Below are 288,358 nucleotides of genomic sequence, written 5' to 3' on the forward strand. Positions count from 1 at the left end.
TACCTTATTTTTCTTCACATTCTCTGAGAGACCAAAATGGCCCTTGTTATTGACTCAGTCACACATTATGTAAATGATAATGCCCTCTTGGGCCAAGAGAACTATGGAGCTTTTGTTGTATTTGCTAGTTCAGGGTATTCTTCAATTTGTTCTTGTTTTATTGGAATTCACATTAATTTGACTTATATGGTATAAAATACCTTTATATGTATGACAAAGGTAACTTATATGCTGTATTATTTGAGCCTTGATAGTTTAATTCATTTTTTAATATTTCTCATATTTGAATGATGATGTAAAATTATTTATGACAAGTGCTTCTGTTTCAATTAGTTTTTGAATTTTTAAAACAATTCGTCTGTTTCACTTGTGAGATGAATTAAATGGAATATTCCATAAACAAGTTGGGGAAGTTACCATGAAGTTCAATTAGTATTCTGTTGTTAGATTTGTTATACTATAAATATTTCTTTGCATTTTACTAAGCTCTTGATGTCTAATAAGAAGACATCAAAAATATCAACATTTTCCCTTTACACTTAAAAATTATAAACCCTGAAGATTTACTATCACTTGTCTTGCTTTAATAACAAGCTGTATTTTATCTTAACATTGCCAATAATATTGTCTTTATTTTTCTATGAAAGTTAATGTTCTTCAGATTAATACTTTTATCAAAAACTTTTTAGTTTAAGTTTTGGTTTAAATTAAAAACTGAAATTTGAGAGTATTAGTGACCATAAAACAAGATTGCAGTCTATTTCCCAGTAAAACCTAATGAAATCACCCACTTATAAACACACTTTTATAAAAACTGAATTACATTCATTTTAGATACACATGATATTTCTTAAATACAAAGAGTCTATACCTTATTCAATCTTTGTTGTCTTGGGGATATAAAATATTGCCTCTACTCTATGTCCAGTTTTTAATTTTTTTAACTACTGATGTTGCTCTTTTCTGAATCAGCTTTAATTTATCTTGCATTCTTTGAAAATATGCAAATGACTTCTATATGCCATTAAATAAAAGACTAGAATTTTAGTAAGTTTAATTTGCAGCAACGGTTTGAAATCTAAATTGAGAAGGCAAAGAACATCTTTATTAGGAAGGGCTCCCAAAACTGCTTACTGAGCAAACAGGCATAGTGTTTATCTAGATGCTGTAGTAATTCAGTGTGGGCCCAGAAACTAAAGAAACTTATTTTTATCTGACAAGCCAAGCACCAAATAGATGGACCATGGTTAAAAGAAAGAGAGATATTTCTGGGTTTATAAATATGAGTTATTATTTTTTTGAATAGTGAATTAATTCTTATCATTAATAGATTCAGTAAGCTATAAACTGTCTCAAACATTTGGTCTGCATCTATTCCTGGGTTCCCTCAGAAACTCAAAGCCTAAACTAGGCTTGTATGCAAATCACTTACTTGGAAAAATCCAAGGACCAGGAGTAGAGGACTGAAAAATATTAGAAAGGGTCAATACAAGAGTGTGTTATAAAGCTGGTCCATCAGTGTGGCAGCTGGTTCTCAGTCCATCTGGGGATCTTTTAAGGGGTGCTGTAGGATGAAATTCACATTAGTCCACCTAAAGTCTGGAAGAGAAGGCCATTTTTGAGAATATCCCTTATTCACTGACTCTCTCTCGCATTATAGATACCTGTCATTATACATTTGTCAATATCCGTAGAATATATGTCACTGAGACTGAAACAAAATAAAAACTATGGACTTTGATGATGTGCTAATGTGATAATGTAGGCTCTCTCTCTCTGTCTCTCTCTCTCTCTCTCTCTCTCTCTCTCTTTTTTTACCATGGTCCATCTGTTTAGTGCTTGGCTCATCCCAAATTCCCTCGATCCATAAACTTGCAGCCTCCCCCACTATCAACAGTGACATATTTGTCATGTAGTTTTAAAAGTATATATATATTTATTACTGAAATATGAATGAATCATAAACTGTTTATTCTGAGGTACCAAGAATATTCCCCACAGGATAGACCAAATTCCATATGAAAATGTAAATATCTTCAACCTATAGTTAAAGCAAGTGTTTCCTAGAGGAAATAAAGAGAATTGCAAGTTTTTAAGCAGATAATATTCGACAGGAAAGCTTCTAAAAGCATACTATTTATTCCTCATGAAGGACCTATTTATGTGGAATCATTATCTCTTTTTATATATGTAGTACAGCAGAGATCTGTGACTAGTGTGGACAGGATTTGCTTCTCTTTAATATCCATCAACTCATCTAAGCCGCTCAAGGTGTAGTTACTTTAAGATTGATTCATTAAGCAATTCAAAGGCATCATAAAGAATTCAGATACACTTATTATTTCTCTCTTTTTACTCAACAATTTTCCTTCAAAATATAGTGATGATATTTTAGTTCCAGTTATTTTTCCATTAAAATATATTAAGCAGAATAATAAATCTGATGATTTTTTTCCTTTAAAAATTGAAAAAAAAGAACCACCAATTTCCTATATATCCCACTGGCAGATTTCCAGTTCATTGGCAGGATCTGGGTCTCATATGTAAATCTAAATTAATCACAGGAGAGAGTATGTTTTTACACACCCTTAACAACAACCTAAAAAATATGACATTGGCTTTTGGACTGATTGTTAGGTCAAAGCTCGAAGGCCTTTGAGGAAATGGTACATTGAAGGAGGTCAAATTTTAATCAGAGTAAATGCAGAAGTTTAAAGACATTTGAAGATATTGTCATCAAGGCATTAACAAAGAGGGAGGAGGGGAACCTGGGTGGCTCAGTCTGTTAAGTGTCCACCTTCTGCTAAGGTCATAATCTCATGGTTCATGAGTTAGACACCATGTCAGGCTCTGTGCTGACAGCGTGCCTCAGATTCTGTGTCTCCCTCTCTCTGACCCTTCCCCACTCACACACACACTCTCTCTCAAAAATAAATAAACATTAAAAAAATTTTTTTAAGTTCAAAAACAAAAACAAAGAGTGAGGAAATTATTTTTGGAAGTTATAGAAAGGAGAACCATGTTATAGTGTCAGAAAATGCAGCTAAATTGTTGCCTATACTAACATGAAAAATAGGAAAATATACCTAATGACTTGATGATCTTACTAAAGACACTCTAGGCAGAATGTTAAGGATACCACCTACCAATAGTTTATAACAAAATGAGTAAGGAGAGCAGTATACTAAAGAATTAGTTATTATGTATTGGAGTGAATTTGGGAGAGATGTAAAGGGCTCAGAATAATCTTTTCAGCCAACAAAGAGTTCTGAAAGTAAGCAAGAACCCTAGTGCAAAAAATAAACACCAGTGTGGGATTGTAAAATCCTTTGTTCAAAAAGATTTAAACGAGTAACTCAAACATTTTCAAATAGACCAAAGTCCTTCAGTGAACTCTAAAGGTGTACCTTCAAGATCCTTTGTCTTACACAATGGGGATTACAAGAAATTAAAATACATTGTCCTATATCAGCTTTACCCAGAGCTTGAATTAGGGAAGTATCTGTTTCAGATTTTCGGTTACTTCATTTTTCTGATTGAATATATTCTAATACCATTCGTTAAAAAACCCGCACATTTTTAAGAACTTTTTTTCCTGATGGAAGTTACCTACAGTTATAACTATAAGTGACAAAAAATATACAAAATGAAAACGGGCCTTTCTTTGGATTCCCAAACTTTTATGGCAGGAAATATAGTACAAAGTCAACTCAGTTGCAAACTCAGTTTTCTTATGAAAACTACAAAGTAGAATCAAAAGTGCAGATTCTACATACCAACAAACAAGATAAAAATCGCCAAAGAATAGGACAGAACCTAAATTAAGAAACTAACAACATATGTCCTGCTGGATTTCAGAGGTGCTGTGAACATTGACTACTTTTGTTTCCCTTTTATCACTTTTTGAATGAGAATGTTCATAGTGGTTGCCCTATTGCTGTGACATTATTCAATGTTTTGGAGACGGGGGTGAGGGTTGGCAGGGAAGACACATATTTTTTTTTCTATTTAACTCCCAGATATTCTAAAAAAGACAAATATAGCAAGACTTATACCAGAGGAATATATACTCATCTGAGCTTATAAATGAAGATAACTTCCAGACTTCCTATTATGATTCCATAACAGGATGAAGATTTGAGGGACTTGGTGGGAAGGATGCACGTGTATTGCATGTGAGAATATGAATTATTGTGACTAGAGAGTGAATGGTGAAAAATCATACTTTCAAAAGATTAGTGGAACAATATACCTATTGCCCCAAGGTCTCCTGCAATGTGACTTTACCATTGCCCCATTAATAGGGAGGTCTTATTCTCTTCCCATTTGTATCTGGGTTGGCCTATGACTCACTTGAAACCAACAGAACGTGACAGAAGTGAAGGTGAATGTGTTTGAGGCTATGTCATAAAAGATAATGCAACTTCTGCTGGGTTCACTAGGTAGGCCTCTTACTTCGGAACGCTGAATTGACAAGAGAAAATGTCCGCTTCACTGAAGCCACCTTACTGTGAGAAAGCCCAAATTAGCTGAGAATACATGCAGAGGTCCTGAGGATGTGAGGATGTACAAAGAGAGGTAACCAACAAGCTCTCATAACTACAGAATTATAATCTTAATAACCTTTTATTCAATGTTACTCATAGTAATTTCACTTCTTTAATTCAACCCTGACTAATCCAAGCCATAATTCAACTTCTCATGGAATTTAAAAAAATCCAGATATATAAATTTAAAATTTTCTTCATAGATGAAAGCAATTTTTCATTCACTGATTAGGACTATTTATTGAGCATTTACTATGTACCTACTTTTATCTGTGCTGGAGATAAATTATCTGCCTTCATGGAGTTTACAGTCTGTTTCAGGACACTGGCAATAAATAAATATGAAATATAAGCCCAGGCAATCATAAGAGCAATGAAGAAGGCAAAGAACATATATTAGATGAAGAAAATAGAAATATAAGGGGTGATATTTTAGATAGTAATGTAGAAGGCTTTTCTGTGGTATCAACTGAAAAAAGTAAAGGATACAATTATTTAAGTATGCAGGAAGAAGCCTTCCAGAAGAAATAAAAAATGTATAACCCTGAGTTGTGAGCATACTTAGGATGTGCAAGGATTAACGAGGAGACAAGTATAACTTGAACATGTTAAAATGAGAATAAAGATAAGAGATGTAATACACAGCCATGTAGATCATAGTAAGCCAGGTAGATGCATACATTTTGTTTAAAGTCTAAGATAGCCCATTGAGGTGTTTTGTTTAGGGCATTAAGATGAACTGATACTGTTTCAAGCAGGAATTGTTGAAAAGGACAATGAACAAGGGGCTAGAGAGCAAACAGATTATTTATGACTATTCCAGGAAAAGTGTTGAGGGTGGCTTGGACCAGAGTAGTAGTCGCAGAGGTATTGAGAAATGGTGATAATCTGGATTTATTGTATCCTTATAGCTTGGGTATGGAGGGGAAGCCAAACATCAGTAGTCAAATTGAACTCTAATAATTTATGCCTCATAAGTAACAGAAAGTGGAGATTTTTAGGGGGAGAGGAATTACTGAATGATGAAAGCTAAGATGAGAACATTGATAATGGAATCTTTTTAGGAGAGGGAAATTAAGAGTTTAGTTTTGGATATGTTATGCTTGAGATATCTACTATGCCTCCATGTAAAGATATCAAGGAACAAGTTGGATATTCATGCTTGGTTTTCTCGCGTTTCTGAAAGAATTTTGGATTGAAGATTGAAAAAAATAGATTTGTTCTACTTTTAAGTGGAATTTAAATCTATTGTTATATTATGGTTTACCTAGGTGATGACAGTAGACATAGTGAAAGGAAGAGTTTCCAGAACTAAGCTCAGTAGTACTATAATGGCTGGAACTAGGAAAAGGAAGCATATTCATCAAAGAAGCCTGAAAAGAGAAGAAAGTTATGTAAAAAAATTAGTATCAGGAAATTGTGATTTCCCAGAATCTAAATGAATATGTTTCAAGAAGGAAGTTGAGCTCAATTGCATCAGACATTGCTTGGAAATCAACAAAGATAAAGACCATTTGTCATGGTAAAATAAATTATATCCATAACCTCAGTGTGAGCATTTTTCAGTAGAGACACCGATGCATAAGACTTTTTGAAGTAGATTCAAGGAATAATAATAAGTGAGGTGGACTTAGTAATATAGGTATATCATTTCTGTTTTCTTATACTATAATAAAAGAGATAGTTTTTTTTAATAAAGAAGAGATTTTGCAGCAGCTTTTTAGTTTGATGAAAATGCTCTCATAGAAATGAACATTAATTACAACAGAGGAAAGGAATAATTTCCAGAACACTGTCTTTGAGTAGAAATGCATTGTATTCAAGAGAGAAGACAGTGTGTTGTTGTAGCTGGACATAGTTTTAGAAGGAAATGATAATCCTCCTCTCATTTATGCTGTGGGGTATATGTGTGTGTGTGTGTGTGTGTGTGTGTGTGTGTGAACTAAAAGATAATCAGGATAGAATAAAGGTAGAGAAGGAATTAAGGAGGAAGAGGGGATGTGGAACACATATTTAGCACGTTGAAAAATGAATCCCCAAGTGAAATATAGTAGAAGGTTAGGTAGCAGAGATGCTTCCTATTTAAAATTTGTAGTTAGCAACCAACATAATGGGAAAAGATATTTGCAAATGACATATTGGACAAAGGGCTAGTATCCAAAATCTATAAAGAGCTCACAAAACTCCACACCCGAAAAACAAATAACCCAGTGAAGAAATGGGCAGAAAACATGAATAGACACTTCTCTAAAAAAGATGTCCAGATGGCCAACAGGCACATGAAAAGTTGCTCAACGTCACTCCTCATCAGGGAAATACAAATTAAAACCACACTGAGATACCACCTCATGCTGGTCAGAGTGGCTAAAATGAACAAATCAGGAAACTATAGATGCTGGCAAGGATGTGGAGAAACGGGAACCCTCTTGCACTGTTGGTGGGAGTGCAAACTGGTGCAGCTGCTCTAGAAAACAGTGTGGAGGTTCCTCAAAAAATTAAAAATAGATCTACCCTATGACCCAGCAATAGCACTGCTAGGAATTTACCCAAGGGATACAGGAGTACTGATGCATAGGGGCACTTGTACCCCAATGTTTATAGCAGCACTTTCGACAATAGCCAAATTATGGAAAGAGCCTAAATGTCCATCAACTGATGAATGGATAAAGAAATTGTGGCTAATATACACAATGGAATACTATGTGGCAATGAGAAAGAATGAAATATGGCCCTTTGTAGCAACGTGGATGGAACTGGAGAGTGTGATGCTAAGTGAAATAAGTCATACAGAGAAAGACAGATACCATGTGTTTTCACTCTTACGTGGATCCTGAGAAAATTAACAGAAGACCATGAGGGAGGGGAAGGAAAAAAAACAGTTAGAGAAGGAGGGAGCCAAAGCATAAGAGACTCTTAAAAACTGAGAACAAACTGAGGGTTGATGGGGGGTGGGAGGGAGGGGAAGGTGGGTGATAGGTATTGAGGAGGGCACCTGTTGGAATGAGCACTGGGTGTTGTATGGAAACCAATTTGACAATAAATTTCATATTTAAAAAAAAAAAAAGAAAAAATAAATAAATAATTAAAATAAATAAAATAAAATTTGTAGTTAAAAATGTAGAGGGAATCCAGTCAACATGAATGTGTAAATTCTTTCAGCTTTGAGAAACTTCTCTGATACATCAACGAAGTAGGTAAAGTTGAATTTAAATAAGGTAAATTATTTTACCCAATTATTTGATGGATCATGAACTCAGGTATACTAGGGAATCATGAGAATGGCAGATTTGTAGGTACAGAAATTAAAAATGTGTCAGCCTCACAGGATCAGAGATCATGGTGGGGTTGAAGAGTTTTAGCAATGAGGATACTTAAATTAATTCTATGGAATAGAACACCTGACATTGGGATTTTGTATCAGTATAATTATTGGTTAGGAAAAGATGTGAGACAGAAATATTATAGTAGCAGATCGCCGAGGCAAAGAGTAGGATAAGATTTTTAAAGGTGAATATCCTGAGACGTCTACCCAAAAGCAAAGGCATCCTTACTTGTACATTTTAAATTTATCATGTTTATATTTACCAATTGCTCCAAGATTGATAAATAGAGGAAGAGATAAACACTAGTACAATATCTATACCTTATTACATTCTAAAGCAAATACTGGGGATAAAAACAAGTATAAAATCCCTTTTTAAAATATTTTTTATTCCTTTGGGAAGAGAAAAGATAAAGATGCAGGAGACATCCTGAAGGGGGAGGAAGAAGAGCAAATTGGTGATTTGGCATTTTTATCATCTGTTCATGATGACCACCTTTTCAGTTGCCTAATAAATTTTATTTTGGTATTTATTGATAAGTTACCTCTTCCAGTAAGTTGGACACAATTCCAGAGTATCTACCCTTCAGATAGCATTACTAATAAAAAGTGAAAGGTTTATTTGAAATAGTAGCCATTAACAAAAAATCTGATCATATAATGTTCATTGTTAATATGCTCTTCTAGACATTTCAACAGAATGAGCTAAAAATGTCAGTTAAGGGGCGCCTGGGTGGCTTAGTCGGTTAAGCGGCCGACTTCAGCTCAGGTCATGATCTCGCGGTGAGTTCGAGCCCCTCGTCGGGCTCTGTGCTGACAGCTCAGAGCCTGGAACCTGTTTCAGATTCTGTGTCTCCCTCTCTCTGACCCTTCCCCGTTCGTGCTCTGCCTCTTTCTGTCTCAAAAATAAATAAACGTTAAAAACTTTTTTAAAAAAAAATAAAAAAAATTAAAAAAATAAAAAATAAAATGTCAGTTAATATACAGCTTGTCATTTTTATATTGTTTAGTGTCTAAATCCATTAATTTCTCATTTTGAATTTCATTATTATATTGGCAACTTTCATTGACAGTGGAAGAACAATAATGTTTACGAACACTTGACACAATTTGGTTTCAGAATAAGGACTTCTAGTTCAGCTTTCAGAATATTGACTTTTAAATGCTGTGTTCCGGGGCACCTGGGTGCCTCAGTTGTTTAAGTATCCAACTCTTGATTTCAGCTTGGGTCATGATCTCACAGTCATGGGATTGAGCCCTGTGTCAGGCTGTGCTGACAGCATGGAACCTGCTTGGATTCTCTCCCTCGCTCTCTCTCTCTCTGCCCCTCTCTGACTCATGCCTGCTAGCTCCTTCTCTCATTCTCTTGAGTAAATAAACTTTAAATAAATAAATATGTGTTCAAACAAGGTAATAGTATGCCATGTGTGTATATGTAATATAGATTAACACATATTAATTAAAAATCACACAGAATATTTTGAACAAATGTGACAAAATGTAAAATGTATTAACCAAAGAAAAAATCATACTGTATCTATAATATAGTTATTTCTAGTATCAATGAATATAAAATGACTGTCCCCGTATAGAAAATAATTGGAGCAATTTGGTCATTATTGTATTTTATTTATCAAATAATTATATGACAAAGACAAGGTAAAATTCATTAAAGAAAAATCATTACGCAGACACTACTATGAAAAAGGAACTTGCCTCAATTGCCTGTTCTCTTTTTATTTTTTTTTCACCTGAGTTATATGGCTGATAGGCTTTTCTTTTTTTTTTTTTTAATTTGGATTTGCAGATGACATTTCCAAAAACCTACAACCTTCATCTTATTCCTCAAATGTATGTTTTTTCATACATTTATATTTTCAGGAGATATTTACTGAGCAGTTTCTAGATGTATGGCAAAAGTTTTAAATGAACTCAAATTTAAAATACATTGTTTTGTAGTTCACCGTATTTTTCAGAAATTGTATGTATGTATACATATGTATACATTTTATGTACTGTGCAATGAGTACATGCTTCAAAAACAAAACAAAACAAAACAAAATCCACCCCACAAAGAATCCTTGGTAACACAAATAAGGCCATGATCTTCCTTGCTACTGGTGTGGTGGGTACTGGTTTCAAGGACTTCACAGAAGAGATCATGTTGGAGCTCATTTGGCAAACAATGAGTAAAGCCAGCGTTAGAACTGGAGGATAAAGTTATTAGAAATACACAGAGACATCGATAAAATGTGGGAAAATAATTGAAAAACACCCAGTTGGAGCCAGGGACAATGTAGGAAATGTAGGAATACACCAGAAAATCTGGAACTGTTAAATATTGATAGCAACTTCAGTTGACAGACAGCCATAAAAGTGTTTTAATCTAAGTGGAAACATCAGCTGAAGACAGTAGAAGGGGGTGAAATTGGCAGTTTTCAAAGCATAATGGTGGCAAATGGAATGGCCTAGAGAAAGAAGATGAGGAGATCCTTCCTTAAGGCTGTGATGGAGCACAGAAAGATGAAAGAAAAATTATGAACATTGCCTAAAACAGGAGTGACTTCCTTCTCTGGGCTAGATCTTGGTATGGTATTATAGTAAGCAATGAAATAGGAGTTTCATAATACCTAAAACCACTCTCTATTAAAACATTTTCCTTCTCTTCCTTCATTCTCTATCTTGAGTATTCATAGGTGATAATCAATATTTTATTTGTTGGGTTCAATCCCATTCCTTTCCCTAGAGTTCAAGCAGTCATTTATGAGACACAACTATATTTTCTGTGTGGGGGTAGTGGGAGTGTATGAGATACTTCTCAGGTACCAAATTCTCATTCTCTGACCCCGTTTTTTGCCTGGGTTTGTGTAAAAGGATGGACAGTAATACTTGTATAGCTTAATCTGAGGAGGATCAATAGGAAGACATCTCTCTATTCTAAAGCCTAAAGCAATATCCAATGAACAAGAAATGTTTTAAAATCCATTTGTTCCAATGTGTGCAATTAGTCAAAGAGAAAAAAAGACATTATCATTAATTAAAATATTTGTTTTTTAAGTTATCTCTATAGGGAGTAAAGAATGGTGAGTGCACATATGCATGCATGACAAGTGTTAAAAGGATTGTTTTTTTATTCCATAAATGTAATTTGACCATATTTACTCCAGAAGAAAAAATGGCTCACTACTGGAAGCAAATACCAGTATGCTCTCCAAGAAAAACATTCTGGGAAGATAGAAATATTCTTTACTCACATTGTCTAATAAAATAGCCATTATACACCTATGCCTATTAAAAGCTTCAAATGAAACTAGCAAAACTAAGGAATTCAATTATCATATTTATCTTAATTTTAATTTTATAATATGACTATTAGTTTCTGGTTATAGCATGCTTGTGTTTCATATCTTTCTGAGAATGTAATTACACTCCTCTTGGGAACCTTTGAATTTCTACTCTGTTCTACACATGGGGCCTCATGGATTTCCCCTTTGATGGCTCCTTTTCATCCTTCATCTTTAAGCTTAAATGCTACCTTCTGAGAAAGGTCTTTCATAATACCTCAATCACTAACTTAATGTCATCTCCTTTATAACCACTAATCATTCTGTGTCTCTACCCAAGTATATAGTTTACTTCCTCAGTATAACTTCTGATATATCTTAATGAGTTGTGAACCAGTTTACTTGATGTATGCATGTCTCAACCAATACAACATTAGATCAGGAGGGCACAGATCATGCCTACCTAATCATCATCTCTAGTACCTCCCATAGAGCTTGCTAATTTCGTAGGTACTCATGAATACTTGTTGAATAAATGTGGGTTACTTTCCAATTTATCCTGTCAAACTATTTTCTATCTTCTCTTAAATATATTATTTGAAATGTTATTTTAAAAAAATATATAACTTAATTTTCAACCAGAATTTAGTTACAAAGGAAAAAATGAATAAAAACTGTCTCAAAGGCATCTCTCATGTACTACATTCTATTTACAATGCCTTCCTCCTCTATGACAGCCAAATTCTCCTTCCCATTCTCTCTTAAGCCCATTTCTTTTTGGCTTTGCCTCTCACCATTCCACCAAATTGTTTTTATCAACATTGTAGTCAAACTCCACACCAAGATAGATATACTGTGACCCTTATGTTTAAGGTCTGGAACCCCTCGCTTTCATTGGTTACTTCTATCTCACTAATTGGGAGCGGTCCTAGTTTAAGTATATTTACATAACATTTGGAAAGGTGAAATATTTTCTCTCACATAGTTAGGAACAGTTCTTCTTCCTTTTGATATTTCTCCTTCATACTTCTTGATTTTGAGGACAAATGTCCAGAGTGTTTTGGAAATGCAGCCAAAGGCAAGTTGATTTGGAAAAACATTGAATTTTAGTGTAATAGGGTTGTTTATAATTGTTTGTAATTACTACTGTATACATAGGGTTATTTCTGGCAAAAGTGGTATAGGACTACTTTCAAAGGATACTTTCTCACCCACTATGCGTCACCTGGAGTTGTGATATAAGGGTGCAGGTGAATTGCAGGCTCTGCACCTGGTATCTGGAAGTATGTAGGCAACATATAAGATACAAGTCTTAAAATATACAGTGCCAGATGCTAGACTGTGGAAATTTTATCCAGTCATCAAATGTGGATCATTGCAAGCAGTGTTTTAGTTCTTATGGATACCTAGTCAAAATGAATGTTCTCACCTGTCAGGAATACACTTGATGATGTAGTACAAACAAGTGTATATACACTGCATTTTCTTTTCCCTATGTGAATTGTGAAAACAGAATTCATCAGAAACTATGTTTGTAGGGCCATAACATAAGCAGTAAATACATCTGTATGTGAGGTAAAACTTTAATGAATCTCTACTTATTGGATTGAATCTGAGTCTATCTAACACATCATACCCTAAACAAACAGTATTGTGGCTCTACCCTGCAGTAATATTGCCTGAAAAAATAAGTATTCCAGGAATAAAACTTCGAATATTTATCAATAACTCAATGCACATTGCATAAAAATAATTTAATTAAAAATTAGGTTACTTGATAGACTATAGTGACAACTTTATTTGAATTGTTTTCTCCCTTAATTTCAAATTAATATTAACAATTATTGGACAGATTCACATATTACTAATAAAAAATAAAAAATATAAAAAAAGGAAGAAGACTGGCAGAAACTTCAATGCCAAAGTCCACAGAAACTATGAATTTTGTTGTCAAAAATTATGAAAAAAATTTTTAATAAGCGATAAAAATAAAGACCAACCAGTTGGAGAAAAGACCAAGGTCTTTACTTTCTCTTCAGAAATGATACCATAATATTCTTGGGATATAAAGATAGTGAACAAAGAGTATGCATCCAAAATTGTACAGAAAAGATATATTACAGATTTATATCAAGCAGCTACTTAAAAATAAAACCACTGTATTATTTTCTCTGGATTTTGTAATATTTGTCATATATGCCAAAGAGGTCTGTTATCTGATGCAAACTCTTTTCTCATTATAAATAAATATATAACATTGCACCTAATTATAAATTCAAGGGTTTATATTGTTGGATAATATAAACTTCTACCACCAGCTCTGGAAGCAACTATGGCTCCATGCAGCCCCAGTTAAGGAGTGACTGAGTCCTCACAGAAGCTTTTGCTGTTTCCCCCTCCTTTCTTCGGGATATACTTTCTATATTTGACTTCAGGGCACAGCAATCCCGTGGTTTTCTTCCTACTGTACTCTTAATACTTTTTCTTCTCTGTTTATCCCCACTGTCTTTGAGATGTTATCCAGTCTGGGGACTGGATCCACACCATCAAAATGCAACACAACTGGTATTTTGAAACACTTAAAGTTACGATCCCAGGCAAGAACTCCAGAGTTCTAGATCTTTTTTTTTTCCTAACCCCACTCCTACAGGTATCCAGTCTTAATTAATGGCAACTCCTTACTAGTTATATCTTGCTTTGTATCTTTGATTATCCATGATTTTTTTTTGAAATATCTCAAACACATCAGGCAGTTTTCCTCAGAAAACTGGCATTTTCACTATGTTTAGAATACTGTATATCCCTAATACACAGATTACGCAGTACTTTTCAAAATTCAGTCTTTATTCAAATACCACATGTTCTTTATATTTTTAAGCTTATTTATTTATTTATTTTGGGAGAAAGGGAGGGACAGAGAGAGAGGGAGAGAAATTTCAAGCAGGCTCTGTGCTGTCCATGCAGAGCTCAACATAGGGCTTGAACTCACGAACTGTGACATCATGATCTGAGCCAAGATCAAGAGTCTGACACTTAACCAGCTGAGCCACCCAGGCACCCCCAAATGCCACATTTTCAGTAAAGCCTTACCTGACTATTTAAAATTGAATACCCTATCTTAACAGAACTTAATCCCTTTTTATGATTTATTTCCCCATCCAAAATGTTTATTTTTATATAGTATATTTGCTTATTTTTATGTATTTTTTGTTTATCTCCTCCCATTATGATAGGGGTAGGGCTTTTTTATTTGTTAATACTGATTTTGCAATATGTACAGTCATGCCTCACACACTGAACTTCTTGAATAAATAATTTTTGAATGGATAATAAATACATTTAAGCTATTGGTCACTTATTTATTTCCCAAAGGTTATTTTTTGTGTATCCTTATTCTAAAGATATGTATCTTAACTTTGAAAAGGTAGATAGAGAGCCATTTAAAACCTCTATAATGAATGAATAATATTCCATTTACTTATGTGATATGATGTTGATAAGTTTTCTAAAATTATACCTATATAATTCCTCATTCTGAAATCTAAGTAGCAACAATAGAGAAATTACACATCAATCATAGAACCATATGTACCTGATCAATTTATATATGCCATATGTAAACAAAATACACATGTTACAACCCTAGCATCTATACAGAGGTAATAATGAACATTGAGTGAACCCTGGGTGTCTCAGGATATAATTAAGGTAAGTTTCACAGTCATTATCCCTGAAAAGATATCTGAAAGGTTATGTTAACTGGAGCTAATCCAAGAATTGAGATCCAATCTAGTCTTATTTCAATTGTTGATGTGTAGTATAACTAATTGGAAATCCCAGAGAAACCTTATAATTGATTTCCCATTTATGATATTATGCCCTTATAAGATTGTTAAGATATACACTTGTAAGTATATCTATACCTTCCTTAGTAAAAAAATAAATAAGATAAAATATTTATCTAGGCAAAGCATTCCCAAGGGCAAGCATATTTGCTTTGTTTTAATGCATAAATTAGTTTTCATTTTGAAAGCTCTTGTAACATTTTATTCAAAAGTGTCTTTTCCTAATAGGGACCTTTAATAATTTAACTAATATAAAAATAATCTTGGTACTTTCTTACAAAAACCATTTTTAAAAAAGGTATTTAGTTACTTTTCATTGATATCTTTTTTAATCTGATATTTTTGCAGATATTTAATAGAAACTTGATTTGAAAATTGTGCTTTAAAAAAAAGCCAAGAAAGCAAATAAATGACTGATGATATCTGATATTACAGTGGACTAAAACATAATGCACTTTAATAATAACTTTTTATAATTACATAATAATTATATTAATTGATTATAACATCTTAATATATAGCAATAGCTAATATAATCAATATGTATTAATGGTTGTAATAATAATTAGTGAATATTATTGTATGAATTTAATAATTATTGATTAATAAATGTTTAATATTTTTAAATGACATACCTTATCTTTATTTGTAATCTGTTTACCTAGTTTATCTAGTTTGGGAATGAATTTTTTCTTACCCCCGTAATATTAATCAACTTTAACCCTTTTTCTGTTTTACAACTACTTGTGTTAGATAGTACACAAAATATTAACTCTCAAAGTACTGTTCCTCAAAATCTCAGTAAAACATCCACAATATTGCCTGGGCCTGTATATTTTCAAAATTTAAAATTTCACTAATGTTTATGGGATTATTCACTTTTCATTTTTCCTTTACCAATTTAAGCATTTTTTTGATTTTTAATAAATTAACACATCGTGGGTAAATTTTCAAAAAATTTGGATATTAATATTTATAATATTCCTTTATATGTTTTAATGTTATGACTGTTTCTCTCCTATTCTGCAGTTTTATTTTAAATGCCTTTTTTTTCTGACATTTCTTGTTAGTCTGTTTTATTACTAATATGTTGCAAAGTATCAGCTTTCAGCTTTACTGATCAAATTTTTCTTGCTATTTATTTCACTTATATCTTCTCATATCTTTATTATTGCATTTTTCTGCTTTTCTGTTTACTCTTTGTTCCTTACCAGCTCTTGATTTGAACATTTTAGTGCATATAATTTTTTTTTGTTTTTACTTTCATGTAAATATATTTAAAGTGACTTATTTCCCTTGTGATATTGCTTTACCTGTATATATTAGTTATCTGTTGATGTTAACAAATTAACCCACTTAATGGCTGAAAACAGCAAACATTATTTCAAAGTTTATATTATTGTTATTATTGTTATTGTCCAGCTAGTAGTGGGGGACACAGTCTCTTTTGAAGTAATTACTGGAAAGTATCTGCTTCAAAGCCACCAACATAGTTACTGGCAGAATTTAGTCCTTTGTGGCTTATTGGGCATTGATCTCAGTTCCGTGCTATCTTGGCCAATTCATGGTGCAGCTTACAACATGGCAGCTTGCTTCGGTAGAGTAATCAAGCAACACATGCAGGTAACATGGAAGCCATTGTCTTTTTTGATATTAATCTAGAAATAGTGTCACCTTTGTCATGTTTTATTGTTAAGAAATGAGTCACTGCATCCAGTTCACACTCAAGAACAGGGCGTTACACATTGCCATGTATGCCAGGAAGTGGAAATCACGGGGAGCCTTGGTTGAAGTGCTTCACACCTGGTGTTTCACTGATTTTGACATGTATTCTTCAAGTGGCATTCAACTCTATGTATCTTTTAATTGGCCTAAGGGTTGTTTTTCTTTCTATTAAGGATGATTTGTTTATATTTTTAATTTTAAATCCAGATATATAGGATTTTTAAATAGCTATCATGTGTTTATTATTCCTTTTCCTTCATTTACGGTCCTTGAAAGCCTGACCTCAAAAGTGTTTATGGCTCTTGTTTTCCATTTCTGTTCCTCTTTTACTCAGCATATGCTTCTTTATGGCCTTTATATTGATTAAATATACTTTATACTATTTTAGTTGATAGATTTATAAGATATCATAACCCTCCTCCTTTTAAAATGATACTAATAAATCTAAAGTATAGCAATAAATAACTCTTTATAATCCCTAAACATTTAACACTTTGAAAGAGAAACCCTTACAAAATGCTTCAATAGTTTCAAATTGCCATGTATTATAGGGAATGATTTAAAGTTACTGGAGCACTTTATTTCTTTTAAATGTTTCAGTTTGGAATTGAATAAAAGAGCGTTTGAGCATATATTCATTACTGAGAAAATATTCCTTAAATAATTTCAGATGTAGTCTTGCAACCTAAATAAGAAGCGGGGAATGAATAGGAGACTTCATTCAGTATGTGAGCTCAGGATACTTTTTTGCTCCTATCTGTTAGTTTTGGAATAAATTCATTCTCATTTTGAATGTTCCTCCTCTAACATTTTATATTATAAAGAGAATTTTTAAGGTGCCTGTGTAGCTCAGTCAGTTAAGCACCTGACTTCAGCTCAGGTCATGATTTCACAGTTTGTGGATTTGAGTGCTGTGTAGGGCTCTGTGCTGACAGCTCAGAGCCTGGAGCCTGCTTCAGATTCTGTGTCTCCCTTTCTCTCTGACCATTGCCATTCACACTCGGTCTCTCATAAATGAATAAATTTTAAATACTTTTTTAAAAAGAATTTTCTAGCCATCTAGTAATGGAGAGAAAATATGTTTTTAACAATTTCTCTAACTTTTCTTGAAAATGTGTGTGTATTGCCATATCATTAAGAATACAAGAAGTTGGATGTGTTTAACTCTGTAATTTCTAGTGAAGATCTATGGCATTTTAACTCAAATGCAGGGAACAATTCTGTAAAATCAAACAATAAAAATATTATTTTCAGTTGCAAAGTAATTTGGGATTAATTCAGTTTCGACTGAAGGCTAGACTACACCACACAGAAGTTGGATTTACTAACTGTTCAATTCATCTAGCCAATTTGGCAGACCTAACTGAAAATTTGTATCTAAAAACATCACTCTGAGATTTTTAAAAAAGAGTCCTTCCGGGTTCAATTATAATAAAGTTTCCAAATATCAATTTTGCACTTTTTCTAAGTATTAATTTAGGCAATGAAGCGTAAATTTTTCTAAAACCAAGAGAGAAATTCTGTGAGTTTTGAAGAAATAAACACACGAGGTTTCTGGTTAATGATGGTAGATGGAGCATGTTAACTTCTTTCCTTCTGGAACTCTACTACAATGAAGAGAAGAGATAGTGGAAGGGAAGAGATTACCACACAATTCTACTAAAATTGAACTCTATTTTGAAGTAACTTTAGATTTGCATGTAGTTGTTGTAAGAAATCATACAGAGAAATCCATTGTGCCCTTTACCAAGTTGCTTCCAATCATAACATTTTTTATATTAATTTTATTTTTTTTAATTTACATCCTAATTAGCATATAGTGCAACAATGATTTCAGGAGTAGATTCCTTAATTCCCCTTACACATTTAGCCCATCCCCCCTCCCACAACCCCTTCAGTAACTCTCTGTTCTTCATATTTAAGAGTTTCTTGTGTTTTGTCCCACCCCCATTTTTATATTATTTTTGCTTCCCTTCCCTTATGCTCATCTGTTCTGTGTCTTAAAGGCTTCATATGAGTGAAGTCATATGACATTTGTCTTTCTCTGACTAACCAAAGAGGTGAAAAATCTATACACTGAAAACTATAGAAAGCTTATGAAAGAAATTGAAGAAGACACACACACACACACACACACACACAAAAGGAAAAATATTCCATACTCCTGGATAGGAAGAACAAACATTGTTAAAATGTTGATACTACCCAAAGCAATCTACATATTCAATGCAATCCCTATCAAAGTAACACCAGCATTCTTCACAGAGCTAGAACAAATAATCCTAAAATTTGTATGGAACCAGAAAAGACCCTGAATAGCCAAAGCAATCTTGAAGAAGAAAACCAAAGCAGGAGACATCACAATCCCGAATTTCAAGCTATACTACAAAGCTGTAATCACCAAGACAGTATGGTACTGGCACAAGAATAGACACTCAGATCAATGGAACAGAATAGAGAACCCAGAAATGGACCCACAAACATATGGCCAACTAATCTTTGACAAAGCAGGAAAGAATATCCTATGGAATAAAGACAGTCTCTTCAGCAAGTGGTGCTGGGAAAACTGGACAGCGACATGCAGAAGAATGAACCTGGACCACTTTCTTACACTATACACAAAAATAAACTCAAAATGGATGAAAGACCTCAATGTAAGACAGGAAGCCATCAAAATCCTCGAGGAGAAAGCAGGCAAAAACCTCTTTGCCACAGTAATTTCTCGGCTGCAGTAACTTCTTACTCAACACGTCTCTGGAGGCAAGGGAAACAAAAGCAAAAATGAGCTACTGGGACTTCATCAAAATAAAAACCTTCTGCAGAGCGAAGGAAACAATCAACAAAACTAAATGGCAACCGACAGAATGGGAGAAGGTATTTGCAAACGACATATCAGATAAAGGGTTAGTATCCAAAATCTATAAAGAACTTGTCAAATCCAATCATAACATTTTGCAAAACAGCAAAAACTGTCCTTTGTAACAAGGAACCCTCACATTGGCCTTTTAGAACAGTATCCACCTGTCCCACCTCCAGACTTGACTTAGCCCCTGGCAACCACTAATCTGTTCCCCTTTTCTATAATTTGTCATTTCAGGAATTCACTATAAATGGAATCATACAATATCTAATCTTTATTTTTTATTGTTGTTTTTTTCACTCAGCATAATTCTCTGGAGAGTCATCCAAGCTGTAGTGTGTATCTGTGTTCTATTCCTTTTGTTACTGAGTAGTATTCCACAATGCAGATTAATATGAATTCATTTGTTGAAGAACATTTGGGTCTTGTCTAGTTTGGAGTTATTGTGAATGAAGCCTCTATAAACATTCATGTACACAGGTTTATTTTTTTTAATTTTTTAATTTTTTTGCGAACATAAATCTTCATTGCAGCTTGTCCTTTCTATTAACAGGATTTTTTTTCCTTTTTTGAGAGAGATAGAGACAGAGAGAGCAAGCAGGTGAGGGGAAGAAGGAGAAGGAGACAGAATCCTAAGCCAGCTCCACATCCAGTGCAGAGTCCGATGTGGGCTGATCTTATGAATATGAAAACATGACCTGAGCTGACATCAAGAGTGAGACTCTTAACCAACAGAGCCACTCAGGTGCCCCAATAGGGTTTTTTCGTAAGGTTTTCTAAGAGCAACAGATTTCAAAGTTCATGTTATCTTCTTTCTTTTTTTTTCCTTTTGAGGTTTTTATTTAAATTCTAATTAGTTAATATATACTGTAATAATAGTTTTAGGAGTAGAATTTAGTGATTCATCACTTACATACAACATCTGGTGCTCATCACAAGTGTCTTCCTTAATCCCCATCAGCTATTTAACCCATCCCCCTCCCTGCCCACCTCCCCTCTGGCAACCCTCAGTTTGTTCTCTATAGTTAAGAGTCTGTTTTCTGGTTTGTCTCCCTCTATTTTTCTTTTTTCCTTTTATGGATCATGCTTTTAGTATCAACTCTAAAAACTCTTTTCTATTCCCATACCCTATTTTCTCCTAGGTTTTCTTTTAAAATTTTTATGATTTTACATTTTAAAATTTTTATGATTTTACATTTTATATTTAAGCACATGACGCATTTTAGCTAATTTTTATATAAGGTATGAGATTTAGGTCAATGGTTTCGTTTTGTTTTGTGTTTAACTATAGGTATCCAGTTTCTATGGCACCATTTGTCAAAATGTTATCTTTCCTTCATTGTGTTGACATGTTTAGCAAAAATTGGTAGGAAGTACTTATGTGGAATTATTTCTGGCTGGTATTCTGTTTCATTGATCTATATTTCTGTCCTTCCACCAACACCACACAGTCATGAATTATGTACCTTTTATTATGTCTTAAAATTGGGTAGACTTATTCTTCTCACTTTATTCTCTTTAGGCATTGTTTTAACTATTCTAGTTCATTTGCATTTCCATAGAAATTGTAGAATAATGTTTTCTCAATATATCAGAAAATTTTCTGGGTTTTTGCTGGAGTCGTCTTAAACCTGTAGATCAACTCAGGGAGAGTTTATATCTTTACTATGTTGAGTATTCTAATCCATAAACCTAGTACTGTTGATCCTTGAATGACACAGTTTTGAATTGTGCAGGTTCACTTATTTGCGGATGTTTTCAATAAATACGGTACAATAATATAAGTGCATTACCTCTTCCTTATGATTTTCTTAATAACATTTCCTTTTCTTTAGCTTACTTTATTTTAAGAATACAGTATATACACTACATATACTCAGTTTGTTCTCCATAGTTAGGAGTCTCTTATGGTTTGCCTCCCTTTCTGTTTTTATCTTATTTTTCCTTACCTTACCTTCCCCAATGTTCATGTTTTGTTTCCTAAATTCTGTATATGAATGAAATCATATGATATTTGTCTTTCTATGATTGACTTATTTCACATAGTATAATACACTCTAGTTCCATCCACATTGTTGCAAATGGCAAGATTTCATTCTTTTTGATTGCTGAGTAATATTCCATTGTGTATATATATGTGTATAGATAATATACCACATCTTCTTATCCATTCATCAGGTGATGAACATTTAGGCTTTTTCCATAATTTGGCTATTGTTTATAGCAGTGCTGTAAACATTGGGGTGCTTGTGCCCCTTCGAATGAACATTTTTGTATCCTTTGGATAAATACTAGTAGTGCAATTGCTGGATCACAGGGTAGTTCTATTTTTAATTTTTTGAGGAACCTCCATACTGTTTTCCAGAGTTGCTGCATGTTTGCATTCTCACCAACACTGCAAGAGGAGAGGTTTCCCCTTTCTCCACATCCTCTCCAACATCTGTTTCCTGAGATGTTAATTTTAGCCTTTCTGACAGATGTGAGGCAGTATCTCATTGTGGTTTTGATTTGTATTTCTCTGATGACGAGTGATGTTGAGCATCTTTTCATGTGTCTGTTAGCCATCTGGACATCTTCTTCAAAAAATTATTCATGTCTTCTGTCTATTTCTTCACTGGATTGTTATTATTGTACCCACCCCAAAAAACAAAAACTATTTGTTTTGGGGGTGGGTATTGAGTTTGATAAGCTCTTTATAGACTTGGATACTAACTCTTTATCCAATATGTTATTTACAAATATCTTCTCCCATTCCACAAGTTGCCTTTTGGTTTTGTTGATTGTTTCCTTCACTGTGCAGAGCTTTCTATCTTGATGAGGCCCCAGTACTTCATTTTTGCTTTTACTTCCTTTGCCTCTGGAGAATGTCTAGTAAGAAGTTCCTGCAGCCAAGGTCAAAGAGGTTGCTGTGTCCTCCTGTAGGATTTTGATGGTATCCTGTCTCACATTTAGCTTTCACATGACTATGAGATGTGATCTCTGCCGAAATTGAGAGTCAGATATTTAACTGAGCCACCCAGGTGCCCTTCTAAGGTTCTTTCTTGTTTCCCCTCTGTTTAGAAAACTTCCTTTATCCATTGTTTATAGCACATATCTTCAGACAACAATTTATCTTTTCCTTCATATTAGAATTTTTAAATTTTCCACTCCCTTTTTTTTTTAATTTTTTTAATGTTTTATTTATTTTTGAGACAGAGAGAGACAGAGCATGAACGGGGCAGGGGCAGAGAGAGAGGGAGACACAGAATCAGAAGCAGGCTCCAGGCACTGAGCCATCAGGCCAGAGCCCGACGCGGGGCTCGAACTCATGGACCGCGAGATCGTGACCTGAGCTGAAGTCGGACGCTTAACCGACTGAGCCACCCAGGCGCCCCTCCACTCCCTTTCTGAAGGATATTTTTGCTGAGTTAGGTTTCTGTTATTTTCTTCAAGTACTTGAAATGTATTGTGTCACTTCTTTCTGCCCTCTGTGTTCTCTGATGAGAAATAGGCTGTCATTCAAAAATATTTTCTCTATAGGCAAGATGTCATTATGTCTGGCCACTTCAAAGATTATTCCTTTGTCTTTAGTTTTAGAAATGTTATTATGATATGTCTCAGCATGGATTCAGTTCTATCCACTTTATTTTCTCTATCCAGGGCTGCAATGGCACAAATGTTGGATTTTTTTTATAGTGCCTACTATAGATTGAATGTGTGTGTCCCCCAAAATTCATATATTGAAATCCTAATCTCCAACATAATGGTATCAGGAGGTAGGAATTTTGGGAAGTGATTAGTACTCTTATAAAGGAAACCCCATAGAGTTTCCTCACCCTTTTTGTCATGTGAGGACACAGAGAAAAGGATTCTATCCATAAACCAGGAAGTGAGCTCTCCTTATACACTGAATCTGGTGGTGCCCTGATCATGGACATCCCAATCTCCAGAAGTGTGAGAAATAAGGTTCTGTTGTTTAGAAGCCACCCAGTCCATGGTATTCTGTTATAGAAGCCCTAATGGACTAAGGATGCTACATATCTCTGAAACTCTTTATTTTTTTTGCCCTCTCTGTTCATATTACATAATTTATAATGCTTCATCTTCCAGTTACTCATGCTTTCCTCATTATAATTCATTCTGCTGTTGAGTTAACCATCTGAGCTTTTTTATTTTGGTTAGTACATTTTTAAGTTACATGATTTTCCATTTGGTTCTTCTTTATTTCTCCTATTTCTTCACTGAAATGTTGTATTAGCTTTTCGAGTCTTTATTGTTTCATTTGTTTTACGTATGTTCATAATTGTTATTTAGACATTTTTACATTTGTGTTTTTAAATGGTTGACAAAAAATTCCCAAAATCTGCCACCTTGATGTTGTATCTATTATCTTTTTTTTTTGTTTGACTTGAAATCATTTTGATTCTTGATATGAAATTTTTTAATTGAAATTTGAACACTTTTATATTCTGATTTTCTATATTTTATTTAAACCTGTTTAGTAACTGCTTTTCTCTGACTCTCTTCTAGCAGTAAAAAGGGGTTTGCTAGGGGCTCCTTGGTCAGTTAGGTGTCTGACTTCAGCTCAGGTCATAATCTCTCAGTCCATGAGTTTGAGTGTGCTGATAGCTCAGAGCCTGGAGCCTGCTTCAGATTCTGTGTCTCCCTCTCTCTCTCTGGCCCTCCCCTACTCACACTCTGTCTTTCTCTCTCAAAAATAAATAAACATTAATTTTTTTAAAGGAAGGATTGCTGCCATGTTACTGTCAGGTAGAGACAGAAGTTCAAGCTTACAATTTGTCCTCTATTGACATCGTGGCCGGTGGTGGGGAGGGAGGTTTCATTTCTGCTCACCTGGCTTTGAGGTAGAAATTCCAGCTCATTATATGGATCACTGCATAATCAGTGTGGCCTCGTTATCACTGGCTGATGGTAAAAGTTTTGACTCTTCACCAGGCTTCCTCTGACACTATCCCCGTGGGGAATGGGAGGAAAGTCTCATATTGTTAGGATGGGTTGGAAATCCAAGCTCTCCACATAGACCCCACTAACATTGTAGGTTGGGGATGGGGAGCTCATTATCCCTAGCCTCTTACCTATCCTCTGACACTACCTTAAAGGAGGGTAATGTGTTGGACCATATCTTTAGAGCCTCAGGAGTGTGGAAATATAGATACCCTATTTGACTTTGGCTGGCATGGGTGGTAGTAGGTCCATAAGTTTTTCTATGGTACTTGACTGACATTTTTTTTATTGTTTGAAAGTTATCTGTAATGGCAGGCCACCCTATTCTGGTCCCATATTTTAGAAGACTCTGTTTTGGCCTTAGTTCATTGTAACTCTTTCTAGGATGACAATTTTCAGTGAGCAAACTTGTGCCTATCTAGAACCCAAGACCCCACTCCAAACTTTCATATAACTGGGACTTTGAAATGCCCTGCACAAATGGCTATGGGTCTACTTTCCAGGTCTTTGTTACATTTTTTCTGAGTATGGCCCATGATACCAGTGTATGCTCCACTAGGCCCAAGGGTGGCCAGGGACAGCTGTTTGTAAAAAATATAGATTGAACCTGGATGTGGTAGCAGACATGTTGCATGCATGTGGTGTAGCACTATAATGTGTGAAACAGGTGGGTGCATGCAGAGAGGGGGGTCAGGTGGTAGGGAGGAACAGAGTTATCCCTATATACCATTAAATCTTGACATGGAAGTCCAAGTAATTTGAGAATTCTAAATTTTAATATGGCCACCCAGGTTTCATGAAGATATATGTGTGTGTGTGTGTGTGTGTGTGTATACATATATATATGTATATATATATGTGTATATATATATTTAAGGTAGGAGGACATAACATATTTTTCAGAGTATGTTAGCATGACTGACAGTTTTTTATACTGAGGCATATTGTATTTAGGTCTCCATTTTTACTTTTGTCCCAAGCCTCATGAAAGTCCAGGACTGAAATTAAAGGACCTTTAGTAACAGAATCGTAGACTGAACCTCAGGAAATCTCCAAGACAGTAAAATGAAATATAAGGGAATGAATAATGAGGCATGTCTTGTAGGATCGATTCAAAAAGCATAACATCTGCATTATAATGATAGAATTTACAGAAAGAATGACAGAGATAAAGGAAAGATAAAAATGTTCATTATGATAATACAAGAAAATTTCCCAAGGAAAAGACTCATGCTTTTCCAGATTGATAGAAACTCAGAACACTGCAGAAAAAAAAATCCATTTCAAGAAATCCCATTGAAAATATCAGAATGCCTGTGATGATAAGATGCTGTAAGTATCTGTGGGCTGCGGGGGAGGAGGCAAACACAAATGACAATGGAGCAATAATGGGAATTGCACTGGAATTCTCAACATCATAGGAAGCTAAAAAAGAAGTGTGAAAAACAAAATAAAGAACTTCACTTGTAAATATCAGAAAACTTACCTTTCATAAACTGCTACTCGGGAAGCACTTTACTGTGAATTTCTTTAGTCTTCCTCCCTCCCTCCTTTTCTTTTCTTCTTTCTTTCTTTCTTTCTTTCTTTCTTTCTTTCTTTCTTTCTTTCTTTTTCTTGTTTAAAGGATATATATCCTTCTATTTCTAGTACTTATGAAATAGCTTTATGTCATTTTAGTGATGGTTACTGAAGCAAGTCCAATTATAAAGCTGATTACCAAGTTAGTTTGACAAGCTAATATTATAAATATCTATAGTTATGTACTTGGAAACATGTTACGTATGAACTGTGATGCTTAAGTTTATGTGTCAATTTGGCTCAGCCACAGTGCCTTTAGATACGTGGTCAAATATTCTGGGTGCTTCAGTTAGGGTGTTTTTGGATGAAATTAATATTTAAATCAGTGGAGTTTGAGTGAAACAGACCGCCCTCCACATGCTGGTAGGTCTCGTCCAATTAGTTGAAAGCCTGAATAGAATGAAAGAATTCGCTCCTTCCCCTGAGCAAGAGCGGGTTCTGTCAGGACTGTCTTCAGACTTTACCTGCAACATTAACGCTTCCTGGGTCTCCAACTGCTCTGCCTTTGGACACTTTCCTGAGTTCTCCAGCCTTCTTGTTTCCCTCCATCAGATTTTTAACTCACGAACTTTCCATGATCAGGAAAACCAATTATTTAAAATAATGGTTTTTTTCTCTCACTCTCTCTATATGTACATACGTTCTATTGGTTATGTTCCTCTGGAGAACTCTGACCAATATATAAAACGAATGTATTTTTTTCTCTCTTGCACATACACACCCACACACACGAACACACAAACTGTATAGTAGGTTTCTTAACTATTCCCATTTTACAGATAAGTAAACTGAGGTTTTGTAAAGTTCACTTAATTTTCCCTGTATTATATGTTAAGTGACAGAACTGGAATCTAAAATATAAGCTACTTTGACAGCAACATTTATGTATTGCACTTTATAATTTGATATTAAAATGAGATAGCTAACTTCAGACATTAAAAATCTGGCACTTGTGGTCATTGATACATCATCCTAATCCATCAGTGATTTTACAAATTAAGTTGAGGACAATATCTAAATGTAAATGTGGCATAAACATATGAGGAGTAAGGCACTAAAAACTAAAAGGTGTGACTGCTTATATAAATATAAACAATCATAGATTGAAGTTTTTAGTGTGTAAACCCAGCACTTTTCTTTTTGTTTGTTTGTTTGCTTGTTTGTCAGTTCATTTTTGAGAGTGACAGAGAGCATGGGTGGGAGAGGAGCAGAGAGCAGGGTTAGCAGGGGGCATGACCTGTGGCTCAGCCTCAAAAACTGTGAGATCATGACCTGAGCCAAAATTAAGAGTTGGATGTTCAACTAACTGACCACACAGGCACCCCATTTTTCTTTTTATGTTTAAAAACAATATAGATAGAGAAGGTAAAATGTAAACTACATTTTATAGTTTCATATTTTTAAATTATTGAAGAATAGTAATTGAAGATTTGGAGAGAGAAGAAAAGAAATAGACTAAAAACAAAAAAAAATCCATTAATCACACAATGCAAAGAAATTGTTCATCATTTTTCTGTTTCTTTTACATTTCTATAAATGTATTAAATTTAAGTGCTCGCTTAAGCAGCACATATACTAAAATTGGAACGATACAGAAAAGATTAGCATGGCCCCTGTGCAACGATGACACACAAATTCGTGAAGCGTTTCATATTTTTACAAAATTCAGCATCCTTTCTTAATAAAAACCCTTGAGAAAGTCGGGATAGAAGGAACATACTTAAAGATCATAAAAGCCATTTATGAAAAGCCCACAGCTAATATCATCCTCAATGGGGAAAAAGTAAGAGCTTTCCCCCTGAGATCAGGAACATGAAAGGGATGTCCACTCTCACTGCTGTTGTTTAACATAGTGTTGCAAGTGCTAGCATCAGCAATCAGGCAACAAAAGGAAATCAAAGGCATCAAAATTGGCAAAGATGAAGTCAAGCTTTTACTTTTTGCAGATGACATGATATTATACATGGAAAATCCGATAGACTCCACCAAAAGTCTTCTAGAAATGATACATGAACTCAGCAAAGTTGCAGGACACAAAATCAATGTACAGAAATCAGTTGCATTCTTATACAGTAATAATGAAGCAACAGAAAGACAAATAAAGAAACTGATCCCATTCACAACTGCACCAAGAAGCATAAAATACCTAGGGATAAATCTAACCAAAGATGTAAAAGATCTGTATGCTGAAAGCTATAGAAAGCTAATGAAGGAAATTGAAGAAGATATAAAGAAATGGAAAAACATTCCGTGCTCATGGATTGGAAGAATAAATATTGTTAAAATGTCAATACTACCCAAAGCTATCTACACAGTCAATGCAATCCCAATCAAAATTGCTCCAGCATTCTTCTCAAAGCTAGAACAAGCAATCCTAAAATTCGTATAAAACCACAAAAGGCTCCCGAATAGCCAAAGTAATTTTGAAGAAGACCAAAGCAGGAGGCATCACAATCTCAGACTTTAGCCTCTACTACAAAGCTGTAATCATCATGACAGCATGGTATTGGCACAAAAACAGACACATAGACCAATGGAATAGATAGAAACCCCAGAACTAGACCCACAAAAGTATGGCCAACTCATCTGTAACAAAGCAGGAAAGAACATCCAATGGAAAAAAGACAGTCTCTTTAACAAATGGTGCTGGGAGAACTGGACAGCAACATGCAGACGAATGAAACTAGACCACTTTCTTACACCATTCACAAAAATAAACTCAAAATGGATAAAGGACCTGAATGTGAGACAGGAAACCATCAAAACCCTAGAGGAGAAAGCAGGAAAAGACCTCTCTGACCTCAGCCGCAACAATTTCTTACTTGACACATCCCCAAAGGCAAGGGACTTAAAAGCAAAAATGAACTATTGGGACCTCATGAAGATAAAAAGCTTCTGCACAGCAAAGGAAACAACCAACAAAACTAAAAGGCAACCAACGGAATGGGAAAAGATATTTGCAAATGACATATTGGACAAAGGGCTAGTATCCAAAATCTATAAAGAGCTCACCAAACTCCACACCCGAAAAACAAATAATCCAGTGAAGAAATGGGCAGAAAACATGAATAGACACTTCTCTAAAGAAGACATCCAGATGGCCAACAGGCACATGAAAAGATGCTCAACGTCGCTCCTCATCAGGGAAATACAAATCAAAACCACACTCAGATATCACCTCACACCAGTCAGAGTGGCCAAAATGAACAAATCAGGAAACTATAGATGCTGGCAAGGATGTGGAGAAACGGGAACCCTCTTGCAGTGTTGGTGGGAATGCAAACTGGTGCAGCCACTCTGGAAAACAGTGTGGAGGTTCCCCCCCAAATTAAAAATAGATCTACCCTATGACCCAGCAGTAGCACTGCTAGGAATTTACCCAAGGGATACAGGAGTACTGATGCATAGGGGCACTTGTACCCCAATGTTTATAGCAGCACTTTCAACAGTAGCCAAATTATGGAAAGAGCCTAAATGTCCATCAACTGATGAATGGATAAAGAAATTGTGGTTTATATACACAATGGAGTACTACGTGGCAATGAGAAAGAATGAAATATGGCCCTTTGTAGCAACGTGGATGGAACTGGAGAGTGTGATGCTAAGTGAAATAAGCCATACAGAGAAAGACAGATACCATATGTTTTCACTCTTATGTGGATCCTGAGAAACTTAACAGAAACCCATGGGGGAGGGGAATGAAAAAAAAGAAGAGGTTAGAGTGGGAGAGAGCCAAAGCATAAGAGGCTCTTAAAAACTGAGAACAAACTGAGGGTTGATGGGGGGTGGGAGGGCAGGAAGGGTAGGTGATGGATATTGAAGAGAGCATCTTTTGGGATGAGCACTGGGTGTTGTATGGAAACCAATTTGACAATAAATTTCATATATTAAAAAAATAAATTTAATACTTAATATTTTTAATTAGGATAATACTGTACTACCTTTGAAATACAGAAGCAAACTCTTATTCTGTAAAATATTCTTCAAAGTCTGAATTGTTACTGTTTTTATATTGTCTCTATAGCATTTTGTAATACAGTTCATTAAACTTCATTTACCTGTTTTTGCACATTTAGATTTCTACAATTTGCATAATATAAATAACGCTTTTATGAGCATTTTGTACATAATGTTGAACACCCTCTGTGTACTGCTCTGATCATTTTCTTAATACAAATTCTTTCAGGTGCAGTTATTGATCGAGTATTTTCTGAGATAAACTAACAAGCATTTAAAAGTTATTGATGAATTTTCCATTCTTTGCTCTCTAAATCTATGTTTTAAAAATTATTTATAAATACTATTTAGTGTTTGATCTATGTTCAACTTAAAGCATAGAATGTGTTCTATGATCAGCTGTTTCCATTTAGAAATGCAATAATTGTTATTCTAAATTTTGTGACACAATTACTAAACTCTGATAACCCAAGAGTAGAATAATGTCTTAAATATAGGTTTGCAATTCTTGACCAATTACTCCAGTTTTAATTTTTCAAAGGGAATGAAACACCCTAAAACTATCTAATTATAATGCCAAAGCAGAATACTATGAGACCAAATGCAGCCTTTGTGTAATGATGGAAGCTTTAAAGCTCCTTCCTTAATTGTGATAATTTGGAACAAATTAGGGAGTCTTGTGGTGAGCAACCCGCTAGTCACAGATCTCTTAAGAGCACTAAATCAAGGTGCAAGGAAACTTGCTGAGCAGAGCTCTCAAATCTGAGAGTGTTTCCTTAACACAAGGTCAGCTTCAAATGTCTTTTTATATTCCTAATACTTACTAGAATGGCTATCTTTGCTTTTGTGAATATTATAATTCCGATTTTATTTTTAAAGCACAAGCACATAGATGATACTACTGTGTAATTACAGAATTAATATAATTTCTCTAACAATATTCTCTATTAAAATAGAATTGCTATTTTACATTGTTTCAGCTCACTTCGGATATAATTGTGAAATACCATATTTGGAGTTCCCTTGATCCATACTTGTGTCCTCTATATGCTTTGTTCTAAATAGCAATAGGCATTTGATGGCAGTAACTCTCTGAAGTTCAATAAAAGGTCAAGGATTCTAGAGGGAAGCATAGCAGCAGGATTCCCTCTACAAATGAGTCTAACATGAGGAAATACTGTACAGAAAATGCTGTCCTAACAGTCTAAGAAGTTGGCAGAGGTTTTGTTAAACTGAGTATCCTCCATTAGTGGCTTTAAAGACCTGTATCCCTGTAAAGGTACTCAGGTAACATATGTCATCACTGATTTTTTTTCTTTACTCTTTGACCTGATTATTTTAAAATAAACTATTCACTACATTCTAGGCAACTAAATGTAGCTTGTTAACTAAATACACTTAGAAATTTTTGTCACTTACACACAATTAAATAGCTATCTGAAAATTTTTTTAAAAAGGCAGAATAAAAGCTTTAAAGCCATATGAAGAAATAAAGAATTAACTTAGAACCAAGCAAGCTAATGAAAAATATCTTCTTTTAAAAAAAAAAAAAAAAAAAAAAAACCTTGTAATTTGAAAGTCTCAAATCAGCTTATACTGAAACATTCTGAAAAGATCAGTTCCCGTGTGGTATTCTCTGACTCAAAATTCCCTTGTTCTAACAAGGGAGTAATAAAGGGCTTTGTGTTAACAAAAAGTGTTCTTCATGGTTAACATATTAACTAACGACATTTTCTCCTACGTGGAGAACATGCTCTTTTTGAAGTCCATTATTAGTTTGGAATTCAGTCATTTTGAATTACTGGTGAGACTTTGTATAATGCTGACTTTGTTATGGTTAGAACTCAAATAAGGATATTTGGAGAAGATCTATATTTATTATGATAATTATTCTTATATTATTAAATAATTTTTAAAATATATATATACTTCTAAGGATATATCTTTTGCAGTTAGAAGATCACAGTGTTCCAGAAATTTTTATTTAGTAACTTACTTCTAACTTAATTATACATATTTTATATCCACAGAATAAATATATATATTAAGATAAAATAAGAATGATATTTCTAATATTGATTAGCATAATATCCAGATCATTTTCTTATGCTCATAAATTTACAATTTGAAAAAATATATGTACTCTTTTGACCAAACCACTGATGATATAGTATATAATTTGAAACTCTAACAGTTAAAATATTATTACCAAAATTGGCAATCCTGTATTAGTCAAGATGTCCTCTTTACCAGAAGTGTGATGTTGGGCAAGTTAATTAAATTCTTTGAGACTTAGAATTTTTATCTGTAAAATGCAGATAAGAATACCTGCCTTGTAGAGGGGCTCAAAGAGTTAGTTGAGTTAATATTTGTAAAGCACTTAGAATTATTTGAGAGATGGAAAATAAGGGCAGGTTTTTTTAAAACAAGGGCAGTGTTTTTATTTATTTATTTTTTATTTTAAAAAAAATTAACATTTATTTATTTTTGAGACAGAGAGAGACACAGCATGAACGGGGGAGGGGCAGAGAGAGAGGTAGACACAGAATCGGAAGCAGGCTCCAGGCTCCTAGCCATCAGCCCAGAGCCCGACGCGGGGCTCGAACTCGCAGACCGCGAGATCGTGACCTGAGCTGAAGTCGGACGCTTAACCGACTGAGCCACCCAGGCGCCCCAAGGGCAGTGTTTTTAAATAACAAGGTTATTTAAGAAAAAAAAGTTAAAAAAAAGAAACTTCTAGACGTTCATGTGTTTCACTTTACAAGAACAAAATAAGTTTTCATTTTAATACACTGAAATAATGAGAAATTATTCCTAAAATTTGAAAACATATTTGCTATTTTCAGTTAGTACCTAAATAATCACACATTATGTAATGAGAATTTAACAAAATATATTGTAGAGGGTATTGAGTTTCTTTGTTTTTTAGTTCCTGGAAATTAAACCTCTGTGAAATGGAACTGTTCTTTGATCTTACTTCATAGATTAAAACTATCATAATTTTAAAGGTGTAGAGTATTACAAGGGCCATGTATTAGACATCCTTTTTTTATATATATATCCAAAGAAATACATCCTCCAAAATATGAAGTACTTGCTGGAAAGTGTCATTTAATTTATTTAATTTCATAGAAATATTATTCAACACTAGAACCTAGGTCTCCTTAATTCAGATCCAATACTATCTTCACACAACAGATAAAAATTGGGGTACTACTCTGACTCTGGTTAAATATTAGAATTATGTAAGGAGATTTTAAAATATATATCACTGCCCATTGTTGCTGATCAGATCAATTGAATCTAAATCTCTAAGGGATGGATCTTGATATTTCCAAAAAGTCAAGATGTCTGAGAAATCATTTTTGAGACACTTTAGGGGGGAAAAAGAGGGAGGGAGGGGGAAGAGAGAGAGAGAAATATCCATGGGTGTTGAATCTAGATGATGGATATATTTAAGTTCATAATACTATTCTGTCTACTTTATTTAAGTCTAAAGTTGTTCGTACAGATTTTAAAATAAAAAGATAGTGGGGCACCTGGGTGGTTCAGTCTGTTGAGCGTCTAGCTCTCAATTTTTGGCTCAAGTCATGATCTCATGGTTTGTGAGTTTGAGCCCTGCATCTGGTTCTGTGCTGACAGTGGGGAGCCTGCTTGGGATTCTCTCTCCCTCCTCTCTCTGCCCCTCCCAGCACACATGCCCTCTCTCTTTCTCTCTCCATCTCAAAATAAATAAACTTTAAAATAAATAAGTAAAATAAAATAAAAAGATACTATGAAAGACTCTACTAACGTAGATTAACTAAACCTTTACCCCTTGCTCTTACATAATACCCTAGAGTTTTACTCAACAGACACTTCAGGGTTCACAAACAATCCCATTATATCGATATCCAATTTAGCAAACATTTTCTACCATGTTTTCCTGTTATATTCCATTTATTTTGTTTCTTCCTGCCATCATTTCTTGATGCCATGACAAACTCACCCTGTCTCCCAGACCATGGTTCTTCTCATGTGATCTACTTCAAGGTACAAGATGCTTTGGTTTCAGTAAAGAATTACTTAGAAAAAGGCTTTCTGCACATACATGCCATACTTTGTCAATTGGATGCTAAAGCCTAGAATTTCTGAGACTGTTGTTTCATATTTTCCCCCCTCAGATTTATATTAAGGGTAAATTCATACCTGATGAATAGACATTCCATGGTTAAAGAATCCATTCTGATAATTTTCTAAAACAAAGAATTGTCTACAATAAATTGAAGTGTGTTACTTATAGTATAGAGATAAAACCTGCTTTCAGGGGCGCCTGGGTGGCTCAGTCGGTTAAGCGTCTGACCAGCTCAGGTCGTGATCTCGCGGTTCATGAGTTCGAGCCCCATGTTGCGCTCTGTGCTGACAGCTTAGAGCCTGGAGCCTGTTTCAGATTCTGTGTCTCCCTCTCTCTGGCCCTCCCCCGTTCATGCTGTCTCAAAAAACAAAACAAAACAAAACAAAACAAAACAAAACAAAACAAAACAAAACAAAAAACAAATAACAAAAAACAAAAAACAAACAAAAAAAACCTGCTTTCATATTTAAGTGGTGGTTATAAAATAAGTTCCAGGGATCTGATGTATGGCCTGGAGACTACAGTTAATACTATATTGTGTATCTGAAGTTTGCTGAGAATAAACCTTAAGCATTCTCATCCCCCACCCCAAACCCACACAGGTACCTATGTGAAGTGATGGATGTGGGATATGTTAATTACCTTGACTCTGGTATTTATTTCAATATGTATAATAATATCAAATCATCATGTTGAACACCTTAAATGTACACAATTTTTATTTGTCCATCATACCTCAATAAACCTGGGAAAAATAAATGGCAGTTTTTTCCCACTACTTCATTTATAAAGGTTTTAAAAGTCTAAATTTTCTAGTCTCAGCGTATTACATTCTACTTCCAATAACATAAAATGAAACTATATAATGATGGATTTGTAGACTTAAGTGGATTAACTTCAGGCTATTCTCTCTTCCTTTCTCTGCATGGAGGCAAACATTTATGATTTTCTTAACATCCAGTTTGATGAGGATGAAAAATATACTAATTGGTATCCCTATTTTTAGGGAGACTTGCTATAGAGACTTGCTCAGATTACCTTTGAGCAAGGTAGACACAGAAACATAAACTCCATCAGATAAGTCAACTTTTTTCATGTAAGTTTGAGGCTGTTTCATCCTATTTGAATTCATTATATTCTTAGATACTTCTAGGAAGTTTTAAAGTATTATCAGTTCTCTGCCTATTTCTATAACAAGAAATCAAATTAGCCAAGGATTATCTTTGTTCTATAAATTATAAAAATTCTGTATATGTTATGTTCTAGACTTGCAGGAGATAATTTTTTTATTTTTGTTTTGTTTGTATTAACACAAACAATATGCAAGCGTAATGAAATGAGTTAGAAAAATTGAAAAAACCACACATAATTGAGTAGTAATACTAGTCAATAGAATCAGATATTAAAATATGTATATTTTTATAATATTTTAATTGTGAGATATACAGAATTTATATAATTTTTCCTGTTGCAGATATATAACACTTTATTTACATCATTATTTGTTTTTAATTATATTCTTAGATTAGTTCTTAAAAGCAGAGGTCTTAGAAACAAAATATATTGCACCTCCTATAGCATACAGCTGAATTCCATTATGAAACATACATTCTTTCTTAAAACCAGCAAATATTTTAAATATACAGATTCCCCCAAATTATATATTTACCATGTGTATACATACACATGGCTTTGATTTATTACATCAATATAAGCACACTAGCTTAATGATTTTATTCTTATTCACAAATTGACTTATGAATAAGAATCCATACAGTGAATCCGGTAATCTTAGCATTATAAATTTTTAAATAAATGATTGGAAAGCAAAAATGTTTCTGTGGCTTTAAACCCATTTTTTTTCAAATTAAATTAGTTGCTTGAGCAAATGAAAGATAGGCATATGTACAGTTCAACAATCAGGTTATTTCTTTTTAAATATATCACATGATTTTTTGAAGTAACAAGTATTAACATGTGTAGTATGTGCATCTCTAATATTTTTATGACTATACACAAAATTTTAAGGTTTGCCTAGATCCTTTGTTAGAAAAATAAGTAAAGTGTATAATTATTTGTCATAATAGAAGTCTATATCTTGTATCCAGGAGTACTCTTGCTAAAACAAACAAAATGCAGGAGTAGTTCTTTAGAAACAACTAAAAAAAAATTTGCAAACAGTTTAGCTTGCCACAGTTTCATAGATGTTAGCAGAAGACTGGTGACTCCTGAGTCAAGAGTAACAGCATGGCAGGTGGTCTGAACTTAATATTTGCTTCTGTTTTCTTTTGTCCCCTAGCTCCCATAGTGGAAGATGCAGAAGAAGGCCTACTGTATGCTGCACACATGGTGGTTTGTGTCACAGGTGAGGAATCCTGGTCAAAAGAAACCCCAGTGTTATAAGGGGGTAGTTGTTTATAAGGGGGTAACTGTCCAACCTTTGCTCTGAAGGAAGATACTGTCTTTATAATCCTGGTTAGAAAACCATCTGCCTTCCATCCCAGAAGAAGACAGTATCTCTAACTTCCAAGTCCTCTTACTATGTGAATACCTTTGAAAAAAGTAGTCCAGAATACAGCCATCAATGCTTTTCAACAAAACATATAAACACACAAGAATCTCATCAAGAATCATCAGCTATAATCTTATGCAATGGTAACTACATATAACACCAGGGATATTAGTTGCTTGAGGACTCACAAAACCAGCAAAATTTGAACATTAATAATTTACTGTAAGTAGATAAACCAAAGGCCACAATTTCACAAGTTAGACCTAGCAAAAGAATCTGAATAGAGTAGCCATTACTAATTAAGGTTATAAATGTTCACTTCAGTAATAAATTAGGTTGTGAGAACTTCAAGGTAAAAATTGGACTTTAATCACTTTTGTAATCCTTTAAAATAAACCAGTATCCCTCCTACTTATTAGCTGCTAGTAACAAATGTCTCTTATTTTCAAATTCTCAACATCAATTTGGATAAATGCCCATCTCTACACTGTGTGACTCTGGTAGACTGCCGATCACCAGACTCACAAGAGTCCACAAGTCTTAGAACAGTAACTGGCATAGCGAGAGTACCATTTAAGTATTTGTTACACTAATAAAATTAAACCAAATAACTCTATGTGATATCATGCTTAATAAAATTGTGTTGAATTATATCAAATTTTATTTTTCTCTAAATTTTTATTTATTCAGGAAGCAAAATTAATATTCAAAATTTGAAATGTACAAAATGATAAAGCAAAATTCTTTTTCATATTCTTCTCCCTCAACCACACAAATTAATGTAGGCCAAAAATATCATTAATGTTTTTTTCTTATGGAAAAGTTTTATACATATATAATAAAACATATATATATATATACATATATATATATACAAACATATTTACAAATGTAGAAACTGCTATTTTCTTATTCTTAATATGATGATAATAAACCGTCCACATTATCCCAATCTTGCTTTTTTCTCTTAAATATGAATCTAGGAGAGCATTTTATATTCAATACATATGGAGTTTTCTTATGCCATTTTGAGGATTTACAGTGGCTCATTAAGCAAATCCTCTATTGATAGGCATTAAAATAATTTCCAGTATTTTTCTGGAAACAAAAAATTTGCAAGTAACTCATTTTTATCTGTGCAGAAGAGCTGTAGAATAAATTCTTGGAAGTGGAATTTCTTGATCAAAGTGTTTGGCCTTTTTATTTTTTTTATTTATTTATTTATTTTTGGTGGCACAGATTGCCATAGATGATATCTATGGATTTGTGTTATAAACTTCCTCCAAGAATCCACGAGAATGCCTATTTCCCTATATGCTTGCCAACTAAGCATGCTATGATATATTAAGGTTTTTGCCAATCTGGAAAGTAAAAAAATGGGATGGAATGCAATTTTAGTTTGCATTTGTCCTACTGTGAATGAAATTGATCATATTATTTTATATAATTAAGAGATATTTCTACTTTCTCTTTGGATAATTATGCACCACTTTTGAACATATTACTGCTTTCCTTTCCTTTCATATTTCCTTTCATTTTTTTTTATCATTTGCCTTCTGTATTAGTTTTCTAGGGTTATTGTAACAGTACCATAAACTGGGAGTGATTCCAAACAACAGAAATTTACTAGTTCTGGAGGCTAGAAATTTAAAATCAAGGTGTATTGCAGGATGGTGTTCCCTCTGAAACTGTAAGGGGATCTTTCCTTAACTCTTGCTAGCTTTTAGTAGTTTGCTGGAAATCTTTGGTCTTCTTTGGCTTCTAAATTCATCAGCCCAATCCCCCATTTCCATATGTCCTTCTCCATGTATTACTTCATATTGTCTTCCCTTTGTGCATTCTTGCAAATACTCAAGAAAGAAATAATACCAGTTCTACCCACAACCTTCCCAAAAATTAAAGTGGAGGGAAAGCTGCCCAGCTCAATATTTTTAGGTCAGCATTCCTTGCTTTTCAAATCAAAGACTCTATAAGATGTTAACTATAGCTTAATATAATTCAAGAACATAGATATAACACCTCCAATTAAATGTTAGCAAACAGCATCCAGCAATATTTGGAAAAAGTTTAATATATCATGACTAATTGTGCTTTATTCAGGAAGCCAAAGTTCATTTAACACTCAGTTAAATTGCCCTCACACCAATTTTTAATGCTTGAATAGTTGCTTGTTCTCACTTGTCCTGAAAATGGAGTTTTTGGTTTCATTTCATTACTTGATTTGGATAATTTTTTGGATAATTTCCCTAGGGCAACAGTGGAATTCTTATAAGATGCCATCATGTTTAGTCTGCTTATGTTAAATTTTAGCAAATTAATTAAATTAATTTCAATTAGCTACATATTGTATATACTACAATTTATCTGATGGAGTTAATTGAACATCAGCATGATCAATATTACTATGCTAGTTTCTATTTTCCTTTCTTCATTTTTTTTAGGATTCTTTCAAAGCTATCATTGACTTATAGATTTTCCTTTAAAGACATCTTTATGGTTACAGTGTAATGAAGGTATATAACAAGATCAGGTAATTATATATAAAGATCACACCAATTGTGATAGGCCAAAAAATAGGCCCCCTAAATATCTATATGCTAATTCCCATGTGTTATCTTACATAGTAAAAATGTGTTCAGTAAGTAAGACTGTGGTATCTTACTATTATAATAAAAGGGACTTTTACAGATGAAATTAAGTAAACAATCTTGAGGTAGGACAGTTATCCTGGATTATCCAGGTGTGTTTGATATAATAAGAATGGCCTATATAAGGGGCAAGAACAACAAAAGCAGAAGAAGGAATGGGACAATAGAAGCAGAGGCTGGAGTGATACACTTAGATGATAGAAGAAGGGTCATGAACCAAGAAATGCATTTAGAAGATATCTAAAAGCTGCAAAAGTGAAGGAAATAAATTCTTCCCCTGCAACCCCTGAAAGAAACATAACACAGCCCACATCTTTCTTAGACTAAACACCTCCAGAACTATAAGAGAATGCATTTGTATTGTGTTAAGCCACTAAATTTGTTGTAACTACAGCAGTGATAGGAAACTAATACATCACTTAAAATATGAAATATGAAATATAAATGCACCTAAAACAACAAGTGTTTCTAACTCCAATGTTATTCTTTTCTTTCCTCTTACTATTAAACCACTTTCCTGATTTTGGGTTGTATTATTCCCATAAATTCTATGAATTTACCATATACATTCATGACTAAATGGTAGTTATTGCCTTCTTCCAGAGTAACAGAGTGGGGACTCTACATGTATTTGCTCAGTTAGACTGTATTTTCTTAGTTATTTGTCTCTGAAGTGTTGCTGCATGTCAATGAGTTCTCACAAATGCATATGTACATAACTAATGCATTTCTGTGTCTGAACATTAAGACATTAGGCAGATGATTTTTCACATTCTACTTTCTCCTCTTGCAGCTAGAAGGTGTGATGGTGACCAAAATTTACATGTGGAATTATTCTGAGGGTTCCATATATTCAGTGCAAAATAAATGCTCACCCTTCCCTGGTTTCCCAAGATAAGGAAGTATACTAGTGGGGAAGGAGTGGGATGATAAAGTATGGGATAGAGGCATCAGAGTAGATATGGATGAAACAAAGAAATTATAACCACAAATCTAACTCAAATTCTGTAACTATGGGAGGAAGTTCTTTCAAACTTATCTAAAGAAATTATTTTTGTCTACCTTAAATCTTTTAAGCATTATACTCAAGGCAGTGATGCTGATTCTCCTTAAGATACATCCTACCAGCACGTGTTTCATCTGTTTCCATGAATTAAGTTGGATACCCAATGTTTTAGTCGATTTGGGCTGCTATAACAAAGCATCAAAGTCTATGTGGCTTATAAACAACAGAAATGTATTTCTCAGAGTTCTGGAGACTGGAAGTTTGAGATTACGGTACCAGCATGGTCAGATTCTGCTGAAGGAACCCCTTCTCCTTTTTTTCTCGTTGGATGCTCACATGGTAGAAAGTGCAAGAGGTCTCTTTTATAATGGCACTAATCTCATTCATGATGATTCTGCCCTGTGACCTAATTATCTCCCAAAGGTCTATTTCCGAATACTACCACATTTTGTTTAGGATTTCAACATATGAATGGGAGGGGCACAGACATTCAGTCTATGGCATTCAACATAGTTCACATGGGAATTACAAGGAACGCTCATGGAGGTAAAAACTACACACTGAAAGAGTAGAAAGTTCTAACCGGACAATGTCAGTAGAGAGTACACATAAGATTATATGCTAAATTGGAGCGCCTGGGTGGCGCAGTCGGTTAAGCGTCCGACTTCAGCCAGGTCACGATCTCGTAGTCCGTGAGTTCGAGCCCCGCGTCAGGCTCTGGGCTAATGGCTCGGAGCCTGGAGCCTGTTTCCGATTCTGTGTCTCCCTCTCTCTCTGCCCCTCCCCCGTTCATGCTCTGTCTCTCTCTCTCCCAAAAATAAATAAATAAAAAAAAACAAAAAAAAAAACGTTGAAAAAAGATTATATGCTAAAGATGTTATATCAAGGATGAAAAATCAAGGTTCAGTAGGATTATTGTATTAATATGGAAGTGGTTACAAGGGATTAGAATTTCAATATCTTGGTTGAAGGCCAAATAGTTTTAATAATCTGCTAAAGATAAAGTGAACTTGGACTCAGTGATGGCATATAGTTAATGAGCTTGAAATGTCAGCTTCTCCCTGGCATAAAATAGATGATGTCCCAGAGAGATGAGAGTGTTGGAATGGAAATATTATATAGAACTCTCTTAGCCATCTAAAAATATTCCTAAATGAAGTTCTCACCAGCTTTTAAACTAATGATTTTGTAAGGAGAATGCAACATTCTTATAGTGCTCATGCTCTGTATCTCAGAGATGATGATAGGGATGCTGAAATGGAAATAGTTTCTTTGAAATCAATAGAAATGTCAGGGTCACAAAAGAAGGAGAGGCCAAGTTGTAATGGAATATCAGGGGGTTATATTCTATGTTATATTGCAAGTGATATAATATTCGTAGATGGGATGACAGCATGAATATTTAATCCCCTGGCCAACCCATAAAATATTAATGAATAAAACAAAAAAATTTATCTGAAATACAAATAAAACAGGTAAAGTGGAATATGAAATATAATTGATCTAATAAGCAAACAAGACAGAATGAGAAAATGGAACCAAAAATAAAAAACAAACAGAGGGTTGGATTGAATAATCTTAAGAATATTGATTATGTTAAAGTTAAATAAAGTACATATTCAATTAAAATAACAGACAGGATGCTACACTTATACCTCCCATCCTATAGGAGGAGACACAGAATTTATGGGTGTCCTTTGGTTTCAGTGACATTTCCTGTATATGGGCATCCTCTCATGATCCCTTTACTGGATTACTTAAGGACTGTGTACTCTTCAGCGTGACCTGAAAGCAAAAAAAAAAAAAAAAAAAAAAAAAAAAAAAAAAAAAAAAGGTTTCTGCAGAAAATCTTAGTTGTGATGAAAGATATCCCACCATGTTCTTTTTTTTTTTTAATGTTTGTATTTGTTTTTGAGAGACAGAGAGAGACAGAGCACAAGTGGGGAAGGGACGCAGAGAGGGAGACAGAATCCGAAGCAGGAGCCAGGCTCCGAGCTGTCAGCACAGAGCCTAATGCGGAGCTCAAACTCACTAATGGTGAGATCATGACCTGAGCTGAAGTTGGAAGCTTAACTGACTGAGCCACCCAGGCGCCCCTGCCATCTGATTTTTACCAAACAGTAGCACATACTCCACGGGATAGGAGTATCTTTGGTGCAAAAAAAAAAAAAAAAAAGTTTGTATGGAAACTGGCAGGCCTCCTCCCCACCACCTACCCCCCTGTCAAACCCACCCTTGGAATAATTACAGTGAATATCTGGGTTTCAGGGTAGGGTCAGAACCTCTTCTACTGATAATATCCTTCTAAAAGTAGGTTCTAGAACGTTTTTCTTCCAGCCAGAACATAGTAACTTGTACTTGACTTGCCCTGTTGCTATAAACATTTGTCCATGAAACTGGACAAAATACATGGTTTAATTGTTTTCTAGCAATCATATAAAGAGAAGTAAAAGTCTTTGGTCCTGGAGTGCCTGAGTCGCTCAGTCTGGTAAGCGTCCAACTCTTCATTTTGGCTCAGGGCATGATCTCACAGTTCACAAGTTTGAGCCCTGCATCGGGCTCTGTGTTGGCAGTGTGGACCCTTCTTGGGATTCTCCCTCTCTCTCTCTGTGTCTCTCTGTCTCTCAAAATAAATAAATAAACTTTAAAAAACTCTATAAACAAAAGTCTTTGGAGTGCCTATGTAACTCAGTTGGTTAGTGTCTGACTCTTGGTTTTGGCTCAGATCATGTGTGGGGTCCAGCCCTGTATCTGGCTCTGTCCCTCTCTCTCTACTCCTCTCACTTCTCTCTCTCTCTCTCTCTCTCTCTCTCAATAAATAAACTTAAAAAAAATTCTTTTTAAGATTTTGGCCTTAAGAAAAGGAAAACAAATAATGCAAACCACCCTGACATCCCAACCTTTTGCTTGAGGAAGGTGACATGTAAACTGAAGAGGTTGGAGATGTGGGCTGCTTAAGTAGCTGAAATTTATTGCTCAGGTGGAAAAGAAGTTGAAGCAGTGCAGGTGGAAAGGAAAGAGTAGACATAGTCTCAATGGGGATATACCTAATTTTATGATCAATGGTTAAAATGTCTTTGGCCAAAGGTTGGGATAGAAAAATAGAAACAAATCTAAATAGAATGATAAATATATTTAAATAATTCAAAGGAAATAATTGTAAGGAAAAAATGGATTTAAAAAGAAATAGAACAACAAAAAACAATTATATTGTGGTTACATAAGTGTAAATGTATTAAATACTCCAAGAAAGAAAAAAAAGACAAAGGTTGTCAGGCTGAATAAAAGAGCAAACCTAATTTTATTATGTCTCAAAACAAAAATGCTAAAAGTATGGGGAAAACATATCATGCGAAGAGAAAGCAGAAGAAAGCTGGTGTGGCTGTAAAGAGTATTATCAGAGACAAAGAAGGTCGTTTCATAATGGCAAAGATTTGATTCACCAGAAAAATATAATAGTCTTAAATACATTTGTACATAATATCAGACCTTTAAAAATAGACAAAATTTGATTAAATGGAGAAATAGACTAATTTATAGTCACAGCTGGAGACTTTAATATCACTCTCTCAGTAATTTCTGAAACTACTAGGCCAAGAATAAATAAATGCGGCTGGGCCCAGCCCTAAGCCTATAGACTAATGATATGTAGCTGCATGAGTGAACCCAGAGGACAAAAGCTTACTTCCACCTCCTTATTCTCTTTCATTTGTAGGTAAACTGAGTTATTTGAAACCTATAAATTAAAATGTTCTTAATAAACTGCAAAACATTGTATTGATTTCATATTCTAAAATATGAACATAATAATGTGCATTAAAGTATTTGAATGCCAAATAAATAAACAAACAAGGACATAGATTTGAAGACTATTGACCAAATTGACCTAAATCATTTTTATAATACAATATTCACAACCACTACAAAACATACATTATTTTAAAGTGTACATAGATGATTAACCAAGAAAGACTGTTTAATGGATCAGATAATGAATCTTGAAAAATTTCATGAACTTTGCAATGAGTAATTTTTCTTTTCTTTTTTTAATATTTATTTATTTATTTTGAGAGAGAGAGTATGAACAGGCTAGGGAGAGAGAGTGTGGGAGAGAGAGAATCCCAAGCAGATTCTGTGCTTTCAGTGCAGAACCCAATGCAGCACTTGATCTCACAAACTGAGAGATTAGGACCTGAGCTGATATCAAGAGTATTTTTTCTGATCACAATCATATAAGTTTATATCCTTCAGGAGTAGGCTCAACACAGTGACTAAAACAAATAAATGTATCTAGATAGTTTGCTAGATGGTAAGCTGAGCACAAATTAGATTTTAAAAGAAACCAACGATAATTAAACACTTAAGCTTCATTACTATTTGCAGAAGTCAAGTAGTAAGTATGTTGTGGTACTTTGTTGTGGTATTAATATGCATATTTCTTATTTCTAGTAAGGTTCAGCAACATTTTATGATTTTTTACTACTTCATTTCTTTCTCAAATTCATTATGAATTGCATATTGTGGCTTTATTGTTCATTTTAATGTGTAGGGAAGTTTATATATTTTAGTTTCTTATCTTTACAAGTTTCCATATTTAAGGGCACCTGAGTGGGTCAGTTCATTAAGTGTCCAACTTTGGATTTAGGCTCAGGTCATGGTCTCATTTTTTGTGAGTTCGAGCCCAGCATCATGATCTGCAGAAGTCTGCTTGGGATTATCTCTCTCCCTCTCTTTGTGCCTCTCTCCAGCCTGCTTGTTCTCTCCCTCCCTCTCTCTCTCTCTCTCAAAATAAATAAACATTAAAAAAGGTTCCATATTGAAAATATCTTCTATTTGCATTGTAGGATGACTTTCTTTTTGAGACAGGGAGTGTGAGCAGGAAGGGGCAGAGGGAGAGGGAGAGAGAGAGAGAATCTTAAGTAGGCTCTACGCCCAGCATGGAGCCTGATGTGGGACTTGATCTCACAACTGTGAAATCATGACCTGAGCCAAAATCAAGAGATGGACACTCAACTGACTGAGCCACCCATGTGCCCCTGCAGGATGACTTTTGATGTATAGAAGTATTCCATTTCAAATGTACTTGTATGTAAGATATTTTCCTTTATGTCGCACTATCTTAAGAAATTCTAAGATACTTCAATATGATAAACATATTACTCTATATTGTGTGGTAGAAGTTTTAAAGTTTGGGGGTGCTTGTATGGCTGAGTTAGTTTAGTGTCTAACTCTTTATCTCAGCTCGGGTCTTGATCTCAGAGTAGTAGTTCAGTCCCCTTGTTGGACCCCACAAAAAAAGTTTTAAAGTTTTGCTTTTTAAGCATAAACAATTGGTGTCATGCAGTCATTATGTGTGTGTGTGTGTGTGTGTGTGTGTGTGTGTTTGTATGTGTGCACATATGTGTGTATTTGTATATGATGTAAGTAAGGTAGCCATCCTTTCCTCCACCAAACTGCAATGTCAGTGCAATATAAAGCATCTGTACGTGTTTGCCACAGTACTATTTTTGAAAAATTATTGGGATTGTTATCTTAAATATTATTTTTATAGATACCTAATAATGAATAATTGCCTAAATTAAGGCTTTTATGTTTTTTCTAATGACTCATGTTCACATTCTGAGTAGTCCCCTTGACTTGCTTTTGAATTGCATTTGAATTTGGATAGTTCTTGCATGTTTCAACTGTTCCTCGCAGATGTGTTGGCAGCAGAAAATTCTCTGATTATAGGTTTAAATATATGAGATGTTGACCAAAAGAATGGGAAAAGGGAAAATGGAGAGAAAAGAGGTATTTCCCTCTACACAGAAAGATGTGCGGCTTACACAATCCTACGTATATGTGTAGCATTCACAAGACCATTTGGAAGTATATTTAGAGTAGAATGTCTATACGTAGGTGAATATTACAGTAATTTCTACATAAGATCAAAATTTATAGATATCACCTTTTTAAAACTAAGAACATGACAAAACTAGGTCATCTCAGGTAGATTTCAGTTAGTAACTTGGAACAGTGTGTATTTATATCACTTTTTGGAGACTTTATATAACAGATTTTAAAATGTAAAGACTTTTCTAAGAATACTGTATTGTAATAGTGGTTATAACCAGATAATGGAGAAGGAATACTAAATTCTATTATTCATGAAAATTTGCTGCAAGAGGAAATTTAGAAATAACACATTTCAACCCTTCAGTACAGTCCTAAAATTAGCCCACTACATTTTAGAGGTAGAGCAAAATCCAAGATAAATACAATGTTGGGATCAAATGAAATTGTTAACAATGCCTATAATGAAAGACAAAATTACACTTTGGTTGTGGGGGCTGAGAAGAGACAGATTGGACCAAAAACGTTAAATTTAGATGAAGAAGAAATAGCTCCATCTTTGACCCAGAAGAACTGCACACTAAATATATTCTTTCATTCACAATAGAGAAACATGTGTTTAAAAGAATTGCAGTTCAATTGTCCTCTTCCATAAAAAAACCATTTCCAAAAGTAGAAAATGAAACTGCTTGATTATTTATAATAAAAGATGTGAAGACAAAGAGATTAGCAAATAAAGGGGATTAGCTTTTTGATGAAAGTGGATGATGTCAATGGAATGCATACATGAAGGGGGGATCTTTTAACTAAGATTCAGTGTCGATATCACATTTTCATATTATTGTTAATGACCATTACTATTACTGCTGGCATATATTGAGTCTTTATTCTGTGTCACATAGTATGTTAACTGTACAGATCATTTTTTAAGTTTACTTATTTTGAGAGAGAAAGAGAGAGAGAGAGAGAGAGAGAGAGAGAGAGAGAGAGCAAGCCTGAGCACATGCATGCATGAGCGGAGGAGGGGCATTGAGAGAGGGAGAAAGAGAGAATCCCTAGCCGGCTCCATGCTATCAGCACAGAGCACAAAGCAAGGTTCCATCTCACAAACCATGAGATCATAACCTGAGCCAAAGCTGACTCAGCTGCTTAACCAACTGAGTCACCCTGGTGCCCCTATAGATCATTTCAATTAATTGAAAAAATCTGTTGGTCAGGTGATATTGACATATTCACTATATTGACAAGGTAACTCAAACTGAAAGAGGTTAGTTTACTTAGACAAGGTCATATTATATTATTAGAAGATGATGAAATTTGAATTCATATCCAGGCAGAATGATTCAAAGGACTGACTTTTCATCACGATGTGTTTTGGAACCTTCTTTCTCCTAAATAATTATTATAACAATATTTAATGTATACAGTTGAACAATGGAGAAAAATAGCCAAACTTTTCAAAGAGGATTAAATGCTGACTCTGAGCTAACATTAGTTCCTATGAATGCTAAACTACCACTTTGAACTGCCAATCTGAGTGGGAGTTTATGGGCACCAGATAATAAAAGATATTCTAACAAAACTCACTTTGTGTTGGGAGCAGTTCACTTTTAAAATACTGTGATTATTTCTTCAGCTCTTGCCATTACTTTGGAATTCAAGTGGCCAAATCCTATGTTAGCTTCCACCCTGTGGTAGAAGTCCTATGCTAATAGGATGGTCTAAGGTCCAATTTACTACAGAAATAATAAATTAAAATGCTGCATGTCTGGAGATATATTAAGAAATTGTATTTCCACAAAGATTTCAAAAATGCATGTGATATTATTCCTGTCACATATTTTATATATTGTTTATTAGTTTGATAAGTGGAAAAGACTGAGGCATCTTGTAGATTAATGGTAGATTAATAAATATTGATGACTCTGTTTCATTTGCTCCCCCAAATTTAAGTCAATTGTAGGCACTGGTTTGAGCCTATTGATGTTGTTAATAAATGTCTATCCTTTTCAAGAATAGGAACCTCCAGAAGTTTTTGCATGACAAGAATATCAGTATACATTTTCATGCTATTTTATTATTATGTTAACACCCCCAATCTGTAATTCATTATGTTAGTTTGCAAAATTCTTAATACTTCCTCCTCTCTACTAGACATGTCTTCCTCTAGGACATATATTTATGGTAATAAATATTTAGAAAGTACCTTGGACTTCTTTATAAGATGTGTGAGAGAAGCAAGAGATACATTCCATATAAATACAGAGAAGTTCCTATGGATCCTATGGCCTGGGCCTGGGCCATATAGAGATCCAGATTCCAAAATGAAAAATAAATAAGTGCCATAATTTAGAAACCTTATCCTTATAAAGGGTATATATATGTATGTGTGTGTGTATATATATATATATATATATATATATATATATATATATACGTACATATATATATGCACATATATATATATATATATATATACACACTCCTTTCTAGTTTAATTTTGATTATTTGAAGTGACATGTAACACATTTACATTGTTCACTAATATTTGTTTGTCCAGTGAATCACAATATTAACAACTTTGAGTGGGATCCTGAATAACTAAAGGCTAGAAATAAGTAGAGGTATGACAAAGTACTATTCTGGAGATGATACTCACTGACATAGAGGATTCAGGAAATGGATTAAATTTAAGATGAAAGATGAGTTGAGTTTAGAAATATACATTTTCAGTAAAATCAAGATACCCAAAAAGAGATATGTGGATGGAACATGTAGATTTAGTGTCATAAACATTCACAAGTGCAATGAAGCCATGGCACAAACTGAAGTCTCTAAGGATAAAGTGTATGAAGGAAGAATTAGAGGGGTGAAGGATAGAAACCTTCATTGGAGAGTTCAGAGGGGGATAATTTTCCCTCTACTTTTCTGAGTTATTAGCTGAGACTCCTGTGATAAAAAGATAGATTAAAATAGAGAAAATAAATTTATTAACATGTATACCACATGTATATGTGGGAGATACCCAGGGAAAAATGAGTGACGTCCTGAGATGCCTTAGAATTAAGACTTGAATACCATCTTCATATGGAAATGGAAGTGGAAATGTAGGCCTCCTGCCAGAGAATAAAAATTTTTGTTTTGTTTTGTTTTGTTTAGGAAAAATGAATGGGCCTTGTAGAAAAATAGATGGGAGTGTGATAGCTTGTGACAAAGTTTTGGTGTGATGTTGACTTTCAGTCACCTCTCATGTGATGAAATGCCCTGGGAAGGGATTTATGACAATTGAGTTCCTTGGATCTGACTTTAGGTAGATAAGGGAAGTTCAGAAAAAGGCTGTCAATGCATTTGCTCTTATTCAAGTACCTACAGCTCAAAATAATTATTATACCAAAGAAGCGTATTTGGGGGTGGTATGCCCTGGACTCCTGCAGGCATATTTTGGAGTAGCAATTTCTCCTGCTCCTTGACAAAAATAAGTAGAGAATTAACCATAAGGGTGAAAAAAGGAATTTGAAGAAATACAGGCATCACTGGAGCAAAGCGGGTTTCTAGATGGTGTCAAATATTGTAGAGATTAAGATTGATGACAATCCACTTAGTTGTCTCATTTAACTCATTGGTAAGATTTCTGCTCCTGAGTGAAGGTAGTAGGCAACAGAATCATACTCCCACTAAAGACAGCTGGGAAAGCTAGGTAAAACATTAAAATCATATAATTAAAGTCATCAGATAAGTATGCATGCAAATAGGATTAGATTGGATGAACTTCCAACCAGTGCTTCTCAGAAATGAGGTGAGGATTGCAGACATTTTCAGCCAGGGGATTCTTCATTATTAGTGTAGCCTAAGGAATGAGGTTTGGCACAGGCAGAGCTCCCTGCTGGCACAGAGAGTTCCCAGCAAATCTTGTACTGATTGTGTAGGGCTGCAGTGACAAGATTGGAAATTTGATAATCCTGAAAAATGTGGTGATTTTCCCTACATGATATTTGCTGAAGTCTGGCTGCGTATGTTGTTGGCAGCTGGATTGAAAGCTTCTGTAAAGCAGCATGCAATCTTCCACATCTCAAGGGATTCAGGAAACAAAAAACTACCAAGGACAGGGGTCAGAAAATAAAACAGATATGAATTGAATGTCAGAGAGTGAAGGTCTAATTGTCAATGAGGGTCCTATTGTTACTTGCTACTTTTCTACCCAGCTAAAAGGCCCTTACAGCTAAAAGGCTTAGATTTTAGCCTTGGACCTTCTGTGGGGTACAAGAACCCAACAGAGATGCTAAAGCATTTGCACAGGAATGGAATGATGAACTTTGACTTGTGGAGCCAGATTTTCCCTCATGGCATGTGCAAGTTTTGAAGTTGAATGAGGCAAAAACCTGCATTAATACTAACCTAGATTAATACTAAAATCTCTGAAGAGCAGAAATGACTGTCTCTCAATCATTTAGATCTAAGTACCAAGACACACTGGCCTCTCAATGAAAACCTTGCAGAATCATGCTGAAGTATGGGTGACAAACTAGAGTGTAACTAAGCCTTACCCAAACTGTAGCTCAGCCCTCATCCAATTGCCTGATCAGCATTAGCAATAAGTTTTCTCTCTCTTTCTAAGAGAGTCGAACAAAATCTCTTCTTTAGAAGACAAGATCATCTACAATAGGGCCTTTTCAGTTACTTGGTGCACAGAATATGTTTTTTCCTGAGTATTTTGGTTTTACACATTGGAATTTTACAGGTGGATAAATAGGGTCTTGGCATAATATGAAAAATTTGATTTATAAGTCTGGGGGGAAATCAATAGAGAAGTTATCGTAATGGTAATCTCCATCATTTTGAAAGAACACCTAATATCTTTCAGAGTAGTTTGATGAAATTTTGGTCTATGCCACCCTACAAAACCTTCCAAAACTTATTGTAAGTTTGCTGTGTGGCATTAAGTATCTATTGATATTCCTGTGGGGGCCATAGCAGGGACGTACAGGACAGATGTGGTAAGTAGACAAAAGGGATCTAGAAGGGTATGCCATTGTTGTTAGGATATGTAGTATGATCAAAAGAGGATCTAGGAGCAGTGCCAACATGAAGTTTTGTGTTTCACATTTTGTTTTCCAGAGACATTATAGACTTAGGGGAGGGTGAAAAAGAATCTGTTAGTTCTTTAAGGCTGCTCTTTGAGTTGAGAGCAGTTTTATGAGAAGTGACTTATCCGATTGTTACATCTGATGGGAAGAAATCAAAATTCTCTGTGGACTTTAATGGTTTCAGTGGGCCATGACAGCCAACCAGATTTATATTATTTTACCAGAAAAATCTGAAACTGTATATTATCAGACAGAATCCTGAGTAGAATATGACCTCTTTGCCTAAGTCTTCTTGTAAGACGCTGTTGGGTTAACTTGGAAATTAGCCAGGGCTTTGCAGAAGGCAAGCTGCAGTGTATAATGTTATAAATGACCATGACACCTTTTGGAAGCTAGATTCCATTTACTAAGTCCCTAATCGAAGGGATATATTTATAAGGACCAAGGGAAACCCAGAATGTGGGATAGATGTGTCGGTGTCAATGAGGGTTCTAGACATGGCAAAACACAGGCTTCCCAGACTCATGAGTTGTGGCAGATAAGCTGGAAGGAGCGGCTCTGATGAGGAAGAACTGGCAAGCACTAAGATATGCTTCTCTCTCAGTGTCTGGAAAGGCTGTGAGCTTAGGGACTTGGCTAGTTTGTCATGCAAGGTACCTGGGGTCTTCTCAGAACTGTAACCAGCAGACGAGGGCATTTACTCCATCTTCAAGTCAAACAAACTGAAGAGAGTGTTACTAATCATCACAGACAGAGAGATGATGCCCAAATGATCCTTGCTGCAGGGAAACTCTAAGAATAGATTTTCCGGTTGGAGAAGGAAACTTCTATCATCTCCTCCTCTTCTAAAAGCTAAAACAGAAAATACATCACATACTTCTGTGAGCCCAAAGCTGAGAGGCTCCTGTGCTGCTGTTGCTGTGAGGAAAAAGAGGGCATAGGGTTTGGGGCTGAAAATCACATCTTCCTACCTCCCCAGAACACATCCCTCATTACTTCTAATCCAACGCTCATCGACCTCCCTCCTTCACAGATGCCACAGGGCTAGGCTGGAGCTCTCTTCAGCTCTCTAAGAAGGCACATATATTCTCATATTAGACTAAATGTGTATGAGTTTGCAAAAAGATACAGAAATAAAACCACAAACATTATACTTTTGTCTAAAGATAACATCTGGTTAAGGAAAAAAATATATAATAGCAATATTTAAACTTCTGTATGTTAAAGTATGAAAAAATTACATCGACCAGTTTTACTGGAGAGAAGAGAAAAAAACTATCCTTGGGACAATATTGGATGAACTGAAATTAGGGTAAATAGTGGCTCATGATACAATCTAATCAAAAGTTTATCACACTTTCTTACTCTTTAAGTTATATTTACCTTTTATCTTGACATTTATTTGTTAAAGTGATATTAATTACCTCACAATTAATTAACCATAATTAAATAGTAACTGCGTCAATTTATATTTAATTTACATAGATATGGATATATACCCTTACTTTAATAAGCATGGTAGTGGGTCTAAACTGTGAAACATTTTTGTTTAGTAAATATAATTGCATGGGATTATATTATTCATCTATGCTTGAGTTAAATCCTGGGTCAGTTTCATTATGTCGGTTAATGAATGAAAGCTGGAAGTCAATGGGCACAAGATTCAAATGCACCAAATAACCTGATTCCTGGGAGAAAAGAATAATAATAATTGTCTCCTTATAAACCCATATATTTGATGACAAATATCACACACGGTATAATATTTCAAACTCATTTTATTCCTTGTCAATTTAAAACTGATATTTACCTATTTGAGGAGCTTTGTTCACGTTATTTCCCTTAAAACAGTTAATGTATCTATATGAAAGAATAGCATACATCTATAGTTCTATATAAACTACCACCTCTTTGTCTCTAAAAATAAGACTAATTAGGTAATAATGTTTATAGTGTTCTAATGTAAACTCTTATTTAATATTCATAACAATGTTGAAAAAGAGGTGATGTACCCACTTCACACCTTTGAAAATACAGTCAGAGAGGTTAATTAACTGTGGTTAAGTAGATGGTAAACAGTTGGGATTTAAACCTAGATCCCAATAGTCCTGATCATGGTAAACGTATGATGCTGCCTCTCTGGCTTAGAAAGTTACTATTCAATGGATAAGAGCTATTTGTTCTGATGTCTTCAAAATATTTTTAAAACTGCATGTAGGACATGCACATTTTAGAATCAAATAAATAATAAATATCAAATCTTACTTTCAGTGAAATGATTATATAAATGATACAGGAATTTCACAAATTCTGACCTCATACAAGAGCTCATTTTGGGGCGCCTGGCTGGCTCAGTAGGTAGAGCCTGCAACTCTTGATCTCAGCGTCGTGAGTTCAAGCCCCACGTTGGGTGTGAAGCCTACTTAAAAAAAAAAAAAACTCATTTCAAATCCATCATACTTGTTGACTCCAATATTAATTACTGTGAGATAAGCTCAAAGGAAGAAGCAAATCCTTACCTATCAGCAATCTGTGCTGGATTTTTCTTTTTATACCATGTGGAAGGAGTTACGAGTGCTGGTTTGGCTATGACTTTGCTCCCTATCAAGATGCAAGGGCAATTGTTAAGAAACTGGTATGGGCAATTCAAAGTGAGAGTCAGATATGAAAGGAGGTAAAGGATCAGGGCAGCATAAGGAGTTATTGTGGAGGTTTGCTGTGCAACAGGATGTTGATGAGAGATGAATAAAAGAAAGAAGAATGAAGGAGGAGAAAATGTTAAGTCTCCATTGTCTAGGGCTGGAAGTGGTTAAAGCTGAAAACCACATAAAATGCCCTCATTTCCTATCATACTAGGATTTTCAAATCCAAAGTAAGTCAAAGGGCCTTTACTCTAGAGCAGTGTTTTCCAAACATAGTTTGCCTTAGTATTATCTGGGAAGCTAAGGCTCAAAAACAAACAAACAAACAAAAAACAAAACAAAACAAAACAAAAAGCTCATGCCCTGGGCTCCATTGCTCAATGTTATGATTCAGTCCAGTTTGGGAAGGGGCAGAGCAATCCACTTCCTGATTATAATTAGAAGCCAGTTCCGCAGAGCATTCCTTTATTTATTTATTTTCTGATGGTCTATGAAGTTGCATCTCTGTGTTTATTATTTTGAGGATTGAGAAAACAATCTTTTCTTTTTGGGAAAGCAATCATTTTATTATCCCAAGATACTCTACTTCATGGTCTATTATCCCTGAACTTCTTTAAGCCTATATTATGGAAGTAGAGCAAATTCAAAGGGCTATTTGTGGGCCAAAGTTATATCTTAATGCTTACATATTTAATGCCTAAACACTTTAGGCTTGTTAGTTAAATTTACTAAATATGGAAAATGTAATTGACTAACAACAGCCATTTTTCTCTTTTCTGCTTTGCTAACAGGACCCCAGTTTTGTTAGTTATGTAGTGATAATGTTCTCCAGGAAGTAAATAACAAGAGTTGATTCATAAATATGCCAATTATGTAATCAATTATAGTAATATAATTCCCTGTTACCAGAGATTGGTTTATAGTGTGTGCCAACCAATAGACTATAAAAAGGCACTCTTACAGAGTTTCTGAAAACCCTGATTTTCCTCTATGATAAAAACTGGGGACCTCTGAGGGTATCATTTACTGCTTTGGGACACTGTTTTATGAGTTATATGATGCTTGGAACTGGTGATATTTGAAATTGCTGTCACCATCTTAAAATTGTAGAAGAGGATTTAACCAAGACATTGAAGGCAAAGAAGAAATATTCAAAGAGCCATAGTCCTTGGGGACATCATACAGCCTGTGTGCCAATCCTGCTTCTGCCCACCTCTGAACTTCTTATCTCGAGATATTTCAGATGTTTTCATTGTTCAAGTCACTTTCAGTTAGGTATTATTTTATTGCCACTGGTACATTGATTTATACTTTTCCCTTCCTAGCAAGGTATTTTTTTTTTACTTAAACATGTTCAGAATTCTGAAGCTACAGGGTACTGCTCAGATCACTCTGGTACCACATGAGATCTTTGTTCATTATTTTAGCACTGCAACATTATCACGCTCACCTTACAGCACATTTCCCCCAAGGGTCTCAACGTTTCCAACCGATAGCTTTAGCACGGGTTACTTAAATTTTCTTCAAGATGACTAGATTTTAAAAAATAAGAATCCTGTTGTTTTCCATATGTGCTGATTAAAATGAGCAGCAGACCAAGGTGAGTTTATTAAAAACAGCAAGAATTGTAGCATGGAAGAGAAAGGCCAACCAGTAGGGAGCACCGCAAAATTAAAATTACAACGTAACCAAGCTGTGCTGTCAAAATCCATCGAGTTTTGTCTCTTAACTCTGGTGGGGAAATGTGAAGAGGCTGGAGTGAAAAATATTATTTCTGAGGTCTGGAGGGCAAAAGAGGCAAAGTAATTCCTGGCTAAGCAGAAATTAGTTGAGTTCAGTGGGGCCTGTATGCAAGATGCCGGGGGTGACGAGAGAGGCGAGAGAACTGATCGAAAAGACCCATTGTGGAGCTGGAGGAACACATGTGTACAGTCACTACAATTCAAGGCAGAAGTGCAGCCAACTCTAAAATGGACCAGCTTTGGCACAAATCTTTGTCCTGGCATTAACAAGTTGTGAAACTTTATCAAAAATAATTTATTCCAGGGGTTCAGCTGCATTCCAAATTAGGGAAATAAGATCTAACAAATAGGGCTATGGAGAAGCTTAAATGGAAGCTCACATGCAAACTACTTAGCATATTTCCTGGCCCATAATATATATGCAGTAAGTGTTATGTAATTATTTTTTGAAAAAATGATTAATATATACATATATTTCTCTAGAGCTATATGGAAAGAAAAGGGATAGCTATACGGGTATCAGAAGTGATTAAATAATTGGTAATTAGGTATTTTTAAAAGTGATGAAACAATCTATGATTTGGTCACACTCCTAGGTTCAGTCAAGAAAAAAAATTCATAACCCAGAATAAAAAGGACAGTAAGTTCAGCTATTCACTGAAACTGTTAAAGAAAATCCTGTCGTTAAAATACAAGGAATCATGAGACTTAGGATGCTTTATTTTGTCTGCGTCAGACTATTTCTTTTTTTTTTTTTATTATAGCAAAATCTTTTACAAACATTATTTTTCAATTGGTGATAGATTTTGTTCCTTGGGTAACATTTGGCAATATCTGGAGATGTTTTTAGTTGTCCCAACAGGCCAAGGATTGGCACTTGAATCTAGTGGGTAGATGCCAGAGAAGCAGCTAAGCATCCCACAGTGCACAGAATCCCTACTCCCCAGCAAAGAATTATCTGGCTCAAAATATCAATACTGCAAAGTTTAAGAAACCCACCTTAAATTTTATTAACACTTATTTTATTTTTTGAATTTATTTTAATGTTTATTTCTGAGACAGAGAGTGACAGAGCATGAGTGGGGAAGGGGCAGAGAGGGAGGGAGACACAGAATCAGAAGCAGGCTCCAGGCTTTGAGCTGTCTGCACAGAGCCCAACGCGGGGCTCAAACTCACAAATCATGAGATCATGACCTGAGCCGAAGTTGGGTAGCCCAACCGACTGAGCCACCCAGGCGCCCCTTATTAACCCTTATTTTTTAAAAATAAGGGTTACTGTGGTGTGTGTGTGTGTGTGTGTGTGTGTGTGTGTGCAAGAATAAAGGCATGCAATAAATAGGTAGATATTCAATAGGCAAGCAGTGAGAAAGATGAGAAAAATGAAGCCTTGATAATCACCTAGTCTGAGCTGCAAAACCTACTACTTGCATTATAAAATTCACTGGATTTAAATGGCAAATTCAGCACTAAGATCCAGAGTTTGGTGTTCCTAAATCAAGGTGTATTCCCTGAGATTGTCTCTTAAATATCAGTATTAGAGTTAGTTATTTTTGTTTCATTGGGGTTCTGGTAAACACATTCAAGTGTCTGAAATGGTGGTGATGATATTTCTTATTTTATGTTGTATCATCTCAAAAGCAGTGGTTTCTATTTCACTGTACATGTTTTTATAGAATTTGGGGTTCCTGGTCATATAGAAAAGCATTCATGAGTATTCTAGAATCTATCCACTCTTGGATTTATAAGGTAAATGACAGCAATACATCATCTTAAAAATAACAAAACTTGGGGAGCCTGGGTGGCTCAGTCGGCTAAGCATCAGACTGTTGATTTCAGCTCAGGTCATGATCTCATGGTTTGAGAGACTAAGTTCCTCATAGGGCTCTGCACTGGGTGTGGAGCCTGCTTGAGATTCTCTCTCTCTCCCCCTCCCTCTACCCCACCCCCAGGCACTCCCTGACTCTCTCTCTCAAAAAAGCTTAAGTAAATAAAAATAACAAAGCCTTTATGTCCTTCCTACTGACATAATACAATGGAAAATTGTGTGCTAATTCTTTAGATCTTACATATTGACTGTTCATAATTATGATCACTATGAGAGAAAGTGTGCATTTTCTTTGTTAACTGTACAAGTTCTGACTCAGAAACAAAATTAATCGCTAGAAGAAATATACCCTTGACCTTTTCAAATATGTATTGTCAGCTGTGTTGTTTCACATGGTACAATAGGGTAAAAGAATGCCTATACTTCCTAGTGAGACACGGTGTTACTAATTCAAGCTGTGGGTACTGCAGGGAAAGAACACCTATTCCTGAACTCCTCTGCATTCCCCTCTTCTACCAGAGCAAGGAATTATAGGGCCAGAGCTGGCGATCCCACAACCTCTCAGTGAGCCCATGTTTCTCACTGGTTCCCAAGGGCTGCAGTCTGCTGTGTCAGTGGGAAATTGGATGCAAGCATCAAATGCAGAATTCCTTTCTTCATCAGCAAAGATTGCAAACCATGAAAAGCCCCAGAATCAGTGTCATGAGGACATTCTTCAATGCCCACAGGTTTGGATATTCATTAAACTCACTAATAATGAGTTGTCCATCACTGGAAGTATTCACATATAGAATAATATGGATGGATGTCTTAGAAGGGAATCAAGCATTGAGTGAGTGGCAGGAATAAAAAATATCTAGCATTTCTTCCATGCCTGACATTTTTAATCAGCATTTTATACTATACACTTTCCATATTATATAATAGAAAACAAATATCACTAGCAAAAATGCATAGGAATATGGGGGGGAGGGGAAGTACCTAAACCTTTTTTTATAAAAGTAGTGGCTAATGTGAATTTGCACAATTATTTTTCATAAGAACACATTCCACCTGTTTCTGATTTCTCTTAAAATACTTATAGTGAGGAAAAGAATAAATTTATGTAAATAATTTTTTTTGTATTTCTTTCTCTCTATTGTTTTGAGGTTTGATACTTATGACAAGTAGACTAATGGCCTTCAAAAGATGTCCACACCCTAATTCCTGAACCTCTGAAACCTGTAAATATCTTATATTACATGCAAAGGGTAATTATGGTAGCAAATGAAATTAAAGTTGATAAGCAAGTAACATTGAGATGAGGGATTATCCTGGGTTATCAGAGTTGCACCATGTAATCAAAAGTGTTCTTAAATGTGGAAGGAAGAAGAGTCAGAGTGATGCAATGTGAGAAAGACGTGATCAGTCATTGTTGGTTTTGAAGATAAAATAGGGCAAAGAATTCTAGAAGCTGGAAAAGGCCACGAAACAAATCTCTACTAAAGCCTCCAGAAGGGAATGCAGGGCTGCCAACACCTTGTTCTCAGCCAGGTGAGACCAAATTACCCACTTCTGACCCTCAGATCTATGGGAGAGTTGATCTGTGCTGTTTTATGCCACTCAGTTTGTATTACTTTGTAACAGCAGAAATAGGAAGCTAATGTAGTGCTAAATTAAAACATCAACACTTTGTGCCTTTCTGGCTGTTTTCTTGGTTGCAAGTAAAATACAACTCTAACTTAGATAGAACCTCAGAAAAGGCCAGTGCTCTTGGGTGTCAGGGATGATTGGAATCATGGATTCAAACAAGACAAAGATGCTTTCCTCTCCATCTCTACACTCTACTCCTCTGAGTGCTGTCTTCACTTTCTTAGGTAGGCTTCCTCTCTACACCTACAGACATGATGGCCGACAGCAGGTAGGTGCCAGACACAAATACCTCATTTCCAGAGTTTCCAACTGAAAAAAAAAATCCCAGATAAAAGGCCACTGGTCCATACGGTCCCTTGTCCAACTAAGTGGTCAGATAATGTGAGCATTATTTTTCAAGGTCTCCAGTAGAAGAACAAGGATAGAGTGGGATAGTTCGTGAAAGATTGTGGGTGTTGGTAATAAACAAGAGGAAATGGTGCTTGCAGGTAAAAGTAAAAATCTATAGCATAGGGTTTCATAAATCCTCAATATACTGAATGAAAACCAGATCAATACTGCCGTCTAAATTGTAGCAATGATAAGAAGAAACAAGTGATTATATAAACTGCTAGAATAAGAAAAGAAATATATATGTTCATTCTAGACACTCTAATTGTCTTCCAAAATTGATTTAAGTGTTGGAGGAAATGGAGGTAATTGGAAAGTCTAGTTTTAACACTTTGAGCTTTAGGCTATTATGGGTTTTGTGTTTTCAAGTGCTACATGTAATGAGTAGCTAGTGTTTTGGAAACATTAGGTTACCTAGGTTTAGTGCCATCTGATACAGAAATGATTGCAAAGAGGCAAATGTAATTTAGGGAGTCTAATGTGCTCCATTCCATTTCTTTACCAAAATGAATTTCATTAGATATATATTTGGTTACCTTCAGTTTTATCTTTATTTTTTACTGTGTGAACTATTCCAGTGATTGGTGTCTTCTAAGAAAAGTAGACTTACACCTTTAAAAGTTTTGTTTTTTAGGAACTTATTTTGAAGTGATGGTCCCCTCACTTGGTAGCTCTTCTTGTCTGTCAAACAGCCCCCGGGGTATTATGTCTTTTTAGTGTTTGAAGGTTTATCTTGAAGATAGGTACAGAAAGACAGTCTTTCTTACTAGATTTTTAAGGTCTCTTTTTAAGGTTATTTGGCAATTATTCCTTAACTTACACAACTTTGAACCCTAAAGATAATTTTAGAAATCTCATTTGCTGACAATGTGTATTTACATAAACGTTTCTGTAGAATTATTTTATCAACACTTTTATAAAAAACATGATAAACTACAATTCTTTTTTCAAAATTCTGAAAATGCTTAATACTCTAGATGTAAAAGGGCTCCCTTTAGAAATTCCAAATGTGAAACAACAACAAAAAAAAGAAATTTCAAGTGTGTTTTACATGGAATTATTATTGAAAAGCAAATATTATATCATGTCTTCAGCACAAATCAGTTTTTATGACCACAAAGTATATATTCATCTTGTTTATTTTCTGAAGTATATTTTATTGTTGTTCATAATATAATTTTAAAGTTTGAGTTGTGATTTAATATTAACCCTCCTAAGTCCAAGAAGTATTGGCTCTTACATAATGTTTGATTTTCTGTTATATTCTAAAATTAATAATGAAATTTATAATTTTTAAATGAAAATATCAACTTGAAAAAATATAGCATATTTTTTAATAACACAAACTTAATATGGTCACACTATGGAGTGCGTAAATATATTTTGGAGTCTTTTTAATTTTTTTTAAGTTTATTTTTGAGAGAGACAGAGAGAGACAGTGTGTGAGCAGGGAAGGGACACAGAGAGGGAGACAAAGAATCTGAAGCAGGATCCATGCTCCAAGCTGTCAGCACAGAGCCCAATGCGGGGCTCATGAGCTGTGAGATCATGCTCTGAGCCGAAGTTGGTTGCCCAACTGACTGAGCCACCCAGATGCCCCAATTTTGTAGTCTTTTTAACAGACAGTGTATGTTTTAACACCAATGTACTGCTACATTTAAATCCCAGAGCTTTTTAGGGAATTTCAGAGCTAACTTGATACCTCTGTAGTAAGAACAAATGAAGAAAACCAAGAAAGCTTTCTTTGCTTTATTAAAATTGTGAAGGGATGCACGCACATTAGATATAACTAAGGACATTTGTTATAGAGGCATATTCTTTTCTTTAGTGCCTTTGTATGGACACATAGGAGAAATTTGCTCAAAATCAAATAAAGTCTCTCTTCCACAGACATGTCAAGGTAGTACTCTATCCTTAAATCCTTAAAGTAATAGGCAGTATATATATTTTTTAAGTTTATTGACTGATCTTGAGAGAGACAGAGACAGCATGAGTGGGGGAGGGGCAGCAAGAGAGTGACAGAGAGAATCCCAAGCACGTTCCACGCCACCAGCACAGAGCCTGATGCAGGGATCAAACTCACAAAACTGTGAGATCATGACCTGAGCCAAAACCAAGAGCCAGACACTTTACCAGCTGAGCCATCCAGACATCCTGGTAAGCCGTATATTTTAAATCACAGGGATTGTTGATGTGGTTAACTGAAAACTTGGTCTTCAGGAATAAAATGGATGGATGGTGCACTGAAGTATATTTAGCTATACAGAGGGGAAAACTGAAGTCCTGATGGATAAAAACACAATTTATTCTCTTCTTAGAAACCTCAAGTCAAAAGCCAAGAGGTTTCCCTCAGTTTCAGATTTAAGGAAATTCATACACTCAGAACCCCAATGACCAAAGGCAACTTTGAATTTCTTAAGAAGTAGTTATCAAAGTATGGTCCCTTGTTCAGCAACATCAGTATCACCTGGAAACTTGTTATAAAAGGAAATGCATTTGGGGACACCTGGGTGGCTCAGTTGGTAAGCATCCAACCCTTGATTTCAGCTCAGGTCATAATCTCATGGTTTGTGACTTCAAGCCCCACATCTGGCTCAGTGCTGACAATGCAGGGCCTGCTGGAGATTCTGTCTCTCGCTCTCTCTCTGCCCCTCCCCTGCTCACTCTCTCTCAAAACTAAATAAGTGAACTTCAAAGACATTGAAAAAAACAGAACAAAAGAAAACAAAAAAGCAAATGCATTTGTAAGTATTACCGAGCTACCAGGTTAGAAATTCAAGTTCGGGGCTCATAAATATGTCTTTTAAAAAGCCCTCCAGGTGATACCGATTCACGCTATATATATATAATTTGAGAACCAGTATTCTTATGAAAGAACCTTACAGGGTGCCTGGGTGGCTCAGTTGGTTAAGCATCTGACTTTGGCTCAGGTGCTGACTTTGGCTCAAGTCCTGATCTTATAGTTTGGTTTGTGAGTTTGAGTCCTGCATTGAGTGAGCTCGAGCCCCCTTTTGGGTAAGCATAAACCCCCGACTCGGGTGAGCCCCATCTCTCTCTCTCTCTCTCTCTCTCTCTCTCTCTCTTTCTCACTCTCTGTCAGCCCCTCACTCACTTGGGCCATCTCTCACTAAAAAAAAAAAAAAAAAAAAAAAAAAAAAAAAAATGCCTTACACGGGCACCTGTGTGGCTCAGTCGTTTAAACAACCAGCTCTTGATTTCAACTCAGGTCATAATCTTGCAGTTTGTGGGATTGAGCATGGAGCCCACAATGGGCAAGCCTACTTGGGATTCTCTCACTCATGCTGTCTTTCTTTCTCTTAAAATAAGAAAGAGAAAGAAAGAAAGAAAGAAAGAAAGAAAGAAAGAAAGAAAGAAAGAAAGAAAGAAAGAAAGAAAGAAAGGAAGGAAGGAAGGAAGGAAAAAAGGAAGGAGGAAAGAAAAGGAGGAAAGAAAAAGAAACTTACAACTCTTGCATGATTTACGCAGCCTGCCCTAAAGAGAACTGTGCCCATTTATCAGGGTGACTATGTACAAGGAAACCGATGACATACTAAAAAAAACAAAAAACAAAAAGAAAAACAAAAAAAAGGGAGGTTATGAGATATTTCTTTTTAAATGTGGTCCCTAGGGGCGCCTGGGTGGCGCAGTCGGTTAAGCGTCCGACTTCAGCCAGGTCACGATCTCGTGGTCCAGGAGTTCGAGCCCCACGTCAGGCTCTGGGCTGATGGCTCGGAGCCTGGAGCCTGTTTCAGATTCTGTGTCTCCCTCTCTCTCTGCCCCTCCCCCGTTCATGCTCTGTCTCTCTCTGTCCCAAAAATAAATAAAAAACGTTGAAAAAAAAATTAAAAAAAAAATTTTAAATGTGGTCCCTACTCCTTGGGCAGCCAACATATCAAGTTTGAACACAAATTTATCTCATAGAAGGCCCAGTAATTCCACAAACCTTTTCTGAAGTTAACACTTGAGTCCTTGAAGGAAAAGTTAAACATACTTGGTAAATGGCATAATCTACACCTGGGCCCCCTGACCCATGAAGTGAGGGCCATTATTGCTGAAGGAACTTAGTGGAAAATTCTGTCACTGTCCATCCACACCAATGTCATAATCCAAAGCAATACTACATTCTTGGAAATTTTCAGGGATTTGCAGTATCTTTAAAACCTTAAGAGATACAAAAATGATGCTTTTATCACATAGCCTTTTCTATAATCTGTCTGGTGAATAGATCTTGCAATCGGGTGTGACTGTAATCACAGTTGAGGGCAGAGAGGTGACATTTTTGCTAATAAGTTAGGAAGTCTCTGGCACCTAGCAGCAATTGGGATCTGGCAAATTCATTCTTTCCATGCCAGTTGGAAAGGATATCAAACAGTAGCAATGACAGAAGTCCAACTTAATTCTCATTCCCCAGAACTGAATAGTTCAGTTCTGCTGCTGTGTCTTAGTCTTCAAGGACCTCAATCATTTACACTTCCTATATTAAATCATACTGGCCTTCTATACAAATAACATTCTGACACTGGTGACATAAGATCTGGTGAACAGGAGGTATCAGATACCCTAGAAGCCCAAGTAAAATGCATGGCTTAGAACTAAAGTGCAGGAGACACATCATGACAAATATCCAGAAACATATAGGTATAGATTTCCTGGGGCTTTAGTGGTGGATAATATTCTTTTTGAATAGAAGCTAAGATGCTTTACTTTGTGCTCCTTACCACTAGGAGAGAAGTACAATACTTGGTGGGCCTTTTGGATTTTGTAGGAAATATATACCATATTTAGGTATGCTGCTTTGACCCATTTGCTCTGTAACTTATACTAGGAATCTTACTTAATTGATGGGCAAACCACTAGTGCTCCTGAGACCTTGTACAAGAGAAGTAGTTATAGTTCAACAGTGATTACAGTAGTTGACAGTTCAACAGTAGTTACAGTTCAACAGTGGTCTGTGGTACAAGAAAATGTACCGTTTGGTACTGTGGCATTGCAGGTCCAGCATTGCTCCAAGTGTCACTGGTGAGAATGCTGTATGGAGTCTTTGGACAGCCCCAAAGGAGAACCGCAGCACAGATACCTAAGGAAAGCCATGCCTATTCGTGCTGATAGCCATGGTTTTTGTTTGGTTGTTTCTTTCTTTGTTTTTGATAGACAGATGGCTTGAAAGAATAGTGAAACGGCCAATAAAATGTTTAGTTATGGTGCTATTAGGGAGAAAACACCCTATTACTGTTGTAATATATGAATGAACCAGTGGCCAATATATGATGCCAATATATATATTTATAAAAGCAGAATATACAAGTCAAGAGGGGTTTGTGGGTGGCTCAGTCAGTTGAGCATCCAACTTCAGCTCAGGTCATGATCTCGTGGTTTGTGGGTTCGAGCCCTGCATTGGGCTGTGTGTTGGTGGCTCAGATTCTGGAGCCTGCTTCTGATTCTGTGTCTCCCTATCTCACTGCTCTTTCCCCGTTCTCTCTCTCTCTCTCTTTCTCTCTCTCTCTCTCTCTTTCAAAAATAAACAAACATTACCAAAAATGTTTATTATAAGTCAAGAGACCAAGGGGTAGAAATGGCAGTGGCCCCTCTTACTATATCACTATTACACCTAATAACTCAATTAACTTTGGACTCGGTTGTTAAAAATATATTGATTCCCAAGGAAGAAATCTTTCCCCAGATGGTCTAATTATATAGACCGCCTATATATTTATTTAGAGAATATTTGTGTCACTGAAAAAAAAAAAAGATGTAGAAAATGGAGTTTCTTTGATGGCCAGGGTGATTAATGTCTATTACCAAGCATAACTAAGATCATTTCATGACCAGTTAGAAAAACAAGCCGGGGAGCGGGGATGCTCCTAGGTGGCTAGGAAGTCTCCAATTCTCAGTTTTGATTCAGGTCATGATCTCATTCTAACTGGGTTCCAGCCTTGTGTTGGGCTCTGAGCTGACAACATGAATTCTTGGGATTCTCTCCATCTCTCTCTGCCTCTCCCCTGCTCACTCTCTTTCTCTCTCTCTCTCTCTCTCTCTCTCTCTCTCTCTCTCTCTCTCTCTCTCAAAATAAGTAAACTTTAAAAAGAAAAACAAGATTATGGCTTCTAGGCATAATTTTGTGTTTTCCACCCCCCATCCCCACCTTTTATCTCTCTTTTTTATTATTTTGGATGAGGAGTATTAGAAGTAATTAGCTTACAAGTGTTGAGTTTATAAATTCAGAGATTGTGAATGTAAAAAGGATCGTAAATGGATCTTATGGGGAAGCCAGCCTGTCATGTGCAGATCTTGAGCTTGAGATTTTTGCAATGGAGATCTGTGGATCTGAGTGGGGGCATAGGGAAGAAAGAGAAGTAGGGGGGAGGGGGAGAGGGCAGGTGGACAGTCATCTTTTTTATGACAGATAATTGACTTATGCCAGGAAAAAGCATAATGTTTTTAAATATGGATAAAATATGAACATAGATGCCAAACAGTAAAAGAAGAGAACTGTTCTGTTGTTAGACTTTATGAATAATACATATATATGTTTATATAAAGAAAATTGGTATTTTGGTACATTGTTATATCAATTTGAAATATATATGAAATGTTTTTAAAACTTTATCTAATAGTAATAATTCCCTAATTTTGCCTTCAGAATAGGAATGCAACCTGCTCTCATTGTCATTGATACATATACTTACTTTAATTATTGTCATGTCTCCTATATATCATTGAGTTTCCTAGAGTTGCTACACCAAAGTTCTACAGATTGAGTGACAAACAACAGAAATTGATTTTTCCCCACTTCTGCAGGCTACAAGTTTGAGATCAAGCTGTCAGCAGAGTTGTTTTTCTCTGAGGACTATGATGGACGGTTCCAGACCTCTCTCCTTGGCTTGGTGTGCACAGCTGTCTTCATGTGTTTTCATGAGGTTCTCCATGTTCATCTGTGTCCCTCTGTGTCCACATTTCCTCTTCTCACAGGGACTAATGACCTCATTTTATCTTAACTATCTCTTTAAAGAGCCTATCTCCAAATACAGTCACATTATGAAGTACTGTGACAGTCTGTCACAATGGGGACAGTATTTTTCCCCCAGAATTATATCCTTTTCTATAGCAAAGGTATAGCCAGGGACCAGCCTATCTAGCCCATTTTTCCCTTTACTCTCCTTGTGGCCTTATTACTAGTCCTTGGCAAAGAAATGTGACTAGAAGTGCACAGTGTTACTCATACCCAAGGTTTTAAGAATTATTTATGTCTTCTCCATGCCCCTTTCCCCCTTTTTGTGTCTGGATAGCTTAAATGAAGAAACCCTAAACTATAGGATTTGGAGCCATAAAATAGAAAGAGCTGGAGTAAATTTTTCATTGCCTGGAGAAAAAACAGTCGATCTACAACCAGCTACACTGGCATTGTAATGTTATACATATCTATGAGAGAGACTTCCAATCTGTTGTGCCTCTAAACTGTTGGCATTAATTTCAGATAGCTTTAATCTAGTTAATTCATAAATATATAGAAGTGGGATGCTGCCATTGATTTAACAGTCATGTTGCAGTCGATTAGATAACAACCACTACAGGTTAAAACATTGAAGATTTATATACTGATGAGATATTTGAGAAAATTACTGCTATCTGCAGTAATTCAGAAAGCAAACCATGCCCTATTAAGTCTGTAGCTCTAGGGAAGCATTTGGAAAAAATGAGAGGTTTCATGTTTGTTAGCTTTTATTTGATGTTTTAGCAAAGGGTTAAAAAGAAATGGCAAAGATTGACTAATTTCAGAACAGAGATGGAAAGAAACGGGTGAGAAATGTGGGGCCACACATGTTTGGGAAAGGCAAAGGCGTCTAGATACTAAATAATAAGAGATAATACTAGAGAAAAAGATTTGCATGACAAAGACAAATTAGAATTTCTTAGCTAAAAGGAGTTTCAGTCTTTTGCAAAAATTATAGCCAGGGGGTTTGCTTTCCATCTAAGCAAATTATTTCAGAAGCATGAGGATCAGAAGGAAAAAAAAAAAGGCATGAAAATTGTAAGTAAAAAGGAACTTTGGTATGTTTACTAGCATGTAACTGACTAGTAGCAAATGAATCAGAAATCTACTAAGCTCTCTAAGAAAAACATTGCTGAGAAAAAGGAAAAAAAAAGCCTCATCTATATGTTTTGCAGTTCTGGGGCACCTGGGTGGCTCAGTCATTTAAGCATCTGACTCTTGATTTCGGCTCAGGTCATAATCTCATGGTTTGTGAGATTGAGCCCTGCGGTGGGCTCTGTGCTAACAGTGCAGAACCTGCTTAGGGTTCTCTCTCTGCCCCTCTCCCACTCATGTTTTCTCTCTCTCTCTTAAAATAAATAAATAAACTAAAACAAGTGTTTTGCAGCTCTACAACAACCCTAGGGCTTTAAATCTTTGCAACCAAGGAAGCACCCATCTCTGAAGGAGGATGTACTCCTCACTTCAGATGTAATCATGAAGGAACTTGTGACATGAAGAAACTCCCAAACATTGGAATTAAGTGCCAGTAGAGAATGCCAGAGATCCTGAATTTAAACAAGAAAATCCCTCCTTTCCTAGGATGGAGACTCAGCCATCATTGCCAGAGAGCAGTGCCTGGGGTATTTTTACTGAGGTTATCTCATCCCTGGTTTACCGTTTCATGCTGTGGGAGTTTGGTAAGGGGCAAATAATTAATCTTTCAATTAATAAATTTCAAGACCATGAGGTACTAGACCTGAATATTATGTTCCAATTGAGATAGTAGACTTTGTGATACAATCAGTACCTGGTATGGACATTGGATTTTCCCCTTTGGGGTAGGAGGAGAATATAGTATGTGAGTTTGAATAAAGCTGGAGGTCAATTCATATTGACCAGGACAGACTGTGGAAGATATGGCTGATTGTTCTTCCTAAAATCCATCTCTTCTCTCTCCTGAGCACATAGCTAGATTATATCTCCCAGAATCCTTTGCCATTAGGAGAGGTCTTATTACAGAGTTGCAGCCAATGGAATTTTGGCAAAAGTGATGTGTGCAACATCCAGGTTTTACTCAAAAAACTTCTCATACAAGTCACCCCACTTGTTGACCAGAAATAGCCATGTTGAACTTTTAGATGAGTGAAAAGTAACTTCTATTTTGCTAAAGCACTGAAATGTAGACATCCACTGAAGTAGTTACTATAGCTTCATATTACACTTCACTAATTTTGTCCATCACCCTTTGTTACTAGTATAAACTAGTGTTCCAGGAGCCAGTTCATTGATTTCTTGAATATTCACCATTTAAAAAATTTCATTTAAGAAATATTCAGTCTTTAATATGAAATCTTGTGACTAATAATGGCTTTAGGTGATGAAAAATATGAAGAAGGCAAAAAACTTAGGGAAAAAAAACAGTAAAGGAGATTAGAAGCCCAGAAAATGAATTCTATTTTATTTAGGGCTTGTGCGAGCACTAGCTACACACTAGCACAGCAATGGAGAAGATTGCCTCCTATCACCTCCTTACAGTTGTACATTCACCATGGTGCATCTAGTTGATAAAATGATTAGATCGGAAGTAATAACCATCTGCCCTTTATCTGCCTGGCCACCGCGAAAAGCAAAGTGGTATAAACATGGTTACATTGTTCTTGTGTAAACAGATCAACAGATTGGAGTTGGGAATAAGACTGTCTCTTAAAAGGTGTCTCTATTTTTGCACATTTCTGGAAGGTAAATAGTAATAGTTATTTTAAGAAAAAAGTTCAGTGGTGAAAATAAATTAGAAAAGCAGTCTGCCTCTTTTTTTGTCAGTTATTTTCATTCTTCAATTAATCACGATATGTTAGATTGTCTTCAATATTCCCTACCCCAGTGTTTTTGATCACCTACATTGCTTTTGTGCTAAAGCCTCCATTAAAGAGAACCATTTAAGTCATAGAGTCTGCAAAGAAATAATAATAATGATAATAATAACTGTATGATTCTGAAGTCTGAAATTCTTGCTTCTACCTGTAAACCAAAAATCCAGCCCTATTTAATTTCCTTTAGTTATTTATGGGATGCCTCATTGTGCATTTCACTTATGACCATGAAAGACCTGACTTTCCTTTTCTCCCTTTTTCTCTTATTTCTTCTATCATTATCTGAGCAACATGCAAGTTTCCCTGGGTGCTTTTCCTCTGTAGGGCATTGCTAATTATGCTGTAACTGATGAACTGTAATCCTTGTAGTAACACAATAGTACTGTGTGGTCTGGAGAGATTCTGTGCACAGGAGCATATTGGGATCCGTGGGGATTAAGGGGATTATCAAAAGAATCAATACAAGTGATATATTTTCCAAAGGAGAACCCAGTGTATCTACATTTATTTCTAACACAGAGACATTAAGAGAAACATTTATTGAAATGTTTGTTTATACTGACCTTTTTATTTTCCAAATCAGCTGGCTTGTATCTAAAAAAATAATAATAATGCCTTTATTTTCTTTACCTTGGTAATATTCCAAAATACTGTTCCACTCATATGTGTTAAAGTGTTTAAGAAATATATTAGTCTTGTCATAGATCCATGTGCAGTAAATTATATATTTTTTTCAAAGATTAAAACATTTATGCTAGAGAAGTTGTATGACTTATGTTGATAGCTGTACGAGTTAGTGGGAGAAAGAAGATTAGAACCCAGGGTATCTGCATCCATGCTTACAAGCCTGTACATCCAAAAAGCATATGTTATAAACAAGCTGCTTAGGCAATAGCTATAAAAAGCAAATTTCAAATGATTTCTTTCAGTGACCTTTTTTCTTCTTCTCAGTATTAATGCAATTAAATGTAGTATAATAATGGTTTTCTTTTTTTCTGCAAGCAATAGAATGCTGATAGCATGAATCTAGCATCAATCTCTATTCAAAGAGTATATTCCAATGGAAAGTCAGTCATTCAAGGGAGAAATTCTCTAGAGCTTAGCTTGACACATCAAAGACTAAATTGAAATAGGAATTGCTTAAATGAAAGAGCTTTAGGCTTTTACAAGATGAAATACTTTTGACTATCTTTATATTGTGTGTGGGCATAAATATTTATTATAACATTTTAAGTATTTTCTATTTACTACAAGTAAACATGGCCAAATTTTAATCAGGATCTGGACATTCATTGTTTATCTGTAATTTGAAAGTTTTGAATTTGTACTCTTGTTTATACTAAGGCAATTTGGCTCTACACTGTCTTCTATTGAACAAACTAAATTTAAGCAATATCATTCTGAATAGAAAGAACTAAGACACTGCTAACATCTGCCTTCCCACATATAAACTCACAACCAATGATGAAACACATTTAAATTTAGACAATCTTATAATAACAGCAGTAAATTCTTAGCTTCTCATAGGCACAATCAATTCACCTTGTTAACTTTTCCTAACACCCACAGTAAAATTCAATAAGGTTCTATTCTGTCTCCTGTAAACTAAAGGTAGATGGGCCTTCAAATTTTATTTATAGATGTTGGGAGAACAACAATAAAAAATTGTAAGCTAAATGTAGAATATACGAAGCAGTTAATAAAATCTAAAAATAAAACTGAGCCACAGCCCTTGGGGGTATTTAGACTTCATATACTCATAGTTTCAGAAGGAAAAGTAATGAAAAACATAAAAAAGTTTCCACGGAGATAAGATGTTTACTTAAGTGTGTGTGTGTGTGTGTGTGTGTGTCCGCATGCTCACATGCCAGAGATAGAGCCACAGTATTCGTAAGCATTCAGCTCAAAAGTTATTTTGAATATATTTAAACAGCAACTTCTATCTCTAATAAGGGGACCATAAACAATTGCTGTGAAATATGATATTTTAGTCTTCGATGAAAAAATATTTCAAGGATGTTTTATATGTTTGCAATAGTGACGTCAAGCTGGATTTGTTACAGTCTAGATAATGCAAAGTTCATTTCTATGTTCGATCACAGTCCTTTGTGTAGCTGGCTTTCCAACAGTCATCTAAGATTTTTAAGGCAGGTCTCTATCTCAGTACCTGCCTCCATGTCTTGCTCAATATAAAGGTTTGTAAGTATCTAAGGAGTTCATGAAGGTACTCTTCCTCAATATGTTTCTATGTAATTAATGGCATAAGGAAAGAATTGAGGAGTTTGGGTAGGATTTCGACTTGGAAAGTGAATCAGAAAACTATGGAGTCTAATACAAGGAAGTGAATGAGGAAAACATCCCCAGGGTGATGCAGCCATTTTCCACACCTCATGCTGTGACTAATAAAGCCCCCTTTCTAAATCTTCCATTTCTATACTTAGAATCTTTTCCTTCACTATTCTCTTCAAAGGATAAAAGCCAGTCCGTGTCTGCTTTGCCTGCATGATGCATTTACAATCTACTTGTCTGAGTGGACTTGCTATTATTTAAACTTGTACAGTATAAGAATTTATAAGTATGAGCATTTGGATTGGGAGATGAGACGAGCAGTCTAGGAAACAGATAGCTCTTCTCATTTTTTATCTTGTTGATGACAAATATCGTTAAAACATAACATGGCTTGTAAGGCAAAAACTAATTCTCCGTGGAATTTTATGTATTTGGTTATAAACCTGAAATAATATGAACAAAAAGTATAGGTAATGCACAACAGAAGACTATTACGTCCATGTGCTGTGAAGCCAGACCTCCTGGGTTTAAATCTTGCCTTTGCTACTTACCAGCTCTATGCCTTTGGATAATTTGCACAAATTGCCTCTGCCTCAGTTTCCTCATGTGCTAAGTAGAAATAATTATATATCTAAAGTGTAAATAGCTTATGAAAAATCATGAACACTGTTTAGTTGTAAGCAATAAATCTTCAAAGACTGACAGACTATATAATATTTTAAGAGCAAATTATACAAGCTATTCTAAGTTAAACCCAAGGCATATTTTAGTTAATTCATCATAATTAAGACCTGCATTCATGTAAATCTATGTGGTAACGAATGTACCATGTGTTCCAGAGCAAACAGGAAAATCACAGAATATGTGGTCTACAGTCCTACACTTTAAAATTATATTTCATATATTATATAAAAATATTATATTTCTTCCAACTCAGATGAATATCCTCTCAATTCAGGAAAAGTCATTCAGTTTCAGCGAGGCATTCCCAGGAAGTGCGGACTTCTCTTGGAGAGCACAATATTTTGTTATTGTTGTTTCTTTTCTCAATCAAGAAACCTGCTCCTTTGCCTTTGGGTCACTTCTTACATTCCCTTACACCTCAGCTTACAAATCTCCTGGAACAGACCTTCCTTATGACCTCATCTGAAGCAGCTACAACACCTTGATTTTCTTTGAAGTGCTTTTAAAAACCTGAAATCATCATATGCATTTGACTGCTAATTTGTTATTCTGCTTTTTCCAACATGATGATAATGACAGTTTCTGTTTTGTATTCTTATATTCCCAGTGTCTAGTTTAATGCCAGGCACATAATAAGTACTCAAGAAATATTTGTTGAACAAATGAGTGAATGTTGTCAATATTCTTGGCTAGTCATGATTGTTATTCTTACATTGCTGTGCTTGGTTTTAGCTGTTGGTTTCTCATAGATTTCATCCAGGAACACCTCTATCTATATTTAGCATTTTCATGTAAGTCTGAACTGCTATTTTTCTCTCCTCCCTTTTTTCCCCACTGTCACTGCTCCGGTGCTGCTAACTGAAGTTAATTGACTTCCCCACTCCCAAATGACCTAAAACTCAAAATGATTTATATATAGTAGAGAAGAGGGTCATGCATTTTTATCTGGAAGGATGAAAGTTACATACAAAAACATCATGCTTATTTGATGGACAATGTAGGTAATAGACTTACCATAACACTATCTGAATACTTTTGACACATTTCATTGCTTTCACAAAAACCTGGCCAATGGCCGCCTCTTTGCATCAAACTGCTATCATAACTCAGTGCTTAATTATATACATTTTTTGATGGTGTTTAAATAATAAATACATAATGGGCATGAGTTCTGTGCCCACAACAAATTAATGTGTTCTATTTTTATAGTGTTCTAAGTGTTTAATTAGGGAAGGATATTGTCCTTTAATGTGCTTCTATGGATTTCTTTCTCTTGCCTATTTCTGCTCAACAAGAGGCAGTGTATGCATCTACTTATTATCATTAAGTGCCAGGTAATCTGAGGATTGTCTCTATTCTCTTCATGTATATGTGTGCAAATATGCCACCTTTTCAGAACTCTATGCTAACATAAGGGGACACTAATTGATACAGATACAACCCATAATATTTTGCCAGGGCTGCCATAAAAAAAAAAGGTACCACAAACTGGTTAGCTTAAACAACTAAATTTATTCTCACTGTTCCAAATCTTTAAGTCCAAAATCAAGATGCTGTCACGGTTGATTCCTTCTGAGTGAAGAATATTTGGGATTACTTGGCTTGTAGATGTATGACCCCAATATCTGCCTTAATGTTCATGTCATGGCCTCCTCTGTATATGTCTGTTTCTTCATATTTCCTATTTATATAAGGACACCTGTCATATTAGATTAAGGGCTCATCCTGCTCCAGTGTGACCTCAACTTACTACATGTGCAACAACCCTATTTTCAACTATGTCCACATTCTGAGGTACTGGGGGTTGGAACTTTACCATATGAATGTTTAGGGAACACAGTTTAACCCATAGCAACTCTGTTTCTATCATGACGCTTAAATTTAAGACACTCAGATTGTCTTTATTTGAAAACCTGACGGTCACTGAAGAATAAAAGGACACTAATAAGTCATCTTAGTATTTGGCTTATTTGTTGCAAATAAATAGAAACTTGAATTTATTTAGTATTGCTTACTTTGTAGACACATTTTTTCTACGTTATATATTTGTTATGTGCTTGCACATTCCTGTGTAACATAGTACTTCCCATTCCCTTTTCTTACTCTGTAAAGAAGGGAAATGACAGAAATTTTACATATTAGGTATATTTCTACCATATGAGACTATCCTTTAAATTTTCTTGATTAATATTTCTTATTTACAGTCCTCCTACCCTACCAATTCTGCTTTAGTTTTTAACTTCCTCCATTTTTAACTTTGATCATATTTATTCTCTCCAATGGTACTTACTGATAGGTAAACACAATTAGCAAATACTCAAGAGATAACGAACTCTTCAAACCTAACCACTATAGAATACCCTTAGGTAATGTAGCCAGTAGGCTGCCTTTTTAGAAAATAAACTTATGAACAATAACTTGATATTCATTTACTTAAATGTATTTAAAACAACCATGAATAAGGCTGGCTTTGATATGTGAAAGTCATTGCTTTGGATATGTCAGAGAAAATCTCTCTTTAACATTACCGATTCTTGGGTTGCTTGGGTGGTTCAGTTGGTTAAGCATCCAGCTTCGTCTCAGGTCATGATCTCGCGGTTCACGAGTTTGAGCCCTGCGTTGAGCTCTGTGCTGACAGCTTAGAGCCTGGAACCTGCTTCGGATTCTGTGTCTCCTTCTCTCTCTGCCCCTACCCTGCTAGTACTCTGTGTGTGTCTCTCTCTCTCAGAAATAAATAAAAACATTATTTTTTTTAAAAAATTAGAGATTATTTTCCCAAACGCAAAACTCCAGTTATCTGATTTTAATACCAAAGAAAATACCTTCCTAATTTGTTAAAATGAAAAACAAATAGTACTGAAAGCACTTGAGTGCACTTAGAAACCAGCTAATGAGTAAATATTTCAGAGATGTGCAATATACTCTCCTTTAGAAGAAATAGGCTCTTATCCCTTGGTTATATTTTGAGCACCATACATGCTATATTTGTTATACCTGCACCGCATATGACCTATTTAAAGTTAATAAACTGTCAATGCTTTTGGTAAGAATAATTAAAATTAAAGTCTGTTTGTATAAACATTTCTATTCACTATTTTTTTTCTTTCTGAACATCTAACGGAATGTTAATACATCAAAATCAACTTTCTTAAGGTTGGGATAATGACAGGTTATAGAGTAGTTTACTTTCAAGTCTCTAACCTTTTTTTAGATTTTAAGCCTTGTTTTATAAGTGCACCTAATGAGGTCAACAACCATCAAATTGAGAACAGAAATGTCAGCATGGGCTAAATCTGACAATTTGCTCATTATTCACTGTCAAGAATAGCTTATGAACTTTTAATGATAATTCCTAATGAGAAAACCCCCAAATTGAGAATGAGATAATTAGAATAAATGAGACTGGTCTAAGTGACAGACTGATGTATTTCATCCCCATGACTTTATGATTTTATGAAATAACATGTATAAATTTTAAAATAACTCATTTATAATAATGTCTTTGACCTTTGGAATTACTATCTTTCATAATCTGTGCTGCTTTATGTCACTAATTTCTAGATCAAGATTAGTCAGTCCTTTTTTCCTTTCAGAACTAAAAATAGAATGTTAAGTTTAAATATGAGAAACCCATATTGAAAACAGATGCTATGTATTAAATTTGCTTATGTTTCAAATTTTCTGCTGCTTTTCAACTCTGTATAACCTTTCACTTACCCCTGCTGATTCTGATGTTCCAGGGGTCACACCTGTTCTTAAGGAGATGTGGGAGGGAGGAGGTTGGAATTTGAAAGAAACACCTGGGTGAACCTTGCCTTGGAGGATTTTTATATACTGCTGAGTCTTTCCACCTGCTGCCCCAATGCCCTTTCTGTTGACAGCAGCAACATGCCACATGGGTCAGAATTCTTCCTTACAGGCAAAATAACAGCAAACAGCTCTACTCTAAGGAGGATACTGAGCAATTTTTGCTTTCAACGAAAATTTCTACAGTAAGAGGACAAACATAAGGAAGGGGCTTTGTTATAAAATGATAAATAAACATTGAAACATAAAGTGTGTGTTACTAAAAGAAGGAACATCTAGGATTTATTCCTAGTGTCTGAAACATTGTACCCTTCAGCAAGTTATTTATTCTTTTGGGACTCGTTATCTTTATACATAAAATAGGAAAGTTAGACTAGATGATTTTACTGTTCTATCCAACTCCCTCAGTCTATGTTTTTGGTCGTGTGGCATTGCAATGCGTAAGGGCAGTTATTAGCTTCCAGGTGATTCTTTTTGGGCTGCTTCATACCCGCTTCCCAAACACACAGCTCTTTTGCTTTGTCATTAAAGACATCAGAAGAAAGGTGGAATAATACTGTTACAGAATCGGAGGGGAGAAGTTGACAAAATTAAAAAAGATACCGATGAATTGATTAAACTTAAGTAAACAAATTTACTAGAACACTCTGAGGAGCCAGAACACTCTACCTCCTGCATGATAGTGATATCTACCAAATATCTACCCTACACTGGCTGAAATTTTTACTGTTTTCCAGTCATCTTCCTGACATCGTGTCAATTAGATATTCATTTGAGTTACCAAACTTCACTTAAATGTATCCTGAAAATTAGTCTAACACTGTAGTCAGGAGGATGTTTAATGTACCTATTTGCTTGACCTTAAGAATTAGGAGGGCCCTGGGTGGCTCCTCAGTTAAGTGTCTGACTTTGGATGAGGTCATGATCTTATGGTTCACGAGTTCGAGCCCCACGTCAGGCTCTGTGCTGACAACTCAGAACCTGTAGCCTGCTTTTGTGTCTCCCTCTCTCTGCCCCTCTCCTGCTCATGCACTCGCGCACTCTCTCTCTCTCTCTCTGTCTCAAAAATAAATAGAAAGTTTAAAAAAAAAAGAACTGGGAGATATAAAGTGTAAGAACAGCAGTTCACCACCAGCTCTCATTTGCCAAATGTGTATGATGTGTCATGTACTGGACTATACATATCATCTTACTGGAAATCTATAAAAATCATATGGGGTTAGAATAATTGCCCCCATTTTATAAATAGTTAAGCCAAGGATTAACATGTTTTTATTTTTCCAATGGCCACATTAAGTTAATAAATAATAGATAGCATTCAAATAAAAGTTTAACTGTAAATACCATGCTCTTAACTGCTGTGAAATATTAATATATTCAGACAGTAAGAGTTTGTCACTGAAGTCAGTGTTAACAGTACCATTTTTTTCCTTAAACTATATAATTCTATGTAAGCTTTCTGCAGACGTAGCTTAACTTTATAAAATATTTTCCACATCATTAAAATTCCTCTTAAACATACTTTAACTGATGCCTATATTAGTATTCTATTGTTGCTGTAATGAATTGCCATAAATTTTATGGCTTAAAACAATCCAGTTTTATTGTGTTATAATCCTGAGACTCAGAGTCCAACATGGGTGTTACTAGGATAAAATGAAGCTGCTGGCAGGACTACACTTCTCTGTGGAGGATGTCTTTACTTTTTTCTTCTTCTAGAGGCTGCCTACATTCCTTTCCTCATGGCCATACTCATCTTGAAATCCAGCAACAGCAGATTCATTCCTTCTCATATCACGTCACTCTGATCTACATTTTGGCTTTGCTCTTCCACTGCTAAGAACATTTTGTAAACATTGAGGCCACTTGCATATAATCCCAAATATCTTCCTATTTTAGGGTCAGTTGATTAAGCAACCTTAGTTTTATCTGCAACTTTAATTCCCTTGTGCCATGTAACCTAGCTTATTTACAGATTCTGGTGATGAGGACATAGACATCTTGGGGGGGGGGGGACTATGCTGCCTACCACAATGTCTAATATTATATTCTAGAACAATATCCTAATACTTTATGCTACCAGAATCCTATCTCTGAATACATGTTATTAACACTGATATTATTTCCTCAGGGTATTAAGGAAGCTATAAGACATTCATTTATTAACACTGAGGTTATACATACCTAAAAATAGTAGGAAATCACACGTACACATTGTGTACTGTTTAACTACTACAAATTTCTCATTTCTTGATTCATAATTCTGTCTAATGTTAGTTCGTTCTTGAAATATGTTTTGATATTTTTAAGGTATTATTTCAGGATCTGTACACATCTTTGAATTTATTTATGTGGATTTTAATATGAAAGATTAATTCTTAGTGTGTAATTCATGGTTATAATTATTTTCCATTGAAGACCTATAAGATACCATATTTTACTATCACCCAGCATTTCAAAGGAGAAACAGGCTGAAATAATAGGTGAACATAATTTTTTCCGTTTTAGGTTTAGAAAATGTATATATATATATATATATATATATATATATATATATATATATACACACACACACTATATATATTTGTAGTTAGAATGCCTCTCATAAAAATGTCAATGCTCTCATTCCTATAATATGTGGGTATATTATGTTACATGGAGAAAAATGATTAAGCTTATGAGCCTTAAGATAGAGAAGGTGTTCTGAAAGATTCATCAGTGCCCAATCTAATCATGGGACGCTTTTTTTTTTAATGTTTTTATTTATTTTTGAGAGAGAGAGAGAGGCAGGGAGAGAGAGGGAGACACAGAATCCAAAGCAGGCTACAGGCTCTGAGCTGTCAGCACAGAGCCCACCATGGGGCTGAAACTCTTGAAACTGTGAGATCATGACCTGAGCCAAAGTTGGACACTTCACCGAGTCACCCAGGTGCCTCTGGGGACCCTTTAAAACCAAAAAAAACACATCTCCAGATAAAGCCAGAGAGATTCACACAGCAGGAGGGACTTAGCCCACTGATGCTGGAGAGAACAACATAGGAAACCATGAGAAGGAACATGGAAAGCTTCTAGAAACAAAGCCTGAGACTCAGCTGACAGCCAGAAGGAAACAGGGACTGCATTTTTGCCACCATAAGAGGAACTGAATTTGGCCAACAACCAGAATGAGCTTGGAAATGGACTCTTCTCCAGAGACCCCAGGAAGGGAAGCATTCACACCAACCTTTTGAACACTGGGATTTGTGACCTACAGAACTTGGTGGATGTTGTTTTATGCCGTGAAGTTTGCATTAATCTGTTTTGGCAGCAATGAAACCCTAACATAAATAATTCTTCAAATTGCAGCCAGGTAGCAATAAACACATTGAAATGTTCATTAGCTTTTCCACCAATGGCATTGCCAAAGCTAATATATATATATTATATATGTGTGTTAAATCTCACGTTAACAAGGGTGGTTTTGTAAATAGTTTGTGACTATTAGTCATGATATTTAACACACATTATGTGTGAAGATTAAAATTCACATGTCATTTGATAATTCTATTTATATAAATCTAATCATAGTTATACCCACACCTGAAACAAAGACATGTATAAGAATGAATGTCCATTTTAAAACTGTTTGTATAAAAAGAGTATTAGAGACAGTTTCATTGACATTTAATTTAATATGGGATATCCATGCAATGGGATGCCAGGCAGCAATTTTCATGATGAAGGTGGATATATTTGTTGTCATGTGTGATATTGTGATTTATAAGAAATATGTATTTGGTCATTCAGATGACCAAAAGATGTTTCTTGTATATGTTTGATCTTTGTCCATGGTTCCTGGCTCACAGATCCCCAAATCTTTGGAATTCCCTGAGCCATGAGAGCAATGAGATCAACTTTTGTTATAATATTCGGTCTCTTGTCCTCAATCTCAAAAATCCCTTCAAAGCCCTAAGGGTTAAATGAGTGTCTTGTTATTCATAAATAACCCCTTCCAACACAACTGGAGTTAGGTTAATGAAGTGACTTTTGAAAACACCTGAGGATGGGAGCTAGTTGCCCACGGAGCCAATTATGTGATCAGAGGGTTGGAAGTTTCAGTCCCTGCCCCTGATATTCAGGCAAAGGAAAGGGGTTGGATGTCAAATCAATGGCCAGCGATTAAATCAATCATGCTTACGTAATGAAGCCTGCAGGAAAAACCCTAACCGATACGTTTCAGAGAGCTTTAGGAATGGTGCATACTTGGAGGGCCATTAGACTCGGCTCCCTTTCTCGATAGCTGGTGCTCTGCCTCTCTTCTATCTGGATGTTCATGAGTAATATCCTTTTATTATAAAATAGTAATCCAGTAAATAAAACATTTCTTTGAGTTTTGTGAGCTACTCCAGCAAATTAATCAAACTCAGGCAGGGAATTATCGGAGCCTACGATCTATAGCTGGTTGTTCAGAAGCACAGGTGATATCCTGGATTTGTGGCTGGCATCTGAGATTCGGGGAAGGGCAGCAGTCTTATGGGACTGAGCCCTTAATCAGTGCGATCTGATGCTATCTTCAGTAAACAGTGTCAGAACAGAGTTAAGTTGTAAGACACCCAGCAGGTATTGGAAAATTGCTTGGTGGTATGTAGAAACCTCCCCACTCCACATGTAGGAATTGAATGCAGAATGGTTTATCGGGAAACTGTCCCCAGAATCATTTTTTGAATGAAAATGATCAAGGCACTGAAGAATGCTATGTTAATATCTCATTTGCATAAGGGTATATATCCTTTTATACCCTGTCAACAGCACATAGAATTTTGATAGCCCACATGTAAAAATTAGTCAAGTTGAATATTAGGAAGAGTGTCATGAGACCTGAGAGTCTAGGCTGAGAGACACTTCCTATAATTGTTTCATAGTGAATTTTAACATATGCCTATATCACCTTGCAAAGTGTTTTTTTTTTTTTTCTTTTCCTCTGCTTATAACCAAACTGTGCTCCTGAAATTTTACAATGGCTTACATTCTCATGACAAATTGAAGTGTGTTTGCTTCCCTGGAATAAGTCTTCTAGAATTTGGATATCAGATTCCACTAACCTCCGCACCCCATATCATATAGACAAACATGTCCAAGCATTTATAACACACTTGAATACATATGTGGACATTTATATACTCCAAAGTTATATGTTTACAAAAATTCAAAGTATGAAACATCCAGAGACTTTCTAGTATCTGGCCAACGGAGGATCTAGGATAAGGGAGGAACACTAACAGCACATTTTATAAGGTACTTAAAATTTTAAAGCACTGTGTAAAGCAGTAGGGTGGGGACAGTAAATAACATATTGAAGAATAAAGTGATTATAGGAGGTTTTCATAACATTAAATTCTTATATGATTCTAATTCTGGTGGAATCAAATAAAATTCAATTAAAATGTGCTGTGAACTATTGGACTAAACAGGATATGTGTTATGTTTCCCGGTGGCAGAATATGGAGAAAGTTATTTTCCTTATTGGTGTTTATATGTTTTTCTACATTTTCTCTAAGAAACATGTAATTCATTGTCATCAGAGGAATATTTTAAAGAACATAGACATAGGAAATGACAGTCCAATATTTTCTTCACCATTGTTAACCTGAGTAATAGGGTCTGAACAAGGACTCTCCATATCTAGAGATAGATAACATGGATGAGGCATTGATGGTGGTTTCCATTCTGGTTTCATAGTCCTCCTATTTTGATGTTGTATGAATTATTCTTTTCCATGTGTCTTCATGGGACTGTTGGAAGTTGCTAGATACTCATCAGTTGTTGCTAACCACCCTCCACTTGAAGATGAATTCTTCTAATCCATAAGAATTGGAAAATTGATGTGTTTTTGAATTATGTACATGTAGCCCATTCAAAGTAAAGTATTTCTGTTATAAAGGAGAATCAACCATGGGATGGATAGTCCTTGTCTTATCTGAGCTGCTCACTTTTGGTTCCAGAATCAAGGCAGCTGTAGTAGTCAGGTGGAGTCCATCCAGCATATATTTCTCTCCTGTAATAATAGCTCAGATTTATCTAACTCCATATTTTGTGAACAAGGTAAAAAGATTAGTTTGAAGTGCATAGAACCTTGACAGGGAATGAAAAGTGTGTATAGATTTATCTGAAAGGCCATCTGTGCATTAAAACCAAAGATTTGGTGGAATTGACATTAACATTCAATTATAGTTTACCAACACTCATGGGAAGCATTTACCTTTCCTGTTTTGTTTGTCTGTTTTTTCCATTCAAATTTCTCATTTTGCTTTGTTTCAGTTTTGTTAATCTTGTGTTTCTATACAATGATATCTGAGATGTCCCTTTCTGATAGGAGTATTCTTATATTTTTTTATTAAAAGTATAGGTTTCCACATCTACAATTTGTGAAAGTTAGCTTTGAGTTTTCTATCCTCAAGAATCCATCTCTTAGGAGGATAAACTTCCCTCCAGTATGTGCTGTACATCTCTGCCTCTAGTTATGTATTAGTAGAAAAAGATTCTATCTTTACATAGTACCAAAGCTTCCTGTATATCTCTGAATTCTCTCTGCTGCTGGTTCTGTGTTCTACATGTGCTGGGAGTGGTCTTAAACACTATTCTCCCCGGGGCGCCTTCAGCTCAGGTCATGATCTCACACTCTGTGATTTCAAGCCTGCGCCAAGAGCTCAGAACCTGGAGCCTGCTTCAGAGTCTGTCTGCCCCTCCCTGCTCGCTCCCTCTCTCTCTCTCTCTCTCAAAACTAAATAAACATTTAAAAAATTAAAAAAAAAAATAAAACTCTTCTCCCTTTGTAAAGAATAGTAACTGTGTTGAAAATGAATCCCACCCTTTTGCTGAAATATGTTCACACTGATCCTTCAGTAAGCTCTCAAACATATTGGCTGAATGCTGCAGCTTAAAATTAAACACTTATGTGTGTTCTCAGGGCTGCTATGTACAGTAGTGCCAGATGTGCACTGTGTAACACCAGAGGAAGTTGTTCACATATAGACCTCACTGATTTGAATATTGAGATGATTTCTGTCAGAAGATAGGAAAGTATTTTGGTGCAGGAAAACTCCTACATTTTGACCATGTTCAGATTTATGGAAGGAGAGGTATATTTTTTAAATGTGGAGAAAGATCATATGAGCCAGCATTGACCTTCACTGTTGTAATAAGAAATCTGGAGATTGCATTCATTCAAATACCTTTAGGCAAACAACACAACAAAGTGTTTTCTGTGGAGTCAGGCAAACCTAGCTCAAAGACTTCTTCACCTACTAACTGTGTGACCTTGGGAGAAATATTTAACCTTTCAGGACTTTGGTTTCCTCATGTGAAATAATAGGAATGGGAAAATTTTCATAAGTTAAAATGTTAAATTTTGGTTCAAACAGGAGCATACATAGGCAAAAACAGATACCCCTGGGTCAGCAAACTAGGGGACTAAGGGACTGTTTTGAATTTTCATTATTCGTGTAAATATCCTATGTAATTAATTTTAAAAGGATACCATAGGTAGACTACTTAGCAAAGTGGTTAGCAGGTGATATACATGTAATGGTAACTCAGATACAAAGTCCTAGAAATTTGAAACATTAGCCCAAATGACCAGAACTGTGGATGATCAGAGGGAAAAGAATTAATAATGGCAAGCCATAGATAGGAGTCTTGGTATGCATCATATAGAATGAGCTGTTATGAAAATGCATAGAGTCCTCTGCTTCCTTTGGGTCAAAAATGCAGATATTCAATTGGAGGTGAAACTAGATTTTCCCAGAGTAGTCCCTAGCAAGGAGTCCCTATCACATCCAGGTGAGAAGCACTCACTTAAGAAAAATCTAAGGAACTGCCGTATGAGAAGAAATTTTGGTGACATAAAAAGTCCTTTGGGATTTGTTCTCCATCCAAGACAGAAAAAGAGTTATAAAATTCACCTCTGGTGAATTCGCCTAAAGTGAACCTTTTAACACTTCCTGAGCGTGAAAATAGGAGACTGTAGAAGAGGTGCCAGCAAGGAGTTCTGGAAAGATACAGGGATTTGCTTCAGGTATCAAATAAGCAGTAATGTTCAGAGAGGAGCTCTGATCTTCGGGTGTCCAGGAGAAAATGTAGAAATCTATCTAGGAAACATTTTAATCCCAAAATACCCACCAAAGTTCTTGAGGCAGAATAGCTGATCGGGAGCAGATGTGAACATTTAGAAAGATAGACTGGATGAGGCATAACTTGAATATGACTGTTGTGTACAAAACCACAACTTTTTAGAAGTTTGCTTGTTTAATGTTTTAGTTTGGGGAATACTTTGCATTTATTTCCTCAAAACCATTTCTTTCCATGGACTAGCAGAGAAGGGAGATAAAGACCAGGGAGAAATATTCAGTCACAGCCCAATGTGGGTCTAGGGAAACCCTTAGATGTACAGAAATATTTGTGTTATGGCTTGGATGTTCTACAGATGCTGAAACGGATAGGGAGTATAAAATATTTATTAAGGAATGGCACCTGTGAAGGAAAGGAGGCAGAAGCAGGATGAGCAAAAGAAGTCCAGTGGTGTTATAACTGTGACAAAGTCTCAGTCAGCTACTGGAGAGCCCTGCAACAAGTACTGCCCAACAGAGTTGTCCCAGGTTGGCCTGAAATGGTTGGGCCGTTATACCGCACCTTGCTCGGTCAGCGATAAAGCTGTTTTCCTCTGCCATCGCCCCTGCGTTCCAGGGTGAGGCATTACTCTGCAGGCAGGCTAGACCTGAAGGAGCTGTAAACTGGAGCCTGTCTGTCGCCTGCCCTCTGACAGCCAGCCCCGCCCCGCTACAGCTAGCTCCGCCCTCCTACAGCCAGCCCTGCCCTCCTACAGCACCCATCAAGCCTTCCCTTGATGGGTGGTCTGAGTGGCAAGTCTCCGGGTCCAGCACTTCTGTAGTGTAAGCATTCTAAAATGGCTTTGATAGACAAAAGCCCAGCCAAATTTTGTACTTCTACAAATTTGTATTCTTTATATTTTAATTCTCCACTTCCATGGAAACCTTATTTATTTCCTTTGTAAGCCCAACAAAGATAGTATAATATCCATCTGAACTATGCCGTCTTCTAAATATCTACTCTCTCTCTCTCTCTCTCTCTCTCTCTCTCTCTATATATATATATATATATATCCGTGTTTTCCAGTATGTAGACAGATACTTTAATATTTTCCTTTATTTCTCTTAATATCATAGCATTGGTTTTAGTTTCTCATTTGTTTCCTTTTTTATAGAGATATATAAACGTTGAACTCCTGCTTTTCCAAACGAAACCAGGAAAGGTAATGCTCTTCATGGTGGTATTGTTTTCTCCAAATATATTTGAAAGAATAGCAGAACTAACAATATATAAAAAAAATAATTGTAGAATTACGATAGATAATCCTAGTCCAGAAATTTTTTTTAAATGTTCTAGATTTGAAATCTAACCTAAAGTCAACTGAAATGATTCTGTGTTGTTTCCTATTTTAAGAAGCTATTTAATACATGAGAGCTTAGTACTCAAAATGAGAGCCTATCTTCCACGGAAAAATAAGTTTTCTTTCATCTCTCAATAAACCGAAGTTTATACCTAATATCCCTAATTGAATATCCTTAATTTAGCATATATGGTTGATTTTTTAAAAAGAAAGAAAAATATCCTTGACTACTGTGACATTGACAGCTTTTTCCCTAGCTTTCTTGAAGCACAATTTTGACATTCCTTTGACCATTCCAAACCTAGATGAGACCCTTCAGTCAGGAGTTTTACAGGAGTAGGCAAGCATGAAATTAATTTTCCAAAGTGAAGTAGCTTACAGATGCCAGAAGCTCATAACTCGGTAATACTGGTAAATCCCTAAAATAGTTCTTTAGCTTCTAGGTTGTTTCCCTGTTATTTCTCTTATGGTTTAACTGGGTGAATTCCTTCAGTTTTTGTTTTCTTACATAGAAAGAGTGGATTACACATTTTCAGAACAAGGAAGCTATTTTCCATTATTTGTGTGTGTGTGTGTCAGTTTTTGACTATAATCTTCCTCAGGAAGACCTGGTTATCCAGGCGTGCACCAATTTTTTTTAATGTTATTAGAAGAAATTTTCCTTTCAAGTTGCGTTTACAGTTGCTCCAGTCTTTCCATTCTGATTTGGTAAGGGACACTAGTACCTACAACTGATAGTCCATAGCTGTCATTTCTCCTCTAAGGAATATATATTCTGACCTCTGTGTAACATCATGGCTAACTTCCATGTGAGGGATTATAATGCTTTATGTAACTTTCTCATTTACAGATGAACAAGTTGGGCTGACTATTGTTTAAAAATTTGTAGGGGTGCCTGGATGGCTGTCGGTTAAGCGTCCAACTCTTGATTTTGGCTCAGGTCATGGTCTCACAGTCAAGAAATAGAGCCCTGCCTGGAAACCACTTAAGATTCTCTCTCCCTGTCCCTCTGCCCCTCCCCCCACTCACTCTCAAAAATAATTTTTTTTTTAAAAAAAATGGCTAATTTGGAGGTTATTAATCAAGCTTCTTCCTGTGAATGCCCTCTCTCATCTTGATTTACATTCCACCAGCTCTGAAAAGCTAACAGATATTTTCTGTAATGGAGTATATGCTCATGGCCACAAATGAGACCCTTAAAGCATGTTGGGAATATCAGAATCTCTGCGTTAAGAATTTACAAGGAGTGCCTGGGTGGCTCAGCCGGTTGAACGTCAGACTTCAGATCAGGTCATGATCTCATGTTCTTGGGTTTGAGCCATGCATGGGGCTCTGTGCTGACAGCTCAGACCCTGGAGCCTGCTTCAGATTCTGTGTCTCCCTCTTTCTCTCTGCCCCTCCCCTGTTGACTCTCTCTCTCTCTCTCTCTCTCTCTCTCTCTCTCTCTCTCAAAAATAAATAAACACTGGGGCGCCTGGGTGGCTCAGTTGGTTGAGCGTCCGACTTTGGCTCAGGTCATGATCTCACGGTCTGAGAGTTTGAGCCCCGTGTCAGGCTCTGTGCTGACAGCTCGGAGCCTGGAGCCTGTTTGAGATTCTGTGTCTCCTTCTCTCTCTGACCCTCCCCCATTCATGCTCTGTCTCTCTCTGTCCCCAAAATAAACAAACTTAAATAAATAAATAAACACTAAAAAAATTTAAAAATAATTTACAAGGAATTCCCCTTCCACTCTTCTGAAAGCACTATCAGTTCCCTTCATTACTATGGAGCCTAGTAGATAAATGGCAACCACATCCAAGTCCATCTCTTAGAGACCAGGAGTTCGTCAATCCATTCTATGTTCATTTCTCTGTTACCTTACTATGTAATTGGGATGGGCATACCTCAAGTTGCAAGAATTTTCACTTTTTCCAAGACCTGTGGACAAAGAACAAAATGGAAGAGCCAAATGGAAGCCCTAATACTACATCCCTCCACTGTGGTGGAGGTAAAAAATGAGAAGCAATAATTCATCCAGGGAGGTGGTAGAGATTAGGGTCATTCTCATAGATTTATAAAACACATTATTAATGGTTTCTATCATATCCCATTTTCCAAGAAAAAGAGCAAATTATTGCACTTTGCATCTGCTTTAAAGAACAAGGCACAGTGCTTATGGACTTCTTTGTATTCTGAGGGCTGCACATACCACATTTGGGAAGATGGCTTCAAACTATTAGTAATAACTTGAAAAGTCTCTTCTGAGTGAGGTGCAGAGGAAGAGCAGGTTTAGAGCAGATTCAAGCTATGATGTTTATAGTTCTACCAATTAGACCATATGGCCCAGCAGATTTCAAGTTGCTAGAGGTGTCCATGATAGATAGTAATTAGTGGTGCTTTGTTATGTGTTTTGTAAGCCTAGACTACTCTAAAGAACTGAACTGTAGTTAGACTGGTCCGTATTTCTGAGTCTGTGCCATCCTCAGCAGAAAACTCTTCCCCATGTGAAAAGCAGAGCCTGCCCTGCCCTGCTAGTGGACCCTAATAGAGACCGAATGCATAAACATGGAACAATAAGCAACTCTGCAGCTGAACTGCCCATCATGAGCTGGGTGTGGCAAACCTGTTAAATCATGATGCTTGGTGGTCAAAGCATCAACTCACTATGCAAATGAGACAGTGTATACGTACTTGGTCTTGAGAAGGTCCAGTGGACACAAGTTAGTTGAACAAAAAGGTGGGCTGTATATCCATGTCACTCATCTCTGTTGCACTCACCCTTTAGATCATACCATAGCCCTATAGTGTTTTATGTATACCAGATGATTGAAAAAGCAGGCAGAAAACCATAGTTTATGGATGGCTTTATTTAATCCTACCGTGCACTGATGCTCAAGGCATCACTTAGAGGTGGCCCTGCAAGACCATGTTGAGGAGAAAACTTCCCAGTAGACAGAGCTCTGAGCAGTACACGTGAACATCAACTTGGTATGGAGGGAGAGTAGCCTGAGAGAATTCCTAAGGTGTGATTGTTGTGGCTCATTGTTCAGAAGCAGAGGCCAGGAAGACTATTGGAAGATTAGAGATTATATAGCCTGGCTAGGAAGCATGTGGATGGTCTTATGGGAGTGAGCATAGGGTTGTGTTATCTCCTATCCAGGAGGATATGCCACAGAAGAGATGCTAAAAACCATCCAAGAGAGCTCGGCCAGGCACTCATTCTCTTCACACGAGAACTTAACTCTAAATGTTTCCAATAATTTTCCTTTTATTCTGGTCTAAAGAGAACGTATTTGCTAACCTCTGCAGTAGAAAATGATAGTTCAGCAAGTATATTTCAAACTTAAGCCTTCTTAGCTTTAATCATATAAAAAGACTAATTAAATTATTTAATTTCTCACTGTAGTTCTGCTATGGTTCCTTCATCTAACAAGGAAAACAAGAGAGGTAAACAGAGTAAAACACACATGCATACTCATACAGTAGTTTGTACTTACATGTGCAATTAAAGTCATCTTAGAAAGACAATAAAATACAATGGTCAAGATGGCGTGTGGTATGAGTGAGAAATCATGAGAGACCGAATGTTAGATTACTTTTAGGTGAGCAAGGGTCGAGTGCTTTTAAATACTATAGAACAAAGAAAGTGATTCAATAAACCTTTATCTGACATGAAGGGGACCTGTATCTATGTGTGTGGTGGGGATGAATGTCATTGAACTACAGAGTGATGCATAAAAAACTTCCATGTAGTCATAGAAGTTTCATCAGATAGTACTGGTTACCTGTGTTTCCAGATGACTTTATGCTAAAAGTTTTTTTTTTTTTTTTTAAACTGTACTTTAGGTATAATGACCTTTGGGAAAAAGTATCCTTAATAATTTATTTCCATTGCCTTTTCAAATGTTCCATCATTTCCTTCAGGATGTTTTACCTCTTAGTATTTCTACATATGAACATAGTATATCATTATATATTATATGTAATACATATAAATATTATATAATACATAAATATAAAATATAAATAGGTATCTATCACATAACAAATATAAAGGTATATTTAACATGACTTATATACAATATCTAATCAGTATATTAATATTTTATAGATTCACAACTTAAGGGAGAACAAACTAATTCTTTAAAATGTTTTTATATATTTTAGTTCTTTGAGAATTTTTTTTGAGATTTATTTAAGAATATATTTTGTATATATAGAAATAAATGAATATATTTGTGTAATAGAAACCCCTGTTTCTATGGTATGGTATATTTCCCCAATATAATTATTTAAAAAGGAGAACAACAATTTCTTTGTTGCCTGTATTTTCTTTGAGCAACATCCCAATTGGCTTATCGCACATGACAGCTAATAAACCTTAGTTCTAACTAACTGCAGTCTAATCTTCAAATACACTAGTGTCTTCATTCCTGTCAAATCTCCTGAATTTATTGCAGTAGCTGCCCAAAAGGATAGGTTAATGATTGTTGCTGAAATAAATCAGATTCTGTCACCACTAGATGCTTCAGCTAGTTTAGGTGGAGAGGAATAGAGGAGGTCACATTATGATGCAGGAAAAAAAGGTTAAGAACCTACTGCACTGTATAAATGTTACTTTCTAACATACATGAGAAGAAAACAGACACTAAAACAGACCAGGGATATCAAAAGTGATTTCTGTATAAATATGTGTCCAAGTTGTGAGTAGAAAATGTGTGTCAGTGCCTTATTTTAGACATTAATTTGGTAATATCAGTAGTTTAACCATAAAACAATTTTCCTACTAATGCTTTCTTCCATAATTCTATATTCAAAAAGAATTTAGCAATCTTCTTGGTAAAGCAAAATATAATTTTTTAAAAAAAATTTTTAAATGTTTATTTATTTTTGAGAGAGAAAGAGAGAGACAGAGCGAACCAGGGAGGGTCAGAGAGAGAGAGAGAGAGACACAGAATCCGAAGCAGGATCCAGGCTCCAAGCTGTCAGCACAGAGCCTGACGTGGGGCTCGAACTCACAAACCGTGAGATCATGACCTGAGCCAAAGTCAGATGCCCAACTGACTGAGCCACCCAGGCGCCCAAAAATATAATTTTTTAAAAAATGCCTATCTTTTTAAAAAGGTAATTGCTATGAAAAAGAAAGTAGGCAATGGGCAAAAGAAGTCTGTGTAACGTACAGTTATAAACTAGTAAAAATCATAAATGAAAATGCTCTAGACTCTTACAAGAAATATGTAAGAGAATATAGGAGATAATACTAGATAACATCTATTGAGAGCTTTTCATGTGCCAGGCCTCTTGCCGAGCACAATAATTAGGTAATTTTTAGTTTTCTTAAAAGTGAATAAGGGGTACCTGCCTGGCTAAGTTGGTGAAGCATGCAACTCTTGACCTCAGGGTCATGAATTTGAGCCCCACGTTGGATGTAGAGCTTACCTAACAACAATAAAACAGAGGAGTTTTTCTGTACAAATGGTATTTCTAATCCAGAATGGGACTGTTAACCATGGTTTATTATATCACTGAGAAGAGGTGCATGAAAACACAGATCCTCTTATGTGTTCTGCTTCTTTACGCAATGAAAAGTAGAATCTACCTCCGTGTGATAGAACAAAATGTATAGTCGGTAGTCCTGTAGCTTCAGATACCACCAGGCTATAGATCCCTGCCAGAAGCCAGCCGTAATCCATTCACAGAGCTTGTTTGCCAGACTGTGCTTCTTGATACATTGGCAGATCAGTCTGAGCCCCAGAAAGATCTACTTTTCCTGGATGCAATCTTAAATTGAAGACAGAGTATTTGCTTGCTCCACAGAGGGTGTGGAAAGCTCTGTAGTGACTCACTGTACAACCCGCCCACCCCCCCATGAAGGTACCTCTCTTTAAAGCCCAGTGTTATTAAACTCAATGTGCAAACTTACAGTTAGGAAACAAGTAAGTCACAGGGATATGATATACAGCATAGGGAATATAGCCACTAATATTATAATAACTTTGTATAGTGATAGATGGTAACTAGACTGGTCATGGTGATCATTTTGTAAGGCATTTAAATGTCAGATCACCATGTTGTACACCTAAAACTAATATAATATTGTATGTCAACTATACTTTTATTTAAAAAAGTAAATTCAATGTGCATAATGCTCCTGAAGCTCTGAAGCTAATTAATATTGACTGATGTAGGCTGATGTAGGCTGCCCTAAGGAATTACCCTCCCTTTATACGATATAACAAATTTTGATTTTTTTTGATCATTCATTATTTAACAAATATGAATCAAAAGCTTCTACATATATCTTTTAAGCATTGTTTCAGGAACTGGGGATGGAGCAACCAACAAAATACCCTCCTTTCCCTGAAGGGGTTTACATTTAAGAGGAAAACAGGGGCGCCTGGGTGGCGCAGTCGGTTAAGCTTCCGACTTCAGCCAGGTCACGATCTCTCGGTCCGTGAGTTTGAGCCCCGCGTCGGGCTCTGGGCTGATGGCTCAGAGCCTGGAGCCTGCTTCAGATTCTGTGTCTCCCTCTCTCTCTGCCCCTCCCCCGTTCATGCTCTGTCTCTCTCTGTCCCAAAAATAAATAAACGTTGAAAAAAAATTAAAAAAAAAAATAAGAGGAAAACAAAGAAGACTGGTAGGGAATGAAACTGAGGAAGTAGCAAAGGACCATCCATGGTAAAATTTGGATTTCATTGGAAAGCCGCTGAAAGTTTTCGGGCAAGGAGTTATGTGTCTTTTTTTTTTTTTTTTTCCAACGTTTATTTATTTTTGGGACAGAGAGAGACAGAGCATGAATGGGGGAGGGGCAGACACAGACTCGGAAACAGGCTCCAGGCTCTGAGCCATCAGCCCAGAGCCTGACGCGGGGCTCGAACTCACGGACCACGAGATCATGACCTGGCTGAAATCGGACGCTTAACCGACTGCGCCACCCAGGCGCCCCAATGTTCAATAAATATTTTAAGTTGATGATGTATCACTCCTCAATTTTATACTGAATCCTCTCAATATGTAAGGCAATATGCTAAGTTTTAAAAATGATGTATATTGAGAGAAGCATTCTTTCTTCAAAGAAGTTTCCAATCTAATTTGGTTTAAGAGATGAAATACATGACTATAACATGACTTAATTAGGAATTGGCATTTACTGGATATCTGCTCTGTGCCAGCCACTGTGTTGTAAGTTGTTTATATGTTTTCTTCGTTAATCCTTTTTACAGGCACAAGAGGATAGAAATGTTATTATCTCCATTGTACAAAAAAAAAAAAAAAAAAAAGAAGAAAGAAAAGAAAGAAAAAAGAAACCGAGTCTTAATTTATATAATGTGACTAAGATTTCAAGACTGAGAAATGAACTAAGACAGTCTGACTTGCCTTATTAATCATTAGGTAATAGTTGTCTCCCAGGAGTTAGTGGTGTCCAGTCCTGTGATTTGCCATTAGAAAAGGGAGAACTTTGGGGCGCCTGGGTGGCTCAGTCAGTTAAGCTTCCAAATTGCGCTCAAGTCATGACTTTGCCTTTCGAGTTTGAGTCCCATGGCCCTGTGCTGACAGCTCAGAGCCTGGAGCCTGCTTCAGATTCTGTGTCTCCCCCTCTCTCTGACCCTCCCCCACTCATACTCTGTCTCTGTCTCTCTCAAAAATAAATAAACTTTAAAAAATTAAAAAAAAAAAAAGTAGCGGGGGGGCACCTGGGTGGCTCAGTCAGTTGAGCATCAGACTTCAGCTCAGGTCCTGATCTCACAGTTTGTGAGTTCAAGCCCCGCTTCGGGCTCTGTGTTCACAGCTCAGAGCCTGAAGCCTGCTTCAGATTCTGTATCTCTTTGCCCTTCCCCCACTTGCACTCTGTCTCTCTCTCTCTCTCTCTCTCTCTCTCTCTCAAAAATAATAAATAAACATTAAAAATTTTTAAGAAAAGGGAGACCTTTTACTGTTGGGTTCTGGGGGAAGGGTTGGTTGGGGAGAAGTGGGGGGAGTCCCTGATGGAGGTGGGCTGCTGAGGCAATATAGAAAAGAGTGAGAAAGCCATTCCAGAGGCACACTATCAGTGCCAGAGTGGAACCAGTTAAAAAAGTTAAAGCACATGGAAGAGAATATAAAATGGCAACTTCAACTTTAAAATTCCAGTTTTTTGGCATATGTGATATATGTCTCTTTCATGTATATGTTTAGGCTTTCGTTCTTTAATTTTAACTTTTAAAAATTTTGATTTAATCTCTATGTCTAAAATGGGGCTTGAGGGGCGCCTGGGTGGCGCAGTCGGTTAGGCGTCCGACTTCAGCCAGGTCACGATCTCGCGGTCTGGGAGTTCGAGCCCCGCGTCAGGCTCTGGGCTGATGGCTCGGAGCCTGGAGCCTGTTTCTGATTCTGTGTCTCCCTCTCTCTCTGCCCCTCCCGCGTTCATGCTCTGTCTCTCTCTGTCCCAAAAATAAATAAACGTTGAAAAAAAAATAAAAAAATAAAATAAAATAAAATGGGGCTTGAACTTCCAACCCTGAGATCAAGAGTTTCCCAGCACCTGGTTGGCACAGTGAGCTGAGCATCTGACTTTGGCTCAGGTAATGATCACATGGTTCCTGAGTTTCAGTCCCATGTTGGACTCTGTGCTGACAGCTCAGAGCCTGGAGCCTGCTTGGGATTCTGTGTCTCCCTCTCTCTGCCCCTCCCCTGCTCACGCTCTGTCTCTCCCTGTCTCTCAAAAATAAACATTAAAAAAAAAAAATAAAAAGAGCTTCCTGCCCTTCTGAATGAGGCACCCAGGTGCCCCTAACGTTGATTCTTAAGATCAGGAGTAGTTTATCTGAGTTTTAAAATGTACCTGTATAAGTTGTTTTAGCTGATACAGTTTTATAGATTCATCTTTTTTTCAAGATTTCAACTTTTGCAAAAAGGACACTGAATACCAGGAAACAGAACTTTCAGATTGGTGCTAACCCTCCAGGATGTGTGTGTATGTGGGGAGTGGGGAGGAGTCATGGCAGAAGGGGAGGAAGAAGAAAGGTGATGAAACAGCAGGAAATGGAGAATTAAATTCTCACATTTCAATGTTGTAAAACACCATTCTTAATGCAAAAGGTGAACATTAATTATGTGCTTAAAGTGAAGCTGTTTCTCTCTCTATTTTTATGTCATAGTATATTGGCATATGTATTGACACATTAAAAAAATTATTTATATACTTATATACATTTATTTCTATACCTGGGTCCCAAAACACCATGTTTGCCATCAGAGAGGGTTAGTGCCCCGCTACCTGTCTCTCCAGTCCCTTCACTGGCTTCCATCTCCTATAGAGCAAGAAGAATAAACCCAATATATTGCAAGCTGTGAACATTTTAAATGACAAGATAAATGCCAAGGGAGTATACCAGTATCAGCAGGGTGTTCCCAAATCTTAGGGTTTAAATACTTTAACCTTTAGATGCAAGTGATTCCTTATCTCTGATTGACATGTGTTCTTTAGTCTTGTTGGTTTCTTACAGTTTTTTAGCAAGTAATTTATATTTGTTCCTAAAAATATATATGATATTATCTTAGTGCATGTAACCTTCTTTAAAGCAAATTCCTTTTTCAAGCTGGAGCTAGACTTACAGAGAGGAAAGCTCTGAGAAGAGAAGGCATATACTGATAACTATTCATAACTGAATTTGGTCCTTATGCCTTTGAGTTTTGCAATCTTTGTCTAATGACATTAATCTTAATTTGTTACTTCCAAAAAAGTACTGTAGCAGTTACATTTTACTATTATAATAGACACCACACTACAATGATGAGACACGACATGATTTATTCTTTCACATAAAAGAACCCCAAAGGTAAGCAGTTGACCGTTAGCCTAGTAGCTCTGTGCAATCAATGAAGACCGAAGCTGCTTCTGTCTTTCTGCTCTGTCATCCATAGTGAGTGATTTCCTGCAGGTTTACAAGATGGCTGTGCAGCTCCATCTCAAAGTAGTTTCCAGAAAGGAGAGGAGAGGAAGGAGAGAAAAGCAAAGAAAACCCATTACAGAATGCCTGTCCCACATTTGATTGAGGGACTTCAACAGAACCATTCAATGGTTTTACATCTATCTCAGTTGCCAGAATGAAATATGTACTCATACCAACCTGTAAGAGAAACTTGAAAATGTAATTTTTTAATGGGTATATTTCCACCTTGAATAAAATTAGAAATCTTTCATTAAGAAGAAAAAGGAGTATGTAAATAGTGTTGGCAGCTGCTAGTCCCTGACATAATTATGTAATGTTTTATCTTTAATCTAGAGTCATGATTGCCTAAGCTGAAAATGACTTTAGAGAAAACTTGAACTAAAATAATGTTAGAAACGAGGCCATTTGCTTGTTAACTAAGATTTAAGTACTAACTTATATGACAAGCAATGTGCTAAAAACTTTTTGTGTAATATCTTATTTCATGTCCTTACTATGTCTGTGAAGATGGCATAAATGCTTACTACCTGTGATCTTGGTTAAGACGTTTAACATTAAGCCTCAATCTGCACACAGGATCCTGGGGATAGTAAATATGGAATACTCATCAATCTCTATGTGAGTAAGGATTGTGTATTCCTAAAAAACTCCATGTTAAGGATGATGTTTGATGCATGGGAGGTACCCCCCCCCCTTTTTTTGGTGGGGGATTAATGAATCAAAAGTCACACTGCTCTCATGATTTGAAGCAGTTATATCTGACTTCAGAGGCTGGGCTTTGAATCATATTGCATTCCCTTATTTTTTCTTTTTGTCAAAATGTCTTGCTTTGCTTTTTATTCATTGTGTTGGGTTTTTCAATAGTGCTTCTCCCACCCAAGTCGTTTGTTTGAAAACTTCATAGAATTAGAATATTTTTCATTGCAAGCAACAGAAACCTAATTAAAATAAACTTAAAAGAGGAATTTCAGGGATATTGGGGTTTAGCAATCCAAGGATAGGAGCATGCCGGGACCTCAGGAAAAACTGGAAGCAGAGTCAACACTTTCTGATCCATTCATTTCTACCTCTCTTTGCATTTCTATATTCTCTCTCTCTCTCTTGTCTGCATTTTGTCATTTTAAGCTTTGCTTCCCAAAGCAGTGTACATTTTCACCACCCAAACTCTGTATGTTGTAGCTTCAGCAATTATAAAGAAATGGCGTGTCGTGGTTACATTTCCAAGAAGAACTGAGTGGTTGGGTGAGGTGCCTACCTCTGGGGATACATCAAGAGGAAGGGGACAGTGTCAACTTGGCTAGACTCTAATTCCCAGTTTTCAATCAAACGCTAATTTAGCTGTTGCTATACGTTGTATGTGTGATTAAAGTTTGCAATTAGTTGACTTTAAGTAAGGGATATTATTGGGTGGACCTGAGGTAGTTCACTTGCAGGCCATCAGTGATCTCCTCAAGATCTACTCCCATGACCACAATGTGCTTTTAGGCCTAAAGCCAAACTCCATTTCCAGCAGACCCCAAATGATGCAGTATAAACTATAACCCATGAAGCTCATTGTTATACAGTAAATTTTCCAATTTATACTGACAGAAATCTGGAAAATACATGTGTGAACAGATTCTAAGGATATTAGATCATGGTGGAGAGAGCAAACAGTTGGATGAGGTTGAATTTTTTGATATGGATTCACTGAGCAGAGATGCTGGATTCCATATTTTAGCTTGAGGAATTAGAAAATGGCTCCTGGTCCAAAGGACATACCTATCACTGAAACTGAGAAAAATACTTGTGAATAGGGTCTTAAAATCCCTGAAAAGCCCTGTGGTTATTCTTGTGTATAAATCATAAATTACAGTGGGAACTGCTCCCATTTAACGGGTTCCTAAAAACAATGGAGATAACGTAATCTCAGAATTGTACAAGCCAGATGGTGACATTTAATCAAAAAAGATAAGGTGGATATGTTTAATTTAATAGACAGTGGAGTCAAAGCAGTGAGAATATCTGATTCATAGAGAGGTATTGCAATGGTTAGTTGAATATGGTGACCTTAAAAGGAAATAAAAGGAAAGGCTGCTAAATGCTTACTTAAACTACATAAGCAGAAGAGTTTTAGATCAAGTGCACAGAAGTCCATCTTGAATCAGTGAAACACTGAGTCATGGCACCTCAGTCAACTCCCAGACTTGAGCCAGTTACGGACCTAAAACTCTACTTGAGGAAAGACCCTGCGATATTGCCAAAGTGTTTGTTGTTAATCTTTCTCCAAAAGGACTGACCAGAATGACAGTACTGGAGAAAGGGAAATGATACTTTTGGCAATTGCTGGACACTGTCTTTGAACTAAAATTAATTCCTGGCAACACACACTGTGTCCATCATTCAGAATAGGGGCTTACGGAGGTCAGATGATCAATGGAATTTTTAGCTCAGATCCATCTTGGAGTCAGTCCAGTTGTCTACTAAACATGTACTGTGGTTATTTCCTCAGTTCCAAACTGTATAATTGCAATATAGACATACTCAGTAACTGGCAGAATTTCCATCTTGGTTTCCCAAACTATGGAGTGATATCTGTTATGGTGGGAAAGACCAAGTGGAAGCTACTAGAAATGCTTTACCTAGGGAAAAAAAGTAGAGCTCCATTCCATGGAATTGCGGGGACTGCCCTCATCAAGGAGTTGAAGGAAGTGATGTGGAAATTCCTACCATCCCCAATTTACTTATTTGACCAGTGCAGAAAACAGATCTTGGAGAATGACAGTAGGTTATCATAGGCTTAACAAGGTCATAGACCCCAGCTGCACCTGCTGTTCCACATGTGGAAGATTTTATTGCTTGAGCAAATCAGCATATCCCTACAACTTGTATACAGCTATCAATCTGGCAAGTGCTATTTTCTGAATATCTATTAGTGAGGACCACCAAATGTACTGCTTTCAGCTGGTGTAGCAAGCAGTGCCATTACCTTCACTGTCCTTCGCAGGTGTCTCAACTCTCCAGCCCTAAGTCATAATTTACCTCATGGGTTACCTTGATTGCCTTTCTCTTGCACAAGATATTATGCTGGCCCATTCTATTGATATTCTGCTGATTGGTTTATCTATTTTGAGAGACAGTGCAAGTTGGGGGGAATAGAGAGAGAGGGAGAAAGAGGGGGAACCCCAAGCAGGCTCCGCACTGCCATCGCAGAGCCCAACGTGGGACTCCAACTCATGACACTGTGAGATCGTGACCAGAGCCAAAACCAAGAGTATAATGCTTAAATGACGGAACCACCCAGGTGTCCCAGTTTATATTTACATATTAAATAATATATCAAGTATAGTGTGTGTCAGACAGTGAGAAATAAATCTAACAAAAATTCGGGGCCCTCTCATCTTAGGTATATTTTTAAGGGTCCATTGGTGTGGGAATATTGAAATATCCCTGCCAAGGTGAATAAGTAGCTGCTTCTGGCCTTTCCTACCACAATAAAAAAAAAAAAAAAAAAAAAAAAAAAAAAGTGCAAAACCTAACAGGCCTCCATGGAATATGGAAGCATATTCAGGGTTTTTGTTTGTTTCTTTTCTTTTCTTTTTTTCTTTTTCTTTTTTCTTTCTTTTTCTTTTTTTTTTTTTTTTTTGAGAGAGAGCCAGCAAGCAAGGAAGAGGCAGTGAGGGAGAGAGAGAAAATACCAAATAAGCTCCACACTGTCGGTGCAGAGCCCAATGTGAGGCTTGAACCCACAAACTGTGAGATCATGACCTGAGCCGGAACCAAGAGTCAGATGCCTAACCAACTGAGCCACCCAGGTGCCCCTGGAAACATATTCTTAATTTGTCTTATGCTACTTTGAACCATTTGCCAAGTGACCAAAACTGTTCAATATGAGTTAGGCCAAGAATAAGAGAAGGTTGTGCAACAGGTCTGGACTGCCATGCAAACTTCTCTAACACTTGGACCATATAATCCTGTAAATCCAATGATGCTGGAAGTTTAATGCCAGGCATCACTAGGTTAGTTGCAGCATCACCCTGAGATTTTTGGAATGAAGCCTAATAATCCCCTAGAGATAACTACTTTCAATTTGAGAAAGCCCTTTTTACTATGGGCCTTAGTAGAAAGTTCTATGTTTATCCATAATTCTCCAAGTTAGCAGGCAACCTGAGATGCCCCCCATGAAATGGTGATTTCAGCAGATTTTACTAATCAAATGTATGGGATAACTTCTCAGTGCCCAATGAGCATATGAACAAAGTGATCATTGTGGCAGGTATGGAGATTTTGCATAGATGTTGAAACCATGAATCGGGTATTGTCTGAGCCTTCAAGCCATAAATTTGGGCATCCATCGTCCAATGGAAGCAGTATATACAAGATGAGGCTTCTCCAGGCCCCGAAAACATTAAGTATGTTGTGTAAAGAAGTGGCTCAAATTCCCTCTGGTCTTCATCTTCCATTACCTTCACTTTTGAAGTCTACACCAATATTTATTCTCATGGAAAGTTTCCTGTGAATAGGAGACTGAAGAAGAAAAATGGTTCTCTTATGGATGGTTCTGCATGACATCCAAGCATCACCTAACATGGATACTTGTAATACTACATTCTAAACATCCCCAAAAGGACAATAGTGAAAGGAAATCCTTCATGATAGCAGAATTTCTAAGTAATACGCCTGGTTGTTCGTTTTGCCTGTAAAGAGAAATGACCAGAGGCACAAGTCTATAGCAGCTCATTGGCTGTGGTTAATAATTTAGCTAAATGGTCAGGATTTAGAAGGAACATGACTGAGAAAACTGGTGACAAGGAGATTTGGGGAAGAGGCACATGCATAGATTATTATAAATGGTAAAAGGATGTAAAGATACTTGTCTCCTATATGACTGCTCCTGAAATGGTGACCTCAGTAGATTTTTAAAATCAAGTAGGTGGGGTACCTGGGTGGCTCAGTCTGTTTAGCGTTCAACTTTGGCTCAGGTCATGATCTCATGGTTCATGAGTTCAAACCCTGTGTCAGGCTCTGTGCTGACAGCTTAGAGCCTGGACCCTGCCTCGAATTCTGTCTCCATCTCTCTCTGCCCCTCCCCACTTGCTCTCTCTCTCTCTCTCTCTCTCTCTCTTTCTCTCAAAAATAAATAATAATAAAACATTTAAAAAATTAAAAAATAAATAAAATCAAGTGGATAAAAGTACCCATTCTTTGAATATAAGTCAACCTCTTTCCCTAGACCCCTGTCATTGCCCACTGGGCTCATGAGCCGATTGACCATGGTGGCAGGGATGGAGGTTTCACATAGTCTTAATAAGAATTATTAACAGAATTATACTCAAGTCGGGTCTGACTACAACTACTGCTGATTGTCTACTGTGCCAGAAGTAGAGAATAAAACTAGGCACACTAGAATACATCTGGATCCCCAAGTTGATCAGCCAGCTACCTGATGGTAGACTGATTACTCTGGACAGCTTCCATCACAGAAATAGTACTTTATTCGTACTGGAATAGACAGTTACCCTGGATATGATTTACCTGCCCTGAACTCAATACTTCTGTCAAAACTACCACCCATGCACTTTTACCATGCCTTATCCACCTCCAAGATATTCCACACAGCATCGCTTCTATTCAAGACATTCACTGGACAGAAAATAAAGTGTGGCATGGGCCCATGCTCCTGAAAATCACTGGTCTTATCATGTTTGCATCATCCTGAAGTGAATGGTAAAATAGTCTTCTGAAGACTCTGTTATAGTGCCAGATAGGTGGCAATACCTTATAGGACCTATGCAGTGTCCTGCAGGAGTCTGTATATGATCTAAATTAGCATCTATTATATGTTGCAATTTCTTCCACAGCTAGCATTCATTGATGCAGGAATTGAAGAATGGAAATTGGAGTGATTCAATTCTGTATTACACAAACATTTGATGTCCTATTCCCATGACCTTAGGTTTTGTTGGTCTAGAGTCCTTAGTTCCAAAGGAAAAGAAAGAATGTATCCACAAGGAGATGAAACAATAATATCACTGAACTGGAAGATGAGGTTGCCTCCTGGCCACGTTGGGCTCTGTGTGCCTCTGAATTAGCAGGATAAGGTGAGAATTACAATGTTACTGTCTGGGCTGACTGATCCAGATTATCAAGGGGGTAATTGGGTTGTTACTGAATAACAGAAGTGAGGAAGAGTATGTCTGATATACAGAACATTCCCTAGGCTATCTCCTAGTGCTGTCATGTCCTACGATTAAAATCAGGGTTAAAGTACAATTCAGATAGGACTGCTAATGGCCTAGACCCTTGAAGAATGGAACTGGAATTAGAGGATAAAGTAGTTATAAATTCCTGCTACAACTATGTGATCAGTTGCAGAAATGAGGATTGTAATAGTTATGTGTATTTTTCTTAATACAAATATGTTTATATATATGCACATTTATATACATACACCTGCTAGATATATTTTCTTCTTCCTCTTATCCCCCTGTCATGTAAGAGGTATTTATAATAAACTTTATATCACAGTATATAATTTAAAGCATATCAAAGAAGAAAGTGAGCATTACATCAATACTTTGCATTCTCTCCTAGGGAAAGGATTGCCTGTTTTCAGATTTATGCAAGATACCTGAATTATGTTTTGTAGAAATATGACTTTGTTACTGTCTTTTTGAGAGAGAGACAGAGAGAGCATGTGTGCACAAGCAGAGAAGAGGCAGAGGGGGAATCTTCTCCAGAGAGAGAATCTTAAGCAGGCTCCACACTCACTAAGGAGCCTGATGCAGGGCTCAATCCCATGACTCTGGGATCATGACCTGAGCTAAAATCAAGCATTGGACACTCAACTGATTGAGCCACCCAGGCACCCCATGTTGTCTCTATTTGAGGATTAAGTTTGGTTTCAGGTGTGTATGTGTGCTAAGTTTACAAGGCATGGACTGTGGCTGTCCATTTTAGGTTTTAACTTGCTAGGCTATTGCCTTCAGTTACTCATTCAAACATTAATCTAGGTGTTGTGATGGCATTTTGTAAGTATAATTAAATTCCATAGTCAGTTGACTTTAAGTAAGTGAGATTATTCTAATTCATCTGGGTGAGCCTGGTTCAGTCTTGTTGAAAGACCTTAAGAGTAGTACTGAGGCTTTCTTGAAGAGAAATTCCATGGTGGACAGTAGGTTTAGCTTAAGCCCGAGAGTTCCATCGTGCCCTTTCCTATAGCCTGCCCTATGGATTTGGGAATTTGTGCCAGCCCTCACAAGCATATGTGTTACATTTTTGAGCATAATCTCTGAAATTGTATGTCCTACTAGTCTATTTCTCTGATCATACTCTGGCCAAAAGGAGACAAAGTTACATTTCATATAATAGATGCTGCAGTGGGAACCAAGACCTAGAAGGGATCAGGGAGCAATTTGAGAAGTTCTGTGAAGGGGGTTGGGTGGGGGGTTAGAATGAAGGGGGGTTCAAAAGATGAACCTGGTGAATGGTCTGTATGTTTTTATGACTTTTGTGCTGAACCTGCAATCAACATTTATGATGCTTTATATTGTGTAGAAAATGTTACATAGAAGGCCTGAGTTTTTCACTATTTGCATGTATCCATCTGTTTTTTCTCCTACAAGATTCCCAAATAGTCCACATTATTATTTAATTTAGCAGAGTAAGGATACTAGGTGGAGCTTAAAAATCATCCTTTGATTTACCCTTTCACTCATTCTCATAATCACAGAATTTTTAGTTTTTCAACTGATCAGTTAAAATGCAATTGAAATCTCTGTAAATACCTAAGGACATACTCTAGAGAGTTAGGTTATTTAAAGAAAAGATATTTAAGTTGTGCCTATATGTCCTTTTAAATCTACACCACCATCTGTATTTTTTTACACTGGGCATTCCAATAGACATTGTAACCATTCATCCATTACTTTCTAAGGTTTTTATTCTTCATGTATGCCTTTTTTCTTTTTTCTTTACACTTGCAGGAGTAAAATTGTTGCTGAATTATCCATTAATTTTTCTTAGCAATTGTACTTCCTTAAAAAACAACAACAACAATCCTTTGCTAGCTCAAGGCAAAACACAGAGATTGCCATTTTTTTCAAAGCTCCATTACATAATGAATACAGAAAGAAAATTAGGCTTAAAGAAAATTAAAGCAGTATCAAAACAAAGTCTTTGGCAAAAATATTTCTGCAGAAAGTTAATGTGTTCTTCTGAAATGCAAAATGAGTTTGCTATAGTGATGAAGCTCTTCCTCGCAATTAAACATCAACAAAACAATTAGAATGCATTACTTGTGTTTTAAATATATATCTCTAGGAAGATGACTGGGAAAGACAATGAGGTAAGAAAGGAGGCTGACAGGAAGGGGTGAAATCGAAAAGGAAGAGGAAACCTTTAATTCCTTCCACTTTCTGGCTCCTATTTTATAAGATATGGGGGGAAAAAAAGTTCTTGAAATAGTAATATTCAATCTGTGGCAACTCAATGCATAATTCAGTCCATCTCACAATAGACTATCAGATTCACAGGAATCATTTTGAATGTTATCTTCTCAAATAGCAATTTTGCCTTTTGGAAAGCTAATTTCACATAGACTAGGATGCTTTTGCAGGCTGTCAACAATCACAGCAGACAACAAAAGACAAAAAAGAGAGAGTGAGAGGTGGGGGAAGGGAGAGACAAGATAAGAAAGGAAGATAGTTAATTTACAGAGCAGAGGCATTTAGGCCAGTTACTCTGACTTTAATCCATATTTTTTCTCCTTACATACGTTCCATTAACTTGATATACAGTTATGCCTCTCTCATTTGTGGCTTTTAAAAGATTCATGTAAAGCATTTTGAAGTTTATATTTAGATACATAGCAATATTCATACTTTCACATCAATATCTTTCTGGTAAGAGGAACCTAAAAAATATTAGACTTTGAAAAATAAATGACCATGAAACCAGCTATTACTATAGACTTATTTTTATAGAAGAAAATTAGTAGAAAAATGGTTAGAAATCAGGGAACAACAGACAAGTAAGCCAAAAGAAAGGATATGAATAAAGTAAAAGAGAAGTACAGCCTTCTCTTGTGAATTGTAGTAATTCAGTGGCATGGTATGCTCTTACTAAAGTGATTACTGTAAACACTGCAGGAAAATGTCCATGGTAAGGTGAGTGAATCAATCAGTAGACAAATAAACCTCCACTGTAATTATTAAAAAAGTCATATGCAGGTGGGAATGACTCTAAGCAGCCATGAAGAACTTAAAACAACTGTTGTGTTTGAAAGTGGAATGGTGGGCGACATTTCAAAAAGTGTATTTTATTAACACATGGAAACAAAAAGGAAGTTTTAACCCATGTGGGTTTTTCAAATTTTTATTTTCTGAAAAGATAATTGGCACTGGCTTGGGATATTAAGTTTCCAGATCTCTCTCTTCTAGGCTGTACTTCTCTTTTACTTTATTCATATCCTTTCTTTTGGCTTACTTGTCTGTTGTTACTATTTTGATGTTTGATTATATTTATTCTCACACCCTGATCCATTACTTCTCCCAACTCTCATTTTAAAGCATATGTGTCTTTAGGGGTGCCCGGGTGGCTCAGTCAGTTGAGCATCTGACTTTTGATTTTGGCTTAGGTCATGATCCCAGTTAGGATTGAGCTCTGTGTCAGGCCCTGTGCTGAGCGTGGAGCCTGCTTAGGATTCTCTCTCTCTTTCCCTCTCTCTCTGTCTGTGCCCCCAACTCACACACACACTCTCTCTCTCTTTCTCAGAATAAAAATTAAAATAAAGAAAAATGTATATCTTTAGGTCCAGAAAACTGTCAGGGAGGGAAGAAAAAGGACTGAAAGAAGGCTGCTTTGTGCTCTTGAAAGCACAAAATTACATTGAGATGGACCCAGTCCCTTTCCAAAATAAGGTTTTGGTCAAGTAGGGTGAGATAGACCTAAATAACAATCATACACATACTTAGAGTAGAGACGTACGAAGAAAAACTAGGATACAGGGAGTGCATACCACATGCACACACACACAGACACCAGAGGAACGTAGTCTGAGTTTGGATTCAGAGGAATGCATCCACAAATAGCTGATACTTAAGATAACTTATAAAAGATATATAGAAATCATCCCGGATGAAAACAAGGAAGTGACTGTTAAAGGCTAAAAGAAAGTTCTTTTGTGGCAGAGATATAAAAAGAGAAGAAATGAGGTCCCTAGTAGCTTGCAAAGTAGGAGAAACTCCAGTACTGTGATTGTGGTTCAGGGCTTAGGAGTAAAGGAAAGTGTAGCATTCTTAGATGAGACGTTTAGGCATGATTTTTTATACCATGGTAAGAATTTAGGAGATTTCATTTAAAAGCAAGGAAGGCCACTGAAATATTTTATGCAAGAAAACAAGAGATAAAACTTACATTTTGAAAGGATTGTCTGGATGCTTTGTGGAGAATCATCTGGAAGCAAGAAGCAAGAGTGAATGTTCATAACTAGAAAGCTATTGCAGGAAACAAAGCAAGAAATCTTAGTGGCTTAGACCAGCTGCTGCCATGAAGCTAGACAAGTTTTGTACTGAAGAAATATTTTTGAGATAGAATTCACTTGGGTTTGGTGACTGATAAGTTTGGGTCAAGACAGAAATTTGAACATTTAAAGTTTTGGTTAATACGAATCATGGGAGGAGACTGGGATAAGTGGCAAAAATCTAGAAATAATTTTCTTAAAGGCATTCATGAAGAAGGGGGTTATCATTGCGTGTATCCTAGGTACTTCTGCCTACTTCCTTCTGAAAAGATGTCCCCAAACTAACTTAAAGAGTACTATCAAGTGTGGTTTTACTTTCTGTCCTGCATTTGTAGAGACCAACTGTCCCAAAACAGTGGGTGTCTTCACTGCCTCCTCTTGCCATGGGGACGCCTCATAAAAGTCTCCTCATGGGGATGGATGGTCCTTATTTCTGTGGAGACAGAAAGGGAGTAGGGTGCATCAAGCCTCCATTCCCTCTGTTATTCTGTTCCAGTTAGACTTCGTGAGAATAGTATTCTAGAATGAAAAGTTCTGTTTGGAAGGCTCTGGGAAATCTCAAAATGGAGTTAAAACCAAGAAAGTACTAAGATTCAAGTTCCAGTTAACTTGGACTTTGACTTGCACAGCACAGGAGAAACCTCCCAAACTTCAGCTTCAGGATGGTATATGACACCAGGGAGGCTTTCTTCACAGAACAGACTCTCCTGGTTTCATATCCATTCTTACCTGCACTTTCTCCTCCTCATCTTCCAGTTCTGTGACCTCTGTCCCTCCCTCAATCATAGGACCTCTTTTGTGCTTCCATCTATCCCTTCCTTCAGGCTTCAGATTGGGCTTAGGTTTCAGTCCATGTTAAAATCCAGCAAAACTCCCTTTCTAGCTTTTCTCCCTACATGACAAGAAGTCATGACCTGTTATTTCTCTTACTACAACTCCTACTTGGAAGCATAACCTTAAAAATTAGCAATTCTCCTTAGAGAAAATGCATGCTACACCATTCTAAATAAAGAATTGTTTTCCCAATTAACATTACCTAGGCTTCTTCCTTTTAAAATTTATTTACTGTCATTTAGTGTTGAGGAGGATTGTGTTGTTTTCTGTCACTTTGGAGTATAAAGACACAAATAATTGAAAACATTTAATGACTGCTTTTTGTTCTTGGGGTCCCATCACTTTATGTGTTTATATTTACATTTTATTTGAAGATTTCCTTAGAAATAAAGAAGACTAGCAAATATTTAATCAGCTGAGTTCTTGACAGTCTTGGATACTATATCAAATATTGTGAAGAATAAAATGTTTTCATTGAATGGAAAATCCTGCTAGACTGACCTGGAGTTATCTGGTGCCATGGTGGGCTAGATGGTAGACTGGAGGGCACTGAGAGTTAATGAGAGATGAGGAGATGGAAACAGGAATTGTAGTCAGCACATATCATATGTGACTATGAAGAAGAGGAAAGAACAGTTATTGAATCATAAAATCTCAACTTTTAATTTTAAGGTAGAAGTCACTAGATAATATAAGAAACATATGAATAAAATTCAAAGGGGTAAATAAGGACCCACAAACAGAAGATATAAGACCAGAAAAACTAGAACTAAAAGGGTTCAGAGAGAGGCTGACATTTATAGCAAAAATGAAGACTGCCTTTATTAGAGGAGGAACACAGTCTTGACCAAAGCACGTATGAAATTACAGATGGTAGGTCTGCAGAAGTAGGTTTGGATCATTGTGCCAGGAATTGGAATTTTTTTGTTTTATGAACTTTTTTAGTGAAAGATGATACAATGTAGATGCTCAGAATGCATAAAATGTTACTTTATTAAATTTTTTTAATGTTTATTTATTTTTGAGGGGTGGGGAGGGGCAGAGAGAGAGGGAGATACAGAATCCAAAGCAGGCTTCAGGCTCTGAGTATTAGCAGAGTCTGATGCAGGGCTCGAGCTCACCAATAGCAAGATCATGACCTAAGCCAAAGTTGGACAATTAACCCAATGAGCCACCCAGATACCCCTAAAATTTTTAAATGTTGTTACAGATATGTTCAAGAAAACTGATTAGAAAATATATTAGAACATTACAATGAACTGTTTATGCCCATCACCCCAAATTCATAAATTGAAACTTGATGCCCAATGTGGTGGGTTTAGGAGGTGGGGCTTATGGAAAGCAATTAGGTCATGAAAGCAAGGCCCTCATGAATGAAATTAGTGCCTTTCTAGAAGAGACTCTAGAAGACTTTTTTGCTCCTTCTGCCATGTGAGCTTATGGTGAAAATATAGCTATCTATGAAGAAACTGGCTCTCAGCAGACATTGAACCTGCAGGTGCCATGATATTGGACTTCCCAGCCTCCAGAACTGTAAGAAATATACATTTGCTATTTTTAAGCTATCTAGCTTATAACATTTTTTGTTATAGCAGACCAAACAGACTGATAGATATGAAGGGATTACTGAAAGCCAAGTTGAAAGTGATGACCCCAAATTTTCAGGTTTAATAGGGCATCTGCCTATTTGTGTGAGAGTCTACAGCAGCCCACAACTACTAGAAGAGAGCAAAGTATATTAACTGTTAATGCTACCGCAGGAGTGAGTTTGAGTTGTGCCAACAACTAAAGACACATTTTTCTTTAATACATTTTCCCATATTCTAACACATTTATATTATACAATATACTAATATTACATATTATGACCTTATAAAACAAGGCAAAATCTGCTGGTCAAACATCTGAGACTTAACACTGATAGCATCCTTTTTGCCACCTTTTCATGACTAAGTGTCTACCTTTATGATTTCTCAGCATATGCTTTGCATACTTTTATTATAGGACTCACCATAACATTATGATCTTTTTTTGTTTGCTTCACTTCCTATTAAACAGTACATTTCTTAATGTCAAGAACCTCTTCTTCCTATTTCTTAATCTTAGTAAGTTTTCAAGAAATGCTTGGTCAACAGAAATGAATGAATCTGTGCTCTACAACTGAAATACCTAAATAAAAAATTCTTAAACAATGATATCCTTGTTTCTATATTTAAAACTTACTTATTGCCAAATTTTGACTAAAAATAGTTTAATGTAGTGTTTTTATTATGAAATCACAATGCAGATGGACATATATTCCGGCGATGAAAAATTTATTCTCTTCTATTTTTTTATTCCTAAAATTAAGTATAAGCTATTATAAATAATGTAGCAGTTGCTACCATATGATCAGCATCATCAACAATGTAATACCATTATAATAAATATAAAGTAGTGTTTACACATATATATGAATTTACTTTAACCTGGTTATGAAAATGCAAAATACTTTGTCCTAACTCTGACAAGAAGTATATATTTCTATTTTGGGTGTAAATTGTATTGTTTCTAGCAAAGCTCTGTCTACTGACTATAACTACGTGTAAATAATATTGACTGATTCACATTCTCTAAAGTTAGTATAGAAGCTCTCTGTATTTTTTCAGACATTAAGGTTCTTTCTGTTTTAAGCCTATGGATGGCACTGATGACTGGGGAATACTGATAAACAGATTCATTTGTTGGAAGGCAGAGGAGATAATGAAGTGAAACAGTCCTCACATTCAGGTGAATTTTAATACAATATGCATTTACCTCTGGCACTGAGCCCCAATGTGCTTTTACCCTTCCTGCTTCTGTTTTTAAAGCTTTCTATCCAAAAATATTCCTTTAAAGGCAGAGCATTTATTCTATATTTTGAGGAGAATAACCCTTCCTATATATTCTACCTGTTTATATTCCTCACATTCAGGTGAATTTTAATACAATATGCATTTACCTCTGGCACTGAGCCCCAATGTGCTTTTACCCTTCCTGCTTCTGTTTTTAAAGCTTTCTATCCAAAAATATTCCTTTAAAGGCAGAGCATTTATTCTATATTTTGAGGAGAATAACCCTTCCTATATATTCTACCTGTTTTAGGGGGTCTTCTAAAATAGAACAATTTTGCCTGCTAGTGATCTATAAGGATCATTTCTCAGAAAAATAATTTTAGGCAGTCAGAAAATGGAAGTTGTGCAATCCTTCCCTTAAGCAGACTTCAGAGCTTTACCATTAACAGAAGAAAGGAAAATGCAGCTGCAACCCTCCAGCTAACTGTCACTGTGTTTTAATGTCGTGATCTGGAAGTTCAGTAGGGTCATCTGAGAATGGTTCTTGGGCTAATCCTAAGAAATGGCTTAGGGGCGCTGCTGTGGCTGATAGGATATATTCTATCTGCCAGAGGTTTTGGGGCTGCTTAAAGATGTTAGATAAGAGTATTTTCAGAATGCTGATTACAAGTAATTTTAATAATTAGAGAATGGAGAGGTGTTTGTGGTAGTCTGTGGGACCTTTAATCATCTTCTCTGAGTATAAACACATGTATATCCAAAAATAGGATTATACATTGAGGGATTTAAATATATATATATACATATATATTATGATCTGCAATATTTTCATTTCTTGCCCATTTTCCTAAAGAGATGCATCTTTTGCTTTCTTATTTTTGTCCTCAATCCACACAACCTTACTATTACCTATAATATTACAAAATAAAGTGTGTGAGGAAAAATCTATTTCAACTTATTTTCAGCTAAGTCAAGCTTTGAAAATAAATTTCAGAATATCTGAGAGTATATCAAATTCTTGAGTATATTAATCAGTTGTCAGATTTAGCAAGCTTTATAAATTCACTTTTTTTTTTTTACTTGAAACTACAAAAGATGTTACAGGTGATTTTAGTTCTAAAATGGTAAAGTAAGGAGACCGGGCTGGGTTGTCGCTGCCACTGCTGCTATGGTGCCAGTGCCTTGAGTCTCATCAAGTCCCATGACAGCCCAGTCAATTTGGGAGGGGACTGGATCCAGCTTCATTCAACATTACTACCAGTGATTTGGTAACGATAGAACACAACTAGGTGCAATTTATATTGACGCATCATGCCTTACACGGGAAGGACAGCAGTTCCGAGGGAAAGTTGCCCTTGTCGGAAAGGTGTTTAGCGTTCTGTCCCAGAAAATCCAGCACAGCATCACGGTGCAGGACCATCAGCCACACCAGATAGCTGCAGAATTAACTTGGCTGTGAGCCAGCTCAAGGCTGTTGAAGACCCTATCATGAGGTTCCACCAGACGTTTTTATTAAAGACCATCAAGAGTTCTTGGGTTTGCACCAATGACACGTTCAGGCTTGCCCTGCACAACTTGGGCTCACCCACTCCCAGCCAGGCACTCATGCTGTTTCCTCCTCCCTCCTCTTCCCAATGTTATTCACACTCCTCCAGATGCTCCAAATATCAGACACAAATGAGCAGGGCCCCTTGGGAGCAGTGCAGTCCAAGGTATTGTGCATGATGTTTCAACTTGTTGCATCTGTCAGAGATTTATATTGTACCAGCACATGCCTTGGAAAAATTTAAGTAATGCAAAAGGTTGTTTGTTTTGTTTTGTTTTGTTTTGATCTATTTACAAGTTGCTTGGGCAACCCAAAGAAATGAAGGAGAAAACAGTTGCCTCAGGGCCCAGATATTGATTTATTCAGATGTGTCAATGCCTCATTATCCAATCAAACCACAAAATTTTCTTAACATTAAAAAAAAAATAAAATGGTAAAGAATAGTGACCTGTAACAAAATTTTAAATATAAGATGATGTGTACATTTAGTCAAAAGACTTCCTACTACCTAATTGGCAATGGGGGATTAGCATATGAGTTTATTGTTACTGTTTTCTTTTGTGATTTTGCTCAGATTTTAACATACTTTACTAAAGAAAGAAAAAAAAACCATAAATATTTTGTAAAAGATTTTTTCTCAGAGATTTAGATACTCGGGCCCCTGGGTGGCTCAGTTAAGCATGCGACTTCTCCTCAGGTCATGTGTTCTCATGGCTCCTGGGTTGGAGGTGGCATGGGGCTCTGTGTTGACAGTGTGGAGCCTTCTTGGGACTCTCTGCCCCTCCCTCACTTGCACTTTCTCTCTCAAAATAAGTAAAAGCTATAATAATAATAATAATAATAATGATAAATAAATAAAGATTTAGATCCTAAAACATTTACCATGAACCATATTTGAACAAACCAAAATAATCTTATGAAAGAATGGAAGAATGTTTTTTCCAACATCTTTATTTAAAGCCAGGTGCTTGTTCAAATAGTAGCTGCTCCTACTGAAAATAGTTTATTATGAAACAAAAACATACTTTAAAATTATTATGAATGTAACTCTTCTAAAAGAAGAGACCTGGGTCGCTCAATCGGTTAAGTGTCTGACTTCTGCTCAGGTCATGATCTCATGGTTTGTGAGTTCGAGCCCCTCATCGGGCTCTGTGCTGACAGCTCAGAGCCTGGAGCCTGCTTCAGATTCTGTGTGTCCCATTCTCTCTGCCCCTCCTCTGCTCATTCTCGCTCTCTCTCTCTCTCTCTCTCTCTCTCAAAAATAAACACTAAAAACTTAAAAATAAAAGAATAAGAGTACGGAAAATAAGTTATTTAAAAAACTCACAATATATTAGAACTCATGAATTTGACAAAAATTATATGTAATTCTTACAAGAATCCTTCAAATATTATATTTTTAGAAGAGTAGGCAGAAAAAAATATAGTTAAATTATTTGCCCATTATCAAACAGATGAAGGATGTGGAGGGCCTGAGATTTCAACCTCCAAATGTTGAAATTCTGAGTCAATTCCACCATAAACACATTTTTTCTTGGCCCAAATGGGAACTTTTCTGATTAATTCAGAAATAACACTTTCCAATCAATTAATTTGTGATATAATTTTGTAGAAAACATATAAAAGTACAGTAGGATAATGTCCCCTGTAATCCTAAAATTGCTGTTTTAATGTATTTCCTTATAATCTGTATTCTATGTGGTGTGTTTTGTGTGCATGCGTGAATGTGTCTCCATACATATATGAATAGGTAACAACCTCTATATAGTTGAAAATGTATGTTCTTTTTGTGAAAATATATGTTCTTTTTTGTGATATCCTTGAATTATGTTCAAAGTTTAAAAGAAATTTTCAGTGATAGATACTCTGAATTCTCTATAAAGAAAGCTGTTCTTAAGCCTGAACTTTTGTCATTTGAGTTTGGTTGAAAGTGAAGGACAATAGTACATCTATCATCAAGTAGGAAATCAATTCTCTACTTGAATCATTTTCCTACTTGTTCTTCAGTAAACTGGTTATTATTTATTCCTTTATCCATTTCACCTATTATATAATCATCAGCTTTTTACAAAAAGAACATTTTCCAAACTTTACTAATAATTGCTTTTTAATAACTACACAGGCCCCTCTTCTGAGCACAGTTGGTCATTGGCTTTATCAGAATGATATCTTATATAATAGCTGGTGAACTTGTCTAAAATGAGTTAATATCTCATTTTCCTTCACATGACAAAACTAAGTATAGCTATATTGCAAAAAAACCTCTCTGCTCAGACAGAGTATTAATATGAAGAATCAGTATTCTGCATTAAGTACTTACGCTTCAAGGTAAAATTTGAACGTTGCTTGCGAACTTTTCCTATGTGCTCTGTGCATTTAAAAGTTATTCTGCATGCAAATATCAAGCATAAATAGACAAGACCAAGTAAATTGTACATTACAACTAAATGTTCTGTAATCTCCATATAGTAAAACTGGAAAGGTCAGAATATCATTTAATGTTTTACAGTTTATATAAAAATAAACTGAATCTTAGCTTCCCACTTGGCCTTGACAGGTAATATGGTGAAAATAAAAGCTTCTAGACTCCTTCTCTTTAAGTCACACTGTAATCTGACATCACCTTCAGTTTCTAATTTACCTTTCAGTTTGCTAACCACTTTCAGAACTACTGGTACATAAAGCTCTTAGTCATACTCTGCCTCTATTATTATCAAACCTGATCTGCATCTCTATTCACTCACCAAAGAAAATCTGTCTTACATATAATAGCAAGGCAGTTAATGAAATAATTGGTTTAAAATGTTGTACTCTAATAGTGTACATTGTAAAGATTTTTGCAGGCACGATAGCTTTTGGAATATCATTTTGGGTGTCATTTTTGAAGTGCACTGTTATTTAGAATGAATTGCATGACAAATTTAATGCATTTGGTATTTTTCCATGACATTAGTACTATACATACCTTTTCCTCCCTATTTTTTGGTATTGAAAATTCTTCTTCCTCTCTTCTTAAGTAGAGCAGCAGTCTGACACTGTGAAAAGATTCTGAGTGTTGAATCAGGACAGAGCTGGCTGATGAGAGGCAGCCCATGTCTTATAGCCTCAGTCTCTCACTTCTGAGCAGTTTCTAACACCCATTAAAAGTGCTCACTAGAGGGGCGCCTGGGTGGCGCAGTCGGTTAAGCCTCCGACTTCAGCCAGGTCACGACCTCGCGGTCCGTGAGTTCGAGCAGTGAGTTCGAGCCCCGCGTCAGGCTCTGGGCTGATGGCTCAGAGCCTGGAACCTGTTTCCGATTCTGTGTCTCCCTCTCTCTCTGCCCCTCCCCCGTTCATGCTCTGTCTCTCTCTGTCCCAAAAATAAATAAACATTGAAAAAAATTTTTAAAAAAAGTGCTCACTAGAACATCAAATACATTTATGTAAACTTTTTCCATGCAGCATGTTTTGTTTAATTTAATCTTACTATATGTAGTATTCTATTTCTCTCCATATCCTATACCCGGGGGGTGGGGGTGGGGAGGTAATTTGTATTATACTTGTGTATCAAGGTGGCAGCTTGAGAGATTTTGCAATTAGGAAAACTTTGGCATACAATTTTAAGAACTACTAGTGGAGAAAGAAAGGACACTGGAGTCAAGTCTTAATGCTACCAGTTAGTGGTTGTATGTCCTCTGGTAGGTCACTTAACCTTCTAAATTTCAGTTTATTCAGTGTATAAAATAGACATTTTTATAATGCATAATTTATTTAGGTGGATTAAAGTTTGCATAGTCGAAGGGTGTAGTGTTTCTGGGGTGTTAACCAGGCACAGTACACATACAAAAATTATTACTTACCCTTCCTCTCAATTTTGAGGAAACCTAAAATAAGCCAATGTCAGAATTGTCTGCTTAGTATATGCAGATGTATGTGTCTTTATGCAGCTAAAGAGATGCTAGAAACATAGTGGATGCTTAAAAAAATGTTATGCTTATTGGTTACACGACTGATAAGTAATTGGTACATACCTGGATAGTGACTAAATGTGGGAATTGACGTAGTCCAGCAAGGAAGGAAGCAGCATTTTATGACATACATTGTTTAGAATTGTTGATATACGATGATGGTAAAACGTACACCCATTTTTATTCTATTTCATTACTGTTTCAAAATTTTCCATGGAGGATATAACCCCCTCCCCTTATTGCATTGCCTTTTTGATACACTGTTGATGGAACTGGTTGGTTTTGGCTGTTGTCTAATCAGTGTTGTTCACTTCCCAGGTCTCCCCAGTTAGTGCTTATTTCTGATATTGATGTGAATGCTGCTCTGAGGTCAAATATTGTTAATATCATTTGTGGGTACTAAAAAACCAGATATGAAAAGAATTGTAGGGACACTGAGAAATTCAGTTGATTCCCATTCATCCTAAAAAATCTTTTAAGATGCTATATTTCTGATGAGATTGAATGTAATTTTAACTGCATTTATAACTATAAGTAAGAATCACAGGATTAAAAGAGTGTTATCAAAGGGGCCTTGATTTTTTTCAAACACAAAGAATAATCCTTACCATGTTTCAACTTTTACCGACATCCAGACTATTAAATGTACTTAAAGGAGAAGATAAAAATGACTTTGATATGCTAGCACAGACCTTTCTTTCTTTCAGTTACTTCAAAGTTGCTGTCTTCCATTTCTACTCCAGAATTCTCAAAGGAATAACCTTGACTCTCTTTGTCTACTTCTGCACCTCCCATTCACTATTCAACCCACTGCAGTCTGGCTTCTGTTCTCAGCACTTAGCTAAAACTGCTATTATTTGGAAGGTCACCAAGGAGTTCCTAATTCCCATATCTAATGAATGTTACTTCATTTGATATTATTGAAACACTATTCCATTTATTTCTATGTTTGCTCTTTCTTATTTTTACTATCTTCTTATGAGCATATTTATATCTTTTGTACATTCTATATATTTGTGTTTTACAGAGTTTCCTAGATCTGTTGCTCTTCTCACTTCACAAACTTTCTTATTATTTCCTTCCACCAACTTGCTTATTCTTGTGGCATCAATGACCTTGTATGTGTTGATTCCCAAACCTATTATTTTAATATCAGAACTTGAAGTTAAGATTTATGTATATAATCATGTTTGCTTTTCCTCACCTCTCCATCTAGAGATCGTACAGGTATGAACAAACTCCAAAATTGAATAAGTTCTGTCTATATGTAAATAATTCTGTATTTTCTAAGTTTGTACTATTATCCATCTATTTTCCAATCCTAAGAAACTATTGATATTTTTAATTATCTTTCACTTATATTTAATGAATAGTCTGTATTCCTAAGTTGCTTAATTTTCATTTCTATTTCAGCTTCTCAAGGTCAAGCCTTTTCTGTCTGTAATTAGGTATAATTATTATAGAAATAGCCTATCCCACTATACCCATTCTCCAGAGAGTCAACATCAAGTACTATAATGCAAATATTATCATGTCACTTGATAGTAAGTGTCCAAGCATGTTTTTATAGGCTGTCTAAAAATATAAAGTCACAATATCACATTTCTATTTTCCCATTTTGCCTATTGTGGAAAATATTATTTTCTTCTTGGTACAGTGTCCACTCCATTGGCAAGTTAAAAAGATGAAAAAACTGGGGCGCCTGGGTGGCGCAGTCGGTTAAGCGTCCGACTTCAGCCAGGTCACCATCTCGCGGTCCGTGAGTTTGAGCCCCGCGTCGGGCTCTGGGCTGATGGCTCGGAGCCTGGAGCCTGTTTCCGATTCTGTGTCTCCCTCTCTCTCTGCCCTTCCCCCGTTCATGCTCTGTCTCTCTCTGTCCCAAAAATAAATACACGTTGAAAAAAACATTAAAAAAAAAAAAAGATGGACTTACTGAGTCCAAGGAGTCAGTGGCTTCATTTGGTCCAATGGGTAAAACTTGAAGGTATGATCTTCCAGCAATCAGAATCAATTCTCTGCTTCCATTGCTGCTTTTACTAGTATGCAATATTATTCCTGCAAACAGGCAATTTCTGTATGGTGTTCTCCCTTATGTGTTCATGTAACAATGGACATTGCTGCTAGAGTTTCAATATTTGTTTCTTAGAGGAAAAAAATTTCTCTCTCCAGGGTTATTTTAAACCATAATACATATACCATAATATATACCAACATAATTCTTGATTCCCAGTGAAATACCATTTGATCACACACATACACACACACACACACACACACACACCTCTCCCAAGTGCATGTCCACATGGTTAAGTTACCTTATTTGAGATTAATTCTGGCCCAAGACTTGATTTGGCAAAACCCAGATATCTTCCATGGCAATCAAGGCCCAGGTACTAATGCATTCCATGATGATGATCTCTTAACTCAAGAGAACCTTGTTATACTAACCTGCCAATGTCTTTTCTCTGAACTCAAATATCAATGTTAGATATTCCAACAACACTGATCTTCTCAAAGTAAGAATTAAGAAACTTGATTCTCTTTTTCCTCAGAAAGTAAGATCATTATTGCTCTTTGTTTCAAGTAATTTACTCTTCCTGTTTAATACTATGTATTTTCCACATTAATAGATACCAGGCAAAATCAAATATAATTCACAATAGTTGTGTATATTCCATATGTAACTATGCCATCCTTATTAACAAATTTCCTTATATAGGTTATTTACTGTGAAATGTTTTATTAATATTTTTGTAAACATATTTGTAAATCTTCATTTGTTCTGTGAATATTTCATTAGAATAAATTCCCTTTGCTGGAATTACTGAAAGAATATTTTTTGGGTTTTTATAAAAGTAGTCAATTATTTTATATAAGATAAATTTATATTCATTTCAACAGTGTGTTAGAATGTCCACCCTTCATATGTTTAACAAGATTGCTTTAACATTTTTAATGGCAAAATAATCTCACATTTTAATTTCATAGATTACTTGTAATTAAGACCTTGTGCTCTTTTCCCACATATCTTTATGTGATATTTAGAAGGTCCCATTGGATATTGCAAATGAGCCAACATAGCAATTTAGCAAATTCCATGTTCCCTAATCTGGTCCCTGTGGTAATTTATTATTGAGACTTCTGATGTCCAAATGACACCACTGCTTTCGTTATGTGGCCAAGGAGTGATTTCTCTAACTGCTCATCTTAAAGATGCTTGTGTATGCTAAGATTTTTATTTGTTTCCTGCCACATTTAAAGCTCCATGTTATGTTCTACACAAATGTGAGGAAATTGGTTCTACTTCCTTCTAAATGTAATTGTGCTGTATTATATACTATTGTCATTCTGTCCACCTCTGAGATATTTTCCTCATAAAAGTCCCTTGCGTTCTGATTCCACTGTGTCTGGATGAGCACTTTATCTGTTCATTAACACAGTGACCCCCAGCCACTCTCTTTTGAGGCCACTCGGAAATGTCCAAACCATCCAAATTCTAGCCATATCAGCCTGTAAACACTCTCTATTATGCATGGGACTTCCCCTCCCCTCCCCCACCATGGGGCATTTGTGGCTCCTATAACATACCATGAGGCCAATTCCCTAAATATACCAGAAATCAGATACTTTGTGGAATCCTTCAACTAGAAACAGTAAAGCCATCAACTCTCTATATTCATGGTGAAATTTTGTGATTCAAGGGTTTATTCACATAGGTCCATTATGCTCATGGTCTGCCTGAATTTATATGGAACATTTTGTTTGAATTGCATCTTTTCCTGTAGCTTTTACAGAAGCTGTGAGAACTCTGTGACTCAGAATTATGTTTAATAATCAAACTGCACAGAGGCAGGCTTTAGTAGGACTCCTACTTTTCTGCTTACAAGATGACAGAAGCCATGTGAGGAGAGAAATATTACCTATGCCTGGAGGCTTATAGCAAAATCTTAGCCTTGTTATTATTATTTTTTTAAAGTCCTGGTTCTTGTATACAGTGATGAATTAAGATAAAATGATTTGTGTTTTTCCACTTAAAAAAATTGCTGAGGGCAAAGTCTTCTCTCTTTAATACTACTCAACAACTCTTAATTGAAAAGTTTTACCTCCTTTGAAAACAGTAGGGAAATAACTTTGATTGACCTTTCTGATGAGGACATTATTGAAAATTCCTATCATCTGATGTTCTTTTTTTCCCCACCTACTTCTCACTGACCTTTATTGAATAATTCTGAATTAGATTTAAATTTCCTTTGGTCTTTGTGATATTTACTATTGAAATACCATTTGCTTTGTGGATCATTTTTAAGAGGTTCCCTTATGCACATAGCATTACTATAAATGAAGCACAGATACTTTATGAAGTCTTTCTTCTCTGCTCTTTTTATCCTCTCAGCCACCATTTCCTTTCCACATATACTCTAATTCTGAAACATACTGACTTGTATTATAAACAATGAATATCTTAATGTTTTAGTAAAAGTAATGATCTAATTATTTTAATAGAGGACTATAAGATGACCTAATGCTCATAAGGCCAATCTAATGAGCAAAAGTTTACATGGATTTTTTTTCCTACAAATAGAATTAGTTTTTAGTGCAATGCAATGTAACAAAGACATTTTGAACACATAATGTCTGCAAGTCCTTGTGCTAGGTATAGGAGAAAGAAAAAAGTATCTGTGATATTTCTACACTCAGAAAGTTAGAGATTAGTGCATTAGTATGTTAGGATATATAGTCTAGGTGGCTATAGAATCATATATGTTTTTCATAACAATGAGGTAGGTGGGTAGGCCAGTGTAGGCTGGCAGTTTTGAACCACTAGATCATCCAGGGCGTATGGCTCTTACCTCTGTGCCTCATCTCCCTCAACTAGCTCTATTATCTGCATCGTCAAACTTGGTTGACCAGTGCTAAGTCCAAGTCCTGTCTCATGGGAAGGAGAAACAATTTAAAGGAGACCCAAGCATAATTTTTTAAGTGAAAGACTTATCCTTAAAACAGTTGGCAAGGATGTTGTTACAAAACTACCTCTAGCTACAAAAGGGAAAGGAAGTGACTCTGTGCACCCATTTACTAAATTAAACTAAGAGACAATACTAGTAATGAAAAAAATAATATTAGAAACTGGAGAACTATTAGCAGTACAAACGTGCTTTTATAGAAATAAATAAAATATTAACATAACTGAAGTACTATAATAGAGAAGTGTGAATACAGGAGCATGAGCTACTACTTTTGGAGTTGGGTAGTTGGGAATATTTCATGCATCCTTTTTGAACTGGTTCTTAATATTTGACTTTACCTTCACTATATGTAGATTGAGGGAAAGGACTTTCAAATAGCGGCATCAATATGGTCAAAAGTAGGGATGAGAATGTGTGGGAAATATTAAGGAAGAGAGTAACGTAGTTTGTTAAGAAAGAGAATGAAGTTTTGAGATTTGAAAAGAGAAACTGTATAGAATACAGGGATTTAGAGTTTATTCCTTAGAATGAAAAGGTAGGTTCTGTGCAAGAATATACTTATTTTAGAGATGTATTTTTGGAGTAATAGGTCTAGAGAAGGAGGGTAAAAACAGAACCATTTAGAATGCCACAACAATATTCATGGTGACAGATAATCGAGACTTGAGTCTGTGATATTTGAAAGTAGGTGTAATGCTTTGATTTGTACTTTTATGTTTTACTCACTAATAGCAGGTTATTAAATATTTTAATGCTACTGTGGACATATCTACAATTACTAACACTTTAACTTGTTACCAGTATGATTCTCTCTTGATTGCTTTGTTTTAAACGTCTACAAAATTGTTTTCAGATATACCAGTAAGAAAGATAACCTACATTACCCTACAGTTAATTTTTTAATGTTACTATAATTTGACTTAGTGATTCATATGCATGCTCAGTTTCCTGCCAATTCTTCCAATATTATTATTCATCATATTTCTGGCATTCAGCAAATAAACAAAATAGATGCTAATTTTAGACACATAACAAAGATAAATGACTTGACTTTCAAATGCTATTCTTATTACATGGAAATTTACAATCAGGAAAAGAGAAGGCATATACTACTCATGAAACATTGACTCAGAATGCCTGCAATGATTCCACAATAGTGACTTTGAAAGTGTCTGTCAAATACCGTTAGAAAAACAGTAGTTTAACCACTAGTTTTGGGTTTTCTCTGCATTCTTCAGAATAGGGTATATATATTCTTTATTTTTCCAGTACTGTTATGGGGGAATGGGAAGGAAATAGCATGAAGAACTTTCCATAAGGTGGGGTCCAGTCCTAATTTGTCTACACTCAAGCTGTGTCTCTGCATTCCAGTTATCTAATGTACCATTACAAACCACCCAAAAATGTAGTGGCTGAAAACCAAAACAATAATTTGCCTTGCTCACAAATCTGCAATTCAGGCTGGGCTTGGTGGGGGAAGCTCATCTCTGTTTTATATATTGTCACCTGGGATGGACTGACCACTGCTTAAGGATCCAGCTGAAGGTGGCTGACAAGCTAATGCTAGCCATCAACTGGGACCCTCAGTTTTTGTCTATGTGGGCCTGTTCACTGATTGCTTGGGCATTTTCCAAGAGCAAATATTCTAAGAGGCAGAAAGGGGAGGACCGTTTCTGAAGAATTAGGCCAGGAAACTGGTACAGATCATTTCTGCCAAAATCTATTGGTCGAAGTCATCTCAGAGCCAAAATTGATTCAGAGAGAGAGAACAGTCAGTGGTGTGCTAGTAAACTGTCTCTCAACAACAACAACAAAACCCAAAACAAAACAATTGTGTTTATAGTACTTACCAATTTCTCTGGTGTAATTAGAGTTATCAATATTATGTCCCTAAACACAGAATTGGAAAGAAATGAGGAAAACCTATCCTTGTGAGCTGTTACAAGCCGGTTCCAGCCCACCACTTTATACATCCAACCTCTCAGTGACAGATAATGTGTGGCCACAGTTAACCAGCCACACTTTGGGAATAACAATGAAACTGTATGAATTACTTCGTAAGATAGGAATGGTGTCTGCATTGTCTCACAAATTTGTGTTCAGCACAATGATAGGTTGTAATTGAAAACACTTGGAAATTTAATGTGTAACAGCTTCATTATTAGAAGCTATCTTACAACTTCATCCTTAGTAAGGGTGATGTTTCTCCAGTAGATAACATGATGTGTTACTTCACCATCTGATTTTTCATACTAAAAATGTATAATGAACACTGGGAAACTGCTTTATATTGTTATAGCTTATATTCTGGTGAAAATAGTATATTTTATTTATAATATATTTAATAGAATTAATATATTTAATATGTTATATTAAATATAATATAATAATTTAGTATATTTTATTTAGACAGTTCTAAAAACTGTGTGTGTTTCAAATATAGGAACACTATTTGTATCTGAATAAATCTCCAGATTTTAGTCCTCTTTGAAATATTAGTTAGAGGAGGGTCAGAATCCAGGTCTCCTAATTTACACAGTACAGCTCCTTCCACTCAAATACACTGATAAAACTGGCCTCTGATCACAAAGAACAACTAGGGGCAATGAGAAACATTTTATTTCAGTGTGGTATTAAAAAAAAAAAAGAAAAGAAAAAAGGAAGACTTTTCTATAGATTGATCTATATTTCTATGTTGGAAGATCAAGTTGATAATTAATACTGACCTTGTTTCACAAATGGCATTTTGTTCTGAAGTATTTAAAAATCAGTTTATTTCAAAATATTTTATGTGTTCATTTTAAACCCACTATCCTAAGATGTTACAAAAATATGTAATCTCGTATTTATTTCTGAGCTTTCAAGAAAAATCTCTCATGAGTTACATTTCATAAATATATTCCTAACATTAGAGACATTGATTTTAGTACAGATCTTTGTCATTCATTTCAATTGAATTTCTTCATCTAAGAAAGTATTTTAGCAATTATTTCAAAACTAAAGATGAAGTTGAAATGCTGGACCTTGAAATTAGTCTTTCTTGCCTAGATTTTAAAGAATGAACTACTATTCTATGCTATTTTATCATTCATCTATCTATGCAGGAAGTGTTCTGCAATTTAATTGTTCTTTTTAAAGGTTAAGATTTTCTATATTTATAAGATACAACAATATGACATTTGTACCCAAAAATTTCAATTTAACTTAGAAGTCTAAGAAGTTAAAAAATAAAACCATGACAGAAATGCTTAGGGATTGAGACAATATTTTCAAATTGAATTGGTGTTTATATTAACTTTTTCATTGCTAGAAAATTTAACTGTACAGACTTTCTCTTCTACAAGTAAATATTTTGGAAAATTGTATATAAATGTTGACTAAAATACATGTTTCCTCTTAAAACTACTTCTAAATGATAAATATCATGAAACAATTAAAAATGAATGATGCTTATATATATATATCACTATGGATTGATTTCAAAAACAATGTGAATGACAAAAAAATGCTTCACAATGATATACAGTATGATATATTTTCTGTACAAATTAACACAATGTTTACATATTATTATTGAATGTGTATCTATTAAATTCATCCCAAATTAGTTGTTTTGACACATTAGTGGGCCAAGGACTCTTCAAGGATCTGGAGATACAGAGAAACTTCCTGCCTTCAGGATGTTTACATTGTGATGGGAGGAGACAGTAAATAAGTGTTATCCATTAAACACATTGTACTTTAAGCTGATAAATGCAATGGAGAAAAGAAAGATGGGAAGATAGGATATATTGTGTACTGGAAGTGAGGACTCCCTAGGAAGGTATAATCTGAACAAGGACAAGTAAGGGGTGAAACACTGAGCTTTACAGGTACTAAGAGTAAGAGGACATTGAGAATAAATGCAAAGGACCTGAGAAGGGGACATGCCTGCTGTCATGGGGAAAAGTAAAAGGGGGAAGATACAAAGCTAGAGCTGAGTAAATAAGGGGTCCAGTAGTAGGAGATGTGGCCCAAAAGAAAACTGGAATAGAGACTTGTCTTGGGCTTGGGTCTCCAGAAGCAAACCCTGAGAGTATACATACATACAAACGATTTATTGTGGAAGTGTTCTCCAGAAAGAACCTGATAAAAGAAGAGTGCAGTAAAAAAACGGAAGGTGAAGGAGCAAAGCAAGACTGTGATCTTGCAGGGGAATTCTGGAGTACAAATTAGCCCCCAGATCTGATCTCAGCTGCAATCAACACGGCTGGGGTTTCTCACACCAGCACAAGTTAGTCCTCAAACCCAAGGCTGCTTGAAGGAATATAAATTCCATGGACGCTCAGCTCTGAGGGCACAATGACAGCAGTTGCTCAGGTCAGTCTTCGGAAAAAACTTGCAGTCTTGTGCTGTTAGAAGAGGGAGTGACAAGGCACAGATGGGGGTTCTAGTGTACATGCACAAAACATGCATAATGTACCTACGGAGCTAAAAATTACATAGCACTTCGTCAATCTTGTAAAGGCTTTGAATTTACTATAAGCAAGATAAGAAGCCACCAAAGGATTTTGAGCTAAGGTAACGTGATCTGACCATTATTTTAAAGGAAATTGACCAGGGGCACCTGGGTGGCTTAGTCGGTTGTGCCTCTGACTCTTGATTTCAGCTCAGGTCATGATCTCACAAGATTGAGCCCCACACTAGGCTCCACTGCTTAAGATTCTCTCTCTTCCTCTCTTTCCGCCCCTCTCCCACTTGCACTTTCGTTCTCTGTCTCAAAAAAATGTACTTACTTTAATTAAAAACAAAGCAAAACTTGAAGGGAATGTACTATAATAAGAACAAAGGCAGGGGCAGAGAAAGTAGTGAGGAAGTCCAAGCCTTCAACCTATTTTGGTGGCTTGGACCAAAATGTTAATAATATCAGAAGTATTAAGAAATGTTTGCATTCTGGTTAATTTTGAAGGTAAAGCAAAGAAGATTACTACATAGACTTGAATAATGTTGCGGTGGGGAGGCAGTTTAGGAGAACTCTAAGGGATCTGGTGTGAACAACTAGAAATAAGGAATTCGTGAAAACTAATATAACAGGGAAGAATTTGGGGAGGGGGAGAGAGAGCATATTAAGGGCTCAATTTTTGGTATTTTACTGTTGAAATATCTATTAGACATTCAAATGATGCTATCAATAGGCCTTTAAATAATTGAGTCAATTTTGGGAGAGAGATTCTGACTGAAGATACACATTTGTAATTCTTCAGAGTATGGAAATAGAGCACGAGATTTAATGAAATTTCTGAGTGAGTGCAGGTAAGCCAAAAATAAAATACATCAGGAATAAACACTTGGAGTACTCCAAGATATATATGCAGAGATGAGAAAGAAAGGAAATTCAGAAGCAGTGGTCAGGGAAGTAGGCTCCAAACCATGGAAGATACTTGGAGGAAAAGGGAACAAAGGGCTTCCCCAGAGAGAGTGAGTCAGCAATTATTTCAGATGGTGCTGTGGCTCAGGAGGAGAATGAAGAAATGACACTTATGTTTAGCAACTGAGAAATCACTTATGGTCTTGGCACCTTGGCTAAAGATATGATGTAATGATAGTGGCAAAAGCCTGACAGGAGTTTGAGAAAGGGAAGAAGGGAAGTTAAGTCAGAGGGTGAATATATGAAGTGAAGAAGTTTTGCTGAAATGGAAGGGGGAGAAGTAGGGAAAAATTAATGAAGAAATGAAATTGAGGGAAATCCTATCTTTTGTTCAATATGAGGATAATAGGAACATGGTTTTATACTGTAACTATAGATTTAGTAGCAAGAGAAAAAAATGCTTACAAGAGAGGAAGGGAGAAATAAGAAATACTGGAGCAATTGCTTGAAGCAGCACTGACGATATGGAATTGGATGTGTAAGTAAAAGTGTTAAATCTAGAAAGGAGTCTGGCAGTTCATTAATGGTAATTTGAGAGAACATAAGATACAGCACATGGACACAGTTAGGGGGTATATAATTACTAGAGCTTATGGATATTCTCTTCTGTATTCTTCAATTCTGTTGGGGAAATGCAAAGCAGGGATATTAGTTGAGTGTACATATAGGCAGGAAATGTTAAATACTTGAAGTCAGAAAAAATGCAAAATAGTCATCTTTCACTGCGAGAAGGGATGGATTGGAGAAATAAAGTGTGATGGTGGAGTAGCACTGAGTGTTCAACTGAAATCGTTGATCGTGGATTTACACGGGAAGATTCAGCAAGATCGGTTTTCTTTTAGACAAATTAGGCAAGTTGAGTGTTATAGTTCCAGGCCAGGGAAGCAGCTTTGGCAACGGAGAGTAAAAAAAATAAGAGCATTGAAAGGAATGAGGATGTCTGCAAGAGAATGATTACAATGATTGATCATAGAATTGAATCAGGTTATGGGGAAAAAGAAGATATGAGTATTATGAGACGGTAAATAGATGGAAGTATTAATTGATTGTAGATTATGGTGGGCTAGAAGGATTGTTGTAATTGCAGTAGTACAGTTAGTGAGCTGGAAAATAGAAGGTGTTAATCAGATACTGACGTTCTTGCAACTGAGATTAGTTTAAGGAGGAGGTGGCTGTTACTGATCATGAAAAGATCTAGAGAATAAACCTGTAATCGAACGTCTGAAGAAGAGTGGAGTACAAGATCATTTGACACGTGAACATACCAAGGTGAGAGGCAACGTGTATATAATTGCCAACATGGCAAAAACTATGTTTTATACTTTGTTGGATTCCCAATGTCTAGACCATTGTCAGCCACATATTAGGCACCAGGGAAATATTTATTAAATAAATAGAATGAATGATTTAAAAAAATGTTAATATGCCAACTTAAAGTATTTTGAATGACTTCACACGTTTGATTCTACAAGTGGTGTTTTAGTCTCTTCATGCTGCTGTAACAAAATAGCACAGACTACGTGGCTTATAAAAAACCAGATTGCTCACCATTCTGAGAGCTGGCAGTAGGAGTTCAGAGGGCCAGCATGTTCAGGTGAGGGCCCCCAGCAGGGTCCCAGACTTCTGTCCTCATTTGATAGAAGGGGCAAAGGAGCTCTGTAGGGCCTCTTTTAGTAAAGGCATTAATGTCATTCATGAAGGCTCCACACTTATGACTTAATTACCTCCCAAAGGCCTCATCTCCTAATACCATTGCAAGGGGCATAGGATTTCAGTGTAAATTGGAGGTTGTACAACAATCCATAGCAGGTGTGAGGCAAGGGAATCAAACTGAAGTGTTAACTTTACAAGTGATATTTCCTTAACTCATAATTTATAAAAAGCACATATACTATTTTGTTGTTCTTGTTTGAGATACATGTGTGTTACACTATTCTCTGGACATTTTTATACATTTCGCATTCAAAAGACGAATCACATTTAAAGCAAGGAGAGAAATAGAATGCAACACGTATAAAACAGTGATAATTGAATTCTGTATATATAAGTGGTAGAGAACTATATTTCTACAAGAATAAATTTAGATTTTTATAAAATAAGACACATATAATTAGATTCATGGTGAAATGTGGCAATGAAAATTTTGAACCTAAAAACTGGAAGAATTAGCATCCAAAAAGAGGACTTTTCCCAGCGTGACCGCAGAGTAATATCAAAATCTTAGAGGGCAGGCAGGTACTGTAAGAAGGACTGCATTGATTAGCCAGTAGCTTAATTATTTAAAGGAGAGTTTCATTATCAAACTGTAGCAGAAAATGTGAAAAGATTAAAAAAAATTGAAAAGGAACTTCAAATTGCCAAAGTAGGTTAAAGGGAGGGGTTAATGAAAAACTTTTTAACTCATTCTATGATTATACGCTGACCAGGCAACTGTAACAAAAAGGGAAAAAAATACTTTTATATATAAGGACATGTATTTTTATATCATAGATTCAGTATCATTAAATAAAATCCTGCTTCCATCAGGAGACATTGCAATGATTTGAAATAATTACAAACTGAGTTTCTACCCTAAGACCTGTTGTTCTAGCTACTCAACACCAGTAAATACATAGACTAGGAAGAGGTTGCTATATGTCTGGAGTGATCTTTAGTATAAAAGAGAAATTGTGCGGGCACCTGGGTGGCTCAGTTGTTGACTCTTGATTTCAGCTCAGGTCATGATCCCAATGTCATGGGATAGAGCCCCGTGTCAAGCTCTGCGCTGAGCATGGAGCTTGCTTAAGAGTCTCTCTCTCTCTCTCTCTCTCTCTCTCTCTCTCTCTCTCTCTCTCTCTCCCTCTGCCCCTCTGCAGTACTCATGCTCTCTCTCTCTCTCTTTCTAAAAATAAAAATTTTAAAAAGAGAAATTGTGATGCTATTAGAAAATATGGTATAAGGAGAAAGCTTAGTTTTCTGGGGATCATTGGGCACTCCAGTGTCCTGTAGTTAGAGCCCATGTAAAATCCATCAACCCAGTAGAGTCAGAATGTGTAATGACCCAGCCACTTTAGGGATAAAGGTTTTGCTCATTCAACCAAGCAAGAATCTACAAGCATCTGAGGTGATTGCTGAAGGTAAAGGCAATACAGACTGGGTGTGGGAAGAGGTGGTGACAAACACCAATTATGAACTCGTAACTAATCTGCTGAAATGAGGTCTTCAGTAGTTAAGGAATAGTTAACTTATTTCAGTAAGGGATATAGTTTAAACATTTTTCCACAAAATCAACAAGTGTTAGATATGTTAATAGTAGCTAACCTTCTATCTCAATATTTAGGTTACAGAACATCAAAGAGAAAGTGTGATTCATCCTGAAAAGGACTGAGCATCATCAGCTAAAGATAAATATAAAGACTTTTTAAATTTGTTTAGGAAGATGGTTAGTGTGTGCATCATGTTAGGAATAAGTAGGACTTTAGAACTTATCTGTGGTTAATGAAGATGCATGTAGAGTCCGAGATAGCAAGAGAATCTTGATAGTTTTCTATTGTGTTAACTTAGCTGAGCTGAAACAAGATTTCCCAGAATTTCTTTCCCTCTATGTTCTTGGGCTAAGCTTGGCCATAAGGAAAACATGATGTGTAAGATTTAGAAGGTGGAAGTGAACAACAGCTAGATTGAAGCTCAGGGTGTCAGTGTAGGATCGGATACAATTATAGCTCATGCACAGTGTCTGAAACTTGCTGACTCACCTTGTTGGCTTGAAACAGTAACTGGGCTTCCACCTCCTCTGCCATCTGCTAGATCTCCTCCTCCAGATCCACTGGCTCCTGAGCCAGATTTTTGTTTATGCCCTTGACAAATAGCACCAGCCTCTTCTGCAAATCATCCCTATCACTCAAGTTGGACAATTCAAGGTGTTGAGAAGCTACCTGGCTTCCAGTTCATCCTCCTGGGTTCTCCACTCATCTATACAAGTTCCAGTTTGCCTTTGCTCTCTCCAACACCTTATATTTCTGTCTATACTGCATGCCCTTGTTATTTCAGAGCCACCACCAGACACAAAGCAACAACTGTAGCTAAACGGTGTAACCCTTTCCCCAATTCCATAAACAAATCCCTGTCATAAATAATTTGGTGCATACCATTCTTAGAGGCCCATCTCTAGTTGATCTGACTCCTACAAATACCTACAAATTGAGCAGGTTTCTTAATCTCCTTTCTAGGAATCCTCTTTTTTTTTTTTTTTTTTTTAAGAATTTGTCTAGCCATTTCAGGATTTAGTCATTTTAACAAAGTGTTTTATTTTGGAGTAGAAGACTTCCCCATTTAACAGATTTTATTAAATTTAGTTTAGGTTAATTACAGAAGAAAAAACCCACAAACCAAGAGATTAACAAAATAGATTAATTTTTTTCATGATCAATTGGCAGTTCTGTTTCATAATTTATTTGGTTCTAAATTATTACCTCTTGAAGGCTTCATTTGTATTACTTCACATCAAACTTTTATTTACTAACTTGTCAGAATGGTATACATTTTTACAGCTCTTTATATTTTGCAGGGCATTGAATTTATTTCACTCCTGAACAGAAAATTGCTTTTTTCGCTTTTCTAAAAATTAGCAGACATTTGAAGTACTGTTTTTTTCAGGGTTTACCCAGGCCCCATTTACTACTTTGATGTACTCTATATTCGCACTATATGCTGAGCTGGTAAAATATATTGTAAATTAAATATTAAATATCTTCTCTGCTTTTTCAAATGAAAGGTACAGAAATACATACAATAGTCTCATTGAGGACTATAAAATGAATTAATATGTGGTGATAATGCCTAAGCTTTTTCACTCTCAAAATTATACTCCCCTTCACTTGTTATAGCCATAAAGTGGCCTGTTTAAATAAATAAGACCTTGTTTCTTATTACATAGTTTTATATCAATCTCAGTATTTCTTTGTGCTATAGTCTTTAATAATGTTTGTGACTAAGAGTAAAGACAAATTAAAACTGAAATCCTTTCAAAATATTTAGAAGTAAAATGGGACGGTATCTTAGGATTTGATTCAAAATAATGTGAGGAAAGAAGAAAGGAAAGTAGATGAAACCATATTAGTCAAGGGTTGATAAATATTGAAACTTCTTCATGATGTTACTCATGGTCAGTCCTATTTAGCTTCAGAAAGGAGGCTGGTCACCAGGAAGAACAACCTCCCGATTAGTGTGTTGGAACTTGGAGCGAGCCCAAATTCTAGGAAAGGGAGCATGGCTGGAGATTAAATCTGCCCATGTATTTGAATTCAATCATACCCAATTAATGAAATCTCAATTTATTCTCTGCACACCAAAACCCAGTGGAACTTCCTTGTTGGTGAACACACTGATGTGCCAGAAGGGTGACACTCCTTGATTCTGTGAGGAAAGGGCACAGAAGTTCTGCATTCTCTCCCAGGTTACACCCTGTATGTATCCTGTGTGAGAAAACTGTAATTATGATACAGTAATTTCCTGGGTTCTCTGAACCATTCTAGCAAATTATTAAACCTGACGGGATTGATCATGGAAACCCCTAAATTTGTAGCCAGTTGGCCAGAAGTGGGATGGCCCAATCATGCCTTCAAGACTTGCAGCTGGCATCTGAAGTGAGAGCAGTCTTGTAGAGGAGTCTGCCCTTAATCTGTGAGTCTATGCCAAGTCCCGGCGGTTAGGATCAGAACTGAACTGTAGTACATACAGTTGGTGTCAGACCAGTTGGAATAACATAACTGCCTTTTGAATAAAGTTTACATTTTTTTTTTTAGGTATAGCCTCTTATTTCTCCAACATCTGTCCCTACTGTCTAATTCAAATTGATGTAGAAACACCAAAATGATTATATATTTCCCTAAACACAATGCTTATCTTCCTGCATATGTTCACTTATTTCACCCGTTTTGAGTAGATGTCCTTACAGACATAGGTATCATCTAATATGGTTATTTTACACTCAACTTAGGAATCACTTCTCCAGGGTGCTTTACCAGTTGCCATCTACCAACTCCTTCCCATTCCAGTACCCTCAACTAATGCCAAAATAGTTGGAGTAAGATAGTTCTTAGCATTTTTATCAAACCTTATATATGTTTCCATTATGGTACTTGTACATATTTTTATAATGCTCATGTAACTGTTTTCCATGGCATGCTGTTAGTTCCTCAAAAATAATTTTATCTTTATTTATCCCCAGAACCTAGTTCCATGGTAACAACAATGTATGTGCATTTAATATTTCTTGTGGAAATTATTTGAGCAAAGTGCATATATCTGTACATGGCTTTCATAATGTACTTTTTTCTGTATATCTGTATTTACTATATTATGTGTATTCTATGAATTAAGTTATTTTCATGGTTAACCTTAAGTAAACAATTCTTTCTCAGATGAGAAACAATGCTTGTTTTTCTCTAAATTTCCTTCATGTTCAAAATAAATCTATTCTAATTGTTCTTTGCATGAATAAACGTGACAATCATGTGTTACCTTCTGTCAATTTGAAATGTCCTTATAGATGTTCACAGAAATATTTTGTAATTGGATTGCAACTTGGACATCTGAGGTCAAAATAACGACTATATTAATCAATCTTGACAATATTTATTTGATATAAGGTTAGATCTTTTTGTAAAGGCTAGAACGCTACAATTTTTTAAAGATTAAGCTTGGTGGTTATACAAAAGTCATATTTATCACTCAAGATCATCAACTACTTGGTACTGAAATCTTTAATCTATTAGAATGCATCTTCATTACACTAATTTGATTACTTTTTTTCCTCTACAGTGTATATGGAGCAAACTAGTTTTGGTCCAATAAACAGTAAGAATGTGTCTTTATAATGTCACTTATTTAGATGATGAGTGAAAATTTCAATTACTCTAAATGCATGACCTATGTGCAATTAGAAAACTGAAACTGGAAATTTGTTTTATTTTTTAATTATAGCTAAAATTACATAGGTCCCTGGACTCCAGCTGTAAGACGGTTAAGAGTAAAAATCAGAATCTACTAGGAGAAAAATTTTCATGAGAACTAAATGTAAGTACTCTTGTCATTAAAAATATTTTAAATCTTACATACAGAGAATGAAAAATGCTACACTTGTATCTATATCTATATATAGATATATATGCTATTTTATTTTTCTCCTAAGCCATTTCTTTGAAATTATGTTGACATTGGTAGAATTCGCTTTACACTTGAGATTCTCCCTTTAATCTAGGCTACTTTGTCCATTTGCAGACTCTATTATGGTTGGATAGCTAATATATAATTTCTATCTTAAAAGAGTTTTATATTACCATTAGCAAAGGAAGTAAAATCTTTCAGCAGCAGCAGAAAACATGCCCTGCTCAGGACCCTGCACAAATGCTATCAGTCAACAATATTTCTGAATGAATAAACATATGCATGAGATGAGAATCATTCAATATTACAGAACAGTTTCTGGAAATTAGCAACAGATCTATTCCATTTTATCTAGTTCCACATACATCATTTTACATGTAAATGTTTTTATATTTATAGGATTTTTGAAATATATCCTAGAAAATTCCATGTATTTTACTGATTTTAAGGACCATCCTTAAATATTGAGTTCAAGTCCCATATCCTCATTGATCCCTCTGGCTGAAAATTAATTTTATTTAGTACTAGTGCACAACATATCATAATTTACTACTTTATTGACATCTAATTTTAACCTATGGAAATTGTGCCCATCAGTTACATAAAACGTTCTCTCAGATCACCAAAAACAATTTATTTTTCTGTTCTATTTTTCTATTTTAACAAACAATCCATCAAATACAGCACCAAACACAAAGTGGATATATTATATATACATGACTAATTGAGTAGAAAGTGTAAGCATTTTATTAATGTGAACTTTTCTAAGAAACCATCCAAAGAAAGAAAAGATATCCTTGGGCTAATATATTTATGGGCTAATACATTTAAACAATCTGAATAATGACTCTCCGTTTGTAGATTTCGACTTATTCATTGACATTGAAATGAAATTTGTAGATGTTGCTATATCAATTTAATATGGAGAAAGAAGAAAGGCAGTGACAGATAATATGAATATTGCCCCTATAAAGAGTATTAGCTCTAAACCAAAATGCTTAGATTTTTTCGGTCTATTTATTTTGAGAGAGAGAGTGCATGCAAGTAGGGGAGGGGCAGAGAGTGGGGGGAGAGAGAGTCCCAAGCAGGCTCTGTCAGTGCAGACCCAGAGGTGGCTCCATCTCACCAACCGAACTGTGAGGTCATGACCTGAGCCAAGATCAAGAGGCTGACACTTCACTGACTGAGCCACCTAGCTGACCCAAAATACCTGGATTCCTAATCGCACCTGTCAATATTAGCTCTTTTATCTTGGGCATATTATCTAACTTCTGTGACTTAAAATCTTTATCCATAAACCTTTGATAATTTATAACCATTTATACACATTTTCGGTACAAAATAAATGGGGAATAAATGAAACAGCCAGAAATTAAATATTCAAATATTTACCAAATACTTGTGTGTATATATACAATATATATATGCACTAGATATATAATATATATAGTACAGTATAGAGTTAGTTATGAACTGTATATATGTATATAAATATACATGTATTCTATAGTTTACTCTATATTGTAATCACCATAATATTGTGCCATTCTTAGAAATGCTTTCAAGACTAGTTGAGAAGTTGTTTTGGGGCTCTAGTTAGAGAAGATATCAAGTCAGCCTCTGGGAAAGAATTCACTCTCATGGAAAGGTAGTTACAGTATTTAGTATAAGCCAGGAAAAATCCTCAGGGTCAGAAAGAATAGTTAAGTACTGAAGAGCATGAGTCATTTAGGTCACCTTCTGACTCAGCCTGAAGGGGCTGATGCTTGAACCCTAGAGGAAAAATGTCACTAAAATACGTCTGACCTTTAGAGGAAAAAAAGTGCCATGGCTCTGTCGCCTACTTAACCAAGGATTATTGAGGATTAATTAGGATTATTGCTGGAAAATGATGACATAGACACAACCATGAGATATAATCCATAATGTAGAACACCAACAAGGCTTATTTGTTTTTGAGGCACTCATTAAAGAGGCAGCTGTCACATACGCTTTGTAGCGGTTTAGAGCTGATGTTGGGTTCAGTGATTTCTTAGCATTCTTGGTAGTACTTGCAGCTTCCCGTCATCAATAGCATAAGTTATTCATACCAGGAAGCATATGAAGAGAAAAAAAGTAGACACCACATGGCAATTCATTAAACATTATATGATCTTCCTAGAAGTTTTAAATAGCAGGATAGAAATGAAACATAGGTTTCCCTTCTGATGCAGTGCTGTTTGTACTATACTTGTCTACCATATTCACCTGGATTTTCATATCTTGCTGATCATCAAAGTCATTTGGAAGATATTTTAAAAATCTATTATATTGAGTCATTGACATTTTAATTGATAACAAGTCCAGGAAATCCTAGTTCTTCGAGTCTTTCTGAACATGAGACAGCCGCTCACTTAGACTATAAAGGATTCTTTAAGCTTCTGCTACTCATCCAGCTTTGGAACCAGCCAGCCTAGGTAAGCATCCTAGTTCAGCCATGTAATTAACTGTCTTGTCTGGAACAACTTTTCAAAACCTCATAATACTCCTCTTCGATTATACCTATTTAGCACAGTGTTGTTTAAAAAATTAGAGATAATTTGGCATGTCATAAATAACCTATAAATGACATCTTTTATAAGGCCATTCAAGTTGGTCTCATAAAAATTGTCCCAGCATATGAGGTAAATTTAAAAGCCTTTTTAAATCAATGAATATATTCATCATCATATATGGTACATTTAAAAATCATTTATTTCCTTATAACATATTTTTATAATTAGGATAGGCTATATCGTTGCAACCCACAACAAAGTATAATTAATTCTAAAATATTAACATTGGGGTGCCTGGGTGGCTCAGTTGGTTAAGTGTCCAACTTCAGCTCAGGTCATGATCTCATGGTTCGTGAGTTCCAGCCCTGCATTGGGCTCTGTGCTGACAGCTCAGAACCTGGAGCCTGCTTGGGATTCTGTGTCTCCCTCTCTCACTGTTCCTCCCCCACTTGTGCTCTGTCTCTCTCTTGTCTCTCAAAAATAAATAAATGTTAAAAAAGTTAAAAATTAACATTGAAATTAATGGAATTTTACAGAATTGTAATTCTATGTGAGTTAAAAAATAAGATATTAAATAAAACACTTTCACAAGTAAACTACTTAGCTTATTGAATTACATACCGAGTATTACTATTTATTATTTTAATTCTATGAAAATTCTATCTAGTGATTTCTACAATTACATATTTTTATTGCTACTGAAAAATCAAGTCCAGATATCTTCAGGAATAGGTAAATTAAATCTTTTAGTTGATTTTCCTAGTCTTTAGAATTTTGATGAGTCATAAAATATAAGTGACTTGGATTCTCAGTTAGCAAAGTACTATTTATTTATGTTTTATTTCTATTTTGTAAAAATTAGTCCAATATATTAAATTAAAACATTATGTGAAAAATACTTAACCTAGTCCTGTATCTTCCTATAAACCAACATAAGGTTGAAAATGATAGAGACTTATAATATTGGATTTTTCTGTTCTTTTTGGAAGGGGTTTATAGAAACTGGAGCAATGCCTTAAATATGTTTACCATAAACACATGTGTGTGTGCATTTGAAAAAAACTTTCTTTATTGATGGCATAAATAAATTTGACTTCATTGCCATTTCAATCAATTTATACCATTCATAAAAAATATTATGAAGAGGCATTTTTATAAATATATAAGCATAAATTTTTTAATATAGAAACAATGACATATACATTTAAATGTTGTTTGTGAAGATACATGTTTTTTCTTCCAAAACTTAGCTAAGAGCTTTAGGAAAAAAATAACTAAAGAGATTTTTTATTCTTTCAATTCTTCATCATCCTAATTTATAATGTTCTTGGCCAAGATTTAAAATGTAATCAGTATCAGTATTCAATAGGATTCTGAGAATCAGCAGATATTGTCCTAATATTGCCTCAAACTTTGGCAATCCGTTTTATTACAAAGAATCCAAAATACAGTAAGTAATGTATTTGAAAGTTATAGTTAAATTTCTATTTTATCAAATAGCAAAAACAACAACAACAACAAATAAATTGAATTACAATCAACAGACTGAATATGCCTGCCATTCAGATTATGTAAGGATAAAAAATATGTTTCTGATCATGAATGGAAACAAACATAGAAGGATAAAGAAGACAAAGATACAGTTTTTGTATTTAAGGTGTCTTAAATAAAAGATAGAAGCTAATACCTAATTTAATAGAAAGGAGGCTAAATTATCTTTATACTACAGGTATAAATAATTCCAGTTGATTATAAAAGATAGAATTATTCATCTGGGTAAGGAACTAGAATCTCAGTAAAGAGATTTGGGTTCAACTTCATAAAATAACAGGTTTTGACTAGAGAGGAGGGAAAAGAAGGGATGAGTTTTAGATATTTGGAAGAAGCTAAACTAAGTAAGCATCCTAATCCAGCCATATAATTAGCTGTCTGGTCTGGGACATCTTTTCGGACCCTCATAATACTCATCTTCAACTAGACTTATTTAGCACAGTGCTGTTAAGATCACAGATAATTTGGCACGTCATAAATACTAAAAAAGACAGATTTGAGTATAACAATCAGAAGCATTGAAAGGTATAGCAACATAGTCCAGAAGGCCTTGTATATAAATTAAGGAGTTTTTTTTTTTAATACTCACTAAACAGTTGTGAAAGGAATGGCTTAATCTAAACTGTGTATAGGACAATAAACACCATATAAAGAAATATAAACAAACTAAGAGATTGGATTTTGAGTAGACCACTACTAGGTAAGGGATTATGAAATCTTAAATGAGCAATGGAGGTGGGTGGGAACAAGGAAGTACGATGAAACAATTTCGTGCATTCTTTTAAAAAATCATTATTTTTAATATTTACTTATTTTTGAGACAGAGAGAGACAGAGTGTGAGCAGGGTAGGGGCAGAGAGAGAGGGAGACACAGAATCAGAAACAGGCTGCAGGCTCTCAGCTGTCAGCACAGAGCCTGATGTGGGGCTCGAACCCATGAATGGCAAGATCATGACCTGAGATGAAGATGGACACTTAACCAACTGAGCCACCCAGCCACCCCAAATTTAGTGCATTCTTTAATGTGAGGGTTAAAAGGTGACTTTGAGATTTCTAGTGTCAGTGTTGGAAAGGATATGACAACTCTAAAGTACTAATTTACAAAAATCAAAATCAATCTAAGACTTCTACAAAAATGTAGTTTTCTAAAAATCTACCAACAAATGCTAAAGTATTTGGTTTTAGGAGTTTGCTTTATAAAATCAAAACCTGAAAGAAAAAAAATCAAAACCTGTATAAATTTCAACATATTAGAGATCTAAGCACAATGTAATTTTAATTTTTTTTTATTTCAAGTTTTATTTAAATTCTAGTTAACATATATGGCAAAATTGGTTTCAGATATAGAATTTAATGATTCATCACTTACATATAACACCCAGTACTCATCACAAGTGCCCATCAGAGGCAAGGGAAGCAAAAGCAAAAATGAACCATTGGGACTTCATCAAGATAAAAAGCTTCTGCACAGCAAAGGAAACAATCAACAAAACTAAAAGACAACCTAGGGAATGGGAGAAGATATTTTCAAATGACATATCTGATAAAGGATTGGTATTCAAAATCTATAAAGCACTTATCAAACTCAACACCCCGAAACCAAATAATCCAGTGAAGAAATGGGCAGAAGATATGAACATTTTTCCAAAGAAGACATTCAGATGACTAACAGACACATGGAAAGATGCCCAACATCACTCATGATCAAGGAAATACAAATCAAAACCACAATGAGATATCACATGACACCTGTCAGAATGGCTAAAATTAACAACACAGGAAACGACAAGTGTTGGTGAGTATGCAGAGAATGGGGAATTATCTTGTGCTGTTGGTGGGAATGCAAACTGATGCAGACACTCTGGGAAACAGTAGGAGGTTTCTCAAAAAGTTAAAAATAGAATTACCCTATGACCCAGCAATTGCACTACTAGATACTTATGCAAAGAATACAAAAATACTCAATATTCATATGTATATTCATATATATCCATATGTATATTCATATATATTCACATGTATATTCATATGTATTTTCATATATATTCATATATGAGTGACTTTAATTTAAAGAAAAGAGATTTAATTGCAGCCCTGCAGAAAATACCATCTTCACTGTTCAATCTCAAATATGATTATGATATATCCCCATGTTAAAAGTTACTAATTCTTAGGAATATTAGGTGGCATGATTCAGTTTAGTATGTTAAGAAACTTTCTCACCCTAGTGTTTATTCAGTGGTTATTTTTTCAAGCCATTACTTCCTAACAGAAAGTATGAGGGCATGTATGACATTTGCTGTGGATACCTGTAAATATCTCAAAATTAGGAAATTATTATCTATATATTAGATGCAAACGGGTCGAATGGTACGAGAATAAAAACAATTTAGAGAAAATTCCCAGCTTTAATTGTACTTAAACTCTTCAATCTCCCTATACTAAAAATGTAACAAAACAGCCTTTACTTAGCTTAAGTTTCTCTGCTTCAGTATGGTCTCCTACACAGATGCCAGGGAGATATCAAATGGCCAAACCTTTGCAAAATAAGAATTAAAGAAAATAAAATGAAAGGGCTGCTGAATTAAAACTAAATTACAAACTCATGGATGGTAAGTTTTATGGATTCATTGAACTATTTACCAATTCTTAACATAAGTCATTTTAGGAAATGAAATGCTTAAGACTATATTTTTATGGCTCTATTTATTCACTAATTTTATGACTTTGGAAAGGTTATTGATCTCTTTTTCTATGTATCTTACAGGCTTTATGACATAAGGATACTGAACCTGAAAGCAATGAGTAAAATGTGAATTTCTTTGCTTATACTAACCTTGAAAATTATTAATGCTAATAATTGGAAAGGAGTCACAGAAAATGGTGAATCCAGATTCAAACCAGTATACTTTGTAAAGTCAACTTTGTTAGTCTACCTAAAAATTGATGTTATTCTTCAGTACCCTGAAAACCCTTGAAGATGTGAACTTTTGAAACATACCCTAAAGGTACTATTGATGGAATAAGAATCCAATGTGTTTGTGGTTCTCTGGTTTGACCTCATCTTTTTTCCACGTTACTAGGCTTAGCTACATCAGCTGGAATATGTAAGAAAGTAAAAATTGAATTAAACTAAGTAAATTTGATTAAACATTCAGGTGGGAAAAATTAACATGAGGATCCAATTTGAAGAGAGAGTGAATAGAAGCCTTATTATAATGCCAAGAGTCTATGATGCGCCCAGCAAAGTACCTGGCCCTTAAACCATCCTTCAGTTTTCACTATTTTCCAATAGATGCTGTTACTAACAATCTTTTTATAGAGGAGAAATGTGAGACCCTGCAAACATCATTAGTTAATTAAAAGTTACCCAGCTAGGACACAGAAGGCCCAGGTTCTAATGTGGAAATGTCAGAGGCAGCATAGAGTATTTACATGAATTTAAGTCAGTTTTCACCTATAATTCCAAGATTTCTCTGACAAGGGCGGGGTGTCTGGTGACTATGCCCAGCTTTTCCTTCTATTTTTGAATCTCAGCTATTTATTCAGCAAATGTGATATCACTTTTATGTGACTAGGATTAAATTCAGAATCAGTGAGGGGCGCCTGGGTGGCTCAGTCGGTTAAGCGTCTGACTTCGGCTCAGGTCATGATCTCTCGGTCCCTGAGTTCGAGCCCCGTGTCGGGCTCTGTGCTGACAGCTCAGAGCCTGGAGCCTGTTTCAGATTCTGTGTCTCCCTCTCTCTGACCCTCCCTTGTTCATGCTCTGTCTCTGCCTCAAAAATAAATAAAACATTAAAAAAATTAAAATTCATAATCAGTGCCCCCACATTCAAATTAATCAATTGTCGAAGTAAGATCTTTCTCTGTTGGCTTCCTATTTAATCCTAATAAAAAACTGAAGTGAACAGCACAATTCCTACACTATTAACTCTAAATTGAGACTTTGAGAATTTTTCATTTCAAGGTCTTCATAGTTTTATCTTCTCAGCCACTGTATCCAATTTTAAAAAAATTAATATGAACTAGGTTAGTAATACAACTGTACAATTATATTTCAGCATGTGTACTTTTCTGGATATCCATTCTTGTCTGTCATTAGTATTGGTTTGCATGATTTAGAACATTCAACATTAATTAGAGCCCTGAAAATTGGCTGTGCATGCTAAAATGTGGCTACTCATAACTTCGCAGAGATTTTCAAGCACCTTACTTTGCTCTTATCTGGCTCTTTGATTTATCTTTGATGCAGTCCACCATCTATATAAAATTTAGAGATTGATTTATCTATTAAATTTCTGAAGGAGGTAAAAGCAGTTCATCATTTTTCTTCTGCTTAAAAGTGTTAGATCTACATTAAGATCATTTTCCATTTCTCTTGGGCCTTTTAAAATTGTGTTCTAAGGTGAGAACAATGAATTAGCTGACAGAAAAAGGTTTTACCTGCACTGCCAACCTTACAGTACACGATAAAAGGATCTTATGTAGTTTTTATGCAGCCCATAATGGCTGCTGGCAGGCACCTGTGACAGACAAGGGCCAGATATCACCTTTATTTCACAGATCTCACAAAACAGCTAGCGAATTAAGGAAGGAGATAAAGTGAAGGATGAGAACTCCAACTCACTTCGTTTAGAAGGGACATGGCTTACATTTGTCTTTTCACCTTTGGAAAAAAATTGCAGAATGCAATAAATCAAACTTTTCACAAGTTGAAATGGCTTGAATATTTCTTGAAACGGTAAGAAGTGTGTTGCAAAATTAAGACTCTTACTACATAAAATGAATTTAGGATGAGCCTTGGAAACGTTGGGCTAAGTGAAGGAAGCCAGATAAAAGGCCATATATTATGATCCTATTTATATGTAATGCCCAGAATAGGCAAATCAATAAAGATAGAAAGTGGATTAGTGGTTGCCAGGAATTGGGGGAAAGACATTGAAGGGTAGGTGCCAATGAGAAGAGGTTTCATTTTAGGGTGATGAATATTTTTTAGAATTAAATAATGGTTGTGGTTGTACCACTTTAGTAAAACCACATGAATTGGACACTTTACAAGACTGAATATTATGGTATCTGAACTACTTTTTCTTCCAAAAATGGCCTTAGACACACTCTGAAGATGTTGGAAGCTAAAAATCTACATGAAAGAAATGTCAATTTGACCACAAGCTAGGTAGTCTAAGTTTAATAAGAGTACATATTCTGAAGATAATTATTTTTAGACACTTTAAATACACCTAAAGTAAAATATTTCAGACAGTAGGCAAAGCATGAAGTCCTAGAGTTTTCACATATATTTCTTTTTTATCGTATGAGGTTGAAACCCAGTAGTCCCAAAACGCTTAGCCTATAAGTACTGAAGAGTTTACTTTTACAAGACAAACACATAAAATAGCTAACAGATTAAAAACTAGAAAAGCAACAGGGACCAGAGTCAAACATTAGAATTTCTATTATTCTAATTTTTATTTTCTAGTATGGAAATATACTTCAATGACTTAATATTATTAATTCTGAAGTAGATAATTCCATGACTGAAAGAATATAGCTTCTCTCTCTCTCTCTTTTGGAGATATCTAAAAAGCTTTATTTTAATGAAATGGTACATTAAAACTGATTTTTACAAATAAGACCATTAAGTTTATATGGTAGTATTATAGCAGCTTAATGTGATGTGGTTAAATATAATGTTTATTGAGAGACAGTTGCATGTATGGCTTCCTCCGAACTTAATCCACCACTCTCTCTACACACACACACATTTCAAATGCCACTGAAAGCACAAGACAGCAATGTAGAGACTCCGGCAAAAAAAATGTGTAGCCCTCAAACAAATCCCCGTGTTCTGTGTTTCTCGGTAGAAAAATTCAAACAAAGCATCTTATTTTCTATACCTGCACTGTATACAAGTTTAATTGCACATGAAAATAAATGTTTTACATTTTGGTTTACAGTTATTTAATTTTATTTGCTAACCTATCTTTTGAACAACAAAGTGGAAATGTGATTCAGTATCCGGTATTTTATAAAATGAAGAGTGAAAGAATTAAAGGGAGAAACATCAAAGGAGAGTACCAGAAAGAATAAGACTATTTTTACCTTGACAATATGGAAATGGTTTTAGGTACCATTTAATGAGCATCTATTAGAAACCAAGTTTTGCTTATTTACAATGTCAAATCATCAATCCTTTTATTATACCTACAATTCATTATAAAAAATCCTATCATACCTACAATTTATTATAAAAAAAAGTTCAACCTGAGCTATAAAACAGTATTCCCAAAGTCATGTAAATTTGTAAGTTAACATTTAATGGCAAGGGGTGGCAGGAAGTTAACATTTAATGAGATTAGAACATATGTCAGTTTGAATAAACTCCACCATATTATACTACTGATTATGACACACACATGTGTGCACATGTGTGGAAAAATAAAAATTACTGAAAGTCCTCCCCTCCCTCTAAATGGGGCAAATATAGGGGTGCCTGGGTGGCTCAATTAAGCATCTCGCTTCAACTCAGGTCATGATCTCAAAGTCTGTGAGTTCGAGTCCTGCCTTGGGCTTTGTGCTGACTGCTCAGAGACTGGAGCACGTTTTGGATTCTGTGTCTGCCTCTCTCTCTGCCCCTCCCCTCTCATGCTCTGTCTCTCTCTCCTTCAAAAATAAAAATAAAAACATTAAATAAATAAATAGGGCAAATATTTATAAAACATACTCTATAAAATTTGGCATTTAAATGATGATTTACAGAGCTATTTTATAATCACTCAGTTGACCATATTTAAATTAAAGGCAAATAATATATTTAAGCCATCTATCACCTACAAAGTTGGAATGCACAAGTTACTCTAGCATAGTGGTACACAGCAGCATGAAACACCATGGGTGGAGCATATTTAAACAGCAGGGTAACATTAAAAGCCATTTATTTCAGTTCAGGTAGTGTTGTAGGTCATGTAGTTACTATAATTTCTGGTGAAAGACAATATTGTATAATAAATCATTAATGAGAATGATAGTAGTGTTACGTAGAATGCATTTATCAAATTTGAAGGGAAAATGGCATCTTTCTCAAAAGGAATTACACATTAATAATGTATATATTAATTGATGTACATTAAATTATAAATATACTCCTGTTGGAAGCACAGAGTGGTTACATACACATATTCTAGGTATCTCAGTATATCCTGTCTTAATATTTGAATATGGTAAAATACAGTGCTCAGTGTTTTTAGAATTTAAAAACATCGCAATACATCTTCCTCATAATCTGCATGAAGTATTTATAGTTATCAACATCAAGTTTTATGTCTGTATTTTAACAATTTACCTATCCATTATTGTTCTTAGGACATTAATGATATGTTCTACCATGGTATCTTTAAATATCCATTAAAATACATTCTTCACATACCAAGAACATTTTTCTGTGTACACTACCATTAGAAAAACTACAGTATTACTTTAATGTGTTTTATGAAAAAGCCATTCCAGATTAAAGAACACTAATGGGGGCATCTGGGTGGCTCAGTCGGTTAAGCTTCTGACTTCAGGTCAGGTTCTGATCTCGTGGTCTGTGAATTTGAATCCCACATTGGGCTCTGTGCTGACAGCTCAGAGCCTGGAGCCTGCTTCAGATTTTGTGTTTCCTTCTCTCTCTCTGCCTCTCTCCCTCTCTCTCTCTCTCTAAATAAAAAAAAAAAAAAAAAGAAGAAGAAAGAAAGAACAAAAAATGCTAATGGGATTCTGGGGTGTCTGGGTGGCTCAGCTGGTGAAGCACCTGACTCGATTTCAGCTCAGGTCATGATATCACAGTTCCATTAGTGAGATTGAGCTCGGCATCCAGCTCTACACTGACAACACAGATCCTGCTTAGGATTCTCTCTCTCTCTTTCTCAAAAATAAATAAATAAACATGAAAAAAAAGTTTTTTAAAGAATGCTAATGGGATTTTGATACCGTGATAAAGGTTGATGTTGTAAAAAACTGATACAATAACAAACGTTTTTGGCTAGAATTTAAACAAAGCAAAACTAAGTCTCATAAATATTTAAGAAAATTAAGTCTTGGGGTGCTTGGGTGGCTCAGTTGGTTAGACGTCTAACTGATATCCATTTGTTTTCCACTCACGTCATGATTTCAGTCTGTGGGATGGAGCCCCATGTCAGGCTCCACTGTGAGTGTAGAGCCTGCTTGGGATTCTCTCTCTCCCTCTCTACTTGCCCCTCTGCTACTTGCATGCACATTCTTGCTCTCAAAATAAATAAATAAATAAAATTAGGCCTTTAAATTGCACATACAAAAAATCATTGAATAGGCATTTCTGGAAATGAAATGATAAATCATTTTTTTCAGAGTTATGTTATTGCTATGATTTGATGTAATAATGGAGACATTGATTTACTCCAGAGTTATATTTTTATGTATACAATGGAGAATAGAGCATTTATTTATTGCTCTATTTATGTCCACATATACTCAGTTTATGTCCACATTGGTTGACTCTGTTTTAGTCAAATGAATCAGTCACCATCATGAGATACAGAGGTACAAAGAGTGAGAGAAGAAAGGGAGAGAGGGAGAAAAAATTAGAATTGAAATTTTAGTAAACTCCACTGAACCAGGCTAAACCTAGAGAGCATATTATTATAGACCGTATTTCTCTCCCAATGTAACTCAGAAACACTAGTCAAGATTTGCTTCTTTGTGAAAGGAAAGGTTGAAATTAAGAATAGCAATGTTCATCATGTATAGCAAGGGTAAACAATAAGCCCTCCTAATACAAATCAATTAGTCAAGGAACACAAATTTTGTTCTTTAATTATTTTTGTCTCGAGTGGCTGAATTCTTTAAGCCTAGAGTTACAAGGCATAAACTTTGTCCAAAGAAAGCAACTGAAATATGAAGTGAAAGAGCATTTCCTAATTTATCTGTCTTTTCTAATTCCAACTAGGATACACTTGTTCCTTATTTTTTGTCATAATCATGGTAGGAAGTGAATATATGTGAAAAAGTTGAAAATGATGATGAAGAAGTCATTCATAGTGAGATGGGTCAAGACCTCCTTGCATCTAACAATGGGCCTCACTGGGTACTTCTTCAATTAATGTGAAATAAGTCCTGGGGCTCCTTATAAAATTTTGGTACACTATTGTCAAATGATGTTTGTATAATTCTCTCAGTTGCTCACTGAAACACAATTTTGTAAAAACACAACATATATACAGGCATAAATTTTAACCGCATGGGAACTTTCAAATTCACTTATATATATATATATATATATATATATATATATATATATATATATCTGTTAGATAATATTCATATATAACTTTTAAGTTCCCAATTTGGAGCCAGACTGACCTTTTAAATATACTAGGTATAAATATAATTTTATAATTTTAATTAAAATATTATTTTTGGTTTTGCACCTATTTAGTTGAAAAGAATTATCTATTGTAGAAATGTATCTAAAATGATGCTGGTGCTCTTTCTATTTCTATTTCTATTTATTTCTATTTCTATTTCTATTTATTTCTAATTTCTATTTCTATTTCTTTTCCAGCTTGCTTTATCTTAGAAATTCTCATTTAATACATGGTGAACTGGATCTCCAACACTGAACATGATGCTCCTGACCTTCTCACACTCTTTGTAGCCTGACCTCAAGAAAATTCTACACCATTTAGAACCAGTTCAGTTGTTAACAGCATCTCAGAGAATGATATGAATTCTCTAGGTAACATGATTAGAAGATACTGATTTTATCCTTCAAAAATACTTATTGAAATTTTACACATTCTATAATGAATACAATGTTGTTCATTATAATATATTTGAGTTTTCATGCTTCCCTTGAGATGCATGCATGTATGATCAGAGGTTTGCTTCACAAGAGAAAGAAGGGGTAGAATGGAAGCTGGCTAGACAAACATAGGAACCTTCATAACCACAGCTACTAAGCATGCAGCTATTGATTGATCTGTCTGTATTTGCATAACTGTCATTTCATTTTGGATTTATTATATTTAAAGCAAATAAAAATAATTTGATACTTTATAAATTATTAATAACTTGCCTATTAACTCTGTTAATCATCAGCTACCTATTTGGTTAACTTTGTAAATTCCTATTTCATTACATTTAGAATCCTTAACTATTTAAGACAATTCTTAACAATAAGTGACTTTTTTTTCCCTAACTAGGTATATAAATACCCACATATTAAAGAGATCATTGAACAACCATTTCTCACCATTGCTATTGAGGTTTGAAAGCTCAGGGGTGGTCATGACATTAAAGGAAACACTGGTATTTGTTTCCATTTATACTTTTAGAGTATTGTATATTAACAAAATTATATTAATAATATAATTTTTAGGTTTTTAGGTGCTTTATTTGAGAATTTTTAATAGTTTATGGAGACTACATGAGCATAACGAATACTTAATAACATAGTTTATCATTCACTGTCCATTTTGGTTACTTAAAACTTCATTCAGTTTCTAGTTGTTTGACAATTTAGTCACATATTATACAGGTACTTATGCCATTGGTTATTGGCAGGAAAGAGTCAAAAGTGTTGGTATAGATATTCATATGTGTAGCAAATAGCAATGGAAATGAACCAAGCACTGCTTTATGTAGAAAGAGGTACAAACCTCACACAAAGATATCTGGAGCTAGATATGCTATACACAAAAGATAACATGTTATATGATTCCATTGAGATAAAGCTGAAAAGTGAAAGTAATCTATGGCATTGGAGGTTATGCTAATGCCTGGAACTTGATGTAAAGGTGTATCTATGGAGTTAGCAATGTTCTATTTCTTGACGAGTATGTAGTTATACAGATGTGAAAATCACCACTTACAAAATACGTATTTTTGTGTATTAAATTTAGTTTAAAATATATAATAAAAGTATTAGAAGCAGAATGCTCTTTGTAAAAAATCTTTCAAAAATCAGGTACAGTGGCTTTTTGAACTTCATTGTAAAAGATACAAAAGAATTGACTCGTGTTGTGAAAACAATCAAAGTTAAAAATATGGATTTTTACCACATGGAATATTAAACATAATAAATACATCTTCTAATTACTGTTAAAATGATATTTATGAAGATTTGTAAGAATTTTTATGCTAAACTTTTAGTTACTTATTTTAATTTTTTAAAGTTTATTTATTTTGAGAGAGAGAGAGAGAGCAGGAGAGGGGCAGAGAGAGAGGGGGACAGAATCCTAAGCAGGCTCTGCACCATCAGCACAAAGCCTGATGCGGGGCTCAAACCCACGAATGATGAGATCACGACTGGAGCTGAAATCAAGAGTCAGGCGCTTAACTGAGCCACACAGGCACCCCAGTATGTTAAACTTTTAAAGTGAAATAAAGGGGCACTAAATATTTAGTAACATAAAATAAAATTTTAAAAAATGAATACAATAGTCATCTTTATATTATATTAACATGCCTTCTTTTTCTTTTTCTACTGTATGCTTTTTTGTATCTTTAAATTTTCTCAAATTAACAGATTTGAGAAATTTATAACCTAAAACCATGTCATAAAAGTGCTCATTTCCATTTATCTAATGAATTGAAGACAGGATTTTATTATGTGTAAAATATCTGCTATACTGGAAAAATATGTAATTTCTTACCATATATTATTTATAATAGAGGAATTTGATGAATGATTAAGGAATACATGATATTCATCTAAAGAATAGCAATACGGTTATTATTAAATTTTAGGGGGTGCCTGGGTGGCTCAGTCGGTTGAGGGTCCGACTTCGGCTCAGGTCATGATCTCACGGTCCGTGGGTTCGAGCCCCGCGTCGGGCTCTGTGCTGACAGCTCAGAGCCTGGAGCCTGTTTCAGATTCTGTGTCTCCCTCTCTCTCTGCCCTTCCCCTGTTCATGCTCTGTCTCTCTCTGTCTCAAAAATAAATAAACATTAAAAGAATTTTTTTAAACATTTTAAATACATAATATACACTTTTTAAAATGTTCCTTTTCTTGTTTTGTTTTTTTTTTTTTTGGGAGACAGAGCAGTCTGGGGAGGGGCAGAGGGGGACAGAGGATTCTAAGCAGGCTTTGCACTGACAGCAACAAGACTGATGTGGGGCTTGAACTCACAAACCATGAGATCACGACCTGAGCCAATGTCAGACACTCAATCGACTGAGCCACTCAGATGCTCCCATAATATGTAATTTTTCATTGAGAACCATTTATGAAATATCAACTAACTCATATGCTAATGGTCTGTTAAAGTCCATGTCACAATAATTATGGTTCCCTAATGAAGGCACATAATCAAAGCTTTATTATGAGGGTAAGCATGTATAAGAAAGGTATAGACATTCCAAAATCTCAAACTGGAAAAAAGTGAGTATTAAGGGTTCTTTTGCCCCAAAACCCTTGTAATCACCTTTTTTGGATAGTAACAAATTCTTGAGTTTTACTTCTATCATAAAGAAACGGAAGCTGGGGAAGTTATTTCTTGTGCTTGATTGGTCAACAGTGCTACAGTCTTGGTGCACTAGCTACTGTACCTGCATCAGAACACTCACAATAGGTGAATTTTTCATGAATCTCTTGCTTGAATTAAGGGCGGGAAGGAGGGCAACCTCCACCTCTGATCACTGTACCCCAATCCATAGACATCTGTTTGTAACAGCTCATTGCTAGGTTGGGATGACCCAGAAAACAGTGTTTATTAGTTATTCAAATAGATTTTTCTAATTGAATGATAACATTGTGTTGAATATTTGTTTAGATGACAAAACAAATATGCAATCCCAGGCTTCCTGCCTTTCAATTCAGATTTAATCGAGTATGGTCTTGGCAAGGGGATTGAGAAACGCTCCTTCTAAAGCAGTTAATCTCAACTCCTGTTTCTTTTTTAAGAATAACAATGTAGAGGAATACCTCAGGGCAATGAAATAACTGTTTGAGGGAATAAAGCCAGGCAGTTGCTAAGAATGTTAAAATCTAAAAACACTGGTTTTCAACATGCTACCACTGGAGTAGCTGAATAGATGTCACCTAGGAACTTGCATGAAAAAAAAATCAACTTCATTAGAAATTCTGGAGGTGGGACCCAGTAGTGTTAGCAAGCTCTGAAGGTGAGTTGCTCCATGGTATAGTTTGAGAGCTATAGGTGTAGATTGGTACATAAAAGAGTGATTCTGTATTTTGTGTGGATATTGGCTTTAAACTTACCACAAGAGTAAATTAAAATGAGTCCTTGAGTAGAGAATTAAATTCACTGTAAAAATTCTGTCTAGAAAAATGATGTCTATATGCAAATAACTAGGCACAGGTCCTTACATAATCTCTTATTTATAAAGGTCTACAACACTGTTGTTAGTAGGCTAGTGTAGAAAAAAGAGACGACTAAGTTAAATTATTGTTTTAAATTTATATGACACTATTCATATTATTCAAGCTTTTTGACAGTCACTTGTTTAACTTTATCCTCAAATTCACCAAGAAAGTGATCTGGAAATATCACATATGCTTTTTATGGACTGGAAAGGAGACCAAAGTTTTTGATGAAATTACTTAAAATTTCATGGTTAAGAATGAGCAGGGCCAGAATTTCTGATTTTGAATCTGATATTCTGATGGATGTATTTTAAGAAAAAATGGAAGGGAGGATCAATTTTTGCTTGACAGGCATAACCACTCATGAAATTTATCATGTGTATGTGTGTGTGTGCTATTAGATTCCCCACCATTACAGAAAAGGAAACTGAGCTTTTATGTGAAGCTCAGAGCTATAATTAAAACAATCAAATTCAGGATCTCTAAAAAGATTCTGAATAGATTGCAGATTGCTTAAAAGCAGAATATAATCAAGCAAATTCAGAGAGGATTTAATAAAAACTTCTCCTGTCTTAATTATATGTACCAGTTCAATGGAGAGCCTTTAATAAAGAGGGATCATCTTGTTTTGCTTTTAGCAGAGACTCATTATCTTGCCATTTGTCATAACAAATATTTATTCTAAAATTTGTATGTGACCGACCTTATAACTTTTCTCTCTGTGCAAACTATCTGCATCTGAATTTCCCTTCAACAACAAAAGGATAATTCAAAGCTCACTGGGTTTCCCGTTATCTACATTTTTGGGGTCTGTACACAAAAGTGAGAGACTGTACCCTTAATTACCACCACTTGACTTCTATCAAAATATAATTTGTTTCAACTATGTAGAAATAGAAATAAGTGAACCAGGTTATAAACTAAATTGACAGCATGGACCATATATTATTCTTTCTGTTCACATATTACATTGAATATGTTACATTGTTTAAAACTTAACTTTAGTACCTGCATCAATGTATGTAGAATTTTCATGACAGAAAAATTAAATTAAATTGAACTGGATATCTATTCTATGCCAGGCATTATGCTAGATCCTAGGAACTCCCTGGTGAATAAAAAAGATATTGCCCTTCGTGGCAAAGACTGATAATGAACAAATAATTTAGGTGTCATAGATGTTATAACTGTGGAAATACAAAAGGACTATGGATCCAACCTAGATAAAACAGGTAAGTTCTTCTAGAGCGAATTGCATAAGACCTGAGACCTAAAAGTGAGTTGTTAGATATCTAAATGAAGTAGGTATGGAAGAGAGATTTTGTTCACTGAGAAGAGCATGTTCAAAAGCATGGAGAATGTGGCTTATTCTGAGAACACATGGGTAAAAAGCAGGGGTGGAAGTGTAGGGTAAGTACTGTCAAAAGTGTACTGAAGAAAAAAGAAGAGGCCATTTACAAGGCCTTGAAGGCCAGATATAGGCCTTTACCCAAAGGTGGAAAAAAAGAAGAAATAGAATATACTTTTATTTTTAAAAAAAATATTGAACAGGGATAAGAGAATAGAAATAAATTGAGAGGTTTTGTGGGATAAGATGAAAACCAGAGCTTGAAGAGGAAGATTAATTAGCCCTGGGGAAAGAAGAAAATATGGAGATTAATATGGGAGAGTTATCGCTAAGGAATTTGAAGGCTGTGACAATAATGTGATGCTTGTAACTTAATATCTAATATGTAAGGGAGAGCTGTGAATGTGTCTCCTTTCTTACAGATGAAATAAGTTTGCAACTTCAAACTTTATACCTGATCTAGGTGGAGCACCTTAATTTTTTTTTTCCCTTCTATACTTTTCTCACCTCTCCGTCCACATACAATATGCTCTCTTTCTACTCTTTGTGAAACTAAGACTAATCTTGATTTATGGCTATCTTCAATTTGCAATTTTTTTCTGTGAAAATAGTCTATGAATCATACTTTGGATAGAATTGAAAATGCTTTTCATGACATAGTTAATACCATACATTTTGGAATTTTTTCCCACTTTATTTAGAAATCTCTTATGATCAGAATCACAAGAACAAGATGGTAAAGGGATCTGTGGGGCATACTAGTTCATGATCCTCCCCCTGCACAACTACAGAAATTCTGTGTTGCATGGTAGATGGAAGTTAGACGCAAAAAACCTGAGCCTAAATTCCAGGCTTTATAAACTTGGGCAAGCTGTTTAAGCTTCTTAAGCCTCAGTGACTATCTGAAAAATATTGAAAACAATATCTGCTTTTAACATAACATATATAAAGTATATATTACCAACAATGAACAATAAATGTTAAATTTTTTCTATAAAATATTAGGACTAGGTTTTTGTTGTCAGTTGTTCATTACTATTTGTTAAGAAGTATTACCGTTAGAGCACATCACTACAACATTAATGTTAGTAAGTGTTATTATAAACAAGGATCACTGGGGGCGCCTGGGTGGCTCAGTCGGTTAAGCGTCCGACTTCCGCTCAGGTCACAATCTCACGGTCCGTGAGTTCGAGCCCCGCATCGGGCTCTGGGCTGATGGTTCAGAGCCTGGAGCCTGCTTCGGATTCTGTGTCTCCCTCTCTCTCTGCCCCTCCCCCGTTCATGCTCTGTCTCTCTCTGTCTCAAAAATAAATAAACTTTAAAAAATTAAAAAAAAAAAACAAGGATCACTGGTTTTAAGGGCAGACTAGGAAACATAATTTTGCAGACATAATTGTTTATAATTTAATGGCTTGCAATATATTTTATTTTAAAAATGGAAGTCTTACTAAAAGAGTCTTATCAAAGAGTGCCATGATATTCCTACAGTATCTAATATGTGCACTGTGCTCGATGTGCAATTTATACTCATTATCTAAATCTGAAAACAACTGTTATTGCAAACCACAAAGTAACTGAAACCTTTAGGGTTTGAATAACTCTTTCAAGTTCACTCACCTAATGCTTACTGGAAATGAGCTTTTGAACAAGGCCTATTTGGTGCCACAGACCACCCTCTCTACATCATAAATCAAGAAAAGAAATTCCACAAAATCTTTTAAGATGAGACCGAACAAGAACTTCCAACCAGGAACTTGAGAGATACACTTCCAGGAAGAATAGCACTCTAAGTTGCTTTGCTACAGGCAAGTAATGAAGTCTTTGTTGTCCAAATCTTCAAAGTCCTTGTGATTGACTTTTATCGCACTATAAAAATGAATTTATTTACATGCCTTAAGTCCAAAGTCTCTTTTCCTTAGGGATTATACATATGAAGAAGCTATGTGTTGTGGAGATTATTTTCCCCACTGTCTTCTGTGGGAATTGGACACAGACGTCTAGGCTGTGGGGTGCATATTCCATAGACTACTCAAGAATGTAAAAAAATAATAATTTACCATCCACCAAATTAATGTTCTGCAGTAGTAGGGAAAATAAACCTATGACACATTTGATTCTGCTGGCTCTGACTTAATTACCTCAAGACTCAAGACCCAGTATTGAAGATGTTATAAGTTCTAGATGGTCCTCCACTATCACTACCAAGTTACAAAATCCCTTTATATATTAAGCCAACACAAAATATTCCTCACATGCTACACATTGGTGAAAGTAGCTTCCATTTCACTGCTATCTCTCTGGAAACTGTCAAAATAATAAAACGTAACTGCCATCTAAATTACTCTGTGACCTATTTGCTTTAGGCAATAAAAAAATATAACAATGATTACATGTATTTTATAGTCTCTCTAATTTTTAGACACAGTAGCAACACTGCCAAAATAGCACGATGAAGTAGATTGGAGAAGAATCCTTTACACAGACCCTCTCATTTGGGACTGTGTTTACATTATGCATGATAGAAGCAGGTGTTTGCAAGATACAAGTTCACACACGCACACAAATTTACATAGGTGCTAAATAATTAAATAGTTACATTTGGTATGCTGTACATAGAGCAGTAGCACAGATGAGTTTGCAACATTAAAGGCTTTTGGATTGTGGAGTTATAGTCTGGTATTCAGATTGTTGATGGATTTTTAGTGTAGGAACAGGGAAGAGCTAACTGTACTGATGATTTTCAGATTCCACACCCCCGCTATTTCTCATCTGCTGAAGTGAAAATCATAATATTGCACTGAAGCTGAGCATTAAATTCTTCAGTTCATTTGCATTCACCTCTCCCCTGAGTCCTATTGTCCTCTCTCTTTTTATGTTATAGCACATGATTAATTTATTCACTCACAATTACACTCGAAACAAAGCTTAAATTTAAGAGGTAACTTGTTTTAAAGAGGAGAGGTGAAGACACTGCCTTTAGATGATGAGTTCAGCCCGAAATTTAGTTAATAATAAGAACTTTATGGTATGAGAGTTTTGAGCATGGAGTAAAGGAAATCTCATTTAAAATGGAGTGGCGATGGGGCGCCTGGGTGGCTCAGTCGGTTAAGCCTCCGACTTCAACTCAGGTCACGATCTCGCAGTCTGTGAGTTTGAGCCCCATGTCGGGCTCTGGGCTGATGGCCTGGAGCCTGCTTCGGATTCTGTGTCTCCCTCGCTCTCTGCCCCTCCCCCGTTCATGCTCTGTCTCTCTCTGTCTCAAAAATAAACGTTAAAAAAAAATTAAAAAAATAAAATGGAGTGGCGAGCGTGCCTGGGTGGCTCAGTCGGTTAAGCCTCCGACTTCAACTCAAGTCACGATCTCGAGGTCCATGAGTTCGAGCCCCGCGTCGGACTCTGTGCAGCTAGCTCAGGGCCTGGAGCTTGTTTCGGATTCTGTGTCTCCCTCTCTGCTCCTTCCCTGCTCACACTTTGTCTCTCTCTCAAAAATAAATAAAGATTACAAATAAATAAATAAATAAATAAAGTGAAGTGGGGGAAGTCCTGAAGGGGGCGCTCTCACACGTACCAGTACTTGCAGTTTGCCTAATCAGCGGGAAAATACAATTTTTACACTGAAGAGTTTCACATAGGAATTTTATTTCCCACCTTTGAAAAAAGTAAGGCAGATCTCTACGTGCCCCAGCAACAACACACTACCACTTGTAGCCAATGAGAAACTGCCACAACTTCATTATTGCTGTTCTCCAGTGAACTCCTGTTAAAAATAACCTTTCCCAATTTCCTCCTAAAAGCTACTAAAGCTGACCTTCTCTTGGCCTCTTCGAACTTGACTGTTGTTTGCCATAGTTTGCTTGTCTCAAATAAACTCATTTTGCTAGCAAAATAACTGGCCATTTTATTTTTAGGGTTGACAGTCTTACATATTGTAAAGTATCTATGTATTAGACCATTTGGTGATATTTGTGTATATGTTATTACAAAGACATAGGGCAGTCATATTTGTAATTTTATGGCAAATAAAATATATATTTGCATAGAGATAACTTGACTTACCTAAAGCTTTAGCATTTTAGCCATATTTTTCTGTTAAGTATTTGCTATTAATTTGAAGATTCTAGCTCCTATTATTATTATCATTATAAATCTCTTTCAGGAAATGTGATTTTCAAGTGAAAATCACATAGCATATAAAATTTCAATAATTTAATCATCATATCATTTTTAGGAAAATAAATCTGGAAAATAAATCTGAAATCCAGGAATTTTTACTATAGCAAAATAATTTTAAAAAAATATTTAAATTTGATGAATGATGAAATTATCACAATATTAGTGTCTTTATATAGTTCTGTTTTTATGAAGTTTATCTGGGACTCAAAATTAACAGATTGTTATTAATGATGTTGATCATTCTTCATTCTTTATGTATATGTATATACTGATATATATTTATAGACACAATTTTTAAAAGTATATACATTTACATATATATGCATTTCTTGATGCCTCTCACAGAATGCCTAATCCTACAGCAATCACACATAGAAAACACAACCACCTGAAATAAAAAATAATATCTCCTTTATCACTTTTATACAGACTTATCAATGTATTTTCTATTATCTATTTGGTAGTATAGATCCTGGGAATATTAAGTGATACAGAGAGGTATTTCTTAGTAGAGTTTTATGTTCTACTGACATTCATCTCTAATACTACTATTTTGTTTTTGGTAATTTCCTTATATTTATTTATTTTCAAAGCCATAGTAACCCATCATTCCTCTACGGTTTCAAATAGTATCCAAAGTAACCAGACCTATTGGCATTTTTCTGTTAATGTCATCTATATTATAAGTTCCATGGTTTTAACGGCAAATACTGAGATAGTAATGTAGGGTTGTATCATGTAGCGAAGCATTTTGATTTCCCTTATAACCCAGCACTTTCTTCAGAGGAGATACCACTCCTCTGTACCACTACTTACTACTATTCATCTCTGTTTACAGTTATTATGTATAAGTATGGAGATTAAGTGTATCTGTGCTGAAAAACTGCCACACTCCTCAAATACATTTGTAAAAAAGCAGTTTCTAAATAACACATATGTCAGTAGTGTGAATGGAGAAGACATCTTATGCATGCCTTTAAATGTCAGTGAAAACATGTGCAGGTGTTTGGGTGACGCGGGGCAACAGGGAAAGCTCCTTAAATCAGGCTCATCCGTCCCTTTGCCCTTCTTTTTGTATTCACTTATTTTTTAATTGTTTCCATAAATGTGTAGATATTTGTTTTTCCACTACAGTCCTACAGAATTAAAGGGTATTCTTAGGATTAAGAATTACAAAACAAAAATAAATAAATATATTTTTTAGAGAATTTCTGAAATCCTAGAAAAATCTTTTAAGGTAGTAAATTTCCCCCCAATGGGACTTTTTTCCCTTTTCCTTTCCCAGTTCGAGCAACACGAAACTGTGCTATAATTTCCCAGATTTCCTACAATACTGTTTTTTGTTTTGGTTGATCTTCACTGTTGTGAGCACAGTGCTGTTTGTTTGACATATGCAAGAACTGTATCTGATTATTCATAGAACACAAAACAGCTTCATGGAAAAGTCTGAAATGTCTAAGCAATAAAGTATTGTGGTGCACTGATACTATAGGTAAGGGAATTTTCCTTAGTGGGATTGTCCATCTATTGATAGATATTTTAGCACAGAAGGCACATACCTCCTTACCATTCATTTATATACAAATATAAACTAATTATAGAATATAAAGTCAATGCATTTATAAAAACACAAACTTTCTTAGTGGGAACAAACTTTCTTAGTGGGAAAAAGAAATAATTCATTTCTCTGCACGAGAAGTAAAAGTACCTATGTTTCTTTTCCTTTGCATGTACCACCAAGTACAGTCTTAAGGTTAAGTAGGACTTAGATCAAATCAATCTCACGAACCTGTTTGATGTTTGTCTCCTGACACCCTTCTTTGGAAAAGACAAGATCTTGTGACATTTTATCCATTCATTTAATCAATGCATGTATTGAGCATCTATTTTGTTGTGGGCACAGTGCTAGCTACTGGTGACCCTGACATGGACAAACCAGATATGCTCCTCTCCTCATGGATTTGGTGCATGTTCCCTGTGGAATTCAGATGGTATTCTCTGATGGGACACTGAACTCCTCATGATTTTAGCAGTATTTTCTTTACCCCCTTTTTCAAACTTCTTGTATTTTAAGAGGTACATTTTATTATAACATTTTTAATAATAACTAGGAATAATATTAAATAGGAAATATGTGATTGAAAAATATTCCTTATTATCTGTCTTTATCATATTATAATCTAACCAATAAAATTGAAAAGAGTGACATCTATGTATCAAAGTAAGGGAAATGTACAATTCACCTGGTAACCACTGATAAACACTTATATAATTTGCCCAGATTGGTTTATCACATAACAATAAACTGTAAAGAAAACTTTTCTAGGTATTTTCAAGTCTCAATTTTTCTTTTGACAGCAAATGCTAATGGCATTTGCAATTTAGCATAGCTATTAACTGATATCAGTCCAAAGAGAAGTCCTATTCCAATTCCCACTGAAATCCATGCACTTCCTAATACTGAAATTATTCCATCTTTATTTAAAAATCTTAAATTGCACCATTTTCATCAGCGGCACATTGCTTGGAAGCAGTTTTCCCAGCAGTCCTTTTTACCACACATCAATCAACATGATTAGTCCTGCCAAATACTCAAAGAAAGAAAAAAGTGAAAATAAGACCAACTTGCCAGGTATAACTTTGTAGTTCAAATGATTTGAAATCTCTGTACTAGTGATCATTGTAGCCCTGGGAATATTTAGAGGAAAGTAGTCTTGAAGTGAAATTTATTTAAAAAAAAATCTTTAAAGAAAAATCTATTTTCACTTTCTTGAATACTTTTTACAAAAATGTTAAATGGATGGTGATGAGCTCCTAAATTTCAATTCCCAATAATTTAGACAATGCATCAATGATTACTTGTAAAACAAACCTAAGGAAAAATATATAAGCAAACTGCCCAAATATATTTTTCTATATTCACTGTCATTAAACATAACTCCTCTGTAATTGCATAACAAAATGAGATCACTTTCTAACTTGCAAAGGTAACAATTTACACAGATAAAATAATGCTCTTTTAGCTAAGTATTTTAGACAATTTTTAAAATTTTTTTGTTTTCCTTATTAGTACTGTGGTATCAATAATAATGCTAAAGTAATTCAGTAGTATAATACTTTGCTATTTTTACCTAGACTTTCTTTGTAGTTTATTGGCAGATGACAGATTTTAGTATAACTTAAAATTTAAGACTAAAAATTTAATATAAAACTGTAATATGCATCAGTCTCAGGTGAAGTCATGGGAAACAGTACATATGAGGACTCTACAACCAGCTCAAAGAGTTCTTACTTTTTTTTTCCCAATATGATGTGCTATGTGAACAAATGAAAAGTTGATGGTCTTTTCTATTCAAAGTTTTACAAATGAGATTCTTCACTCTAGTATTTTTCAATTTTTCCCTATATTTATACACACACATTGGGGATGGATATACTATATGTACATACCTGGTCAGGAAGAAAGATATATGTATCTGATGAAGAGGGATGTATATTACATTGAGATCCTAGACAGGAAATTCAGTTGAAAGTATATATGAAAAGGAAATATCGGTGTCAGGTGGCAAAAGTGCTAGACAATAGAAGATATTGTCATTGAATTCCAGAGACTATCATTCCTTTCCCAACTATCCACCTATACCACCCCACCCCCCACTTTAATATATGTGTTGGATGGGTTACCAATAATCTAAGACTCTAATAAGTATCTCATCCTCTTGCCATTTATTGCACCAGAAACCCCAGCCTAGATCAATCAACATACAGTATTCTCACGGTAAAAGGAATGAATACAATAGAAGCCAACAAGAGTTTACCACTGACTTCCCAGAAAAGTTTTCCACTTATAAAATCTCGGCAACATCCATCCCTTTGCTACTGAATAAAATTGCTATTGCTTCCAGCAATCATTCTAAATCTACCATGACTGTCAAAGAATGACTGAGTGGGACCATGGAAAGGGTATGCATAAATTGTTACTGTATGCCATTAAATCATCAGACCCTGAATCCTATGCTCACTGTAGGATTTCTCTGATGTGATTAAATATATATTAATACTGTTAGAAGCAATTTGAATTGGACTTTCTGCACCTTGAAGCTAAAATCATTTTAAATAAAAGATTGCCTCTAAGTTTGATTGAATGTTAGCTTGATCTTGATTCAGTAATTGATTCACCCTTTGGACATTTATTAAAGATCTACTGGCTCAGTAAAGACTACATTTGGCTGCCAATAAGTGCCTTATATGTTTATTTCTATCTTGTATAAACACACTCTAGATGTAAGTGGTCCCAAACCAGTTATTGTGCTTAGTCTATGAACTCCCCAGGGAACCAAGGACTATCCTGTTCAGAACTTTGTCATGTTCTGAATGGGTTTGCCACCCCCCACCCAATCTCATGTTCCAAAACAGAATGTATGCATCCCAAGAACTGACAGGAGGGAGGAGATGAAAAGGTCAAAATGTATCTGACAGCTCTCTTAAGGAAAATTTCTGGAAGCTTCCAGATTACATTTCTATCCATATTCCATCTGATCTGAATTTATCCACACAGTCACACTGGAGTCCTTGGGGGGTGGGGGAGAAGAAAAGAAAAAAAATCATGTGTATTCTGAATTGGAATGTGTAATTTTGGAAAAATGGGAGTATGGATATTCAGGACAACCAAGAATCTTCGCTGCTACCACTGTGCCAGAAATTCTGTTAGCTTTGGATATTAACCAAATACATAATTTACAATAATGACAAGTATATTCCCAGTAGAAAGGATAACCATGCCTTATTGCACAAACCACAATAATTATAAGTGTAAAAGAAGGCACCATTAAAAATTATGCTGGGTAGATCAACATAAATTGAAACTTCTCATGAACTTTATGTATATAAGGAATTTCTTATTTAGGTATCAAAGCCCTTTGCACTTGTTATACATAATTAAAACATGTTATATTTGTTGTGTAATTTTACTTACTCAATTGTATGTTCCTGGTATTTTAAAATTTAAAAGCTAAAATAACTTATTAATGGCTAAATATCATAGGAAAATTTATTATTTTAGACATTTGGGGACATTTTGAAAACTGTAAATGAACGTGTCCATACATTTTATTCTGTGTGATAACATTTGAACAGTTTCTATGTTTTATTCTTTGAGTATTTCTTTTCCTCTATGGTTAAGCTGTCAGGTATTAATCTTGGTTTTGATCACTATGCTTTTAGGAGTCATTCTAACACCCCCATATAAAATTGTTCTAAAGTAGTTTGCTCTGGGCTGAACAAAAAAAATGAAAGAGCTTATTAGAATAGTGTGTAAAAAAAATGCCAAGATATATCCAACAGAGTAAAGTACATGAATTTCAGGGCATAAAACTTTAGACAACCATTTCAATCTTCATGCCTGTGATTGCTTACTTTAATTTTCAATGATTGCTCAAGAGACTTCAGATTATTAAAGGAATCTGTGCATATAAAATATAAAAATATGTCCATTTTCTATACATTATATCACATTCATTCATTAGTTTTATGCAAATTGCTAATTCACTCGTCATTGCCTTCCTGTAAGAAATCAAGTATATTGTCACTATGAACTCAGGGAAACAGAAATTAATCCATGTTGTTCAAAGAGGCTAAATGGTTACACAGGTGGTGGAGGACTGAATGATCAAAAGAAAGATGACAGGCGGCGCCTGGATGGCTCAGTCAGTTAAGCGTCTGACTTCAGCTCAGGTCACTATCTCACAGTCTGTGAGTTCAAGCCCCACGTCGCGCTCTGTGCTGACAGCTCAGAGCCTGGAGCCTGCTTCATATTCTGTGTCTCGCTCTCTCTCTCTGCCCCTTCCCCACTCATGCTCTGTCTCTCTCTGTCTCAAAAATAAATAAAAACATTAAAAAAAAGAAATTATTTAAAAAAAAGAAAGATGACAGGGGCTGAAGGAATAAATTGGAAGAGATAATACTAAGAAATAGAAGTTGTTAGTAATGTCTCTCAACTGGAGGGCACCAGCCTACATCAGCTACTGCACACTAGGAGAGGCTATAGTGGTAGTTCTGGACACACTAATAAGATGAGTGGCATTGACACAATCAAAATGTGTTCAAGTATATCTCACTGCTACCACTGCTCTAAGTAATGCTAGCAAGTGCCAATACAGAAGTCACCCCACCTTATCCATGAAGGATACATTCCAAGAACCTTCAGTGGATACCTGAAACCATGGACAGTACCAAACCCTATATGTACTATGTTTTTTCCTATATATACATACCTATGATAAAGTTTAATCTATGAATTAAGCGGCGGCAAGATGGCGGCTTAGGAGGACGCTGGGCTCACCGCGCGTCCTGCTGATCACTTAGATTCCCCTACACCTGCCTAAATAACCCAGAAAACCGCCAGAGGATTAGCAGAACGGAGTCGCTGGAGCCAAACGCAGACGAGAGGCCCACAGAAGAGGGTAGGAAGGGCAGCGAGGCGGTACGCGCTCCACGGACTGGCGGGAGGTAGCCGGGGCGGAGGGGCGGCTCGCCGGCCAAGCAGAGCCCCTAAGTCTGGCTTGCAAAAGCGGAGGGGCCTGACGGACTGTGTTCCCACAACAAGCGCGACTTAGCGTCTGGGAGGTCATAAGTTACCAGCTCTGCTTGGGAAGCGGGAAGGCTGGAGGACAAAGGGAGGGAGAGCTGCTGAGCCCCCTGACGACAGAGCTCAGCTTGGTGGGGAACAAAGGCGCTCGCCAGAGCCATCTCTCCCGCCCATCCCCCAGCCAAAATCCCAAAGAGAACCAGTTCCTGCCAGGGAACTTGCTCACTCCGCGCAAACACCCAACTCTGTGCTTCTGCAGAGCCAAACCTCCGGCAGCGGATCTGACTCCCTCCCGCTGCCACAGGGCCCCTCCTGAAGAGGATCACCTAAGGAGAAGCGATCTAAGCCTGCCCCTCCTGCCCCTGTGCACCTTGCCTACCCACCCCAGCTAATACGCCAGATCCCCAGCATCACAAGCCTGGCAGTGTGCAAGTAGCCCAGACGGGCCACGCCACCCCACAGTGAATCCCACCCCTAGGAGAGGGGAAGAGAAGGCACCACCACTCTGACTGTGGCCCCAGCGGTGGGCTGGGGGCAGACATCAGGTCTGACTGCGGCCCCGCCCACCAATTCCAGTTATACACCACAGCACAGGGGAAGTGCCCTGCAGGTCCTCACCATGCCAGGGACTATCCAAAATGACCAAGCAAAAGAATTCCCCTCAGAAGAATCTCCGGGAAATAACAACAGCTAATGAACTGATCAAAAAGGATTTAAATAATATAACAGAAAGTGAATTTAGAATAATAGTCATAAAATTAATCGCTGGGCTTGAAAACAGTATACAGGACAGCAGAGAATCTCTTGCTACAGAGATCAAGGGACTAAGGAACAGTCACGAGGAGCTGAAAAACGCTTTAAACAAAATGCATAACAAAATGGAAACCACCACAGCTCGGCTTGAAGAGGCAGAGGAGAGAATAGGTGAACTAGAAGATAAAGTTATGGAAAAAGAGGAAGCTGAGAAAAAGATAAAAAAATCCAGGAGTATGAGGGGAAAATTAGAGAACTAAGTGATACACTAAAAAGAAATAATATACGCATAATTGGTATCCCAGAGGAGGAAGAGAGAGGGAAAGGTGCTGAAGGGGTACTTGAAGAAATAATAGCTGAGAACTTCCCTGAACTGGGGAAGGAAAAAGGCATTGAAATCCAAGAGGCACAGAGAACTCCCTTCAGACGTAACTTGAATCGAACTTCTGCACGACATATCATAGTCAAACTGGCAAAATACAAGGATAAAGAGAAAATTCTGAAAGCAGCAAGGGGTAAACGCACCCTCACATATAAAGGGAGACCTATAAGACTCGTGACTGATCTCTCTTTTGAAACTTGGCAGGCCAGAAAGAATTGGCACGAGATTTTCAGGGTGCTAGACAGAAAAAATATGCAGCCGAGAATCCTTTATCCAGCAAGTCTGTCATTTAGAATAGAAGGAGAGATAAAGGTCTTCCCAAACAAACAAAAACTGAAGGAATTTGTCACCACTAAACCAGCCCTACAAGAGATCCTAAGGGGGACCCTGTGAGACAAAGTCCCAGAGACATCACTACAAGCATAAAACATACAGACATCACAATGACTCTAAACCCATATCTTTCTATAATAACACTGAATGTAAATGGATTAAATGCGCCAACCAAAAGACATAGGGTATCAGAATGGATAAAAAAATAAGACCCATCTATTTGCTGTCTACAAGAGACTCATTTTAGACCTGAGGACACCTTTAGATTGAGAGTGAGGGGATGGAGAACTATTTATCATGCGACTGGAAGCCAAAAGAAAGCTGGAGTAGCCATACTTATATCAGACAAACTAGACTTTAAATTAAAGGCTGTAACAAGAGATGAAGAAGGACATTATATAATAGTTACAGGGTCTATCCATCAGGAAGAGCTAACAATTATAAATGTCTATGCGCCGAATACCGGAGCCCCCAAATATATAAAACAATTACTCATAAACATAAGCAACCTTATTGATAAGAATGTGGTAATTGCAGGGGACTTTAACACCCCACTTACAGAAATGGACAGATCATCTAGACACACGGTCAATAAAGAAACAAGGGCCCTGAATGAGACATTGGATCGGATGGACTTGACAGATATATTTAGAACTCTGCATCCCAAAGCAACAGAATATACTTTCTTCTCGAGTGCACATGGAACATTCTCCAAGATAGATCATATACTGGGTCACAAAACAGCCCTTCATAAGTACACAAGAATTGAAATTATACCATGCATACTTTCAGACCACAATGCTATGAAGCTTGAAATCAACCACAGAAAAAAGTCTGGAAAACCTCCAAAGGCATGGAGGTTAAAGAACACCCTACTAACGAATGAGTGGGTCAACCAGGCAATTAGAGAAGAAATTAAAAAATATATGGAAACAAACGAAAATGAAAATACAACAATCCAAACACTTTGGGACGCAGCGAAGGCAGTCCTGAGAGGAAAATACATTGCAATCCAGGCCTATCTCAAGAAACAAGAAAAATCCCAAATACAAAATCTAACAGCACACCTAAAGGAACTAGAAGCAGAACAGCAAAGGCAGCCTAAACCCAGCAGAAGAAGAGAAATAATAAAGATCAGAGCAGAAATAAACAATATAGAATCTAAAAAAACTGTAGAGCAGATCAACGAAACCAAGAGTTGGTTTTTTGAAAAAATAAACAAAATTGACAAACCTCTAGCCAGGCTTCTCAAAAAGAAAAGAAATGACCCAAATAGATAAAATCATGAATGAAAATGGAATTATTACAACCAATCCCTCAGAGATACAAACAATTATCAGGGAATACTATGAAAAATTATATGCCAACAAAATGGACAACCTGGAAGAAATGGACAAATTCCTGAACACCCACACGCTTCCAAAACTCAACCAGGAGGAAATAGAAAGCTTGAACAGACCCATAACCAGTGAAGAAATTGAATCGGTTATCAAAAATCTCCCAACAAATAAGAGTCCAGGACCAGATGGCTTCCCAGGGGAGTTCTACCAGACGTTTAAAGCAGAGATAATACCTATCCTTCTCAAGCTATTCCAAGAAATAGAAAGGGAAGGAAAACTTCCAGACTCATTCTATGAAGCCAGTATTACTTTGATTCCTAAACCAGACAGAGACCCAGTAAAAAAAGAGAACTACAGGCCAATATCCCTGATGAATATGGATGCAAAAATTCTCAATAAGATACTAGCAAATCGAATTCAACGGCATATAAAAAGAATTATTCACCATGATCAAGTAGGATTCATTCCTGGGATGCAGGGCTGGTTCAACATTTGCAAATCAATCAACGTGATACATCACATTAACAAAAAAAAAGAGAAGAACCATATGATCCTGTCAATCGATGCAGAAAAGGCCTTTGACAAAATCCAGCACCCTTTCTTAATAAAAGCCCTTGAGAAAGTCGGGATAGAAGGAACATACTTAAAGATCATAAAAGCCATTTATGAAAAGCCCACAGCTAACATCATCCTCAACGGGGAAAAACTGAGAGCCTTTTTCCTGAGATCAGGAACACGACAAGGATGCCCACTCTCACCGCTGCTGTTTAACATAGTGCTGGAAGTTCTAGCATCAGCAATCAGACAACAAAAGGAAATCAAAGGCATCAAAATTGGCAAAGATGAAGTCAAGCTTTCGCTTTTTGCAGATGACATGATATTATACATGGAAAATCCGATAGACTCCACCAAAAGTCTGCTAGAACTGATACAGGAATTCAGCAACGTTGCAGGATACAAAATCAATGTACAGAAATCAGTTGCATTCTTATACACTAACAATGAAGCAACAGAAAGACAAATAAAGAAACTGATCCCATTCACAATTGCACCAAGAAGCATAAAATACCTAGGAATAAATCTAACCAAAGATGTAAAGGATCTGTATGCTGAAAACTATAGAAAGCTTATGAAGGAAATTGAAGAAGATTTAAAGAAATGGAAAGACATTCCCTGCTCATGGATTGGAAAAATAAATATTGTCAAAATGTCAATACTACCCAAAGCTATCTACACATTCAATGCAATCCCAATCAAAATTGCACCAGCATTCTTCTCGAAGCTAGAACAAGCAATCCTAAAATTCATATGGAACCACAAAAGGCCCCGAATAGCCAAAGGAATTTTGAAGAAGAAGACCAAAGCAGGAGGCATCACAATCCCAGACGTTAGCCTCTACTACAAAGCTGTGATCATCAAGACAGCATGGTATTGGCACAAAAACAGACACATAGACCAATGGAATAGAATAGAAACCCCAGAACTAGACCCACAAACGTATGGCCAACTCATCTTTGACAAAGCAGGAAAGAACATCCAATGGAAAAAAGACAGCCTCTTTAACAAATGGTGCTGGGAGAACTGGACAGCAACATGCAGAAGGTTGAAACTAGACCACTTTCTCACACCATTCACAAAAATAAACTCAAAATGGATAAAGGACCTAAATGTGAGACAGGAAACCATCAAAACCTTAGAGGAGAAAGCAGGAAAAGACCTCTCTGACCTCAGTCGTAGCAATCTCTTACTCGACACATCCCCAAAGGCAAGGGAATTAAAAGCAAAAGTGAATTACTGGGACCTTATGAAGATAAAAAGCTTCTGCACAGCAAAGGAAACAACCAACAAAACTAAAAGGCAACCAACGGAATGGGAAAAGATATTCGCAAATGACATATCGGACAAAGGGCTAGTATCCAAAATCTATAAAGGGCTCACCAAACTCCACACCCGAAAAACAAATAACCCAGTGAAGAAATGGGCAGAAAACATGAATAGACACTTCTCTAAAGAAGACATCCGGATGGCCAACAGGCACATGAAAAGATGTTCAGCGTCGCTCCTTATCAGGGAAATACAAATCAAAACCACACTCAGGTATCACCTCACGCCAGTCAGAGTGGCCAAAATGAACAAATCAGGAGACTCTAGATGCTGGAGACGATGTGGAGAAACAGGAACCCTCTTGCACTGTTGGTGGGAATGCAAATTGGTGCAGCCGCTCTGGAAAGCAGTGTGGAGGTTCCTCAGAAAATTAAAAATAGACCTACCCTATGACCCAGCAATAGCACTGCTAGGAATTTATCCAAGGGATACAGGAGTACTGATGCATAGGGCCACTTGTACCCCAATGTTCATCGCAGCAATCTCAACAATAGCCAAATTATAGAAAGAGCCTAAATGTCCATCAACTGATGAATGGATAAAGAAATTGTGGTTTATATACACAATGGAATATTACGTGGCAATGAGAAAAAATGAAATATGGCCTTTTGTAGCAACGTGGATGGAACTGGAGAGTGTGATGCTAAGTGAAATAAGTCATACAGAGAAAGACAGATACCATATGGTTTCACTCTTATGTGGACTCTGAGAAATTAACAGGAACCCATGGGGGGAGGGGAAGGAAAAAAAAAACAGGTTAGAGTGGGAGAGAGCCAAAGCATAAGAGACTGTTAAAAACTGAGAACAAACTGAGGGTTGATGGGGGGTGGGAGGGAGGAGAGGGTGGGTGATGGGTATTGAGGAGGGCACCTTTTGGGATGAGCACTGGGTGTTGTATGGAAACCAATTTGTCAATAAATTTCATATAAAAAAAAATCTATGAATTAAGCATAGGAAGAGATTAACAACAATAATAAAAATAGAACAATTATAATAGTATACCGTAATAAAAGTTATATACATGTGATCTCTTTATCTCTTAAAATATCTTATTGTCCTGTACTCACCCTTCTTGTTATGATGATGTGAAATGATTAAATGCCTTGTGATAAGATGAAGTGAGATAGGTGATGTAGGCATTGTGACATAGCATTAGGCTACTGCTGACCTCCTGAGGATATATCAGAAGGAGGATCATCTGCTTCCAGATCCCAGCTGACCACAGGTAACAGAAACCATGGGAAGTGAAAACAGGGGACCACTGTAACTGCTGTGCTAGAATCAGGAAGCTCCTCTTTCTCTCCTCCCTTCTGATCTATCAGCAATGAATCCTGTTGGCAGAACCTGTTAGAAAACCAGCCAGTAAGACATGAGACAAATGCAGTTTGTGAATTCTCAGTGTTCTAAAGGACAATGGAGAACAGAAAATAACAAAAATAGAGAACAAAATTAAATAAGCAAAGACACAAATGAAGACCAAAATTTGAACTTGAGAAGATTAACCATAAAAATAGAAAGTGAGGATTGATCTTATTGGCTCTTGAATAGATCTATGATGTTTGCTTCTTACTCTCATGATTGCTCTGTAGGCTCTTCTGCCTGGAAATTTTAGAGTAACTCAGAGACAGTCTCATTACTCAATTCAATTTGGATTTTACTTTAGTTAATTAAGAGAATACTCAGTACATGGGTCACACAGACATATGAAGCACATGTACACAATTAGACTGAGATCTCCCATAATTCTCTGGAATGTTGACATGACCCAATAAATTCACTTGTTTTCTACAATGAAATTATTTTTTCTGCCTTTATGACTGTTCTCATTGTAGTAAACACACATTTCTTCATTTTCCTTTACCATTCATCTAAAATACATATATACACTATATCGATGCACATACTTGTATTAATTAGGACAACTTAGGTTTTATTGAGCTAACAAGCAACACCAAATTCTGTACACACAAAGGTTTATTTCTTGCTTCCCTCTATCTGCTTGTAGGCTCAGATGTCTGTTTAGATGACTCTGTTTCTTGCCATCCACGTGGCTAATCAGTCATCTAGGCTGCTCAGATCTTATCATTCCTCCTCCACCTCTGAATAAGGTCTTCTTGCATTTCCCAGTGGGATATGGTACAAGTGGAAGGTCTCACATGGGCTTTCCTAAGACTATGCATGGAAGTGATTTGTTACTTCTAGTCACAAATCACAAAGTCAACTGAAATGTAACGGAGCTAGAAAAATAGGAGATCCTATGTCTTTTACACTTACTATTTGCCACTAAAGGTCTCAGGGGCTAGGAATACAAAGAAGGAAATAAACACATCATCTGACAAAATGTTCTTGGGTAGGGGCGCTTGGGTGGCACAGTCGGTTAAGCGTCCGACTTCAGCCAGGTCACGATCTTGCGGTCCGTGAGTTCGAGCCCCGCGTCAGGCTCTGGGTGGCTCAGAGCCTGGAGCCTATTTCCGATTCTGTGTCTCCCTCTCTCTCTGCCCCTCCCCCGTTCATGCTCTGTCTCTCTCTGTCCCCAAAAAAAATAAACGTTGAAAAAAAAATTGAAAAAAAAATGAGAGACTACTTAAAGTAGCAAAGTCTGGAAGAACATCCCTGAAGATGTGACATTTGAGTTCAGATCCCTATGGGATGTGCTTTGTTTGAGATCTGTTTACTACTGATTCTGACCCAGACTCTATAGTTACATGCTAAACTGTGGATTTTTTATTTAGTTGAGATGTAAATAACTTCTGACCAGAATAACTCAGTCATGATTATATTTCCTTCTAAAGCATAAATATTGTAAACATAAAATTCTGAACTTAAGTTTGTATATAAGCTGGTGATTTTTACTATTTATTTCTTAATTCTTATAATCAATTCTTAAAATGTTCCCATCTCTGCAACAAGTATAGCTGTGACTGTACTTTGACAAGAGAGCAACACAATTCAATGGCAAAAGGATCGGGCATCTTTTCAATAAATGGTGCTGGAACAACTAGACACCCACATGCCTAAAGAGATGAGTCTAGAATAGACCTTATACTTTTCATGAAAATCAACTCAAAACGTATCACAGACATAAACTGAAAACACTATTATAAAACTCCTATAATATAACATAGGAGAAAATCAGGGTGACCTTGGGTTTGTCAATGACTTTGTGAATATAATACCAAAAGCACAATCCATGAAAGAAAAAAGAATGATAAATTGGAACTTCATTAAAATTAAAAACTTCTAATCTGTAAAATATACCATTAAGATAATGAAAGGGCAACCACGTACTAAGAGAAAATATTTGCAAAACACCTATTGGATAAAAGACTGGTTTCCAGAAATATAAAGAAACCTTAAAAGTAAATAAGAAAATATGGGGCACCTGGGTGACTCAGTCAGTTAAGCGTCTGACTTCGGCTCAGGTCATGATCTCACAGTTCATGAGCTCTAGCCCCGCATCAGGCTCTGTGCTGACAGTTCAGAGTCTGGAGCTGGCTTCAGATTCTGTGTCTGCCTCTCTCTCTGCCCTTCCCCTGCTCACACTCTGTCTCTCTCTCAAAAATAAGAAACACTAAAAAATTTTTTTTTAAAAATAAGAAAATAAATGATCCAACAAAAACTGGGAAAAATATCTGAACAGACTACTCCTCAAGGAAAATATATAGATGGCAAATAAGCACATGAAAAGATACTAAATATCATATATCCCTAGGGAATAGCATATTAAGACAACAATGAGATATCACCATGTACCTACTAGAGAGGCTAAAATTCAAAACAAGAATAATACCAAATGCTGGCAATGATAGGAGGTGACAGGAATGCTCATTCATTTCTGGTGAGTGTAAAATGGTACAACTATTAGAAAACAATTTTGGCAGATTTTTACAGATCTAAATATACTCTTATTATGTAATATGACAATTGTAACCTTTAGTATTTACCCAAATGAGGTGAAATATTATGTCCACATAAAACCTGCCCATGGAGGTTTTATTCATCATTGCCAAAACTTGGAAGCAACTAAGATATTTTTCATTAGGTGACTAGATAAGTAAACTGTGGTACATCTATACAATGGAGTATGACTCAGCACTAGAAACACAAATTGCTATCAAGCCACAAAAAGACATGAGGGATCTTAAATGCATATCGCTAAGGGAAAGATGCCAAATATGAAATATCTACATACCGTAGGATTCTAACTACATGACATTCTGGAAAAGACAAAACTATGGACACATTAAAAAAAAAAAAAAATCAGTGTTTGCCAAAGGTTGGAGGGAAAGGCAGGGATGAATAGGTGGAACACAGTAGTGTTTGGAACAGTGAAACTATTCTGTATAACGTTTTAATGGTGAATAAATGTCCTGATACACTTGTCAAAACCAACAGAATGTTCAGCACAGAATAAACCCTCATGGTAAATAAGGATTTGAGTTAATGATCAATATTGGCCCATCAATCTTCAAATGTACCTCAGTAATGTATGATGTTAATAACAGTGGAAACTAGAGGAAAGGTGGGTGGTATATATGGTCAATCTCCACTTTCTGCTCAATTTTTCTGTAAACGTTAAACTACTCAAAAAATAAAGTCTTTTGAAAAATATTCTTTGTATCGATTTTACCACACTGCTTGTGCTTTCATAAATGAATTTCTTAGATTCCAGACACATTTGTACTTGGATAAAATCAAGATTTTCTGAATTTTGAAAATTATTTTTTTACATGTTAGTCATAAAAAGTATACAGAATCAAGTATATAAAAGTTGAAGATAATTTTAATGCATATACTTATATAACTACATCAGTAATTATATTAGGACTAAAGACTCTTAAAGTAAATCTGGAATATTAGAAGAAAATTTCCCAGAGCTGAAGGAATACATAAATCTGTATTTGTATAAGGCCTGTCAAGTACTAAGTAGTAAGAATGAAAAATGACCCACAAGACACATATCACGGCAAAAATTTTGAACTATAAGGAAAAATAGAGACTACGGAAAACTTTTAGAAGTAAGACAAATTGCCTACAAAGGAATGAGAATATAAGTAATGCTGACATTCTCATTACCAAAACTGGATTACATAGAAAATGTTTTAAGAAAATTTGAAAAATAATCTTAATTCATAAGAGCCTATTTTATCAGACACTTGGTATTAAACATAGCCATAGTAATTCAAACAATATAACACTGATGAAAGGGAAACTGATTTGGAATTTAGGATTCTGCATCCAAACCAAATGAACTTTAAAAATGAGAAAACAAAATAAACTTTGTGAAAATACGAGGACTCAGAAGGTTAAGCCCCCATGCATGCTCTCTAGAATATTACTATAAAATATACTCGTATCAAAAATCTAAAAACTGTCAGATTCATCAACAGAGTAGTATTATAATAGGTATTGATATTAATGAAATTAAAATTTGTACTATGAAATATGTAAGTAGATATTTTCCATATAATTTATAAGTATTACACCAACATCTAATAATAATAGTTAATCTTAATTGAAGGCTTACTGTATCATGCGTTATGCCTTTGAACATATTCTGTTATCCAGCTGTCATAATTCTCTGACATAGGTAATATTTTATTTTATATCTATCTTATAGATGAATAAACAGAGGTTTGTTGTGGTTAACTTGGAGAACTAGAATTCAACCACAAGCAGTCTGATGCCACTGTCTTCTTAATATATTACAACAAGACTGTTTAAAAAAAGTGGGAAAGTATTGAATAATTATACTACCCTATAATATGGATAACATCTTATCAATAACAATCATAGGGATGATGAAATTAGAGGATGTTTGAAGAAATTCTAGAAATTACATTAGGAATGGCTCTAGATTTTTAAAAATAATTGTTAATTTACATAATTTATATTAAATATTTGTATTAATTTGTGGCTAAAAAAGCAAGATACTAAAACAATACATTATTCAAAAATTTATGAGGATGCAAAATTCTGTATATTAATTCATAATATATTTAATAAATAGATACCGATAGGCAAGAGATTAAAATCTAAAAGAGTGAATATTTATGTGAAAATAATTGAGTTCCATAAGGAAACTAAAATATATATTTGAAATAGATAACATTTTTTGATTGCTTAATGTGTCCCAAATGCTTCTATTTTTCTGAGAAAGGAAAAGTAACACTTTATTGCACACCTGAAAGTAAGTTTGAGAACTCAGCTCAGACATCCTGCCAAATGCCTGTAATTTTTTATCCTTTAATTTCTGGTGTAGTTCTCAGACCTCTTATCCCATTCTACCTCTTCCTGCTACCTCATCATTGTACCATCACCTCTGTCCCCTTCCTCCAGGGGACAATCCAGCAATTAGGTTAGAATTTGAAACAGAAGTCAGAAGGATGTTCTCTGAATAATCGCTAACTCCACCTAAGAATAGTCTTGTCATTTTTAGGATGAAAAAGATAGAAATATTAACAAAAGATGGAGGAAGAAAAAAGTACATCTAAAGACAGGATTAACAGATAATCCTATCTCATCAACAGCTTCATCTGTCTGATGATTTTTGGTTTTGTCCTCTTCTCCAGAACCTGCTTCTCCACAAATTCTCTAAACTCCAATAGTTCTTTGATCTTCTTATATGCATCAGTGAGAAATGCTCGAACTTGAGGGTACTTTAAAGTCATGAAATATGTCCATCAAAAAAATTGCAATTTTCTAGGCCCTTCTGCAGAATCTGATTCAGAAGATCTAGCTTAAGTATCTGCATGTTTAACAATCTCTCTGAGGGCTCTTGGGTGGATGGTCTTCTGGCTGTATTTTGCTCCAGAGTTTCACTAGAAATTTCTAGCTACCCTTTATTCAAATAATATTTTTGATCCAAGGCTTTTAATGATGTCTTATTCTTTTAACAGTTAAAATATTAAATGCCTTAACTTAATATTTAATGGCATTTGTACTCAGTACCTCAAAATTAATAATTCAGTCATTCATTCAGCCATTAACCAATCCTTTCATTCATTAAACAAACAAGCATCCAGATCTTATTATGTTCTAGGCATAATTGTTGGTTCTGGAAATATAGCCATAAGAAAGGTAAGGTTCTTGAACATAAAGAACTCTGTAGTAGATCGTACTATTTTTTACCAATATCTACAGGGTCCATCTATAAGGTTTCATCTATCCCTTCCGTGTTCTCCCTGTTAGATGAATATACCCACTTCTCCCTTTTGTATCAGAGCTAATGGGCCATAGGGTTATCTCTGGCCAACAGGATGTAGGAAGAAATGACATATCATATTCAACCAGAAGTTTAAAGAGCCACAAAACCAGTATACCCTAAGCAACCTTGTTCCTTTAGCCTGAGTTTTGGAATAAATAAGAAACAGAATAGAACCTATAGCAGAGGACACAAACCAGTAGTGAGAAATAAACCTCTGTTATATAAATCCAGTAGGATTGTTAGTGATACAAATTTTAAACACTTTTTTATTGGCTTACAGGCAACAGAGATTTATTCCTCATAGTTCTGGAGGCCTAAAGTCCAAGATCAGGGCACCAACATGGTTGCATTATTTGGTGAGGGCCCTTTTTCTGGTTTATAGCTGATGCCTTCTCCTTGTGACTTCACATGGTGGAGGGCAATATAACTATTTGGAAAATATGTCTGAGGAATGTTGCATAACAGATTTTTTTCAAACTGAAGATAAGAGGTATTGGGAGCTGTCTTCAGTGGTATTTTACAAAGTCCTATCATCAGCCCTTTTCTGCTCAGCATTGTTATTAATGTCTTTGATAAAGTCATTTTGGTTGTTGATGACACAGATTAGCCAGAGCAAAAAGAAATAATCAACACCTGACAAGTGATGCTTTTCAGACAAGCAGAATAAGGAGAAAAGGAATATCTACCTACCCAAACAAAATAAAAGACAAGTATGCAATTATACATGTTTATACACACACAGATAAACACTCTACACAGACTGCATTCCCAATATGGTTATCCAAGGATATAAAATCATAATGAAAATAAATTTTCCACTATGCCAAAACAGATGTAGCCAGAGTCTGTGGTAGGGCAGGTAGGGTCTTACCAGTTTCCAAAAAGTCAATTTATTTCATGATACTGACCTTTTACATGTGGAACTTCAGCTGACATTTGGAAACTCTTAAATTGTTAATCAATGTGCTGCTTTTAAGGAAACATATGGAGGTCTTAAACCAAACAAACTCTGTATCAGCAAGGCCATACCATTCCAGAAGGAGAACTCATCGTTACTGCCTAAATGCCTCTGAAAAACATCTCTGCCTCCAGCTTTCTCAAGGAATCCTTTTTCCCTTAGATTACAACAACTGGACTTTAAAAATATCTGATGGGAATTATGAAATAAAACAAACTAAAATTAAGCCATGATAAAAGTAACATCTGTATTTGGACATAAAACCCCACAACAAAAATACAGGCTAGAAAGGGAGGCAGGGGTAACTTTGGTTTACCAGGAAAAAATGTTCGTCTCAAAAATATATGATTTTATTTTAACGTTTGCTAGTTCACTATGCATCTACAGTATTAAATATTTGCACAGTACTACACTTTAAATAGAATTGTTACAGAGTAATACAAAAGCCAAGTAACATATCATAAGAGAAGTATAAAAGTATAGTTTGGAAAAATAAATATAATAACCATCTTCAAACACTCAATGGACTTACAGATGGAAAACAAACAGATTTATTTCATGTGCAAAGGTCCAGGGAAAATTATAGGGAACCTGATTTTTTTTTAATTTTTTTTAATTTTTTTTTTTAACATTTATTTATTTTTGAGACAGAGAGAGACAGAGCATGAATGGGGGAGGGGCAGAGAGAGAAGGAGACACAGAATCGGAAGCAGGCTCCAGGCTCTGAGCCATCAGCCCAGAGCCTGACGCGGGGCTCGAACTCACAGACCGTGAGATCGTGACCTGGCTGAAGTCGGACGCTTAACCGACTGCGCCACCCAGGCGCCCCGGGAACCTGATTTTTAATCAATCCAAATGAGGAATGTTAAACAGAAAACAGCCAAAATGGCACCACTTATGCTGAGTCCCCAAACTGAGGTTTAATATACAATCCATCTGAAGTTTCAACCTCCCCCAGAAATGTAGTTATAACTGGTCAGTCAGGAATTGTCTCAATTGATGCCAGTGGAGTAGTCTGCCATGTGGGCCCTCTCCATCCCCCAAAGGGAGATGAGGTCATCTGCTGGGTAAGAGCCCATTTTTCCCCCTTAATGAAAAGCAACCTTGCCAGGAATCATCCTTTTCTTCTACTAACAAAGGATGCCCCACCTTCCTTCCTATAAAAACCTTCCATTTGTACCACTCTGAGCTTCCCTCTAATTGCCAGATGGGATGGTGCACACTTCATGAATCCTTTAATAAAGCCAATTAGATATTCAAATTTACTTGCCTGAATTTTGTTTTTTAACAGGAAATTGACTTGAATTAGAACAATCTATTAATAGGTATAGACTGTGTCAAGGGAAAAACACAAAGTGATTTGTTCAAAAGAAGTCTAACAAAGCATCTCCAAAAGATTTTGTAGAAGGGATTAAAATGACACCATCAAGGGGTGCCTGGGTGTCTCAGTCAGTTAAGTGTCCAACTTCAGCTCAGGTCATGATCTTGCAGTTCATGAGTTCAAGTCCCACCTTGGGCTCTGTGCTGACAGCTGAGAGCCTGGAGCCTGCTTCAGATTATGTGTCTCCCTCTCTCTCTCTGCCCCTCCCCTGCTTGTACTCCTTTTCTCTCTCTTTCTTTCTCAGAAATAAGTAATACTTAAAAATAAATAATATAACACAATCAAGTCATAAAACCATGACCAAATCCAATCATAAGATATAAGTTATAAATCATAGGTCTGGACTCCATGAAAAATCTCTCACATTATTGTGCAGTGGAAAAGTGATCAGGAAGTAGATCCATGTAAGCCACATTATAGGCTAACTTCAACAACACCTGATGTTCATTGATGAGTTGGCCTAATTAAGTACATGTGATATGAAACCTTATAGGTAAATACAAAGTCATCTATGCTTGTGGTTCTCAACCATGGCTACCCATTAGAATATCACCTGGGAGATTTTTTTTTTTTTTTAACATTTATTTATTTTTGAGACAGAGAGAGACAGAACATGAGTGGGGGAGGGGCAGAGAGAGAGGGAGACACAGAATCGGAAACAGGCTCCAGGCCCTGAGCCATCAGCCCAGAGCCCGACGCGGGGCTCGAACTCCCGGACCGCGAGATCGTGACCTGGCTGAAGTCGGACGCTTAACCGACTGCGGCCACCCAGGCGCCCCTCACCTGGGAGATATTAATGGTTCTTAATGCCAAGTCCCCTCTACCTTCAGATATTTTTATATAATTCGGAGCAAGTTCTTCCAACATGATTTCTTTCAATACTTCCAAGTTATTATACATTCATCTAAGGTTGAGTGCCATTAAAGTAGTCTAAATTCACTATAGTGGGATTGAATGGCCGTTCCCACTGGGTGGATTATACATAGTTTTCAGTATTTCTCAAGAAAATGTTCTCATTTGTCTACTTATTTAATAAACACTGAGTCTTTAGCTAGGACTAAGAATATAAGAAAAACTAAAGTAGCTATAAAATAGTGTGAATATAGGGGCGTCTGAGTGGCTCAGTTGGTTGAACATCCGACATCAGCTCAGGTCATGATCTCGCGGTCTGTGAGTTCCAGCCCCGCCTCAGGCTCTGTGCTGACAGCTCAGAGCCTGGAGTCTGCTTTGGATTCTGTGTTTTCCTCTCTCTCTCTGCTTCTGCCCTGCTTGTGCTCTGTCTCTGTCTCAAAAATAAATAAACATTAAAATTTTATTTTAATTAAAAAAAGATAGTGTGAATATAAATAGCAGAGAGATATAAAATAGAAAAAAGTAAAGGTGCAAAATGCAAATTCCAATCTGAAAGGACATACATCTTCATGTGAAGTGATATGGATTGGAAAAATCATTCAAACCTAGGATAAAGGGGCAAACTGAGATCAGCTTAGAAAGAACCTCATACCCTAAAGCATTTGAGACTTACTTATCCTGGAACAAAATGTGGTGATATTGAAGACAAGGAGAGGAGCTCACTCCTCCTGCTTTTTCCCACTCACATTTTTTCCCTAACACATAGACATATAGAAATGGTTTTTAATTATTTTTTGGCATGAAGTAGGTATTCTTTAAACACTAGAACACCCAATTTGAAATTCTCTTTAGTCCATGTCTCGAGAGAGAATACAATCCTTGTGTCTATTTTCTCACAGGGCTTGGAACTGATGACTGATATTATAGGAAGATATCAATGGGTATCTAGAAACAGGAAATATGGAACTTTGGACAATCGTGACCTCAGAACAAATTGCTGCACTGCTACTTTTCACAAAGGAAAAAAAATCTAATAAACAACTTATTAACAGAATTTAGTTATTTTAAGAACCTAAGACATTAAGGGCCTTGTCTAAGAATCTATTTATACATGTTTTAGTAATAGTTGATGCTATTAAATATTAAATAACTATTATATTATAGCTAATGCTTATTTGGTGCTCCCGGAATGCCATTCACTATTATGTTGTTTTATATTATTAACTAATAAACAAAGAAAATTGTACATAGTAAGCGAAATTAAAAAACTAAATTATTATTAAATTATTTCAATCATGCTTGACTATCAGGATACATTAAAATTATAGTAGGTAGTACAAGGAGTATTAAGAAAAATACACATACATACTTCTGTTAATGGTGGCTTAAAATAACCCTAGAAATAGGCCACATGCTGCGTTCAAATGAGGTCATGGTCTCAATTCAAGCTTCTGTAAAATACATATATTTTTAATTTTTGGCATCCCTTGTTTGTATGTGTGTGAGAGTGTGCACGTGAATAGCAGTGATTTGATAAGATTATGCAGACATATGGCAAGGAGCTGGGCTTCTTGGCATGTTTTGGCAGAATGACTAGAGATTTTTGAGTTATAAGTGAGCAAAAAAAAGAATACTTTTTAACTTTGTAAAACATTTGGATTTTCATAACTCTATATAATCCAAAATAACAGCAGTTATAAACTTTATACTTGGCAACCTTAACATTCTTATTTCAAACCAAAAGAAGCTTATGTTTTGAAGTCTATGGAAATGTAATCATCTGTAGTCTATTTCCAACACAGGCAGAAGAGGAGTTTAGTTTAAGACCACATCTAACAAAATAATTAAAATTGTTGCAGATACTCTGATTTGTTTAGTATACAACTAAAATGAGATATGAGCTAATGATTTCTAAATTAATATACTCATTAATTTATTCTTCTGCTAGTTTAATGCTATCATTTCTGAAAAAATTTAGTTGAATGATGTTCCATAAGGTTTTACAATTTTTAATTCAGTTTTTCATAGTCATAATAAGAAAATTATTAATGATATGCTTCTTATTACTCTGGTTTGTAAAAAGACATGATATATATCATATATATATGTATACACTTTTTTAAGTTTAATATAAAGACCACAGTAGATAATCTTTTTAAGAAGCCACATTGTTGGGGCACCTGAATGGCTCAGTCTGTTGAGCATCTGACTCTTGGTTTCAGCTCAGGACATGATCTCACAGTTTGTGGGTTCCAGGCCTACACTGGGTCCACGTTGACAGCGTGGGGCTTGGGATTCTGTCTCTCTCCCTCTCTCTCTGTCTCTCCTCCCCTGTTCATGCTCTCTCTCTCAAAATAAATAAACAAACTTAAAAAAAAAAAGTTGGATCCTCTTATTTAAATAAATAAATAAAGCCACATTGTTAATGGTTTCTGAAAAATAAAAAGAACAACAAAACAAAATGCGAAGTTCCTTTTTGCTTTTTTTACTTTAATAATTCATTCTAAATGCATTGAGTTAATGTATTTAATTTGTAGTTCCTAGGTAGTATACAAGGCTTTTACACTGTTGGTGGGAATGTAAATTGGTGCAACCACTATGGAAAGCAAACAGTATGGAGGTTCCTCAAAAAATTAAAAATAGAACTCCCATATGGTCCAGCAATCCCACATCTGGGCATTCATTTGAAGAAAATGGCAACACTAACTCAAACAGATATCTGTATCCCCATGTTCACTGCAGCATTTTGGCTAAGATCAAGTGTAAACTTCCCGTTATAAAGAAATAAGTCATGGAAATGTAATGTACAGCATGGTGACTATAGTTATAACTACTCTATTATATATTTGAAAGTTGCTAAGGGAGTAGGCTTTAAAAATTCACATCACAAGGAAAAAATTGTAACTACGTGTGGTGATGGAAGTTAACTAGACTTACTGCGGTGATCATTTTGGAATATATACAAATATTAAAAAGGCATTACGGGCCAAACCTTATTATCACAAGTATAAAATAACTCCCCAAAAACTAATGTTAACACTGGTTTTCAATTATAAATGTGCTTTGAAAGTTGTGCTACACAGAAGTGTTGACCTCGTTGTAACACAGTCTAACTCACATATAGATGGTAATACTTATTTACAATTCCTGAAAAAGGGAAACTGGAGAGATTTCTCAGTCATAATTATTACATGATTACAAATGAAGAATTTTAAACAATTTCAGAAAATATATGAATGTTTTGTCTTCTCTTCCCTTGACGAATTTCTACAAATTTTTGCATCTATTCTTTCAAGATGAGAGATGGATTCAACTTCCATGATAGATACTTTAGTTTATTTTTTATTGATAAAAATACAGAAAGTAGTATTTTTCAAATTTTCATTTGTAATTTATAAAAAAAGAAAAATTTGTGTGTGTGTGTTTATACATCTGTATAAGTATGTACAAATATATACACATAGGTATTATATATACATATATAACGTTCTACCATTACTTCAAAATTATTTCAATCATATCTTTTTAAAATTTTTTTTCAATGTTTATTTATTTTTGGGACAGAGAGAGACAGAGCATGGACGGGGGAGGGGCAGAGAGAGAGGGAGACACAGAATCAGAAACAGGCTCCAGGCTCTGAACCATCAGCCCAGAACCCGATGCGGGGCTCGAACTCACAGACCGCGAGATCGTGACCTGGCTGAAGTCGGACGCTTAACCAACTGGCCACCCAGGCGCCCCTTCAATCATATCTTTTTAAAGAATCATCAATATTGAGTATTTAAATAAAAAATTTCACATCCTTGTCCTGTTGAAATGTTGTACATGGTCATTCACTCTTATGCTCAAGATATTATTTATTGGAACTTTATGAGTTTCTAAGAACTATGGCAGGTCTAAACCCAGTGATATTTGCTCAAAGCACAACCACCTTTGGGATCAGATACTAGCAATAAAGGCTCTGAGTTTCATTCCCACAACTAATACTCTAACTATGTCTTACTATATAATATCTTTCAATGAATTACTTCATTTAATTTATAACAGAATTTGAAGTCTAAATAGCAGTCAGATCAATTTATAATATTTTTCAATGAATGGCTTCAGTTCACTTAGAATTTAAAGATTCAGACTTGAAGCTGGAACAGTTTTTAAAATATTACTTGACATTTTAGTATAAGAGTTAAAACTTTTGTAAATAGGTAGCTATTTAGGGCAGTTTGTGCAAGGGGGAAAATCCCATCTCTGACTAAATTGACAGGTTTGAAGTTGAGGTGTTTGTGAGAGAGAATTGCTCTTTATGGCAACTCTGTGTTTAAAGGATTGGTGGTACACTAATTAGCCTCCTGTCCTGGCTATTGATGCAAAGAATACAAAATACGTGCTAGTATTCATGATGGTGCAATTTGAAGCTGATGAAGTCAATGCAAATGTCATGTATGGGATTTTTCAGGGAGACCGGAGGGGCTGGAATAGTGACAGAGTGTTCCTCTATGAAAGAAGTGTTTGTGCACACTGCTAAAATGAACTACTTGTTGCTGTGCTCAGCTGGCCCAAATCCACAAATTTTAGACCTCACATGTTCTTAGCTTCCCTTTGTTTGGCATACTATACTGTATTTTTAGCATTTACAGAGATTCCTGACATCCTTCAAACATCCAAAACACAGTGATATTGTTATTTTTGTTATTGATCCATTCTAGCAGAGTTAAGTCAAATTCTATTACTTTAAGGGCATGTAGATATATTGCGGATACTAACATGAAATCAAAATATTTCTTTTGCACTGATCACCTATTTTTTTATAGAAATGCATTTTTGTGTTAATATGCACATTCGTGTTAGTCTCTTTTCTCTATCTTTCGAAAATATAATGTGGCAATGCTTTACATTTCACAACACAGTAGTTTGAGAAGTTTTTTATTAGAATTTTAAAAGTTTGTTTTACCCAGAAACAGTTACCAAGCAAATCTTTATGCACTGTTATTTCAGCTCCAAAGTAGAATAGAATCAAGCCATGGTTTAGATATGTGTGCATGTGTGTGTGTGTGTATCTGTATTTTTATAAAAAATATGATGGCTATAGAAAACAACCTCTTCTTTATTCTACTATTAAGTAAGTATATGATTATTAAAGTCAATAGGACTTTACCAGTTTTTAACTTAAAATGGTGATATTCCTAGATAGTAAAACAGACAAGGAATGTAAAAACAAAACAAAACAAATAGCAATCAAGGCTAGAAATGCATTTTAGATATTAAGCCAGACATAAAACATATTTGAGAAGCTAATTTTAAGCTGGCTATGATAAAATTTCAAAAGCAATAGAAATCTTTTATTAGCTAAATATGGGTCAATTATAAACTGTTAAGGATTACTGAGCCAGATATAAATTTTGAGAATGTATTAACTTTAACTTTGTCATTCTGAATTAAGCATATTACTAAAATTACAGAAATGCTTACATTTTTTAAAGGCCAGGGATAATATTCTAAGGAAATTTTAAGAGAATAGCTCTTCAGTAGGATAGCTTGTTAAGAGTTTATATTAAATAATCACTAGCTAATAACAAATATAAATTTATGAAATGGGACATTTTCATTTGGAAAAATATATAAAAATTATAAACTTATTTATAATTATAAAATTATTAAATAAGATTTTACCATAATAAACATTGATATAATATTGTAATAAAAGGCCCAAAATATTTTAAGTTAAACCAAATATTAGAAAAATTAAGTGATGAATATACAAAGCTGCAAAATTGTCACCAAAATATCAATTAAAGTTAAATCTGTGTAACTCTTTCCCTCAAGACATGCAAAATAGAAAACAAAATACCCAGTGATTCTTACACTTCAGTTTGTATTAAAATCATCTGGAAGGCTTGTTAAAAGACACATCACCCGGCCCCACCTCCAAGTTATTGATTCAGTGGGTCTGGGTTAGGGCCTGAGAAGTTACATTTCTAACAAGCTTCTAAGTGATACCAGTGCAGCTGACATGAACACCACACTTTGAGAATTCCCAGATTAATAAAAAGATAAGGAGTTACTGGCACACAACAATGGCAAAAAATGCAAAGTCAAATTAAATTTTCTCTATTCTCAAGAATATGATTGTATTTTAGTTTTCACTAATTTGTTAAACTGTGTGAACCAAGTAAGACACAAACATTCTGTGACTTTGTCCCTTCCTCCAGTCATGCACAGATTCTATAACGTTATGGTTCTTGTCAGGTTTGAAAATATGAGACAAATTTAATCAAGTGTAATAGTCTAATCTCCTATCTCATTCAATGCTTTCTATACTTCTCTGCCTAAGTCAGGCTCAACTCTGGCCCTAGTAACCCACATGGGGTAGGGGATATGTTCTGCTTTCTCACTGCTTTCTTTCTCTCTCTTCAGTTCCATTCTCCTTCACTAGGTCAGGATTGGAAAAAGAGGAGTAGAAAGGAACAAGTGTCTCTCTAGGCTGCAAATTTTTTTCTCACTCCTCTAGGTGATCACTGATGTTCTGTGTAACAACGGTGTGAAGGCTGGCTATCTCACTGTATGCATGGGTAAACTTACAGACAGGAGTTATGCAAAGATGGTGATTCCTTTGGCTTGCCTTCCTCCAACCCTTCAGCTACCATCCTACAGTCTTTTGTTCGCTTGGCAGCCAGCAGACTTGGCAGGCTTCCTGATTGAGATACCAGCAACATGCCTCAAATTTTATTTTCATGCACTATAAATACTAGAGAAAGCTTACGCATCCTGGCCACGTCAAGTGATGGTTATGCCTGCTGCTCCATTTTGTGTCTTCTTCCTGCCGAAGATTTTCACTTCAATTCCCTCCCTAGCTCCTGCTTAAATAAGCATATGTAGCTGATAGTTTAAGGAATAGACCTTCAAATGGAGAATGAAGGCAACCCTAAAACTCTGTGACTAGTTTTGTTGGAAACACTCTTACTTGGCTTGAAATGGAGGGTTCAGAAGCTGGATTAGAATCAGGGGAGCAGAGCCAAATTAGCCTCCCTTATTAAGTGCTGAAGTGGACGTCTGGCCTCCAATTCCTTGCTGCTTGATGCTTCTCAGCCTCCAATTTTGGATTCCATCATCAATTTTGGGCAGTAATAGAGGTGCAACTGAGCATTCTGTTGTATTATTAAAATGATATGATAAAAATTTCATCTCAGAACCAAATCATGAAAATCTAATTCAATGTCTCAAAAAGTTTTGGTAGGGAAGATGGAGAATTTTACAATTTAAAATTAGTGATTTGATGAGAACATGTTAAAATTCAGGTAGAATCAAAAAGACAATTCAATGGTGGGAATAGTCTGTTTACATAATGGCTACACTGAGTACATTTTTTTTCAGCAAAGGTGTCTATGAGATAGAAAGAAGCAAATGATTTCAGATAGATATTATGAAGACAGCCTGGTAGTGACTGGTGTAATAAAATCTTTAGACAGAAATACCTAGCTCTAGGTAGAATTAATATCTAGTTTTTCGGGTTACTGGCCTCTTTCTGGTATTCTCAAATCAAAGTCCTTCCAGTTACAAACTGGCAGCGAAGCATCAAGCTATTTAACTATTCATCTCATTTTCTAACATGTGAAATGGGAATATACCATTCCTTAGGACCGGTGTGATAATTAGGAGAGATAACTTACAGGAAGTGCTTGCCCAGTGTCAATGTGAGTACTATTGGTAGAGTCCAGCAGGGTCTACTAGAAGTCAAGTAAGAACACAAACCATTAGACCTGAATTTTAAAATAATCAGAAAGTTTCGCAGAGACTTAAATCCCAGGAAACTAGGACTCAAAATCAATGTGCATAAGAATCACCTGGAAGGGTAAAGTGCAGATCTCTTTATGGCTAGGATGAAGCCAAAATAGAGTAAATCAAAAGCTATTCTGTTCATTGTTTTTCCAACAACACTTTGAAAATGGGAGAGAGGAGTTGATGTTGGTTAGTGGAATACCCTGAGAGAAGGGAATAAACGCATGGGACAGGACTGGAGATGAGTGGTACTAAAAACTTTAGGATCAACCATATGTTAAAATTCAAATTTGAACTACACCATCTGATGCACTTGTTATCCTATACATATGTTTAGAGATATCTGGACCCACGCACTTTTCTTCAACTTCCCAGTCTATAGTGTGCAATAGTTAGGGCAGGTATTGTAAGTATTGGTATTACATAGGGTTAATCTGCTATCTGCCACATAGGGTTACACTGCATCTGGTTTTTGTCATAGATTCTACGGAGCTTATGCTTTCAAGACAGTGAACTTAAACATGTTCTAGTAATGGGGGAAAAATTAAAGGCAAAATATTTCCTATGTCCCAATCCCTTTCTTTTAAAACAAAACAGACTCATTAATTGGAGCTAAGCTACAGGGTTCTGTTAAATAAATGTAACAAAAGTCATTTCTACCAATTGTGTAAAGGATAATTATGATTTTTGGTTATTTTGCAGTCATCCACTTTATTACAGCTTGGTAAAAATATTCTATTAGGACAATCAAGACATTGCTAAAGTACTCTAAGAAATATTCTAATTATTAAATAATTCAAGAAATTTCATTTGTTTCTCATTTATTACAAGCAGAGTATTTGTTCCTGATTTATTTCTGCCTCAAATCATAAATGGAACAAGTGATTTCAGTACAGTTTTAATTCCTACATATGGTAAATATATAGGAATTAAATTAAATTACAGGCATAGACGGTCTCTAATCTCCAATTCCACCTGCTCTTCAAACATGCCTTTTGCTAAGAAGTCGAGAGACCACACAGAAACCCAAGGAATCCATGGAGAACTGTATCTTCAGAGCGTGCAGCATAATTTTAACACGTTTTAATTTTAATTATTCTGATGCTCACTTCCCCCCATTTTATAGGTAAAGAAAACAAGAAGAAATACAATTTAAGTAGTTGTCACAAGATCATGGATTAGAACAGCCCTCACCTCAGCTTTGTTCTCCATGTCCTTTCAGCAGCTTCGGCATCTATTATGGTCTGAATTTGTCCCCTCAAAATTCATATGTTCAGGTCTCAAGCCTCTCTGAGGTAAGGTGTTTAAAGAGGGGATTAAAGTAAAGTGAGACATTTGGCCTTGGCCCTAATTCAATCTCCTTGGTGTCCATATAAAATGAGGAGATTAAGACACACAGAGAGACACCAGGGATGGAGACCATGTGAGGACACATCAAGAAGGTGACCTTCTGCAAGTCAAGGAGAAAGGCCTCTGGAGAAGCCAACCCTGCCGATACCTTGATTTTGGACTTCCAGCCTTCAGAAATGTGAGAAAATACATTTCTACTGTCTAAGCTTCTCGGTCTGTGGTATTTCATTATGGCATGCCTAGAAAAGATAATATATCATTCTGGCCTCAGACAGCTTGTTCTTCAACAACAAATACTTGTAGAAACTCAGCAATGAAAGTGCTGGCCATGTCATATAAGAAAAAGTGGTTACATTGTAAAGTACTTCAGCAGGTAAATTCAAGAAGGTCACTATATTCAAGAATAGGCTCTCTGTTTTGATGTTCTGAAACATTAATATTATCATAGCCTGGGGTGTTTTAGTCTCGGGACCATGATTATTCATAAAGAATACAATGGTTAATCATTTGCTAGCAATAGGAAGTAGAGAGATAAAGACTATCAAAGGAAGTAGAGAAATGAGACTTTTTTAACCACCAGTGCCTTAGACACAGTGACTACAGGCTAGGCACTTTTCAATTACCTGAGATTGTCCTTAGGTCATACAGTGCCTCTCTGATAGTATGTGCAGTAAATCCCTAAAACCAAACGAATCTTTTGCTAACCCCTCCCAGAAAGGCTCAAGCAAGCTGTGCTACATTATAGAATTAAACAATGTTCATAACCCAAGACAATTAAATCATGATTTCTAGGTGGAACATGAACACTGCTCTATTCTAACTCTTCCCTGGCTGATTAAAATGTGAAGCAAGCATTGAGACCACTAGGCTAGAATCTTGCTTGGCACATATCTCCCTCATAAGTTAAGTGTTTCTCAAATATCGGAGGCTGTCACTTTTCCAGTATGTGGTGATATTCACATTGCCAGGTTGTGCCTCTGGTCAAGGACTCACCTTAAAATATGATCAATCCAGTCCTGGATGTCTTTTATTCATCAGGGACTGAAAGGGATTTATTCTAGTTTGAGAAGGCTGTTGCAAATGTGGCGGGAAGATACACACTAGCTGAAGTATGTTTCTCCCTTGTATCTTATGATCCTCTCAAATTAGGCCTTGAGACAGAAGAATGGCATTGCCTTGAGGAAAGATTATAAACAGAAGAACTGGTAAATACTGAGATTTTAAGTTAAAAAAAAAAAACCTTCTGTATTATTGTAAAGCAGAAAGATATAGGAAATTGAATCTTTGCTCCCGACCATATAATCCTCTGAACTGTGAAGAGAGAGAGCAGGATGGTATGTGAGGATATAGAGTCAGAACAAGGGAGATATGATACTTAGATTATAATTTCTGCCTGCATTTTTTATTTTTGTTTGTTTGTTTTCAAGGTCTAGTCTTTTGGAGTGGGGAGTTGTGGATGGTACAACTCTATGTTTGGAGAAATGATTTTAAAGAAGGCAGTGCTGCAAATTCCAGTTAAAGCCTTCTTTCAGTTATCATAGTGGCACTGTGTGTCCAAACCCTGAGAGCAGAGAATTCCTCAGATTCCTGCACTTCTTCAGTAGTGTAGGATTAGAATGAACACCTATGGTCCCACTTGCCACCCCCAAAGGAGGCACAGAAACTAACCATGAGAGAGAACACACAAACAGAAAATTTTACAAGGCCTCTCACTGTCAGTTAGAGGAGACATAGCAGCAGAAGTTGTGGAGAAAACATCCAAACGAGTCAGATGTGGGCAGTGATAAGCAGTTCACTGAATATTTTGCTAGAGGATCCTAAAAACTCCACAAAGGGAGGAGTGGGCAGGATGGGAGAGAATGACTCTTTAAGCAAGAAATATCTGAGAAAAGTTACAAAAGTGACTTATTTGAAAGAATTTAAGCTCAGGTTTTTGTTTTGTTTCATTTCACCATATCAAAAAGAATAGGGAGAACTTCTGGTTATAGAGGTAAAAAGAGCTCAGAAAATAGTCTCCCCCAAAGCAAATTGGGATCTGAACAAAGTTGTTACAAATATCTATTTCAAGATTCTGGGAGTTGGTCAAAGGCCAAACAACAAACACAAACAGAAGCAGTTTCTTATGCTGTACCATTGAATTTGGGGTAACAACAGTGGGAGTCTGAGTCATTATTGCTAGGGGTGCTCCTGTCCCCACCATCTCAGTCAGCATATAGCTCTACCAGAGCAGTGCCAACTGTGAAAACCGGAAGTTTCACTGGAGGAGGAAGTAGACTTAATTTGTTTCACAGAATGGAAAGTCCAACCCTAACAATATTCCCAATAAAAGTAGCAAACTCACTTGGAAACAAATACAGAAAGCCTGTAGCTCTTTAGCTTAAGGTTAAAACCATCATGAGTGGAATGCGTGGAAGTCCCCCAGACAATCAAAACTCTTAGCAGAGTGATCCTAGAAATTAAGAGCAAAAGTCGAGTTAGACAAGCTTTTCCCTAGTCGTGGCTTGATGGGTAGCTATATGTCCATTAAGGAGGAGATTCAGATGGGCCCAAGATCTCCAGGAAATGACAGTGGAATAGGAGACTTTGCATATGCACATGGGAGATGGGAGAGGCCTGAGTGGAAAGACTTGAAAACTGCCTGATGTTGGAAATACTTTCCAATCAGGTATAAAGAGCTACTGTAAGAGAGTGGAAATCTTACTGGCTTTAGGCTTGAGCAGACTCTTTCATCAACGATTGGTTGCCTACCAAGCAAACATAGGTACAACCATTAGGAATTGAGGCTAAAAATATAAGAATAAAAACAACTGAGCAGAAGCATCAGTGACCACACACTGCAGAGGAGAGAGTCCATATTTAAGTCCAGGAAAGTTACAGCATAAAGGAAAGCAAAGCAAAATAACAAAAATTAGCAATGGCTATAACTCTTCTCTGTTAAAAAAAAAAAATCAGAATCCCGAAATGCTACAATATGCTCTGTAAAAGGTAAAGTTTCCAACAGAGAAGTAAGAGACATGTAAAGAGGGGCACCTCAGTTGGTTAAGCCTCAGACTTTGGCTCAGGTCATGATCTTGTGGTCTGTGAGTTTGAGCCCAGGGTCGGGCTCTGTGTTAACAGCTCAGAGCCTGGAGCCTGCTTCAGATTCTGTGTGTGTGTGTGTGTGTGTGTGTGTGTGTCTCAAATAATTAAACATTTAAAAAATTAAAAATGAGACATGTAAAGAAATAAAAGAGTGTAAACTTTATATATTCAAAGAATCAAAGGAAATGATCCTTAAAGAATTATAAACAATGTGAAAATGTTTTAGCAAAAGGTAATATCAATAAACAATAAAAATTCTATAAATATACAAATGAAAATTCTAGTGTGAAAAGTAAAAAAAAATTTAATTTAGATATGCTTAATAGCAGGTATTAGATGGCAGAATAATAAATCGATGAACATGAATATGGATCAATAGAATGTGCATAATCTGAAGAACAGAAAGAAACAAAGATGAAAGAAAAATAAACAGAAGCTCAGAGACCCAGAACACAGTATCAGGCACACCACCACAGATACATTTGGAGAGAGAGACAGGGGGCAGGATTAAAAATTAAGGATGATGACACTCAATTGGCCAAATTTGATTTATAAAATGATGCCACAGAAGTTTAAAGCCAAAGAGATCCACACCCAGATACAGAATAGACAAGCTGTCAATAGCCAAAAACAAAGGAAAAAGACTTGAAAGAACAAATAGAAAAACAATTCACCACGCAGAAGGCAACACCAATAAGATTAATTTCTGAGTTCTCATCGAAACAACTAGAGGTAAAAGCTAGAGAACAGCATGTTCAGAAAATACACACCCACACCTACACCCTGCCACCCATCCACACACACACTTTAACCTTCAAAATAAGTGAAATAAAGGTATTCCTGGATAAACAAAAGCTGTGATAAATTGTTGCTAGTATACCTGTCATTCCAGGTATAGTAAAGGAGACTGTCAGGCTGAAAGGAAATGACACCAGATGTTGACACAAATACATAGGAAGAAATCAAGGGTACTGGAAATGATAAATATCTGGGTAAATATAAATTATTTTATAAATATATCTTTTCTTCTTTTAATGTCTTTAAAAGACACATGGTTCTATAAGGCAATAATTATAATGCTGTATTTTTCAGATCAAATATATAGATGCAAGATACATAAAAATTATAGCACAAAAGGAGGTGGGATAGAGTTCTATTAGTGTGAAATTATTGTATTTAACCAGAATTAAGCCAGTATTAATTGTTGGGAGGCAATTCCCCACGGGTCCCTCACATCCCCATCTATCTTGTCAGCAGAGACATTTCTGCATTTAATTTGGACTACCCCTTCAAGGACATTTGTATAAGGAACAGCCTTGGAAGTAAGAGATGGCATCTTCCCACTGGAACAAAACAGAGGGGAACTTCGTTGCTGTATATAAGATCTGAGTAAGCTAACCTCACGGTTTCCTTCCTGTAACGAAACTCACTGTGTTTGCAAGTGCCGCTTGACCTTTTTCGGTTTGCCCTGTGGGAAATAGTCCTCAAAGAACCAGGCATGGGAATGCTGATCCTTCGGTTTCCACTATTGCTTTGAGTAAGAAAGTCCTTTGCTTCTTTCTCGTGAGTCACATGTTCCCTGTTAATACCCATGATACTGTTGCACACTATTTGTTATTGAAAGTAAAGCAAAATCTCAAAACATCGACAGTTCTTAAGATTAACTTGAAGCAGAATGCAATATATTAAAATACATTAAAAAAACTAAAAATATACTAGTGAAAAATCACCAGGGAAATGAAAATGGGCACTAAAAAGTAGCTAACACAAAATACAAGAGTAAGAAGGAACAGAGGAAGAAAAAGATATGAGAACTATAAAAAAAATAACAAAATTATAGACAGAAATTCAAACATACTGATAATTATATTAAATGAGTTTTGGCAAGTTATGCAATTGAAGTGCAAGATGAAAAAGCAAGATTTAGTGAATGCTGTCCACAAGAAATACATTGAGACCAAAAACACCAATAGGTGGAAAGTAAAAGGGTAGATAAAGATACAAATGCCAAATAGTGATCACAAATGTATGAGAATAGCTATACTGATATCGAATACAATATAAGACAAAAATATTACTAGAAACAGAAATATTTAATAATTATAAAATGTCCATAAGATAACAATTATAAACATGTGTGTATCTTAGCATAGGGATATGTTAATACATTAAGCAAAAACTGATGGCACCGAAAGGGTATATAGACAATTCATAATTATGGTTAGATATTGCAATGCCACATTCTCAATAATTACTAAAGCAACTATATACAACATCAGCATAGATATAGAATTCTTGAGCAATATTATTAAGCAGCTTGACCTGCCATTTACAGAACACAGCACACAAAACAAGGATAATACAGATTCTTCTCAAGTGTAGGTGAAATATTCTCCAGGATATGATGTATGCTATATTATAAAACAAGACTCAAACTCAAAAGGGCTAAAATAATTGAAGCTATATTCTCTAAACATAATAGGATAAAATTGGACATAAAATAAACAGCTGGGGAATCTTCAAATATTTGGAATTAATCAGCACAATTTTAAAGAAGTCTATATTTGAAAAAAGAAATAGTCAAGGAAATTAGAAAATATTTTAATTGAATCAAAACAAAAACAAAATATCAAAATTTATCAGATCCTGATAAATAGTTTGTAGATATCTATGACTTTAAATGTCTCTATTTAAAAAGAGAGATAGTTATTTAATATAAACAGCAGCAATAGAGAAAATGGTCAAAGAAGGAGAAATTGAATTCAAGCATAAGAAATAAAATAATAGATATCCGAGAACTCAGAAAATCAATAAATGAAAAAACAAAATCTGATTTAAAAAAAAACACAAAAATTGACAAACTATTCTTTAAGGAAGATAAAAAGGACAAAACAAAAAATATAAAAATCAGATATTTAAAAAGCCATTACTTATGGCCCTGGAGAAATTCAAAGTCTTCTAAGGGCATGTCATGAACAATTTTTATGCCAGTAAATCAGACAATTTAAATGAAATTAGCAAATTAATACAAAGACAACAGTTAACAAAACTGACTCAACAACAACAAAAAAAGAGATAATCTGGATATACCTATTACAGATAAAGAAGTTAATGATAATAATTTTAAAAATCTCTCATGAAGACAGTTCCAGGCTCTATGAAATTCACTGGTAAGTTTTATCAAGTATTTAAAGAAGACATATTACCAATCTTAACCTCTTAGAAATAGAGGAAACACTTTCCAGTTCTTTCTACAAAGACTATGTATCCTAGATATCAAAACAAGACACAAGGAAACTATAGAAACTCCATGAACATAAATGCAGAAATTACTGACAAAACATCAGCAAGCTAAATCCCACAACACATAAAAAGTGTTATATATCAGGACAGATTGGAATTTTTCCAGGAATGCAAGGTTTGTTCAATATCTGAGTATTAGTTAAGTAATAACAAAGGACAAAAACAAAAGCATTTAGCAAGATCCAACACCTATTAATGATAAAAACTCATGACAAACCACAAGGGCAATATACCCATCTAATGAAAGCATTTATAAGAAACTACAGTATTGTATTTAATTACAAAAGACCGAATATTTTCACCCTAAGGTTCAGAACAAGGCAAGAATTTTGCTCTTATTACTATTCAAATATTGTATTGGAGAGACTAGCCAAATAAATAAAACAACAAAAACAAATAAAAGGCATCCAGACTGGGAAGAAAAAAAAAAGTAAAACTGCCTTTATTTGCAGACAACATAACGTTGTATGTAGAAAATTCTAAAGAGCCTATGAAAAGACTACTAGAATTAAGAAGCATATTCAACAAAGTAGCAGGATACCACTACAACTACTACTACTACAAAAAGAAAACAAAAACAAAAAAATGATAAGCTATGGATTGGGAGAAAATATTTGTAAATCCTATATCTAAAATAATTTTATTCAGAATATGTAAAGAATACTTACAACTCAATACTAAGAAGATAAACCAGCTTAAGAAAAAAAAAACAGATTTGAATAGACATTTCACCAAAGAAGATAAGTAGAGGCTAATAAGCATATCTTTAAGGAAATGCAAATTAAAATAATAGTGAAATATCACTATATACCACTAGAATGGTGATTATCAGTAAGAGTGAGGATATCAAGTATTTGCACAAATGTGGGGAAACTGGGACCCTCACTCATTTTTGGTGGAAATATAAAGTGGTGCACGTAAAGTAGCACATAAAAAACAATATTAGGTGTAGTTAAAAGGCCAGACACAAAAGAGATCAGAATCCATTTATAAGGAAATTCCAGAAAAGGCAAACCTATAAACACAGAAAGTTAATCAGTGGCTGTCCCATGCTAGGTGTAAGAACATCGATTGACTGCAAATATTCACAAGGAAAGTTTTTTGGGTGATGAAAACTATTTAAAACTGGACTGTGGTGATGGTTGTACCACTCTGTATATTTGCTAACTATAGGACACTTATATTTGGTGAATTTTATGGCATTTAGATTATACCTCAATAAAGTGGTTTTGAAAGAAAAGTCTAGACATGCTACATCTAAGTTTAGTTACAAGAAAAACTGTTAACATTATATTTCAGATTCATGTGACTAAAATTGTTATCAGTGATGCTACTAAAACTACCATATCATGGCTAATAGCCTTTGGGACTTCCCATGATGCAAATCCCTTTGTTTCATGTCATCTCATGCTCATGTCTATTCGTACTTCTCATTAATTCTACTTCATTAACACAAATTTCAATGTCCCACTCTTACCCAAATCTTTTCATGATTCTCTAAGAAGGCACCATTCTGTACATAGAAATTATGTCCAAAAACTCTTCACTAAGGGATCTTGAATCTCATCTTCAAAATAGATTTTCCCCTGAGCGTCCTGTCTCCTTCCTGTGTAACCCTGTGAAGTAAACGAGCCTGTTACTCCTACATCCTAGGTATTGCTGGCTTCCTGCCACTTCCACACTCTTACTTTTATGTTTTGTTTTTTTTAATGCAAACCTCAGTTCTCTGAGGCTCATTTATATTGTAATAATTCACCCTTTTTTATTAAAAAAAATGATCCTTGCAACTTCCTACTTTTCTTGTTAATCATACTGACTACATCTACTTAGAGCTCCACTTCCATAATTATTGGGACTCAGCAGAACTCTAGTCTTTTGATCTTTATTTTTTCCCTATCATAAGCTCCCTTCTGCCATATTCAGCTTAGGTCCCATTTCCATTATTTCAACCACTGACTTGTCAGCATGTATAGTCCCTCTGTGTACTGTCCTTCAACAATACCACCCTCTCCACTCCCTGAACTTGAATTACAACAAATGGTTGGCCTCACATTTATTGCCAAAGAAAAATAGCTCAACTTTAAGATCTGTGCCAATACATATCCTTGTTTTTTAACATCATCTGGGCTCTACAATGTCGAACAATCATTCCAAGTTATTGCTATTCCCATTCTCCAGAGAAATTATTTCAAACATTATCTTCCATTGTCCTCATTCTCAACAGAAAAATTTTCCCTCAAATTCACAAGCAGAAATACTCAACATTCTCCCACCATTATTCAAAAAGAGTTATCTTTTGATAGCAATAATAATCTCACACTTTTTTCCCCTTCCTTCTTCAGCTATATTTATCTCTTAACCAATCTTTTTTTGTTTGGTCTTTAGCCAACACTTTTTCTTGGATCCTTTCATTAACTACTTGAACATACTTGATTTTTCCCTCTCATTAACGTACCATCCCTTGATCTCATATCCTCCTTGCAACCATATAACCCCATCTATTTTCTTTCCTGCACAAACTCCTTGAATTTAACTGAATTGATTGCCACTATGTCAAATTTTTTAAACCTTGCTTTTCTGTAAAATTTGTCTAATTGCTCTGAAATTACAGTTATTTTTGCTAAAACTAATATTAAATATTCCTGTATAAATAACTGAAAGACATATAATCCTACTCATCATTTATCTTCATGAAAACTCTATTCCCTTGATTCCTTTAAACTTCTCTGGCCACTATTTGTGTTTCTTTATCTCTCCAATATCCTTATTCTTTAAGATTATGTTCTGTGTCCTCTTTCCTTCCCTCTCTCTGCTCTCTTATTTAGTATACTAACATTACCATTCTAATTAAGCCAATTTACCCACTTCTAATTCCCTTCCCATGAAGCCAAAGACCCCATTTCTGATTTATAAAGAAATTTTTATAAGTAAATTTATAAGAAAATATAAACTAGGATTTATTTTAGCATCTTATTCTTTAACATATTATATATACCACACATTATCACTTCTCACATCTTTAATGCTGCAGGAAAAATGTATCACTCCAATCCAAAGCTAATTCTCTCTCACTCACTCACTTGCTCTCTCTCTCTCTGCTCTGGGTAACACCTGCGCCTATTTTCCAGAAACTCTAACTGATCAGTTATATCCACTTTCCCTTTTATCCTACAATTATATTCCTTCACTGAGATTATCACCTTAGGTTATATTCTTCTCATCTCATTTTCAGAAGGCCTCCTTATACCTTGAACTTCCCTTTATCAAACACCTAAAATGTCTCCTTTACAGACATGTTTTGTAAGACATATTCAACTTGCTGTGCCTACTCTTCAGCTTTTGTTTACACTTTAGAATCATGGAAATCTGTTTTCATTCCCACCTCTTTACTAATCCTGCATCCATGACAACTGATTTCACTTGAGATCTCAGCAGCTTCTGAAAGGCTAGGTCTTAAATGTTTCTCTCTCCCTTATATTTTTGGTAAATCACATTTTCCATGTTCTCCCTTTGTTTGGAAGTCTCTTGAAGCCTCTTCTACATCTTCTCTTCTTTTAATGACTCTTCAAATATTAGTGATCTCAAGATTATGTTTTGATACTTTTCTTGCCTTCTTATCCAGACTCTACACTATATATCACCCATGTTGATGGCTTTCAATGCATCATTTATTCCAGATTCTTGACAAACTCATGATGTTTTGATATTTGTGCAACATTTATGACTCATAATTTTCAATTGATATAGTTACTGAATATTATTACCAATGTTATTAGCTTTTTAATATATATAATATAGAAAGTATATATATGCATATATAGATATATTTCATAATATAAAATACATAATATATGTATATATACAGAGTGGCTCTACTTTATTATCTATGTAGTTTGTAACAGTCTATATCATTTTAATGCTTATATTCTTTTCTCTTTGACACTCTGCCTCCCCATGTTATTGCAAAGCTTTAAGAAATGGTAATATATCTATCTTGTAACGGAAAGTTCTAATTTTAGGATATGATGTAGAATCAGTAAATTTCCATAGGACAACTTTGTTTTAATCGGATTGAGACCACTTCTTTTTGGGTTAGAAATAATACAATAAATGATAGCGTAAAATATTCATTTCACTATCACCTAGTTTCAAAACTCATTTCAACAAATGGCGTTGGGAGAACTGGACAGCAAAATGCAAAAGAAAGAAACTGGACCAATTTATTGCAACATACACAAAATTAAATTCAAAATGGATTAAAGACCTAAACGTGAGACCTGAAATCATAAAAATCCTAGAAAAGAACATTAGGCAGTAACCTCTTTGACATCAACTATAGCAACTTTTTTCTAGGTATTTCTCCTGAGGCAACGGAAACAAAAGCAAAAATAAATTATTAGATTGCATCAAAATGAAAAGCTTCTGCACAGTAAAGGAAACAATCAACAAAACTAAAAGGCAACCTATAGAATAGAAAAAGATTATTTGCAAAGGATATATCTGGTAAAGAGTTAGTATCTAAAATATATAAAGAAGTTATAAAACTCAACACCCAAAAGCCAAATAACCCAAATAAAAATTGGGCAGAAGACATGAAAAGACATTTCTCCAAATAAGACATACAGGTGGCCAACAAACGCATTAAAATACATTCATTATTGCTTATCATCAGGGAAATGCAAATCAAAACTGCAGTGAGATAGCACCTCACACCTGTCAGAAAGGCTAAAATCAGTAACAGAAGAAACAACTGGTGTTGGTGAGGATGTGGAGAAAGAGGAACTCTCTTACACTATTGGTGGGAATGCAAACTGGTGCAGCCATCGTGGAAAAGAGTATGGAGGTTCCTCAAAAGTTAAAAATAGAACTACACTATGATCCCGCAATCACACTATTGGGTATTTACCCAAAGAATATAAAACCCTAACTCAAAGGGATACACGCACCTCGATGTTTATAGGATGTTTATAGCAGCATTATTTACAATACCCAAGATATGGAAGCAGCCCATGTCCATCAATTGATGAATATATAAAGAAGACTGATTTTATACATATATGCACATATATACATATACACACACAATGGAATATTATTAACCCATTAAAAATAATGAAATCTTGCCATTTGCAAAGACATGGGTGGAGCTATAGAGTATAATGCTAATTGAAATAAGTCAGTAAGAGAAAGACAAACATCATATGATTTCACACATATGTGGAATTTAAGAAACAATGAGCAAATACTGAGTAAAGAGAAAACAGAGAGAGACAGAGAGAGAGAGAGAGACAGAGAGAGACAAACCAAGAAGCAGACTCTTAATTATAGAGAACAAACTGATGGTTACCAGAGGGGAGGTGGGTGGAAGGATGGGTTAAATAGGAGATGGGGTTAAGGTGCACTTGTCATGATTAGCACTGGATGATGTATGGATTCTTGAATCACTATATTGTACCCCTGAAATTAATATAACACTGTATGTTAACCAACTGGAATTTAAAAAACTCAAAAAGATAAATAAATAATACTCAATTCATTTTATTAAAATTTAGGTAGTAAGGACATCATATATATGACATGGAGGAGTTGTAGCTCATCTAAGATTTTGATGTAGGAAAGAAGGCTTTTTATTATTATGTTTATTGACAGCTCAATGGCTATGCCTCACAAGAAATTAATTTAATTGCAGACCATTTCAAGGTATCCAGTGTTAAAGTGTTTTGTGACTATAATAATAATGAAACAATTAGTAGATAATAGAAATCTCCTGTGGCTGAAATACATTCCTACTAGTTTTGTGAAGTAGAGAGACGAACTGAGACTTCTCACTTTATTTTCTATCTATAGTCTATAATAAAATATACAATCTAAAATCTATTCTCTAAGGCTGCCATGACTGCAGATATATATATATATATATATATATATATATATATATATATATATATAATGTTCTTCAAATCGGTGGGTTGCAACTTGGGCTTTAACTGTATGTTCATTTAAAATTCCATTCATATATTATCATTGTTGAATCATGCCTTCTATACATGCTAGAAATCAAAGGCTCTCACTTCAGGCTCTTAAGCATTGCATTACAAATGGGTCACAAAAATGCCATTTAGCTGTATCTGTCTTCTTTATGCTAACAACTGACAGCAGCTTTGCAGAATTTAGTATGGTTTTATATTGTACTCAGTTTTCTATTGCAAACAAAGAACTATATTATGTGGTGCTAGAAAAATCCTCCAATTAGGCTACCTGTAATGCTTAATCTGAAGTTAATACCCAGAGTTAGAAAGCTCATCAGGAATATATGCATATAATCATCTGTGCAAATAAGGAACTAGGAATTTTCCCAGCTCCCTAAAACTTGACATTCTTCTGGTGGTATTTAAACCTACTTCTCACTTTAAAAAGCAAAAATGACTAACATGTCTGCCACTATGGAATATTTTAAACTCAATTATGTCCTATGCCCACATGACATTTACATACTACCCACCAAACCCTATATCCATCACCCCCACCCCGCACACACTCTACACCCCCAAGATCTTTCCTCTTTCCAGCTTAGTTTTAATTGTGCAAAATAGCTCAAAGGAAAAGAAAAACAAAAATATTCAAAGTATCCTAAATAAATGTTAGATAAATCAAAGTATACAATAAGTGAAATGCATCCTTAAATTTCAAATGTGGTAATAATGTATTAATTAAATTATTTTAGGAGTGTTGATATACTTATTGTGGATTATTAAATTATTTAAACCACCTTAATCCGTGCAAGATTAATATGAGAGAACATGTTTATGGTTTAAAGTAGAATATAAATGTCCCACTTCCACAAAGCACACATTTGATAAAATTAAAGACTTAAGTAATTATCTTTATAGGGAAACTATAACTTATTGGGTTAATTTACTAATGAGTTAAATGTACTGATATGAAAAACAAAACCTTAATCCATTAGGTACTGCTGTCCTCCTTTAAGATATAATGTATTACCATTCCTTGAATAGAGCAACTTCAAAAGCACTTTTCATATTCAAATCACTGGTTTGTATGCTGTTACACCTCCAACTCTCCAAGATTTCCCTTTCCTTCCTATATTATCTTTTCTCCTTGCTTTGAGCAATAATCAAGTGCTCATTATGCTTTACCAGGACCTGAAGATCAGGTGAGGTAGTTCTTCAAAACTTCTTCTTTCCTTACCCTTGTAAGGAATACTCAATACTTCATTTCTTTCAGCTTTCAAGCTCAGTTATTTCTACCTCAAAAATTATTGCTTCTGCACAAATTCTTTTAAACCTTCCCTTAAACTCTTGTCCAACTCTTGAAATTTTTTTCCAAGCAACATATACTGGATCCACTAAAAACCAATGGGTACTTCAATTAACTTCTTCTTTGATCTATGCTTTGTCTCTATCCAGGCAACTAATGTGGTCCAGACGTGCAGAACAAATTAGCAATGTTTTAAAATCACCTGGAGTTTTATCAGATTTTGAAAGAAGTCTAGTAATGCGAAAGTAAAGTAATAATTTCTTATTTCAGCTTCATTCCAAGGTAAACATGAACAGGGCATAAAACAGAATTGAAATGAAGTGAGACAGACTTGGAGACATCCTTTTCAATAAATATCAAATGTAGTTAATCCAAGTATCATTTGGTCATTGACCTCAGATAAAAAGGTTCAGTGATTTACAATAGAAGAAAAGTTAAGCAAATTTTTTCTTATGTTTTGATGGGGTTGATTTGGCTGAATGGTACACAAATACTTTACACATGGATAGATTTTCATACAAAGTACATAAAGCAATTGATGAGAATAATTTGCAAATGTATTGACTACACATGCTTATAAGCTTTTGATTCACTATTAAGTTTGACATAATATATACTGTAATTAATATTTATAAATAATTATGCATGTATGTTAATCTATTTCAGTATCATGTGTCATTCATTAAATATCAGGAATTCAGTCCATGACAAAATTGACCTGTTTGTAACTATGATTAAAGGTAATGTAGTAAAGATGTTTTTGTACGATTTGAACAAAAATCCTTCTTTATGAATGAGTGAATTATCATTCCACAGTGTAACTTTTAACTATAACATTATCTGATGATGCTGATATTCACATGTGGATAAAGGTAACCAAATGTATAGTTCTTTGAATTTTCATTATGTTGGTCTAAATCATCTCTGTCACAAAACTATTGAATGAAGTTTGTTGTAGTTTAATTTTATAACCATTTTGATCACTTATCTGCTCTAAACTAAATCATGTTATATATCTGAAAAGAGTGGCTACGCTCATGCAATACTGGGTGCTCTGCAGACAGCTCACACTTGACTGATCAGAATCCTCAGGTCTTATGAATTATTTATAATTACTAGTAGTAAACATTTTTAAGTCATCTTTCTCCTCCAACAGATTATTCACTGCTTCAAGACAGAAGTCTATTGATCATAATTCCACCATTGGTACCTGACGCACTTATTGAACTGAAGTTATTTAAATGTTAATACATAGGAAAACAGAGCCTTAAACAATTGTTTTAAATACACTAAAACAGATTCCCCATGAGGTGATCTTTGAAAAATACAAAACTGTTCTCATGCTCTTCCTGTGTTTGTTTACTGGGTATTGCAAATTATAAAATCAGCCATATGAAAAAATACTTATAAGTTATCCTCTCGGTTAATCATTTTCATAACTTAGTAATTCTCAAGATTCCAAGGTAGAAAAAATCTGCATTATTCATGGTAGTAATGGGTTTTTTCCTTTCCTTTAGCTGTTATTTATCTTATTAATATTCTAAGTGGTCATTTTTTATACGGAATTTAAAAGATGTGTACGTTAGTTCACAGTCGTCCAATTGTACATTAGTTGTACAGTTCTATAAAGACAAAGTATTGTCTTACTGAAGAATAGTATCCATTTAATCTGATTTTTCCTCCTCCCTTCAATGAAAACAAACAAACAAAACCAAATAAGGAATTTGTAATTAAACAAGGAAACCATTAGATTGAGGTGACTTTAACGACTTGGTAGCCTAGTAAGCAAACTAAAACCTAAGCCAGAGTCAATGGACTCAAATCTGAGAAAACAGAACTTAAAAACAACCAATCACAACAGTCAATTAGGCTTTCTTAAATAAGGTAACTGCTTAAGGTCTAGCCAATAAACGAATTCCCTTGCTCTGTTTCTGCATCCTTCATAAAAATTCTCAAGATTCCAAGGTAGCTTTTATCATTGTAGTACTCCTAATCACCCTGGGCTTGGTGCTGCCCATTTCTAATCTCAAATAACTTGAAAAAATTTAATGTATCTCAGTTTACCTTTTAACATACCTATGACTTCTGATCACCAGGCTATTTTTTTCAGTATTCTTCCATTTTCAAAGTCTCTCAGTAATTATAATCTAATAATTATGTCACCTTTAAGTTTGAGACGTTCTACCTTAATAGCATGATAAACACATAAATTCAAAATCCATACGATTTTATCCCTGAGCTTTATACAAATTTAACCTCACAATTCTAAAGACATGAGTCAGGGTTATTCATATTATCTACTAAGGCCCAGTCATTATTATTTAAGGTATAGCACCAAAATAGGCCTCTAAAAATGTTTGATTAGACTATTTCATAATTATTCTAGTTTACAGAAAAAAGTTAAGTTTCTTCACCTTGTAAGTTCTCAATATCCCCAAACAGCCTTAGGATGTGCTTCATGTTTAACAAAACAGTCTTACTTTGGTGGAATAGAGACATGTAATATCAGTTTTGAAGCTTGAACAGTTTCACACAGTATGCTTAAAACATTAATGGAAGGAACATAGGAAATAAATAAATAAAGCAAGTTGCATTGAGTCTTCATCCATACTAATGAGGTCAGAAAGAATATTTTGACGTTGGAAATATCTTTTAGCACAGTGACTTTTTTTTTAACGCTGGTGACTTTTGTAAACATTATGCTGTTATTTTAGTTAATTCCTTTACTTAGTGAATTTACTTAAATATGTCACACACACACACACACACACACACACACACACACACCTCACTTAACACTTATGGAATATTTGCTATATGCCAGGTCTTATGCTAACTTTTGAAGATACAAGTGGAAGCAAACAGGCATAATCTCTCCTTTAATTTTGCCTAAAATCCAGCAGGAAAGATTGACCTTCAGTTCTAGTCCAGTGATCTCTTATGTGTCTTTTAATACCATCATGAGAGTAAACAGATATAAAACCAAGTTTTGCCAAGTTTCATTTTACTCTACCAGCCCTTCAAACACAGACTTGGAAACAAATATGCAACATTGATAAGAAAAACTGCTTATTTCAAACACTGATTAGGATGGTTTGTTCTGAATAAGAAGAAAAGTAAAGAATTAACAAATTCACCACATTGTTTGGTTAAACTAAAACTAATCTTAAAGTTTTATTTGGATTGCTTGAATAATTCATTTGTAACCATTTGGTATTTTAAATTTCCCAAATGCCTTATATTTATGGGTATATGGATGAATATGAACATGTGGTTCACATATAAAGGATCTGGCGTGGCAATAAACTTTTAAATAAAATTGAAGAGTAGAAATCAGTGTCTTCAAAATTCTGATGGGAATATATTTCTAACCTAGACTTTAATGAACTGCAAAGATAAAATCTTCTTCAAAACATGCTGGTTCTCAAAAAAATACCCCCATGGATTATTTTCGGGAACTACTGCTGAATGTGAGCAGACAAAACTAGGGAGGAAAACAAGCAAGAAGATAAAAATCAGAACTGAGGAAAACCATCAGCCAAAAAAAAACGTAAAGGAGATTTGCAAGATGATGAAAAAAGAAAGGCTTAAGGATGAGAACAAGACTAGAATGAATTCAGAAAAAAAAACAAAAACAAAAACAAAAGGAAGGGCTTTGGGAGAAATACCTCTACCTCTAGGACTGAAGTGAACCTGAAATTATGTGTTTCCATTCTCTAAACTGAGATATTATTTTTAATTCTTTTGTGCTTTTATGAATGAATTCCAACACAGAAAGGGAATCCAAAAACTTACAAAGTCCCACTGGAATGTTATAAGAGAGGAAATACAATGATATCACACTAATGAAACTTACATGGATATAAAGATTAAAATTTGAATATTTACCCCCAAAAGTTATATAATGTACAGAGAGAATGGGACAAGAAATGTATCAGGGGGGTTGAGGGCAGGTAGAGGGAATTTCTGTATTAGGCTGGCTAAATACTAATTTTCCATAGTTAGAATAAATTGTGTCTAAAATTGAAGAAAGAGGAAACAGCAGTATGTTTTTTTGGTGAGGAAAAATGAAAATTAATAAAACAAATAATAGAGTTGCAGTGGTTGACTCTAGCATGGAAAGAAAGGGGTGGGCAAATGACTGCAATTTTGTTATAATAACATTATGTGTTTTTAATAATATATTTTCATTGATAAAAATAAACAAAATAAACTAAAAATAAAGCAAATGACTTCATATTTTTAAACGTTTTTGGTTTTTGTTTTGTTTTTTTTTTTGTTTTTTAGAAAATGATGTTAGTTGGGGCACTTGGGTGGCTCAGGTTAAGTGGGCAATGCCTGATTTTGGCTCAGGTCATAATCTCATGGTTTGTGGTTTTGAGCCCTGCCTCAGCCTCTGCGCTGACAGCATGGAACCTGCTTATGATTCTCTTTCTCTGCCCCTCCCTTGCTCTCTCTCTCTCTCTCTCTCTCAAGAAACAAAGAAAGAAAGAAAAAACAAAAAAAGAAACAAAGAAAGAAAATGATATTAGCACATTCTTACCAGGAAGGGCTCCCTGATATCCTGAAAAAACAAAAAGGAAATACTTCATTTTTCATAGATATTTTTCTTACAATTTATGTTATAGGCTACATCATCAGAAATAGAATGCAGTGGTCTGAGTTTCCAGGCTATGATAAAGCAGTACTCAATTCTTTCAAGAACATAATAATGAGCCTCCTAATTGATCAGAGAGGCCATTTTTGCATTGCAGGTAGGGCAGAGGGACAGCTGACTGTATGTTGGCCCAAGTTTTTGCCACACTGCATCTCACATACTCTTTGTATTTGGGCAAAACTCTCAGTAAACCTGCCAAGTTGTGCCCTTTGTAGGACTGGCAGGTAGGGGGTCGAGGGTGGGGATAAAAAGGGAATGGGAAGAGAATTCTTCAACTGACAACTACTCAGATCCAGGAGTGGAAAAATCCATGTGGCTTATTTTATCTCTTAGAAACTTAAGCCAGAGTGGATAGGGGAGTGACGATGGAATAACATTTTTCTTATTTTCCAATCAAAATTTACAAAGATAGGTAAAATACTTTAAATAATTTTACAAGAATGTGCTGGGTTTTAAGATGCTAATTTCTTTCGTATTATTTTCATATCATACAAACAGCAATATATTCCCCAGAGTCTAATTCACTACCTGATAAATTACTAAAACATAAAATATTACGTTACATTTTTCAGCTTTTATAACACATTGATTAAAAGTAACAGATTCAAATGCCTGTTACTTTGCCTCTTAGGTAGGTCTTGGGTGGGCGGGTGGGGGGACCTCATTAGAAATCTCACTGGAAATAAACTGTTGAAATCTGTTCCTGACTTCTGCCACACATGCAGTAGCTTCTACTGCAGAGCAATGAAAACAAATGAGAGAATAAAATATAAATTCTGACAGTCTTGTAGGAAACTGGGAGCTGTGGTGTGGCATACGTATGTCATAATAACTTTTCACAGTTACATAATAAGAGCTCACAATGTAGTCTCCCCATTTATTTCCCATATTTCAAATCACAAATCTAAAGCATTATTTTCCTAAAGGTAGTATTTTCACACTTTTTGAAATGAGAATGAGGCTCCTTTAAGTTAACTAATCTTCTCAAGATTGCAGACATTTATGATGTCAAACATCATGTCAAGCTAGTGGTCGAACAAGTAATTACCCAAAGCATGCATTTTAGCAGATGCAATGTTTCTGGCAAAACAACTGCATATTCTGGCCTATTAAACCATATCTAAAATGCTGGTTTAAGAGAACTGGGGAAATATTTCCCTTGGAAATAAAAATCACTGCTTAATTTTTGTATTTATGTATTTTCACATGTAAAATTTGCTAAATAAAATGTTATTACTAGGGGGTGCCTGGGTGGCTCAATCTGTTAAACATCTGAGTCTTGACTTCGTCTCAGGTCACCGTCTCACAGTTCTTAAGTTTGAGCCTCAAATCGGGCTCTGTGCTGATGGTGTGGAGCCTGCTTTGGATTCTGTCTCTCTCCCTCCCTCGGCTCCTCTCATGTGCCTTCTCTCTCTCTCTCTCTCAAAATAAACAAAAGAAACTTAAAAAAGTGTTATTACTACTTCACTGTGTCAGGTGATTGTTTCACCCACTTTTGCAGTCGCTGAATCAGTGTGACATCTAATCTGCTCATGAGGATCAGAAAGAGAAGACATATGGTTCCCGAAAATGGGTGTGCTACATTTGCCACATGATTTGGTTTTAAGGAATATATGTAGACAATACATAAACAAAGAGACTACAAAGCAGTCACTGTAGTCATACTGGAGTGGCAATATCTTACATAAATAGAAAAAAACACAGGTCAAGCCAAAATTTCACATTCTGTGACGTAGCTTCAAGTTACAGGGGTGAGGAGTGTTTTTAATTCTAAAAAAAGCAAATGGAGAAGGGTGTGGTAGTCCACAAAAGACTCAACATTTTGAGTTGGATCACCAAGAAATGCATTTAAGTAATATTGCTTTTAGGGTTGGTAGAAACCCTAAAAATGTAGGAATAATAAATGTGAAATTTTAGAAAATAAAATATTTAAAATGTAAAAAAAAGGGGGGGGGGGACATATCCTGTCTGAAAATCAAATAATTCATGAAGAATTAGAATTATTAATATAAACAATTATAATAATTAAAGCAAAGTTGTATTAGTGCAAGCACAGCCAAATATTTCAATGTACTGGGATAGAGCCCAGAGAGGCCCATATATACTATATTCCCATACTTATATGGGAAGATGATGAAATATGACTATTATAAAACAAAATTCTTTTTTATCTGAAAATCTACTCCCAATATTAAAAAATAATATAAACTAGGGGTGCCTGGGTGGCTCAGTCAGTTAAGCGTCCAACTCTTGATTTCAGCTCAGGTCATGATCTCGTGGTTCTTGAGATCAAGCCCTTTCAGGCTCTGTGCCAACTGTGTGGAGCCTACTAGGGATTCTCTCCCCTTCTCTCTCCACCCTTTCCTGGTTTGCACATATCCACAAATTCTCTCTCAAAATAAAATAAACTTTAAAAAAATAACAAGATAAACTATATTTAATTTTAAAAGTCTTTGAGAAATTTGGAAATTTTGAGATTTTAAACATGGAACCCATTTTGTCCCTTTGTACCTTAGAAATGCCTCAATTTTACAATGTTGGAGTGAACACAGAAGAATAGCATTGACGAGGGGTGCCTGCATGGCTCAGTTGGTTAAGCATCCTACTCTTGATTTCAGCTCAGGTCGTGATCTCACAGTTGGTGAGACTGGGCCCTACTTTGGGCTCTGTGCTGGGTGTGGAGCCTGCTTAAGATATTCTCTCTCTCTCTCTCTCTCTCTCTCTCTCTCTCTCTCTCTCTCTCCCCCGTCCCTTCCCTACTCACTAGTTCCTTCTCTCTTTCTCTCTCAAAAAAAGAAAAAGAATAACATTGACTAAATAGAATTATTTTGAGAATATAAAAAAACATGTGGATTGGAATTTTATATAAATTAGTAAAATGCTTTCATACTTTTTAAGACAAAAATCCCACCAAGGTACAAAAAATATATGACTGTTTTATAACAAATATGGGGGGAGTGAAACACAATCATGATGAAGAGCAAAATCGATGCACCCTTAACAATATGAAATCCAACTGCAAAGGTCCAGCAGAAGTTTTTGTGGAAAAGAAGAAATTCTGGGTTCTCATCTGGTTTTAGAAGTCTCTGTGGAGATCAGCCTCGGATGGATTAAATTTCAGGAAGCCCCATATTTTTGTGAATGCCATGAAACCAAATCCTCCCTGTTCCCTTAGATGTAACTTTTGCTTGATCATTTGTCTGTGGTACAAGAGCCAATGACAATTGGCTGGATTGACAATCCTTCTGGATTTCCTAAGGGAAGGCTAAAAATATTGACTAGCTTGCTTCTGATGCACAAATTCTGATGAATTGATAGTGATTGATTGAGAGAGCACATCAAGAATTCTTCAGTTAATTCTCTACATAGTTAGAAAAATGCACTTATCAATTAGGCAGCATTCATGATGTTTACTTGTCAGTTCTGAGCTATATTATTCTGAAACCTAGAATTCTTTACAGGCCTTAATAGTTAACGGTATCAGAAAAGCATAGGCACATACAATATAATATTAGGGAAACCAATATAGTCTTCATCTCTGAATTTCAATCATACAACAGTACCACTGTTTACAGGTTCATGAAAGTAAGAATATAAGGCTCTACTATTATGCAAATACCATTTGGAATGGTTAACATAGAGGAGGGCACTGCAGTTCCCTCTATACCAGAACTGCTTTGCATACGGTTAGGCAACCTCTTATCAGAATCCCCCAATAATAGGACTAGGAATAGCTTTGTTCCAAATGCTCTTCTATTAAGATTGGTGTAAGGTAGTACAGATGAGGATTGGGGAGCACTGTGAGAAGGAGCAAATGGAACGAAAGAGCAAGTGAAAGTAATCTGCAGGCATAAGCCAAAAGTTAAAATTTCCCTCTGGTTGATCTCAAAGACTTGGACTGACATCAATGGAACTCAACATTCCCTGGAAGTCTTTTATCTGTGAAATAATCAGTTGGGGTTTTTGTACTATTTGATCACACTCTTCCAATATTTTGATTCTATTTATCTCTAGCATGTCTGTTCTTCTTTCTCATTTTGATTTTGTTTTGATCCCTCTTCTACCTCATTTTCTGTTTTCCCCTTTTGCTCTCCCTTCCTTTTCTATGTGGATTGTCACTTAAATCACTGTCACCAATTTTCTTAACTACCTTAGCCATTTGCTCTTCATGCCACTGTAAGATTGATTTGTAGAATTGTAGTTGATTCCAGTGCAGACTGGAGCAAGGGAGGCTCACCAGCAATCCTGACTGGCAAGTTAATGTCTCTAATCACATTCAGGATGCCAGCCCTGCCCTGCAATAACTCCTCCAGTCTCTTCACCTTTAATTGGGGCATCTCTTTCCCTCAATCTTTGCCACTTCTATCTGAATTGAAGAATAAAAAGGCCATTCGATAAGAATTTACTCAACTTTCCACTGTCAAAACCACAAATCTACTCTTCTCCAGGAAACTGAGCAGGGTTTTTGGTGGACCCACATGCTGACTAGTGAGGAGACATCGTGTACAGAGGGTCGCTTTATGTCCTCTGACATAACCCATCTTTGTCAACCATATTGCCACCATCATGGCTGTATCCCACTCAGGGGGTTGATTCTGGGAGCATTTTATCTTTGCTTATAAACCGCTTCAGATTCAAAACCATCCTGACAACCTCAACATTCTCACCTCTGCCTTGTGAATACAGGGGAAAGGGAGGGCTTAGTCACTGGCCTGGGACAAAACCCAACCAGTGTCTTCTCTTATCTGTGGAAAAGACTCTGTTACCTCTTATGCCCCAATACCCACAGTAACTGAATCAGTGCCGGCGGTATATTAAACAGTTACTGTTTGAATTGAACAAAAATTGAAAACAAATTAATTAATCTGATCACAATCTAATGGTAATCATAATTACAGGTCCTTATCAAAATATCTCAGGCACTAATACAAATGAAAAATAAGTGCATGTAACATGTAACAGTTCTGAAATTAGAAATACACAATTGGGGCATCTGTGTGGCTCAGTCATTTGAGTGTCTGACTCTTTTTTTTTTTTTTAGGTTTATTTATTCATTTTTGAGAGCGAGAGAGAGGGAGAAAGAGAGAAGAAGAGAGAGATTCTCAAGCAGGCTATGCTATCAGCACAGAACCCCATGTGGGGCTCAAACTCACCAACTGTGATGACACCAAGGTGCCTCCAGTGTCCGACTCTTGATTTCGGTTCGGGTCATGATCACACGGTTGGTGAGTTTGAGCCCCGTGTTGGGATTCTCTCTCTCTTCCTCTTTCTCTTCCTCTTTCTCTGCCCCTCTCCTCTTATGGTGTATGCTTTCTCTCTCAAAATAATAAATTTTAAAAAAGAAAGGAATTCTTTAAATCACCATTTTGAACATTTTCTCTTAAATAAATTGTGCATAAAACATTTAGTTTTGCCGTAAATGCTAAATCTAAGCATTTCCAGCAGAACCTAAACTCTTAGTTATAAAATGTATATTTTATATAGAGTCCATTTTATTGTATATTCCAAAAGCAGATGCTTTCATAAAGGAAGATGGGTTGTACTTCTACTTTCATCAAAGTTATTAATATAAATTATTTTTAAAACTCTTAAGTACATGTACTTGAGTGGCTGGGCAGATAATAAAGTAAAATCACACAAAAATTGCTTTTAAAAATAAAGTTTCCACTTTTTGCTATAGTGCTTGGTCACTTAATATTTATTGTTTTCTCTATCATTGCTATATGTATATTAAAATAATGAGTAAGTACATATTATTATTCATCTTAAGGGATAATATACCCTGATATATTGAATATACCCTGATATATTGAATGATAATTCAATTTTTTGATATATTGAATATACCCTGATATATTGAATGATAATTCAATTTTTTAAAGGGTTTATCAGAAAAAAGTTATAGTCTTTATTCTTTTAAACTTTCTAAACCATATTGATTTCTTACTGCACTTAAATAACATGATTTAATTTATATTTGCTATTATAAGGTACTTAGCAGAGTCATTTCTTATGGAGAACAATAGATGAATGTATACAAAAGGGTAAAAATATATAGGTTTTATCTGTAACTTTTACTTCTAGAAAGGAAAAAAAAAACTTAACTGATGGATTAATTAATTATGCATTAATTATTTAGATATACTGCTGCATTCACATTTTGGCAACCCTTATTTCTAAAATCTATTAGATATTTAATACCAAAATTTATATCAACTAGTGACCAGATTATTTTATGGCCTCATGCCTGACATAGTGGCTGCTCATTTGGATTTTTTTTTAATGTTTTTTTTATTTTTGAGAAAGAGAGAGAGACAGAGTGCAAGCAGGGGAGGGGCTAAGAGAGGGAGACACAGAATCCGAAGCAGTCTCCAGGCTCTGAGCTGATAGCAGAGAGCCCAACGTGGGGCTCAAACTCAGGAATCCAGAGATCATGACCTGAGCTAAGGTTGGATGCTTAACTGACTGAGCCACACAGGTGCCCCTGCTCACTTGGATTTCTAAGCCAACTAAATTATCCTTTGTGAAATTAACTCCTGGAGCTTAATTCTATAATGTGACTCAAAAATAAGTTTATGTATTTATAGAAAGGAAGAATGTATATTGCATTAATTTTAATGCTATTTTGTATGTGCCACACATACTTTGACCTAATTCCTTCCTCCCCCCCTCACCCCCAACCAAAACATCTATGAAACTCTGGAATATTCTTGAAACTGACTATCTTAACTTAGCTACTATTTTTGTGGGTTCCTAATTATGTGGCAATTATAGACTCACATGAATCACAAAGCATCAAAAGGAATGTTTTATTAGGACAACTGTATGTATCAACTGACTTAATTCTTTGCTGTTAACTATTTCAAATCTCTGACAATAGCACAAATGTCTCATCTTCTATTGTTACCCGAATGTAGAAGAGGATAGATGGATGGAAGAAAGAAAGAGAATTTGGCCATTTAAAAGTATAGCATTAAGGGGCACCTGGCTGGATCAGTGGGTTAAGCATCTGACTTCGGCTCAGGTTATGATCTCACAGTTTGTTGTTTTGAGCCCTGCATTAGGCTCTGTGCTGACAGCTCAGAGCCTGGAACCTGCTTCAGATTCTGTGTCTCCCTCTCTCTCTCCCCCTCTCCTGCTTACACTCTGTATCTCTGTGTGTGTGTCAAAAATAAATAAACATTTAAAAAATTAAAATCAAAGTACAGCATAAAAAGAGTAAAAATCATCCTTGTATTTCATTGTTTCAAATAATCGTAAAGTGACAATAATCATTAGGTATTACAGATGATGGGTTTCTTTTTCCATTAGTTCTTTTTTTCTATTAGTTTTCTATTACTACTGCTTATATTGAAAAAAAAAATAACCACAGAATAAATACAGGTTTAGATGCTTTTGTAAGGGAAATATCAATCACAAGTAAGGATCCACTTAGCAATGCAGAAAACACACAATTTCACAGACAAAAATAGTCAGAAAAGCTAAAGGAAATGTGGGTACTAGACAGAAAAGGATTTTAAAACTTTAGCTCTGCTTTTCCTTCTCATGGAAACTAGCGCTCAGGAAAAAGCCTTCAGTTAGAATGTGATGTGTTAAAATAGAATAAATGTAGAAACGTGAACTTAGGAAGCATTTTCGTAAGTTATTTTTTTTATTTTTGAGAGAGAGAGAGGGAGAAGGAGAGAGAGAGACAGAGTGTGAGTGGGGGAGGGGCAGAGAGAGACAGAGACAATGAATCTGAAGCAGGCTCCAGGCTCTGAGCTGTCAGCCCAGAACCTGACATGGGGCTTGAGCTCATGAACCCCGAGATCATGACCTGAGCTGAAGTCAGATGCTTAACCCACTGACCCACCCAGGCACCACTCATTTTTGAAAATCTATTTCTATGTGTCAAACAACTATTGCAGTAATCATGAATACGTCTGATACTTATATTTTATGTGCGAAGCTGTATCAATAGGGTTTCTCTAGAGAAACAGAACCAATAGAATCTATCTACCTACCTGCCCCTATTTAAAGAAATTTATTTTAATAAACTGTCTGACATGATCCCAGGACAAATGTGAAATTTGCTGGGCAGGCCACCAGACCAGAAAGACGTGCTTCTGAGTCTTGAGACATAATGACAACTTTTTGTTACAGACTCCTCAGGTTATGCTACGAAGGGCTTTCAAATGACTGAATGAGGCCCACCGATATTATTGAGAGTAATCTCCTGTTCTTAATGTTAACTGATCATATAGCTGCTAAACACATCTAACTGCACAGTAGCACCTACACTGGTGTTTGATGAAATAACTGGGCACTATGGCCTACACACCTTCAGAGATAAAACTCACCCTAACAGAGGTTATGCTGAGCCATCACAGTGTATCATAGTAATAGACAAATTTTCTATATTCTATTGCTTTAGACTTTACATCTAAACTATTTCAAAGGTATTTAGATTTTTTTTCCATGACAGCACTACTGCATTGCCAGAATCTTTGATATCCGTTATATTATACCTATCATATATATGGACAGAGCTTAAGCATACCGTTGAAATTTAATGTTTTTAAATATAAGGTGAATGTTCTCATTACCAATGTATTTGAATTAAATTTTATCACTCAGAGTATCTATTTCTTTGTCTTATTAACTACTCTATTTAAAATGCAATGATTTTGATAAATGCAAAGTATACAATCACTAATTTTTAAATAAATATCTAGCAATTGACTTATTTCCTACAAATAGTTCCAAATTAGTTTTTTCATCATATGTTATATTTAATAGATTTTTTTATATTGGTGATTGAGAATCCTACCATCTTTAGATAACTACCTATTATATTACTTGCAAATATCCCAAATTCATCTTTTAACAATTAAATCATATCACACTGACACATGTTGATTTTCCTGATCTGTTTTTACCTTTACAATACCTCTGACATGCTATTTGTTCTTTTTGGAACTACAACCAAAATCTCTATTTTGATTATCTCTTTCTCTTTTGTTTTCTAAAAATGATCTTATGTTAGATAAAATGTTGTTATTACTATTACTGCCATTTCAATTTAAATATCCAATGAGCAAGAGTCTACTCAAGACCAAAGTATAATTTTGTATGATAAAAGAAGAGATTCATTAACTTTTTTTCAGGTTATGAGCATACTATAGCCATAATGCATGGAACGGTTAATATAGCTACAACATTACAATCATTTAGAGAATTTAGCATTCTCTAAAATTTGAAATCTTATTTCATTATTTCATTTAATAAGGACTACCTGTTACTCAATATTTTTAAAATATATTTTACCTTCTAAATATTTGTTTTGTCATCTATGCCTTCATCTCCCAGTGTTTTCAGGTCAAGATGCCTTCAGATTTTAAATTGCCAGTTCAAAATATTATGTAGGTTATTTGCTGGTATTGTTACAGAATTTAAATTCTTTTTTTTTTCAATTTACCTTTTTATCAGTTCCTACAGGGAGAACTAAGAGATGACCTTGGAATCTAGGCAACTAGATAGGGAACATGAAAAAGAAAATCAGTCTGAAATTGCAATGGCAAGGTTATATGCTCTTAGCAATATTCTGAAACACAGAAAAGCAAGACAGTTGTTGACAAGCAGTGAGGCAGATGCAGAAAGGTTTCTGCTATTGTATGTCCAGAAATGGTAAGAGTTTACTGATTCCTACTTGGACATTTAAATGGGTAAAGGGAACTTTGAAACAATATTTTTCCTCTCTGAAAAATGCTTTAACACATTAAAATAAACTCAAGTGTAATCTAACAAAGGAGTATTTCTTTTAACTCTTACATACGGAGAGCAGGGTACTATACATTACGTTCTACTGTACTTATTTAAGCACTCTATAAAGATTTATCTAATAGTTGATTGACAATTTGGATGAATGATGATTGCTAGAAAAGTCTCCATTCTTGCCCATGATATTAAATAGAATGAATCCTAAATCGAAACATTTACTCTGGTAATTTGCCCTTGATATTTGGTCACCTTCCAATTTTCCAATTTTAACCTGCAATTCATATCTTATACAATTATGTTATCAAAATCTGTCATCAGTATCTATTACATTTCTACCAACACACTCAGAATTTACATGGAAATGCTATCAGAGTTTTAAAAATAGCACTTATTAAGCATTGGGGCAGGGAAAAACTATCTCCGTACACACAACCAATGAGAGGTGAATGGCCAGGTGATTTACATGAAATACAATCAGCAATGTTAATAATTATTTGTATTTTTTGTTGTTACTCAAACCCTAAATGGGTTTGAGCCATCCCAACTAAAAATGTTCACCTGCATAAGAGGATAGTTTTTTTTTCTTTCTTATCATAGTTGGTATCAAACAAGCATTGCATACCCCCCCACCACCACCACCTGTAAGGTTTTTTGTTGTTGTTGTTCTTATGACTGCTAACATCTCCAGCTGTAATGAGGCAAGGAATACAATTTGTACAAAAGTCAGGTCAATTGAGCAGCTTCACTACTAACAGCACCAACTGAGAATACGTTTAGATATGAGTTTGCCTTGGAGTAGAGGTCTTCTGCAAATATCTGACTCTGCCTACCAAGTTTTCTATATCAGACTCTGAATAGGCTATCACAACAAACGAGGTACTAGGCACCTTACCATTTTCTGCTCACATGTAATTTTGATTATAGTTTTCCTTAATTTCACATTTGGAAGGATATTGAAACACACTGTATTCATGCTTGTATTAAAAATTATTTTAATAATATATGTGCATGAATATTATTTTCTTCCATTCTTCTTATTTATATTAGAATTAAGACACAATCTTAATAATGGCCTTGAGTACATTTCAAACTTTTAGCCATTTAACATTTTTCTTTAAGTGGAAACAATTCTCTGATAGAAATATCTATACTGCTGTATGACTTTCTATTGTTGCTTTACAAAATCACCATGATTTATCTGCTTAAAGCAATGCACATTTATTAACTAACCTCAGTAAGTTGGTCCTGATGGGCTCGGTTGGCTTTCAACTTAGGGTCTCAGAGGCCAAAGTTGGTGTAACCCAAAGTCTTTGCCTTTTAGGAGGCTCTGGGAATGAAACAGCTTCCAAACTTATTCTGGTTGTGGAGGGCATTTGGGTCCTGGGACTGAGGTCTGCACCACCTTTGCTGGTTGTCAAGAGGTTGTCTGTATTTATTCTGATGCTTTCCAGCTGGCTCCCACACTTCTGTGTCACCTAACCCTCATGCTAGGCAGTAGATTCCCTCACAGACTTCAAATGTCTCCAACTTCCCTTCTGCTGTATCTCTCTGCTTTCCTCTTCTTCAAGCTGGAGCTATTTCTCTGCTTCTAACAACAATGTGATTAGATGGGGTCCACCTGGCTAATTCAGACTACTCTCACCGTCTTATGGTCCATGCCCTTGCATCAACACAGATCGTTTTATTTAGTCTCTTCTGTTTGTTTTGTATTATGATGCACATCACCAATAAAGATCATTTTGCCATGTAAGGTAATATTCACAGGTTTTGGGGATGAGATCATTGCCCATTTGGTGGAGGGCATTATTCTGCCACAGCTGCAGATCAGCAGGGATTGGTTTACATTCTCATTTATCTTAGCATTTGTTTGTTTGTCACCTTTTCCAAAATATGAATACATAGTTTACCATTATCTAATATAAAATTATATTAGATGAAGTTTGATGTTTTTATCTTCACTATAGACTTGGTAACATGATCAATGTTTTAACTGTAAAAAAGAAAAAAATGGAATCAGATAAAAGAAATAAGTACCCAAAGTCTCACAAAACAGTAACATTTTCAATGTTGAGTTAAGAAAATCAATAAACTGGGCACCTGGGTGGCTTAGTCAATTGAGCATCCTACTTTGGCTCAGGTCATGATCTGGCGGTCCATGAGTTTGAGCCCCACGTCAGGCTCTATGTTGACCGCTTAGAGCCTGGAGCCTGCTTCGGATTCTGTCTCCCTTTCTCTGCCCCTCCCTTGTTCACGCTCTGTCTCTCTCAAAAATATATAAACATTAAAAAATCAATGAACCGAATATTAATATATGAAACATATTTCCCTTCCAATTTTCCTTTTCTATTTCCAAAGAAAAAAATTATAGAATCTTAAATTTCCTGATGTCTTGTCCTTTCTAGTCCCTCAACAATAAGACCTTGCATCGCTCATTGAAATCAATGAGTGTGTGATGGAATATTCTTTCCATACTTAATATTCTGAACGGGCACTGCATTTAAATAGTTTCTTTTTCCCATTTGTTCCCTCATGGAACTTAACATTCCTAGGCCAGAAGAAGACACTGTAATTTGCACCTTTTAACATGTTCTTTTCTCTCTGCAACTTTAACATTATTCATAATGTAGTCCTATGTTACACACTATAAGTACTGCAATTAAAATTTTTGACCATCAACCCAAGCATGTTCTTTATGTGTATTCTTTAAGAATAATGTATTTATCAGTCCTGAAAGTAAACAACTCTCATGTTTATTTTATTAAAGTTATTATTTTCTAAAATGTATGACATAAAAAATGAAAATACATGTTTCAAATTTTTTTCTATTATTTTACTCACTTATCCCATTTTCAATCTCTATAAATGATGTAAACATATGTAAGCTCTCCATAGTTTTTAAAGCATGAAATTCTTCATAATCTATCTTGATTACTGAATTCATCAATGAGGTAGAGACTCAACTGATACAACAATATCTTGTATCTGATATTAACAGTAAGAAACTGTATGGCTCTATTTTAGGATTTAATTTCTTTGCAGTCTGTCCCTTCAGTATCCAGGACATTTCTGGAATGATGGATATTCTGTGAGGAAGGCAATGTCAAGCCTGCAGACATGCCTGAACACACTGTGGTAATTTATGGCCTGCTTTCTCGGTGCTAATGTAATGAGCTACATCATATTTGAGGTTCAAGAAGATAAAGATGCTGTCATTTCAGCATTTTGACATATATTGCTATTGGAAAAATAAGCCATTTTCAAAAAGATAAAAGCCATGCACAAACTTTTCTATGTTATTATATATAAATACAAGTGGAATCAGATTAATCATGTATATTTTCTGGCACATTATTGTTTAAAACTGGTAATAAAATATTTAGGAAAATCAAGAGCTAATGAACATTGATATTTTACTTCTTTCTTATAAATGATATATAGAATATATTTAAAAGCACCGATATACATTAAGGTATTAATGATATGAAAAAGTCATATATATATATATATATATATATATATATACATATATATATATATGTATATATATATATATATATACACATATAATTGGAATTATTTTTCTAAGGAAGAAGAATAGAAGTTTAAGTCAGAATAGCACATTTATAAGTTAGGGAATTATATTTCCAAAGAAAAACCATTCTGTCTGATGGCATTATATATATATATTCCTTTGTAAATCTGTTGAATATAATATCTTTATAATGATTTCTGCAATGAAACATGTGGTAATAAATAAATATATTATTTTATCTTCCCAAATACAAAACTTTTATGTATGCTTAAGTCAATTGTCATTTTTCCCTTGCCCAGTTAAAATTTTAATTACCAGTAAAAAAACATGGGCACAAAATATTTATTTTCTTATTTGAATATTTAGATACTTCTCATTCTTTTCTGTTTAGCTTAAATAATCTCAACTGACAAATAACTGCCTTAAGTTATTAGTATGATGTGGGTTTCTGGTAAAACAACTCTAGTTATATCACCCAAAATTTTTGAGATAAGCAGAAATTTTAGTTTATTAATTTTTCAAAAGGTTACAACCATAATTCAAATACAATTGCTGTCTAAAAGTCTACTCATTACTTGGGTGCCTGGGTGGCTCAGTAGGATAAGCGTCCAACTTCAGCTCTGGTCATAACCTTGTGATTTGTGGGTTTGAGCCCCACATGGGGCTCTGTGGTGACCGCTCAGAGCCTGGAGCCTGCTTCAGATTCTGTGTCTCCCTCTCTCTCTGCCCCTCTCCTGCTCACAGTTTGTTTCTCTCTCTCAAAAATAAATAAACATTAAAAAAATTAAAAATCTACTCATTTCAGAGTCCAGGAGGCCACAAGAACAGAAAACAGCAGATATGTGCTTAATGTATAGTGAAGACTTGTTATATAGTGTACATTTTGTATAGTCAGCCATGTGAAAAGATGAATGGAAAAAAATCACATTAATATTAGATTTTGACTTCAATTACTAATGCATTTCTTCTCACAGCTTTTGATATGTAAAAGTATTCCATCACTTTTCCACCTTTCCAGAAGCCTGTGAGTTACTTGTGGGCCATTTCAACTAAAATCTAATCTAGTCACTTACCCCTCACAACAACCACCTAAAACTATAAATGCTAAATTTGCTATACTACTAAGGTAAATCCCTATATGGATGAATACAATTACATTCACCCGTCATTCTGAGCTTGTAATACATCTAATCTCCTCAGAACCTCAGGTTTTAAAAAAATTATAAACAATTCCAATGATAGAGTTGAACAATTACTTTGCAGATGAACTAAGTCTTGTTTAAATCTTATTGACTGCATTCTCTCCCCGGTGCTATTGCTACTATTTTGGCTATTTATCCCTTTCCCTCACTGCTTCCCAAGCCAAAAAGAAGAAAATTCTTTTAGATTACATCACAGGGTTAACACTCCTCTGGTAAAAGAATATCCACATATCAGGGGGAAAAAAAAGAAAAATGGGATTGAATAGAAAATATTACAAAGATGTTGGCTGTTCATCACTCTAATTGAAAATAGTCCTTTCCAATAAGGAATTCTAAACTCCATTTCTCAACAAATTATTTTCAGAAAAGGTACTGGTGCCTAGACCATTAACTTTGTACTGACCTTATCAAAATATTATACAATAAACCTCTCTACATGCAACATATATATGCATATGTATAATCTGTCTACACAAATTTATGAAGCAGTCTGAAGTCATTCAGTATTAGTGTCCCAGGTTCCTTTTTTTTCTAAATTCAGATTTACCAGATCTTTTCTGAACCTCTCCTATTCTGCTGGCATTGTTTTAGGCATTTTTAGGGTGTTACCTCTTTGATGTTTACGAAAATTCTAGCATGTCCATTGTGCTACTGAAGTACTGATAGGGAAGGTATTAACCCCTCCAACAGTCTTAGGGGTTATTCTTCCCTGTCTATGACCCACAGATAACAACAGACATATCTAGTAACCAAATCTTCTGAAACCAAATCAAACCCCAGCTTTGGTTTGCACAAGTTATCTTTCTAAAATGTTAATTATGCAATATTATCAAGTCATCTAATCTTCAGAGACATGCAAAGTCTCTAGATGCAAAATACTTAGTGTATGCCCTGGTCATTTGAGCCAATGACTTGATATTGATTGGTCCTAATGCATTCTGTCAAGACCTCTGCCTTAGAACAGTTTCTAGAATAGGTCACTCAGTCATATTTAACTATTATTATTTGCTAAAATTTCAGCACCTTTCTTGAAGCGAGGTGTTGGTTCTTTTGCCAACTTTAAAAAATTCCACTCATAAAACCAAAGTAGGAGAAATCATTTTAGCAGTATTTAATACAGTATGCTTTGCCTCATTTGGCTTTTCAGTTGAAAATACAAAGCCTCACGTGTATCATACAAAATGACAAGAGGACCTATGCCAATTATGCACTGGCTTGATTGATTCAATTTTATTTAAGCACCTCCAGATTTGTTTTAATATTTTCTATTTTATTTTAGATTCTTTACAATGAGAAATATGTTTAATATAAATAAGTAAATTGACTTTCTTTGGGGACTTTTAATTAGCAAGTTAGTAAAAACTAATTATCCCTAATTATACTTTTACCAGGTAATAAAAGATCATTTGCTGCAAAATTAGGTTTTCTCAAATAATAAACCTCAAAATGCTATAAAAATATATGAACACATATGCATATGTTTATCATATATGCACATTATTTGTATATAGTATTTTAAAGCACATTTGATTTACATTAAAACCTATTTTGTACTGAATTACTATAGGCTATGGGAAATCTTGTAGATATATTGTCCAAGGACATTACTTAAAATAAAATATAATAAACATTCTATTATAACATGTCCTCTTAAGTTTAGAGCATTATATTATAAATAGAAAGTCTTACTTAAGTCTAGCTTAATATTAAGTAAAGAAATAATATACTTAATAAAATTTATCAAGAAATTAGTCTTCTAACGGATATTGAAGAATATTATCAGAATAGGTTAAGTCATAAATTCCATTTTACCCAAAATATAGATATAATAAAGACATTAGCGGAAATTGACATGCTGATATCAACCTAGTATGATTTGCTTGAATTTATTCAAGCGAAACATTCACATTTTAGTATAAAATATTTGGGTTATTATTGTTTTTAATTGAACAATGCTCAACTGCCACGAACATCAAGGACTTACTTTAATATGCCACTAAAATTAGAAGTAATCACAGTAAAATACCTTGATTCCACACATAAATTCTCCCCACACTTGACAGGACCTTTAAAACTAACATAAATAGAAAGAACATGAGTGGGGAAAGTGTTCCAAATCTCCCAGTAATAAAAGATATTTCAGAAAACTAGTCCATGAAAATTTGCTTGATGTGACACCCTCCCTTTGTCCGTTTATGCAGACTCTGAAGCTGGACTGTTTGGATTCGAGCCCCAGCTCCAACACATGCTTCTGCAGAACCTTGGAGTAGTAGCTTAACCTTTCTGTGCCTCTGGGTTCTGATCAGTGAAACACTGCTGATAATATTAGTACCTACCCCACTTGGCACTTGGGGATGAAATGACTCAACAATGCCAGTGTCTAGCAGGTAGGAAAGATTCTGTAAGTGTTATCTGCTAAGTCTTACCATCCATTTTCTTTTTCCTAGACATGGATAAAACCACTTTTATGTACATTTCCTTTTACTTTCAGCAAACAGGACTAATAATATAATATTCAATTATCTTCACTGAAATTTCATAATGGCTCTGACCTTTATTTCCAAAGATCTTGCTAAGAACAATGAGATTCTTACCTAAACTGAGGAACTAGAACAGCACAAGAGACAGGAATATGCTATTACATGTACTTAGGATCCTTTATGCAATCAAAATTATCTTAATAAGAATGTCATTAACTATACAAAATGAAGATAGTTTTTCAAACTTGCACATTATACTATAGCTAATGATAAGAATGATTAAATGTTTAAGTATATTACACTGAAGAATATGATTTTAAAGAGGACTATTCGACATACACATTTAGACCTGTTTAACTTATTTTTGTATTTTGTATTTTTTATGCTGTCACTTTGGAACCTGAATTAAAGGCCTAAATTGAAGTCTGTATCTTAATAATATCAAAGCAAGTTAAATCAACTAAAAATTAATGCTCTATCAAAATGGATATTACTGATGCAGTTCCTAAATTGAAATACCTGTGTAATCATAACATTTTGCAATTCTATTATCTTTTTGTTGTCTCAGATGTTTCACAAATTTCTCACAAATGTCCACACAAGGGTGTTGTTATCTCTCATTGCATTGAAACTTTCCTTTAGGTTAAACAATATTTCTGCAACAGAACACTGACTTCATATACATTTAAATACCCCAAATTGAAATGATCTCTTTTTTTTCTTTTGAAAATACCTGAGAAACTTAAATCCATAGGATACATCTATGAAAGTGATAGAAGACAAGAGACCAGAGTTCATATTCAAGCTTCCAAACCCAATCAGAAAAAAACAGAAACAGATAAATATGTAACTTGATGTATTACCAAGATTTATACGATCTCAAAGGTTGCCTAGTTTAAGGAGTTGATAAAGTAAGGGGCAATTCTTTTCAAAATCCATTAAGTGAGACCATCAACCATTGTTAATTTGTTGTTCCCAATCACAATCTATTTAGGTTGGAGGAGGGTACCAGCTCTGACAATTTTGTGAATTTTCCAGACACTGCAGTGATTTGAGTTCACTTCTCAAATCTTTTCTCCTTAGCGTGTGCTGTCAAGAGCCACTGTCAGATTACGCTGGTGGCTGTAATTAAGTTGTCAATGAATGTCTGTGCATCTGGCATTCCGCTAACCTCTCAATACATATGTGATGTCACAATCAGCTTTCAAACACATTGTTTTTTATGAAATGAGGAGCGTACCGCTATGTCTCCTGAAGTTGAATCATTTTCTCCATATTTATGTCAGTTTGTGATAATAACAACCCTAGGGCATCTATCATGTTTCTGGCATGATACCAGTGTCAACACTAATAGGATGCACACTGACTGCCTTCAAGTAGTTTACCTTTTCCAGGGGAAAACAAAACAAAACAAAAGAAAACCTTTCCGCTTACATTTCTAGCATTGTCCGTAACTAGTTCTACTCATGTGACAATTTTCTTTTAATGTACTTGGTGGTATTATTATTATTATTATTATTATTATTATAGCTTCTCAACAAGAAATGGTTAAACCAGCCCTTTCATATACTGCTGGTGGAGTATGAATATAATATGTATTCTTTGAACAGCTTTTGGAAATCTGTATTAAAATGATAAATGCCATTCTGTTGAACCCAGCCATCCTATTTAAAGAGTCTATGTATACTATATATGCTGCCTCATGTGAGAGATAGATCACATCATTTTCTTATAACAGAAAATGTGGAAATACTATGAGCTTCCCTAAATGACACATTAAATAAATTATAGTGTATGTGTCTGTGTCTATATTTGTGTACACCACATCCTACAAAGTATAATATGATCTCATGCAAAGCATGAGGATCATTTTTTTCCTATATTATTGGGGGGAAATCTCCATAATATATTAAGTGAAAAAGCAAGAATGCAGAATGATGCATGTAGTATGTGGCCAACTGTATTTTAAAAAGGGTCAAGTGGATGAATATATATAATACATAACTGCTTAAATACTTATAAATGCACAAAGAATATCCAAGAACTTGTTATATTTTTGCCTCCTGGGAGATGAATTGGGTATTTAAAAGACACGAAGAGGGAAAGTATTTCTTAATTTATATTTCTAAGCCTTTAGAAAGGTGAGTTACAAGAATGTTTTACCTTAATAACAATCAAAAACTAAAAAAAAGAGTAACTTAAAAAAGGTTTACCTAACTTCTTTCTGTCTGAGTCTCTCCAAAGTTTCTCATTTGATTAATAGCTGTTTACCCCCGAAAGATTCTGGGGCCTACAGAATGCTAATTTCATGAGTTCAAAGTATAGCATCACATCTTCATTATTTAAGGTTCAACATATTTAAAACTGAAGACATTTATTATACTTCAGTGTAGCTCTTCTTCAGGACTTTTATATCTTTACCACAATTTGGAAATTAAAAACGATAAATTTTGAAAATTAAATAAAATTTAAATAACACGTGGTCATGAAAACATTAAAGAAATTTAACGACAGTTCTCTTTTCTTGGACCCACTACAAAGAATAATTAAAAGAAAAGGCCGGGCATATTTTAGATATGGGTGAGACACTGCTTTAGAGTTAGTTTATTTTCTCTAAGTAATTATTTTAAGAAAAATTTTTGGATATTTTAATTATAGGTCTGGCTAAAAGCACTATGAATTGCTTTTAGAAGCAGCTGGAAACTTGATGTTTTATGGATAGGAATTGAACTTACATAAATAAAATAATCCTACAATTGGAAAATTTTTAAAAGCTTAAACTAGGTAGGTAAACATACAAATTATTATGGAGTATATGTAAAATTTAGGTTATTATCTATTAGCAGTAAAAATAATTGCAGAAAGCACAAGAGTAGTTTTTTTCCCCTGAATATTAAGAACATGTTGTATCTTATGATCTTTAACAAGTGTGCGCATGTACGTTTTGATAGTTAGATGAACCTCCTGATCCATCTCCTGCTCTCTTAATTTTCTACATATACCAATGAACTTTTAGGTTATAAAAATTTCACCCTCCATTGTTTTGGTTACTATATCTTAATGATTTAGTACTTTTTTCTGTCTCCATTTTATGCCACAGGTCATTCGCTTCATAAAATAACGAACACAGTCCATCTGTAGCCATAAAAAATATGGCCCTAACTATCTCAATTTAAAGTACAACCTGAAAAATGAATTTACTAAAATTTCAACTGGCCAATTTGTTTATTTTTTTTCTAATGTTTATTTATTTTGAGAGCAAGTGAGCACACACAAGTGGGGGGCGGGGCAGAGAGAAAGGGAGAGAGAGGATCCCAAGTAGGGCTTGGGTCTGCTGTCAGTGCAGAGCCCAATGTGGGACTTGATTCCACCAACCGTGAGATCAGGACCTGATCTGCAATCAAGAGTCAGTCGCTTAATTGACTGAGCCACTCAGAAGCCCCTGGCCCATTTGTTTAAATATGAATACTTAAGTACAGTTTACCTTCTTAAGTAAGCAAGAAATATAGATGATAGAGGTGGAGGTGGGGAGAATGGCAGGATATCATGGACATATGCGGAAGAGGAATATTATAATTAAATTTAAGTTATGGGTAATTTTGTGGTATAATCTGGCTACCGGTAGAAAAAGATTTAAAAAAATATATATCCCCCTATAAAATTTTCTATGGACCTTGTACTTAGAAAAAACATCAATGATAAATGGAAAAAGTAACTATTTTGTTACTTGTTATATGTACTATATGACAGACACTGACTCAGAAACTTTGCATTGTCATATATTCTATTACTTAATCCTAAGGACTGAAGTAGCTTGCTCATTCATTCATTCATTCAACAAATATTAGTGAACACCTACTCCTATGTATCAGAGATCTAGAAAGAAACAAACAAATGCATCTTTATACAGCTTACAATATGGTGGTAACATGATGGCACTAAATTATCATCAATAAATCAATAAATCATGCATACAGTATTTTAGAAGGTGACTACACTATGAAAAATATAACCGGTAAGGAGGCTGGTAAAAGCTCACCCAGGTGTCAGTTTTTAATAAGATGGTTAGAGTTGACTTCACTGGAAGACACACTGTAAGCAGTAAGGGAAATGGCCTTGCAGCTATTTAGGGGAAGAGTGTCCCATGCAGAGGAAAAAGCTAACACGAAAGTCATAAGTTGTGGTGGCCTCATGGAGGACCTGTTTGAGGAACAGCAATAAAGGCAATATAGCTATAATGAAGTGTGTAAGAAAGACTACTTGGAAATGAGATCAGAACAGTGCATGGATGGAAGTGATGAGTTAAGCAGGGGGAAAAGTTGTAGGGCTGTGCAGTCCCTTTTAAGGACATTTCAGCTTTTACTTTGAAATAAAATGGGGAAATAGTGTAGGGCTCTGAGGAATTACACCACCTAATGTACATATTAAAACACCCTCTAGGCTAATTTTCAGACTGTTGTGGGACAAACTGCATGTCAACTTCCCCAGGAAATAGCCCCTGAGATAGAAATCTCAGGCATGATGTCTATTTAGGAACAGTGACAAGAACACCTGTGAGAAGTGAGGAATGCGGGATCGGGCAGAGAAGGAATTTCAAATGCCATAAGACCTCAGCAAAGACCTCAGCTGATCCCAAGATATTGTAGACCTGAGATGTCTCTGCTGAATTCGTTCTAATTGGTGACACAAGTTACCATCATTGAGGAGGTGTATGCTTAAAAAAGGCAGGTACCTATGACTAAGAGAAAATCCAAGGGAGGGATTCACTTGTGACCTGTCAACAAGCAACATTTCCAGCAGATATTGGAGATGAATGTATCATTCCAAAGGAGAAACCTAGGCAGGCACAACAGCACCCACTGTAATGCACAGGAAGGAAGCATAGGGAGAATGTCTAGGCTACTGCAGTGGTCCAAGAAAGATATCATAATAGCTTGGACCAATATGGTGCCCTTGGTGGGAGAGAACACTAATTCAATTCTAGACATATTTGGAAAGCAGAGTCACCAACATTGCCTGAGAGATTAAATGAGGAGTGTGAGAAAAAGAGTACAATTAGGAATAACTCTGAGGTTCTTAAGCTGTGCAAAAGTAGACAAAACAACCATTAACTGATATGAGAAACTTGAAAGTAGAATAGGTAAGAGGAAGAAACTTAAGAGCTCATTTGTAGGGGTGCCTGGGTGGCTGAGTCCGTTAAGTGTACATCTCTTGATTTCCACTGAGATCATGATCTCACAGTTCATGAGACCAAGCCCCATGTTGGGCTCCACATTGGGCATGGAGCCTGATGAAGATTCTCACTCCTTCTTCCTTTGCTCCTCCCCTGCTTGCAATTTCTCTCTCTCTGTCTCTCTCAAAACAAAACAAAACAAAAATTTAAAAAAGATCTTCTCTCTCTCAAAAAGAAAGAACTCAATTTTATGCATGATTTGTGGATATCTGTAAAATAATTACATGGAAACCTGTTGGAAGTTGGTCAGTGATTCCCTGAAGTCTATATTAGATACATAATTTGGGAATCATTAATATGCATAATATGCACTTGGTTTTTAACATCACAGGACCAGATGAGATAAACAGTGAAGGGACTATGAATAAAGGAGAGCGATAGCTTACATCCCAAGAAATCCAAAGTTAAAAGGTCAGGACAAAGATGAACAAAGGGGAAAAAAAAATTAAGAAACAATGAGGTGGGGAGAAACCAGATTAAATTTTTTTCCAAGAAGCTGATTGAAGAAAACGGTTCCAAAAGGAGGCATTATTAACAGGTGCAAATGCTTGTGGAATGCTAAGTAAGAAGCAGACTGAGAATTGACTGTAGCACTTCGCAGTGTAGATGTCATGCATGACCTTGACAGGAACAGTTTCATTAATAAAAATGGAGGTAAAAATCTGATTGGAGTGGATTGAAGCGAGATGGAAAATAAATGAAGGGATGGATAATGGGAAATTCTTTCAAGAAGCAGCTCCACCAGGGAAGGAAGGATCCAATACAGTAGCTAGTGAGATAAGTGGACACATAAGGTTTTTGTTTAAGACAAAAGGAATTACAGCATAACTTTATGCTAGTGAATGATCTGAAGAAAAAATTGATGATGCAATATAGCAATAATTATTGCTGTAGATATGTCCTTGAGTAGGCTAGTGGTACCGGGATTTAATGTAGAATCACATGTGTGTGTTTGCACAAGGTAAAGCTGATAGCCTTAGTAATGAAGAGAAAGCGAAGTGTATATGGTTAAAGATATTGGTACAATGGTTGAATGGGGGCTATACTGACATCCTCAGTGAAATACTTAAGCTCATCCACTGAGATTGAGAATGACAAAAAAGGTCATCATGAATGGTGTGGGACAGTGACAAAGTACATGAAATAGAGAAATAGTGGACTAATCACTGTCTGATTTTTTTTTCCTCTTTCTCCTGCTAGTTAGCAGGTGCAGCCTGCGTGGAGAACTGGGTTGAGTAGGAGTCTTGGCTGCCAAACAAACAAGTTAGAGAGCATAGAGACAGTAAAAAAAAAAAAAAAAAAAAAAAAAAAAAAAAAAAAAAAAAAAAAAAAAAAAAAAAAAAAAAAAAAAAAAAAAAAAGGATCCATGAATACTAACAAGGAATTTAACCATCATAATAAGAAAGGAAAAGGTATGTAAGTGGGGATGAGGGATCATAAAATAGTTATAGAATCAGTGGGGTTTCATTCTCATTAGGTCAAAGCTTGTTGGAATATTTAAATACTAAAAGATTTTCTCTCGAAATGTAGCAAAGATTAAGGAGAGCCTGATTCAATGAAATACAGATTGGAATAAATACAAGTCTCATTTACAGCAACTATCTTGAGTTTTCCAATCTTAATTCACCAAGTGACAATCACTTATACTAAGAAATCTATCTCTGACATTTCACTAGTATTTTATCACTTCCTTAGACATTAGTCAAATCTCACATTTTCCTCTTCCTTGACATAAGCACATAAAATATTTGCAAATTGTATCGTCAAGAAAACCATTTCCTTGGGGTGCCTAGGTGGCTCAGTAGTTAAGTGTCTGACTTGATTTTGGCTCAGGTCATGATCTCAGGGTTGTGAGATCAAGTCCTGCCTCGGGCTCCAGGTTGAGCGTGGAACCTGCTTAAGATTCTCGATTCTCTCTTTCTCTTTCTCTCTTCCTCTCTCTCTTCCCACCCCGCTCACACTCTGTCTCTATAAAATTAAAAAAAAAAAATCATTTTCTTGCTCATATTCTTCCTGTTGTTTCCATTTTAAAAGAAGAGGAAGTTCAGTGGTTCCAGCTCCTTTACTTCAGCCCTACACTTTTATTTCAAAAGTGCCAATAAAGAACAATGTTAAAAGATGTTGAGGGACTTTCTCCTTACTCCCAATAGAATAGGAACATCACCATGGATTTCTCCAGTTAAAAATAATGAAGCCTGTTATTATTTTAACAGTTCAGTTGACTATTCTCATAAGATCAACATTGAATATTTATGCATGTATAAGGTGATGTCCCAAAAAGTTATTAGACAAGTAAATGGCTGATTTGGGATTGAAAACCAGGACAGCAAGGTGTTCACTTTTGTTTGTTAAAAAAATATTGACTTTAAATTGTTTTCAGCTGTGCTCTAAAATTAAAATGGGCAAATTGTGAACTATTCTTACCTATTCTTACCTTTGAGATATATATTTTTATTTTTGTTTTAATTTCGATAAGCTTTGAATTCTTTCCTTGAATTTTCAAAACGAACTGATGACCTGACAGTGGTTCATCATACAATTGGAAAATTCTGGTTACCAGCCAGCCACCTCACCCTGTCAACTCAATATGTGAGTAAGACCTGGAAAAAAAGTAGGCCAGTTTTTCTTTTTCTCTGTGACTCAGCCTTTCTCCATTTTTTTGTTTTGTTTTGTTTTGTTTCTTTCTGTGTGTGTTTGTGTTCATGAGTGTGTATGTATGCTCACACATTCATGTGTGTTTCTGAGGGCTTAAAAAGGAAAAGGAAAAATAAGGGAAAATGCGTGAAACGTATCGAGTGCACGTAGGCCAAGCAGAATGGAGGCAACGTGTAAAAAGAATGTCAGTTGTACCCACATTTCAGAGACAGCAATGTCCTTTCCAGCTTTCAAGATTAATTTTATTCTCTTTTCATACCTACCACTTTAGAGAAGCAAAATGTCATTTTCCTTTGAGAAGAAAATGTAATCCAAGATACATTGTTTACTAATGACTTAAATCATAAATTTAATATTTTGCAAAGTATTATAATAATTGCCTTTGAAAATTTTTGAAGACACATGCAATTAAAAGGAAATATATCAGGTGTACTAAAACAGCTGCTTGTGATGGAAGAGGTAAATGGGAGTAAGGAACGGGATATTATGAAATGATTATATCTCTCTACGCATTTATATACATATAATGAAGGTGGAGATAATGGCTTGGATAGGACCAAGGATAATAGTGGACCCTGAAAAGAGGCATACAATTAAATCAGCCCCCTGTACTTAACAAAAAAAAAATTTATGAAACAATTTATGAAAAACATTCATGAAACAACTATTTGTGATATAATAGTAATAATAAGTCAAAATATATATAATCTCTGTATTCATAGATAAGATAGTCCGATACTGGCAATTCCATGTTATTTAAACTTACCTAAAAATAACAATTCATATTTACTTGGGATATCATACTCAGAACATTTTATGCCATCCTTACAAACACGCCATGCTCTACTTGGGAATTACCAATGTTAGAGATGGTTATATTGATGCTCAGAGAAGTTAAGTTGCTCAAAGTTAGAGAGTTATTAAACATCAACCTAGATTTTTTGAATCCTATATGCCTTATGAAAGTGGTCATGTGCAAGTGTTCTAGCCCTTGTTCCACCAGGGATTGTGAGAAGTCTTAGATTTTAATATCTTTAATCTATAAAATGAAAAAATTAGATTACATGACCTGACTCATAACTCAAAATCTATCAAAGATCTTTAATTCTATTTATCCTCTTAATAAAGTTATCGTTATTATTATTTTTGCATTTACTCTGGGAGTATAATTATTCTTCCTTATTCATTACCTTGCTAATTAGCTGAATGGGTTACGGAGATTGGCTAAATGAAACACACTGTTTCGTCGAATTAGTCCTGCAAAGATCTGTTTATGTTGGAGGCACCTGGGTGGCTTAGTCAGTTAAGGGTTCGACTTCAGCTCAGGTCATGATCTCATGTGGGTTCAAGCCCCACATTGGGCTCTGTGCTGACAGCTCAGAGCCTGAAGCCTGCTGTGGACTCTGTGTGCTCTCTCTCTCTCTGCCCCTCCTCTGCTTGCACTCTCACTCTCTCTCAAAAGTACATAAAAACATTAAAAAAAAATTAAAGATCTGCTTAGGCTGAAAAGTAAGAGGGTCACCTGTGAAGTCTGTCATTGCTATCCTTTATTAAATGATCTTGTTCAGTTTCCTACAGCAGTGGCATTCACATATGTTTTTGTGGTTAAGTCTTTGATTTTTCAAATGCAACTTTACAGAGAAACGGTTATAAAACAGACCTGAATAGTGTGCTCTTGTTGAAGTAGTGGAGAATGGACCTGAGCTGTTGCCTCTGTTTGACTATGTTTAAATGTCCCCCAAATCCTGAAGCTCCAGGAAATCCAATTTGACAACTGTCCAATATTTGTACATTGTGTTGCCTTGTATGTATAAGAACACTAAAGAAACTAAATCTTTCATTGTATTTCCTCAAAGTTTCAGTATTCAACATATCATTTTCAAAATGGTCTGTGTTTCATCATCTATAAATAATGGCTAAAAAAACATAAAATCCTGGGGCACCTGGGTGGCTCAGTCATTAAGCAACCAACTCTTGGTTTCTGCTCAGTTCATGATCTTGCGGTTCATGAGTTCGAGTCCTGCATGGGGTTCTGCGCTGACAGCATGGAGCCCTCTTGGAGTTCTCTTTCTCTTCCTCTCTCTGTGCTCCTCCCCTGCTCTCTCTCTTTCTCTCTCTTTCTCTCAAAAAATGAATAAACTAATAAAAAATTAAAAAATAAGATCTTTCGCCTGAATATTCTATGATATTATGAACTGAGTACAATTAGCAAATGCCAAACAAAGATTAAGTGCAAGTGACAGTCAGTTACTATATTTGATTTTTGAAAAATACATTGTAAAAAAATCTGCTTGAGACAAAATATCTGTTGATTATCACTGATCTTTCATTTATAGATGGCAACAAGCTTGATGTTCCTCTATGATATTTATTATGGTCCCACATATGGCGGACCCTTCTCACAGTGAATGCTGATGCCAGAAAGGAATCATAAGGAAGAAACCCTGCACCTCCTATCCGTTATTACAGCAGTACCCTGATGGATGCAAAGAAAAACTTTCAGCACTGAATAAAAATAAAAGAATGTTTTCACAAGGTACAAACTGTTTTCCATATACTCAAAAAATATAGACATTCAAGGTTAATTATGTTTTCGATAAATTGCTTTATTTTGTTAGGAAATGTTCCTTCTTATTCTGAGGGTGTTTTCCCTAGCATCTTTCAACATGTTGGATCATGTAAGTCGTTCTAACTTTTCTGTATCATCTACAGAAATAATTCAGCAATGATATTAAATTATAAAGATGAAACTACAAAAAGAAGCATTTTTAAATACACTTTTCATGTAATGGAAAATACTCTGGTCCTCCTAGAGACCAGCCTCTCCCTCTTATTTTGAAACTTTTACTTTTCTAGTAGCTTAACAATCATGTGTACGTGTGTATGTGGTACTATTCTGGTACATCCAATTTTTCACAAATGTTGTGTTCTTTCATAGCAACCTAGTCTTGGGTGGTCATTTAGAGTGGCCAACTTTTTCTGTAAATGGCCAAATAGTATATATGTTAAGCTTTGTGTGCCTTCCAGTGTCTGCGGCCACTACTCAACTCGGTCCCTGTAGGCACGCCAAAGTGGCCAAGATAAGATGCAAACGGAAGTACATGGCTGTGTTCTAATAAAACTTTACTAAAAAGATAAACAGCAGGTCAGATTGTGTCCACCAAACAGTTTACTGACTGCTACCTAAAGAGTCTTTTAAAATCTATTTCATATAATTCTTTTACTAATTTATCTGTTCATTCAGAGGTGCAGAAGGGGGAAAACGAAGCATGATAAGGGAAGAGTAATGTATGGTCTAAATAAATGCCGCTGTCTACAATGTGTGGTTTACTAAGTAAGTAACAGTTCATCAGGTATTTGTGATCTGTAAGAGACTGAAAGGAATAAATTTGTAGAAATGAAAAGTTACCTATTTCAATCTTATACACATAGATATAAATTGAAAAACCTATAAAATCAATCAGGCTTTTCTTCAAAATTCTCTCCACATAGAAATGCATGAGGGAAATGGCTCATTCCTCAACAGATGAAAATCTATGGGGAAAACAAAGGCAATGCCCCTGGTATTGCCAGACTGCAGGGCACAGTAGCATATTGTATTGCCCTCTGCTTTCTATTGGCAATTGTTTTAGAGTCTGGCAATCACTGCATTTCCCTGAGCTGCAATTTCCTCACCTATGAAAGGAAGAGACTGGTTTAGATGATATCTAAAATCCTTCAAGTTTTAAAATTCTATTAAATAGCAACCCATTTCTTACCTGATACCATCAGAGATCACGATGGAAATTCTCTGTCCCTTTTGTCTTTGTAATAGCAAATCTCATATTACGTTTCGCCTCATGTCTAATGCTGTCATTTCAAATAATCCTAGGCTGACTGCTTATTTCCATTTTTATAATGTTTCTATATTTTAAGTAGCTTTTTGCTTCTGTTGCCAAAGGAAAAAAAAACATTAAGGATTAACCTTCACTTCTCAATTAAGGTTTTAAATAATGCAACCTGAAAACTTTTCCTCTCAAAAAATACCCCATGAATGAAAATTACATTTTTTTTTTGGCTTTTCTCTTTGTTGAACTACTTTTTGGATCTGTGGAAGAACATCAACAAAGGAGGCAGTCCTTGAAGCAAAACAATTGACAAATAGCTCCTCTAAGCAGTTGACAAAGACTCTGTTATACCACCACACAGCAGTTGGAAAGTTTAATGGCGAAGAGAAGTAAAGAGCCAAATAATTGACTTTTTAAGAAACAAATCCCTTGAAAATTATAAGGAAGTTGTGGCATCATATGTTACACATGTAATAGCTTAACTTTATTAACCTGTTAATGACTAAAACCAACTTCTTAGTAAGCAGAAACATTTCAAGCTTTAAAGTACAGGTAAGATACTTGCCAAACTTCACAAGGGCACATTTTAAGAGGGGGGAGATAAAAATTTAAAAAGGGCAGATTAAATAATAAAATGTACAGGGGCGCCTGGGTGGTTCAGTCACTTAAGCCTCCGACTCTTGATTTCAGCTCAGGTCATGATCTCACAGTTCGTGAGGTTGAGCCCCACACCAGGCTCTGTACTGACAGTGTGGAGCATGCTTGGGATTCCTTCTCTCTCCCTCTCTCTCTGCTCCTTCCCTGCTTGCTCTCTCTCTATCAAAAATTAAAAAAAATAATAAATAAACTTTAAAAAATAAAAATAAAGAATAAAATGTACAATCCTAGGAGCACTTTTATCATGTCGTCAAAAATGTCACAATTTTAATTGTGAAAAATAAGCACCATAGATAGCAACAAACTAAACTTTTATGTACTACTTTCTTTATGAACTTACTCTGTTGTGACTAAAAATGAGTTAAGTTTATATGTTTCGAGGGGAAGCAAAAGGACTATGGATAGAATGACCTCAAACAAGAACATACCTAGAATGAAGACTCGTCTTCTGTACTTTCAAATACTGATGACAGATATGAGCCAAGAGACATATGAGTAAGTTGAAGATTGCTTTTAGACATGACTGGTGATGCTGAGACAGAGCCAAAATTGGCTGTGAAAGCCTTGCTGCAAATTTTGGCTCTATCCCTTACCAAACACTCGACTTTGTAAAAGTTATTGAACCTTGTATTAGCTGTAAAGTTGGATGAACCATCTGTGCCTTATACTTAACAGCTGCTGTGCAGTTCAAAAGAGATTATATATATATATATATATATATATATATATATATACATACATACACATATATATGTTTAGGAAATGGCAAAACGTTGTAAAATTGGAAGCCAAGTTCCCAAGTTCCTCTGGAAGCACAGAGAAAGAGGAGCAAATGAACTGCAAACCTGCAGAATTGCACCGGTTGCTAGTCCTGTCTGCCTCTAACCAGGTGACTTCGGGTGAGTCAGTCCCTCCCCTCTGAAATCTCTTTGTTGGAAAACAAGAGAAATGTTGCTTTAGATGGTCTCCATGCCCACTTTGGCCTGAACTTCTATTATTTATAATAGAAAACTCTTCCTCAGGGTCTGGTTTCTCCTGTCAGCTTATCTTCTCCTTGAGTGAACTCATTTACTGCTGAATTGGCATAACTATTCATGTTACCATTTATTTTTATTTATTTATTTAAAATTTTGTTAATGTTTATTTATTTTTGAGAGAGAAAGAGAGAGAGAGAGAGCAAGCATGGGAGGGGCAGAGAGAGACGGAGACACAGAATCCAAAGCAGGCTCCAGACTCTGTGCTGGTAGCGAGAGCCTGAAGCTGGACTCCAGCTCATGAGCTGCAAGATCATGACCTGGGCTGAAGTCGGATGCTCAATCGACTGAGTCACCCAGACGCCCCACCACTTATTTTTAAAAATATTATAAAATACTAGTCAAAGACTAGTTTTTTATAAGTTTGACTATATATTTTATAAGTATTGACTAGTATTTTATAAGTTGTTGAGTCCTAGTCTATATCTCCAGTTCCAAATTCTTCCCAAAGGTCAAAACCTTCTCCTGCATATGCTAGAAATACATGAAATACATGTGAAATTAATAATAATTTAAATATAATAGTTTAAAAATAACTAAATCACTATCTTCCCCATATTCAGAAATCAAAACAAAATACTCTTTCTTTGTAAGTCCTTACTCAGTTGGTGGCACTAAAAGCCATCTTAGTAAGTTGGTTTAAAATAAGAAGAGAAAAAGAGAATCAGTCCATCATTCTGTAAACCAATTAATTACGAGTACTATAAAACTTATTTCTTCCAATATTTGCTTTTTCTACATTTTCTAAAAGGTAATATCAAAACAGGCCACTTGGAAAAACCCTACAAAAATAGAAATAAATAACCTAAAAAGAGAAATACACCTATTATCCTATTCCTCAAGTCTAAACATTGTTAAGTGTATAGTATGCCATTATTTTCTACACATTATTAAATATATAAATATTACATTATGACACTAAAATAATATTTATAATGCTTGATGAATTTAATTTCACACATAATTAAACATGAAAATCTTTTTGTGACATATATATGAATATATATTTCCTAATTCATTCTTTTCAAAAGTCACACAATAATTCATCCTAAGAACAGGTAATTAGATTGTTTGCTATTTTTATAACATTCAAAAATTACTAGAGTGAATATATACCTTTATATAATAAAAAAAGCAAATATATACTCACATAGATAAATATATGTATACACAATACCTATATATACACATTATATACATTTGATCTTTGTTTTTTAGAAGGTAAAACTTCTGCTTTTCAAAAATTAGTTTTTCACTCTCATTTACTACTGCCCTAATTCAGAGACTTATAGTGTCTTTTCTGTGTCACCATGACAATTTCTTAACTGTTGCCAATGACTACAAGCTTTTGGTCTTTAAACCTGTTTTCCACATCACCAGTCAAGTGTTTTATTTAAAACAGAAGTGAAAACATGACAGTGCTCTGCTTAAATGTGATACTATCTTCCAGAACCTCGTAAGATAAAGCCAAGGGTCGTAGACTGTCTACAAATCCTCCATGATGCTGTCTTCATTTTTCTTGTATTCTCTAGTATTAGCCAATCTCATCTCTTTTGCCAACTCCAAATTAAATTATAACATTACTGTCATTTACACTGCATTGGGGCTAAGGGGGTATTTTCATTTGCCTGCAAGGCCTTTCCTACATTTTTGAATGCCTTAGTTTCATTTTCCTCTAAGGCTCAGTTCAAATCTTGTATTCACCAAGAGGCTTTCAGTATACCCACAGACTGGGTTATATAGGCACTTTATTCGTCCTTCACTTCCAAAGTCCTATCACCACTTTACCCTCTCATTTTAAAGTTCTCAAACTTTATATGTCATGCTTGATGCCTAGTATTCTGTAAAATATCCAGTCATAGCCTGCTGAACGTAATGGAGTTTAGACCTATAAGATTAATAAAACCTTAGCTTAACCTAGACTTTGCCAGTTGTCTAAAAATAATTCGAAACTGTGAATTGTCCTAGGTTTAGAATCAATGTCTGTGAGTGGCACTTGGCGGTCATCTAAGTCCTTGCGATTTATTATCTCTCTAAACTCCTAAATGGAGACCCTTAGCTCATCAAATGGTCCTCCTACAAAAGTCAGAGCCAAGACTGGTAAAGGATCTAAGCTTTTTAGAAGCAAAAGACTACATTTATACCTTTGTACTCATTTTGCACTTAACACATTTCATGTTACTTTCACTGAGAATGAGATGCCCATAATGAGAAAGAGGGAAATAAAAATGACCTCTTGATATTAAACCTGTAGCATCTTTACAAAGTGGGCAAGAGCATAGGCTTATATGATAGTAGGGAAATCTTCCAGATTTATTTGGTAGAAAATAAACCATTAGTCAATAAGGGAAATTTTTTTTTAATTAAAAAAAGTCTTAGCAAAATTCAGCATTGCCGTTCAATATAACTGTCTAAGAAAAAGTTTGCTTAGCTGTGGACTTCTACACTAATGCCTCATTAACTTTTCAACCAAATTTCTTATTAGGATCCCATGTTCACAAAGTGAGGAATCTTCAAAATAATCAATAATCAGTATAGCTTGGGCACCAAAGAATGAGTGCTACACTCAGTAGGAATGACATCAGCTATACACAACTGTGATGGTCATAGTAGTGGATACTTACTGGACATCAGCTTTGTTACTACGTTAGTTCCCTAAGAATGCTGTGAAAAAGTATGATAAACTAAGTGGAATAAACTACAAAAATTTATTCTCTCACAGTCTGGAGACTAGAAGTCTGAAATCAAGGTATTAAGTAGGCTCAGTCCCTCTGAAACCCTGGGTGGAATCTTTCTTTGCCTCTTCCTGCCTTCTGGTGGTGACAGTCAATCCTCCTGCTTCCTTGGCTCGAAGCAGCATCCCTGTGATCTTCGCTTCTATCACCATATAGTATTCTTGTGTGTGTCTCTCACCTCTTCTTATAAAGGGCAACATTCATATTGGACTAATGGCTCACCCTATTCCAGTATGACTTTATCTTAAATTAATTACATCTGTAAAGACTCTGTTTTCGAATACGGGCACATTAGTAGACACTAGGGGAGAAGACTTCAACGTATCTTTTTGGAAGACACAATTCAGCTCATAACAGTTAATAGGTAACTGTCTTCTTTCATTGTCTTCTCAGGTATAACTTACTCCTTGGAACATATTGTCACATGGAATTCCAAAATTGTTATTACTGAGGGCACGTCTGCAATTTATTGAAAGAAAAAAAAGGAAAGTTTTCCAAGAAAATGACCAACATGGATAAGCCATCCAATATGCACAGCCAATAGTAAATACCTTAGTCTACAAGGTTCAAGGACAGACTTTGGATGTTAGAATGTTCTCCCAAGTATATGTCCTGTTGAGAGCCCTTTCAAAAACAGAAAAAAAAAAAAAAAAACCCTTGTTAAGTTTCTTCTACGCTATATTCACAGTAAGGATGCAAATATTTATTTCCTATTTGTTCGATATAACAAATAGGATTAAAAAAAGCTATCAGTAAAAAAAAAAAAATCTTGCCCTCATAAGAAATGCCATCATGGTAATAAGTAAGAAATGCATGTTCCATGAAGTATAGCTCTGAAGCTTCACTCACACCCAAAAATATGCCCTTAACTTTCTCACTAACTGTGCCCTCAAGATGTCACAGAAACAGAATTAAGATCTACCCATTTTTCCACAATATAGGAGTTCTTTACTTTGTTCCATACTAAATCAAAGATACTCAGCTAACAGAGACAAGGACAATGATAAGAAAAGAGACAATCAGAGTTGCCTGGAATGCCTTTTCCACCTACACTTTGATTTGGGTTCTGAGAACACCAATCCTTCCACCTCCATGACACCCATGAAAGCCAGAGTTTAAGGAGACACTCTTTCTGATGGTAGTTGGGGTATTCTCAGTTGTGTTTGAATTTAAAAAAGACAAGTAAAGAATTCCCAATCTCGAGAATGGCGACTAAGTGCTGTGAAAGAATGAAACTTATCTAAGGCATCTTTCCATTAGTATATTTGCTTTTGCATCTGCAGTAGACAGGAATTTTTCAGAGATGCATGGGGAAATATTAAGGTGAAGAAAAAACATATGTAAATTTATGAATAGCAAAAGAAAACAAATAAACATAAAACCGAAGACCTGCTAAGCATGGAAAACAAGCCCACACATGGTGGAGTAGTGAGCTCTGGGTTTAATATGATTTGGCTGTAGGCAGGCTTTTTTCGTTTTGTCCCAGCTTTGATTTTGCTGAACTATCTTAATTCAGACATTAAAGAGAGGTAACACGTTGTAGTAAATGTTTGAATATTTATATGCTTTTACATTTGGAAGAAGCTTCCAATACCCAACAAATACTTAAGAGAATTACAAGAGGAGTTTTTGTTCAGCAGAAATGGAAAATCGAGGGCTTTGCTATGTTATCAGAGGAAATTACTGCGTTGTAAGCTGAGCTCCTTGCAGCTTTAGAAAGTGATGGTACTACACATTAGGTAAAACAATAGAAATCTTTGCTGAAAATATTAGGAGAAACAGCTTCTGGCATCCAATGTTGCTTTGTAGCGTGGAAGAAAATTATTGCGGGCATTATTTATAAAACAAGCTTTGTAGAGAAATAACCTTTCCAGGACTCAGTGGCATTAAGTAGTACAAAGCAACTGCTAAAATCTATGTCAAGTGTTCCAACTAATATTAGTGAGGAAGCCATTGCAATAAGCAAAATATCTTGATTCTTAAATAGTCGTGATGTTAAAAGTGTTCTACATTCCAAATGTAAAAAGCTATACCTTGTATTAATTAACCTAAATATTCCTTGTCAGGCTTGGTATCAGAGCACTGAGAGCTGCCAGAGCCGTAATTGTGTGTGAGTCCTGAATTTTTGCCAGTTCTGGATGCAGGCTAATTAGCATATTCATAAGTCACAGACTTGTGCAGGTGCCAGAATGCTGCAAAATGTTTTGTGACTATTTGTTACAGCAGTAGAGGCAAATAGTAAATTACCCTTTAAAAAAACACCATTATATACCACAAAACATAACATGCCATGCTATAAAATAACTGCAAAGGCTTTTTTAGCAATTATTCCACAACAAATGAAGAAATACTTTTTCTGAGCAATGTAAATGATAAGGATCCAGAGGAGAGGACACAAAATGAGATATTTGTACATTCCATGAATTAGAAATAGGTTTTAGGTTTGTTAAGTGATCAGTTAACATTTTCTGGATAGATAATATTCCATGTTCGAGAGAACAATTAGAATTCAGAAATTATATTCCTACTAAAATTGAAATCTTACTTTATTTCTCAAATATCTTTATATATATACATATATATACTATATACTATACTATATATATATAATATATATATACTATATACTATACTATGTATATATATAGTCTTATATAAGTATAATATTCATTAATAATCACCCTCATCTGGGAAACTGATTCCTTAGAGTATAAAAATTTCAGTGATACTGCTTAGGTGTATGAGCAGTATCATTGAAATTTTTATACTCTAGGGGCGCCTGGGTGGCGCAGTCGGTTAAGCGTCCGACTTCAGCCAGGTCATGATCTCGCGGTCCGTGAGTTCGAGCCCCGCGTCAGGCTCTGGGCTGATGGCTCAGAGCCTGGAGCCTGTTTCGGATTCTGTGTCTCCCTCTCTCTCTGCCCCTCCCCCGTTCATGCTCTGTCTCTCTCTGTCCCAAAAATAAATAAACGTTGAAAAAAATATTAAAAAAAAAAGAAATTTTTATACTCTAAGGAATCAGTTTCCCAGATGAGGGTGATTATTAATGAATATTATACTTATATAAGACAATAGAATGAAATAAAATACATACTGCAATCATAATTGAAAATATAATTTTCAATACTTCAATTAAATTTACTATACATTTTAATTCCTAATTGGAGTTTGTATTACCTGAAAAATTTTAGAAATTAAAAGGAAAAATAACAACACTGAGATTAACATCTTTCTTATTTTTCTTATAGTGTATAGGTATCTTGTCTTTGCTACTGTGATCTTTAACTTAATTACATTTTATTTTCAACAAACATCTATTAAGTACCGTCTTATGTGTGAGACACTATTAAATGATTTGGGAATAAAAGATGAACAAAACACAGTTTCTAAAGGAGCTCACAGTATAGTGAGGGAGACAGACAAAAAATTAGCAAATTCCAAAATAATATAACACACGCCATGAGAGACTTATGCCTGGGGACCTATTCTCTTCATTCTCATTTTTCCCAGTTGTAAAAATGATAGTCTCAATTTGAAATGTTATGTTAGGTGATCAAAACTTCAGGCAGACAAAAATAAGTAGGGTAATTTGATCTTTCCATCTTCCTCAAGTTTGAGTCATCAGACTGAAGAAAAGTACAAGCAGACAAGGGAACATCTTAAAATAAATGTCAGTAACAGCTGTGGATTTTCTACTGGCAATAAGCCAACTAGGTGTGAAAGTGAAAGTCTGGAGAACTTGTGAGCCTCAAGGTGCATAGTCTTCAGAACTGGAATTTGTTATGACCAGATAACTAAAACACTAATGAGAAAGGACTCGTTTTGGTAACATTACTTGGAAATTTTTCAAACAGACAGAATATTTTCCTCATTAACCTAAGTACATTTTGCTGTCAGTTGTTTGCTGCATTCTTGGAATGAAAGCAAAAAGGAAACATATTAGCAGTATGTTTGCTCTGACTCTTGCAGTTGTCTCTTTGCCTCCCCTTCTGATCTCAGAAATCTTCATCATAAAAATCATACCTTGTACTCTTTTATAATTCAGATTTGTTCTCAAGTGAGAAAAGTAAATAATATTCTCACCTTGCAACTGATTCATCTTTTCCATTGGACAGAGGGGTACTAGAGCAGTAATGGCATCTCTATTTCTGTCTCTGTTTCTGTCTGTCTCTTGCATATGCACACACACACACACACACACACACACACACACACACCTGCACAGCTTTGACACACAAAAAAAGAAAAACAAATGGTCACCAATTGTATAATCAACATGACCTCTTTGGTTAGTCAATAGGTACCACATAGAAGTTAAAAACCTGATAGTATATATATTTTGCTTATATTCATCATCAAACTACTTATTTTCCTGATTTTTGTATATGCCTAATGTTAGAGCTTTAGAAGCAGGACTCAGATAAAAGCTAAAACCTATGTATCTAACATTTTTTCTATTTAAATAACAGGAATTTTTATTTGAAAACAATTCCAATGAGCATTACAATGGTTTGTGATCAGCATTTGGATGGAAAGGTAAATCCTCCATTTTAATACTTAGCTTATCTCCTTAGATTTAATTTTATGCCTTGTCTCAGTCTTAATTATAAGAAACAATATCGAGATAAGTCTACCAAATGGGCTATCATATGCTATAGAATACAGTTTGGAACTGAAATTCTAACTTTCATTTTTGGTTTAAAAGCTATCCAAAGCACATAGAGAAGCTTTTCCTCAATTAGTTGTCTTTTCTTGACCTTTTAAACAGACTCCAAATCATATAAACATATTTTAAGATTCACTTTTTTTCTATATCCTCTTCTTGCTTATGAAAATTCAATTTTAAATTGGTAATTTAACATTATCCATTCTCTCTGTGTTTTGGAGAAAATAACCTTTTAATTTTTTCCTTAGAAAACAGAACATTAATTCAAGATCCTCCCTATTAAATATATTATCATAGTCTACAACATTTCTTTATGAGTAATATAAATGCAAAACATGAATCTGCCACATCTCATTGATTCTCTCTTCCTTATTTCTCTTGACCTCTATGTGCTTCAATATGTGCTGCCACAAATCAAAACTTCCTAGAGCAAAACTTTCCTGCAAGAGTAAAATAAAACGAACAAAAATAGGATGTCCTATTTTTTTCTACAGAGAATACACACACACACACACACACACACACACACACACACACACACACACACATTTGTCTGATTAAAAAGTTGTACTAAATAAGTATTATTAAAAATAGTCCCTAAAAATCGTAACCAAATTACTGCAGATGATATTTAAACTTTTTTATCCTGAATTAAGTGCTGTTTTCAAGGGTAATGTGGTCATCTTGTTGACTATCATTTGACAGGCTCTGGGGATGCTGGAACTTTCTTAGGATTTGGAGTAAAGGTAGTGACTGATTGCTGATACTATTTCTTCTGCAGAGATCTGCACCTAAAGTATCTTTAAGGAAGTAGGTTGTTTTGCTGTTTTGTGTTTATGGTGGAGGTAGGTTATATAAAACTCACTTCAGTTTTCTTTTTTTTTGTTTGTATAAGTAGGCTTTACATCCAGTGTGGGGCCCAAGGTGGGGCTTGAACTCACCACCCTCAGATCAACACCTGAGTGGAGACCAAGAGTCAGACATTATTCAACTGAGCCACCCAAGCGCCCCTAGTTTTCTTACGTTTTTAGACTGTTTTTCATGTAAGCGTCAATACAAATTACCCATATAAAAATATTGAAAGCCACTGGAAATTAAATACTGATTTAAAATAAATAGAAAATATTGGGTGCTGATAAGTGCAAATGGCTCCCTTCCCCTGTTATTCTTGGAATCTATTCATTTGTGCATTCATCAGACTTATGTGGAGGATATACTTTGTTCTCAGCCCAATACTACACCCAGGAGTTAAAAGATAATAAAGAATACTGTTAAGAAGGTGGTAAATATGCAAGAATATGATTATAATTAAATTACAAAAACGCAATAATAAAAATACTGAAAACATTATAATGAAGACAGAATTTATTTACTTTCTATCTACTTTTTATGTACCAACAACATACAGATCACTTTAAAATCTGCACATCTTTCATTTAATTGGCAATAAATAAAACTCAGTAATATTGATATTGTTAGCTTGATGCTTAAGGAGAAGAAATTAAGGCTCAAAGAACTTTAAAAATTTAATTATGATTTTTTAAGTTTATTTATTTATTTATTTATTTATTTATTTATTTTGAGAGAGAGTGAGAGACAATATGAGCATGGAGGGGTAGAGAGAGAGAGAGAGAGAGAGAGAATCCCAAGTGGGCTCTACATTGTCAGCACAGAGCCTGATACAGGGCTCAACCCACAAACTGTGAAATCATGACCCAAGCCAAAACCAAGACTCAGATACTTAACCAACTGAGCCACCCAGGCACCCCTGAAATGTATTCATGAACATCAATGGTTCAATCCAACTGAGTCACTCCAAAGCTTACATATTCTGTTTGTTTCTTTAATTATACTTTAAAGTTAAGTAGGCCTGGAAATGTTCACAAAAGACTTGACAGAGAAGATAACGTGTGAGATGATGTGTGATCGAGGCCTTGAGGATAACTAGGATTTCCCCAGATGAGGAAGGTATTGAAGGACATTCCAGACCAAGGGAACAGCTTAATCAAAGAAAGGAAATGATGTACTTGTGGATCAGTGAACTCTGCGTAGTTCTAGATGTGGTCTGAAGTGAATTTGTGAAGAGTTGTGTAAGGACTTGGCAGGGCATGCTAGTGGTGGTTAAAATTGTTTTGTTATAAGAATGAAATTGGGAGGACTTTTTAAAATAACTTAAGAATGAATAAAGTATATATTTAGAGAAAGTCAAGAAGCAATATCATTTGTTAAGTAACTATTAAAATATACTGCAATTCAAGCAGAAACAGAAAACATGGAGTGATACAGAAACCTTAAAATATGTTTCACCACAGATAGTTTGTGAAGCACTTCTCTGGAGGATTTAGTCTCTGGGTGTGGGTTGAAGGAAAGATTGAAGACATTGAGGTTCCTACTTGTGGGGTTACATGAATCTTGTCATCATTATCACAATATGAATTGAAGTTGTGAAGGGGAGATACATGTATTAGATCAGTTTGAGCCATGCTCTGTGATTACCATGCAGCACACATAAGGTAAAAGGAAAAGTGGAGAAGAAGAGACCCTTGGAGAACATGAATGTTTAAGGTGTTAGTAAAGGAAGAGATACTATCAAAAGACACTAGGAAAAAGCAGGAAGAAACTAGGAGAAATTACCTAGAAGCGAAGGATAGTTTTCCTCTGTTGCTCACAGCTGAAATATTTGTGTTCTCCAGGGTCTACTCTTCTTCCACTTAATGAGTATAAAGTTCCAGTTATGACTGATGAATAATTCCAAAAGCTGAAGTACAATATTTTGCTTATGGTTAACAGCATGGTATTGTGCACCTCAAAATTTGTTAAGTGGGTAGATCTTATCCTATGTAGTCTTATGACCAAAAAAAGAAAAACAAAACAAAACAAAACAAAACACAAGCCAAACAGGGACACAGGAAACTTTGAGAGGTGTTGGTCATGTCTGATTATTTTATAATTGTGCTGTGCTTGTGCTGATGGCATTACAGGTGTTTGCATTCGTTCAAACTCATCAAATTGTACACATTAAATATGTTCAGTTTTTTGTATGTCAATTACCCTTCAATAAAACTGTTAAAAAATATTTTCCAATAGAGACGGTCAACAGTATTACATACTCTAAAAGGCAAAAGAATGAGACTCAAAGCAGGCCATTGGATTTAGCAAAATGTAGCAAAGGTTTCTATAAGAACATGGAAGAATGATAAATTTAGCTAATGTGTTTAAGAAACGGAGTAAAAGCTGAACCTTCATGTTATGATAAAGGACAAATCAGATTTGTGGAAATAAAGGCAGATAAAGTAGACTACCATATCAAAAATTTTCCATAGCCAAAGGAAAGAGCAAATAGAACAGTGGGTCTCTTCCCTCTAAGAAAGAGCAATAAATTAGAAAAATTTCACTTTTTGTTTATTTTGCTTTCTGCTGGGAAAAATTAACGCAATTTTGGCCTCTTTAAAGAGGAAACCAAAAATGAATGGGAAAAAGGGAAAAAATAGGAGGAGGAATGTAAGGGGTGGGGATCTACACTGGTGTTGTATGAGAGAAATTGAGCTAGGAATTGAACTCTCTGAGAAGGCATTAAGAGATGGTATTCATAATTCAAGTGAAGGGACTATTCTGAAATAAGGTAAAGGAAGCAAATTTCTTACTTTAATCCCAGAAGGAAGAATATAAATATTGTATTGATTCTAAAGTCAGAGAGGAAAGTGAGTTGAAAAAACACTGACTGATGATCTATATTTTTTGATTGTTTGAAAGATGGTCATCTGCAGATATGAAGTGAGCCAGAGGTAGAGTAGGAGTCCAAGGACAATGTAAATAAAGCAGTCATTATAAAGAATGAGAGAGGGAGAGGACCAGGGACAAAGTTAGAAACTATTAGTTCCTCAGGTATTCACCCTTAGACACAAGCCAAATAGTTTTATTTTGCTAGCTCAGGGATAGTTACCTTGATCCTGAAATACTAAGTTAAGCATTAACCAGACTAGCACATCTGCTTACACACTCCCCTTTACTGAGCAGCCACATAGGCTCCTTGCTTTTCCAAGCCAAGCCCCCTGTTTAGTGCATTACCTAAAATCCTCCTCGTGCACAACTGGCCATATTGCTTCCTTCTCTTCACCTTTCAGGTTTGTACTCAAAGGTCACTTCACCACATTCTGGCTGATATAGCCCCACCCTTGAATACACTCACACCTCACCTATATTATGGTATATCTTCTTATCCAATTTTATTACCTTTGTGTAGCACCCTGAAATAAGGTTATATTAAACCAAATTTATTATTATTTGTTTAATCGGCTTTAAGGTTAATTCCATGAAGGTGAGGAGTTTGAACATTATTTTCACTCAGATAACTGCAGTCCCTAAAATAATGCCTCATGAATATGGTTCAACAACAAAAACAAACAAACAAAAGAACAAAAAACATTGTTAACGGTAAGTGAATGAATTGAGGAAAGAGCAGTTTCCTGAGAAAGAACCTCTGATCCAACTGTAGGATGAGCTCAATCCCAAAAGGGTCCTGAAACAAGGAGGAAGGGGGAGAAGAGGAGACAGAGGAAGAGGAACGGTTACACATCGCTGCTTCGGACACATCTTTTGGTAGGATTCTATACATATACTGAGAAGGATCATCCCAAATACCAGTCCCCAAAAGTTTTAGGAAGGAGACAAGAAGGTTAAAAAGTGGGTATAGGAGTGATAGATCAATTTGCACTTTATAAACTTCAATATTCCTTTTTGTAAATTATGGAGGGAAGTTTACTAGGAAAAAAAAGTTACGTGATGTTTAAATGAAGTCGTCTGTAAATAATGCACTTCGAACATTTTACTTTTTTTACTTCTTCTCTTCCAAAAGAATCAAAATGAATTAATTACATGCCATTTAAACTTCACTATATTTCACCATCAACTCTGCAGGAAGTACTAGAGAAGTTCCAAATATCTTCATCAAATAAAGTGTTATCTGTTCATTAGCACTCATTAAATAATATTTAAGGAATAGATATTAGTAAGTAATTTATTATTGAAAGTAAGTGATTTATGGGGCGCTTGGATGGCTCAGTCAGTTAAGTGTCCAATTTTGGCTCAGGTCATGATCTCGCAGTCCTGGGTTAGAGTCCTGCGTGGGGCTCTGTGCTGATAGCTCAGAGCCTGGAGCCTGCTTCAGATTCTGTGTCTCCCTGTCTCTCTCTCTGCCCCTCCCTCACTCGCATTCTGTCTCTCTCTCTCTCAAAAATAAATTTAAAAAAATTAAAAAAAAGAAAGTTATTTATGATGAAAATAAAGTTAGACTTGGTAGGCTAAAAGAATATATAAAATCTTCCTAATTTGCCATGATAATAGGACAGTCAGATTTACTTTGTTATCCCTTTTACTGTCCCCATAAAGCAAATATTCTACATTAAAAAAAGAAAATGAATTATATCTTTTTTCCCCTTTAACAAACTTACGCTTTTTGTATGGAAAGGCAGAAATATAGCATATAAATTCCGGTAAGTTCCTGACATTTGGAAATAGCATGCAATTGTGCAATTTTTCCTAATGTGATGACTGGAATACTTTGGCCAAACTAAGATCACATTGACCTTGGCAGTATTACAGAAGAAAATAGTCTTTGAAAAAAGACTGCAATGCATTTTTTATAAAACAGGTAAGTGTTTGGTTCAGTATCAGTTTTGCATATACTGCATATTTCATATCATTCTCTATGTTTGAAAAAGAAAGTAAAATCTTTTCCTTTTCTTCTTATATTTTAAACTCAGCTGGAACCTACTAACAGCACAATATAAAGTATCCTGTATTTTCTATTTTCATTGCACCACAAGTTTTCATTTCATTTTGGTATATTTTCTATAAATATCACTGTTTTCACTAAAACAAAATTCTTTTTTATAAGCATGTTATACAATGAAAAAAAATATATATACATATATATATAATGTATACTTTTATACTTTTTGTACATACTTGTACAAGTATAAAAATGTAAATAGATTACATTACTAATAGACAGTGTTGACCCAGGACAATAGACACAGCAATTAATCTACAAGTTTCCTGGTCCAAATCAATAATCGTTGCTACTACCTAGTTGATATATACATGAAAAAGGAGGAAGGTAGATTAAACAAATAAATATATAATTTAATTAGTACATGAATTTGATTTAAAAAAAACTTTAAAAACCAATTTAAATTACAAAATATATATGCACATATTCCTTCTAAAGAAGATATTCTGAACATTGCCAATAATGTTGGCATTTGACCTAAAGTTGTGGAACTAGTTATATCTAAGAGTTCTTCCTGCATTTTCAACATAACTTAAAAAATATATAATGTTTTCCAAAGACTTCTGCATACCTCATTTCATTTGATCCTTGCAAGGACACATACTTTGGGGCATATATTTAGATGGTAAAAAAGAAAGTGCTCTAGATAGCACATGTTCAAATATGCAAAGCAAGTAGAATTAGGATCTAGGACAGCTGACTATTGAATTCATTATTTCATTTGTATGATCATTCATGTATTGAACACTTACACATGAATATCTAGTATGTGCCAGATACATTTACTATGTAGAAAATGACAAATTCTACATATAATTCTTGCTCTTACACAAATTAACATACTTCCTTTTTTAAATTCAGATTTTGTATGTTATAAAGAAAAAGAGGGAGCTGAGTATTTATCCAGCACAGTCTAGGTCAACAAAGGCCACACTGATGAAATGAGTTTTTATTCTATGTGTGATGTATTGGATTTCCAACAGCTTTCCCAATTTCAGGTATTGTGTTTCATTTCATGCCAAGATTTTCAAGCCATCATTCCTACATTTGGCTTCAGAAAATGATGAGGTTCTTGTTAGCTTCCTATAAAAAGATCTCTGGAGGAATATCTCAGGACATATACTCTCATTTGCATATAGCCCCCCTGTCTTTGATTAAATAACCTCTCCTAACGAAAAGACTATTTGAAATATGAAGATTTCAAAATAGTCTTAAATTCCAAGTAATCTGTCAAAATTTTAGTGTGATAAAGGTATTTCCGGCTGAGAACACTGCAAGCTGTTTCACTGTTGCTAAAAACTAAGATGTATATGAGAAGAAATTGGAAGTTTAGAATAAGACAGTGGGGATGGGTCCAAACTATATGTATTTTCATAATAGGTACAAGTTCAAAATATACTGGAGAGTCCTCTGATTTTTCTATCCATGTGAACTAAACAAGGTTGATCTAATCAAGTAAAAATATGTACTAGATGGACAAGACATCAAGGCAAGTTTGGGTTCTAATACTGGTTCTACCATTTAATAAGTGAATAATATCACTGAGGCTCAGCTTCCTTATCTATGGAATGACAATAATAGTTCGTAAGGTTAAGAAAAGTTCATGGCATAATATATGTGACTGTATTTTATATAAAATTGTATAGAAACTGTTAACAGATATATTATTGAAAATAGTGTGGATACAGGTTATAATTCACTTTTGTTGAAGATCTGAAATTAAACCTGCAAAGGTCTCAAATTTTTAAACTTCTCCGATGTATTTTTTTTCCATCAGTGGAACTTTAAAAATAGTTTAGTCCTCATTCAATTACTAGACATATTTCCATCAATTTGACAATTGCATCCTACGAACATCTCATTTAAAGGGTTACAAGCTGTTATTCAATTTTTTCTAATCTCTTATATGTTTATCTCATATGTTGCCAAGTCATATTATATTCCACAATTCTTAAAAAAATATCTCAATTCACATGTTATTTCTCAAATTACATGGGTCACATTATCCTAATGTGCCACTCTATAAGAATTGTAACTGAACTATTTGGTATGGAAATCACATTTGTGGCAACCATGTAAATCCACTTTAAAACTATCAGAACTGCAGACAGGTGCATTGGCAGAGTGATTCCCCACTTCCAATGTGTAAGATACATTTCCTTAGCAGTCTTCTTTTGCTAATGAGCCATACTGATGATGACTGATTCCAGAGGAATGAGATTACAAACATCAAATGTATTAATGTGATATGTTAGCTTCTGAAAATGACTGATTAAATAAAAAGAGGAAAAATAAAATATATTATATTGGTCTCTAACTTGTTACATCCTATGTCCTATCTCAAAAACCAGGCAAAATGTACTAATACTTACATGGAAAATAAAAAGTACTTCTATATATTTGATTGAATGCAGAGAAGGTATAAAGTGAGCTGCATGTGGAACCCAATTAGGATGACACTGTTGAAATAGAAGATGGGGATTTTTCATACTCTTGCTTATTTCCCCCAATGCGTTTTAGGTGTAGATGTGTTTTAGGTGCAGATCAACGAATTTTAAGCGATTTCAGTAGTATACCTTACTCACTTCTTTTAGGTGATGATTCTATGGACTAGTAGATTTTATTGTCTAGAAAGTCACATTGGAACATACTCAATTTGTTCTCCCTGTAATTTGAAGTACTTGTTTCTAGTTTGTTGGTCAGACCTCTGTTATGCATCTGGGCAGGGACTGTGTCTTATGCCTGGATTTCGGGAGTGCTCAGCAAACTATCATTTGTTATTATTCCTTTAAGTTAAAGGAGATATACTTGATATTATATGATAAAATTTTTAAAAATCAAAAACTTACTGCAAACAAATAAAAAGGCTTCTCCGGGTTCCAACAGCAACCACTTTTGTAGGATCTGGTGCTATACCTTTTCCAATTACATAAAAAAGAAAAACCTATCTCCACTTCATTTCAGATTCCTGAGTCTGCCCTAGGAATTTTTAGGCATCGTAAAAACTCTGCTGAATCACTTAACATTCTGCTTCAGTTTCTCTGTAAAGCACTTTACTTTGTTTACTCTGCAGTCTTTGGATGCTTCAGCAGCTTTGATGCCCTTTTGTCACTATCCTTCCCCAAGCTGGGCCCTGCCCAGGGCAGAGCCATTGCAGTAAGTATCATTTCTATGCAGATGAAATAGTTGCATTCCAGGCTCCTTTGTTCACGACTCCACTTTGTCAATGAGTGTCAAATTGCTTCTAGAAACTGATGATAAACCCTTTAAGAAACTCCATTGAATAGATCTATCTTGAACACCTATATTGAGACTATGTTTCATAACCATACATTTTCTTGTATGCTAACACTTCTCTGAAAAACATGAATCTGACTCTGTACCTGACTGAGGACACAATTATGAAATCAAATGTCTCTATAGTTGAATTGCAAACTAAATGTGAAGTTTCTACTTCACTTTGACAGTCTTGACGGGGCTGCTCACATTTTTGATATAAAGAAATGTTAGACCATTTTCTTTTCAGAAACTAGGGTCTGAAAAGCTCATATTCTATTTCTTGGAAATAAAATGACAGGGTTCTGTTTTCTCTTCCTGTGAAAAGGCATTGTTGATGGCGACTCAGCTAAAAACTGGGTCTAGGACATGTTGTGTTTTCTGAGGCACTTTGTTCTGAATAAGAAAACATACTGGACAGTCTAGCCTAGTATGCCCATTTTGAGTTGGTCCTGAGGGAAGCAAACTATGTGACCCCAAAATACGCCACTTTGGCATGTGGATCATTTTCAGCCCAAGGCAATCAAGACACAGCAGAGTCAAGTAAAACTTTTACCTCTCCCTTAACTGTCTAAAAGAATTTAAATAGAGGGCCTGGCCCCAAAAAGAGCACTATTACCAGAAGTAACTTTTTATCTGAAAGACCTGTCTGTATGGCAGGGCAAACATCTAATTACCAGACATCGGCTCTTCTTAAAGTCCTGTGAATTACCCTCCTCCCCTTTGAAGCTCCAGGCCCCTGTCTCATTTCTTAGCTCAGGATGACAGGAAGCCTCAACTGACTGACTTGTCCTTGGGTCTCATATTTTTTTAAAGGGCTCCCATACATATGTAACTATATTTGTTTTTCTCCTGTTAATCTCTCTTATGTCAGTTTAATTAATAGACCAGCCAAAAGAATCTATAAGGATAAAAGAAACATTTTTCCTCCCCTATAGTTGGTGACTCAGATGAGACAAACTTCTCTGGCTGGACCCTGCTTGCTCCAGGGCTGCAGTTGCTGAGAGATGCTGGGATCTCTGGCAAGCACTGGCAGAAAGTAAGATTTTTTTTTTTTTTTTTAATTGTGTCAGTCTCTTGGATCACTACCTGCAGGGTCCGGTAGAAGCAAGAGTAGTGAGTCCTTTTTCCTTTTCTAAATTAAGGTTAACATGAGAAAATGTCTGTGGAACTAATTCCTTGGGTATAGTGACTGGTGAAGATTTGATATGAGTATTCCTGATTTTTACTGATCTTTTTCTTCTCCAGAGTGATCACTGGTTTTCTTTGCCTCTTTCTGTTACGACGTTTGGCATAGAAGTAATACCGTAGGGTAGAATGTAGGCATAGGTGTCCTATAAGCCTGCTATTGAAGCCAGCCGCATGTGGTGAGTTCATGTTCCTCACCAGACCTGCATCTGTTTAGGCAAACTTTACTGTGAGTTAATGTGCATGTGAGGTAAAGGCTGTTGCTAAGGAACATTTTAGAAGCCAAAGCTATAGGGGAGCCTGGGTGGCTCAGTCGGTTGGGCAACCGACTTCAGCTCAGGTGATGATCTCATGGTCTGTGGGTTCGAGCCCCACATCGGAGTCTGTGCTGACAGCTCAGAGCCCGGACCCTGCTTCAGATTCTGTGTCTCCCTCTTTCCCTTCTCCTCCTCCCCCTTGTGTCCTATCAAAAGTAAACATCAAAAAAGAATTAAAAAAAAAATAGAAACTAAAGCTGCAAAATTGGTGGGCCCAAGTTGAGCACTTACGAGCTGTTGGAGTGCTTGCCTCCTAACTCAAAGATTCCCATGTGAGGGTAAGTTGGTTATTGAATGGGTTAGACTGACACTAGGTCATCTGCCAACCTCAAAAAAATTTCCATTTAACAAGGGACTCTGCAAAACACGGCACAATCCCACCTGGGCAGCACATCCCTCTTAGGTTTTAGTTTGGCTCCGATAGACCAAAGGCTTAGGTAAAGCTGTTGATGTGCTGTATAAAAAGAAGTTCTCCTTTCTTCTTGTTCTCTGCCTTCTGAGCTTGGCTTTGTAACCAGTCTCCACTGACTGAGAGAATTCATGTACAGGTGTGCAGCTGGTGAACACCCTGAATAGGCTCCAAAAGAAAGGGAGGTCTTGGGCAACATTCTCTTTGTCTAACTGTGGGACAGGAGTTTGTCATGAGATATCCAGGTCCATAAGGGACATTTGTTGTCTCATCTTTTATTATTCTGTTAGTGCTGGATAAGTCCCATTCCTGCAGTACTTGCCCAGTCACAGATTAATGGGTCTGTGATTGGTGGTGTCTCGTATCCATGGGAAAAAAACAGAGATACCACTTACACTAGACCATTCTTACCTTCTGTGACAATGAAGTCACAGGACAACGCTTTTTGAGGCTAACTCTGGAAGTAAGCTTTCTGGATCTTGTGAGGGCTGCACCTTTTACAGTCTCCTTTGGGGATGGTCTTGCATCCATGGTTAATTTGTAAATAGCTAATTGGCTTGAGTTGCTATTGAGATTAAAATAAGATCCTACTCATCAACGGCCAGATGAGGGATCTTTCGAATTAGACAAATGTCTATATTAATTTTTTTTTGTCTTAGAGAGCTCTTATTCCAAATAATTGTCTGTTGGTTCCTATGGAAATGAGATAGGGAAAATGAAGGACTCCATAAAAATCTGCTGTTTGCTCCTTTTCCTGCTTCTATTCTTGTTAGCACCTGTAGGCGCCCAGCCCACTTTACACATGCCTTATAATGCAAATAGCATAATGTCCTCCTTGTAAGGGACAAGGAGTTGATGATTTCTTTAAAATAGATAACGTCTAAGGAAGGACCAGGTGAGAATGATGGCAAAGCTATCTCATATGAGGATTCCAGACCGCGGGAGCTAGACAACTCAACACCAAGAGACTCTGGCCTCAATATATAACACCTGGGTGACTGTCTTTGTTTTAACCTGTTCCTGGATGCCTGAGGGGACATGTACAATCTTCAATAAACCCCTCCAAGTCCCAAACAAAGACAAGTCTTATGCTCCTTTCTGAGTTTCCCAGATGCTCCTTCTGTATATGTTCTCTCTATGTCTTCAACATAAACTCTGCTGTTACTACCTGCTGGCTCCTGTTTGATTTCCATCCTACACAAAGCTAAGGACCCTCTTGTCTGGTCCTGCAGGAACCCCTCTGGGTCCCTGGACCTGGAAGGCAGGCATTAGAAAGGCCAAATTAAAAAGTGGATACAAAGAAGTATAACAAATAAGTATAATTATGAGTATAGCCTTAATATAAGTATAGATGGAAGGACATAAATGAGACCTAGAACAAAAATTAAGCTCCACATCCAAGGTATATTCCCCTTCTTAACATCTGGCCCTATCTCTTCAGCAAATTACCTTAGTTCCCCAAAACCCTCCACCTTCTCTAGAAAATCTCTTAAACATTCTCCTGCCTGTTTTAGTTTCCCTTTCTCTGCAATATTTACAGAGAGCACTCCAGGGTACACAGGTTCCTCAGGTAAGTACTAAAAACCAGGAAAATCATTTAACAGAAGCACCCAGGATGGCTAATAAGGCTCAGACATAAGGCTTATTTTGCTGGGCTCTAAATCAAGCTCTGACAGCATCACATCTTCTTATACAATGTCTTTTTGCAGATATATCCTAGAACCCCACACAAAGAATTTTTGTCCCCTGGACAGAAACAGATCTTTTAAATGTTAAACTCCTTAACTTCCACTCTTCAGAAGGTCCTACCAAATTTGGAGAGAAATTACAAAGATCGGTGTCCATTTACAACTTCACTCACCGAGACCCGACACCGTGAGACCCGACACCGTGTTCTCAGGCAAACCAGATGACCTCTGGCAAGAGCAAACAAACAAAAACAACCTCACATAGAAAACAGATGACCAGAATTTCTCTAGGCCCTCCAACAAATGATCAGTTGAAGGCTGATGTTCATGGGAAGATAGAGGCTTTTCCCCCTAAAATAAATCCAAATTTCAACCCAAAATTGAATTGCATACTCAGAAGAAGGCCTTTGCTAAAATGTTTCATACAGACTCTACAAAGACACATTCCATTATATCCTGAAAATGTTTGCTGCTTGTCCTGGCTGAAAATTGACAAGATATTTAAAAGAGTGTGGGTTTTTTTGTTTGTTTCTTTGTTTTTGTTTTTTGCTTTAATAGCTCTGTGGTTGGAGACTGGCCAGATTAGAAGTTGATATTCAGAGCCTGATAGGATTTTTTTTTTATTTGGCCTCTTCCCCTAAGCTAAAATAAAACTATTACCCAGAAGGAAAGAAAAACCTTTTAAACTGCTTTTAAAAGGATTTATGGGTAGACTAACCTATGATGTCATTTGAGTTACAACCCAATTATTTGAAGAATTGAGAGCAACTGTCCTTACCTTATAAATGTTTGCAAAACGAAAAATGTAACCCCAGAGACAATTCAAAGTTCACTTATTTCTTGTTACCAATCCTAAAACCTCTCCTATTTATCTCAAAAGGGTTATAAAACATTGGCTTTAATAAACCAAAGTCCTTTTTGGAGGACCCTGCATTCTTTCCCTGTGCCTTTGAAATGTAAATGTTAATTCTTGATTAGACCATCCCCCAATTTCTAAGATTGGATAAGAAAAAAAAATGGTGGGGAAGGAGTCTTTTAAAATGCAACTGTTAAGGGGTGCCTGGGTGGCTCAGTTGGTTAAGCCCCTGGTAGGGCTCTGTGCTGACAGCTCAGAGCCTGGAGCCTGCTTTGGATTCTGTGTCTCCCTTTCTCTCCACCCCTCCCCTGCTCATGTTCTGTCTCTCTCTCTCTCAAAAATAAACATTAAAAAAAAAATGCAACTGTTAAGAGGTACCTTTGCTCAAACCCTAGACCACAGTCTATTTAATTTTACTTGTCAAGGACACATACAAATTTTAAAAGTCTTTTCGTAAATATTACCAAAAAGTTTTTATTAAGCAGGTAACTTTAACTTGTTCTATCTGCCAGGGACACAAGTATTTGAAACTAGTAAGTGTTGGGGTGCCTGGGTGGCTCAGTTGGTTAAGCGTCTGACTTCAGGTCAGGTCATGATCTCATGGTCGGTGAGTTTGAGCCCCTTGTCGGGCTCTGTGCTGACAGCTCAGAGACTGGAGCCTGCTTCAGATTCTGTGTCTTCCTCTCTCTCTGCCCCTCCCCTGCTCATGTTCTGTCTCTCTGTCTCAAACATAAATAAAAACATTAAAAAAAATTAAAAAAAAAAACAAACTAGTAAGTGTTGTACCAAATTCATGGCTAAAGTTTTGGAATGTAAGTTAGGAGATTTCTATGTATGTCTATGTTTATGTATGCCTATGTATGTCTATCATATAGTATTTTCCTCCAGAACATATTGCCAAAATTAATTTGTAAAGAGTTCTATTTAACCGGTTTAAAATTAAGGGCTTATACTGTGGTATTCCCAAAGTTCTGAGAAATGTAACAAAAAGTAGCCCAAATGTATTTCAGGTTCACATGATCTGAAAAAAAATATTCAATATTAAAGCTAGTTTACATTCATTAGTTTAATTAAAATAGGTACGACTTTAGGGGTGTCTGGGTGGCTCAGTGTAGTAAGAATCCTTGACTTCAGCTCAGGTCATGATCTCAGGGTGGTGAGCTAAGGCCCCATGTTGGACTCTGCCCCAGGCCTGGAATCTACTTAAGAGTCTCTCTGCTTCTCCTCTGGGCTCCTCCCCCATGTTATCTGTGCCCACCTGCCAGGGCACACCTCTCTCTCTCTCTCAAAACAAAAACAAAACAAACAAACAAAAACCCTACAAAACACAAAGGTGTGACTTTAGAGTGACTTTAGAATTATCAACATTGAATATAAGGCAGACATACAAATTTTGTTTTGTCTGGGTTTACTAGTCAAATGACTTTATATTATATCTCTTACAAAAATTTATCTGCAAGAAAAATAGCTTGGGATGATGGCTGACTTTGTCTAATGTCTCGTGAAGTTTTTGTGAGTAATCTAAACATAATTGTTAGAATCAAGTGATTTATGTGGATGTAAATAGAATAAAAAGTTTTTAGGTGAACTTTTTCAAATAGTACCCCAAATCCTTTTGGTAGCCTGAAACCTTAAAGTCTTGCTAAGTTAAGCTAAATGATAAGCTTGTTGATTATCTAGATCATTTCCAAATAAGATAAAAAACTGAAACATTAGTTATCAAACATAAGCATATCTAGTTTTGGCTTTCTTTTACAGAGGAACTAAAAGATATCTGGGCCTATTAGTAAACGTGTACACCACATTGAAAAAAAAAAACCTATGCTATTAGGAAACACATATGTCTAGAAAATATGAAATATATTTATAAATGTGGCAGGTGTGAAGAATGTTGGTGTAACAGACGGTGTATAATTGCTTACTTTTTTTGTTATTTATTTATTTATTTATTTATTTATTTATTTATTTATTTTGAAAGAGAAAGAGAGAGAGAGGGAGAGAGAGAGAGAGCATGCTCAGGGGAGAGGCAGACAGAAAGGAGGAGAGAGAGAATCCCAAGGCAGAGCTCGAGCCCATGATCCTGAGTGAGATCATGACCTGAGCTGAAAGCAAGAGTCAGATGCTTAACTGACTGAGCCACCCCAGGTGCCCCTAAGATGGCTTACTTCTTAAAGTTTCTAAAGATTGAGACTTCTAATTAGCAAATGTAGTTAAAACTACAGCAAATGATAAGGGGAAAAAAATCCACATGTAAGGAAAGTTACATGTGTTTTTGGTAGGAAGAAGTATCAGTTACAGAAACTGTTTGTTGAGGGAAAGAAAATAATTTTGTCCTAAAAACATGCTAATTATTTTAAAGTGAGAAAGAGAAAAAAACATAGGACAAAATCTGAATGTGAAAAAGAAAGTTATAGAAGATTTATGAAAAAGGAATCTTTATGTATTTATATTTATTATGAAATTTATTGTCAAATTGGTTTCCATACAACACCCAGTGCTCATTCCAACAGGTGCCCTCCTCAATACCCATCACCCACCCTCCCCTCCCTCCCACCCCCTATTAACCCTCAGTTTGTTCTCAGTTTTTAAGAGTCTCTTATGGTTTGGCTCCCTCCCTCTCTAACTTTTTTTTTTTCCTTCCCCTCCCCCATGGTCTTCTGTTAAGTTTCTCAGGATCCACATATGAGTGAAAACATATAGTACCTGTCTTTCTCTGTATGACTTATTTCACTTAGCATAACACTCTACAGTTCCATCCATGTTGCTACAAAAGGCCATATTTCATTCTTTCTCATTGCCACGTAGTATTGAAAAGGGAATCTTTAGAAAGGAATATTAATGTGTGGTCAAGCTGGCTAAGATTAGAAAAAAAATTAATTAAGTTACATGAATTTTAATATCAAAAGTACATTGGAACAAAATCAAAATTTTTTTTTTACTCTCTGTTAAAAGCACAAAGTTTTCTTTGACTATTGCTCTGCTTTTTATTAAAAAATATAAAAGGTTTTTCTTTATATTTTAAAGTAATCTGCCTAAAAGAACAAGATTTTGTGTTTTGTCAAAATGACTTCCTGTGTTTTTGTCAGGTCTTTGATTATTTAAGTAAGCTATCTTTATTAAAAGAGTTAAAGTTGTTTTTTAGTTTGTTTTTTATAACTATTTAACATTTCGTATTTGCCTTCAAAGTCTTTAATTGTCACTAAGGTTAAATGGATAACTTTCACAAAGACCTATGATCCAATTTGACCAAGTGTTCTCTTTCTTCATGTTGAATTGTGTAGGCATATATTATAAGGGTTGTACAAATTATATGAAATTTCTAAAAATCCTAATATGTCTTGGTATAATATTATCAATCATAATTTCAGTTATCATCTTAAAAATGTTATATGTTTTAGAAATAAGCAAATTTTCTTATCAGTTGCATTGTAGTACTCTCATCAGAACTTTAACCATGGCCATTTGAAGTCTTGTCATTTACAGATGTTTATTGTTTTATCCTGATGTTTTTGCAAAAGCATTTGCATCTTCAAGAAGTGATTTATCTTTGAGGAGACTCATGGAAAGTACTCTAGAAAACAGGTTTCTGGTAACTTTAAGATAATAAAACTGAACTGGGTAAGAATTTCCAGAACTAACGAGAAAACTGGATTCAAGCAGAACAAGTATTAATTACATGGGACTACATGAACTGAGGAGGACGATTACAATTTTTTTTTTTTTTATGATCTTGCCTGTTCTTTAATGTTTTGTTTTTCCAGATTTAATGAGATTTTTTTTCTTTCTTCTCTTACTATGGCTTACAACAAATTGGTAAAATATATCTTTGTAAACGAAGATGAAACACTTATTTTTCTCTCTACCTGATCCCTCTGGAATTTGAAAACTCTTGAGTATTCTTTTTATGGCAATGTAGTTCAATATAGTTTGCAAAAGTTCAATGAGACTCAGTTCTCTTTATAAAAGGACACAATTAGAAACATTGGTTACATTACTAAGTCGTTGACTGAAATGTTTGAGAAACATACACATACTCAGATATAACCAGACAGTTTTAAGGAACCAAGTTTGACTTTAGGAGCTAATAAAACCCCTTAGAAATATTGTGCTGGTCCCTCGCTTACAGGGTTCCCAACAGACTTACTTACCAAGTGGGTAAGAAAGGTCACTTCCTAGCAGGGACAGAAAACTCGGGATATTTGGGGGACTTCAAGAAAAGAGGAATTCACCCAAATCTATGGATATTGCAGGCAGAGTCTAATGGGGAAGCTTCTAAAAGTCCAATCTGAGATTCTTTATGGAAAGTTCCAGCAAAGTAGATTAAAAGATACATAGTCAATTGATATTGCTTCTGCACTTATGTAAACAAACCAAATGTATTAAAACTAGACTTAATTTGCAAACATCTCAGTCTTACCGTGGTTATCTTTGATAAACATGCAGGCGATGATTAGAAAAATTATGTTTCAGTGATACACCTTTGTAGATATCAGATTCTAGTATTGTTAATTGTCTTTCAGGTCCTATCTCTAAATTGGACTGGATCCTGAATTCTTCTAGCTTCCTCTGATATTTGGCCACAAATTTCCAAACTAACATTTCCAATTTTTTCCCCACCCTTCTGACTTGGAGTCACTGAGAACTAATGCAGCTCTTTTTCCAAAACCATGCAAGCTAAAGTTGGACAACTTGATAAAAAATTTCAGAGGAATCACCACAATGCTCCATATATGGGAAATCCTTATGCCTGTTGCTATATGAACTCCTCAAAAAGATTATCAGAGAAACTCAAACTACAAATCAGGGAAATCTATCAGATGGCCACTGCCTGTCCTCACTCTAAAAAGCCTACGAGCTGGACCTTGACCGGCTGCCTTCATAACTCAGAAATGTAGATTACAGCCTGCTCCATTTATTACCCATTATTTTTCTTTTGTTTCCATAGAAATACTTCTTATTAAATACCTGATTGCTTGCACCATAGGCCCAACTTTGGGAGCTCACCTGCATCAATGCCTCCTGAAATGAGACACAACTATCCAACTAGAGGACTGATATATTCTTAGGGCTAAGGGCGGAGAGATTATTTCAGTGAGATAAAGCAATCTACCACCAACTCAACTTCTGGACTGTGAAATTTCTTAAGAAAGTTTCAAAGGTGGGACTGAGGGGGAGCAAAATATGTGACCCCAAAATATGCCACTTTGGCAAATAGATTGTTTTGAACTAAAAGCAATCAAGACCAGACCCCACCCCCCCCCCCCGCAAAAACAAACAAACAAAAAAACAACAAAAAACAAACAAACAAAAAAAAAACCCTTACACTTCTCCCTTAACTGCCTAAAAGAATTTAGATGGGGGCTTGGCCCAGAAAGAGAGCTATTAACCAGAGATAACTTTTTATCTGAAATTCCTATCTCTATGTCAGGGCAAACACCTAATTACAAGACACCTGCTTTTTAGTGTCCTGTGAATTATCCTCCATCCCTTTGAAGCCTGAGGCCCCTATCTCATTTCTTAGCTCAGGATGATATACAAGCCTGACTGACTTTTCCTTGGGTCCCATATTTTTTATGGGGCCCCTGTATATATGTGATTAAATGATGTTTCTCTCCCATTAATCTGTCTTATATCAATTTAATTAACATACCAGCCAAAATAACCTATAAGGATAGCTAAAACATTTTTCTTCTCCTATAATCCCAACAAGCAAGGATCCTAGGTGCCTGTGTTGAAATTGTCCAGTTTACTAAACTAATTGGGTTCAGAGACTGAAATCCCTAGGATTATGGTGGTGCAATTAATGAGTCATTCTCCAGATAGAATAAAAACTGGCACTTAATACAAACAGAGCTTCAAAATTACCCCCCTGGGCAATGTTAAAGTATGTCTATTCTCTTTATTCAGCCTCTCAGAAAACTGAGTCGCAGAAAGACTTAGTCATAGCTAACTTCTTAATACTGACCTTTTTTTAAAGGAACTTTTTCCCTTCCTAAAATTTTCTCTTTCTTTTCATGTATTTTGGAAAGCATAAGCACCTAACTAAAAGTTTTGTGTTGGGGGCGGGGGGGGGGGGGGAGTGGGGAGGTATGCCTTTTATGAGTAAGCTAGGGGTAGAGACTTAAATTCTTTTCTCAGTTTTATCCTTGAATTCTTTCATGATTACACAATATGTAAATCATAGTTATCCAAAATTCTTTATTACTCTGCACCAACAAACTGTGTATGTACCTTAGCAATATGTGATAATTCAAATCTTTCTACTGGCTTAAGTTTTATAAAGTTCCTTTCTTTTTTTAAATTTTCTCTTATACTTTAAAAAATGTTTACTTATTTTGAGAAAGATAAAGAGAGAGCAGGGGAAGGGCAGAAAGAGAGAGAGAGAGAGAGAGAAAGAGACTGAGAGAATCCCAAGAAGGCTCCACACTGTCAGTGCAGAGCCTGACATAGTCTCCATCTCATGAATGATGAGATCACGACCTGAGCTGAAATCAAGAGCCAGATGCTTAACCGACTGAGCCACCCAGGTGCCCCCAAATTTTCTCTTATACTTTAAAGTCTTTCCTATTTCTGTAAAGTTCTTCCACATCCAGTATTTATACTTACCACTAGCTCCATAATATTTGGCAATCTAATGATTTTCTTTACTATAGGGTTTTCTAAAGCCCTAATATCATATTAACAATATAGTAGGCATTTGAAATACCACTTTCTCTCTCTCTCTCTCTCTTTTAATTTTAGAGAGAGAAAGAGTGTGTGAGTGGGGGAGGGGGAAGAGGGAGAGGGATTTAATCTTAAGTAGGCTCCACACACATGCATCACACACAAGCATCACAGACCTTCCGAAAGCACAGGACTAAAGTGTTACCAGTGGAGAGATCTAAGCATGAAGATCTTAGAGTTGTCTAATACCATCTTTATCTGTTTATATGTTTCCAAATTTTCTAAGGGCATACATTATGCTAATAAGTAAAAACAAAATCTATCTTTAGAAACAAAAACAATCTTTTTGTAAAGAATAAAAATCTATTAGTAAGGCCTTCTCAATATGTGCACTCATGCAGGAGATCGTATTTTTTTAAATGTCTGTTTGCACAAGTAAGTAAATACCACAGCGATAAACTCTAGTCTCTCCTATTCTACAGTAACTCCCTGGGAATGAACTGAACAACAAGGAAGATTCCTGAACTCTTATAAAGCATCAAGTGTCATTTAGTGCATCATCGAAGTGCTGAATGAATCCCAGAGGCCCTAGATCAATGTGGCGTGCAAGCCATCAACTCCACAAGTATCTAAGAGGTAGCATCCCTGTGCACAAACACACTGAGGAAACTTCTCTGACAGCAGTTGATTAGGCTACATATGTGGCTGAGGGGCATGTCTCCTGACTTCAACAGTAAAAATAAAGAGGGGACAAAGAAAGTTACTTCTCTTTCATATTCAGTTGGTAAAAATAGTCTGGACCACTTTACTCCTAATATATTACTTCAGTATACACTCACCCCCCGCCGCCCTTTCTTTTTTTAATAGGTATTGATCTTAAAATTGTCAAACCTCAGACTTTCAAGATATTTTACAATTAAACTTCTGGGTCTCACATTTTAGAGCCATAAGAATCACTTAGAAATACTGTTAGAATAAATTCTCTGGGCTCCCCTCTGAGAAACTCTGATTTGATGGTGGGAATCTATAGTGTAAATAACATCCCAGGTGTAACTGAAAGTCAAGTGGTCCATGGAGCACATTTTAGGGGCTTGAACAATGGTTCTCATACCTGTAAAATCCTTTGACAACACGGTTAACAATTGTTGTTTGCAAAGAAGACACAAAAGAATAATCATTAGCAAGTTTAAGTTTACATATTCATCTTTAAATTATACACTCCAGGTAACTTCCATGTCCTATTTAATGTCTACATCACTCTGAGAAAATAAGATTGAAAAACAAAACAAAATAAACAAGAAACAGAGTCACCCAAGTAGGTAGTTATGGTAAATGCAGCCAGCATTAACAGCTTCAGTAGACCCCCCATCTTTTTTTTTTAATTTATTTATTTATTTTGAGAAAAAGAGAGAGAGAGACAGAGAGTGCAAGCACATGAGCAGGGGAGGGACAGAGAGAGAGATAATCCCAAGCAGGCTCCAGTGCTGTCAGCACAGAGCCTGATGTGGGGCTTGATTTTATGAGATCATGACCTGAGCTGAAATCAAGAGTCTGACGCTTAATTGAATGAGACACCCAGGTCCCCCCCAAACCCCACATCCTTAACATCTAGAAGAATCAAATGATTTCAAAGAGGGAGGCAAGAAGCTCATCTTTTTGTAACTTGTTCTAAAGCAGAGGAAGTTAACCCATTAGTCACAGTACTGAGGGAGGGCCCACACTATTTTTTCCAGCTCACAAGCTGTTTTAATTTCTAAGAAAATTTGAACTTTTAAGTAGAAAATATTTAATATATACCATTAATATACTTGTCTTTTTATCAACACAGACATAATAACATAGCTTCTAACATTTATTTAATGAAGAAGGGAACTACATAGGTAAAAGTGCTTAGTGCTATGGCTCACCAAAGTCACAAAGCAGCTCTGTTCCAAAGTTGTCCATTGTAACTGTCCTGAGTTTTAAACTGATCTAGGCTGGTCTGCAGATGGTTCTCTTCTTTTCTTCTCTACCTTACACAGTGTGAGATAAGTGTGAAGTGAGTTTGCCTATCTCACTAAATTCTTTTTCAGACTTAGCAGGAGAAAAGGTATGGGTTCCTCGAAAAGCACCACATCCCAAAAATGTCTTTAGGAAATGCTTGTTGATTGACGGACATCAGGAAAAGCTGCTGAAGAATGCAAAGCCATATAGATGCTGCTTGGGAAATGCACATTCAGATGGTGACGTGCAATCAAGAAAGTTATGATTTTTCTCTTATGGATGATGAATTCTTTATGTTCTTAATATTTTTAGAAATTCTGCTTGACAAATTCTATTAAAGACAACTTTAGGGGTGCCTGAATGGCTCAGTCGGTTGAGCTTCAGACTTTGGCTCAGGTCATGATCTCGTGGTTCATGAGTTTGAGCTCCACGTCAGGCTCTGTTGCTGACAGCTCAGAGCCTGAAGCTTGCCTTGGATTCTGTGTCTCCCTCTCTCTCTCTGCCCCTCCCACACTCACGCTCTGTCTCTCAAACAAACAAACAAACAAAAAAAGACAACTTTAAATAAAATACCAACATTTTCTGAGATACATTTTGTTAGTCTAACTTCTTTGCCCAAAAAACGAAAGAGGTGTTCATGGAAAGTTTACTTGTTTCCCCAAAGAAGCCTTGAATTCAAGTTTTTCTCATTCTGAACAGGCTATATCATTTTTTTAATTTATACGCCTTATGGCCCATGCATCCTACTTCTTAAAGCTAGGTCAAAAGACTTCGTGAAAACAGCTGAAACTCTGAATTACAGAAAGATATTCACCAAGAAGAAATACTTAAGTACAGATAGTCATAAGCAACTAGAAATGCAATAAAAGTGATTTGCCTAAATTAATGTAAGTGGCAGTGATTAAATAAATCATGCATTTGCATATTTATGCTTTTTCCATTCCGCATATTTGCATTGTTGTCTAGAAGGAATTTAGGATGATGACAAAATAGATGTTTGTTACCCTGGGGTCCTAAGTAAATTGGTTTGGGGTCTGAAGCAACTGGAGTATACTGCTGCTAGAATTTCTCTCTTGGTTTATTTTTATCTTCTATGAGAATTAAGGCAGCCTTAAGCTAGCAATGGCAGGGGAAAAAGAAGTCAATATATCCACTAGGCTGTTCATTATACAGTAATAATAAATTATCATTTTAAAAATTGCATAATTATTAACAAATAATATAATTATTATATCCTAAACAAAATATAGTGGAAAATAGGCAAAGGAAAAATATATTTGGGCTTCTATATGTAGTATGATTACAATCCATTTTTATTTTATTTTATTTTTAAAATTTTAATATTTGTTAATTTTTATTATTTTTTACAACCCAGTTTTTAAAATGCAAATTGCTATACAAAATTTTTTAGAAAATTTAGAAAGGAACTCTAGGTAAATATTTTAAACAATTTTATTCCTTTTTAATTTTAAACCTTTTCAAAATTCATACATAATGGAATTTTAAATGTAGAAAATACAACCAATATCAAAATAATGATGTGAGCATTAACTGAGGAGAGTAAAATAAAAATGTACAATAGAAGATTCTATTTTAAGTGAGAAATAAATAATAATGTAAACTATTGAAATTGCTTTAAAATTTGTCAGTGGGGGTCTAAAAGCCATACTTAATTAAGAATTAGTGTATGACAGGGGTGCCTGGGTGGCTCAGTAAGGTAAGCATCTGATTTCGGCTCAGGTCATGATCTCCTGGTTCATGAGTTTGAGCCCTGCATTAGGCTCTGTGCTGATAGCCCAGAGCCTGGAACCTGCTTCAGATTCTGTGTTTCCCTCTCTCTTTGCCTCTCCCCTGCTTGTGTTCTCTCTCTCTCTCTCTCTCTCTCTCTCAAAAACATACATGAAAAAAATTAAATAAAAAAGAATTAGTGAAATTAAAATTGGTCATTCCCAATGTGCAGTCCTGTCTCTTTGCTTATTTTTAATACTCTGACTTTCTTTTGTGCGTGCTTTTACAGTGCACGTTGTTTGATGGTATGCCATCATTTGAAACATTGATCTACCCCCAAATGTCTATGAATCAATCATAAGAATTTTTAAAGATATTAGTGTCTCTGCTTTCCTTTGAATAAAGAGTGCACACCTCTTCATCTGAGGGGAAACGCTTGTCTATTATAGAAGTCTGAGAACTGAACGGAAGAGAAGATTACATAGCTACTGTTTAAGAAAAGTTGTGGTTTTAATGCATTCCATGATAGTCTCATTTAATCCTCAAATTCTTCTCTACTGCCTCAAATACATAGGCTTGCTCCTACTCAATAACCTTACCACCCTGACAGATATTTAATTCATTCCTTGCCAATCCTCTATTCCTGAACACCTATCAACCATACATTTTTGTGCTTTCAAATGGTCAAGCTCAGTGGACCGCCACCACTATGAATGTGTGTTAAAGACTTACTTGGTTCTTCATGGGGCCTTTCTGGAACTTGCAATATCCTTGTCAATCACTCATCTAGTAGTAATTGGTAATCATATCCACTTTCTTTTTTGTTTTTTCTAAATGTTTATTCATTTTTGAGAAAGAAAGCATGAATGGGGAAGGGCGGGGGGTGGGTACAGAGGATGCAAACCGCTGCACTAACAGCAGTGAGTGCCACATGGGGCTCAAATTCACAAACTGAGATGTCATGACCTGAGCTGAAGTTAAATGCTCAACCAACTGAGCCACCCAGGTGCCCTTCGTACCCAGTTTCGTCAAGCTCCCAAGCTTCTCCTGGCCACATATTCTCTGCAGACAATGTTCGGTTATGGAGATATTCAAAGATTCAAAGATAATTTTTTTCTTTTATATTTGGGTCCCTTCCTACATATAATGTTTATAGTTTACCTTTCTTTTGCCTTACTTTCTCCCTTCTTTACTTCCTTCCTGCCTCTAAGGAAATCCTGTTTGGGAAATCCTTTGATTTTTAAATTTTAAATTTGTTCCTATAGAACTATTAATTACCCTTGTTGCTGTCTATGTCCTTCTTGATAATTCTATAAATGTGTTTATGCTTGACAGTTCTTACTCATTCTTTTAAATTTGTTCTTCCTTATCTTTGAGCATACCTCAAAGATTTACGTGAGGTTGCTAACTTCCTTCTTTGCTTGCATGAAAGAACAGTCTATTGGGCTCCTGGGTGGCTCAGTTGATTAAGCATCCAGATCTTGATTTTGGCTCAGGTCATACTATCACCATTTGTGAGATCAAGGCCCAAGTTGGACTCTGTGCTGCCAGTGTGGAGCCTGCATGGGATTCTCTCTCTCTCTCTCTCTCTCTCTCTCTCTCTCTCTCTGCCCCACCCTGGCTCTCACACATATGTGTGCTCTCTCTCAAAATAAATAAATAAACACTTAAAAAAAAAGAAAGAACAGTGTACTGTGTATGTCAAATTCATTATATTTACAATTATATTCAAATTATATTCATCATGGCTCTTCACTATTCACCCCATAGCCAGCAAATATTTCTAATATTCTCTGTTTTCATTGATACCCCTCCTTAGATTCAAGTCCCCAGGGTCATTTCTGATTTCTCCTTCTTCTTCCCCATCAATATATGTATAAATTTTCCAAATCCAGCAGATTCTACACCTATAATATCTCTCCCCCATGTTCATTTTTTTAGTATCTTAAAATCAGCATTAATATTCTTGTGAAATATTAGCATAACCTAACTGGTATCTCTTCTTCCATATCCACATTTCTTTTTTTTAATTTTTTTTAATGTTTATTTATTTTAGAGAGAGAGAATGTGCAGAGTGTGAGTGGGGGAGGAGCAGAGAGAGAGGGATACTCAGAATCAGAAGCAGGCTCCAGGACTCGAACTTTCAGTACAGAGACCTAAGTGGGGCTCCAACTCAAGAACCATGAGATCATGACCTGAGCCGAAGCTGAGCTCTTAACTGACTGAATCACCCAAGCACCCCAGCATTTCCTCATTTCTGATCTACTATATATACTACTAGAAAAAAATATATAATTTTAATTAATTCAAAAGACTGCAGGAGCATCTGGGTGGTTCAGTCAGTTAAGTGTCCAACTCCTGACTTTAGCTCAAATAGTGATCTAATAGTTTGTGATTTCTCACCCCGCATCCAACTCTGCACTGACAGCATGGAGCCTGCTTGGGATTCTGTCTGCCTCTCTCTCCGCCCCTCCCCCTCTTGCTCTCTTTCTCTCTCTCTCTCAAAATAAATAAAAATAAACTTTAAGAAATTAAAAAAAAATGCAATGACTCTTGTTGCCTATCAGATTTTAGCTTATCTACAATATTACCCCCGCCTTGCTTTTTTTATACTTCCAAGTGACTATTATCTTTGGCATTTGATACATTAAAGCTGAAAGGTTATTAGGTAGAAATTAAAAGCATGCAGAGGGAATACATCATTTCAAATATGTGTCTACTACATACCAAACCGGAGCTGGCTGATCTATATTTACTTCCTGAGTTGTTCCCCCCATAAAATACCACAAGGAAGGCTTTATCCTTATTTTATAGGTGAGGGCCTATGATGGAGTGATGTTAAGGAATTTAAATAGGTTTACTTGATTTCAAGTTGACTCCTATTTTCATGTAATCTTAGGCATGGCTTCTCTCTGCTCTACAGCATCCATTACAGTGACCTTGATGGTTTATTAATGTTGTTGAATTCCAGTCCGAAGGAACTCCTACAGCAAAGATCCTCCATTTTATTCTCTTTAACCAACATGCTTGACAGAAGGCTTGGCACATACAACGAATGTTAAAAAAAATACTTTTTTTGAGTGAATTGAACACATGCATATTTTTTTCACTGACAACTTAAATCTTAAAGACATTTTAAATCTTTGAAGATTTGAGAAAATTATGTCTGTAAAAAATGAATACATTCAATAATTAAGTGCCAGCTGCTCACCTGGCACAATTCTAGGCCCTGGAGAAACACTAACTAGCAAAGTAGTAAATTCATAAAACTTAGGCTATAACTGGGCTAAATAGACAAAAAAATTAAATGTAAAGAAAACGTGATACACACACACAGACACACACACACACACACACACACACAGACACAATGGAATATTATTCACCCATAAAAGACAAGGAAATCCTAATATTTATGACAACATGGATCAACCTTGAGGGCACCATGCTAAATGAGAAAAACAAATATTGTATAATCTCACTTATAAGTGGAATCAAAACAAACACACAGAAAAACAAATTCATAGGTACAGAGAACCAATTGGCAATTGCCAGAGGCGAGGGAGCGGGGGGGGGGGGGGGGTGGGGGTGGGGTAGGGAAGAATGGGGAGGAGGTGGTCAAAAGTACAAACTTCCAGTTATAAGATAAGTAACTTTTGGGGATGTAATGTACAGAGTAGTGACTATAGTTAACAATACTGCACTGTATATTTGAAAGTTGCTAAACGAGTAGATCTTAAAAGTTCTCATCATGAGAAAAAAATAACTGTATTTGGTGATGATGTTAACTAAATTTACCGTGGTAATAATTTTGCAATATATACATGTATCAAATTATTATGCTGCATACCTAAAACTAAAACAATACAATGTTATAGGTTAATTATATCACAATAAAAAAGAAAGAAAATTTAAACATGCTATATATATATATAATATTATTATATTATATTGTATATAATATAATATACATATATATTATACATATACATATATATACATATATATACATATATATTGTATATATATACATATATATTGTATATATATAATATATATTGTATATATATAATATATATTGTATATATATAATATATATTGTATATATATATATAATATATATATATAAAATATTATATATATATAGCATGTTTAAATTTTCTTTCTTTTTATTGTATATATATATTATATATATTGTGTATATATATATATATATATATATATATATATATATATATATAATTAGACAAGGGAAAGGGAGAAGGTTTGTGGCAGCTGAAATCTAGAACTTTAAATGAGGTCATGACAGACTGCCTTAAAAAGATGTCCATTTGAGCAAAACTCTTGAAGAAGTGAAGGAGCCAGCCACATAGATATTTAATATGATGGGTAATTCTAGGCAAGGGGAAAAGGAAGTGTACAGGCTGTAGAGCAGAATTAGGTAAATAGTGTAGGGGCTAAAGGTGGGCCCCAAGATGGGCCACTTTGGCATTAACATTATTTTGAGTCAAAAAGAATCAAAACCCAGTAGATGTAAGACAAGCTCTCTTCCCGGTCCTCAACATTGGGAAGGAGACCCTGTACCAGAAGAGAACTATTAACAGAGACTTCCCCTTTACTTAAGAGACTTATGTGCATAATAGGGCAACCTTTGTTTTGAAAACATCCCCTTTTACCTTCCTGCTAATGGCCTTCCTCCCTTTTATATTTTCAGATCCTACCCTTCTCCTTAGGTCATATAAGCTTCATGTTGCCTCCCTGCCTTTGCAATGTCATTTCTGTGTGGATTCCCCATACATATGCTATTAAATTTTATTTTTCTCCTGTTAGTCTCTTTCATATCATCTTGATTCTAAGGCCAGCTGGAAGGACCACAGGGCAGAGGGAATTCTTCCTCCCCAACAATACCTAATACTTCCGAGGAGCAGCAGGAAGGCCAGTATATTGTAAGAGTAAGACACAGGTTTTGGAGTGGGAAATGAGGTCAGCAAAGGTCAGAATAATGTAATGTAATGCACTGTGGGTCTTGGTAAGGACTTTGCCTTTCCTCTGCTTAAGATGGAAGTGATTAAAGATTTTAATCAGAGCTGTGGTGTGTTCTAAATTGCAATCCAAAGAATCCCTTGGCTGCACGAGTACGTGGGGGCTTGGTGAAAGGACTGGCAGACTGGAGAAGGAAGGCAGAAGCAGGAACACCGATGAGGAGGACATTTCAATCATGCAAAAGGTTACATAAGATAGTGGTTTTCCAGAGTGGAAGCAGTGGAGTTGGGAGAAGAGGTCAGATTCTAAATTTGCTTTTCAAGTAGAACCAACAAAATTTGCCAACAATATTAGACATGGGATGGGGGAGAAAGAAAGGAATTAGGAACAATATCAGACTTTGGCTTGTGCTTCTCAAATTGTCCATTTCCATGATGCTGAAGACTACGAAAGAGGTAGGTTTGAGGGGAAGTGCCATGAGGTCACTTTTGCACATGACACATTGGGATACCTGCTAGACATGTCTGCAGATAAATGTATGAGCCTAATGTTCAGGGAAGAGGTCCAGTCTGGAGATCTAAATTTAGTAGTTATCACTGTATAGGTAATTAATTTTATGAGTCCGGATGAGAACACCAAAACAGTAGTTATATATAGAAAAAAGAAGAAAGGCAAGAAGTAAGCCCTGGGGGTGCTCAAAAGTGAAGAGGTTAGGGAGATGAGGTAGAATGAACAAAGGGACAGAGAGAGTAGCCAATGTGGCAGGGCGGGGTAGGGGGTAGGGGGAAGTAAACTAGAAGATAGCAGAGTTTTGGAAGGCAAGCAAAAAACAGTGTTTGAAGAAGAGAAAAAATTATCTGTTTCAAATGCTATTGATAATTCATGTAAGATAAGACTGAGGAATGGCAAGTAAAATTTACAGTGTGATAGTCCTCTGTAACCTTAAAAGAACAGTTTCAGAGGAATGGGTCAGACAAGCCTAATGGAGGGTTTAAGGATAAAATAAAGGAAGTGAATTTGGAGATAGCAAGTAGTAAATCTGCAAGATGTTCTGTTTTCAAGGGGAATAGAAAAATGAAGTAGTATAATGCTAGAGACATATGGATCAAAGGAGAAAGCACTGTACCATTTTTAAAAGAATATGGGGAAGTTACAAAGGCAATTAGCTCAGATATTCCATACATGTTATATTTAAGTTCTTAAATAACAAGAACCAGGTCAAGATACACATAAAAAAATAATAGTAGGCAATTATTCTAAACAATGATAATTTTCTCTTGAGCAAACAAATTTCCATACTCAAAATGTAGAAAACTAGTAGAACTATTACATATTTAACTTTAAAAAGATTTGAAAAATATTGATGATGAAATATCCATTGAGCAAAAAAATAAGTCCTAGTCTAGGTATTTATATGGTCAATGAATATACTAGAAAGTCATATTTAAGTATATATGGTAATAATTCAAAATTAAATAATGAGGATGTAGGATGTGTTACAGTGATGTATAGCTCTAAGGGTTATGGTCTCTCATATTTTGGTAAATAGATCATTGGATTACAAAGAGAAGCTGCGAAAAAACTGTAGATAACATTTTCTAATCTGATGAGAATTTAAAGTAGTTTGGTTATTTGGGTTGTAGCTGATCAATTAAAATCACAACACTATATGGCTTAAAAGAAGTAATAAGATCATAATAAAACTTTTAAAGGCTAGAAGAAAACTTTTAGAGCTTAATTAATCCCATTACTTTTAATACACAGTTATCATTCTAGTAATACAAAGTGACATTTGGGGTAAAATATTTATCTTTTTAAAAACTGGCTTCTAGAATACTACACTTAGGTGTTAGTAAACCTCGTTTAACCATCTAACTTATTAGTACCCAGTTATTCTGTCATTGGTGAAAATCAAATAAGGTAACAAAACAAAAATCTTTATATCATGTCTACAAATTGAATATACACCAACTACTTAATGAGACAGTGTAAAGATGACTAAATAAGAATGACATCTCATAATTTGGTAAGCCTTTCTTCCATCCCTGTGCTGTATCCCCACCCTTAGTGGAAGAAGGGCTATGATGAAGACATCTGGACAGGGACTAATACTATTTTCTCAGATGACCTCCTCAAGTGGGGCCTAAAGGAAAGATCCAAGCTAAAAGACTCCATTAGATATTTCCTTGGAGAATAATATGGTTATTCTTGAAATGCTGCAAAGGAAATAACTATAGTAAATCTGATTTAAAGAGGGCAATTAAGTTAGAATTATTCAGTTCCAAGAAGTGGCTAAGGAAATATAGTCTATAATTGTAAAAGCTTGTTACTAACAAATCACTCCTTTATATCACAAGTGTATGACCTAGAAAGCTGTAGCTTCAGTAAACTTATGGACCTGGGCATTTACTGCTATTTCTTATTTAATCCTGTGACTGAAACTGAGCACCAAATAAATCTGTCCATAAGAAGATATGTGTCAAATCTCTAAATAAATTAAACTAGTCAATTTATGGGAAGCTTGGAATAAGAAGGATGCAATTCTATTGACTGAATGAATAAAGAAAACTCAGGAAATACTTTAAGCAATTTTGCCACATCAGATTAATTCTGGTGATGGAAGAAATATGCATTGAACATTTATTGGCCTAATATAATATACTGTATATATCTTTTATGAAATTAATTCATTTTACTTGGATTTCTGTTTGATAACTTCAAACCCTAAACTTACTGGGTTTTTATCATTTTGCTTTGTTTTGTTTTTTGTTTGGGTTCTTTTTTTTTTTTTAGTTGCACAGCTATATATATCTAGATTTACTGGGAACATTTCTGATGTCAAATATTCACTATATTGTACTAATAAGAGCTAAACCGTGTGTTTTGGTTTTTGATTTGGAAAACATAGCCACTAAATTACTAGATCCCTTCAGAAAAGAGATTGGCATTAAAGTAGTTATTTTAGAATAAATTTTATTAACTTAAAAGGGAGAAAGAGAGGGAGACAGAGATACTGGTTGATTCACTGATTGATTGATTGATTGATTCAAATGGTCTGGGTACAGAGATGGCCTCAGAGATTGAAAAAGAAAAAAAGCAGCCATTAACATTGTAATAAAATGAAGAGTAAACAAAAAGATGGTGTGCCTCTTGGAGACTTGTATCTTCCACAGTGCCAAGCAAATACAGAAACCATTCACTTTCAAAGTCAATTCTATTATCAGTAATTTTTAAAGAATGTGCATGTGCTTTGGAAAGACATTCATCCCAGTTTTTCCCAGCCCTCTCCAGTTTCATCACTGAAAGTCCTATATCCCTGGGAATTCCTCAGTCTAGGACAAACTGGGAATGCTGGCGTGTGTTGGTGACCTCAAAAGAAAACTTTTCATTTAATTAATTAGTGATTCTAAAATAGGGTACACATTAGGGGTCCTGGGTGGTCAGTTGGTTAAGCATCTGACTTTGGCTCAGGTCATGATTTCCTGGTTCATGAGACAGAGCCCCTCATTGGGCTCTCCTGTCAGAGCATGGAGCCCACTTTGGATCCTGTCTTCCTCTCTCTCTGCCCCTCCCCTGCTTGCACACTCACACTTTCTCTCTCTCTCAAAAATATATAACATTTAAAAAATTATAAAAAATAAAATACAGTACACAATAAATTGAGAATTACTTGGTATAAACAATAAAAAATAGTTATATCTTGGCTATTGATAGAATAAATAGACAGTCAAAAACATATACAGAATCACATTTGTCAAATAACAAACATGCCAATTTTAAGAACACTTATGAATTTAATTTTCTTCCTGTACATATTCACTTTTTTTTTTGCTATATCCCCAGTAGAACTATAGTTCAAAATTAAGTCACTTTTGGCTTAAGTCTCTATAACAGCTTCTTTACATCCTGTCCTTTCTCCATTTATTTTATCAGTTAAGAATAGTTTTCCACATTTTGACTTTACTGTGCACTCTACTTATAAAAACAATAAAGTGATCACATTTTGACACCTAATCAAAGCATATGATGCTTTCCAAAACCTTTCTTCCTTTTGTCTAGTTTGCTTTAACTTCAGTTATACACAAAAAGCACTGATTAGGAATGCTACTTCCTGACCCCCAGTTACTCATTTCCTTCCACTATTGCTATAATAATGATATATCTGTGCTCTGCAATCACTATCTTCCCCAAATTATATTATCAGACTCAAACTGTCTTTATAGATCAATATGTATATTGATCATCCATAACCACCTCTTCAAAAAATGCCACTCCACTCCTTATTCGTTATGGCAAGATAACAATCTGTTTTCTAAGGAAAAGTTGTCTTTTACATTTTCTGAAACTTAGTCATACTTTGAAAGGGTAATATAAAGAATAAAACAGTGACATTTAAGTGAAAATAATGGAAAAATTTAAGTTAATAAGAAGGTAGAGGTAGCCTGACGGTGACCTTAGGTCTCTTCAAGCTTGAGTTGTATCTAATGCATGTTCAAGATCTGATTAACCTAACTGGGTATTTATTTGAATATCTCTATTAGCCCATGATAAGACTAAATTTTCTACAATAAAAATTTTAGGCGTACATTTTATTTTACTTAATATGTGTGTATTTTCTTCCTTAGTGATTGTACTAAAATAAATGCTAATATCTTACTAAAATATAAAAATTCATTCCTTATTTGTCCTAGTATTTGAAACATGTAAAACTGTCTTATTTCTCTACATGTTTTATTTTTAATGTGGAGTAATTAAAATTAAATACTTAGAGCTATAAAATCATAAAGTACTAATAAGTTCACAAAACCATAAAATCTAAACTCATTTTATACAATAATGAGCTCCTTTCCAAAATCACCCAAAATTAATTCGGCCTCACACCAGTTACACTTAAAAAATTTTAAATATAACCTCACAAACACTAATACACTCTAATAAAAATAACATCTCCCTTCTTTCAAAACATTTTGGTAACTAGGCCATGTGAAGAGGCACTTAAATACTTAAAAAATTTAAGACAAATACATAGAATTATGTAGTAGTCAGTACCCAGTAAAAAGCAATACTTTTATACTATGTATAAAAGTAAGATTGATGGAATATATATTCTTATTTCTTAAAAATCAAGTCAAATTTACAAAAACTACTTTAAAATAGCATTAACAACATTCTGTACATAGTACCTCATGTTGAAAAATGTATGTCTGAAGCTTGCATTTTTGAAAGTGGCTTCAATTGCCATATCATGGATATCATTTGTAAGAGGTTGTTGGGTATAATATTTGTTTCTTGGTTGAGTGTAGCAAACAATGGCTAGACTATGAAGATTGGAAGTTGCCTATGAGACCAGAACCACATTATTATGATGTATATATACATATTTTGGATAGTATATTAGTAGGCATATTAGTATTAAGAAAAAACTATTTTGGGGTTGCCTGCATGGCTCAGTCAGTTGAGCATCCGACTCTTGATTTTTGGCTCAGTTCATGATCCCAGGGTCATGAGATCGAGCCGTATGTCAGGTTCCATGCTGAGCGTGGAACCTGCTTAAGGTTCTCTCTCTTTCTCTGCCCTTCTCCCCAGCTCACACATGTGCTCTCTCGCTTTTAAAAAAAAAAAAAAGAATAACCATTTCAGTTGACAGTTTTCCTTTAGCAATCTCACAATTCCCTTCGATGTGGAACCATTTGAACTGTTCCCATATTAATCTACTTAGAAAAGGACTAACATTGCATTTGGCATTTTATTTTTATAATTTTTTTAAATGTTTATTTGTTTTTAAGAGATAGAGAGCAAGTGGGGGAGGAGCAGAGAGAGAGGGAGGCACAGAATCTGAAGCAAGTTCCAGGATCTGAGCTCTCAGAATAGAGCCCAATGTGGGGTTTGAACTCACAAAATGTGAGATCATGACCTGAGCAGAAGTTGGACACTTAACCGACGGAGCCACCCAGGCGCCCCTGCATTCGGCATTGTAAAATGTTTGTACATTTTTGTCTGTGATAAGGGGCAAAATTTCATAAAATACATAATCAACAAAGTATTTTTTTCCCCAGATGGGGACTAGTCTAATGTTTTCTTACACTAGTGGGACATTTTCTGAATGGCAGGATTCTTCTGTTGCTCCTCTACCTAACATATTCTAGAAAAAGTGAAAGTAGGTCAGGTTATTGTACAAAATATGAACCTGTTATATCTTCTCTGTGGAAAGCTTACCTAGGCACTGAGACTTTGTGACTATGACAACTGTTACTACATATGTCACTTCAGTTTTTAAGTTCAATCTAAATTCATGATTACTTGACTCGTATGAAAACATGTGCTAATTTATCCTTATTAGCAAATAAATTAAACGGAGGTGTCTGAATTTTACTCTCGACAGATTTAGGGAAAATAGAAATGTGTCTTGTAATAGTAAAAATAAGTTGGATTATAGTTGCATCTACTAGCTAAAACATTTTGTCATCGCATGATATGTGCCATTGGAAACTGTTAAAAAATATCATTATCTTTGAAATCAGTCATAGCACCACTGAAAATTCATTTGATTTATTTTGTTATTATAGTGACAGTAAGAAATGTAATGAGATAATTTGTAAAGGACAAATACAAATTAATCCTGGAACACTGAAAAATAACTTGGAATTCTATAAAATAACAGTAACCATCATGGGTAAAGTCAATCACTGTTGATTATATGGAGGCAATTAAATTGGTTCATGACAGAGCATGGAGAAATATGAAGAGCCAAACACCAGTGTTTAAAGAAGAAAATCTTAATACCCTCTATGAAGAAGAAAGCTCTTAAGGAATAGACCTACACCTTCACACTTACAATACAGATTGCTTTGGAGTGAGTATTTAACTTTGGGCTTATTTTATTTGGGAAATCATGTAGGAAAATCCATCTATCTGGCTGTTTTTGGTATAAAATTTGTGGCTTATAAGCATCATCTCAAGATAGTCATACACCTACCATTTTTTGAAAATAATACAATGATCATTCAAAATATAAATCTTTAAGTTATTTGAAAAATTATATTTCTTAGAAAACATCAAGAGAGCTTGGAATGTGTTACCTTACATCAGAGAAAATGTAACATGTTGGACCCAGAATAAGTCTTGAAAAGAGCTGGAAACTGACTCCAGCTTCTCTGTGTTTCCTCAGGAACAGAACAACTCTTGGATCTCTATCTACTATCAAAAATATCAGTCATCTTTTCCTGTTCTGTTAGCTTTTTTTTTTTTTTAATTTTTTTTTCAACGTTTATTTATTTTTGGGACAGAGAGAGACAGAGCATGAACGGGGGAGGGGCAGAGAGAGAGGGAGACAGAGAATGGGAAACAGGCTCCAGGCTCTGAGCCATCAGCCCAGAGCCTGACGCGGGGCTCGAACTTACGGCTGGAACTTACGGACCGCGAGGTCGTGACCTGGCTGAAGTCGGACGCTTAACCGACTGCGCCACCCAGGCGCCCCCTGTTAGCTTTGATATAGAGACTATGCTGATGATTTTATGTTTGCATAGAGATAATTCCATGTACAACTTACACACAAACATGTTCCATGCTAGTCATAACTTAGGCTTTCAGTAATAGTTGATGCATGAATGAAATCCCAAAACATTCCAATTTATTTTTAAAAATTTTTTTTTCAACGTTTATTTATTTTTGGGACAGAGAGAGACAAAGCATGAACGGGGGAGGGGCAGAGAGAGAGGGAGACATAGAATCGGAAACAGGCTCCAGGCTCTGAGCCATCAGCCCAGAGCCTGACGCGGGGCTGAACTCACGGACCGCGAGATCGCGACCTGGCTGAAGTCGGACGCTTAACCGACTGTGCCACCCAGGCGCCCCACATTCCAATTTAATATCACTTTAAAGCAAGCCACAATACCACCATGATCAGGTCATGATCTCACAGATCGTGAGTTCAGGCCCCACATAGGGGCTGATGGTGCAGAGCCTGCTTGACATTCTGTCTCTCTTTCTCTCTGCCCCTCCCCAACTTGTGCATGTGCACGTGCTCTCTGTCTCTCAAAATAAATAAATAACCTTAAAAATTTTTTAAACATATTTACAAATAATATAATTATATACAGCTATTGTTGCAGGAATCAATCTATAAATTGTTTGATGATATAAATTTTATGTCATAAACAATAGAGAAAATAAGAACAAGTTTATTTACTGGACCATAAGATTCTTGAGCACAGGACTATGGTATTATCTCTAGCTCTCGGAGTAGTTTCTATTGAATAGATAACTAAAATGTATGAAAAAAGCATGACTTGCATATGAACATTGTTTCACAAAACAGTTTGTAAATTTATACTGTTCAGCACACAGGGTAAATTTTGGCAAAGAATCCAAAAAGTTTAAGAATTGTAGGGATTTAGGTCTACTCATAAAAACCTACAAAATACCTTAACATAACTTATGAGCAGTCTGTACTAGTAATTCCATAGTCAATGATCAACATGCATAGTTCTACATCTTTTTGTATCTTATTATTACTATGTTTTACCTGCCGACCCCCCTCCAAAATATGACACCTTAGAATAATTGGCCCACTTGGCATTGTCGATTAAGCAATTATTACTATGGGAAAATAAAATCAGAATTATAATATTTCAGAAGCACATTTCTGCCACGAGTAAAAATGGGGTTACTTGACCTTTCTACTTGCTATATAATGAGAACACAGATTCTCCAACTGTAAACCACCAGTATCAACTCCTGGGTCTAGTAGAATGTGAAACTAGGGTGAGAATAAGGGCTGTAGACTACAAGAGCAAAAAGCAGTAGAAACTACAGCCATCTGCCAAGGCAAGCCCCTTCCTCCAAGAATGCAAATCCAATTCCAGTTCTCCACCTTCTTTCCCATCTGCCAACATGAAAAGAAATTGTGCCTATTGCACCTTCCATTTTCAACACCTATTAAATGTGGCATGAAGTCTCCTCTCTGTTCTGTGAAGAATCAAAATGTCATCTCACAATCTTATTAGCAACACAAGAAATGCAAACAAAGTATTTTTAGCTAAACCAATGGAGTACTTTAACCGTAAATAACAATTTGGAAAAATGGAGAGTGAACATTCTCCCTCTTAGTCTCCCACCTCTCTTATTAGTTTTTCACCTACATTTCAGGGAAACAGGCTCTGGCTATAATAAGAATTTCAAACTAGAAGCTAGGAAAGAATCAAGTGTTTTGGCTGGCTTACAAACAGTTTTTCTATTTAAAATTTAAAGATGAGGAAGTTGGTTTAGACTGATCTCTAAGATATCTTCCAAATCAATGATTATAATTGAATCCTACAAAACAATAGAATGATTATTAGGCAAATTTCCACTTGGTATAATTTGTGTCCACAAGGAAACACAACCCATACTACAAAATACTGAACAACTCAATGAAAACTCCAAGTTATTTTAGGAAAATAATTATTGATGCAGAGGAATATTAAAAAGTTTATCTTGTTATTTGTTTCAGAGTGAGACTACTTTTTAAGAAAAATCAAAAAACCTTTAGAAGTGTATAATTGCACATAGTCTTTGCTTATTTAGATGTTTATTCTTTATAAAATATTTGGCTTTAAAATCACAACCATGTTTTCTATATATGACTGACTCCCAAATATCTTCAGACAAGGTATACTTGGTAGTGTTTGTCCTCATTCTTGTTTTTCACTCACCTCATGACCTAAAATTTCTGACATCAATCACAGCTTTAGTCTTTCACAGCTTTATCAAAACTAACTTATGATAGAAATAAACTCCTACCACTGGCCATATACACAAGGTTTTTATTACTCCTTTAGGGTAAGATGTTTACTTCCATTCACATGAATTAGGAAATCCCTAAATTCTCTTTTTATGATATCCATCTTTTTTGGAAGTGTGAAAAATTAGGCTATCTTCATCTTGAAATGGATATAGGTATTTATTAAAACACACACACACACACACACACACACACATACACACAGAAACACTATCAATTTACCTATTATATTTAGTGTTGAAACAACTTGTTTCTTAAAAATAATAAAGGAATCTTGTGTTTCCCCCAGGCTTCAAGAGATTCTCCAATTGTGGTTGAGGGACTATGTTGATGGGTCATAGCCTATTTGTAATCTCTCTGAAATTCTCTTCAGATTTTAGTGCCTAAGAACTTCAGAAAGATCACTATGACATCTCAGTGTAATCAATGTGAACCATCTGCAACTACTCCTTCTGTGTGTCTTAGTGATTATCAATTGTCCTGCATACTAAGCCAAGGAAGGAGAGTGGCTTCAGAAGGCTGTTTATTCAGTGAGCTACAATTAGGCAAGGAAGACTAGATTTGTCTCTTCATCTTTCTGTTTATAATGTTCTCTATGATATGTCACAGCTAATCTCTAAAAGCTCAGATTTTTTTCATTACTCGCTATAGAAGGTAATTAACTTTGCTATTTCCATTTTACCATTATAGTATTTAAAACTGAGAAAAGTTAGATACCTTCCAGCAGTTAGAAATCAAATAGGTGTTGGAAACAGAAGATTTATTTTTACTCTTAGGTCTATGTATCAAAATCTTAACCTGATCTATGTAATGCACATAATACATTTCTGTAAAGTAATGATATATACCCACCCGACAAGTAATAGCCTTTGAAAACATAGTACCCAAGACTTTGCCTTTATTTAAGTTTAACCAGCCACTCCTATTATCATGGAGTAGTCTAGCTAACAACCTAATTCATAACATCCTCCTTTTTTTTATTTTTTTTTCAATGTTTATTTATTTTTGGGACAGAGAGAGACAGAGCATGAACAGAGGAGGGGCAGAGAGAGAGGGAGACACAGAATCGGAAACAGGCTCCAGGCTCTGAGCCATCAGCCCAGAGCCCGACGTGGGGCTCGAACTCACGGACCACGAGATCGTGACCTGGCTGAAGTCGGAGCTTAACCGACTGCGCCACCCAGGCGCCCCTTAACATCCTCCTTTTTGACTATTACCCCATATCCTCCAGTTTTTTAAAGTTCCTTTCTGCTAAATCTTATCTTCAGTTCTTAAAGACCACCATTGTCTCAATTCTTGCAACCTGTTCTTGTCTATTGGAACTATTCTTTCTCTTTCCTCTCTAGTTTGGACTCAGTTATTTATCCATTGAATAATTCTCTATGGAGATCATCTAACACATTTGCATCATTATGCCTCCACCAAATAGGCTCAGCAAATTCATATCTGGGTCAATAACATGTGTGTCCTTTCATCCCATTACCGTGGCTTAACACACACACACACACACACACACACACACACACACACACACAGAAATCCCTCTGCTAATTGGCATCATTACAAAATCATTGCTTCCTAACTCATCTGGAGCCTCTGATCTCTCTGTGAATTTTTCATGTACACTTCCCACCTTTATCATAGAAGATAAATTAATTATGAACATTGTATTGGTGAGGAATAATTGTCCATAAATTCCTATACCCCAAACTAAAGCTTATGTACAGCCACATTGTCATGTCTTCTCATCCTTAAATTGTAATCCATGCTGCTACACTTGAGGTCATTTCTTCCTCACACTCTGGTCAAGTGGTCATCACATCCAACTTAGACACCTTCAAAGTCTTTCTCCATACTCTCTCTTTTTCTAATCCAGTAAATATACTTATATTTATTCCATTCTAAATAAACAAATGGTTTTCCCTTGATCTTATTTTACCCTCATCCTGTGTATAATACCTTCTTAGCAATTTTTACAAAAGATTTGTATTTACAGTAGTTATTTATATCCACTTCCACACCTACCATTCACTTACCCACACATTGGCATTTATCTTCCTTCCCAAAACACCTCCTTTTAAGGAGGGAGAGCACCTTTCACTAATTAGCATACTGTCAATCAACAAACGCAGTGGACATCTACCTACAACACATCTGCTGAGCTAACATTCAAACTTCTACCAATTCTCACTTATTTACTTTCATGATGAGTTTGGTTTTACATCTCTTTGATCAACTCTTGAATAACCATTTTGCCATTATTCTGTTCCCTTAACACTGCTATTTTAAAACTATACTCACTTCTGTGTTATCTTGATGATTTCTTCTATGATGATAGTTTCATTTGGCATATCCTGTAAGTCCTGAATCTATGACTCAAACCTCTCCTCTACCTTCAGTCTTGATATCAAAATGTGTGCAATATGCCAATGCAGAGTTGGGCAAAAATGGATTTCTCTTCCCCTGCAAACCAATCATCCTTTGGGATTTTTTTTGTTCCAATTAGTTGCACCTTAATCTGTCAAATAAAACAAACTGAAATCCTGGAAGTAATTCCTTGATTCTCCCTCTGCCTTTTATCCAAAAATATAGTCACCAAGTTCAGATAATTTGACCACTTAAATAGCTTATGACACAAACCTTCTCTGTATATTGAACAGCTAAATCTGCTCCTCCAGAATATCCAAAGATTCCCATAAAACAAAGACTGTCATTAACAAACTTATAGCTTGAAGACTATGTATAGCTCAAACATTTTTCCCAATATTACTAGTATTGATCATACTAGTGATAGATAGATGATACATAGATAGTGATAGATAGATAGATAGATAGATAGATAGATAGATACTTAATATTTCATGTGTAATTGAATGTAGTGCAAAATGCTTCTGGTCCCCTAATATTCATTCTGCGTTTTTTTCCATAATAATAAAATGTTTAATGAGCAATGGCTACTCAGAATTTTTAAAAATCCATTTCACAGTGTTCCTTACACCTAAGGCATGTAGACATAGAATAAAGCTCTATGGCCATCTCCAGTGAACTTACTTAAATGAGAACACTGTCCTCCCCCATCACCTTGTTCATTTCTTCTGCTGCCTGGACACAATGAATCACAACAACAAGAGTCAGAACCCAGGGATAATGGAGGAGTGAGGTAGACATCATCTGGCTCCATATAGTTTTGGTAGAACAGAACCGACATTCTAGCCTAGCACTGCATTTTTCCAGACTAATTTGTGAGCAATAAATAATTTCATTGTTGCTGAAACACTTATTTTAAGATATCCTGTTATTTGCAGCTGAACCTAATTCTAATGAATACACCAGATTTTTGGCTATTTTTGAAAGACTGGACAATCTGGCAATTCTATGCCACATTTCCCCATGGCAACGACTAGCTGGAGAAGAACAGCTTTCGTGTTAAAAATTCTGCATTGCTTCCCTCTCTGGACTTGTTTCTTTAATAATCAATTTTATTTGCATTTGAATATCAAAACCAATGAAATACAAGATAGGATCCAATTTCCTTAACATAACATTCAGGGTCTGTGATGATTTGGTGCCTAATCATCTTCTTAATCCTCCTTTTCTATGTCCCTTATTCTCCCCCTAAACAAATTCCTTGCATTTCTCCATCTATACAAGTCTCTTACTAATCATCTCTTCCTTGATATGGAGATTATCTGCTGCTAGAAAGGCCCTGGAATGTTCCCCACCAAACCACACATGAGAAATAGGGGCCTCCTGTGATAGCCGACCTTAGATGCTCCTTCCAAAGAATGCCTTCCTGCTCCTCTAGATTGGGTTACATGTCCCTTCTCTATGCTTGCAATTCCCTGAGCATATCTATTACTACATTACTTTGAAAATAAGTTTCTGCTAAAGAATCTATTACTCAAAAGTATTCTAAATAAAAAGGCTTAAGCAATATAAAGGGCATTATTTTTTAAATGCAGGTTACCAGAACTCAAGGTGGTGAAGCAGAAAACTTAAGACTCTGTCCAGGAATCTGCCCTTGAAACAAGCACCTCTGATACTTTTCACACAGGCAATGCAACAACTTCATTTTGACAAAAAAAAGTCTTTGGAATGTGAGTTCCTTGAGAAATTGGACTGTTTTATTTATCATGTTGTACCTAACACCTAGCTCATTGCTTTTTACTCAATAAATGCTTGTGAACACAAGTGTCTTTCAGCACTTGGGAGAAGCAGGAATCCTGGCAGGTCATGAGGTCAATTTAATAAAACACAGCTAAGGTACATAAAAGCATCATCTCTGCTCCTTGGCTCAGTCCAACAAGCTATCAGTCAGAAGTTGATTAGCGTCATTTGTACTGAACAAAAATGTGAGCGTTTAGTGCTTTATCTATGTTTCTAACTCCTGTACACAAAGCGCATCTAAATCACTAGTACAAATGTGTTTACTCAAAGGTAGTAATAATACTTGCTTATAATTGGAGCTAAACATCTATGAATATCTGCGAATGTCAATACAGCACTCCATATGTACTGGCCACTCAATAATTCTAGTGACTGATGATATACACTATTTCAAAATAATATGTATGTTTCATTTTGGTTTGGATCACCCAAAGTAATACTACTATATTTTTCAGCTTAGAACATTTTCTGACTTAACAGAGATTTAAGTTAACTAAGAAAAAGGGAAGTGACGATTTTAACATCCCTAATTTCAGATGCCTCATCACCCTGGACATTTTTCTTATTGGTCTAATTCACTAAAATCACATAGAAAATCATTTGTCTCCACTTACAACCCAAGTGTTTTGGAGTAGTATAGAAACATTTTTAAATTAAATCTAAATAAGGACATAAAACTATTTACCACGGACATGTCTTTAATGAAATAAAATTTTAAAATAAATTGATATCCATTAATAAATACTTTTTCTGTTCAGATGGAAGATACTCAGTTTTTTTTCTTTTCTTTTTCTTTTTTTTTTTTTTTTTGAAGATTTACTTACTTATTCTGAGAGAAAGAGAGCACACGTGAGGTGGGGCAGAGAACAAGGAGACAGAATCCCAAGTGAGCTCCATGCTGTCCACAGAAAGCCCGACTGGGGACTCAATCCTGTGAGATCATGACCTGAGCCAAAATCAAGAGTTGGACGCTTAACTGGCTGAGCCACCCAGGCACCCTGATACTCAGTTTTTCCTGTTCTTGATATGTAGCTGATTTTTAAAAATCTACCAAACATTAATATTTGTTCCTAAATAATCAGCTTGAGTTAAAAGACACATACCTACAGCTATGGTATATACTACCAATCTGAAGAATAATCATCCTTCAACCATAGATCAAACTGCCCTCAGGATCATCCCTGGCTACTCCTTATCCCTCTTATAGTACTTGACTTTCACAAGGCCTCTTTGTAACATTTTCTATTATTTTTGTTCATTACTTTTTGTCTATGTCCTTGCCAGACTCCACTAAACACTCTAAACCACATATGCACTTGGGTTTTCATTTTCCTTCTTAATAGACCTTGAAATTTCCTTCTTAATGCCAACAATTAGTCAAACTGAGGGTTCCTATTAACTGTGCAGGTTTCCTGACTAATGTCTCAGGGTGATATATTTTAACCCTGGGCACATTTTTAGAGTACCGCAATAAGTATCTTCAATTTGGCACTGTCTTCTCAAACAATAACTTTTTCTCTAAGCTGGTTTTCAGTATGAGCTAGAAGATAGATAAATTAGAACTTGTTTACCTGTTCACACACATTTCAAGATTTTAGGGTTGGCTTAAAAGAATTGTAATTAATTGTACAATTATTCTTAATATGATAGAATATGCAGAGACATATTCTGAGTCTTCTAGGCCTTAGGTTAATTTTAAATAATAGATAAATATGAAAATGCATGGGAAATATTCTTCGAGCAATTTCATAACTCAAAAATATAATACAAAACTAAATCATCCTTAATATAAGTGAAACACAGCTCAAACATACATTTTACTGAGTAAACAAAATCAATAGAACAAATAACATTTGCAAATGAGTTGCACTTTCATTATACAGAAAAACTCTAATGGTAAAATACTTATGCCATAATACCAGGCTGCTGAAATAATGTGATTCGTAATCATCTATAGTCCCATAGAATCAAACAGCTCAATTTACAAAATGTCTTCCTACATTTAACTGAGATTCACTTCTTCTCTTTGTGATCAGTAAGGATAAAGGTCTCAAGTCCCCCTTAGTTTAGAAGGCCAAAATGACTAGGCACTCCTGGCATTTTTTTGTCCTACCCTTGAACATATATATGGAAAGGGAGAAATTATCTCCGTTAGCAGCATTCATGCTACACAGCTAGGGTCAAAATCACATTTAATTTTATCTCAAAGTTGTGTCAACCATAATGCATCACGGAAGTAGAAAGACGCAAGCTGTGTTTTTAACACTAAAGGCAGCAGAAGTCCATTATTTGGTTCCTATCAACTCCTTTGATGCCTACAGCACACTTTGGAGAGTTTTTTCCACCTCTTGTCCAGAGGAGTAATCAGCAAATAGTGCATGTATTTTCCCCTTAAATTTGAGTTTTTTAAAATTTTCCTCCCAAACATTCATAGATTAAGTAGGAGCTCTCTTTCAGTAAATGAACAAAATTTTTGATGTCCCTAAATATGGATTGAATAATTTAGCAAAAAAAAAAAAAAGTAAACATTACAGATATTTATCTGCTTTTAAGACATTGTTAAAAAAATTCTGAGACACAGGGCTTATTTTTTTGTCAAAAGAGAAAAATTTTCTGTCCAGTGATTAAATACATCCAATCTTAATTTTAGTTGCTGATGTGAATCCACCAAAATGTTTTAAAACCACTAATAAAAACAAAGAAAGCAAGATTCCCTGTAGATTCCCTAGGAATTTAAGATTTTAGTATTTTTAAATAAAATTTATAATACAGAAAAAAATAGTTTATAATATGGTTGTTTCTGCTGTAACATTTAGAGACATATGAGTTTGTTTAATATCCCCAAATAGGAAATCAATTTCAAATTCGTTTACAAAACAGTAAATGTCCTTAAAGTGTTCTAAGAATTGAAAGCTTTCTTTTTAACAATACACTTTGGAATTTCTTAAGGATGATAATTAATAATTGCCTATGAATAAGACAATTTTTAAAATACAAAAGAGATTACAAGAATTATAAAATAGTACCAAGAAATGAAAATCAATGTTGAGTA

At 35.4% G+C, this 288,358-nt stretch overlaps 2 long non-coding RNA genes, 1 other non-coding gene and 1 pseudogene across 4 annotated transcripts; 3 read left to right on the forward strand and 1 right to left on the reverse strand.

Moving 5' to 3' along the window:
* The first annotated feature begins 27,656 nt into the window (after positions 1 to 27,656).
* Positions 27,657 to 27,763, forward strand: LOC111556727. Its single transcript, XR_002736443.1, has one exon. It is a non-coding gene; the product is annotated as a U6 spliceosomal RNA (small nuclear RNA).
* Positions 27,764 to 36,363: 8,600 nt separating this feature from the next.
* On the forward strand, positions 36,364 to 147,678 carry LOC123384610. Its single transcript, XR_006595977.1, has 3 exons — positions 36,364 to 36,541; positions 132,447 to 132,539; positions 146,295 to 147,678. It is a non-coding gene; the product is annotated as an uncharacterized LOC123384610 (long non-coding RNA).
* LOC111560115 lies at positions 95,310 to 117,752 on the reverse strand. 2 transcript variants are annotated; one of them, XR_002741682.2, is made up of 5 exons: positions 117,043 to 117,752; positions 114,128 to 114,197; positions 107,305 to 107,416; positions 105,864 to 105,902; positions 95,310 to 95,483 (listed from the first exon to the last, which is right to left on the reverse strand). It is a non-coding gene; the product is annotated as an uncharacterized LOC111560115 (long non-coding RNA). The 2 variants fall into 2 exon arrangements; XR_002741681.2 differs by lacking the exon at positions 117,043 to 117,752 and having other exon boundaries at positions 114,128 to 114,368.
* Positions 108,003 to 111,680, forward strand: LOC109498782 (annotated as a pseudogene).
* Positions 147,679 to 288,358: the final 140,680 nt, after the last annotated feature.

The sequence above is a fragment of the Felis catus genome, chromosome A1 (assembly GCF_018350175.1).
Source record: "Felis catus isolate Fca126 chromosome A1, F.catus_Fca126_mat1.0, whole genome shotgun sequence".
NCBI lineage: Eukaryota > Metazoa > Chordata > Mammalia > Carnivora > Felidae > Felis > Felis catus.